This window comes from Struthio camelus, chromosome 1 (genome assembly GCF_040807025.1).
Source record: "Struthio camelus isolate bStrCam1 chromosome 1, bStrCam1.hap1, whole genome shotgun sequence".
Taxonomy (NCBI): domain Eukaryota; kingdom Metazoa; phylum Chordata; class Aves; order Struthioniformes; family Struthionidae; genus Struthio; species Struthio camelus.
Window position 1 is genome coordinate 83,225,475 of NC_090942.1, and position 258,159 is coordinate 83,483,633.

Sequence of the window (258,159 nt, forward strand, 5' to 3'; positions counted from 1 at the left end):
AATTAGCATCCCCTGTGCCAGGGAGTTTACACACAGGAACTGGGAGCATCTTTTTCTTTACTTCTAGGATCTGATGGCTTTTACATTAGTCAGTTGAGAAGCTGTGGCACCCGGATTGTTCACTGTTTCATAACTGACAGCAGTTTTGAAATGAAATTCTGAAACAAGCATAAGAGACAAGGAGGGTAAAAGGAAGAGTACTTGATACCTGTTGGTACATCACATAGAAATTAGGAAATACTATTCTAAAGAAGGGATAATATCCGCAACATTTAATGTACTAATCTTACCTGTAAGCATGGAGAGAGAACCTAATCGTCACTTACACGTAAGCTGCATGTAAAATTCCTCCTGTGGCACTTCAGTTTAGCCAGAGTAAACAAATGAACACAGTCTAATTGAATACTCATTGTCTTCAGTCCGCCTATAGCTAGTTCATTAAAAGGATAACCACCTAGTGAAAATTTGTCCAGAGTTTAAACACTTCTTAGCTTTACTGGGAAAATTTTTACAGCACCTCACCCAAGTTTTGAGCTATGTCAGCCACCCTGCTCCCCATATAAACTCACTAACACTGAGACTTTAGTTTAGTTAGTATATCTGTGTGACCTCCAGTTACTCTTCTCTCTGTAATGTAGATGCCTGTTCTTGAAGGTCATGATATAGTATCTGATCCTAACTCACAAGCTTAATAACTCATTTGGTTCACACAGTAAAAATAACAGTACTTCATTCAGTCATACAAATCTGTTCCCTCCTCCCAAGCTAAAGCAAACATTGTAGTGTTTAGTGTATAAGCTAAAGCAAGAAAAGAGATTGAACTCTGAAGAATTACACCTCCTTCCAATTATCATTATCAAATAAAAAATCTTCCTCAGAAGATATTAGTCAGTGACAATTCTTCCTAATATATCATCTAAATCTTAAGGTTGAAGGCTAAGCAGAATCCATCACATGGTCTGATTATACAGTCAATTACAAGATAATCCCCTGAATATTTCATGCAAAAATGGCTGTGCAGTCCCATAACTTGAGTAGCTGAGAAGTAGCCTTATAAAAGGTTTCCACACTTACCTCCTTCCTGGAGGTACTGCAAAGCTGTGCAGATACAGAGATGCTCTTTTCCATGGAAACCATCTCCAGGATAGTCTAATCCTTGAAGCAATGATTCTCTGGACAGAGCTGGCTTTAACTGTAGAGTCCTGGTTTTGCATTTGCTTTCCTCATCTCTATTTTCCCCCACAAACTTTCTAGGGAGTTAGAAGAAAACATGCCTGCTGTTATGTTGCTTGCTGAGGCATCATGGAACATGAAGACGAGCTGCTGAGGTTCCAGCAAAGAGTTGCCGTGACCTCTCAGCTCATGGCTATTTTGGCATTTTTCTCCCTTCCCCTCCTTGATGGTAATTATTGAAAATGGAGGTCTGGCTAATTAGCTGCAGTTGTGGTTTGCTTGAAGCAGGATCAAGCTGGGATGGAAATAGCTGCTGGTGCTGCTCACTACTTAAGCCAGCACAGAAGCAGCTTATGCACACAATCAGCATAGTCACATCCTGTTAGTGCTGTCACAATATTCAGCCAAACCTCTGGACAACATGGAAGCATATGCTTCTGGTAAGTTTATTCTTTGCTTTATTGTTAATTGTTGTCTGTGAAGCTGATTAGGTGCAGATGGAGTGGGGAACTGTGAAAGAATCACTTAGAAAGGACTTTAGTGTTTTCTTTCAGAGTATTTTGACAAGTTTTCAAAAAAAACAACTCTCCCCCTCTCCCTAGGTGGTGGGGGAAAACACCCCAAAACCAAACTAGGACAGTGGTCCACATTGCATGCTTGCAGCTCAAAGAAAAAACATGCAGCATTAATGTTTTCTGAAGAGCAGCTACAGGGCAGCATTGTGATACATGTAGCGAAAGTAATTACTAGGTAAATGCTTTGTGCTGGACTTCTACTGTCTTCTGTATTTTCATTATTGTAACAAAATTGTGGGAGGGAAAGGGGGAGCAGTATCCTTTTTCAAAAGATAGTGAGCTCTGCTCAGTGTGTAAAACATCTTGAATTTGAGTCCCCGGTGTACAAACTTAGAATCATGTTTAGTGCTAATGTCACGGCACTATTACTTTACTGCTACAGTTGAGAGCTCTGCAGTTCTTCCTGGATTAGCTTGTTTCTGAGGCTTGTACCCCTGCTGTGAGCTCCAAGCTGTCATGCAGCTCACTGAGTCCTGCTCTTTCTGGGGTCTTCCATCCAGTCCCCTTCATAGGGGGACTTGCATAGCTTTTGCACCCTGTAGTTTGCTATTGCATATATGGCCTAATTCTGATGTCTGTAGTTTTATTCTGTTTTCTACTGCCAGTCCTTCACTGTTGGAGTTATTACCAATTCACACTGAATGTAGGAAAATCAGGTTATTTTGGTAAGCTGTAGATTTAGAGAAGGGTAAAACAGGAAAACTAGGGGAGCCAGTGAAGTTATATACACAGATACATTATATAGATGTAGGTCCCTTAAGTCTTTAGTTAATGCAATGATGCATAATAAGGTTTAGGTTTTTGTTTTACGTCATGCGGTTCCCATGTCTATCTCTACAGGTCTGTTCTGCCTCTTTGGGGGGGTGGAAGGGAAAATAGTGTGTTGCGTGCACCTAGGATATGTGTTGCATGAAAGTAGGAACCAGCTTGACTTGGTGCATGCTTCTTTCCCTACAGTCTCTTACATCAGTTTAGTGTAAGTACAGTAGGAAGTTTCTCTTCAGTTTAGCTGTATGATACTCTGAAACAAGTCAGCGTTTGTGAGGGGCTGACTTTTCTCCACGCCACACTGACATCCCTTTATGCATACGCACTGTGCCTATCATAATCTGCTACACAGCATAGTCACCCTGCGTTAAGAGGGAAAAGTTTCTGATGCCAGATACTGCCTGGACAAGACGTCAAAGGCAGCAAAAGTAACAAAAGCCAAACCACTGAACTGTCCACAATAGCCTGAAATTCTTGCTTTAAATGCATCTGGAAGAAGTTTATGCATCGGCTTGCTTTAAATGCATCTGGAAGAAGCACTCTGTCCATGTTACTTCCCCAAGGCAAGCAGATTGTACAGACATCACTGTATATTTTGCAGTGCAAAACCCAGCTGTAACATAAGCAAAAGTCCTGCAGGAGAAGGATACAAGGCTATGGTAGTTTTATCTGCTATGCAGTAGTCAGGAGTTAGGGTGCTCTGTACCTCCTTCAGAGAAGTTTCCCATTTTATGGTCTCCATCTTCCATCAGGTGTTGTTTTCTTCATTCATGTTGATAGTCTCCCTTCCTTTAGGAGGTGCTTTGGTCTGCACCATGTGCCAGAGGTGAGTGAGCATACCTGGTAACTCAAGTGCATTCTTTCTGCTCCTAGTGTCAGGAGTGAAGGCTCCCATGCATGAGGACCTATTAAAGGAGCACAGCAACCACAGGCTTGTACAGTGGTGGCTGTGACCATGGCTGCCAGGCCCAGTCAAAGCCAGCCTCGCTCTCACTTGCCTTCCCTTGTCTGCTAAGGCACCACGTTGTTGTTGGAAATGAGTTTCTGGAAGCGATTCAGGCATAGGCCTCCTTCCTCTCAGGATGCCTTTATGAGGATTGTTATTAGCCCTTGAGCCAGTAGCTACCTTAAAGACTTCTTGAGAATGTATTTGTGAAAAGGGCCGGAGAGTTCTGGACAAATCAATCTTACTGTGTAGATGATCTGCATATTAACAGTCTCCTGAAGCATTATAATCTCAGTGTGTATCCTGATGAAGGAAGAAACTCAATTTGTGCCAGAGTTGCTCTTTGTGTGCAGCTCCACAAACTCAACATAGCTACAACAGAATGTGATTTACTACATTGTGTTTCCAAAAGTACCATCAGTACATTTTAAGATTACAGGAATTCAAGATAGGCAAATCTGGCTGACTCTTCTGATGCTCTCACCTATAGCTGGAAGGGGATCTCTTCAGCATGATGCACGTTGCAGCAAATCTCAGATTGGAGAGTATGAAGCCTACCATGGAGAGGAGGCATTTAGAGGGAGCTTCTGGGAAGTGGAAGTATAGATGTGGCCTGGAGGGTTTGACTGGGGCTAAGAAAAGATAAGAGGTGGAACATTGCTGTTAAGGCTGAGGTAGGTAGTACAGTCTCACAGAATTCTCTGTCTAGTTTCCACCCTCATAACAGTCTCCCAGCCATGTCCCCTGGACAGGGAGACTTCCTGGGTAATGAAATTGAGGATGCAGCCAAGGAAGAGACTAGAGCAGGGACAGGATTATGGAAGAGGTAGAGCTAGAAATTTTATCCTTCAGGTTAGCCACTTCTTACCTGTTCCCCCCACAGCTGAGTTTCCTCTAAGAGGCAAGAGATCCAGACTTGCAGCCTGCAATTTGAGGAGTGTTCCTGCTGTGCTTCTCAAACGGCAGATGGCAAGGGCAAAAAACATCTCTGAGAAGTTCTGTCTAATGCCCTTTCCATCTAATCTCCTTATCTGGACACTGCTCTAATGTTCAGTTCCAAATGCCACATCCTGACCCTCTAGGACACTTGGCAACAAGAACCTATTGGGTAAGAATCACTGTCTCAATCGTGTTGCTTTACGTTTGGCCATGCCCTACATTGTTTCTCCATTTCCTTCCCAGCCTCCAGAATATATTCAGAGAAGAAATATGGTTTATAGAGAGAAATCTCTGGTATTGAGTTTAGTTGTTCTGGGACTGATTTTTTTTTTTTTAGAAGCAGTTAAGCACTAGGGGACCAGATATACTAAATAGTTCTTAAACCAACCCTATGAAAGAAACACCATATTTCTGAAATTTAATGGTAAAATTCTACTCATTCCTCCCTTTATTCAAACACAAGGAGTTTGAAAACACATGCTCATCTAAATTACCTTTAATGAATCATAGTGGACCTTTTCCTTCATGTAATACTGACTAATAGAATGGATTTCCTACATAAAAAAATTTATTCCTAGATGTTTCCTCTGGTGGCCTGTTTCCTATAAGCTTGATCAAGGCTTAATTAATTAGCATGCATTCCCTTATGTCTGAGACTCTTTTAATTAAAAATACTAAATAATAAGGACTTTGAAGTGGCAAGGGTGGCAGTTTAAAGGAAACTGTAGTGCAATGAAAATATTTGCATACTTCTACAGGTATGAGTGGCTGTATTGAAATTAGTAGGTCTAGATAAGTTTAAGAACAGAGAAGTCAGAAACACATGTATAAGCATGTTGTATTGTTATAAAAATCCTTTAAAGAAGATACCTTTAACTCAAGCTATGTACAAACAGTAAATTAAACTAAATTGTCCTCTTGTATCCAATTGGAGGGTGGAAGAAATAAGTTTACTAAGCAGTACTCCTTAATTGCAGATGTTTTGAACAAGCTTGCAGAGCAGACTGTGTGAGTACATGCACACTAATTGCTGTAGTGCTTTTCAGATATGCAGCCTATTTCTGATACTTTGCTGGGAAGAGAGGGAGATGAATGAAAGCGTGCTAGTGTCTGTGCCTTGAGCAGCCAAATCATTTAGAATGTATTCTGCAAGTGGTTGTGTCTATGATAATCTGACCATCTGGACCACTCAGACGAGATAATTGGTTTTTACTCAAGATATAATACAGAGCTCTTAGGTAGGGTCCTTATTGCATAGTTCCCAAGCAGCGTGATTCTTTCAGAGACACTCTCAGACTTCCCATTTTTCGGCAGTGTGCGCAGCTTCATTATTGCAATTTAGAAAGAGAACTGGGAACTTGAATAGTGAGATCAGTTAGTGCACGTGTGGCCAACTCTGACCTTTACAAAAAGCCTGAGCAAAGGATGGCAGAGAGATTGAGTGAGCAGTAAATGATTCCCATCCTGACTATGATGTGGCATTGGAACTAATACTGGTCCAAGAACTGGTTGCTTTCTCAATGCCTTCTGTGAGATTTGTCTTGGAGGTACTCTGGCCGTAGAAGCCATTTACAACTGGAAGTAGTGTGACTGAAGAGAAGGGTCCCCAGTGATGTTTCTAGAACAAGCATAGCTCGACTACCAGTTTTCTAGGTAGAATTCAAGATTTACTCTGCTGTTCTCTGGAGATTTAGGCAAATTTGTATAAATATATATGTATATATATATATATACACGCACACACATATGTACATACATATGCACATGTGCATATATATACACATACACATGTATACTCACACAAAGCTTGTTTCTGTCAATGTTAATTCCTCTAGAACATTTACAGAATGAGAGCATGTAAATACAGATGTCTGTCAGGGTAGAATGAGGTCAGGCAGCATCTGAAGTACAACCCCCATAGGCAGCACCATAGGCAAAGACTGTCACATGTGTAACTGATGCAGAACAAAAATTTTGGTTCAATTGGTTTGATCTGGCAAGACAAAAAGCTTTTGGCAGAACAGGCTTCTTCCAACTTTGACATGAAAACTGCATTGTCACCCAAAAACTTATTGTGAAAGAAAATCCCCAGCTGCTTCACCTGATTAGCAGGGTTAATCTAAGGCACATGACAGACTTCATGAAGGTTGGGTAGCATAATGGAAATGAAATCATTTTATTATAAATGTACTGCAGAATTTTACCTAGACCGAGCTAAATGGACTGGGAGGAAAAGAGTCTTTGACTGTTTAAAGGTTTTGTGAGTTATCCTAGGCTTAGCCTGAAAATACTGGAGAAAAGCTATGTGTAGCCTCTGGGAATTAAACCTTCACTTATTATTTACCTTGAAATTTTCCTCATGGTGTCATTATGTGCTACATTAAAGTAAACCAAGTGTGAGTCTCCTTGAGAGAGCAGAAAAGTAGGACCAGTTAGTTGACCTGTGACACAGTTCAAGGGCTGCAGGACTCTAATCCATTTTTGCTAGGAAACATAAGAATAACCTCAACCATTATGGTGTCTTTCTGTCCCCTGCTCCCCCTTCCTTCTTCAGTGTTTCACTATCTTCTCTCTTAGCACAAGATTGCAAGCAAGTAGATTCAGCCCTTGCAGAGGGCATAGAAGATTAGCAATATGACTTGTTTGTCTTTGCTTCCTGAAAAAATGAAAAGGATTCTGAGAGGAAAAGGAAATGCTGACTTCCCAGCCTTATTTTAGGGATTTCTCCCCCCTTTCCCTCCCTCCTAAGGAGTGGTGGGGGGAAGAGAGGGAGAGGGGCCAAACCTTGGTGGTATCAGCTGTAAGGAAGGATCTCTTTAGCTTTCTCTTGAATTATCTGAAAAGTTGATGATCACTGCACAGATCTCTAGGTTTCCTGCATACAGCTATCTCCTTCAATGCTCTGTTTTTTGAGAAGCTATTTGAAGCGTTTCTGCCACCAGTTTTGTCTCAGCAATGCAGGAGAAATGCTCTTCAGTCACATGAACACTGAGCAAGAGACACAGCTGTTCCTACCTTCCCTCTTCCATGGTCTCCATCACCATAAGGAAGGTGCAGAGGGAACTGCTTGCATTTCCCAGAATGTTCTCATGGTAGGGAAGGGTGAAGTCACTTTCTCATAATACAGTGCAGCAAAACCCATTGGGCAACTCTGCAGCTCCGGTCAGGCTTTCTGAAAGCAGCTATACTATGCTGTTGAAGCCTCTTGTTTCTTTAGAGAAAAGGGGAAGGTGAGCAGGAAAAAAGCTGCAGCATTGCTAGTATTAGCAAGAGAGAAGAAGAGATACTATGGATGTAGTGTCTCCCTGGATATATGGGAGCTGAAGAATGTTCCAATTATTCTTTTTTTTTTTCCTGGAAAAGGTAAAAACCCTTACTTACTGGAGAAGTGTGGTGCTTTGTCTCTAGAAGCAGAAGGGATAACTGTGTGGGCAGATGAGTCTGCTATACCTGGCACTTCTGGCAGGCAGATAACCCTAATGCTTGAAGGACCAAGTCATAGTTTCTGACTCGAAGAAGCTTCTCAAAGAAACTGTTTAGGTAAAGGTCAGATCTGCTCCTGTGTGCAGTCATGCCACCACTAGAGGGGGGAAAGAGCATGAAACATACTGGTATGTGTTAGCAGGTTTCTGTCCCCACTACTTTTTATCATCATTCTTTCACTGAGTTACTATCTGCATGGGACTGACTTTGTGCATTTCCTGCCTGTGATCAAGCACTCTTCTAATATTCTGTCGTTGCTGTACATGCCTTTACAAAAGAGATTACCAGTGTTGACGGTAATGGGCAGAGGGTGGCATGTAACCATTCCCATCCCCCTTATGCTGCATTGTGGCCATGTAATTTATCAGTACAATAGATGGGGAACACATCTAAAATTAAAAGGTTTGGGGCATCCAGAGAAGCAGGGCCGCGCATGCGCATTCCTTTAAGACACAGCTTACTCGTGTAGCCTGTGAGCTAGCTACAAAGCACAGACCTTCCAGCTCCTAACCTCCTGACTGAAGTACAGGAGTATGAATACATTCAAACAGCCAAGGTACTGCTGAATTATGTGCAGCATTGTATTACGGTTGCCCCTTCCCTAACAATTTATGCACAACTAGCTGCTATTCATCTGCAATTATATACACCCCTCTCCTTTCACTAAAGGTGCGTCATCATCTGAAGTTGTGTAGCGTCCATTAACTGCAGTATTTCCTATACTCTTAGGAAACTGCCTGCACAAATATCTGCTTACTTATCTCTTATTTTCAGACTTTCCTTTAGCCTCCTCACACCCTACTCTGAACAGACAGAAGACAGCAAAATCGGCCAGGGATGCTTTATCAGCATATAACAACAAATGCCTCACAGTTCCTCAAAACCGACCTTCCTTGCACACTAGCAGAATCGATGGAGCTTTTGAACCATCTGGCTATATGGAGTCCTACAGCAGCAGTTCTGTAAGTAGGATTTTATGTTCACTGATTTACCTCTAATACCTTTGAGATGAGGAAGAAAGGTTTGGAGCAGGGAGACCAGAGCATGATGCATTCCTTCTGTGCATTAGGCAAATCACAGCTTCATTGGGAAAAGCAACTGTGCAAGTAAATGGATACTATACTACAGCCTTAGTTGTGTAGGCTTTCTTGGTGTATGCTGAACACTAATTGCTGCCTTGGTGGTCTCATCAAGCTTTTACTAATTATTTACGTGAGTCAAAATCTCTCTGAGCAGGAGTAGGGGGTTGCTCCTGGAGCAGGAAGAGAAGTGTTAGTTGATGTTGGAGTTGGTGACTCCTGTCCAGATACCTTGGTGACCACCTGGGCCAGCATGTGCACAGACGTTATCACAAGCTGGACTGGAAGGCGGAAGCACAGCATGGCTGCAGCCTGCGGTGCAGAGATGTTGTTAGAGGAGAGAGCCCCTAGGGTATTTTTATGGTGATAAACTTGCTATTAGAGGACTAGAACAAAATTATTATGAAATGCAGATCTTACTTTTCCATTGTCTTACTGCTTGGGTGCTGGCTATTTGTCTTGGAAACATTGAGAGGCGATAAATGTGGGACTGAAGATGATAATCTAAATTACCATCTTCAATCTCACATTTAAATTACTGACATTGACTTTTGCAATGGCTATAAGAGAATATGAGACTTGACAGTCAAGATGACTCTTGACAGTCCTTTCGGTCATGTTTTGCAAATTGCAACTTATTTTGTGTTCCTCTCTAATAAGATGTTCTTGTGCCAGAATGTCACACGGTTAGGAAAGCCTTGAAAATTAAGGGTCAGAATCGCCTCTCATTGAAGTCTGTGGAAATCTTGACTTGTCTTCTGTGCAACAGAAACCAGTCATAATGGGGCCAACACTTTGCAACCTGTGGAGGATGGGGACAGAAGAAAAAGCAAGAGTCAACAAGAGGGAGAGAGGCACTATTGTATCTGCTCGCTTTTTTCCTCTTGTGTAGCTCCAGCAACATCTCATGTTGCTATGGTGAGCTCTCAGGTGGCTGGGATGAGGCAGCTGGCTACGCACATGTAATAAACAGGAAAAAACATCTCAGCAGCTTTTTAATCTTCTCCAACCTCCTTGTTCCCTCTTTGCATTTTATTTGTGCTTCTCATTTCTGCCCACACTCTCCAATAAGGAAGGGGAGGATGCTTAGAGATAATCTTCTCTAGAGTCAGCTAATGTGATAACAACCAGGCAATGGTGACATCATTACTTCTGCACTATATCGTGTGAAACTTGCTGGAAGGGAAACTGCAAATCTGGACCTTGGTGGTTTTTTTCACTGTGGCAGGGATGGATCCAGAAGGTCTGCATGGACTGCCTGTGAGTACTATGTGAAAATGGCTCAAACTAGGAAATAGGGAATTGTTGTAAAATCCTTTCTCCAAAGTAGTTTTATATTCTGCCAGAATATTGTGCTGAGTGTAAGTTTAGATGTGCCTACAGGGACTGTGTATATGCTATACACAAAGTATGTGATAAGTGTAATGTGCAGAGCAGATTATTTGGTGATAATTTCACGAGACAAGAATAGAGTATGAATGTTAAAAAAACAAAAAAAATTAAAACTCCCAAGATTTATAAACGGATATGGAGACTGAAAGCTACTTTTTTTTTGTGGGAAGCTGAGGCATGAAGTGCAGTGATGAAAAAGGAGAATGTCTGAGATGCTGGGGTATATACAACATGCACATTTATATTTACATGCCTTCAAAAGTTCATGTTGTGTTAACAAATGGGAAAACTACCATACAGTATGCTTGGTTAACTTGGAGTTCAGGAATACCAGTACATGTAATAGAAGGAGAGGCAGGGAGAGAAAGCAATCTTTAACTGCTACAGTGCCCTGTCAAGATCTTACTTCTCCTTATTCTTGTATGGCCACCTATGTGAGCCATAAACAGCTCATAGAGTTAGGTTATGAGTTGATTGCTTTAGATCAGGATGACCCTATTTGTTTGCTTGTATGCAGTTTCACAGTTACTGGAAGGCTGGTATCACTTTAATGAACAATGCTCTACAGGGATTAATTCCTGTGTAGAGAATTCATATTTAGTGTTAAGCTGAAAATGGTGGTTGTTAACAGCTTCAGAAAAGGTATAGGCTATCTTAGCGAAAGATACATTGGCGAATTTGGTATTAGAGTTCCACGTAGGTACTACAGAATTGCTGTCCACACTGGGGTGTGATGGCGGTTGTTAGAACAGAGGTGGTTTCATTCCAGAAGTATTTGGATAGTGGAAAAGAGGTGGCAGAGATGGTCCAAGTGGCAACTGAGTGGAACATAGAGGATCTGAATTATTGCAGCCATCAATTTCCTTTTGCAATATTACTGTTCGGTCATATAGTCTATTACAGGATATTAAATTACACATGAACTAGCACTGTTGGCCATCCATTGGCAAATACCAGGGATTAGGGAGAATATAGCCAAATTGTTTTTGCCTCGCCCTACCCTTCCTCCCCTTGTATTACTAGGAGGAACTATTTTCATTTTTCCTTTTCAAGCTCAGATCTTTCTTCCATTTCTTGCTGCACATAGTTCTGTGCTTCCCTCCCCTGCACGGCTTTGCTCCACAACATGTCCTATGTTATACCCTAAAATATAATGTGACCCCTACCTATTTCCATTCGTCAGTCACATCTTCAAATGCTGATGTGTTCTTCTACATAGTATGTGTAAGCACCGCCCAAAGAGACACTGTGTATGTGCGTGTACCTGCGCATCAGATAGGTGGATATCCCATGTACTGCACAGTAAGGTTGGAAGCTGCTATTTTTAGTCTCATTCATTCCTTTACAGTTAAAGGAGCTCAGCATGACTTAATTTGATCTGCAGCGTACAAATTTGCAGGTCATACTCCCAGTTATTGGGTCATATCCCAAATTAATCTCCAGGTTTTTACTCTGTGTAAAGTTTAGCCCTCTGCTTCTTTTTGACTTGCTGGATTTCTGCCTGTGAGATTTGTCTGCTTCTTTCCCAGATTATAAACAACTACCTGGACGGGACTCAAGGAGGGGCTGCAGACGGGACATCCCCAAGCGGCATGCATTTCAGGGACAGCAAGAGAAAGGTAGACTACGTTCTAGCCTACCACTACCGAAAACGCGTTCCTCGGCACCAACCTGGTGCTGGCTTACTGGAGTCTGTGCACAGACCGGCCTCCTTGGCTATAGTTTCAAACGGAGAGACTGGGAAAAGCTGTCTCGATCAGCAGGAGCAGAGCTGTGGGGAGCATGTGCCACCAGAGCAGCCAGGGCTGCTGGAGGCTCAGGTGGTGGATCTCAGCCCACTGGATGCCTTGGAGGAAGAAAAGAGAGTTCAGAGGGAGGAATATGAACGCAACCTGGTGGAAGCTGGGCTGGAGATAGAAAAAGATCTTGAGGTAAGAGAGCGGAGGGTGCAGGGTCAAGCCTGTCCTGCTGCATAAAGATTGTTTGGGTGCAGGGATTGGGACTGCAGGAGGAAGAGCTCCTCTGCCGATTGGCCGAGCAGCTGAGGTGGCTCACATGGTGCCCCTGAATGAGGCCTCCTGCCCGTGGAGCTTCATTTCCAGGAATGGAAATGGAAATATTCACCATTGCTTGCTTCAGATAATCTTGCAATACATTATAGGCCTAATGTGTAGCCCATTTTTATCTGTGGATGTCCTGCCATTAGTTTCAGAATATAATCTTTGCCATTCTTATTGCATTACATGAGTATTAACTGAGAGGAAAATCAGGCCTATGTTGTCTCTGGAAAAAAAGGAACATATGTAGCTTTCCTACTAATATAGCCCCCCTTTTTCCCTCACCCTTGCTTCTGTGCATGTAATATATGTAGTTTCTCCTTGAGCCATGTGTAATGGCCATTTTTAGCAGCTGTTCCTGAAGATGCTGTGTTACTACCAGGTTTTGATTTCAGTGCTGAACATCCCTGGACCAAATGCTGCTCCTGCAACCCAGAAGTAGGAATCTTCAGAAATATATTATACAAAATATTTCATACATGCTTCAAATACGGAATGCAGCCAAAAAGATGGAGAGGACATTTTTGTATTGCCTGGTTCTTATTGCCTGAAAAATACTTGGTGGTTATTGCTGTTTAATGTGTAATTAGGTAGAAATTTCACTCTTACTTCAGTTGAAAATTGAAATTTATCAGTTGAAATTTATCCTTAACACATGTTTATGATGTTGGAAAGGACTATAATTACATCAATTGTGAGCTTTGACTTAGTTGCCAGTCACCACACAAAAAAAATCTGCAGCCACCCAGGGAGTTGAGCATGGGTCTTCAAAATCCCATGTTGATGTACTGAGTACTGCAGTATCTCTTTGGATGCCTCCAAAAGCCACACATATCCACATTTCTTGAAGGGAAATCCCTGCTGGGTTCTAGCTTTAGGTGCTGTATTTGACACTGAATTTAAGAAACTTCAGGTCTTCATTTCAGAGGTGCTGAGAACTTACATCTTGCACTGCTTTCAGTGCAACCAGGCAACGCTTCCAAAACTGGAACAAATTGCAGATTGCATCTGAAAACTTGAGCCTAGCTGACTTGGCACAGTGCACACCCATTAAATCACTGGCAGGGATAGAAAGAAAGAGACCTTTTGACTCTTAACATCTTCTTTGCTCTGTTTGCTGTGTTGCAGGTGGTCATGGGTTGTATTTCATTGCATAGCCTGGCTGAGCCATCCTTGCACTAAGAAAAAGTGGTCTCAGATCCTGATGCGTTTATGCAAAGCATTGGGGTTCAGGTTCAACAGCGCTAACACGTGACTATCTTACTGCTTTGATTGATTTATTTATTTTTAACCAAATTGTATAAACCCCATGAGAACAGCTGTTTTGAGAGCCTTCTTTCAGTTCTGAATTAGATCAGAATCTGAAAACTCTAGCAGATTTGGATTTGATTATTCAACTTATCATTTACCAAAAGTTCAGTTGGATTCAAATTCCAGTTTGGACTCCTTCTGAGAGATGATGTGTGCTCTTGAATAATGTACAAAGTAATAAATGATGTCAGAGCTCTGATCAGGAAAAATCTTTTTGTCAAAGTTCTCATCCTGAAGAGGAGAAGGCTTATTTTCCCAGTGAATTGGAAAGTTCTGAGGTATTTGGTGATTGATTCTTTTAGAGAAAATTTATTTCAAAAATGCAATCCCATCTCTTCTCTATGTGCATGTACATAGACATACACTGTACTTACTGACAAAGCCAAGTAAAGAATCAGTGGAGGAATCTCTAGAATTTCCTGAGAATCTGAAAGGGACTATGTATTGTTCTTTTTTTTTTTTTTCCTTCTTGCCCGAGAAATATGGTGTTTACATCCTTTTAGTTTTCTAAGTTTGCTGTGTGCTTCCCCCTCCTCTCTTATTTTTGTAACTCCTCATGTTGAAGTCACTGTCTGTGTTATCTCACTGTAAATTTCATAGAACATGTTGATCAGGCAATATAATGTAGGTGAAGAGTATAGTTGACTTGGTGTTAAAAAATTGTGCATTGAGCTGGTAGGAGAACGTTTTCTGATTTTAGTCCTAGGCATGAATATGTGTCTATAGAAACATTAAATGCAGAACAGTCCTGATGACTGCATGCTGTATGTCCAGTGTATAGTACAGAGGATGTTCTATTAGTACATTTCTGGTACAGCACATATATTGTTCTTTATTTGTTTGCTTCCCTCCCCCCCACTCTATTTCAGTGCTAGTATAGCTAGCACTGAAACTGCTAGCTGAGCGTTATTAGAAGCTGAGATGTGTTCTGCAGTAAATGTCTCTGTCTTTGAGGCATGTGTTCTGGGCCAGGTCCTAGGATGAGGCTGATCCCTTGCTCATAGTGCTGGCTGCAGAGGTAACTCAAAACAATTCTCCAAGCTGCAATTTCTGTTGGCTAGTGATTCCACTTTTGCACCCTTGTGTTAGAACAGGCCTTTGTGTCTCTAGCTTATGGTACCTGCATGTGTTCTTACAAAAAAAAAAAAATTGGTTAAGAGCAGTGGGACATCCTGGAGACAATCTCTTTCCTGGAACAGCATCAGCTTTTACTTGAAGCAGTAGCAATAGGAAGGGAGGTGGCATAAACAAGTCTGTGCTAGGTCTGTGGTCTTCAGTGCTCATCTCTGCACAGTCCTTTCTAGGTAGCCTTTAGTGGCTTTACAGCTAACAAACGTCTTTAGTAGGGCCTGTGTGGATCTGGTTCTTGTTAACCCTTGGACAAAAAATTAAAAGGGGTCAGGACATTGTCCTTTTTTTTTTTTTTTTTTTTTTTTTTACTGATACTGTAGAAGTTATGAAGGATATATTTACTGAGTAATACAGCATGTAATGACTTCTAATGGCATCTGATCTTCTTGTGGCTGAGAAGTAGTTTAATCTGTGATCTCAGTTAACCCTAATTTGTAAAGACAGTAAGCTTCCTTAACTTAAATGAACTAAGTAACAGCATCTTTTGCATCTGACTTGGTCTCCTCTGCATTTAGCAGACTAGAGTCCCTCCAATTGCTGCTTTGGTGGGCACTCTTTAGAAGTCAGGAATTTCATCTCTAGGAACATAGGACAGCATAATGACAGTTCAAAAACCTGTATTTTATTTCTACAACTCTTCTTTTTCTACAAGCAGAAATTTCCATATGTGTAAGTGTGTGTTTGGGGGTGTATGTTTGTCTATGTGTGTATATACACAAAGGCATGTGAGGATGAATATGTAATTTTATCTATTTCAAACAATTTTGCTTCTTTTAAGCCCAGCTGTTAAGGTTGTTATATGCTGAATAACTGAGAACAAATGCCATTTTCAGTTGTATTGTCAACTCATGGGGTAAAAGAATAGAGACAAGTGAATAAAGGAAGATGCATAACTTCCATGTGAAGAGGGGAGCACTACTTTTTATGTGAACATGTGGAGAATAGGCAGGATTATGGCGTGTCTCTATATCCACCCAGTTGTTGTTTGTCAATTAAGGAATTTTTGCCTAGTTATCACCTTTTTTTTCTTTTGTGTAGCTTCCTATCATTCATTATTGCTGTTCTCCAGAGAAAGCTTGTTCTCTCCCACTTAATATAAACTCTTTGTTTATTTCTCTAACTGAAATATTATCTTTGGTGTACAAGACAGGGTGAGCAATGGTGGTAATGGACATAAAGCTGTGTTACAAATTTTTCCTTGCTAGTATGACACTGAGTATGGATAGTGATGGACAGTAGTAACTAGATGCGATGACCTTTTTACCATCATCCCTGGAAAACCTGTTCCTGATCTGTAACATTTATTAACGTGTTATAACAGTTACTGGCACAACCTGCTTCCAATCTTGATGTTATGAATGTCACTGGAGACCACAGGTGGGAGATCAGGTTGAAAGAGCTCTTTGGTTGATCATCCTGTCTTCAAACTGTAACACTTGGGTGGTCCAGTTTAGCCTGTGCGCACAAAGCCAATTCATTTAGCATACTTCAGGGTTATGTGGAAGTGATTGTTGGTGGAAAGGGTAGGACAGGAGAAGAAACTCTCCTAGTCAGATCTGCTGACAGCAGCAGAGCAACAAAGAACTACTGTTCTGCATAGTTTACAATGGGTAAAAAGAATGCATCTGTGACTGGTCTGTTTGATGTTATGAAAGTAGGTGAAATAAGCATGGTACTGACTCTTGCATGTGTATGTAGAATTAGCTAGCCTGTATTTTACAGTGTTACATAGAAAGGCCTAACCAATATAGGTCCTGTAAACACTTATGCTAATCTGCATAGTGTTAAGCGTTGGCAGGCTTTGCTTCCCCTCCTTCAAAAGTAACACACAGTTAAAACTACAGTAAAATTCTTTTTCCAAGTTGTCTGTGCCAGAAACCAGATTCTTTGACATGTCTCTTTAAACTGCAGAAGAAGGTCAGCCGGTCCCATTTATCCTTATGAGTTAGCTGGCAAAGCCATGACTGTCACCTCCAAATAAGCAGTATTTAATGCCCACTGAAACAGATTAAATTCTGCATTGCATATGCAGAGAACTGGGTTTACGCAGAACAGGCTGAGGCTTGGAAAAGGCTGAGATATGCCCTAAGAGTACCATCAAGTATTCCATCTTGTTTCCCAAGAAGGGCAGTTAAATGCAGTTACCACTGCAACTAGTACTTGGGGTTGGTTCTTTTTTTTCCTTTCTGGGTAAACTTATCCTTGTGTTTCACCTAATATGGAGCATTGGTAGTTGACTTAAATTTGAATTGTACTACTGCTTTAGTGATTGCAAATGCAACATGTACTATATTCAATCAGTATTATGTGTGGCAAAAGCATAACAGGAGTAGAATGGAAAGGCACTGGAGATGCATCCTGGCATTTTGACAAAGTGGATCACTTTCCAGCACGTTAGAAACAAAACATACTTTACTAAATAGCATTTAAGAGCTGAAAATATTTTTTAAAAGGAAGATGATGATAGTTTTAAAACTAAGCGCAAATGACCCTCCAAGAAGCTCATTTAACTTGAATTCTTGAGCTGGCATAGTTTTAGGGATGTTTCTATAAACTCTTTTGGCTACTTTACACTTCCAGGCAAGAGGTCCTTAAGGTCCTCTCTGTACTAGCTTATGCAGTACTGTTGACAAAAGTGTTGCTGCTGCTGCTACTGGTTGTGACTGGATTTTTTTGCTTAATATTCCAAGGCATGTTTTTGAAGTTTTGTAAACGGAGAGTAAGTTATACCACAACTTCCAACAAAGAAACAGAACCAAACAGTGATACAACCAGATGTTACACAAGGGATTAAATCACCCTAGGTGATTAAATCACCAAGGGTACTCCCCCTTTGTAAATGGGAGAAGGCTATATCTTTTGCCTTTTGTCAGCTGTGAAGGGCAAGAGTAGCCAAAATATGGTCCTGGTAACTTATTAACTAATATTCTTTCTCTGCTCCTCCTATCCCCACCTCTTGCTGAGGACCTATCTGTTAAGCAGTTTGATCACTGTTCTTGCCAAAGGAGAGTGTTTTTTTTTTTCTTGTTTTCTTGAGTCTTAAGAGTGTATGCAGAGTAATGTAGTATTGGAAGGAGATTTGGGTCTTTTGTGCTCTAGGTCTTTGAACTATTTCACTCTCTCCCTCTCTGTTAGTACGTTTCCTAATACCACGTTTATGTAAAATAACTTATTGAACTTATTGTAGCTTTTTTTTTTTTTAAGTGCAACAGCTACAACAATGCAACAAACCTATCTGGTTTTGAAGACTGCTTCAACTTAAAAATACATTGGTATTCGTTAACCATTGGAATTCTAGTGTTTCACACTGAAAAGTACTAACATTTTCAGCTGAGAGATTAATTCTTTGCTTAATTTCCTTTCTCTCTGTAGAATGTTTTTTTCCTTGACAAAATCTTTTCTTGGTATAAGATGTTCAATGTTTATTTAAAAAGTTATGGATATTGTTTAACGGAGTAGTAATTAAGATCCTGAAGAAAAAATCTCTCTCTCAGATCTACTGATGTGACTTGCAGTTGATTCCAAGAGAAGCATTTGATGCCCTTAGTAAATGTGAGGCATTTTGCAGGTACGTGGTATTAATATTATAGTTGTCTCAATATGTACTTTGATCTAACATACAGAGGAAAGCTAAACAGTAGCTTACATGAGTTTTAAAAGCATGAAGAAATCTAATATGGGTCTTCCCTCTCTGTTTGTATAGCACTCATAACGAGGGTATGACAGTGCTGTTTGGGGCCTCTTGTTGCTCCCATTATATAAATATTTGATGGCTATTTTTCAACTTCTCTGGTTACAGAAGTATTAATTAGTTAAAACATGTTCTGCCTCTGTATGTTACTTATACAGGACTGAAATGCAATACAGAGCTGTTATAACATTAAACTCGAACAGGTAAGGAAAGGATGCCCCTGTAAGGAAGGGATTTCAGAGACAATGAAATGGGCATGAGGAAAATTTTGGCAAGATGATTAACTATTTAAGGGAAAATTAGCTCTCCATTTTTTTTAGAGTGGATTTTGGATCAGCCCCATAGGAGTTGGGTATGGTTCAATTAATATCAAAACACTGCTCCATGATAACAGGTAGCTGGGTGGAATGATTGTACTGTCAATGTTGAGACGTTTGTATTCTGAGTCTAGTTTTTAATCATTATGTAGTGACTTGAATAAAAGAATGGGCAGATAGATTTACTCTGTATATTTTAAATATCACACAGAAATGTTATGCTCAGCTGTTTGGTACCTAGATCAAGATGGTTTCCAAGGTATTTAGAAACAATTGGGAGGTTGTATACAAAAATGCGCTTATACGTTATCACTAACATTTATAGAGCTCTTGCACCGGCAGTGCTAAATCTTTTCCTTCATCTGCAGATTGAGAAACAGAGAGGTTAATATCATGAGTTTTAGATGGAGGCAGATTTGGAGTGTATATCTTGGTGGTCCTGGGTGAGGAACAATCCTGTTTTTACACGTTCTTATTTTTACAGAATATTAATTCTACCAGACTTGCCAGGCAAACCGCCCAAAATCACATTCCCTTTTCACTAAGTGTTCTGGGTTGAGTTCTGTCACCTGTGGGGGTAGCTTCTTCCATTTCTACAGACTGCCAAATCAATGAGAAGTCTACAAAAATGAGTCTCATTTCCTCTGTTGGGGCATAGCAGGGAGAGAACTTGTGTGTGTGTGTTTTGTCAGACGCTTGTAGGAAAGGGTAGGAAAACTTAACAAAAACAGCTGCATGGCTTCAATGCCTGCAAATATTTTTAAATTATCAGTGGTCTTGTTTGCAGCAGAAATTTTAATCTGTAAATTAAATCCACAGAGACTATTAGAAGAGCAATAGAGGGGGCCCTGAGGGATGCTGAGCTGTGTTGATGACGCTGCAGTAACTAGAGAGCCACCAGAGGAGGCTTGGAGGCTCAACAAGTGATAATTTCTCTAAGCTCTTTAGAGCAATTCAGCTTGAACACTAGTTCCACAAAAATAAAGTAGTAAAACATGAGATAGACTTGGGAATTTGGTCCTCAAGTTTGTTGCTTTCTGACCATTTAAAGTGTGTGTTGCTGTTGACTGGGGTGGGGGAGCAGCTTCCACGGGTGCTTGGAAAGGACCACCTCAATAGCAGTACCTGCTGCCCCACGTATCTCTACTCCTTCTTCGGTGGGTGTAGAAGTCCTGACTTTCTGGCATGCTTTTGCAGGGGAAGTGATACTGTCCTTTGCTGTCTCCAGGAAACAGCCTACTTGGTCCATGTCAACAAACAGCCCTATAGGTATCTCTGAGACCAAGTGAGTTATCGCTCCTGTGTTCCTACTGATTAACTGCTGTATGATTTGTTATTCTTTGGAGGTCCTGTTTTTTTGTCAGGATTTTACTGCTTTCACATCTATATTTAAAAAAAACCAAAAAAACAAAAAAACCCCCACAAAACTTAGGGAGGTTTGTCCAGAACATCTTTGTGTAAGTGAGGGAAATTGAGAATTTCACTTGGGAGTAGGTACAACCCTGTACATTATGCAACATGTAAAACCAGGGAGCGTTTTATATACATGTATATGAGTGTGTGTGTATATACAATATTCACTTTTTTATATTGTTTTATAGAAGAGCTGAGCTAAGAAGGTGCTGCTCTGTTCTTCCCTCGTGCTTTTTGGCCTGTATGAAAGCAGATTAAAAGGCATTCTCTGTCTGAAAACTCTACTTGTGTCTCAGAGACAAAAACCGAGAAGACAAATGGGCAACAATGAGAAATAAATTGATTTTTTGCTTATGTGGATGACACAGTAAGGAGTAGGATTTATTCTGTAGTCAATTCTTTTTCTGTGGAAGATGAGAATGGGTACGTCTTTTGGTGGACAGAGACAGTGTTCGCTTCCAGAGCAAGAGAGAACAAACCAGAACTGCCATGACTTCTCATCGCAGTACAGAAGAACGGTTTTATGTGAAGCAGTTTCTTTGAAAGCAATCTTCCAATCTCTGCTATTTCTGTTTTGGCCTCTGATGCAACTGGCTATAGAAAAGTCTCTACTATCCAGGGCTTCTGAACTGTATATTAAGCATCAGTCCAGTGTGTGTGTGGTTCTGCCCCTGCTCCCTTCCCCCCTAGCTCAGTAACCATAGCAAAGGCTGGTCCATTTTTATGGAAATGACAATACTCCTGAATTGCTTAACTATTTTGAGGAGGTAGGAATTAAAGTATGCAATGGCAGAGATAAAAACTGCAAACACATGAAAAGGAGACTAAAAGCCTAATACAAATACAAATACCAACCAACCAAAGGTACAATGACAACTGTGCCAGAGGAATGCCATAAAGTGACATCCACTAGCTTCTGCCACCTCCATGTTGGGAAGAGATTACAGTGAGGAAAAGGTAGGGAAGCATCTGACTACTGAAGTGAATCTTTGAAGGAGGGTAGAACTGTCTTAAAGAAGAAACAAGTTGCCAAAGTATGGGTGCAAGGAAGGGGGAATTTGCTATCCTTGAGAAGATCCAGAGAAAGGTAAGGCAAATAGTAAGTCAGGCTCATGGGCATCCTTTATGGTTTGGACACTTGTAAGGTTTTTTTGCTTTACTGATGGTGTGTGTGTGTGTGTGTGAAATTCTGCCCAAATTTAAGTTATTAAAAGTTCGTTCCTAGTGACAATATGATTAGACAGGCAAGCTAATTTCTCCAGGAAGACAGCCCCTGTGGGGAAGGAATTATTCCCTCCCAGATGTGCAAATGGACCTTTTCATGGTATGTACATTTTGAATTGTTGTATGGTATATGAAAGGGAGGCACTTCAGACTGGATTCATGTTAAAGCTGTTAAGCATGCATAGTGGAAGTGTCTTTTAAAAGACACTTTTTAAAAGTCATTGAAAAAACAAAAAGTCATTTCCCTTTTCAGAAGGGGGGGGGGAAATATGCACTCAGTGGCAAGAACTTTTGCTTTGTGTTGGAAAGGAGCACATGGTTTTTTTGAGTTCGTTCTGCTAGCTGTGTTGTACTTAAAGAACTAGATTTATTCCCTAGACATTGTCACATTGTTTAATGAAGTTAACACAAACAAGAGTGTTTTGTCAAGCTTAGGTGCAGCTGAAACCAAAGTGATTGCTGTGTAAAGACAGAGGAGAACACTGGAAAGAAAAACAATTCTTAGAAATCAGAACATCCTCTTCAACACAAACTGTTTCTTAAATCTTTTCTAGAGCTAAGTTTTAAGTAGGTGCTGAACTCCCCCAACTCAGTAACAGTTTGTGTGGTTGATCATAGATTTGGTGGAGGAAACTGTCATAGAAACAAAGATTAGTTAATTGTCCAAATTTTTGGCAAGACAACAAGAATCTGAAGCTCTCTTGCTTGCTCGCTCTCTCTCTATATATGTAAAAAATAGAGGGAGAAGTGAAGAGCATGGATCACTGCTATATGTGTGCTGGGTCTGTGAGGGATGTGACAATGATTTGAATTTTTGTTTATATATAAATTGTGCTGATAGTGACTGGGGTCACCTATAGCCTTCTGTAGAAGACAGCTATGGCTTCCCCCGCTTTGGAATTTTATAGGAGGTCTGGTGGTAAAGCAACTGAAGAAAGTATATCTGAGAGAGAATGAGTTACCAGTAGTTGAGGAAAAATGAAAGTGTATAGACTGATGTTCCTTCTTATTTTTGGAAACTACCTCCTTTCTAGGGAGCACGCAGAGAGAAATCAGTCAGAAGTATTCTTCTAACAATGTGGAGGTGGCCAATGCTTTCTGTAGGTTAGTGTCAGGATTGAGTACACTGGAAGAAAACCAACGTCTTCCTCTTCTAGAGGAGCACTGCGCACTTTTCTCAGACGCGGCATCAGTTTACCAGCTGGAAGACAGGGAGTACTTGGCATTGTCGATATGTTCACCAAAGTTGGTCATGGACTCCTTGGAGTAATTTAGTGATACAAAGAAAATTCAGAATCTCAGAAATGCAGAATAAATTAAAGGTCTTGCACTTGCAAATGCCTAAGCAGAACTCCAAGCTAGCACCTAATGCTAGTTCTAGCTACTGTTATTCTTCCCTAATTTTTTAAAATGGGGGAAAAGGAAATTGCTCACCATCCCATGTATAGATTTCTCCAAATGACTGAGTTCAAACTCTTCTCCCATTGAAATGGAACATCCATAGGATGTAAAGGATTGCTTATCTTTTATAATTCTTTGCATAAAAGTTTTAACTCTGATGTAGGTTCTGCAGGTCATCTCTGGTTTTCCTGGATTTAAGTGGCTCCCTCCCCTGTCCCCCCCACTACCCTACACATCTCCCTTAGTCCCATTCACCTGTAAGTTCTAATCCTCTATTGTCTGTTTTGTAAACCACTGGTGTTCCTGCTCCTCCCCCCTGCCTGACTCTCGTATTCCAAATGTCTTTTTATGGGCTTTGAATAGTTGTTCTTTGCTTGCCTTGTCACATTTAGGTATGTTCAACTGTCACAGAACCCTTTTAGGAAATCAAGGCAAAGTGGTATCCTAAAGATCATACACCTATGGAAGGCCATTAGAAGGTTAGTGCTTCACTTCATTGTCCACACACTGGATAGTGGGCTGTGGACAAATTTTTATACGCTATTCTTTGGTTTGTAGGTGTGCTCTACAGCTTTTGTAGGACAGTCAATATATTATGGTCCCCTGTACCTCTAGAAAGTCTACTTGCTTGTCACAGGTGTCTTGAGTTCACTGGATAGCATTTACTCTCTATCTGCAGTGGCACTGCTCAGCTTTCGCAGGTCAACGCGTGGTAACTGCTTCATGTCAACAGCATTTGACCTACTCACCTCTCTCTGGCCTCTGCCTATTCGTTGCTGCATCAGTCTCCCATAGGGTTGCTTACCTATCTACCACAGGTCTCTAACTTGTCCAGGATTCTCCACTTCTGTCCATGTATCATAGGATGCTATTCACATTCATATACTACATCTGTATCAATCCTGCCCTTTCCTGATATGATTGTGTATCTGTCTTTGGCCTATATGAAGGCCTATATGAAGGCAATCCTTCATCCTTTCTTGCTCCTCATGAATTATGAGCAGTTACAGGCCTGTGTGAAGTCATAATGTCAGAGAGAGATCTGCTCATCTCTGAAAGTACCTTTTGGGATTGCTACCTACATGAAGACATCTTACTTCAAGACTGCTTATCCTTCAAAGACTTCTGTACATATTTTTGTTTCTCCCTTATTCTCTCCTGTCTTTGTCAGTTTAGGGATACTGTGTCAGATCTTTACAGACTTGCAAATCTCTTCACAGAAAACTCTGCACAAAACATGCTTTTTAAATGCTCTAGGATCCATTGTAATTTATTGTTAGTTTCCACATCTTCCTTCAGATACTCTATTAAAATTATCAGCTCAGTCCCTGGCAGGACAAAAACTCTGCTTATTTAAAGGCTTGCGGGAGTATGTTAAAGACAGCTGTTCTTAGGATTACAAGTTAGCTGTAGTTTATGATGCAGTGATTGGTAACACTCCTGATACTAGTATAGCTGTTCTGTAGTACTGCATTGTGCTTCTTGTAATTAATACTCAGTTCCCATTATTTCATAAATATTGTAACTAATTATAACGTAAAACCGATTTTGTTAATGATGTAGAATTCTGCGTACCAAAAAGACTAACAAGTAGTTCTGAAACGTACTCCTTCAGTTGTATGCAACTGTGGTGATTATCAAAGAGTAATTAGCATATAATTACAGAACACTACAATATAATTAAAATCACATTAATAAGTGTATCCAAAGAACTATATATTTAAAAAACTGTAAGCTAAATTGATGAAGTGAGACAGTGGGCATCTTCCCACCACCTGGATCCCTAAAAATGCATGTGAAGATGAAAGATATGCAAGATAAGGATATTTCCTTAGTACAAATCAAAGTGCTACTTCAAGTAGATACAGGACAGGGTAAATTCACACTCATGTAAAGGCGAACGAGAATGAAAAATTAAAAGCTGTATGTTAGCAGCATTCCTATATTAGTTCTCCATTAATCTTTATAGTTCTCTTAATTTTTACAAATGATAACCCTCTGAGCAGGTGTGCCTTCCACTGCTTCTGTTCTTCACTCAATATTTTTTTTCTTGTCAGCACATGTCCTCTGTACCTTTTCAGCTTTTCTTCCTGCTCAGAGAGCTTGTGTTTTTGTTCCACCACCTGCCTGTAATAGTAATAAGTAAAAATTATAATTTTATAGTTAATAAATACAAATTAAATGATTTGAAAAACTGTTTAATAACTATACATTTATAATCTGTTTTGTTCAGTTGACAGCAGAAGGTTCACTACTTCTGAAAATTTAATCTTATGTTTATTTCTAACAAACTGTGTATTGCAAATACAGTATGATTAAACCTTGATGCGTGCCTGTTCACGATAGTGTTTTGGAGTGAGATTTTAATGGAAGATACATTTGTGATTGATCTAAAGTGTTTAGGCATTCATACCAATATAGTGATTATTTGTGGGGGTGGGGAAACAAAGTTTTATAAACTTTTCACAATTGCAAGCATCTTCAAGGCACAGCTCCATGGCAGTTTAGGCTTATCTAATTTAGGTTAGAGCTTCTGTGGGTCTGGCCCCTTCTTCCCTATTTCTGACAACGTGGGGCTAGCCTTCGTCTTGCAGACCTGCTGGGAGTTTGATCACTCAAAGTGCTGAAGCAGTTGAGAAGTAATCGCTTTCTTAAAAATAGGATTTGGTTTTCAAGGAGCTATATGAACTCTTGCAGTTAATTGCCTGCCTTAAAGAAGAAAAAAGTGTAATTGGAGGATGCTCATGCTCATTCCTCCTAGTTACTCTCCATGCTACTTCCTATGTTCAGCAGGAGGAAGGTTTGAATGTGGAGGCAGTTTTCCTCAAGGGGCAGAATTCAAGCAGGGGACGCAGTTTTGGGTGTGTGTGTATACTTAAACGTGTGTGTATATTTATATATATTTTTTAATATGTGGACTTGAGGTGACTTAAGGCACTTTCTAGACTTTCAGAGTTATTAAGTTGTTGTGTATGTGCACTTTTGACCAAAATGAAGCATTGTGCTTTTTTTTTTTTTTGGTAAACCAACTCTATGAATATTTTAAAAGAGCTAACGCATGTTGCAGATATTTAGTTAACGCTTTTTATTGACATGAAATTTAAGAAAGGTCTAAAAATATAATATCCGACCATTATTAAGAGGTCATTTTGTGTATGTGTGAATGTTCCAGCTGAAGCCTGTTTCAGCTGAAACATCTGTTCAGTTATCTGTGATGGATGTGTGAAGTTTTTTGGCAAAAGCTCTGCTCAGTGTTTGTAATAGTTAACACTACACTTGAAATTTCATCTTTAAAGTTTTAACATCATGTGCGAAAGTGTTATACCCAGATCTGGATCTATGTGGTTAGTGCGGTTTACACTATTGTTGGGGCATACAGCAGATAAGAATCCAGTGTGTTCTGAATAAACACAAAACAGAAGGATAGAGGCTGTTTTACCAAGACTGTCATTCGAGTGCAAGGAAATGAAACAGGGTAGCCAAAACAAATTGCAATGGGAGTACAAAAAAACAGTGATATATGCTATCCTCTCAAAATTGTGTAAATGAGATCTCAGTATGACCAAAGAACTTTATGGTTAAAGATATTACAATGCATTTAAACCATACTTGACAATAAATACAATGTTCATGTAATATAAATTGCCTGTCAGGATATGTAGTAATGGAAAGCAAAGGCACAGTTTTCTGTACTGTTTCTCTAATAAGCCAAAATATGCAGTTAATTTATTGCTGTATCTTAGTCTGCTCATTTCTTATTGGTTGGCAATTACTATGCAAATCTAACTCTTCTTTTTTTGCTTGTTTGCTTCTTATTACTACCAGTTTTGTGGTGTAACTCTGAGTCTCCGATATCAGAATAATATCCCTACTACACGCTGTGAACAAAAAGCTTCTTGTGATCAGTATTAAACAGATTTAGTGATGCCCCCCCCAAAACAGACTGCAGTTTTGCCTGAGACTGCTGTTATTTACTGAAGAGTCCCAAAAAGAATTTTAAAAATCACTTTTTTTTCGATTTAAATCCTGATATATCCTTTCTGATAACTTTAGAGTTGACGGTATTGCTTGATGTGTGATCATCTCTGAACTGTTCATGAATGTTAACACTTACTGTACAGTGATGCCAGAGGCATGAAAATAGGGAATGCTGTGGCAGTTTCCCTGTTAAGAGACCATGTCCCAAGACTTTCTCAGGCAGGTAGTCACTGAAGTCCTTAGGAGCACACTTGAGCAAGGAACTCCAAGCTTGGTATAAAAGAGCTTTTACTGGAGTAAGGTCTTCCTGTATGTTGCTTGTGAACACTGTTAAGACGCAGAGTTAAGTATGTGGCTCTATCAGAGCTTAAAAACAGGTGGTTAGATTCTGCAGCCCTTAGTAACACTAATATAAAGGCAATTCTTCGCTTTAGAAAGCACTCCTGAATAGCTAGCCTGATGTATAGAGAGAAATATATATAAGAGTATATGCCTTGCAGGATGTAACTAAGGGTTGTAATGCCTGACCTACAGAGGAGATTTGGCTCAGGCATCCTCAGCCTCTGAGCAACAGAAAGAGCAGATAGTCTTCACCACTCGTGGCTGTTTTGATGCTGAACATGTCTGCCTGTTATGAAGACACAGGCTCGCAGAGTGTGTGGAGCTTTGCTGCATAGTCCTCTTTTCTGACCTTTTAATATGAAGGAACTTGCTATCAGTGTGTATACCATGTTTATTACAAAAATCAGGCCCTAATTTCCTGTACATTTCAAACTGTGTGATAACACCAGGGTCAGAATGAGAAGTCTTGATTTTTGCTTTGCTATTTCATTTATCTTAAGGCACAAAGAACTCTGGCATTGTATGAGGTTAATATTCATATTCTTTGTCCTATCTGCTAAGCATCTCTTGGCATAGTTGCAAGTTAATGGCCCACTGGAACCTTATATCTCTAGAAGCAATTTTTTCAGCTTTCTACATAAATCATTACAGCTCAATGGCAAAACAAAATTTTGTCAGAATACAACTTCATTGAATGTTTTTCTGAAATTTATTGGGGAACCTACAACTTTATAACGTGTCAAGCTTTACCTAACATTATTATGGTAATAACATTTTCTGACAATTTGTTCTGAGATTAGTAACAGAAATTGAAACTCATACTGGTTACAACTGATTTTTTTTCATTATATTTATAGACCTGACAGGTGACTGGATAAACAACCAAAATAGCTGATGGTTAATCCCATTTGAAGTTTGTTTGTTTATTTATTTTTTTATTACAGAAGAATAAACTGGCAGTTGTAAATCCAGACAGGCTGCCTTATTTTCAGCAGAGCAACTTCAGATTTATGTTGATGGAGATGGGAGCTAAATCTGGCCAACATGGGTTATGGAATATACAAAGCAGTACTGCTGGGATGAGTGAAAGCAGTGTAGTATTATGATTTAAAGCCTCACATTGTGGGTAAGCATGTGTTGTAAGAAGTGCTCTACTGATACTAAGTGATTGTATTTTGGACCATAATTTGGGGTCAGTTAAGACTAGTAGTCTAGATGGGAGAGATGCCCAGTGGGATAGGGTGTCCTGGGGACTGATTCTCAAAACTGTTGATAATCCACCGTGTTCTACAGAGATCCCTGGGAAGTGCTGGCTAATTAACATTTTCTGAAAATCTAATACTGTCCATTTACTGGCTGGTTTTAATAGTGATTGTTATGCCTGCTATGGGAAGATAATATTTTCAGCCTAGGTACCACATTTGACAGAGAGGAGGGTTTCTTAGTCAGAGCTCCAAAAATGGTGTAATACTGCATTTTCTATCCATGAAAGAGGTATGTATTTCTTGGACACTGATTTCCCCCAGCCTTTTTGCCAAGTTTCTCTGTTGGGCTCAACTGCAATAATTTAAGGAATTATTTTTTCCTTTGCTTGATGATTTGTTCAGATCACGGTGCTGCTGCTGCGCTCTAATCATCTGCAAAGTCTGCAAGTGTCCAACAGAACTTACCAACTTGGGCTCTGCACTTCATCTATAACATGCTTGTGCCTCACTGGTTGGGAATTGCTTCTCTAGGATGTAGGGAACTAGTCCTCGAGGCAGACTGGCTCTATTAAACCCTGGATAATTGCTGAGCTGTTAGAAATGCAGTCTGGACCCTTGCATTGTGTGTGCTTAGGACAAGGGAAAAAGATGTTCCTACCTGTATTTAGTTGCCTGACTTGCTGCAGAAATGCAAGAAATGCACTGTATTCTTCTGCAGTCTGCCTTTGCTCTTCCCCACATCTTACTGTAAAACCTAAAATGAATAGCTCCAGGGCTGTAGGTACAATTTAACAATAATAAAAATTGTAGCATTGGTGAAACTCAACCAGAGACTGCAGTTTGAGATGGGGTGGCAATACATGCTTAGAGGAAGTTTTTAAATACTTGGATGATGGTGAAGAGTGTGTGTTGTGTTTTTTTTTTTTTTTAAATACAGTGCTGTGATATTTGAGTTTGAAAATGTAGTAAAGGGAGATACATTGGTGACGTCTTTCAGTACCCCATTTCCCCATCTAACTTCATATCCAGTTTTCATATCCAGTCCTAGCAGACAACAGTCCACACTATTCTTTGTAAACTTCAAAACATCCTTCTGCACAAAATGCTGCATCTGTTAGTTAGCTGCACTCGAGGCCTGGCCTTATATAGGCCCCTTGCACTGACTTCACAGGGTGCTTGGCACAGCCTAATCAAGGGCCACCTGGATCAAAGGCCTCAACTCCCTCTGATCGGGGAGACCAAGAATGCTTATTAGCAGTAGCCACACCTAGCTAAAGCTTTCCAGGAGAAGTTAAGGCCTCTTTGCAGCACTCCTTGCCTACCTCTCCTTTCCTGCTAGCAGCAAGCACCTTCTTGTTCCTCAGGGGTCCTCCAAAAGTCTCCACAACTTCCAACAAGGTCCTCAAAAGTTCCAAGCAGAGCCTAGATGCTGCTGTGCAAGCTGCTACATCTGTTCTCCACCTCTGTTAGCTGTGCTCCAACCACTACAGATTCTCTGTCTTCAGGTTATAGTGTGATCTGGTGGTTATATTATAACAAATAATACAGATTATGAGACAATTGCCTTCCCTCTGATGTTTTAATGAGACTATCAGGTTAGACTATCAGATTATGTAATTTAGCACAGCTGCACTGCGTTAGCAGAGCTGTTCAGATGGGCACAATTAAAGGCCTTCTCTACCTCAAGGTAGTTGAAGAGTGGTTTGGGTATGGCTAAGGATTAAAGGGCAGGGTAACGTGGGTGACACTGTTGTGGGTGTTTACTACAGGCTACCTGATCAGGAAGAGGAAGTAGATGAGGCCTTCTAGAGACAGCTGGAAGTTGCCTCACAATCACAGGCCCTGGTTCTCATGGGGGACTTCAACTACCTTGATATCTGCTGGAAAGAGAATACAGCTAGGCACAAACAGTCCAGAAGGTTCCTGCAGAGCATTGATGGTAATTTTTTGACACAGGTGGTGAAGAAGCCAAAGAGGAGAGGTGTGCTGCTGGACCTTGTACTAACAAACAAAGAAGGTCGAGTTGGAGATGTGAAGGTTGGGGGCAGCCTTGGCTGCAGGGACCAGGAGATGGTGGAGTTCAGGATCCTGCGAGGAGGGAGCAGGGCAATGAGTAGGATCACAACCCTGGACTTCAGAAGAGCTAATTTTGGCCTGTTCAGGGACCTACTTGGAAGAATCCCATGGGTTAGGACCCTACAAAAAAAGGAGGTTTAAGAGAGCTGGTTAATATTCAACTATCGCTTCCTCCAGGCTCAAAATCGGTGTATCCCTCTGAGTAAGAAGTCCAGCAAAGTGGGCAGGAGACCTGCACAGATGAGCAAGGAACTCCTGGCAAAACTCCAACAGAAGAAGGAAGTACATGGAATGTGGCAAAGGGGACAGGCCACTTGGGAGGAATATAGGAACATTCTGTCACAGGAGGCCTGGGAGGGGCGGCTGAGCCAACCACAGAGCATCCTGATGCTTTGGTCCCCACAGCACTCCACACTACAGGAAAGGTTGGGGTGGCAGTATAGGTGTCCCTGTCTCTTATGAATGGGTTCACAATTAACAGCCAGAAACAAATAACAAAGTTTAATGTGTATCACTGGTAGGAATAACAATTAAAAGCTAGTAATAATAACAATACACTACTAATCAGCAACCATACATTGAGCTCCCCACACAACACAGGACAGGAACAATTACAGTAATTACAAATGCATACATCAGCTGAAACCAGTAAGGGTAAAGGTACCTGGTGGTTATGCTGGGAGGTGGGGGGGGGGGGGGGAAGGAGGAGGAAGGGACAAGCAGGCCATGCTGGGTTGGGAGGTGCTACTTCAAGCCCCAGGGTTACTAAGCAGGGCACACTGGGTGCAGTGTGCTGCCACCAAGCATGCTCTGAAGTAAGCAGGCCACAGCCAAGCTGGTGTGCCGCTTTGGTTACTGCTCCCCGGAGTGGGGAGGGGAGTACTCACATGTCCACCAGTGTTAGTAGCAGGGGCGATCCCCAGCTTCCTGACCCAGCGCCCCAGATCAGGGGGTGCAGTAGTGCTGGCTGTCCCGTAGCCTCTCCCTTGGTGGTGGGGAAGGGGAGCCCTGGAAAAGGCCACTGAGGCTGCTTCTTCCTGCTCTCAGCAGCTTCTTTGCTGCCACTTCTTCAGTGAATTCAGCTCTCCTCTTCTCTCTGTTGTCGCCGCCGCAAAAGCCGCTGCTGGGCTCGCATGTGCCCCTTCTTTCCCTAGTCCACTTTGGGACCGCAGGCAAGCAATTGGTCAAATCCGTCTAGACCCCTGCTCCTAGTGGTCCCTTTTTGATCCCTAATTGTAGTGCGGACCTGTTTGCAGACAGCCATGTCGACTCGCCTTCCTTCTGGCATATTCTGCTCGATTGACAGGTACGGGCACCTAGGGCACATGTTAGCCCTCCACCAATGATTTTAAATTGTAGTAGCAGGAGGTTTCTGCAGGCTAACTGGGGTCACAGAGAGGACAGGGTGATTGGCCCCTTATACTTGTTGTTCAGTAAAATCCATTTTCCTAACTTTTTCCCCTAAACCAAACCCTCCATGACAACAACCCAATTTCCTGACCTTTTCTGCTAGGCTAGGAGTATTCTTATCCTTCAGGTTGACTTCTGTATGTGGTCTGGACTAGTTGACAGCTGCTTCAACTGGAGCTGGAGGAACTATGTTTTTTTTTTTCCCCCTACCTGTAACTTATTCTCAAATCTTACTGATTTCATAGCAAACTGAGGGAAACTTATTTATGTAATTAACAAGTAGCCCTCCCATCTCTGGAGCAGTGCTGTGAATTTATAGAAAAACTCAATCCATCTAAAGCTGAAATATTTTTGTTCTGCAAACATGCAAACGGAATGCAGTTTTACCTCTGGTTTGGGTGTTTGTTTTTGGAGGGGAGGGGGAGGTGAGAAGTTAGTATTTCCCAGTGAAATAACTTGACTGGCAATAGAGGCTCCCTGCCCCTCCCCCCCAATATTTTCTGATCTTCCTTCCATGGCCTGATCATATCATGGAGAATTTAAATCCTGCTGTATTTATCCTGACCAGGTTACATATTAGTTCTCCACTAATGATCTTAAGATTATGGCAGTGGGAGATTTCTGCAGGCTAACCAGGGTTACAAAAAGGACAGGGTGATTGGCACCTTATACCCATTGTTCAGTAAAACCCATTTTCTTAACTCTTCCCCTAAACCAGACCTCTCCATGACGCTCTGTCAGAGTATGCAGGGATGCGACGAGGAAGGCTAAGGCCCATTTGGAATTAAATCTGGCAAGGGATGTCAAGGACAACAAGAAGGGCTTCTTCACATACATCACTAGCAAAAGGAAGACTAGGGAAAAAACGTGGGCCCGCTGCTGAATGGAGTGGGTGCCCTGGTAATGAAGGATACAGAGAAGGCAGAGATACTGAATGCCTTCTTTGCTTCAGTCTTTGCTGCTAAGGCCAGTCCTCAGGAATTCCAGACCCTGGGGACAAGAGAGGAAGGCTGGAGAAAGGAAGACTCTCCCTTGGTGGAGGAGGATCAGGTTAGAGATCTTTTGTGCAAACCTGACATCCACAAATCCATGGGCCCTGATGAGATGCACGCACGAGTGCTGAGGGAGCTGGCGGATGTTATTGCTAGGCCACTCTCCATCATCTTGGAAAGGTCCTGGAGAATAGGAGAGGTGCCTGAGGACTGGAAGAAAGCCAATGTCACCCCTGTCTTCAAAAAGGGCAAGAAGGAGGAGCCAGGAAACTACAGGCCTGTCAGCCTCCCCTCCATCCCGGGAAAGGTGATGGAACAGCTCCTCCTGGAGTTCCTCACTAAGCATCTGGAGGACAAGGTGGTGATCAGGAGTAGTCAGCATGGCTTCACCAAAGGGAAATCATGCTGGACCAATCTGATTGGTCCAGCCTCCTAGGATGGAATGACTAGGTGAATGACTGGGTAAATGACACAGGTAGATTAGGGCAGAGCAGTGGATGTTGTCTCCCTGGACTTGAGCAAGGCTTTTGACACTCCTGTAACAACCTCATAGGCAAGCTCAGGAAGTGTGGGTTGGATGAGTGGACAGTGAGGTGGATTGAGAACTGGCTGGATGGCCGAGCTCAGAGGGTTGTGGTCAGTGGCACCAAGTCTAGTTGGAGGCCTGTAGCTAGTGGCATCCCCCCAGGGGTCAGTCCTGGCTCCAGTCTTGTCCAGTGTATTCATCAGTGAGCTGGATGAAGGGACAGAGGGCACCCTCAGCAAGTTTGCTGAGGATACTAAACTGGGAGGACTGGCTGCAACAGCAGAGGGCTGTGCTGCCATTCAGAGGGAGCTGGACAGGCTGGAGAGTTGGGCGGAGAGGACCCTCCTGAAGTTGAACAAAGGCAAGTGCAGGGTCCTGCACCTAGGGAGGAATAACCCCATGCAGCAGTACAGGCTGGGGGTTGACCTGCTGGAGAGCAGCTCTGCGGAGAAGGAGCTGTGAGTCCTGGTGGACAAGTTAAGCATGAGGCAGCAATGTGCCCTTGTGGCCAAGAAGGCCAATGGGATTCTGGGCTGCATGAGGCAGAGTGCTGGCAGCAGGTGGAGGGAGGTGATCCTGCCCCTCTGCTCAGCCCTGGGGAGGCCTCTCCTGGAGTACTGTGTCCAGTTGTGGACTCCCCAGTACAAGAGAGACATGGCACTCCTGGAGAGAGTCCAGCGGAGGGCTACAAAGATGATGAGGGGACTGGAGCCTCTCTCCTCTGAAGAAAGGCTGAGAGAGCTGGGCCTGTTCAGCCTGGAGAAGAGAAGATTGAAAGGCGATCTCATCAACGTGTACAAGTATCTGAAGGGGGAGTGTCGAGAGGATGAGGCCAGTCTCTTCTCTGTGGTGCCCAGCAACAGGACAAGAGGCAACAGGCACAAACTGAACCACAGGAAGTTCCATCTGAACATGAGGAAAAGCTTCTTCACTGTGAGGGTGACAGAGCACTGGAACGGGTTGCCCCGAGAGGTCTTCTTCCCTGGAGATATTCAAAAACCATCTGGACCCAATCTTGGGTGACCTGCTCTAGAGGACCCTGCTTGAGCAGGAGGGTTGGACGAGATGATCTCTAGAGGTCCCTTCCAACCTTGGCCATTCTATGATAAACTTGTCTTGAGTACCCATTATTCTCTAGATGTAGCATGGGTTATGGCAGAAACCAGGCATAGTGGGAGTACCGACACAGACACAGTAGCCTGTTGTTCAGCAGCAAGGCTCCTCTCCACCACTAAGCAGAGAGCTTCTCAACAGCTGTGTTTCCATCATAGTTCAGCTGTTTCATGTGACTAAAGTGAGTTGCAGAGGCCTATACTCTGTCCAAGGGTGAGTACATCTTGCTTACTGTGTCTTTTTTGTCTATGCAGTTAATTGAAGGACAGCTCACAGTAAGAAGTAGGAGACTGAGAAGAAAGGCCTGAAACCCCTCCTATTAGTTCTATCAGCTATAGTGACCGTAAGAATGACCATATTGTTTGAGATTGAATCCATCTAACACAGTATGCTGCATCTAACAGCAGTAATGGGAATATTTTTAGGTAAGACTAAGAACAGCCATTTATGATACTTTTACTCCAATACTCTCCCAAACTCCAGGTCTTTTCATTTCAGGTGATGTTTTCCTGCTTAAGGTTACTAGATACAAAAGCTACATTCAGTGAAGCTCTTTCAGATTCTTGTCCAGTTTTTTCTTTAACCCTCATAAAATTCTTGCATCCATAATATCTTCTGTGAAGACAGAGGCATTACCTATTGCATGAAGACCTGTGTTCTTTTATTAGTTTTTAACCTGACTCCTATTAGCTTCACTTATGTCCTTTATTCTAGTCCTGAAAGGGAGAGTAAGTAGCCTATTTGTATCTCCCTTCTTACCACTCATGATTTTGTGGATTTCTACAGTATCTTCAAGTGTGCCCTGTTTCCAGACCAAAGGGTCACAGTATACTCATCATTCCTATGTAGTTGCTCTGAACCTTTTTGTGGCCAGACATATCTGTTTGGGGGGCAAAGACACCAAGGTTGCACATGAAGTTCAAGATGGGGCATGCCATGGATTACTATGAAGAAATATTTTCTATTTCAGTCTTTTTCAGACATGTTCTATTAGGAGGATTTCCCTCTTGGTTCTTACCAAATACTGAGCTGATATTTTCTTGGAAGTCTCCACTGTAACCCCAAGAAGTCTTTACTAAGTGGTAAAGATCAACTCGGAGCCCATCATGATATATGTGAATTAGGTTTTAAACATAAAGCAATGTCCACAGGTTATCTACATTGGAAGCTATTTACCATTGTTCAGTCATTTACTCTTATGAAGCTCTTGTACAATTTTCCAGTCAGCCCTTACCCTTGCTACCCTGAATAACTTCATCAATGCAGTTTGTCATCTCACTGCTTATTGCTTTTTTCTAGGTCACTTAAAATGATGATGTACAGTGCAGGCTCTGCAAAACCCCTTTGGTGACTTTTCTGCAGTGCAGGAACTCCTCCTACCCGCTGTTTCCTGTTGTTTAACCATTTATCCATCTTTTCCAATCTGTCACACAATGTCACTGTGTGACTGCCAGCACTTATTCCCCTTCTCTCTATTTACACTGAGACTGTAACTGCTGAGGGAAGTGTTGAATTCCCTGCCAGCAAACAAGCCAACTAGACCACTTCAGTTGTCTTCATCTTTGTCCCCTCCTAGTCAGGCTTCTGCAAATATAGCCAGCTTTCCTTTTACTGTCACTCATATTTGGTATGGGACCACCATGGGAGATTGTCACAGCATTCAGGAGAGGAAAATATCCAAACCAATTCAAAGGCATGGCAACTTTATTAACCAATAAACTGAAACTTTACCAAGCAGGTTCTAGGATGCTGTGTAAGAGTGAATAACACTCATGCTAGATAGCTTTACCATGACTCAGCATGTAATACAAAATGAATAAACACCTTAGCAAGTAATAGTAGTAGTTGAAACTACTGTTTTGCATATAACTATTTACAATGTATACAGGGAAACAAGTCAACAACACAAGAAGCTGAGAAAAAGGGTGACAGGTCAGGCCACACCTAGGAGCACACCTTCCCAGAAGGTGTGAGGCCTTCCTAGGCAGTCAAATGACCAGTGAATTTAGAAGAGTGGGGGGGGAACTGCCCACCCACACCCTGGAAATGGTGCATCCACCCAACTCACATGTCCAGTGAGCTAGGATCACTCACCAATGGTCAGAATCCTACAAAGGCTTGAATAGGCATCCTGAGTTGAGGGGGAAGAGGCAGAACAAACCCTCTTTCATAAGGGCCACTTTCATAAGTGGCCAGCTGCCTTAGATTGGGTTCCCTTCAGCTGTAGATGGTTTCAACAGTTCAGTGTCTTCAGACAAAGCAGTTAGCCTTGAAAAAGGCTGCTTGGCTTCTTCTGCCCCAACACAACTCATCCTCTTTCCTCACCCCTAGAAGCCCAAATAGCTTAGAGGGAGGGGAACGCGGTCTTATATTGTCACAGTTGAATTGTGGGTGGGGTCAAAAGATCCCACATAACAGTCAGCGACTGGTCAGTTTTCAATCCCCTATGCAAATTAGCTTGACTGACAGTGCCAGGTATTAGTGGCACATGGTGCAGACCTGGTTGAAGACTGGGATCAGCTAGAGGGCAAACTTAACCTATTTTCAAAGCAGTTGGTGGGGAGGCTAACCACTCTGGCTAACCACAGAGATACTGTCTCGGACTGGATTGTAGCATATGATTAGGAGAACAAATTTATTTAGCTAAATATATTTGTATCACTGTTGCTGTTAATGCTTTTAAATTTAAAAAAAATAGTTAACCTTTCAAAAATTTTGTCCTAAGAATAGTTTGAAGCTTGAAGTCTTTCAGCAAAAAATTGAGCTATCACTTTATTTGCGTGTTTGTTAAAGTCTCAAATCAAATGTTGAATGTTGAAGCAATATTTTAAAGGTACCATTCCACTATTTTTTGGTTTGATATCCTAATCACTCTTTTCAGTAAGTTTATTTTTCCATGTTGTTTTCCTTGAGATTGAATCTGATGGAAAGGGGGCTCAATTTCTATTTCATTAATGCCTCTACTGGTAGCCTGCCTGTTATCTGGTCTAAAGATTGACTTCCATATGCTTGCTGCTTCATCTGGAAAACTTTTCAGGGCATATATCTCTGTGAAGATTAGTGTCTCGTTCCCTCAAGAGGAATGACATTCTGCCCTTTTAAATGTTAACCGTTTGGCCTCAAGAACTTTGATTTTTTTTAAATTTTTTTATTGATAATCAAGTTTGATATGATGTATTTTACAGAAGATTGGCTTATATTGCTAGCTAATTTGGCACTGAATGTAACAAGACCAGCTGATTACGTGTTTTTCCGTTGACCTTGCCAAAATACAAGAAGTGATAGAGTAGACACACTCCTCCCTTCCTTTTTTGGGAAGTCTGATTTGTTTTTTTTTTGGTTGTTTTTTCATTTTGCGTTTTATTATTATTTTCCGGTATCTTCCAGTCTCGGAAGATATATTTAAATTGTCATTTGCTTTGCTAGCAAGAAATTTGCACCGTTGACATAGGAGAGACTTGCTGATGAAGTTATTCTAAAGAAATAGGGAAGATTTTGCTCTACTATTTGAAAATTGCACTTTTGATACTGTAGTAATTAATTGGGATAGATAAATACATTGAAAACTAGTGAAATGCACTACTTTTAAAATCCAAAATATATATTCGGCTGTTTTCAGAAAGGATTAAAAATGAAGAGGCAGTCATGAGATATTTGTAATCTACCTCTCTATTGGTTCTGCAGTGAATACTGCAGTAATGCTGAGTTCTGGGCCTTTTCTGTATTTGGCAGACTTGATCTGTTCTGCATTTGTGCTTGAGTTTCTAACAGCTCATCTTCATTCTGTAGCATGCCATTAAATGTTCCCAGTGTGTTCAAGGGAAGCACACCTGTGTTTTTAGGCTTCCTGTATCATCTTCCATTCAGAGACACTTTCTGTCTATAGGTGAGTTGGAAGAATTTGGTTGGAAGGAAGTGCTGTGAGGAAACGCTTGCAAAGATATGTGAAGTCAACTGTTTCATTCCACAGTGCTTTAGCTAAAGAATTAAGATTTCTTTTAAAGCATTTTGGTTACAGCACTCATTCCAAGGTGTTCTGTTCTTTGCTTATGCACACTAGTATATTCTTTAACTGTTTACGTTTGGAGGTGGGAGTAAGAGAATAAAATAAACAGGACATTAACACTGTCACTGTTGGTAAAAATGAAGAAAGCAAAAGACTGTCAAAATGTGTAAATTATTGCAGCTTTGCTTAAGATCTGAAACTTGAACGTGAGCAAGTCTGCTTAGCGTATTGTTGAGCAGCTAAAAATAAACTGAGCTACGTGAACTATATGGGGTTCAGCTTTGCCATCCCTGAACAGACCTGTGCTTTGCATCTTTACACTTGTGCTGCATAAGACTAGTTGTCTTTTCAGGAGTGAGACTTATTGGAGCTGTTGGTGATCACTGTTAATTATTTCTGATACAGTTACAGTAGAATCTGCAATCATTAATGAGGATTATGTTAGGCACTAGACAGCCATACAATAAGTATGGTCTGTACCCAGAGAAACAATGAAAATAGAAAAGCAGAAGCTAAGGAAAAGGTCAAAGGACTGCTGTTTTGGGAAGCAAATGGGAGAGATTATGAAATGCATAGTATGGCTATTGTCTGTGTATGTACTGATCTGCTCTACTCTTTTTTGTTTACTATAGTATCTGAGCACCTCATAGACTCTGTCATATTTATCTTCACAGCCATCTTTAGACAGAAGGAGGCTGCATTATCTTCATTTAACCAATGACAGACAGAATGTAAGTTGTTTGCCTGTAAACATACAGATAGCATGAGCAGGGACTTGCTCTGGATGGTCATTCTGGTTGACATCACCCTTAGTAGTACCCCACCCTTCCTTTCTATAATGTAAACCCTTGCTTTCTATAATGTAACTGACATATATTTAGATATGCATGCTTTATGATGAATTATTTTTGCATCTTGGTTGTGAAATGGTAAAACTGGCAAAATGCTAATCTTTGTACAGACTGAGGTCCAGTACTTTCAATGCAAAACATATATGCTTTCACAGTCACTATCTGAATCTGGCCATGCAATGTCATTCCATCATGTGGTACCCATGCAGGAGGCCAAAAGCTCGTTATTTGGTTCAGCTTTTGTAAAACATATGTGAGCAGAGCCATGTGATAGTAAGAAGAAATTGAGCTTTATTTGTGTTATCACACCACATTATTTTTTGCCTAAATTTCAGGATTAGTATTAGGAGACTAGCCATTAATTTTGAGCAGTTGCATTTGCAGACATGACTGATGCGTTTGGTGACTGAATTAATGGGAAGATGATTACCTTTACTGAGCTACCGGGAGCTGACTCCGTTTTCTCTACAAACTGTCTTGTTGCTTACCTGGTGTAGCTGGTATCAGACATGTCAGCAGAAGATGTCTGATTGAATTAGCTGAAGCCATTACAAACTTACTCTCTGGATGTGTTTACTGTTTTTCTGTCTATTTAATAATCACAGAAGGATGAAATGTTGAATGCCCAGATGGTTTGTCTTTTTAAGACGGAAGCTTAAATGATTCAGGTTTTTAGTTTATATCTTTCCATTTCCTATATATCATCAAAAAAAGATCATAGGAAACTTCAGCATTCCCTTAGGCTGGTAGATAATATAAAAATTAGATAGTAGTTAGTCTAACCATCAGTGCTACTTTCTTCTTCATAATGGCATACACAGCAAAAATCTAATTCTTTGGGTAAGTATTTTGAAATAACTATTTACTGAAAAAATATATTTCTTTGATATAGTATAAGTGATGAGTTATTTCATCATGAGGAAATCATGAGGAAGACTTACCAAAATGCAGCATTCAACAATGAATTTTGTAGGTGGAGAGTTGCCAGCAGCAATACAGTAACATCATAAAAAAGCCTGAGACTACCAGTGTGTAATTATTATTTTTGCACTTTTTGTTGTCTTGACTGTGACTAACAGAAATAATGCCTTTAGGAGAGCAAAATGCTGTAGTTAATTCTAGAGGTGTCTACACACACTGTTGAGAACACATCATCTTCAGGTGACATGGCTGACACATGACACATGGGTTATCTGAATGAGATGAAGTAGGAGTTTAAAGTGGTCTGACAAAATAATGGCACCATGAGAGATCCTTGAGTTAGACGTGCATTATTCCACCTTTTACATGTCATGCTTTCATGGAGCAACAGGACTTCTTCATAAACTCCTGTTTACACAGAGAAGGCTTCATAGTACATCTCCATGATCTATGGGCTGTCTCTGTAAGAATTAGAGTTGAGAAACTGTGGACTAGACAAGAGATTCATAAAGTATGGTAATCGGGCTATAGTAGTTCAAAAATATTCCACGTTATGGTTGTAAAACTGTAACTACCAAAGTGGGTGAAAAATATGGATGTGCCACTAACTTTAGAATGTCAGACTTTTCAGTTGAAATCTGACTTCTAGAAACCTAAATTCAATGGCAGTTGTAAATTTTTCAGTCAGAGACCTTCTTTGCTTTGTCTAGCTATTACACTTGTCTAGTCATGTTTCAGAACATTTAGATTTCAATTAAAAAAAATCACTTTTTCAGTTTTCTTCACTAGTCAAAATATAATGAATAAGAACAGATGCTTGAAAAGCTCTCATATGTATGAAAATATAGTTCTAATACAAAATTTTCTGCTAGAACCTTGATGATAACTTTAAAATAAATCTTAAATTTGCGGTTGATACAGATGATAATCTATTTTATTGTTAAATCATGAAAGATGGATAAGTATCCCTTAAAAAAGTCTCCCTTCATGTGCTGACTGAAAAGCAAACCAGACCTTCCAGATTTTCTTTCATTTGACTTTAATGCTGAGTTTTCCTATGAAAATGGGAAGGCCCAAAACAACTTTACGAAATAAAAAAGAAGCCAAGCTATAAATATATCTTGAATAATTCAGTACGAATGTATTGAAAAACTTCCACTCCTGAAACTTAATTGAAGAACTCTGTTGAATGGAATATAGATTTGACAAAAAAGGATCAGGAGAGCAACAAATCTGTTTGTCATCAACATAACAATACTTAAAGTCATTTGAGTAATATAATTGGGCAGTGCAATGATATAGACATAGAATAGTGCAGAGCCAAGAATAAAATCCCATGAGATCTCCGTGAAAAAAGACTTGATTAAGGACTATTGTATTAAATAGCATGTGAATGATCAGACAAAAGTAACGTTAGCCAGTGCAACATTGTAGCTGTAGCAATACATCTAGAAGTGATTCAATAAGCAACAGTGATTGGGAGTATTCAAAGTAGAAGACTGACAGCATTTTGTAAGAGCAAATACTAAAGTGCGTTCACAAAAACATGTACCTTGATCAGGGACCTCAGGGAATTAACCAAATGCCTGCAGTAGACAGTCATAAATCCACACTGGCAATGAGGAAAAACAAGTTTTAACTTTTGGTGATGTTTGCAATAGAATAAGCCCTATGGGAACAAGTGAGTTAAGAGATCTTTACAAGTGGTCATAATAATAAAGACAAAAAGGGCATGCAAAAGGACAACTGCAACTACTGCAGGTGAAGGCTTGAAAAGTAGAGCAAAGAGCCTTAACAGAGAGGATTAGCAGGTACAGGATTTTATTTTGATAGCTCAGTAGAAAACTAGGTAACTGATTTATTCCCTGAGATAACATAAGGTTGATTTCTTTGTCTGTTGTATTTCTGTCATGGAGAAGTAGTGGTGAGATGCATTTATTGTAAATTTCTTTGATAAATTTTAAGGTTAGGAAAACATAGGAAGATGCAGGAAACATGGTTCTTGTAATCCCTAACTAAATATTCAGCACTCTTGTTCTGCACTTTTTGTTTACCATCCAACAGGAATCACCTGTTCCTGTTTTCCTACTTTATTGACTTTGCATTTGTCTTTATTAACATGATCTCAGTCCCCTATCTTGAGGTGATTTTTAAATGTTAGCTCTGATTCCACAGCATCTGATAGGACTTCATGAACAGCACTACTTTCCAACATATTTCTGCTGTAATACACAGCGGTCATATTCTTCATCTGGTCTCTTCTCTCAATTTCTCTGACTGATTTTCTTTGCAATCTGTACAGTCATATGATCCTGAGCTGGAAATGACCAATTAGATCATACTGTCCCTCTTCTTGCCAATGTGAAATATAGTCCCCCAGACAGAAGACATAGGAGATATTAAGCTGAAGCTACACTTGTTTTTTGCCAAAATCTAAGAAGAAGCCTCCCAGTCTTCACTGACTGAAATTTAAACTCTCATCTGTTATTAATACATTTTCAGCAAATGAGTACAAGAACATCTGCTCATGCCCAGTAAATTTTTACTTCCTCCTCTTAAAGCCGATTTCCCTTGTGGACTGATGAGAGATACATTCAACAACTCATTCTGCTGTTTAAAATAACATTATTCCACCGCAGAAACGTTAACTGAAAGTGATGTAGTGATTTCTGTCGTTCATGTTGCTGCTATAAGGTAAGAGGAAGATGTTACCATAAGAAAGTGGGATTTCCATCTAATTTTTTTTTTTAAATCGGAAAGCATTATATAGCGTTCAACAAATGAGTATTTAGTGTTTACATGAAGTTCTAAGCATGTATACACTTTGGAAAAATTAAACATTGTTTTAAAAATGTTGATATCAATGGGATATGATACAGTTTTAGTGGGAAATAGCTTCATATAAATTGCATGTTAAACAAAGAAAAATATCATTGTGGCTTGAGAGAACAGGCTTTTCTGAGGTGAAGTCAAATGTGCTACAATAGTTTTTCAGATTTATACATACATGGACAGATGCCTCATATTTTTCTGTGTAAAACTCTCCTTAACTTGAAGCTTTTGACCAGAAAATAAAAAGAAACACACACAAAAAAACTTTTTTGGAGTCAACTTCCAACAGAATTTAAGTTTGAGAATTTGAGAACATGAGTTTCCATGGCTATGACCTATATTCCCAGCTTTGTAGACTTGCACTACTTGGTGATTACAGTGACAATGAGCTTGTATGTGCATTAATAGACTTTCTTTAGTCCTCTGCAACTGTTTACATGTGTACCAGCAGTTACTCCTGGGTGGGTCATCTGAGTACTGTATTTAAGCCGAATGTGTAACCCAGTTATGCTCTTCATCACGTTGGGCTCACTGTCTCAATTTCTTTTGTCTCACAGCTTTTACGTAGTAAGTGCTCTTGCTCCTTGCTTTTCCTCTACTGTACTCCCATACCTGTGGCTACTGCTCCTTAACTCTGTAACTGAAGATTTTCAGAGGTTTATGTGCCTCCAGTCCCTCCATCTCATCTGATCCCAGCTCATGTTGCAGGGGAAGGATAGTGGTTCAGACTCCCCAACAGAGGTGATGTTTCCGAAAATCTGGGAGTGTTTCTGGAAGTTTAGTCTTCCCTAAAGGGAAGGATCTCTGCTGATCATTACACACACATAGGGGGGAAAATGCAAAGTGCAAGTATGCCTTAGCACCAAAACCGCAGCACGTGCACTGCTTCACAGACAAAGCTCATTGGTCTTAGCCATGCTTTCCTGCCTCTAGTCCAAGCCTTTGCAATCTTCCCCAATGCACTTCCATATCTTTCCCGCAGTCTGTCCTCCTGTCTGCTTCCCATTCTCCCTCCCAACTTTTTACCCTTTTCTTCACAAAAGACATTCGTATGTGTAATTTAGTGAGGTTTCTTTAGAAATGATAATTTGTGCTCATTGAGGGAAAAAGTCTATTTCATTTTCCTGTTTCTGCCAGGGGGTCTGCTTTCCAATATCAGAAGGCCTGTTTGTAGCTCAGATTGAACTCTGAAGAGCTCAGAAAATCTAAAAACCAGCTGTGCAGAAGCCATCTTGTGTAGTCTTCTGCCTCTGCACAGTTATTTTTATAAGTGTTGGGCTCATGTGTCTCTTCAGAAGTTAAATCTGAATATTTGGACCAAGGTTTGTACTGCAACTGCAGTTAGATACTTCATGTGGTAAGTGCTGGGCCTGATCCCCTTTAAGAAACTGCTAATCTGATGGAGTACTAAGAAAATATTTAGGCAGGGCAGAAAATGGGTGCCTAAGGGCAAAGCCCAGAGCAGAAGAAAAGTTTTCTATTTGCTAGTCCAGATGGGCACAAAAGCCCAGTAATAAACTGGGATAATGTACAGCGGGAGCTGTAGCTCAGGGATTTCTAGTTCACGTGATTCCAAAATCTATTATAACCTGGCCTTGTGTCCTCATGGTGTGCACATAGCTGGACTATAGGGCGGGCTGACAAATGGTTTCTGGGACATTAGAAGATAGTTAGATCTTAAAGTCATTTTTAATCCCAGTTGTGACAGAAATTGTTTCTTCGCTCTGTTTATTTACTACCATTGCATGATTTAGTTGAAAACCTTGTTGCTGAAGAATTCTCATTCAATAATATTAAAATATATATTTTCACTATTTTGTATTTCAGAATAAGAGCCAAGGATTGAGCTTTGTGCGCATACATGCACCTTGGCATGTACTTAGTCGAGAAGCAGAACTCCTTAAAATAAAAATGCCCACTAAAAAGGTAAGGCTTATTCTTTCACGTTACTAATTATTTTAGCAGGATTTAATTCAGAATTGGATATAGGGTCAGGATTTCAAAAGAGATTTTTGGTGTGAGCAAGGTGTCAAATTCCTGTTAGCCTGCTTTGAATTTTAGCTTTATTTCACCCCCAACATTTTTTCATGAGGCCAGATTATGCCCTGGAATCATTACCTGCTAGACACTTATATTATTAATTTCTAAAAAGTATTGAATTAGTGCTGAAAGACCCTAGCTTTACACCCATAATGCTGTGCAAATGAAGAAGGGTAAATGCCTGACTGAGGATTGACCATCTAAATATATAGAGATTTGTTTCAGGATTAAGTGACATTGACAATGGTCTTGGTCTTTCCAGGTCTCCTCCTGCAGCACATTTTGAGTATTTTGATATTTTATTCAAAAGGTGTTCTAATACTACTACACGATACTGGAAGAGTTGTGTGGTTTGTGGTGTGTGTGCACATGTGAGAAACAGATGCCTGTGGACCCTTCAGGACAGACCTTCTATTACACATGTATCTACACATGTGGGAGAACTTGGTGGTTCAGATGATCTCTTCCAGCTTTCTGTTCACAGAACTGGTGCTAATTTTATTAAATGGTGCCCATATTGATGCCGATAGAATTTTCTAGTCAAATTAATTTGATTGAGTTAACTTAATGAAAAAAAGTCTGGAAAAGACCAAAGAGATGGCATGTAAAAGAAGAGAAAAACCAAATACCCAAAAAGTTAGGATGACAAAGAATGGCAAAGCTTCACAAGTGTTATGTACTGTAGCTTTTTTCTTTTTTTTCCCCATCTTCCTTTCTCTTTTTCCCTTTAAATCTGCTGGTTAGTAGAGGAAGTGGGAAGAGCAGTAAGCATAGCTGGCCATCTGGCTGGCCATGGAGGCAGCTGGCTGGCAGACGGGGCTCTACAGAGTGATGACAGAGGTGAATTTTAAGGAGGATTTGAAAGCTGAGAAGGTAGTAGCTGTTTGGGTTTTTGTCAAAGAACTTTCCTCAAAGGTGAGGTGCAGTGTGAGAGAAAGTATGATAGCTATTTTTTGCCATAAATTTTCCCCTTTAAAGTCTAGGGATGCTGAGAGTTTGTTTTCATAGTATCGGGAACTTTAGTGAATTTGGACTTGCCCCATTGTCATCAAAATTTTGGCTCACTATCTCCTTTATAGTCCCAGTAGTTGAGAATACCTAGAGCTTTCAACAACATTGCAAATTCTGGGTAGCGTATCCTAAGACTTGTGGTCCTGCAGTGATTCAGCTGTTAGCTAACAACTCCACTGAAGTCAGTGGAGCGGCCTTGGGCTGTTATCAACAGCACTGCTGAACACTTATTCCATTTCATTGTCAGCAGCATTAAAAGACAGACTGATCTTATTTTCTTCTGTTTTCCCCCCTATTTTCTCTATTGATTATTTTTACCCATCGAAGGCTTCAACATTGTTCATATCTCATGATGGTAATGCCTGTCACCGTCAGAAGCTTGGTGAAGCCACTCCTACTGTATTATGTTTGCATCCCATAGAAAAATCCTGGTTACTTGTATTCAACCTTTGAAAACAAGTTGGTTTTAGACACCTACTGTACCTCCATCCCTTCCAGCATATTGGTGGAGGCATAGGCCCTTTCTAGAAAACAACCTGAAATCTCTGACTCCCCTCTTTGATCGCTTTCCAGTTTCTTTCCCTTTGTATATTTTCAATGCCTGTTTTCACTTCTACCTCCTTCTTCCCTCATAGGAATTTTCCCCTCCTAACATCTTGTGGATAAACTGAAGTTTTTCTACACTATTTTTATACACTATTTTAATGTTGGAATTCTGCCATCATATTGTTCAGTCTGTGTAAGATCTGTCCAGGAGCTGGCAGTCTCTAATGGCCATCCTAGTTGCTGACAAACAGTTCAACATCCCCTCTCTCCTTTGAATGAGAGAAAACGCACAGAATAAATCACAAGGCCCAAATCAGGGCAAACTAGGCAAGATGGGGGAAGGGGAGTGGTATAGTGGCAGGAGAGTCAGTAAAACACCGCTCAAGTCAGGATGCCTCCAGCGGGTGCATACAGCCAGGGGAGACAGCCTGGAACATGGCTATGGAGGCTCCTCTTGCACCTCTCCTGGGAAGCTTACATGCTTGACTGGCTCTCTGGAATGCCTGTATAGCAATGCACGCAGCATGGGGAATAAACAGGAAGAGTTAGAGATCTGTGTGCGGTCGCAGGGCCATGATCTCATTGCAGTGACAGAGACATGGTGGGATAGTTCACAGGACTGGAATGCTGTCATGGATGACTATGTGCTTTTTAGGAAAGACAGGCCAGGAAGGCGAGGTGGTGGAGTTGCTCTTTATGTGAGGGAGCAACTAGAATGTATGGAGCTCTGCCTCGGGGTGGATGGAGAGCAAGTTGAGAGCCTATGGGTAAGGATTAAAGGGCAGGGTAACATGGGTGACACTGTTGTGGGGGTCTACTACAGGCCACCTGATCAGGAGGAAGTGGTCGATGAGACCTTCTACAGACAGCTGGAAGAAGCCTCCCGATCACAGGCCCTGGTTCTCATGGGAGACTTCAACCACCCTGATATCTGTTGGGAAGACAGCACAGCTAGGCACAAACAGTCAAAGAGGTTCCTGCAAAGCATTGATGATAATTTCTTGACTCAGGTGGTGGAGACGCCAACGAGGAGAGGTGCAATGCTAGACCTTGTACTAACGAACAAAGAAGGTCTAGTTAGAGATGTGAAGGTTGGAGGCAGCCTTGGCTGCAGTGACCATGAGATGGTGGAGTTCAGGATCCTACGAGGAGGGAGCAGGGCAATGAGTAGGATTGCAACGCTGGACTTCAGGAGAGCTGACTTTCGCCTCTTCAGGGACCTACTTAGGGGAATCTCCTGGGGTAGGGCCCTAGAAGGAAGAGGGGTCCAAGAAAGCTGGTTAATATTCAAGCGTCACTTCCTCCAGGCTCAGGATCAGTGCATCCCTCTGAGGAAGAAGTCCAGCAAAGCGGGCAGGAGACCTGCCTGGATGAGCAAGGAACTCCTGGCAAAACTCCAACAGAAGAAGGAAGTGTACAGAATGTGGAAAAGGGGACAGGCCACTTGGGAGGAATACAGGGACATTGTCAGAGTGTGCAGGGATGCGACGAGGAAGGCTAAGGCCCATTTGGAATTAAATCTGGCAAGGGATGTCAAGGACAACAAGAAGGGCTTCTTCACATACATCACTAGCAAAAGGAAGACTAGGGAAAATGTGAGCCCACTGCTGAATGGGGTGGGTGCCCTGGTGACGAAGAATACGGAGAAGGCAGAGTTATTGAATGCTGCCTTTGTTTCAGTCTTTGCTGCTAAGGCCAGTCCTCAGGAATTCCAGACCCTGGGGACAAGAGAGGAAGGCTGGAGAAAGGAAGACTCTCCCTTGGTGGAGGAGGATCAGGTTAGAGATCTTTTGTGCAAACCTGACATCCACAAGCCCACGGGCCATAATGAGATGCACGCACGAGTGCTGAGGGAGCTGGCGGATGTTATTGCTAGGCCACTCTCCATCATCTTGGAAAGGTCCTGGAGAACAGGAGAGGTGCCTGAAGACTGGAAGAAAGCCAATGTCACCCCTGTCTTCAAAAAGGGCAAGAAGGAGGAGCCAGGAAACTACAGGCCTGTCAGCCTCCCCTCCATCCCGGGAAAGGTGATGGAACAGCTCCTCCTGGAGTTCCTCACTAAGCATCTGGAGGACAAGGTGGTGATCAGGAGTAGTCAGCATGGCTTCACCAAAGGGAAATCATGCTGGACCAATCTGATAGCCTTCTCAGATGGAATGATTGGCTGGGTAGATGAGGGCAGAGCAGTGGATGTTGTCTCCCTGGACTTGAGCAAGGCTTTGGACACTGTCTCCCATCACATCCTCCTAGGCAAGCTCAGGAAGTGTGGGTTGGATGAGTGGACAGTGAGGTAGGTTGAGAACTGGCTGGATGGCCGAGCTCAGAGGGTTGTGGTCAGTGGCACCAAGTCTAGTTGGAGGCCTGTAGCTAGTGGCATCCCCCCAGGGGTCAGTCCTGGCTCCAGTCTTGTCCAGTGTATTCATCAGTGAGCTGGATGAAGGGACAGAGGGCACCCTCAGCAAGTTTGCTGAGGATACTAAACTGGGGGGGAGTGGCTGACACACCAGAAGGCTGTGCTGCCATTCAGGGGCACCTGGACAGGCTGGAGAGTTGGGCGGAGAGGACCCTCCTGAAGTTGAACAAAGGCAAGTGCAGGGTCCTGCACCTAGGGAGGAATAACCCCATGCAGCAGTACAGGCTGGGGGTTGACCTGCTGGAGAGCAGCTCTGCAGAGAAGGGCCTGGTTGTCCTGGTGGACAACAAGTTAAGCATGAGGCAGCAATGTGCCCTTGTGGCCAAGAAGGCCAATGGGATCCTGGGCTGCATTAGGCAGAGTGTTGGCAGCAGGTGGAGGGAGGTGATCCTGCCTCTCTGCTCAGCCCTGGGGAGGCCTCTCCTGGAGTACTGTGTCCAGTTGTGGACTCCCCAGTACAAGAGAGACATGGCACTCCTGGAGAGAGTCCAGCGGAGGGCTACAAAGATGATGAGGGGACTGGAGCCTCTCTCCTCTGAAGAAAGGCTGAGAGAGCTGGGCCTGTTCAGCCTGGAGAAGAGAAGATTGAAAGGCGATCTCATCAACGTGTACAAGTATCTGAAGGGGGAGTGTCGAGAGGATGAGGCCAGTCTCTTCTCTGTGGTGCCCAGCAACAGGACAAGAGGCAACAGGCACAAACTGAACCACAGGAAGTTCCATCTGAACCTGAGGAAAAACTTCTTGACTGTGAGGGTGACAGAGCATTGGAACAGGTTGCCCAGAGAGGTAGTGGAATCTCCTTCGCTGGAGATATTCAAAACCTGTCTAGATGTGATCCTGGGAAATATGCTCTAGAGGGCCGTGCTTGAGCAGGGAGGTTGGACTAGATGATCTCCAGAGGTCCCTTCCAACCTAAACGATTCTGTGATTCTGTGAAACAGAGAAAGATCGTAATCTCGGGAAAAGGTCATAGAAAATATATTAATGGCCTAAATTGTCTTTCCATTTGTAGTGGCGTAGCTAGTATATGGTTCATCATACAATTTTAAGTCAAAGGCTAGGAGGAGCTAGACTATTTGGTATTTTGTTTGCTGTTACACTGTCATCTGTGGCCAATGTGCTGTGAAAAACCACCAGAAGTGAAGTTAAACCCCCAAAGCAGTAAGCAGCTCTCCAAAATGAAGGAGGAAATAACGAAAAGAAAGTCCATAGCAAAAGTCAATGTAGCAAAAGTTAGAATTAAGCAAAAAAGCTCTTAAGCAGAGCATGGCAATCCAGTAAGGTTTGGATTCATGTATACTCCAAATCATAGTAAATCAGCATGCCTTATTGGAGGAGTTAACTGTGTTCTGCTGCTTTGCATATGTGTGCACAAGCACTCGTGCAAACATACATTTACAAGTTCATATTAATCACTGCAGTTCCAGCCACATTATACCCAAACCAGTTGTCATTGGTATATTCAGTGCATATTGGTCCATATGGTTTCCTACTTTGTGATACATATTTGTATGGATTATACACATTTGTAGTTATCATTTACATTAACAGAAGTTAGGGGCCCAGACTGTATTTAGTTTTGGCATTTACTTGTGTTTCTTCGTCTTTTTTCCGTGTCCCATCCCTTTCTGGGAAAGGGACCAAAAGTAAGTTTATATTGGAGACAGACAAAAAATTCCCAATGTTGCTCCAAAGGCATTGCTTCAAGCTCAGGAAGCCTGTGCTCGTCCCTGGCAGCTCCAAAGACGTACCAAGAGGGGCAGCGCTCTCTGCCTTTCTTGTTTGCATACTCCTTCCCTGAACTTAAGTTATAAGCATCTATAGGAGACAGCAGATATGGGATATGGGCTAAATAGACCTTTGGCCTGCTATACAACAGCCATTCTTATTTAAATCGTATTCTCCCTGGCATTCCCTCCCTACCAGCTCTGTCCCATCTTTAGTATCTTGTTCTTCTGCCAAATGGGACAAAAAGAATAGACCCACTATGCTAGATTTCCACTATCCTATTTGCACACTGTAATGTAAATACCCTTGTGCAAACTAGATCTCCTTTGTGTCATAAACGCAGTGGAAATAGGCTGGACTGTAGATGAGCTCTGACCCCTTTCATTAGGGCCAGAGATAGCATGCTATTCCACTAGACATAAAATCATTTGATAACATCTAAATATATAGACAAAATTACTTCAATTAAACTGTATATATTAGACATTATAAATAGCATCCCCTTATTTAAAGTAACAAATTTCTGTGAACCAATCAGGTCCGTGCATACTTCATATTGAATATGATTGGCATATAGTGGACATTTACTGAATAATGGGACAAAAGTTCAGAAAGGAAACGGCAGTGCAGTCACCGATCAGGCAGTTATGAACAACAGTGTTCAGGTTAATACCTATAATTTATTCTAGATGTGTGGAAAAAGGTGAAATATGTCAATAGTTCCCTATAACAGGGAAGCCAGATCTCAAATTTCCTGAAGATTCACCCCAGGGGATAAATCGTTTTGTATAACAGAGTATCGATATGACATTTTTAGGGAGAAAGTTGTTGGCAATTATTGTTGACTACGTTATTTTCCAATTATCCCCATTGCATAAATAAAATGCAACTATTTAAAGGAGGCATGACAGGGAAATTATATTCTTGTCTTAAGATTTTGGAATTAAGGACAGTTGGGAAAGGAATTTCCTGTGACGGGAAAAAATATCCATTTTGAAATTCAGAAACCTTGTATTTTGGGGTTTTGGCTATAAACATTGAAAAATTCAGCCAGGAACCACTAAAGAGAAAATTCTGGTTTTGTTCAGAGAGCCAAAAGATTATTTTTTAAGGGGCGTTAAATGTATTTTCTCTGATGCTATTTTGTAATTTATTCAAGAATCCATTGAAACCGTAAACAAAGCAATGTCAATGAAAAATATTAGACCATCTATAAACATGACGAATTGGATACAAAAAAAAGCCTTCAAATGTTCAATTTTAAAACAGCTTTCAAGACAAATTACATACTGAAAAAAATCCTTTCAAGCAAATTAACTATATGTACACTTCTGCATATGAGAAAGCAATTATTTTTAATATTGTAACAGCTAAGTGAGAATGGGCCACAGTCACATATATTATCTGTATCCCAAATAACTGCTTTAAATCGGAAAAAGACTGCCTGAGATTGTAAGGTGCCCAACTTCAGTTCTTTAAAAATATCATATTTTGCTGAAGGTAGGGGACCAGCAGTTTAAAAAATCATGATACTTTAAAGTGCTTCATTTCAATCAGTTGAAATCAAGAATATTTATTTTATTTTGGGGTAGACTTCTTCAGCTGTTATTTAAGAAATGTTTAAGGTTCATTTAATTAATTTGGTATTTAATCAGACTGCAAATAAACTTACGTTTTCTCAGGTTGTCTATGCTTCATTAAAAGAAAAAAAGTAAAACTCATGTTGCACATAATGTTACGCCAAACCCAAATGAAAGAATTATAATGAATAACATATTCAGACATCTGCCTTGGCAGTGATTTCAGAAGTTCATTTCATCCTTTTCATTATGTTCAGTACTAATTCAAGCAAAATGAGGCATCAGTTTATAACTTAGCTATAAACCTTTTTGCTGCTTGCCTGCATGGCAAGTAAATGAGGCTACAGACACATGTGCGCCCAAGTTGTCACCTGTATGTCAAATAAGTTAAGCCCTTCCTTAGCTTTCAGGCTTTGGCCTCTGCTTGTCCATACTGGATGTTTGATCATTTGTACCCTTATGTTCTCTTTTGGAGCAAACTAAGCAGTTCCTTTTAGAGGAAATCTGGAAGGTTCAGGGGATAGTTTGATCCAGGAGCTACTACCTTGTAAGAAGAATGGGCAGTGCCTGTACCACGTTTGGGTCTCTCTACGCCATGCAGTTTTCCAGTGCTGTCCTAGCAGGCCCTCTACCTTCAACTGCTCCAGTGACCTACCCTGCTATGCTCTAGAGCATATAGCACAAACTCTGCATGTCATGGTAGTAAAAATGCCACTTTAGGAACTGTGACATATTATTTCAAACACTTTGAACTGAAAAAATCCCACAAAAAGTAATAATGAAAAGTAATTCTGGCTGCAGAAGCACCTAAGGTGTCCTAAGGAAACCCTGGTACGTAGTCTGCTGTGGGGACAGGGCAAACCCGAGCAAGTGCGGACTCTTGTCCGTTTGCATCGCTTGGCACCTATCCCACCGAGCAACCCATCCCCATGGGAAATCTGTTTAGGAGTGTTGATGTAGCCTAAGAGAACCAGAAGGGCAGCAGCTTGACGTTTAAGCAAATATTAGGAATTCAGCAAGTTACGGTTGTTTCCACAAGCTACAGTTTCCTGTCTTGACCCCATTTAACTTTTCCTTTCCTATAAACATTTCATGGTTTGATTGTCAGCTAACAAATGGTAAGTATCCATCTCTACCACATGCTGGTGCAGGCACACACATGCTGGTGCAGGCACACGCATGCATAGCTGTCTGTCTGTCTCTTCTTTTCCTTTTAAAGACAGACAGGGCAATTCATTCTCTGCCTGGGACTTAACCGTCAGTGATAGTTTCAACAATGGCAATGATAACATCATCTCAGTCTGAAGTGCATGCTTTAACCCTAGGTTTCTTCTCTGTGAAGCCCTGCAGTAATGACTGCTATTACTACTTTAAGAGAAACTCCAAAAAACTATTTTATGCCCATTCATTGGATTTGCTTGTATAGTGAACTGGGTAAATACCTTAATATCCCTGGTAAGCTCCCTAATGCTTCACATCAGTCAAATCAGCAAAAGCTAGTTCCTTGTGCTTGACAGTGCCATGCAGCCAAGGGCCTGGCACTCTCACTCCTAATGGCATGTGTGCCCTCAGGCCTCGCTAGCAATTATTACCTACTAATAATTTATTCTGTCTGTGCAGCATGATTGCCAGTCGGACCAGCAGGTAAAGGCTCTTCCTGTTTTGTCTGCTCCCTCTTTTCCCGAGTTACGGCTTTTAAATTCAGAGTAATTCTTCTGCCTTCCTTTTGCTTCCCTACAGCTCCTAGTTTAGATGAGTTAGTGAGGATGTTTCTCATACTAACATTTCTACACTGAGTGTTCTTCTGGAAGTAGCTTCTGAAGGACAAAAGCTTCCCTTTTCTTGCTGAAACCCTTAGAGTTCAGGTCCTTTCTGTTATATGGGAATATACAGATTTAAACTCATGTGTAGCAAATTCTTTACTGTCCTTTTGGAACTCACATTAACGTACGATATTTTATTTCCTCAGATGTATGAAATCAAAGAAGAAGGGGGAATACTCAAGAAGCTAAATGAAGTATGGTGCAAATTAACTGAACCTCTGCAACCCCAGGTGCCACAACAAGACAATACCAAGATGAAAAGTCTGTCCTACCCATTTTCCAGAGAGAAAATATATTTGTGAGTGCTTTGAATTGTGAAGAGCAAAGAAAGCTATAACCTGTCATTTTACTATTGTCATTTTTTCCTCCCAGTATGTGAAGCAAAGGAACATCAGTGCAATCATGCTGCATCATTAAGGATGCAACATTTCTGGAAATCCTGACGAAATATCCAAACTGGCAAATTATTCCTGGATAACATTTCCAAATGATAAAAGGATATGTCTGGGTTGACCTGGATGTATTGTAGCCTGAGGAAATAGATTTAAAGTAAATTCACGTTCACTGACACTGAATTCAGTTTCAGTGGATTTACAGAAATATAAGGTTGCACAAAATTCCTGTCAGTGTTTAACTTGCTTCTGTTGGATAAGGCACTTGAAGCAGTGTGACAGGTAAAATGTCCATGTTTTTAATTTGAGGTGTAAAAAATTCGTCACCATAGGAATGATGAATTGGACAAAGATATTGCCACCTGTTTTGAAAAAGAAAGAGCTAGTAGAAACGCGGTAATATTTTTCTTCTTGATGGGTTTATTATAGTGATTAAAACTTGGCTAATAATATACAGATAAAGAATTCCTGCCATCTGCCCCTTCATTCAGATAATACTTCTGGACCTGGTTTGATGTTAAACATTTCTTATTTCTTCATGGTTGGCTCCTTGTATTTGTCTGATAAATAAAATTTAGTAATAAATATGATGAACCACCACATGATTTATTGTCCTGTCTGACAATTTTCATTAACAGTGAATATAAGTCAAATCGATTGAGGGGAATAAACTGGCAAAGCAGATTTCACATACAATAGTTTTAAGATTTTGGGGAATGTAGAATGCCAGTGGAATGGTTAGATGAAAAAGTGCAATGTTGACTGGTTAGTCACCTGGAAAAGAGTAATGAATACTTGCATTAGGCTAATTGAAACCTGATAACGTTCATAACCACAGAATGTTTAATGGAGGGTATTTTATAAGGAGAGTTGAAAAGGTCAGCTTGTGTAAACAATAGACAGGCTCTCCTTACCCAAAAGGCATTTTATTATAGTTAATATTTTTATGCCCAACATCATTGCAATCCAGGCAGAATTCAGCATGACTAGGCCTTAAAAGATTTCATTTAGATATCAAGAGGTACTCTATTTCATGCTATCTTATTACACCTCTATTTCCTTTAAACTTCTGTTTTTATTCCTTACTATAGTTTCTAAATGAATTCTAAATTAAATTGTTTCATATCCTCTTATCCATTAGTACTGCCTCTGAAACATAACTGATTTTCTTTTTCTTTCAACATTCTTAGGTATAACATTAAAGACAAAGACACTTTTTTTGACAATGCTACTCGCAGCCGAATAGTAAGTAAACAAAAGTGACATATCATTGAGGGAAGACTTTTTGTGCTGAATGGGATTTGCTTCAATAGTGAGTGCCTTTTGCTACTTTGCTAATTTCATCAGTATACGCATTTCCCAGTTCCTGCAAAACCTTAAGCAGTCATAAGAACATAAGAAATGCCCTCCTAGAGCTGGCCAATAGTCCGTACAGCCCAGTGGGAGTAGGAGATATTGTGTAGGGCAACGCTACTGAATCCTGCCCATTGTTAAAAGTGGCCGTTGAGCCCTAATTCCTATTCTTTAACCAGATTTTAGTCCATAAAAGGACATCCTATGGAATCCTGTAGATACTTATTAGCTCAGTAATCTTTGATAAGAAACCTTGTATTAGTACCTGACATCCTGCTAGGTCTCCAGCAAGCTAGTGAGGCAAGATTTCTCTTTACAGATGCTAGGCTGATACCTCCCCAATATGCTACATTCATCCGTATGCTCACTCAGGTTTCACAGATACAGCTTATTTGCTAATCACTTCTACGTGCATCTTCATGTTATACTTCCAAATGTGAATGTTAAATATTCTGTTTAAGATGCTTCAATGACTAAAATATGGAGTCAGATTCTGTTGCCATTTTCTTCTCATTCTACCTGAAGTCCTTATACTTCTTATACTTCAGGTAAAACTTAATACTAAATTTTACGGGGATGTGACATAGCAGGACTTAGCCTACAGATGTTAGGGCCAGATAATCAACAGGTTCAAATTGCCATAGTATCATTAGGTTCGGTGGCATTCTTTAATCATTTTTCTTCACTTAAAATTCTTAACTAGAGAGGCCCCAAATCATATATTTATGTGTGAGTGAAACATACAATTTAAATATAAGTGTAAATGAACTCTACAGTGACCGCTTATTTCTAAGCTTTATTTTATTGCTTGCATTGTGAGGAAAAGAATGCTAAGGACAAGTTAGGTGTTATATCCTTGCTCTTCTTTTCCACAGGTACGTGAAATTTTGAAACGCACACCTACAAAGGCCAGAAACAGCATGGGTAAGAGGGAGGGAATAGAATTATAAATGTTGTTTTGAAAGAAATTGTTTAGGTATCTCACTGAATATTTATTTATCTAACAGAACAGAAAAATATACTGCCACTTTTCCACAAAAATAGATATTGAAACAGGTGCATTTTCTGAGGAATAAAATCAGACTTTCTGATCTACCGTTTATGTAAGACATCGGTAATGGGAGCTTGCTTTTCATCCCTACAGGTGCAGGATCTGGCACTGAACTTGCACTTCACAAGTAGTTATAAAATCGGATTTGATTGTTTTATGATCTGCTTTTGAAAATTCGGATGTCAACTCCAATATATTGCGTTATTTCTTCCGGGAGCAGATTTACCTTGACATTTCTATACAATAATACATATTTCCAGGTTATTTTTATCACTGCAGCTTTAAAAACGATGTCCATGAACTGCCTAGTGAAATCTGTGACTTAAATATGACTATTTTGAAGAGGTTGTGTGATCTGTGGAATCCGACATCCAAGGTCTATTTCTGCTCTCCGATTTTGGTGGGGGGTTGTTTTCTTGAGGTTTAAAATAGATACAGGTGTACATATTTTTCTCTTTGTTCTTTTCCTTCCTCCACTGTGATATCACCACCTATACCTCCTCAGAGTTGAAAAGCATATAGTACTGCTTTCTGGCACATTTTCTGAAAATCCTCTGGTAGCTTGACCACTTCAGTAGAGATTGCTGTGTCCTAGTGTAATTCACTTGCAAAGAGTAAGTGTGCTGTACAAGTAGTCTCCTGCCGGTTTTGGGATAAACTCTGTGCAGTGAAGCTGCAGGTGACAGATTTCCTTGATTCAGCAGCTGAAATGGAAAAAGATTAGTTTAGGTTACACTTAAAAGAGAAATGTTATGTTTTTTCCAATTATATGGAGGGAAAAAAAGAAAAAAAAGCAATTATTTTATCTTTTTCAACCAAAAATATTTGGCTTAGCCCAGAATGAACATTTAAATTTTGGCCTGTAAGACCATTTTATATATTCTTTTTCCTAATCTAATCTAAAATTTTTAACGTACGGAGGTGAAAAGTGGAAAAAAAATCATCGAGGATCTATCAAACAGCCTCCGCTTCTAAAAGAAATTCTTCAACTGACATTTGTTTTATTCACTGTTCACTCTGCCTTGTTCTGTGATTTGATCTGTTGAAAGGCTCTGGCTGGGCAGTAGAGAGGAATGCTGTCTCTTTTCCTGGATTGCTCCACTCTGCCTCAAGGGGACCCTCCTGGTGCATAGGGAAATCTTGCTTTCCCTAGGAGCTGTGGACTCTGTGCAAGTAGGAGTCTCTAGAGTAGAGGCTTCTAGAGACAAGGCTGTGTGAGGCAGAGAAAACAAGAAGCCTGAAGTGCAGCAGGGACAGGAAACTCACTGACATAAAAGCCAGCCCTCAGAGGTGATGCTTTCCCTCGAGATCTAGAGGGACCTTGTTGAATTTGCTGAGACTCTATGCATCTAAAAGTTGTTGGACTTGAGAGCAAGCTTGAAAGAAGTAATCCATCCTACAAGGACGCAGTAGGCAGGGAAAGAGCTCTTATTTTACCCTCTTACTCAGTTTTCTCCATTCTAATAGTTTGTTCTGTTTTGTGGTGTAATAAAGGCTAACTTGAGAGATCAAAGCACTAGTAGTGATTTTTCAGGCTTTTTTTACTCTAAGGTGAAAATATAGGGTGATATACTTCAAGCTCAGGTCAGCTCAAGATCCCGTTTGACATGAAGGCATATGTTTTAACCCTCCTGTCTTTCCCATCTTTCTAGTCCGTGGCCAAACTATGGCTATCTGTCTGTCATGTTTGACCAAAATAACTAACTGGCTTGATCCTCCGAAATCCACTCCCAGAAGTCCTGTGCTTCATACGTCGCTAGGGTTTTACCTTCTCCCAGGTCTCAAGAGCACACAACGTGAATGGTTTACTAGATATCTTTAAACATCCTTATTTTTTTTTCCATTTTATGATTTTTTTTGTTTATTTGTTTATTTTTGCTGTGTGTGTGTGTTTTTTTTTTTTTTTTTTGCACAGAAGGTAGGAAACTGATTTCAGCAGTCTTGTAGCAGTTTCTGGTTTTCATAATCTTGCTTCATGTTCCATAATATAATGGGAGAAAGTAACAACACTTTGGACACGTTTGCTTATTGAATTTTACAGCTGTATCAGGCTGAATATGCTTCTACTTCCATGAAATAAAGAAGGTATATCTTCTTTTCTCATATCTCTGGACTTTTGTAAGCTCTCTGAAACATGGAATGCTGTCAGTAAAGCACTTGTCATGATCCAAGCATGAAGATGTTCCAATTATATTAATGCAAATAGTGGTCAGAGTATTTTCTGTTGTATGAAGGAAGAAATTTATTGGTAATGCCTGCCTGACATCTCTGGCCAGAGGGTTTTCCCAAAGCATTTCACAATGACGGTTGTGTGATTTGACCATGTGCATTTTTTTCATCACTAAAGACAAACTTTCTACTTTCTACTTTCTACTGGACTTTGAAAACATAGAGCACTGGAATAGGCTGCTAATCTTTAGTTGTTGCCTTATGGAAGACTTTTTTTCACCTGCAGAGGCTGAAGAGAGAATGTTTTTAAGAGTCATAGGTCTTGAGAGCCATAGTAGTCTTGTGTATGTCTGTAAGTGCTGCAGTTACTGGCTGGGGATTCAATTGCTAAAGCCATCATAGTGTGAGGTCACTGGTAGTGCCACGTTACAGTAGCTTCCTGTATTTTCCACTAGACTTCCTGATTACAGTCTTTAGGACTCAGCACTTCTTGTCCTGGTGCGTGTAGCTTTCCAGCATAACCACGGTTTGCAGAGCACAAGGTGATCAATTAGCTTCTACAAGCAAAGAAGGGTTATTTCAAACCTGGAAGGATACCTTACGTATGAATAGGAGGAAGGGTAGAAAACCCAGAACTTGGTTCAGTGAAGACTAGTCTTCATTTAATAGTAGTCGAAGTAAAGGTGATCTTTCTCTACTATTTCTTCAGCCACAGACTTTTGCGAAAGTGCCTTTTGGATTGCTTGTGTGCTTCAGCCAGACCTGTGGTTCTGGAATCATTGCAAAGCTGCAGGAAGGACATCCCAGGTGCTTTCCTCCTCAGTCACATGCCTCTCATCTATCAGGATGAGCAAGCGGTCAAAACTGTGTTTGTTCTGTACTAGTTCACCCAGGAAAAAGTGCTGTGTAGGAATGAGGCAAAATTAACCCTTTCTGTGAAAACATATTTTCCCTATCCAGTTAAGGTTCGCTTCTAGGTTGGTATATACTCAGCCTAACGTGATCTTGAATGTCTTCAGTAATGCAGCTCAGCCCCTACTGTAAAGAAATCAAATGAAATCTGTAATAATCTTTTCTGCTTAGTGGTGCTTAGCTGTTGACATTTTTTTTTTCCCTTTAGGTATTACCACATTAATAGCAAACAATGTGTATGATGCTGCATACCCACTTCATGATGTATGTATTTATATTCTATTTAAAATTTAGTGTTCCGATGATATTACTCAGTAGTGTATAGAAATTAATGTTTATTGCCTGTGAAAATGAAAATGTATTTGAATATTTTAGGTGTGTGATTCTAGTATGAAAAATCATACATAAATACATTTCAGATAGTAACCTATAAGTAAAATCAACAAAATCAGACCAGCTCAGAAGTATTTTATTCAATTTTATCTATATTTATATCAGTAATTTAAATCATTTTCATTTTCTAGGGTGAATATGAAGGACAAAATGACGACAATAATGAAAGAAAGGTAAAGTGCATTGCAGAATTAGTTTCATATTAGGTCTAATGTGAAAAATGTGAAATAAGAATTTTTTGAAGCCTAAAGTGTTTAATATTTGAGAAAATAAATTGCCTGTATTCTTGCTTCTTGACTCGTAAGCCATCTCATAAATGCTTTTCACTCTGTGGTATTACACGTTGCTAAGTGCCATCTGTTGCATGAAGGAGAAATACAAAGATGCCATGCGTTTGCCAGAACACTCAGCGTAGTTCTCATGAGTGTAATTGCCACACGTGATGATTGTTTTTGCATTTGAAATGAAAACTGAGTTCATAGATCATACAGGTAAATCTGATTTCTCCAATACTGGGTAAGTAAAAATTTGAGAAACACAATCTCCTTTGTAGTTTTTGTTAAACAGCATTATCATTCACGCACTAGATATCTTCATGTCCTGTATATGATTTAATTCAATATGAACCTTGATAAGCAAAAGAGACGAAGCTGGGAAACAAATTGTACAGAAGCTTGTATATTTAGGTCTGTTATTTAATAAACTTTTTGTTCATAAAGAGATTGTCTGCTCTGCACTTGCAGAGTTTTCTCTGGGTAAGTGATTATGACATTATACTCATGGTCTCTGAAAGTCAGCTATAGAGTTCACTGACTTACAAGGCTAGCACAGCTTTCAAAGAGAAGAAACTTAAATGAACGCTAGTAAATGGCAAAAACTTAGGTAATGTGGGAAAGGGAATAAGAGTACTAGTGTCTGGAAAAATATTCACCCTACTAGCAGTATTTTGTGCTGCCTTCTTTTTATCCTGCCTATTAGGTTCTATTATGAAGTGTTAAGTATTAAAAACATAAAAGGTTCTTTCCAGAAATACTCTATTGATTATTCACATATGTCTTTGCTGCCTAGCCATAGAATCTACTGTAGTATTTCTATGCATAGCATCATCTGTTTTCTATCTGAATCTAATAGTCTCAGTGTTTAATTTCCTGAAGAGCCCTGATCAGATTTAAAGGAAAGGGAGACATTTTTGAGATTTTTTCCCCTTTCCCTTTTTTATTTTCTCCAATTTAACTTATCTGTGTCTTCCATTTCAGCTGTCTGTTGTGTAACCCCAAGGACTGATGAACTGAGCCTGAGTGGGGTACTTAGGCCAGTAAAGCAGCCCAAATAATGAAGGTTTATGCACCAGCTCCTAATATGAAAGGTTAATCCTTATTAACCCTCTTCAGGATTTCCTTGGAGGAAATGCCCCGTGAAACAATACACATCCTATGAGAATTAGAAATCTACATTCAGTGAAACACCCTGTTTCCCTAAGACTGTTGACGAGAGTAGAGGAATCTCCCTCTCTCCGCTTAGAGAAAATCTAAAGAAAAGTAGAGCATAGCAGCATGGTAACAACTTGTCATGGGAATAGACACTGACTTGGTCTTTTTTAAGCTTCTAGCCCATTGACAACCTGTAAGCCTTCATTGCTAGCAATGCTACCTATCTGGGAAATACACTGCTGTCGTATACTATGACACCGTCCCTACGATGTTACAAGCAGATTGGAAAGCGTTATTATAAACTTACAGAAAGTACTGCTTTGAAGTGAAGCTGATAAAATAAAATCAACTATATTGCAAAACTGTTCCTAGAATTCCTTTCATTTTAATGAAAATCTGGAAAGAAGCACATTCCAGGTTAAGCTGAAACTGAGGCTTAGTATATTGTTTAACATACACAAATGGAAAACATCCACACCACAAACTTAACTTCAGTGTTATGGCTTTTGTGATCAGAATAACCGATCTGTGATTCCATAGTCTGATATAATGCTGTAACCTGTACTGGCTGAAATTTTAGGAAGGCCTCTCTTCTCTCTCTGCCCTTCAAAATCAATTCTGTAGTTACGTTCAGAGCTCTTAAGTAGTTTTAATAATTTTAATAGTTTTAAACTTTCTTGTTCCAGATATTTCAGCAAATGTGCTTATTAGCAGGACTATTTATGGAAATAAAACAATTTTGATGTAATGCTGTGGGGGAATGTCGAGTGATTTTGAAAGGGGAACAAAAAGTATTCATATGAGCATAGTAGGATGGCAGCAGGGGCAATCCTCTTCATCTCCTCTTGAAGCCAGAGAAAATCAAACACAGCCTCATCATTTCTTTCCACAAATGCAAAGCATTTTGCGAGACTGTTCTCTGTGAGAGCAATATTCTCTGAGCTGAGGCTCCACACTCCTGGAATCTCACTGCTGAATTCCCAATTGCTTCAGCAGTGTAGGGTTTGCTCCCTAATCTAAGAACAGAAACTGTTCTAAGCCAGATCTTTAACTAGTGTACACTGGCATCACTCCATTCACTCAAACGAGTGCAAGCCAATTTCCATATTGTGAGCAGTAATACTTATGCGGGCACATGTTTGCAGGATCCAGGTCTTAACTGCTCCCTGGATATTTATGTAGGTCTTTCACATAGCATCTGTGCGAGGAGACACATTATAAACATGAGAAAAATATGATTGGAAAACCTCAGAAAAGGGCAAGGTAACTTTGCAGTTAACTAACCAGACTTGCAGTTGATGCTGTACAATTCAGGAAGACAAACAGGTACATAAATTCAGTTATTTCAGTAGATAAAATATTTCATAGTTTTTGTGCTTTTAACTCCACAAGATGGTGTAGTTGTCAAAATGGATCAACTGCTAGTTGTCAAAATGGATCAACTGACAGATGCACTACTGATAATTAATTGCAAAAACTATAAGTACTTCGTGTTATTCACATTGTTTCCAGCTCTTGTATATTTATATAGCTCCATTGTGCAATAATCTATCATTTACTGGCCAAAAAAAAAAAAAAAAACTACCCCCAAGCCCCCAGACACTTAATGAGGTTCAGATAGCCCTAAAGAGTTTGCAATCTAGCCTGCAACTAAGCTGATGAATTCCATGTATTACACATCAGGCAAAAATCTGTATCTTCCTATGGTTTTAAGATTATTACTTTTAAGTGTCTTTGGACTGTACCTTTGTTTCTGTATTCAAAAAGAAAAAAAATGTTAACAAGGCTTAATTTAAATTCTCTGCGGAATGTATTCTATGTGTACCAGGGTTGTCCCTTGGGACACATACAATGTTTCACACAGAAGCTTTTTCTCCAGATACAGTTTCATCACTACTCCAATTGCACAAGGAATTATTAAGTGCCTCATTTTAAAGGAGCTGGCCGTACCTCTTTCATATTTTATTCTTTCTTGCTGGATCACCTCTGCTTATGTTTTTGAAAATAGATGCACAAGGCTTAAGACCTGTCTTTTAAGTCATGCTATAGATTTATAAAGGTTTATACATAAGTGTGATACATTTAAGTTTCAAATCTGGGCATTTATTTATTAATTTTTCATGCACTCTGTACTTCAGGAAGTTGATTTTAAAGAGCTTGTGTTTTCTTTGTCTGCAGTCTGACCCCCTCTAATGAGGGGTCAGAATTAGCATAAAACTATGAAAGGACTGCAAACAATTCAAATGGTTCTTTGGAAAATCTTACTCGTTTGCCTGCGACTGCCCTGATTCTTATCTTCCTCTGAAGATAAAATACAGTAAACAGTCATCTAGCTTAGGTTAGGTCCTGCTGAAGTTTCCTCTCAGCTTTCTTTGGTCTTCACTAACTTCTTTTGCCAAATTATTAATTTGGTAGGTGATTTCTATCCAACTGTTGCCTTGACGCTTTCAAGACAGCGTGATATCTTTCACACCATGACTATCAGTTTCCTTAACAGTGTGCTGTAAAGGAATCTGTCAAAGGTGATCTTTTTGTTTTTTTAGTTTTTTTTAAGTTCAGCAAAGATGTATCACATAACAGCAATGAAACAGGGAATAAGGACGATATTGCAATTAAGTTCATTTCCTATTGTAGATAATGCACCACAGGTCCCATGGTGAACATGTGAACTTATTCCACATGCAGGATGGAGAAAGAAGGGGCTTTTATGTGTAGTCTATTGGGTCTAGTAGCCTCAAAGCTCAGGAGGAGAGCAGACTGGTTTTGCCAAGCTTGTTACTACTTAGTATGTTTTACAAAGTGGTTTACCCATTGGAAACTCACAATTTATTTAATGTCTGGAATTACACCCTAGGTAAGTACTGAACAGTGTTCGTAAGTACAACATGAAGTTAATCGAGAAAAGAGTTTCAAAGACTTTGACTACAAATAGAATCTTTTCTATCATCTCTCCGAAGATCTCCGTGAGACTACAGAAGCATTTTTTTTCCCTTTGAGCCTTTCTGTTTGACTTCATTATCTAGTAAATTGGGTAGGGAGGATGTCAGGAAAAGGTGCATGTGCCACATCCTTTCATTGCTTGTTTGGCTGAAGTCTTATATAACTCTTTGAAAAACGTACTTCTAAGTTTATATTTAAGTACGGAAAACTACTTATTTTAGAATGTATATCTTTATTCTTAGACGTTTGTAAAACCGATGGGAACAGTGATTTCAAGTTAATTTTCTGGTTTTTTTTAGTTGCTGTATCGAGAATGGGCAAGATATGGAGTATTTTACAAGTTTCAGCCTATTGACCTCATAAGGTAACATGTACTTCTATAAAGCACTTTGGGACCCAGTTCTTAGCTGATGCAGATTAGTAAAGATCCTTTCAATTGCTTAAGCAGAGGAAATGTGATAAAAGCATGGAAAATAAAATTTCTCACTGCTTTTCTGTAACTCTAATGATAGTTTACTTTAAAAAAGATGCACTAAACTATTAATAATGTACTTTTATTTTTGTATTTTGCTTATCCCTGGAAGAATGTCATATTTCAGATTTAGAAAAGCATTAATTCATTTTTAAAAAGAGAATTTTCCATTTATATGAGTGGATTTTCATTTTATGATCACTGAAAATCTGGTGAGTAATTAGGAGCTGGTGTTCTCATGACAGTTCAGTCTGAAAGTATTTGGCAGTTTCGAAATTGACGTGACTTTTTTTTCCTCCTGTTTATGCAAGTTTTATTCATCTGAACAAGCAGCTTGCACAGTGATTTTGATATCTTTAAAATTTTGATATTTCTGTGACATTTCATAGAAGAGTTACATTTAAATTAAACAAAACAAAAACAGTGCACTTTTTAAAGGAATTTCTGCAATATCTCTACAATAAACAATTTCTATTGTATACTATAAATACTGAATAATCAACAGGAAATACGTGTGAAAACTACTGGCTTGAAATATGCTTGCAGAAGATGTCTGCCTAGGAATAAACAAACTGATACTAACAAACAAAAAAAAAAACCCAAATCTGTTCCTAGATAATTTATATATATGCAAGACAGACTACATCTGTTAGTATATTTATTTTGAATAGTCAAGCTCCAGCTAGGCTTTATTATGCAGTCTGCCACTAAGGGATTAGTGCAAAATTTGCAAAAGTTGTCCTCTTGAATTGAATGGATCCTTTTTTTAAAGGGATGCCTAGAATGGTTAAAGGGATACTGATGACTTAGCTCAGTGTCCATAATATGGATAATCAGTAGCCTTTCCAAAATAAATCGTATTTCAAGTTAAAGCTAAAATGCTATGCATAGTTTTTCAAAGGCTTAATCACTGAACTTGTATTACAAACAGAATAATGGTTTATTGTGAGGGAGATATTTCGAATTGACAAATGGTAGTGAGACCGTCAAATCATATTGAAAGTCTGCACGTCTTTGAAATTTCCCCTTTTTTGGCCTTGGTTTTTTTGTTTAGGATTCATATACTTTTTGCTTACCGGTTATTCTAAGCCAGGATACTATATCAAATAGATAAACTCAGAACAAGATTACAGCAGCTGGTATGTCCTTAGTAAATATTACAAATGTTTAAAAAGTTCAACAGTGAGTGGCCAGAGGAATTCTCAAGTTTTATCAGACCAGGCAGCTCGGCTAAATTAAAAATAGAGGTACATCTGCTTACATTCTGTTGTCATTTGTATCTTGCTGTTCTCCGTCCCCATTATGATGTTTGACTACATTGATATGACTTCATAGAAATTCTGTGGTTTAAACTTCTGTGAGAGAAAAAAGTTTAGACATATGCGATTGATTCTCTGTTCTCGGAGATGATTTTTCGTGCTTTTATGTTCCATACTGTGTTGAACGATCAGGTTAACTGTTACCACTAAAATAAATGTGTATTTTATTTCCTCGGTAACGTTAGAGCTTTAGAGCATATACACCTAAAGAATTATCACGCTTTTCTTTCTGTGATTGAATTAGGTCTTTGTGCCTCTGTAGTGTGTGTGTATATGGGAGAGGGGAGTGGATCTGAAGTCAAGTTTCTTAGGGTGGATGCTTATTCCCTTGGCAAGCATCAGCAACACTTTATGAAAGTGAAGCAACACTATGTCTTTTCAGGAGTTGGCTTGGTAAATTTTGATGGATGGTTACTACCACTGTGTATCTAAAAACTGGATATTCATCCAGGCTTTTGATAGTTTATTGTAATCTTTCTTTCTCAGTTTGGTTAGATTATTCAACTTTTTTTTCTGGTTATGGAAGTACTGTGCAACTTAGCAAGTTTATATCCAGGCTTTGATGGATGGCAGAAGTGGCGTTTATTTTGCCTCATTTTCAAAGCCTGTTCAGACTGATCTTTTCAAATCCATTAACATCTCTGTTGAAGTATGTTGCTTAAACAACGTTCACCCTAAAATTACACTTCTTAGTCTTTTTTTAATACTAATTTGCCACAGGGTAGCTTATTTTAACTATTCCTGTTTCACCTTTGTTCAGTAAGATGAGGAGTTCAAAGACATTCTTTAATCTGAGATGCTTATGCTGGAAAACTAGTTATAGCCCTGCAGAATTACTATTAAGCATTCCTTGCTTCTGGCCATACAGCTGTTGCTGGTTTCCACATGATTGTACCCCAAAGCTAGGAACTGCATATTTGCTCTGCTCGCCCTTGGCACAAACTGGGAATCTTTGAGGTGCCTTCTGGGGTCAGATATCCTAAGGGAGTGCTAATTGTAAAATCCGTTTTTGAACAGATTTAATGTAGAATATTTCATGTTCTTAAAAAAGCAGACCCAAAAAGCGAGCCACTAAAATATTGGCTGACAGTTCCATTCACTTCTGCATCTTAATCAGTAAAAGCCTTCTGCTTTGGCTTGGTACACCTCTTTGAGATACAGGGAAAGGCTAATTTGTATGGTAAATTAGGAAATGCAATGGTGAGTGGAGAGTCTTTTACCAAATGAGAACTGAGTAAATGTTACATATTTCTTTTCTGCAGCAAGCCTAGTTCAGTTAAAACTTTAAGGGAATGTATAGTGCAGATGAATCAAAGGTTGATTTGTAAAACGTAAATGACGCTCAGTCTCTGGGTGCACATCCAGACATTAAATAACATTGTTGAAAACAAAGCCTGACTAAGGCAGCTCTTCCCTTTCAATTGCGTGGAGCTATATGACAAAACAGTTAATGTGAATGTCTAAATTTAACCTTCTGAATTCAAACTTTGCCTTTCATATATGTCTATTTTTAACTCATATGAAGCAGATGATTTGCGTTTTTTGAGAGGGAAATTATGAATTATATGCTGACAGATGTCTGAAGCTAAAAGATCTGAAAAAGGTTTATCTCCTGTTTCAGTCACTCTTATGCTTGGAAGGAGTGAGTACTCTACTTTAGCAAGTAGAGAATGAAAGATGCAGTTCCAAGAGCCATACAGTTCTAGTGGTTGGCCTATTAGAATACACTTTTTTTCTAGTCCTAAGTTAAGTTTTGATTTCTAATGGAGAGGAGTTTCTGTAGTATAGCTTTCTTGTTGGAATGGTCTTAGTAACATTAGTTCCTCTCACTCTTTGTGATGCAGCTTAAAAGATGCTGTAAACAACCACATATTTGTCGTTCATTGATTTTTTTTTTCTTTCTATTTTGATGATGCTCTTCCCTTAAATACAAATGAGTTCGAACTCATTTTGCCAATATTTTAGTCAATGCATTTGTCTATTTCTTAGGGACAATATTTTTTTTGTTCCCTAGGCAGGAAGGACACTCCCTAAGAGTTTTTAAAAAGTGCTTAAGGAGAAGAAAAAGGCTGTCATGTTTTTTATTGATTTTATGGTATCTTAATCAAAATATTAACTATGTGAATATGGAAAAAATATGTTGGCATGGTCCTCTGGAGGTCTCTAGATCTACCCTCTGCTCAAAGCAGGGCTAGCTTGAAAGCTAGATCAGGTTGCTCAAGGCCTTGTCCAGTCAAGTTTTGAAAATCTCCAGGGATGGAGATTCCACAGCTTCTCTGGGCTGCTGCTTCAGTGCTGCACTACTCCTAGGGGGAAGAACTTTTTCCTTCTGTCCAGTCCAAATTTTCATTGCTGTAGCTTGCAACCACTATCTCTTGTCTTTTAGCTTTGCACCTCTGATGAATTATGGCAAGTAAAGAAAACATTCAGCAAGTAAAAGGAGTGCCATAGAATTTATAAAGAATTTTATAACTGTATGAACGTAACATATCATTTAGGAGCTCTAAATGACAGACTAAGTGACTGTGCTAAGGTTGCTGATATCACAAGAAGTGGTTAGCCTTTAAGACAAAAGCTTACTTAACTGCTGGAAAACTGGCAAGTTATCTTCTTAATGAGCATCGTGAAGTACCTGTGGATGGGAACCTGTGCATGAACTGAGGCTCAGGAGAGTTGACCATCATCTTAGAGCTGAGCTCCCCTTTTGTTATCTTGATATTAATTTAAAATTACCTTATCCTAAGTATTCCTAAGTATGTCAAGCAGACCTAGCTGCTTTTTCTTTCTTTCTTTTTTTTTTTTAATTTATGATGGAGCTTACTTTAATGTTGGTGCTTCTGAAAGGTCCCAGCTCAACAGCTGCTTCTGACATGTCCCATTTTTCATGTTTTCATTTCTATTTCCTGTGAATATGCCTTCATCAAATTTCTTAATACCTAACAGCCTACATTATCTACAGCATGATTACTTTCAAAGTTCCAAGTATTTGTATACACTTATCTTACTGTAAAGCTGAAAGGTGGGAAGACGTAGACATTGTAAAGATTAGATTATGTAAACCATAACTCTTTTTGCAGTAGTAAGTGGAAAAGTGTATTAGCCAAAAGATTATTTACAGTATATAGCATATAAATCAAAACTTGGGAGCTTCTGGTACTCAAACTGTCTGCCTAATGTATTTCTTCCTTCCTATTTTTAACTGTGTTTTATTTTGTATGGAAAATTGTTTCAACCTCGTATGTAATGAATTCTGGCACTTCATTGCAGTGTGTGCACTTTGAATCTGCTCTTAACAGAAGAGTCATCTTTTCCCCTCTGTTGTTTTTTCTCAGTGCTGTTTTCTTAAACCACAGCAGCCTGTAGCTTTCTCTGCCTGTCTGCTTTGAAAGTAATGGTCAGAGCTATGAAGTTCTGTTGTTTGATCGTCTAGGCTCTGGATATTGTTGTGTTCACTTTCAGTATTTTGGGGCCTGTGTAGTGCAACGTTCAATATAAGTAGTCAGGCTCCAAAAGTGTTTTAAAGTTTTCCTGTTTCTCTTTTTTCTTCTTTCATCAATCTTCACCTCCCCCAAAAGGTACATCTTCTTGCCCTACTTAGGGCAGGGTAGTTTTGTAGTAATGATAAAATAAGAAAAGAGGAGTTCTGCTGAAATGGTGTTCCCCCTGTCTTAGGGTTAAGTATTTCTTCCTTTACAAAAGTTTAGTTCAGATCACTCTCTTATAGAGCATTCCTCTTAACTGAGGCTGTCTGGCCCGGTCAGTACATCAGCAAGTCACTGCTGCTTTCACCACAGCTGTTTGTAAACACATCTTCATCTCTGCACGTATGTGGAGAACATTCGTCTCCGTGTGCTGGCTGGAACTGCAAAAATTTAAGAATAGAGGTCTGTGGTGCCCTTCCTAATTCTAGAGGTACAATCAAATGTTGTTCAGTAACTGTTTACAATAAGTTTAGGGTCATTGGTCCTCAAAGTGCAGAGTCTTCTATATGTCTTCATTCCTATGCTTCCTTGTCACTCCTCTGTTATTATTGGGAATTAACCTAACCAAATGCCAAATCTTTATTTATTAAAGTTAAATGAGTGTGAAGTCCTGTTCAGTATTGCAATTAGCTTTTCTCTACCTGACAGTTTGACTCATTTAAGAAAATGCCTTTCAAACGGAGAAAGAGCATGTTCCAGGCTTGCCCACCGATTCTTTTTTTTTTTTTAATTGCCTCTTCACTGGGTGTTAGTAGGGCGCCTTTCAGTTTTGGGGGTTTTCTTTCCCTTTGAGGGAGGAGGGTTAGGCACCAGTGTGTTTAGTGTTGTGCTTTCCCCCCTAGTCTGGTGAATTACTCTAGCATTCTTATGAGAATACACTGATGTGTAGGATCCTGGACAGGCTTCCCTTTTGCCAATGACAAAAGGGTAATGACAGTAAAATACAGTTTCTTGTGATATATAACTCTTCCCCATGCAGAAATCTGGGAACACTGCAATTCTTCCCTGAGTGTCTTTAGCAGGCACATCTTCAAAATCCACAAAGAGGTTGAGGCTATATGCAAAGAGTTCTTTATTAGGAGAGAAGAGAACACAGCCTTAAGCTTGTGGAAGTGCAGTGATCGAACATATATAGCAATAAGTAGAAAAATGCCCATGAGCCCTTTGGCAATAGTTCATCTAGCTCCCTTCCAAATCTCTGCTGAGAATGTGCCCAAGGCAATAATCTGAGCACATCTTTTCATTATATCCCTCTTGTACTTGGAGTCCAAGCACCTTTTTATGGTTCCAGGCAACTCTGCAATGAAAATCCATTCCCAACATGTGGTATATTCACCTAAAACAGCTTAGCAGTAAGAGTTAGGTACAGTGGGCAGTGCTATGCCAGTGTCCATTCAGGCTTCATAGTGCCACCTTTTACAGCAGAGTCCTTCTTGGAGGGAGCCAGAAGCACATGGGACCCTGGAGCAGAAGCTTGGCTGTCAAGAAAGGAACACTTTTCTCTGACATTATGATTTTTTTCCTGTTTCTGGAGTCTGTGTCATCTCGTTGCCCCTGATGACCCTGTTTTACTCATGCACAGACTTGCATAAGTAAGTGCATGTATCATGTCATACCTACGTTAAAGGGACTATGGGTTAGAGGAATGAAAGAACTAGGACAGCACTTCTCATCTGCAGTTGTAGGGAGTTTCCCCACCAGCCCCGTACTTCTTGCCACAGGGCTCACATAAGTACTCCAGCCTGTGTCCTCTGCAAAGCAAAGGATTTCTGCACAAGTTGCACAAATCACTGAAGAACCTGTAATGAATTATTCTGCTGGGTGGAGGCCTGTGACCAGAGTGGGTTAATTTACTTACAACTCAGAGTCTTTACCAGTCTTGTAGGAAGTGGTTCTCTGTCTGTTTTGGCAAGAACTTCGTCTTATTTATGGGTGCTTGTATGAGAGATGGAATTTTAAACTAGTAGGCTTGTATTGCAATGGTGAGGAAAACCAGGTCCCTGCTTTCTGATAAACATCATTCCTAGGCTGCAGGACACTGTCTGAGCACTAACATCCATATTACCATCAAGAATCCTCATTCCTTTGGTGGGATTTTCAAAAACTAGATCCAGCAAGGGACTTGCACATCTGCATCAGGACTTAGCAAAACTGAAGCTCTGAGGTCTGAAGACTGAGCAGTTGCTGTCTAGCTTCCTAGTACCTGCCTGTTGGACTGTGCAGTTTTGTAGGCAAGCTCAGGCTGTGTTTTATCTGTGCACACAACTCTATCTGGCTAAGGAGCTTAGTTCTTGTATGATGTTTAAACTTCAGATTAATTTATATTTCTTAATGGGCTTGAGTGACAGGTCCCAGTTCAACAGGTATTTTTGGAGTTCACATCAGTGTACTTTGGTGGGAACTGAAAGTGTATTCTTTTAAAATGGAGAAGGAAAAGCCAGAGGTGGGGCACCTCATTTAGAAACAAAGGAGCAAGTCCTGCATTTTCTTTCCAATAATATTTGTGGGCATCTAAACGTGTGTATCGTTGTGAACTGGGAGGAGGTAGAAAAGAGCTGCTGCAGTTGGGTGGCTGCTACTTTGACAGTATGTGGCCCAGAGTATCAGATAGTATTGTTAAGGGAAGTTGCAGCTTTATCTACCTTTCTTGTAAACTGCACTTGACCCCTTACTTCCAATGGGAAGTTCTGACCAGGGCATGCTGGGTGAGTGGAGGTCTTTTCCTGACTTCCTGAGCCCTGACCAGAGGTTAAGACCAAGTCCTGTCGTCTTCCCCAACATGAGGATTTTGTGTATGAGGCACCTTACTCTCTCTGTAAAAAAGTCACACTTAAGTCAGACCATAGGTCTGTTTCCAACAGTGAACAAAAGCAAGATGACAAGGGAAGAGATTAAGAATTGGGCACAATGTAACACTTATCCTCAGAAAACACCCTCAACAAGAAGGTTTCTGGCATGGGAACTCCCTGAGCTTCCACAATCAGCACAGAGAGGAGAAATATTGCTATATTTGAGCAAGTGACTACTGCTGTTGTGTATTAGCATTTCGATGGAATGGTTGCAACTGAAGTGCTCTGAAATAATGAACTGGAAACTGTTGAATTTATTTAATTATACTTACAGTATGTATTTGAATTTGTTTTGTTTGCAAACCATGTGTTTGACCTATCCATATCCTGTTATGTCGCATTCTCGGAAGTCTTGAGAACTGGCAGTTTAAATATTAATTAAAAAAGATTTATGACTTTCTTATTATTTCAAAACTTCAGCAGGCAAGGCATCTCAAAATGTGCTGTAACGCTGTGACTAATAAAGAATTTACTATACTTGTCTTTTATGGGAAGTTATACATCTGTGTGTTAACCACTAGATGGTGTCTTTCTGATGATAGTAATGCTTATGGTGACATCTAAAGCAAATACACAAAATGAACTCAGAAGCTGTAGTGAGGCTTACCTATATAACTTTGAAGAGTAAACAAGCTTTCATGCAATACTAGAAAAAATTCAAAGTAGTAATTAAAAACAATGATTACTTATGAAAAGAAGTCTGTGCCTGTGCTTCTGTGCAACTCTGATAAGCTAGATTATATAGAAAATGGTGCAAATTATCTCTTGGGAGTACAGGAGATTAGGAAAGTGATACAATATCAGTGACCTCACACTTGTTCACAGTAAGAACTTTGACCAATGTGTCATTTGCAAGATAGAAGAAAAGCTGGAAAAGAAAGTAAGAACGGATATTAAGAATAAGAAGAAAAGGACTAGATAAGGTCCCTGCCAGTCTACAGGAAACGCTGATTCACTGCAACATATTAAATAGATTATCGATTATTTGTAGAGTTGGTTATGAGAGAAAATGTGGTGTGCATAAATAACTTTTTTATTCCTTACACAGAACTTCACTTGGTGGGCTGAAAATATTTCTGTAGCAAAACTCTACTCTCTTCCCCATAGGCAACCTTCCGAGCAGCAGATACATTGCCAGGATGCCTGTTGTGGATTTTGGATTTGCTAAGTGTCGAGAGCTAGTGACTTTTTTTAAATGCTAAAGTGTCAAGAGATACACTGAGTGTTCACATGTTGTCTTCTATGTGAGTTCTCAGAAGTGAATGGGGCAAATTTTGTGTTACTCCTGCTAAAAATTCCTCCCTTTTTAGTAAGGGATGCTGTGGTCACTGCCTACTCTCAGAGACATGCAGAGTTTTTGTAAACGAAGAACCTAACAGGCAAATCCAGACATCAACAGAATAATGTAATCAGGCTCTTAATCCTTTCGTACAATGCAGAAACTTAAGGAGTGCTGCTACTGCACCAGAAATGTGGTATATGAGTTCATTATTGTCTTTGTGTCACTGCAAATCATGTTCGCATCATGTCTAGCTCTCCGTTTAAAGGTCTCCTTAACCATAGTGAGCTGAACACTTAAGTAACACACAAATCCTGGAGTGCCCTGAGGAAGCAGCGAAGCTTTGTCTCCTCTTATACTAGAGGAGGAGAACTCTGTCACAGTGTTTCTGACTAACCAGCAGGTTGCTTTTTCATATAATTGTTAGGTATCAAGCCTTCTTTTCTGTCTCAGTTACAACATTTTATGTCTACTTTACTGTGTTGTTATTATTCTTTGTATTACAGTCAGTAACCAATGGCTTTTTTTTTTCCTGGTTGTAATCCATCACCACAAACTATGCCCCCTCAGTTTTATTCTGACAGTTTCTGACATGGGTGCAATACGTCTTGGGAATCTTTGAAGCTGACTGGCTTGTCTTGGTTTTATTTCTGTAGAGGTTAAGGATTGATCTTTTGCTATTTTAAATTACACTGTAAACCTCAAGTCCTGCATATTTATTCTAGACATTTTTCCCAGGTTTTTGAATACACAACAGTGAGAACTGGACAATTCTCTTCCTCCACACATGAGACACTTCCCTAAATAGTACCCTGTTACTGTGTTGAACAGTAGTTATTTCTTAAGAGCTGAGAGACTGGGAAATAAGGTAATCCCATAGCTAAGTGAATTTCAAAATTTTTGCTCTCTACGTGTTCCAATATTTTAACAGTGTTTTTCATCCTGTATTGGAGCACAAACATATTTCATAGTGTCTGAGAAGAAAACACGTCTCTGGCTGATAGAATCTGTAATTTAGGAAGGTTTGGCTCCGGACTTCGGGTCCCATTGGAGGAGACAACAAATATTCATTAAATAAGATTTCAAACAAGAACCTTAAGTAAAGAGGCTTCATTATATGACTTTTGTGGCATCCTGCGCAGTTCTACTTTCAGGCTCTGAACTTTTTTCCATATCTTACCAGTCTGGTGCTTCAAAAAGTGAACGAGGGGCATTTGCTGACTGGGGCACAGAGATAAATGTTAGAGGTGGCTTTCAGCATTTGGGGTTTGGTTTAGGACTCTTTCACTGGTTTATCAACTATTTTCACAAACATCCTAATAGTCACTCTCTACCGGACAATCTTGAGCCTTGGTTCTGGTTTAGGGACCACCATGTACTCTTCCCATGGATAGAGGCTCCTTTCTTTGTTTTCTGTACATAAAACCATTTGGCCTTTCTAATAGCTTTTTTCTTTCCTGCCTCAGATCCAACTGCATTGTAATTTAGCTGAGGTTCTATATATTTTTTTTCTCCTCTAAAAATTTTAATAAAAAAGGTTTCTTAGTCTCTTGGCTATTGCGCCAAGGGGGGTTGTTTTCTTCCAGGAGCCTTTCCTGGCTTCCATCTTGCTCCATTTGGTGCAGTCCCTATATATTTGGATTTAGCACGGACACATTTCTGCCTGCGACTGTCTGGACAGAAATATGTGTGTATATACTGTCAGGCACATACACGATAGAAATCTCAGGATGTACAGCAGCCTCAGTGTTGCTGCTGAGCAGTAATTCCACCCAGGTGTCCCAGGTGGTTGTAATAAATCTTTGAATCCTGCCCTGAGAAAATTTCCAAGTGGAAAAAAAAGACAAATCCAGAAGAATATGGACATAGACAATATAGACATAGGAACATAGAGACACTGCACATGCAAGGATGGGGTTAGGAAAGCCAAAGCCCATCTGGAGCTGAACAGAGCGAAGGGCACGTAGGGCAATGAGAAAGGCTTCTACAAACAGAGCAAAAGGAAGGCTAAGGAAAATGTTGGCCCTCTGCTAAATTGGACAGGGGCCCTGGTGACAAAGGACCTAGGAAAGGCAGAGGTTCTGAATGCCTTCTTTGTCTCAATCTTTATTGGTAAGACTGGCCTTCAGGAATCCCAGGTCCCTGAGACTACAGGGAAGTCTGGAGCAAGGAAGACTTACCCTTAGAGGAGGAAGAACAGGTTAGGGAACACTTAAACAAACCGGACATCCACAACTCCATGGGCCCTGTTGACATGCACCCATAAGTGCTGAGGGAGCTGGCCGATGTTACTGCGAGGCCACTCTTGATTATCTTTGAAAGGTCGTGGCAATGAGGGGAGGTTCTTGAAGACTGCAGCAAAGCAAATGTCACTTCTGTCTTCAAGAAGGGCAAGGAGGACTTGAGGAACTACAGGCCAGTCAGCTCCACCTTGGTCCCTGGGAAAGGTGATGGAGCAGCTAATCGTGGACACCATTTCCAGACACATAAAGGACAAGAAGATGATCAAGAGTAGTCAGCATGGATTCACAAAGGGGAAACCATGCTTGACCAACCTGATGATAGCTTTCTGTGATGAAATGACTGGTTTGGTGGGTAAGGGGAGAGCAGTGGATACTGTTTATCTAAGACTTTTGACACTGTTTCCCATAACATCCTCACAGACAAGTTTAGGAAGTGCAGGCTAGATGAGTGAACAGTGAGGTGGATTGAGAAGTGGCTGAATGGCAGGGCTCAGAGGGTTGTGATCACTGCACATAGCCTCTTCATTAATGACCTGGATGAAGGGATAGAGTGCACTCTCAGCAAGTTTGCTGATGATACAAAACCGGGAGGAGTGGCTGCTACAGCAGGGACCTCGACATGCTGGACAGATGGGCAGAGGGGAACCTCCTGAAGTTCAACAAAGGCAAGTGCAGGGTCCTGTACCCGGGGAGGAATAACCCCATGCACCAGTAAACACTGGTGTCGGACCTGCTGGAAAGTGGCTTTGGAGAGAAGGTGCTGGCTGTCCTGGTGGACAGCAAATTGACCGTGAGCCAGCAATGTGCCCTTGTGGCCAAGAAGGCCAACGATATCCTGGGTTGCATTCGGAAGAGGAGGGAGGCAGCAGGTGGAGGGAGGAGATCCTCCCCCTCTACTCAGCCCTGGGAAGGCGACATGTGGAGTGCTGTATCTAATTCTGGGCTTCCCATTACGAGAGAGACATGGATTTACTGGAGCGAGTCCAGTGAAGAGCCACTAAGATGTTTAAGGGGCTGGAGTTTCTTTCATATGGGGAGTTGCTGAGAGAGCTGGGACTGCTTAGGCTAGAGAAGAGAAGGCTCAGGGGAAATGTTAATCATTTTTTATAAATATTTGGTGGGAGAATGTAAAGAAGATGAAGCCAGACTCTCCTCAGTGCTGCTCAGTGACAGAATGAGAGGCAACAGACATGAGCAGAAACACACGCAGGTCCTTCTGAGCACAAAAAAGATGCTTCTTTACTGTGAGGGTGGTTGAGCACTGGAACAGGTTGCCAGGAGAGGTTGTGGAATCTCCATCCTCAGAGATACGCAAAAGCTGACTGGGCATGGTCCTGGGCAACCTGCTCTAGCTGACCCTACTTTGAGCAGAGGTCTTGTATTAGATCATCTTCAGAGGTTCCTTCCAACCTCAACTGTTACGTGATTCTGTGAGTGAAATGGTGAAGTATACAGCGATGTTACAACCTGTTCCTGGCTCCACTTTAATAGCCAGGAGTATGAATATTATCAAATTTTCTCTGTACTTCAGCAGCATTTGTCAAATAAGGCTACAGTTTTGAGAAGGAAACATCAGTGCTGGGATCTATTATTTCAGTAATAAAAATCAAAACCCTTGTTTTCTGAGCTTAGAGCATACTATAAATTAGTTCTATATTTGTAAGGGTAGTCACTATGCTACCTCCAGTGTAATGATTTTTTTCTGGTACTAAAGCATACTGAAGGTATTCTTTATGTTCCTGACCCTGTGCCACAGGTTGCTATTTGCTCCACTGCTCTGTCACAGCTATTCATAGCCTACGCTATGAACTGGCTTGCCAAAGAAGCGGTTGTGGCCTTTGGGGGTTTTGTTTGTATTTTTTAACTGGCATCTGATCTACTTTACGTTTGGTCAACGCAACTCAGAAGGTAAACTGTGGTTCAGAGAGCGAATGAGTAGGTGGGGTAGAGAAGGGAAGAAAGCTTTTTACCTAGGTCTGATAGCAGTGGTGTTTTAACATGAAATTATACTTTGTGAGAAATGCTTACCTTTCTCCCAGTCATAGACACACTAGAATTTTATCTACAATCTGTGAGAACAGGGTTATTTTGAAGGCATAAGTAGTACCTGTGACCATCTGTACAGGGGTGAGCTTCCCAAATAAATAGCTGTAAAGCAGTGTGGTTTTGCACAGAAAACATTAACTTTTGTGGGGGGAATGTATTATGGCAAATATGAAACAACAGCCGGCCTAGAATGCAGTATAGGAATTAAACAACTGAAGAGTTTTGAAGAATTTTGAAGTCTTTCCAGTTAGGTGACTCAGTGTCCACAGTATCTTTTCCCTGACTTTTTAACTTTGTTCCTGAAACATTCTAGAGTTCTTTCCAGCATGTGTCGTGCATCATAGTGCTTTATCCACATTCCAGGTAGCTCACACTTATTTTTGTAGCGTTAAAAAACTAAAGATTTTTTCTATTCTTTCTTTCCCCCCTAGCCTATTTATAAATTGCACAGCTTGGCATGGAAGCACTGTGACCAATGTGCATGCAAAGGGTTTAATTAATAGTTATTCTTTTTGATGTTGTTTTGGCAACCAGACAGACAGAAGAGCATTGCAGATGTCTGGTTCAAATATTATATGGGTGAAGCAAAGGGAATTCAGTAAACATTTTGACTGCCGCCTTCCCATACTTCTTATTCTAACTGCTGTGAGCGGGAATGCACTTTCTGCAGGTTTTTTTTTTCTTTTTCTCTTTATGCTGTTTCTGATTGTTTGCTTGATCTTGGAAAGCTCTGAGAATCTCCAGCTTCTTTTCAGCTTCTGAAGAAGATGTGGGCGATTTGTGTGTCTCTGGATCATGTGTTTGTGGCCTAATCCTTCCTTAAATACATGACTCTCACTCAAGAGAAATCAGTGGTTGGTAAGAGGCCATTTAGCAAGCATTCAAAACATCTTTCAAAGTGAAAGACACAAAGTCTCACCATGGACTGTAACAACACACGCAATGCAATGTGTGACTGCTGCTTCTGATGGGAGCCGCATAGGTTTGTTATCAAAGTCATTTGCCTCTTGCTTTGGATGAGAACTGCTGTTCTCAGTGCACAGGTATTTATAGGAGGGACACTTCTGTGCTTCGGAATACGGCTGATGTGGAAATAAAGCTCATGCAGTGTAGAGGGAGTACTCTTTTTCTGGCACTCCTCAAAGTGCAGTCCGTCAGCATACTTTGGAAAGGATTAATCCTTAGCTTTATCTGGATATATGTGAATTGTATGCGAGTTAGCTAGATAGGTAGGGCAAAACTGAGATCTTTACTTCTCTTTCTCCACACCAATATAAATCTTGAGTAATTCCTTGACTATAATAAAATAAGACTAGTTTTATCCCAGTGTAAATAAGAGAAGATGCCAAGTTCTTGGTGTTTATATGCAAAAACTTGTAAACTTTCCTTTTCTCAACACATGTCCCTTTGAAGAAAGTATATCTTCTCTTCATTTACTACCATCATTCTAATTTTTCAGGTTAGTGCATGAGTATAGAGAGGATAGTATTTTGATTTGAGAAAACTTAGCATCCTGCTTTCAAGAAGAAATAGCTTTGAAATTTGCTAGGGTGAAGCTATTGACTTGACTAGGAGTTAAATGACTTCAAACCTTGTAAAACTATGCCTGTGTGCCTCTTTCATGAGATTCTTAGGGGGCTAGGAAAGAAACCAACCCAATGGTGTTCTTGAGGTTTGAGTCAAAAATCGCTGAGTCCAGACGTGGCTGCAGTAGGTGTTGTATTGGGTCTCTTGCAGTACATCACAGGTGTTTGCACAGGCTTGACTGCCATTCAGAGAAACAGGAGATCAGGTCTCTGCAAGCGTCAGGAAAGGAAAGAACATGTCCGTGCCCTGTGTTTTGCTAGCTTGATAAACTCAGATTTAAATTTATAATTATGCTTTCAAGCACTGTCATTGCATCTCTTTAGATTATTTCAGTTTCTGGCATATAGGTGGACTGGGCTTAGGCACAGCATTCTTAATGATTTTTCTTTTTCAAAACAGTTAAGTCACAGAACATTACGCAGTTCTCTTCTTGGCAAATGTCTGCCCCATGCTGCCAGAACATTGTTGAGCTCTTCTCACTTTCTCTTGGCATGGGTGCAAATAGCAACCATTTGCTTTATAGGTTACAGATCACGTTTATCACTGGAAAGTTTCATAATTCTATAGAAAGCCTCGTGAGCCATATGTTCCTCTCTCCTGCTTGGATCTGAACACTTTCTGTGTTACTTCATGGCCCTTTATCATAACAGTTGACAGTTTAGCACAGCTCATATTGGGCACTATTTTTCATGCCTGCTTTGACCTCCTAGGAGCTTCTGTATTAGCTATGTATGTTGTCCAACTCTACAAATAAGGAAGGAGTGAGAAGAAGATGGCTCATCAGAATACTTCTCTTTCCTCATTCTTGTTCCATGTTATTGGGGTGTGTTCAGGGATGTTTACTTTACTGGCAAATGTAAGGTATGTCCCTTCCCAGTCAGGAGGAAACCTGAGAACAAACTGAATATCCCTGTGGCCTGGGCTGCTCCTAGGACAGTATTGCTGTATGTTGGCTAATACAGGGGGCTTGAAGCAAAGCTATAGGCCATTGTATTATCTCTATTTTTTAGTCAAATACTTCCTCCCTTGCTTCATACTCAAGACCACATTCAAAGAACAATAAATGTGAAAATAAAGCAAAATTACCTCTGGAATGCATGTGCCAGGTTATAGAATAGTCCCACATTGTCAGAATTATATTTACAAAAAAACTATTTTAGTGTATCATCTCATAAACTGTACTGTATCAAATTTCCTTATATTCTGTACAAATGTGGTAGTCCTTTATTCCCGTGAACTTACAAGCTATGCTGTGGTGTGAATGTCTGTAGAGTTACTAAACTGATATATGCTGTTTAAAGACTGGTTACTGCAAATAGTATTCCTATTCTGATATATGCAAGTTGTTACTGAAATGAGAGAGAATAGCCTACCTAATTAAATTAATGTTGTCTGAGTTATTGTGCCAGAGATCCGTTTGTCTTGTTTGATACTTCACACAATCTGTTGCCCATGACCACCTTGAAAATGGCAGGTGTAGGAGATGTACTTCTTTTGCAGAAGAATCCTGAGATTCCCCTCACTTTTACGTTGGTTCTCCCAGCTGCAGCACTGGAATAACAGCGGTTTCATTCCCTAAGTCCTCTCCATCCTTCTGCTTTCTGTCCAGTGTCTTCTGGCTTGTGTAATGTTTCTCTCTGTGTGGCTTTTTATCCAAATTTAATTTTATTTTAATGATTTTTCTTTTTCTTTTTCTTTTTTTTTTTTTGGTGAGTTACTGAGGTCTCTGAAGCTCTTGGTGTTTTGCAACATTTATAATCACTCCCAACAGCTCTTTGGAATGGTCAGTGAGTGTCATCTATGTTTAGTTTACTTCTTGCAGGGTGATTCATGAAGATGTTGGGCTGAGTACTAGCTAAGTAATTTATCAACTTGTACAATGAACTGTTCCTCAGAGTAGAAACTGTTTTTGCAAAGTTGCTGTACAGTCGCTGTTAATTTATCAACAATATTTATTCTTTCTGAAAAGCTAGTGCAAAGTATGCCAGTAAACCTTCCTGTTTAACAGAAACTCAGCGTTACTAGTCTGTAAAGACATTCGAGAGTGTTGTCAGTATGTTCACACAGATCTCATTCTCAGATCTCATTTCTATGCCTTTCATTGCATCCAAGAGGACTACAGAGAAACAGAATGATGGCTTACTGAGGTACTTCCTTAAAGCACTGAATCCTTACCAGCATTTTCTGCTAAAAAATCAGGTGAACTCCTGTTCCTCCTGATGGAAGTCTGTGAGGGATATTTCACTGACTTCAGCTAAAGATGCAAAAGTTGTAGTCTTGTCAGAGCAAATCTTGGGTAGGTATCATAATGTAAGGATGCAGGGCTGTCTTTAACTCCTCAGATTAGAAAGTCTCAACCTGTCCTACTCACTTTTGGTGGTACTGACTTCAAGATAGTCAGGGTTTTCATCCTGGTCTTTGACAATTACTATTTTAATTTGCAGAGATTGTTAAGAAGCCATAAAATATGTTTGAAGATGACATCCCTGATATATATCTTTTTTTCTTCTTTTTCAGAAAGTATTTTGGAGAAAAAATAGGACTTTATTTTGCATGGCTGGGTTTATATACAGAATTCCTCATTCCATCTTCAGTAGTTGGGGTTATTGTATTTCTTTATGGTTGTATAACCATTGAGAGTGACATTCCTAGGTAAGCTTCTCTGTTACCAGTATTTTGTTACTGGAAAATTATAACACTGTGCTTTTTATATTTAGTGAGAATAATTGATTTAAAAATGTCTGAGAAACTGATATAGCATTGATGCCTGTAAGCAGCCTGTAAACATTTTAAATACACATTTATTGAGTAGATAAGACATTTGAATGACATATTTATTTGGTTGTTCAGTATTGCAGCTTCTGAAACAAAAACATTCAGTAAGTCTACTGCATTTTTGCAAAAGGTTTGAGTCAAGGAATATGATTACTTGCAAGTTCTTTTTTACAGTATCCAACTGCTTTTTATGAATGTGCATATCTCCATACTCATCCAAAAGGACAAACTTAGTTCAGAACTCATTGAAGTTAATGCAAATTCCCTGTCAAGTACCTCCTGAATACTTCATTCATCTTAGTAAAATCAGGCTATTTGCACAATAGGATGAATGATCTTTGGTAAATTAAGCACATTTGATATCCATGGTATTCACCTTCTTGCCAATTATAAAAAAGTTGGGGTTTGTGCTGTATCCCCTCAAGATGTTATACTATTTAACAAACCTTTCAGTCAGTCTGACACACTAATATTAATGTCTACCTCTCAGTGGAAAAGGACACTTTCTTTGTACCATCTGGGACTGCCTTCTGGTAGGGAAAGGACACTGGGTTAGCAGAATTGCTAGTCACAATTGTTAGGGCAGTTCCTGTATTCTCTCAAATAAATTGGCAAATTTTAAAGCAGATCACTCGGCAGTAAGGCATTGTTGCTGATAGATAAATGATGAATGACTACACTTCTGAGTTAGGGTTTGTTTTCTTAGCCTGCTCTGAATGAATCATGATCGGCTGTGCTTGTCTGTGGGAAAGCTTGTGCTAACATTTAAACTGAAGTGAGATTTATGGCAAAGATGTCTCTGCAGCACCCTCTGCTGCCTTTTGAAATAGAAGAGAGCATTACATTAACTGTATGATAGCTGGAAACAGCTGTATGCCATTCAAACAATATGCTATTTATATATTGATACTACAGTTTGAATAGCACTTAAGTCATAGGAAAAAAAATACCATGTAATGATAGTCAATATGGCAACAACCATAATCACAATATACCACCTATCAATGAAGCAATGTTGCAAAGCTATCCTTAGGACACGACCCTGGCAAGCAACACTTGAGCTCTGCACAGGTCAGTTAATCTGGATGAGACTGCGTAGGTATGAATGTCTTCCCCATGCAGCCCTTATGACAATACTGAAGATAAACTCAGCAATGTCAAGCAGGGTTTCACTTGTTCAGGGATAATGATAGCAATTTTTAAAGTTTTTACAGACTGAGTAAATGCATAGCAAATAAGAATAGGAATTAAAATAACAACCTTAAAGAAAATTTATTAAAATCTGTAAGGAAGCTACCTACCTGGTATGTTTTCCAGGGGACAGCTGAACAAATACTGTAAACTGAGGGAGAGGAAATACAACTTAGCCTCTGAATATTTGAGCCAGAAGCGTAAGCTTTTTCGTCTTTACAGGGGTTACAGCTTTTTTTTTTTTTTTTTAATTGGGTTTAAACTCTTTACTAGAAAGACAAGGAGCCAGTGAGTTAGAATACCACATCCTCAATCAGCAGTGGCAGAAAGGCAAACTTGTGAATCTTGAAATGTAAAGGAGTCTAATTTTCTGAAACCACTGTGTACACAGCATTTGAATACCTTTAGAACATATCAGTTTGAGTGCCTAAAATAACTGCTCACATCTGAGGAACTTAGATGAAACCTTATGGCATAAGATAATGCAGACAAGAATTTGTGTTAAAGACCTATCTTGGGAAAACGCCCATTGATTTTACAAATACTCTGCAAAATGAAATGCAGAGAAGAGGTGAATCTCAAAGTAAATGCTGTGAAATAAAACATCCTTGCTAAGAATAACATTCTTGGCTGGTCCAAGTCTTTTAACTTCAGTGTATGCATGTCATTTTATACCAAAAACCCAACATATCCTGCAAATAGTTTTGCAGATTTGTTCTGTCTGTGACATAGACTAACCAGTATGCCTGGCTGCTGATTTTTGGCTTTGTAAGGTGTTACGCAGATATATAGAAAGACAGATGTTCAACATGGTAATGACCAGTCCTGATACACAAAATAGCATGGTATTTGACATGGACTTTTGTGCCACCCCGTTAAAAAATGTGTGTTTTGTCAAGGGAAGCCAGACTTTATCCCACAGGATTTCCTTTATAGCCACTTCAGAATTCTTTTTCATGCATTTGAATCTGATCTGTATCAAAACATGTAACTGAGAGTACACATAGCAAATTTCTGCTTGTGTGTTTCACTGGTCTATAGAACAGCATAGGGATTAGATTGGTTTGCCAGCTTGCATTGTTTTTCTGTTGGTAGGGTGCCTGTAGGTATTTTAATATTCCAGAATATGGCAACGTGGGCCTTGAAGAGACACATATGTCATGGGATTCAGTTCTCTGCAACCACAAGCCACATACATTACAAAACAGCTAGTAGTAGCTATGAGGTGCTGCTTGCTATCACTTCAGTGAACCCAATTTTCCTGAGTCATAGTTCCCTAAGAACTCATGCACTTGTCATTCATAGCAAAGAAATGTGTGACCAACGTAATGCCTTCACCATGTGCCCTCTGTGTGACAAGTTTTGCGACTACTGGAACCTCAGCTCTGCGTGTGCTACAGCTCGGGCCAGCCACTTATTTGACAACCCTGCCACTGTCTTCTTCTCCATCTTTATGGCTCTCTGGGGTGAGTATTGCTTTGCATGTGAACCATGTCTCTTGATCTTTGGAGTCCTGGCAGAAATGAAAGCAGTGATGCACAGTGGTATATTATGGTAGCCTTCCATATAATAAAGTGTTATTAGATTGACTGTACTACCTATGGGTTTATGAAGTTGCCAAGCCTCAGAGGGCCGGTAAGGGGCTATCTGTGCTGAGATGGGAAAAAGCAATGTCACAAGGCTTTCTTCTGTCAGCAGCATAAATGGACAGGAGCTGGATTGGTCAGGGAAGAAAAATGTGTCCTTTCTCCCTCTACTGACTTGTTTAATGTCACTTCTAATCTTCTCGTTTTCCTTCATTTTCTATAGGCAGGGCATGTCCCTGTAACATCTTCTGCATTTGGGGCAAGAATGTACTTGGGGCTTCATGCTATGCAGACAGCTGTAGATGGTTCCATATAAGCACAGAGCGCACTTCCATGTGGGACAACTTAGTTGCATAATTTAAACAAAATTTTATGGGATTCCAAGTACAATGGGTCTATTACTGTTTTAATTATAATGTGTTCTAACGTATTCCATGTAGACGAGATTGGTTTTCCTTAATGGCAAAAATGTCATGCCTCACTGAGGATCTCAAAACACTTCATAAACACCAATGAATGTATTGTAGTATTTTCTTATTGTTCCTGGCCTCACCTCTGCCCTGAACCCTGTGCACTGTGCTTGCATGTCCTATTGCTGGTGTTATGCCCTCACTCACTGCAGACCTGGTTTATTGTGGAAGTTAAAGATGGGACGAATGCACCCATGAAAAGAGCCTCTGAAGACTGCTACTGTAAGAAGAATTTAATTTCCCTATTCGTTGTTCACAGAAGGAATTTTTCATTCTGACTGTGAGAATTTGAGCAGATATAATATTACAGTATAGCCATCCCCCAGCAATCAGTGTGTTATACTCTGCCACTCTATTCACATTTCGCAGCTTATTTTAGAAATTATTGCTTGGTAGCTTGGTGTTGGGTTTGGATTGCATAGGGTTTGTTAGGAACTTATGTGCAGAAGAGATTATGGAAGTAAAAAGTTTTTACTTGCCGGTTTCTGGAAATCATTCAGCAGAAGTTAGAGAATATGTAATCACTCTGATTGAGGGAAATGGCAAAAGATTATGAACTTGCAGATTCTCACAATGACTTATTCTTCTGCCTCAGGTTGCTGCCAGCTGTATAGCAGACTGGCAGATAAGGTGGTAGCTTACTTGCTGCCATGAAGCATGCTATAGACTGCCTTGCCAGAGTTTCAGTGTAGTACTTGGACAGTATGTGTCTGAAATGTGAAGGTGCTTGCTTGGCACCTCGGTGCAGAAAGCGTAAGTACAGTGTGCCTTTGCCAGAGGATGACGGGCTTATGCTAGAAGAAAAAATGCAGAAGAGAAAGGTGTTAGTCTTACCACTTTGGGACAGGACAGTGTTATTTGTCACTTATTTCACTGAAATTCTTACCTGCTGCTAAGAGCAGCAGTTTTCTGTAGGACCAGCTAGAAGGGCCAAGTTCCAAATGTAAGTGTTTAGACTACTTACAGGAAGTCCCTCACTGATCATTCAAATCCACTGTATGGTAACTGATGACAACTGTTTACCATTTTAAAATGACAATTCATTTACACTTACATAGGAAAATAGTATTTTCCTGACAGAGAATCTGTATTGTAAACTTGCATCCGTGCAAGTGATCATTTCCATGCAGCTTCATGCAAAGCAATTATGCTTCAGCGTCAGCAATACAATGTGCAAAGCAAGATGTTGGCATATCCTTGCACTAAGATAAATTAGTAGAGTCTGTAGGGGAGGAGAAAGAACAAAAAGTACTATGCACATTGTTTTTAAAAAAAGACTTTGAAGAGTACTAAAATTGTTTCTGAGCTGTAGTCCATTGAAAAAAAGTTTCCCATAGATTGGAAAAGTCTGTGCTTGGGACCTTGATAACTGAGCTTGTATAAGGACCTTGATAACTTGAGCTTTTCTTTGCAAGAAAATACACCCACCATATGCAAAGCACAACAAAGTGGAACAGTATCCTATACTGTCTCTGCCCAGCTGGCATATTAAGTATAACATTACACCAAATTTTGCTGCCTTACTACAAGGAGACTGTACTGGTTATGTCTACAGCTCATTCTGCTGAGTGACAGATGTCTTGTCATTCACACACCTAGCCAGCTTGCCTCACAGTCTCTTGAGTAAATGTTGCCTGAATACTTTTTTGTATGGTATAGCATAGTGAAGTGGAAGCTGGCATGTCTTATTACTTACAGGTGTATCCTTAAAAGAGTGAACAGTATGGTAATTTAAGATGACTTCATTTCAAGATGGGGTTGGGCAGAAGAATTCCTTCATCTTGGCTGCCCTCTCCCTTTCTGTGAAAGGCAGATGACTCACTGTGGTTAATATCTTGAAAGAACTCATTCTCTTATGATGTGATCTTGATGCTTCATTATGCATGTTTGTGATCCCAGCAATACTATTTGCCAGTGACTGTATTTACAAAAGGCAAAGTCATGCCTGGTTGACTGTGCTTCTTGTCACTGATGTTCTGGGATGTTGAATTTCAGCTATCAGATATGTTTATAAGGATAGTTGAATATAGTGGAGCGAACCTGCTGATTTCAAAACAGATACTTCACTGTAGCACCAGTCATGTATCTAGCCAAATAAATTAAAGGGAATTATGATAAATGTTATTGTTTTCAATGGTAGATTCTTACAGAGCCAAATGTGGAACTGACTTTTTGAAAAATAGAAGAAAGTGGAATGATACCTATAAGCAACTTATAAAATAGCCAAGTGTATTTGTATTTAGGATATTGAAAAGCCCTTTAAGTTTCCAGAACATATTAAATATAGCTTTTATATGTCCTCTCTTCTGTAAGGAAGGAACAGAGATAGTAATTTAACTGCTGAATGTCTGGATTTACCTGCACCGAACTGCCAGTCCTGTGTATAAATTATGCTTATTTCTTACATTATGCTTCTCTCAGAGCAGTCCTTTACTGAATTTTTCATATAGTTACGGGAAAAGAGCTGTGCAAAAAGATATTTGCTCTCAGGTGGCTGCGAATAGATTCTGCCTTGTAAAGGTCAAGTTATTTTACTAAGCTGATGGAAAGTCAGCTTAGTTAAAGGAAGCTGGATCTGATTCTCCAATGTTCTATGTCGTATAGCATTATCTACAGGATGTTCAAAGTGACATAAATACTGCTGTGATCTGATGACCTTTTTACAGTCCTTTTTGCACCAGCCGAAAAGGTGAAATGGAGCATAAGAAAATGCAAAATAGTGCCTACAGTTATTTTTCTTTATTGGTGTAGTTTTTTATTGGTGTGTATATATATAATATTTATATATATATGAAAATATATGTAGTGTACATATACAGTCTAGTTTTCCGAAAAGAGGTGACCACAAGTCAAGAGTAAGAAGTGCTATTTCTGAAAGGTGTCCATAAATTAAGAGCAGCTAAACGAAGGGCTATCTAGAGGAAACAGCAATTATGAGAGGAAGGTCAGGAGACTGTAAATATGAGACAACAGTACAACATCTGTTTCTTCTTATTAATGAAAAAGGAAAAGCAGGAGACTGAACTGCTGGCCTTCCCTGCTTGTCCCCTTAGGACAAAATCACTGTGTCTATGCAGCACAAAAACATTCAGCTCTACCACTATAACATATTTCAGAATAACAATATTTTTTGCATATTGCTGAGGGCCATAGTTTACATAACAACTGATATAGTTATCAATTGTTTATTTCAGTAGCAGGCTACACCTACCTTCTTCATATGTTTCTGACTGATTAGAAACACCTACTAATTTCCAAACGGGGAAATCTGTTTCACTAATTCAAATATAATGGATGAATATTTAGATCCGGGGTTTGTTCCACTTTGTACTCATGAATTATAGAATGACTTATCGTATATTAAGAGAAAAGATGTTCTTGGGGTGGATATCAGCAGATCTGAGTTCATGTCCAGTCTCTGACAAAAACTTCTCAGTGCCTTTGGGCAATTCATGTTGTCTCTTTCTGTACTTTATTTGTAAAAAGTCAGTAATTATTGTTTCCATGCTGTGCCTGTGTTCTTTATTTAGAAGTGGGTCTGGGGCTGTTTCTTAGTATTTATTTATAAAGGGCCTAGTGTAATGGGATTCATAGGGCTTATGAGTAAGACAAGCATTCACAATAGTGCATGCGATTTATATTTTCAGAACTGTTTTATTTTTCTTTAAGCTACCATGTTCCTTGAACAATGGAAGCGTTTGCAGATGAGATTGAGTTACTTCTGGGATCTAACTGGCTTGGAGGAAGAAGAGGTAAGTTTCTTTTCCCTTTGCTAGTTCATTATATACATTATTCTAAATCTGAAGGTAAGCATTGGTAATGAGATTTCTTATGAGCTCTCTCCAGTGTAATGCAATTCTTCGGTATGTTTTACTAGAAGGCTATAAATGATATATTTTTGAGTACCAATGTACTCAAAACATATATCGTCCCATATATAGTATTGGGTAGGACTCAACTCTATTTTTAATAATTAATGTTGAAGAAGATTAGAAGAGTGACAGCAGACTATTGTTTAATGTCCACATGCCATTGTTCTGGCAGAATGCAGCAGCAGAATGGTGTTAAATGCTTACCTTTTCATATAGATACTACTTCATTAGGTATAACAGAAACACTCTATGAAGACGATTGTAACATATCTGGATAACGTAAATGGTATTTGCCTCCAGGTATGTGCAGCATCCCTGATGCCATGGTTCACAACATTTTGAGCTCCAGGTACCAAGCTGAAGAGCTGTTTCATCAGTGGATGATAGCTGAGCTTTCTACTTAGGTTGGGACTGGGCATCCTTGTCTATTGTAAGCAGCTAAAGACTGAGGTTGAGAATATGTTGTAAGTGCCTCACAGGCAGCCCATGGGGTTTCAAGCTGTACCTGGGTTGACTGAAAACCAAGACATGCTTGTTGTTAGCATTTACAGTAGGCTTGGATCTGTTTTTAGTCCTGTTCTCAGACATTGTTTAACATGCCATAGCCTGTGGTCTGTTTTAGCTACTGATTCTCACCAGAGGATTAATTTCTACCTCTGACTAAACATAATGAAGACATTAGCTTTAACTGTCCCTCTAAGAGCAGATAGATAGACTCTGGAGCTTCCAGTACCGATCTCTGAGCAATAGATACCAACATGGCTCCAACACAGGGTTATATTCAGCACTGCAGTGCTAAAAATACAGAGTAATTCAGAACTGCAGCAATTAGACTCCCTTTTATACTTAATGGTGAGCTGAGTACCTATGAACTTTAATGCAGCGTGCCTTGTTCTCTTCATTGACTTAAAAAAGTGTGGTCAGGTTGCTGGAAGATGAATTGAGTTCTGAGCCTGCTTTAGTCAGCGAGGGTTTGAACCTATTTCCTCAGGTTCCAGCACAGTTCCTTAAACACCAGACTGCATACAAGCCTAGAACAGGGCAACTCACCATCCCTGCTCTTTGAGCTCAGCTCAAACAGGATGCTGAGTACAAATAAGCCAGAAAGGAAGTACGCTGAAGGCATGAACCTCATGCTGTAGCATGGTGATGATGCTATTCCACTTATCTGTTCCTCAGATAAGAATCATTAGATAAAATGTAAAAATAGCATTGAGAACAGACAACAGACCCCAGCATTTCTCTTCCTCCATCACTATACCAAAATGAATCTCCCAAGTATTCCTTCCCTGAAGAGTTAACTGAAGGACAGCCTTATCTATTTTGTCTCTGGTCTCTCAACTTTTGCGCTCTTGTCTATTAGTGAGCAACTGAATGATGTTTATGGTATATCCCAGTATTCTCAGTTTGTAAGGCATGATACATAATAAATGCATCAGCACATCAGAAATTACTGCTTGTCCTGCACAGAATGGCATACGTCTACCTGAGAGAACGGCAATTTTGTATTGTATACGGTCCTACACACTGAGAGGTAGGAGAGCAAACTTTGTTCTTGGCATTGCAGTCTACGTGACAAAGCCAGCAGTTTACTAAATTCCAAGTTCTTTACTTGCAGTATAAATTCTTAAGGTTTAACTCAATATTTTCAAAATGCTGTGAAAGGATCTATAGATTTGTGAGGTCTTGTGATGAAGAACTCTGAAATGCTAAAGGTTTGTGGACAGGAACTGTAGGATCAGCAAGAATCCCATGTTTATGACAAGTGAAAGAGTGCCAGACACATCTCAGTACAAGCAGAAGAGTTAGGAAAATAGAATCGTAAAAATAAGGCTGGAAGGGACCTTGAGAAGCCATCCCTTGTGCATGGTAGGATCAACTCTACTTAAGTCATTATGAAAAGATGTTTGTCTAATTTGTTCTAAAAGAAATTCAGCAGTGGAGATTTCATTTCCTCCTTGGGCAATCTATGCTAATGCTAATACTTACCTATCAGCTAATAAGCTTCTCCTAACGTCTAACTTAAATCTCCTTGCAAATATTCATTTTTCCTTCTTCTTTCCTTCATAGATAAGGAGATTACTCGTGTCCTTTTTTCAGTAAAATTCAACACAATATCATATCCCTTTATCATCCTCTCCTTTCTAGATGATCTAGCCTCTGCTCTTTCAATCTTTCTTCCTAAATCATGTTTTCTAAATACCTGTAAATACCTACCAGCTCTAACTTGAAAAGGTCAAACTGGACGTACAATTCCAGTGACATCTTACTAAAGAAAAAAAGCTGTGCAGAACATCAGCTTTTGTCAGCTTTTGGCACTTCATCAAAAATCCAAAAGTTAGACCAGGTTGTGCTCACCTTTAAGCTGTTATGTTCATAAAGATGATGATAAATCTGACCGTAAGACAGATATTGGTACTCTATTTTATCGGTGTGGTAAGCACTTCAGTTGGTGAAGCCTTTACAACTGCTAAAACTGATACTGGAAAAAGGAAAAACTGTGTCTGATTGGGTTAGTCCAGAGGGAAGTAGTGATGGCACACACAGGATCACTGAGGAGAGGAAGAAGGAAAAGGGCAAGGAGAATTTCAGGAGTTTTAGCAGCTTTGACACCAGATGAGGCTAAGTTAGTAATTATTATGAATCTTTTTAGAAAGCGAAGTTGTGGAACCAAAACAGAGAGGAAAACAAAAAAGCTGAAGAGCTGAGGAATGTGTTGTGAGGGTTATATTGAAGTGAATGTCTTCAGTGTCATATTTGTGGACTCTTGACTATAAAATTTTCAGAAAATTACTTTCTTTAAACGCATTGGGACAAATCTTTTGCTTCAAAAGAGTCACATGAGAGATTAATTTAGTCCGTTTATTTGTAAATATCTTGGCAACTGCAGTCTGAGAAAGCAGACTCCCTAAGGCTTGAACGCATATTTGCAGCTGGCAGCTGTACAGGCTTAGAAGATTTGCATTGTTTGTACATCCGAAATCCACAGAAATAATAGGTAGCATGGGGTACTAGACTGTAAAATGGATAATTGGCTTGAAAAGCAATTGAACGACTGATAACTAAGGGGGGAGGAGACAGAAGAGAAACTGGAACAGACTAGAACCATGAAAACAGACAAAACTTTGGAAATATCATGAATAAGCACTCAACATGTTGTTCCACAGATGTGTGTTGATATAACCCAATCAAACAGGTTGTGCATTTGTTTGTTCTTCAGTTTGAGTAATAGGAGATATCAATAAAACAAGGGAAAAGATGGGCGAATCCACATCCTGTTCTTCTATTTGTGGAATGGCTGATGAAGAAATATTTAGGGACTCTGATTAACAATGTGAGGAATAAAAACTATTGACTTCTCATGAATCTTCAGAAATGTGCTCATAATTAAATTTCTAGGACCTGGTATTTTCCTACTTTGGGTTTTCTGGGTGGAAGAGAGTTTACCTCATTTTACCAATAGTCCTATATAAAACTGGATTGGAAACACAATTTTAAAAGATGAAATCTTAGAATCTGGAGCAGAGCTTGGAAGAATAAATGGGTAGACAGCAAAACGCACAATAATAATGCTATGCGCAGGGATCCCGTTGTAGTTCAAACGGTAAAGCTATTTCAGTAGAAGGAGGAACTTAACGTGGCTGTCTCTGTTAGAAACGTACTTGGTAAGTTACAATTTCAAGTTAAATTCCCATGCTTTGAAAAATGCTAGCTCTTTGTTTGCAAATGTTAATTCCCAAAGTTTCTTTCTTACTTTTGCTATTTGACAACTTTAAAAAAAAATTCAACGAACCCTTAAGGGACGATTTTAAGATACGTCATGGATTATCACTCAGTTGAGATAAAGTAATAAGGAAGGTAGATTTGGTAAGTCAGAACTTGCAAGCAGACTTGGTGGCATTAAATATACTTACAGGTATATCCCATTTTCCCCTTATTTTTGGATTATGGTTTAATTTGATCTTCTCTGCCATAGTTCCCATAATTTTTTGTGATATGATTCATTTGATGGCTTCAGCTTATCTTTCACCTTGCCAATTGTAGAGACAGGTTTCTTTTCTGAAATTCGAATAGTGGCTACTAAAATGCGCAGTATAAGGCACATTTGTTTGCTTAAAAGCATGTAGGGGAGAACAACAGACTCTAATAAAATAAGTGTTTACTCAAAGCATAGGCCTCTTGGGAAAAATGGACAATGATGGTAAAGGAGGAACATATAGCCACAACATTCTGTGTTGTCTCAAATCTCTCCTTTCATCTTCACTACTTCTCACATTTCTTGCACCAGTGAGATCTGTGTTTTGGGTTATTTTCCCCAGGTGTATTATTTCACCTTTTTCCCATGCCTATTCTGATTTTCCTGTTGGACCAATGAGTCCAATTTTTTTCAGTCTCTTTGTATTATTTTACTACCTTTCTTGGGGCTCATCACTCCTCCCAGAGTATTTTCTGTCACCTTCATTAAATTCCTGTTAACGCTGATTACTTAATGAGCCTGAAATGGCTCCACTAGCCCTTATGGGGCTAACTCAGATCTTATGGACAAGTCCCTTCAACGTTAGATTTAATAATGTTATGTTTAGGAGATTTGAAATGAGATTTTTATTAGACTAGTTGGAGAAAGAATGTGGAAAAAAAGATGTTGTTCCTCAGGCCTTGGGGGAAGCTGTTTAGTATCATCTGTTGCTCCATTAAAAATTATATGTGAAGGCACAATTTAGACATGTTTTAATTTGTTAAATAGAAGAAACAAGGCAGATGATAACTGCTTTGCTTGCCAAGAAGTCAGTAAAGATATCTGGTTAGATTTTTTTCATTCCAAGACTGCTGATCCACAGAAGTGTCACAATATGCTGGGGCTCCTAAGTCTATTTCTTTTTCATCTTTTATTCCTCTTCTGCCAAACATACCAACATGCTCCCCTATCCTTTCTCTTATTTCTTTTCTGTTACAATGATCTCCTGTGCCTTTTCCAGGACTGATTTGTCTAAAATCCTCAAAACTGTTTGCTTCCTTGTAGCAGTCTTAGTTCCTCAGGATGTTGCTATAGGCCACTTAAGGGCTGGGTCACTAGGGGTGGCATGGGTTCCTTTTTGCTGCCGTCTTCTGATGTTCCCTTGTGTAAGAGCAGAAATGTCTGGAGGTGCAAGCAGAGTGGGCAGTTGCTTAGGGTGGGACCCTATGGAGAAGGATTTGAAGTGGACTCTTCCAGCCTGTGCAGCGCAACCCTTCACTGTGGCTGTTGTTGACCAGGGCAAAGTCATAACAAGGAGGGTGGGTAGCTGGAGGAAAGGAGCGACAGGGAAGAAAGTCCTGCTTTCCAATAGTTCTCTATCTCGGCCTACTGCTTCCTTCATCTTTACCCAGCACTGTCCTCCCACTCAGGAACAGTGACCATTTCTAGGGCCTTTCTGACTTCCTCTCCTCCTTCCCAGGGACCCTGGAGATCCAGGCCGGTAAGTAGAGTTTGTCAGTGATGTGCTTCTTGCAGAGCGGACTTGCAGAGTGTTGAAGGTAGGTTGGTGTGTGGAAGATGGATATGCGGTGTGGGTGGGGGATCTTGTACTGCAAGGGAGTGCATGTTCTGATGGAGATGGGTCTGAGGAGGCAGAGAAGGACCTTCTCATCTCTCAGAGCCTCACAAGTCCTGCCTGCCCGGTTCAGGTTCCCCGAAGACACAATATGAGGATATTCCCAGCTCCTCCTCATGCAAGGATCCCTTGAGACCATTGATCTTTCTCAGCCCCATTTTTCCATCCCTCTGTCCTCTTCTGCTGCACTTACCAAGATCAATTTTTTTTCCAATGAAAAGAGGCCTTGAGCTGGTTCCATCTAAGATAAATAGACAATGCTGCCTGCCTCCAAGATTAACCTGCTATTTGTGTTAACTAGGAGATTCAAGTCTGGTGCTGGTTCATTTGGTCACTTCAGGAACCCCAGCACCACACTGCTGAATATTCTTTTGTGTTAGGAAAGACTTTTGCAGGAAATTAGCTTTTTTCTTTCAATTTAAATGCATTTTAGGTTTAGTCTAATTGTGATGTATGAATGGACGCTGACATTTTTTAACCCAGTTTCCATATGTTAATCAAATGGAAACTTGTTAAGAAAACCTTCTTTTCATGAGCAAGATTAAAGGGTCCTAAAAAACATTTATTCTTTTCTGAAGTATTTTATTACTAGAACATATTATTTAGTCTATAATTTTTCCCATAGGAAGTCATTGACTTAGGAACACTAATTCAGATTAAAACAGGATTGAAAGAGAAGTAGCTCTTCCTTAGACTATTGCTAATGCTGTTCCAAAATGTCTCTCAATCTGCACAAAGGACTAAAACTAGTGGAAGGTATTTCTGAAAGTACTTTTGAACTTGGGAAAGGCTTTTAGAATGTAAGAATAATACTTTATGATATGTTTAATGGCAGCTAAAATTGTCAGTTGTTTATATGTTTAAAATGAGTGCAGAGTTTAGGAACTCATAACGTTTCTGAAGTCATAGTTGTTTGTTATTCTCTAGTTTTGCTTAAGGTTAGGCTCATTGTTTTGTTCGGCAACCGTACAATATATAAAGCATAAATATTTCTTCCTTTTTCAAGTGCACGTGGTCACCTGTGAGTAGGGCATGGTCATGGCAAACTCATGCCTGTGAAAACTCTTGCACACCACACATATCAAATATATGAGGATGTACTGTGAGAGAAGGTTTTACTGATAAAAGTGTCAGATCACCTCACTTTATTCATTACTGGCAAGAGTATATAGGTGTGTACGTCTTTTGTCCTAGATTCATCCACACCTTTCTGGGTCAGAGCTGCAGAGACAATTCTAATTCTAACTTGGGAAACATAAGCACTTTATCTACTTCTGGATCTTGTAAACCAGTAAAACATCGTTGATTCTTCTAAGATCTCATCTTCCGCTTCTATCCTACTCTGCTGCTTCTGCTGCAAGAGGAAATTGATAGCCCTTTTTGTGCGTAGGTTTGACTGTGTGAAAAACTTCTGATCTGTAGCTTGTCTATCAATTCTGTATACACCAAATTTTGAATATATTTGGTTGTATGTAACATCATGCCTGTGACAGCATTTTCATATGTGTGTGCATTAGGGTAGGCATCCTGAACTGCGATTTTCAAAGGTGTCCAACAGTTAGACATCCAAATTCCATTTGATCTTCCTTAGAAGCTGGGTGACCAGCCTCCTTAGACCTAACAAAAAATCCATCAGAAATGTAAATTTAGGCACCTGGATAAAGTGGCCCAGTTTCTAGGTGAAAATCAAGTACCTTCCTCTGACTTCAATGGGATGTGTTTCTCTTTTTTCTATAATTCTTAAGATTTTTGCAGAGGTGACTAGCTATGGATTTATTTACTTAAATTCAGCTAATTTAAGAACCTACTTTTTAAATTATCTGTATGTTGTTCTCTGAAGATCTCTGAAGTTACTTCTCAGGATGAAGCTGCATAAGATGTCTCAATAGTTCACTGCTAGCAGTAGGAAGAGATCCTATCCTTACTTTCACATTACCAGTACTGTTGTCTGAACCATGACCTGAACTACTGACCAGAGCTGTAGAAAAGTAATTCCAGCAATAAAAATGGATGGTCTTTGTGGTGGAGAGGCCCAATTAGTTGGATATGTTTTCAAAGGAGTCTAATCAGGGCTAGAACCAGAGGAAGAGAAATAAAGTAACTTTGTAGCATAGACGGGGGTAGGAAAAAATGTTTGGGTTAGAAAGACCTCCCTGTTTTAGCAACTGTGAGCCATTAAATCAGCTCATTAGTATCATGCAACTTCATGTATTGACGTTACATGGCAATTTGAGCCAATCTAACTCCACGCTACCCTAGTGCTACCCTAGCCAGGTGTTCTTGTTCCTCCTTTTATGCTCATGCTGGCCATCATACAGCTAGCTGAGTGGTGAACAGTTCAGACAACTGATCCAACTGAAAACTAGCCTAGGGAGTAAAAAAGGCCAGTTTTTAGCTTGGCCATCTCCTTGAAATGTCTTACCGTACAGCTGTATGTGCACTGGTGTCAGTGCAAGGAAAGGAATAGAAATGTGGGGCTCCCATAAGGTGAAACTGAACCTGAGAGCATGGGAGCCCAGACTTAGTTTGGTTTATGCTGCTGTGTGCTATTAAACTCAAACCTCAAGTATAAAAGCTTTTGACTACAAATTCAAGATTCATGTTTGCTTCAATAAGTAGTTCTCATGAATATTCCTGGTTGTAAATCTAGTTATTGGGCATTTATGGGAAGCAATCAGAAGATGCACAGGTACAGCTGAAAAAACTTAATAAAGAGTGAACAAATACTTATGAACAACGATAGATTTTCAGTTCAGATTAGCTATAGTATCTGTATATTAGATAGGAGACAAGTTTCTAATCTGGATCAGGGTTCAACTTGAAAAGTTCAGAAAGGTTTGGAAATACTTTGATTGGTCAGCATATGCACCTGTTGGAATCCATTAACACGGGATGTTAATAAACTTCTGTTAGAATGGGTTTGATGTGTATGGTTTAAAATGTTTTAGAAAGTGTTTAGAAAGTGTGTCTTAAAATTCTGTTTGGATTCATACTGCTTCTACCTAGTAGGTCAGGCTACCTGGAAGTCGGGGGATCCAGCTATAAGGAGGCTATAAGGAGGAGAACTCAGGGAAATGAAAATTTCAGAAATATCTTAAGTGGCCAGTGCTGAGAAAAGAATGTCTTATAAACAAAATCAAGTTTGATATAATCTGGAATGAAGTTTCATATGTGGGATAAAACTGGGCTATTTATGAGGTATTCTTGTTAAAATTTTATGTACCTGATAGAGGTCTGGAATGATAGAACTGTTCTTACCGGCGATAGATAAGTGAATATAAAGTAAGGGCAAGACAAGTAAATTAATGACATTTGCAGTACTTCTGTCTGTGGGATTGATATTATTTTATTTAGCATTCAGCCCTGACACCTGCTTGCGTGCTCTGCCCGTTCTGTCATGGAACTAAAAGCTATGACCTCTGACAAACTATAACAGAATGAATCTACAAAATATTTTCTTCATCCATGTATCAGTGACCATGTCTTTCAACCTCCTGCCCAAATTTTTTGGGGTCACCGAGGTACATGATGTGCAATACTTAGCCTTGGACCAGTGTGAAATTCAAGTTCCATTGTGAATCCTGATCTCGCTTAGAATAAAAACTTGTTCTAGTTGAAGTGAACTGAAAAATAATGCCTTTTTAATAGGAGAAGGTATTGCTTTTTAACCTTGCTATTTCATAGGATATTTAATCTTGAGATTATACTGATATGATTTAGGAAACAGCTATTTTAGATCAATTTTAAAGCACTTTGCAGTGTTTATTGTATTGCTCTTTGCAAGGCATGCAAATCTGTAATAAATCCAAAGTGCTCTCAATCTTAAATATTGACCGAGAAAATTTTCCATAAACGTGCTCCACAGCCGAGTGTTCCCATTGTTATATATTACCAGACAGCAGAAGAAAATAGTGACCCAAGAGGAAAAAAATCAAAATTTTAAGAACATTTCATGGTATTTTATAAACTCTTTGGAGAACGAGTTCTGTGCTTGTATAGTGGCTAAAGCAATAGGGTCCTAGGCCATGAATGCGACTGCTCGGTACAAGGGTTGGACAAGTGAAGAACAGTAAAGGTAGCAGTGATCTACACAGTACAGAAGGATCCAGGTAATATTTCATCAAAATCAGAGCAATAAAGTAAGCTAAAAGCTGATGCCGCATTTTAATGGGCTATCACCCAGCAGTTTCCTCATTACATTCTTCACACAATCACAGAATGGTTGAGGTTGAAAGGGACCTCTGGAGATCATCTAGTCCGACCTCCCTGCTCAAGCAGGATCACCTAAAGCTTGTTGCCCAGGACCCTATAAAAATTTTTCAGCTTATTTATTTCAGTGGCAAATTCCCATATAGGAAAATAAATAATTTTAGGCACAATTTTCAATACCATAGTTTGAGAGACTTCACTCTTAAAATTCTAGTTAGCAGTTTAGGACTATTTATGTGGATTCAATTTGAATTAATGGCCAAAAATAAATGACATTATATCCTGCTATAATTACCTATACAATGTGATAGATTGACATTGCTATGGAAGCATTTGGTGGTTCAGTTCATACCTTGAAGATACTTAAATTTTGAAGGTACATTTCAAAATGTAGTCTTGCAAGTGATCCCCCAAAGAACTACTGGTGTTGTTCAATAGGTTCAAACAAAAGCATTATGTATAGATATTGATCTATATGTATACAAGTATAGCAAATACGTTTCCATAAGATATCTGATGAGTTTCTTGATTTGTTCTGACTACTTCAGTTTTTTGTTTGCTTTAGATTATCTTTGATAGTGAGTTCCTATGTGCTTGCACAGTAGCTTTTGTCTTTTGACATCCATAATGGACATCTTGAGGGCGTTCCTGTGTAAATGACAATCTCTTCCTTAGACTTTTTTTCCCTCACAGTATCATAATTCATCATATGAAATAGACATATTTAAGGCTTATCCTTGATTTGTAATTATTACACCTCTTGCAGCAGAGAACAGCTGGGCTTGCCGTCCTATTCATTCCAAGTTTCCCCCTTGATTTGGGGTAGCAGCTGGGTCCTTTCAGTTCCCATTTGTGGAAACCTTCCTTACAGGTGTTCACTGCTTTGCTGCTCTGCTTGCATTCAGCATGTTAGGGTAAGGCTGTTCAGTGAATTCTCAGTGTTTCTTTGACTTTTCTTAGGATGTATAAAAAAGCAGTGGTTTGGCATATTTTTTGGTGATAACATCTCTGCTCTCTTAATCTAGGATGGTTTCTGAGGTTATTTTTTCTCTTAGCAACCAGATGTGTGTGTTGTGCATGCTTTGTAAAATTCTATGATCACTTTTTTCCCTAAAATAAAGAGACCCCATTAAGGAGAAGTCATTTCTATTTATATTTTCTTATCTAACTGGATAATTATTTATGCACTCTTAATTTGGAATATATAGTGGATACAAGTGCTGTATGTTTGAGGCCTGGAGCCCCTTCTCAGGGAAAATTCCCACTGACGTCAATATGAGTTTTGTCTGAGTAAAAATTTCAGGATTTGGCTCTTTGTTTTCAGGATGGGAATTATCATTTTCTACTCTGAACATTCATTTGGCCCCGAAGTACCTTGGCTCACATGGTTTTCAATAAGTGTCTGGCAGCTGTACTGGCACGCTTCCAGCATCATGGGATTCATATTTATCCCTACATGGACATTTGGCCTTCTTCAAGTCATCACAACTATTTCTAGCTTATTGTCCTAACTGTTGAACTCTTCCCATTTTCAGACAAAGAAAGAACTTTATTCTGAATCACACTCTTTCTACAACAGAGAGTGGGATTGTTCCTTTGTATCCGTGTGTATATGATCAGAATCAAGTATCTCTAGATCTGTGTTACAAAGAATTGTTTCATGCAATACACTTGTAGAAAGAATGTATAGACACACACATTCCAGGAGGCACTGTGGACTGTTCAGTTAAGGATGAGATGACTTGGCAAATTCTGTAAAGGTAGATTAACTAATTTTCCAATCCAGATGTAGGTGTGTGAAATGCAGATAAAAGGACATTGAGATATCTTAGTAGCAAAATTAAACATAACTTGACCAAATTTGAGCAGAACAGGCCAACAAAACAAAACTGACAGTAACAAAAAAGTCAATTTAATTTACGGTACCATGTTTTGCTTGGCTTTTGATTTTCTCACCCTACTTCCTTTTAAGACAGCTTTCAAAGTTGCTCTGGCCTTTTGCAGCTGCCTCTGGTGTCCCAGAATGCTTTGCTTAGCAGAAAATGGGGGGACAGCAGGGAAGAAAGCCAGCTTGTTTTTGCAGGTGCTGCTCATTGTGTGGTTAAATCTCCTCAGTTTCTTGTACCTTTATCTCATTTCCCTGCTTCTGTCATGCTGTCTTTTCACATGAAGCCCTCCTTGCCTTTGATGCCTTTGTCCTATCTCCTTTAAGTCTAAAGATATTTCTTCCATGTGAGCTCTGAGCCTGAAGTAAGGAAGTATGATACAAATTAATGCACACCAGCAGGCTAGCAAAAACTTATGAAACGTCAAGATACATGCATTATTAACTGTTCCATGTTTAAACACTTAATTTTGTATAGTTGTCTTTCCGTTCCCCATCCTGCTGGCCGCTATTTTTACTGTCAATCAAATTTAGTAATGGCACAGATTACCAGTGCTTCATCGTTTCTGTGAGTTCCATTTATACCCCTAGAACTTTGTAAGTAGTAAGTGACCCTCATGCCAAGAAGTGGCATGTGATTCCTGAACTTGATAATTCATTGTGAAATTGACTTTAATGTGAGGCTTAAGTAATGCAAAGGTACTCTGTGATGCACAGAGAGTTTCACTTGCAGTCTTGAAACGCAGATCTGTTGAACATAGAAATATCAATAGTCTTTCTTGCTTTCTTCTAAAATATTTTTTATGGATTTGAATAGTACATGAAATTAGACATGTAAAACAAGCTGTCATGCTAGCAGTTTCTTTAAATTCATTTCCTGTAGTGTCAGAGTGCTAAAGTGTCTGAGACAGATCGGTACTTCAACTTTAGAGAAAGGAGTTTCTTCGGGCCTTCTACCACATTAGCTCTGGATTCCCTGGGAGCAGTAGAACGCAAGTATCCTCTGTGGGACTACCTTTATGGTAGACAAAGCTATAATTTGTTTATAGCGTTGAAAAAGTTGTGGAAATGTTAATTTAAGTTAATTTAATTGCTTAAAAGACAGTATGCTCCCATACCTGTTCAGCATACGTCAGCCACATAAAGTGTTTGGAAGGTGTCTGGAGAAGAGATCAAGATAAACAATATATTGAAAGTCTCACTGCTTCTATGTATGAGCGTATAATAGAGAATGCTCAAGATGGTGCCTGGTGCAGTGAAGATATTGCAGATAGTTAACAGAAAATACACTGTACATATATCCCCAAGAAAGCTGCTGAAGCTCCCTGGAGTCTTGTGAAACCCTGTTCTGTTGCCCAGGAAGAGTAATAAGTAAAAAAAAGTATTTTTTATTCTCTTCATTACTGTCAAATGCATGAAAAAGTGTTAGTAAGTAGATTTTGTGACTACTGATATATTCTAATTGTAATAAAGATGGATGGCATAACCAGTGATATTGTACCTCTGAAATGCATATGATGAGGGTGTTCTAATGCTCAGAAGGGGATAGAGTAATGTAAATTTTTTTAGTCATGATGCATGGGATTTCTGAAAAGCTCTGAGCAATGAGCGTTTTTGCCATCGCATCTCTGAAGTCATTCTGTATATCTTTGACTCTACCCAAGCCAAAAGTTTGCTTTTAACATTTAGCTACAGTGTGGTGGCTTTTGTAGTTAGCTTGTATGTCATGAGACACGCACAGCAGATGAGGTTTATTTAGATGTGGTCATCTGCAAAGCACTGCTGATATTGCTTTATATACTGCTTCTAGCATACGTTAAATTAGTCTTCTTGTCAGGGTTAGCAACCTGTGACACATGGAGCCAAAGACAACTCAAAGGTGCACGCTGAAATGCACCTTGTAGAAATAGGTCTTTTGTGGGAAGCATCAGATCCAAATTCCAGGCTCTGAATTGATTCAGAATTTGTCAGGAATCAGGTGACTGATGGCATTTATCTTTTATATGAAGTGCTGTCTTCAAGATCCTGATAATTTCATGCTGCCATGCTTGGTTTAGGCTCTTTGGGAAATGAAAATACAATCTAGGAGGCAACCCTTGAAAAGATATCAACACCTTCAATATGTAGCCTTCTGGAGAATGCTCTTCGCGGTGTTCTTTGTTCTTTTTTACTACTACAAATGCAGCAAGAACAGTAGAAAGGTTTTCTGAATTTTCCATTTAACTGAATGTTTGAATGTTCTGCAAGTGTCTTGGTTTCAAATCACTGTGTTTTTTATTGCATTTTATAGCTCACCAACTAATGATGATCTGAGTCCTGATGTATTTGTGGTATTTGAATATTGAGTAAGGAGGACTTAATTTTTTTTCCTTTTTCTTAATCATAATCATATATTTTTTTTCTTTTTTCAGGAGCATCCCAGACCTGAGTATGAAACCAAACTGCTACAGAAAAAGCTCAAAATTAAAAACACAACAGAGAATACAAATGAAGTAAGATGTGACTTCCAGTTTTTGCTGAGATTTGATTTATGTTTTGCTACATTGTGATTATCTTTTGGTCCGTCTCTGATGGAAGGTTTGCAGAAGACACTTTTTGGTGCTGTTTACCTCTTGATCAGTCTTGCCGATTGTTTTCTAGGGGTCTGGTATTATGGAGCATTGTAAGCTATTGAAAGACTTTGAGGCCTTTACTAACGCTCCAAAGTAAAGCATTTTGCACAGAAATATGGTAGACAGGTGCTTCAGGATCTAATCTGTAGAGTGATGAATGATTAATTAAGGAAAGATAATCAGCACAGGAATTCTTAAAGCAGTGATCTAGGGTTTCAGTACTTTGTGGACAATAAAGGAAACACTTTTTATTATAGTCATTTGATTTGCACGGGTAACGTTGGCTGACTGGCATCTCTAGTCGCATCGCACCTGCAGTTGTGCAGGTGTGATAGCATTTCCATTATAAAAGGAAAAAAATAAATCAGTGTATCATTTTTAGCTTGAGTTGTCTTTAGGCTTTCTCTAGCTATTTCAAACCTAAGCACAGGAACTTTTTCCCAGTCCCCTCTTGTAAAATGCTGATTGAGATCTATTTTCTAGGAACTTGCAAGTCCATGTAAATTCTGTCCGTTAGGCTTGGCTAACCATTGCTTAATTGCCTGCATGTCACATGAGGCAGCAAAGCCAAACCATTCCAAAACCACGTCCATTTTCCCGGTAGAAGGAAACAATGTATTTTGTTGAGACATTGAGGGGAGTCAGTATCTGAACTGGAGGATAATCCAGCTTTCAGGCTTGGCCCAACAAGTTTGATCTTACAGCATATGAAAGGATTTATCTCTCCCTTTCTCTTGTTGATCACCAGCAAGACTGTGAAGTGTTGCCAGTGAATCAGTCATCTCAGTAGGACTAGATGGGCCTGATCCAGCGTCCACTGAAGAGAATTAAAAGATTCTTAGTTGCTGTAATAGGCTTCGGATCTGGCCCAGGATGAGCAGTGACTCTCTCAGAGTGGTGTGGAGAGGTCTTCCCTTAGGCACAGAGCAGTTTGCTAGGCATGCCAAGTGAGGGATCAAGGGCTGTAAAACGAATAAAGGAGGTGCTGCTGTTCAGCTCTTTCTGATTTAAAGTAAGTGAAATTTGGAAACAAGTCAGTGATTCATGCTACAAAACATTTGATTTTGTTGTGAGATGATTGTTTTGCTTAAACTGGACACAGTGTGTGTCACTCACAATGTTACAGATTAAAAATGAAGTTTTGGTAAAAGAAAGCAATGAAAAATGCTGAGGGTGTAGGTAGAAACTGAGGAGAAATGTAAAGAACTAGCACCATACAAAAGAGAAGAACTCATTTCAGATATCAAGTAGGGAAAAGCTTTTCCTGGAGTATCTTTTTTTTCATTTAATGCATACTATTTTACTTTTTGTGCCAACGTGGATGGAAAAATAACACTGAGAAAGAAAAGATTCCTTAGTGTTACTATGCTACTGGCTGCTATCCAGCTAAGTTCCATTTTGTTTTGTTTTGTTTTGTTTTGTTTTGTTTTAGGTCACGCTTAGATTATGTTGGAAGCATCACTGTGTCTCTGCTTGTTTCTGTTGTCATTCGTTATAGATTTGATCTTGCAAGATGAATGAAATGAATCCTTCCATGTTCCATGCAGCAAGAGAGTCTGTAACACCTTTTCAGGTTATCACCATCACATATATCTGAGAATTTATAAGCTCAGTGTGCCATCCCCTCCAATGGGTGCAGGTACTTAGAAGATCCAGTCAAGTAAATTCTAGTATTTTCCAAGCCTCATAAAATGGATACAGGTAGGACCAGACCAGATGTGACTGTTGTTTGACTGAGGACTTTCCTTCTCATGCCTTAACAAAATGGCTCTTGTGCTACATACAGTAGGACATACACAAGTATCTCCTTAGCGTGTAGCTTCTGTTGCTTTTACCATGGCAACCACCCAGTTGGCTTTTTCTGGTCTGTGTTTTCAGATGTTCTGATTCTCCAACATGAACGTGTAGTTTCAGAGTCTCAGGAGACTCAATCATAATGTTTATTAAATTATGATTCTGAGGGGTAGTATTTTGAAGTCAGCAACGTGACCTAGGTTATATTTTGCCACACATGGTGGTTTGATGCCAGAAACAGTACTGCTGCCTTATCCCAGCATGCCAGTTGATCTCGTGTGCTTGTTGACAGAGAGAGTACATTAATAAGTAGTGTGCTGTACTTGCATATTTTTCTGCATTTGCTAGTCCCAGCAATTTGCTTCAAGCTTCTGAGGCATCTTCATGCATACTACTTTGTGCAGTGTTCTTATAGGAGATGAAATCCTATTTTGGAAATTGATGTAGGCACTTCAAACTGCAGCCCCCCTGATTTTTAGTAACAGTGTTTAATCCCTAAGTCGTTTTGGAAAAAGAGGTTTTAGTTCTTGAGTCATTTAAGTATTTTTCAGAAATGCTTCCCAGATTAATCTAAATCTGTTTTTTAAAATTTATTAAAAAATGGATTACTTTGACATTTGCCATCAAAACATAGGGAGCAAACAGATATTTATAGGGCAGAACATTTCACCAGGTTGATTAATGTAGATCTGTAATAAATAACTTACTGATCTCCATTTCTCCCAGAATTACTGAGTTATATTCCAAATTTGGGAGCAGTTTTAAGTCAGTCAATTTTTTCTCTATTAATTCTATTGCAATCACTTTTTCAATTTTCCTCAAAAAAAAGCATTCTTTTCTCTCTCCAGCAAACAGCAAGTAAGTCTGGGTTTGGAAGGTGTACTGTTCAGTGGTTTGTACCTCAATGATATTTCAAGGGCAAGAAATGCCTGTGTGAGGCTTGCTGAAAATGGAAAAGCCTGGTTCTTGACTGGAACACGCCGTACTTTTACATTTAGCTTTGGAAGACCCTGAAAAATTAGACATTAAAAGTGATGAGTCGGGAATAGATATCCTACCTATTTTTTAGAGGTTTTAAGTTTTTCTTTCTCCTCCTTCAGATGTCTGTGTGTTATACACATTGTAAGGTCATTAGCTCAGCTGCTTTTGCATGGCAGGTTAATACTGAGGCATAGGTTTCTGTGAGGTCTGTGGCTCAGTACTTCTATCTTGCTGAGTGGATGCCAGGGTACAGGACTGTCATGTTAATAGCACACATCTTTTAGTGTCTGGACTTGCATCAAAGCAGAGGTCTCTCTGTAGTTAAAAGATTCAGTCCTCCCAATTTCTTGGTTTTGTATGAATACACAGATGCCTGTGAGGTCTCAGTCTCATCACATCTTGGTTGACAGTATGATGTCGTGGCATAACTCTCTGTGAAGTTCTTGCCTGAGTATTTTTGGCTAACTAGTGTGATTTTCAGGCATATCTTTTGGGTGTCCCCGGTCAACAACTGTAGTTTGCTGCGCTGATATCAAAGGACAGGTCCTGGCACTAGTGGCTAAACTTTCTCCTTTGCTTATCTAGTATGAAGTCAGAAGTCTCCAGCTCAGCAGCTGTGGCTTGTTGGGATAGAAATGATGCCAAAGCTAAGGCTGTTGTGAGAATACTCATTTAGAGCTTACTTAAAGGCATACATTTCTATAAAATTACTGGCTTGTTTCCATTATGTTAATTCCTCTGTTCCGGTGAGGATGTGACTGTAATTTTATGGCAAGAAGCTGAGCTTTTATGTGGAAAGTTTTGTGTGTAGTGCAATTCTTTCTTGCCTTACTCTGACAAGGAGTCCCTGTGAAGCTAATGGGGATTTTTTTTTTTTTTGGCAATTAAGCAATAGGGATTTAGTTTCTGTGTTGGTATTGTGACTACAGAAGAAAATCAACCCAGTTGCATACCCTCTTGAACGATAACTTGGGAATACCTTTTAAGAGGAAACCTTTGTCAACATACAACAGTTTTCACTGGCTGCTGTTGAAGTCATTAACTGTACTGAGTGCAATGAGTGTGGAAGATGCCCAGCACCTGTCAGGGCCTGTAAACATATGAGTCAGTCTGCCCAGGCAACAAATTCCAAATCAGCTTGATTAAGATCAGTGATGAAAAGGATTAGAGATCCAATGTGTTACTTGCCCAATGGTGTTTCAGTGTGTAGCTTTCATACAAATACGAGTTAAGAGTATTTAAGCTACTGTAATGAGCAAGGAACAGGATTTCAGTCTGCACCACTTTGCATGGTTCAGGCTGTTTTAATAAATATTTTATTGGTTGTTTTGAAAATGAAAAAGAAACGGTGAGGGCTCAGAGCACTTTACAAAAGGTTGGTGTGAAATTACTATTATGATATTACCCTAAGGCTCTACTCTTTCAAAACAAAATTCATTTAAGGATAAAGGAGTCGAAACATTTACTTGAAGTGCCTCAGGTTAAGTAGCAAATGCATAAACAGGTAGTCCTTATAAATTATGACATTAATTAAAAAAAATGACAAGTTCTAAAGGACAGGTTTTAGAAGTCTGTAAGTGACCTGGTTTATAACGGATAGGAGTATTTGATTTGTCGTGGACATCTAAATAAAGGTTTACAATTTAGAGCTACATAGTTCTAAATTCACGTACCTTAAAAGGTTTCTTTGTCCTTGCAACAGAGATGAACGTTCATGTGTGCATGTGTGAATGCGTGTGTTTGACAATTCAATCATGCACAGGAGGCATACGATTGTTTTAATAAAACAACTGGTATTTTACTTTTTGTTCTCCTTGTTTAATAAACTACAATATTGAAGATGTGGGTAGAAGTATTTAACAAATAGTGTAAAGTGATCATATCTACAGAACATTAAATAAAAAAGGTGTTGGATATTTGTAATCTTGTGATAAGCTGTTCCTCTCTCTGTGCAATACTAACACTTGGAATGGAAATACACCGAGGTCAGGAAATGAAAATTGGTCTTGTGCCTGAAAACACGCAGATGGGGCTAGATCCAGCTCTCACTGCAGCTGATGGAAAGAAAGCCTTTCAGTCATTTCTGGGAGTGATGGATCAGGCCCTGACTCCTTTTCATTAAATGTCGAGCTGATCTGGCAAACATGATGCAATTTCATATATTTTCTTATCTTTCCTATTTGGCAGGAAACTGAAAAGCCCGTTCCACATATTTCTCAAGGAAAACTTTCTTTACAGAAAAAAGGACTTGTCTCTTGGCTTATGTTCTTACTTGGAGCAAACCCTAGGAATAGTAAAGTCTGGCATTCTCTCTTGCTTTCAGTTCATTTCAAATATGAAAGTGGCATAGTAAATTATTTAAATTGTTAATTCAGGTGTTAATTGAAACAAAAGAAAGAAATATTCCTTTCCAAACTGTTTTGTTTCAATTAACAGCTGAAATGAAATAAGCTGTTTTGAAAATGAAGGTCTCTAGCATAAGAATGATATAGGTAAACAGAAAGTACAAAGGTATGCTACTGACGAAAGCTCTCTATGTTTTAAAATTTGTCAGCGTTGCAAAACATTATTCTTTATCCAGTTTTGCACAAGTGAATCTCCCATCAAGGCCTAAGAAAAGCTTCAGATGTTGGAGGCCCGCCCCTTTATTTAGCAAGTCCTTATTAAGACTGACTAAAGAAAGAAATGACATTGATCTCTTTTTTTACCTTAGGTGTAACTCTGTAGAGGAAACCAAGAAAATGCCTTATAAACATTAGTTTGAACAATCAGAACTATAAAGGAAACATGAATAAACCCAGAGTTCCTTAATCGCTAACTCTGATAAAAGTATTTATTAGCATTTATTTAACCCTATTACCAATGGGATAAAATAACGATTTTGAATCAGTATTTCTTACAATGGCTGATGTTTTTCAGGTCCTTTGTTTCACTCTTGACAAACAGCTTTTTTTTCCAAGCATAAAGGATTGTAAGAGGAATATGTAAGAGCTGTTCTTTTTGTCTTTTTCAACTTATTCCTTGCACCATTAGCTTTTGAAAATAACAAATGTAGAAAGATTGAAGATGAACCTTTGGGATGATAATCTTAGAAATTACTCTCATTCCCTTTATTATACTGGTATTTGGTTGGATAATTGGATCAAACCACATATGAAGGGTAAATGCTTTAATTCTGATGATTTTAATTCTTATATTTGCTTTTGGTTATACCAGTTTTATCCCAGAGTATTTACAAGTAGGATTTATCTTCAGCAGACAGTTCACACTTTCAGTGTGTTCTCGTTTAAATATGTGGGGAGTCTGACTTATGATGTGCATTCAAAAGTCTTCCCTATTGTCCTGGAATTTGACTATTTTTCTATTCAGTGGTATAAAAAATGCAGCTAAAAATGTCCCACTTGCTTCTCATTCCTCTGAAAATCTTAGCAGCGATTTTCTCATTTGTAGTCATTAAATAAGCCCAGTGTATAGCCACAATTCTGTGCTGCAGTACTTATAATTATACTGCAGTAGTATAATTCCTTTGAAATCAAAAACAGCCTTCAGAAGAATGCAGCTTATCCAATGCACTTGATATGAAGGAAGAAATCCCTTCTTAGAAATGTACGATCATAGAATAATACAGGTTGGAAAGGATTTGAGACTGTCATCTAGTCCAGCCTCCTACTCAAAGCAGTGTCCAGTTATGAGATGAGACCTTGTTGCTCAGGGCATTATCTAGTTGGGTCCTGAACACCTCCAAGGATGGAGACTGCACAGCCCCTCTGGGCAGCCTGTTCCATATCTTGACTCTCCTCATGATGCAAAAGTTTTTCCTTTTATCCAGTCTGAACCTCTCTTGTTTCAACTTGTGCCTGTTGTCTCTTGCCCTTCTGTCATGTGCCACTGTGAAGAGCCTGGCTCCATCTTCTTAATAACCTCCTAAAAGAAGCTGAACAAGCCCCGTTCCATCAACCTCTCCACACAGGGCAGGTGCTCCACAGCTCTACGCTGGACTGACACAAGTTTAGCAATGTATTTATTTCTTGTACTGGAGGGCCCACAAGTGAACACACTATTCCAGATGCAGTCTAATGAGTGCTGAGAAGAGGGAGGTGATCACTTCCCTTGATCCACTGGCTATGCTCCTTTTAATACAGTCTAGGATACTGTTGGCTTTCTTCACTGCCAGGGCACACTGTAGGTCATGTTTAGCTCTCTGTCTACAAAGACCTTTGAGGGCCTTTTCAGCTGACCTGCTCCCCAGCCAGTCAGAACTCCACATGCAAGGGTTTATTTCTTGCAAAGGCAAGGCTTTGCATTTGTCCTTGTTGAATTTCATGAGGTTCGTGTAGAGATGTTTCTCCAGCCTGTCTACGTCTCTCTGGATAGCAGCTCTACCCTTGAGTCTATTCACTGATTCCCCCTAGTTTACTGCCATCTGCAAACTCGATGAGCAAGCACTCCATTGCCTTCTCTAGGGCAGTGTTTAAAGACGTTAAACAGGACAGGTCCCAGGACAGACCCCAACGTTACTGCAGTTTTTACTGGCCTCCAGGTAGAGTATGACCCATTAACCAGTACCCTTTGAGGCAGATCATCAGACTAGTATTTTGCTAAAGACAAGGTAAATGACATTGACTGGCCTCTTGTCCACAAGTCTAGTCATTTTCTCACAGAAAGCAATCAGATTGGTCAGCCATGATTTACCTTTGGTAAATCCATGACGACTTTTCAATCACCTTCTTCTTCTCCTTCATGTTCTCAGAAATGTGTTTCAATATCACATGCTCCATGATTTTCCTTGGGACCAAACTAAGGCTGACCTACTTGTAGTTTCCCTGATTATATTTTTTGTCCTTTCTTGAAGAAGGGTGCAACATTTGCCTTTCTCCCGTTGTCAGGGACCGTTCTTAATCTCAGCGACCTTCCAGAGATGATAGAGATCAGTCTTGCAATGACATCAGCCAGCTCCTGCAGCATCTTTTCTTTTCTTCCTCTCTGAAATTTGTAGGTAAAATAAGTCATTGCTCATTTTTTCTAAAAAAACAAATCATTATTGTTTGGTCTCTGTATCAAATGGTTGTTTAATTAGGAATCCTGGATGCTTTTTTTTCAACTGTGGGAGGCTGGACAGTGTGGAACAGAGCCAGGTTTTTAAGAAAAAAGTATCTAATCCTCATGGGACTCTTTCTGTCAAAATAAAAATTAGTGATTCTTCCAGAAGAGAACTTTACACATAGAAACAAGAGTAGACAGGGCTGCTGCTTGTTGGTCTTTCTATTTGTGTTACCCATTAAGATTCTGGCTCAAGGAAACATTCTTTCTAGGGCAGTATCGCAGCGTGTATTTAATCAGGTAACTGGGACTAAAGCATGCAATTAAAGTTAAGCTCATGCCTCAGTGTTCCAAATAGGACTACAATTAAATGCTTTCCTGAAATGAGGCCTAAGCTTCTTACTAACAACATTAAAGAAGATGCATGTCTCTTTCCTATTAAACTGAATGGAAAGACTCATTCTTACAGGTTCTGTTTGTCAGTTCTCGAAATTAATGGGAATTCTGCCTGAGTAAGTAATAAAGTATTAGTCCTTATGTCTGCAGTTACTGCAGATGACTTACTATCATATTGTCCTTAGCCAGAGACTAAAATAACAGGTTAGAGGGCTCTAGCAAAGTCTCAGGTTGAAAAATAAATCTCCAGAAGTCTGCTGGGTTTTAATTTAATGCAGATACTTGAACGTAAGGAAAACTAGGGTATTTTCCCTTTGCTGTGTGCTGGTGGCAAACTCTTGTGTCTTGGAAAGAATATTTCACCTTCTGTTGAGCATATTTATAGGGTAAATTTCATGCCATTAATCTCCAAGGTCAAAACAGAAGCCCAGATTTGGGACAAAATTTACATAAATTGGCTGTGGAAACAACAGTCAGTTAAATTAGTTGCCAAGAATTTTTTATTTGATGCATAGTGCAATCCTATCTGCATTTTTAAAGAAATAAACTGTATTTGCATTAAATTCCTTTGAGTACCCATCCCAGGAAGACTGAAATTCCACACACTACAAGTTTAAAGAGCTAAAGAAGTCAGTTTGAACTGCTTAACTTATGCAGCTATTACCATTCTTACCTGAAAAACAGTGGTCTGTTGATCTGCTGATATTGCTAATTCACTTTACTTAGGCATAAGATGTCATCTTGTGTGGACGCTCCTTCACATCATGGTATTTCATACAATAGATAAACTTGAATACTTACCTAGTTATTCAAGTCATCTTATTCTCTTATTGAGGTCGCCTGGGAACCATATGACTGAGTTTAATGAGCAGACTTTTATTTGTTAACACACAGTGCCAGTTTCATTGCTTCATTATGCATGGCTAATGACATAAATAAAAATGGAATACTACCTTTTTAAAAAGAGGCCTCTAGTGCATCTCCCATTCTTCTGTTAAGGAATCCACCAAAAGATACTAGAGCCTTCATGTGTATGTGCCTTCAGCTCATCCTTTGTAGGTATACATAACTGTTCCATTTGTATGGTTTGATTCTATTCTTAATGAAATAAAACAAGATGACCAAAGGAGGATAGCGGGGAGCTTTTAGACCTGTCTAACGCCAGAGTGCAAGAACAGTTCTAAAGTTTCCTGCTACCTGTGGCCCAATTGCCAACTTTTGCTCAAATTTTATGATTAAAATTGGTCTCATGATTAAAATTCCCACCTTATGGGCATGACAGTCTGCGTGAAAAAAGGAAACCAAAACAAATCAAATCAAACCAAAATGAAAAAAAAATACTTTCTTACAACAGTGAAGATCATACTGTTGGGTTTAAAATGGGATGGTGCTCTCAACACTAGTCTGGAATCTTTTCTAACCCATAGAGATGAGTTACCATCTTCACCTTGCAGAGTAACTCTCAGTGGCTTAAAGAAAGCGACTTGATGAACCAGGCAATGCACCCTCTTTTGCTTCCTTCAGACCTGATTTTGCCGTTCTCTGCTTGATTTTCTTATAGAAATTAGTTGTCTGGAAGATAGGTCAGATCTCATTTATTGAAACAACTTAAATACAGTTTTGAAAGTGTTGACAATGGTCTGCTATACTGCAAATAGATCTTAAAAAATAACATGCCATAAAGTTTGAATTTATTTAAATTCTCAGTGTTTTGTCTTTATAAATGCTATATCTGAAGTACAACTTCAGCTCTGTCTTTTTGTGGATGCACTACAAAAAAAATCCTTTAGTCAGCTGATTTGCAAACTAATTTCTTTCACAGAATTTGGAGTCCACCCAGTGAATTCAGTTCTTGCATCTGTTTCCTACTCTACTGTAACTCCCTCACTGCTTGGTTTCTGCCCTTCCTTTCTTCATACCAATTCCTGGTTTATGTAACTCCTGCCATGGCCCTTTCTAATCTTACTTTTCTCCCTCTCCAGATTCTTTTCTTCCACTCCACCTCCAAATGTCTCCATCTCTGTTTTGCACCTTCTGTAGTTTCCTGACCCTTTCATATATTTTCTGTCTGTCTGGTTGTCCTGCCTACCCATGTGTTCCTTAGAAAGTCTCAGTTAATGGACTTCTACTGATTTCAGGTGCAAGCCTATTGAAGCCAGTCATCTAACACTGAAACAAATTTAATTCAGCCCCTGTGATTTATATTGCATCACCCTGTTGAAATTTTAGGCTTGAAAGGTTTCTAAACACATTGTATAAGGGAAGAGTTTTTCTACTTGAGTTTGTTGTGGGCATAAGTATTCTATATTACTTTTTTTTTTTTTTTTTTTGCTTATTGTCCTGGGTGGATCACTAAGGAGATTTTATCAGGACTTTTAGGACAATGGATTTTTTGCATACTAACTCATCAATCATTCCACACAGAAAAAGTGTACTTTTATTTACTGTAGATTTCTATTTAAAATAGCTATTAAGCTGACTTAGGCTTACTTAGGCTTTCAAGTACTATGCAAACCGTCATTTTCTCATGTAAAGAGACTTTGTCTCTGTTGAAAAAACTAACACTAAATAATAGAAATTCATGTGATCTTCCTGAGCATTGTTTCAAGGGAAAACTGTTATCAAAACCAGACATGAGGAAAAAAAAATTCTTAATTTTCAGATAAAACAAATACTTAAAAGAGTTTCAAAGAACTCTTCTTTCTATAAACTTTTGACCATAAAGAAATTAGTAATTTTATTTTCTTTTCACTGGATCCATTATAAACTTACTGGTATATACAAAACAAAGTGCACTGTGTTTATGGAAGTATCCTTGCAAGGTTGTGAGTCATAATGCCAGACATCAAGAAGCAAAATTGCAAAACTGTAGATAAAATACTGTTTCAGATATACTTCTTGAAATGGTTTGCTCTTCTGGAAATAAGAGTGACAGCAAATATGGCATACCTGATAAACAAAAACTAGTGTATAAATAATGTTTTTTATTACAATAAGATAATCTTTGAGAAATGAAAGGAATCAATTAGTGAAGTATGCTGGATTGAAGAGCTTGTTGACTTAAACATGGAAGAGGCTTAACATTTCAAAATTAAAAAAAAAAATTGTTATGAGTTTGCATCCAAAGCATACATGAAAAAACTGGTAGGAAAGGGCTCTGGTCATTACTAGGCATAATCACCTCAAAAAAAAAAAGATATTAGAACTTAGGAGAAAACTCACAAAGATTAAGGAAGTATTTTTTCAACTATAAGAATGAAATAAAAAGTAGTGAAATTAAAATAAAAGTTGTCAAAATCTGTTTTGAATTAGGCCTTAAAAAGTAAAGTTAAAACAATTAAAAGAAAGATCTTTAAGCATACTCATTGAAAGAACAGAAAATAACTGACACATCTATGTAGTGAAAGCAAAATTCTAAGATCTAAAGACAATACTTTGCCTCATTAATATGAGAGGCAAAGGCAGGAAAACTAGTTGGAAAAAGGCAATGGGAAACTACAGGAAGCAAAGTCTAAGAACTCAAGTGTTCTCAAATTTCAAGGCTCTATAATCTCCATCTCAAAACAGTGAAAGAAGTGGACCACTAAATCATAGATTTAGTAGTGAGGAATTTTAATAAATTTAGGAAAGATTAAACAGAAGGACTGGAGGATACTGGCTGTATAATCTATATTTAAATTTGCCCCAGCACATGCTGGGGGCTGACCCAGCAACTTTGCAGAAAAGGACTTGGAGGTCCTGGTGAACAAGAAGTTGAACATGGGTCAGCAATGTGCCCTCATGGCAAAGAAGGCCAAAGTCGAGGCAGGTGATCCTGCCCCTCTACTCCAGCCGCGGTGAGACCTGTCTGGAGTGCTGGCTCCAGCTCTGGTGACCCCAGAAAAAGAGAGTTATGGACATACCGACACGAGTCCAGCGCAGTTAAGTCTGGATTAAGGGACTGGAGCATCATCTCTCACACAGGAAGGGATGAGAGAGCTGAGATTGTTTAGCGTGGAGAAGAGAAGGCTCAGGGGGTTCTTGTCAATGTGTATAAATACCAGATGGGAGGGATCAAAGAAGACAGATGCAGACTCTTTTTCAGTGGTACCCAGTGAGAGGAAAGAGGCAATGGGCAGAAACAGGAGATTCCACTGAACATGAGAAAACACTTCTTCACTGTGAGTGTAGTCAAACAGTGGAAAAGGTTGACCAAAGAGGTCATGGAGTCTCCATCCCTGGAGATATTCAAAACCCAGCTGAATGGTCCTGGGCAACCTCTCCTAGCTGACTCTGCTTTGAACGAAGGGATTGGACTACACAGTCTCCAGAGGTCCCTTCCAACCCCAGCTGTTCTGTTCTTCTGTGATTCTGTGCGATGGAGGAAAGAAATGATGCAAGTTAGACAAGCTGGTTTGACCACAATAGGCAAATTTTGAAAGAAAACATAATTTGACCTTTAGAAGGAGTGCTTGAGAAATGGAACATTTAACATGGGTTTACTAATCTGACATTTTTTTTAAATAACATAATTAATTCCCTAAAGAAGGGAAATGTAGTGTATTTCAGTATTTCAAGTGTATTTCAGTATTTCAGTAAACAAGTTAGTATGATTCCGTAAGGGGAATATCACAGATTTTGTAGGATATAAAGCAATATGTTTCACTGGAACTGAGTGGAAAATGTTTATTAGAGTTTTCATTAAAAAAAAAAAAGAATCTGAATTTAAAATGGTTAATTTGGAGATGCCAGTATAGTGCCTTCCAGCCACTGTGGTTGGTGCTTCGTGCCTCATTCTTCTCTGCAGTCCCTCCTCTGAGGCTTTTCAACCGTACCTTCTTGTCTTTTTTACCATTGAGGGAGTCCTTGTTCACCGTGCCCTGTGAGTAAGCAGGGTGACTGCTTACCAAGTCCAGATTATCTCTATTGGTACCTGAAGAGGGGGAGTTTTGCACACTGTGTAAACCTTTCTAGTCTTGTTCCTGGCATACAGTAAGAGGACGATTGCATATTATTAGCCCTACAGGGGCAGAGGAGATGATCTTGTTATTTTTTACAAAATTAGAGGACCGTCAATGAGAGAGATGAGATTAGAACTCAGGTTCATGCCAGTCTAGCCAGTCTAGTCTTGTCTAATTTTTTTCTGTGACCTTTTTTCTTTTTGTTCAATTGTTTGCATTTCAGGTAGTTCCTGAAATGAATGGCTTTTTTTCTGTTTATATTTTTGTCTTTCCTGACCCTAATGTTTCTTTTTTCCCTCACTCTGCTTTTGCCATACAGTGTTGCAGCTGAGTCCTTCTCGGTGTACCACATGACTTCTTTTTCTTTCTGGGCTTTATCTTTCCACCTGTCAAAGCGCATACGTGTTGCTATATCTAGGTGAAATAGAATTAAAAGTATCAGGCTACCTGGTAGAAAAGGGGTCAGACTGACTTTGTTTGCATGAACTTCAACACATATTTCTCCTCCTCTGTATGTTGAAAGGGACTTAAAGGTGAGATAGAGTTTGGAGTAGCTTTCTTGAAGAAAGCTAATATGGAGAACAAAAGGACCTGGGAAGCTTTACAGATTATCTGCTCACTGCAAAAATATCTCAAGATCTAAAGCTATAGCGAAGTAGATAGATAAACCCTGCTCTTGTGAAATAATATTTCCCAGTGGGTATGATATAACAAAAATACCTGTCCCTTAATTATTCCTAGCCTAGGCACTTGTTTGGTTGTTTACCAGGCATGGCGTGGCCAGATTCTCCTTATTTCCCCCACTGTTTTCCTCAGGATTTAAAAGCTGCTTGTGTAAATAAAAACAAGTTTTTATTAACTTTAATTTACTCTACTATAATTGACTGGCGGAATTTCTGTTGAATAAAATTTAGGCCCCTTTTCAAATAAGACTCTAGTGCCATGCCAGGGAATGTCACAGGCTTTTAAGATCATTTTCACTGTTTAGATTCTCCTTATGAAATAGCTAATCTAGAGGAAATTCAGAGAGACAAAATCAAATAAGGAAAATGGCAGTCAAGCACAAAGCTGACTGGATTTTTTAACAGGTGACAGAAGAAAAAAAGCAGACAATTGCCATTTTTGGCTGATTTTCAGAATGACTAGGATTGAATAAATAGTCTAATAGACATTTAAGCTTCATTTAAAAAAACTACATTTTGATTTTTTTTTTTTAAGATATGTATAATTTGTACTAAGTGGGCCTGCATGGGAGCTGGAATGTTACCAGCTTGAGCAATTAAAGTGCAGAGTAGAAACAGGGCTAAAAACTAAAGGCAGAAAAGTAAAGGATATAATGAGAGAATTAAAGTAATCAAAGACTCTTGAGGAAAATAATAGTTATTAAAACTATAAAGAACTTCACTGCTATCAATTTAGGAATCAAACAAAAGGCCAACAGCAATATTGACTAACCTGTTCAAAAACCGTAGTTGTGCAAGGAGCAGCTAAGAGGGAATAAAACTGCTACAGAAGGCACTTGTTTGTGCCTCTAGAGAGCACTGTTGCATTCTCCCACGCCGTCTCTCTGTGCCAATTTCTCATAAGGACAAAAGAAAACATTTGGTAGTGAAGGGGGGCTGAGAGAGGAGATTGTGCACGAATAAAATTGTGTTATTAACTGATTCTGCCACCAAGCCATGATGCATTGTTAAAGTATGACAACAAAAATATATATAGCATATATATATGTGTATATATTTTGTCTTGACTAAAGGTGCCAAAACCTAGCTTCGTCTAAGAGCTGCTAAGCTGTGTGACTCTGATGTTTTAAATGTAATTTTCCCCTCCCCCTCTTTCCTTTTTTTGTTTCGTGGCTTTTTCATGTATTCACTAGGAAGAAGCATTTCCTTGCCATCGTAGAATTTTCACTGGCAAACGCTTCATCTGCTCCCACCCCACCCCACAGATCTCTGTCTTGCAAACAGTTAAGCATGCATGTAATCCTATGCATGTACATAAATATTTACTGAACTGGTTTAGAAAGCACTAGATTCTTGGTCTTGGTTTAGAAAGCACTGAATAAAAGAGTGTTAAAATTTACTATAAATAGTTTCACTTTCTCCCTGTGGAGGGGCTGTGATTATAGACCTGCTGAGAAGACTGCTTACTTGTTGCTGATTGAAATGCAAGAAAAATAGTGTTTAAACTAAATAAGAAATTGACCTGCAAAGATATGCTGACCTGAAGCAGCAGTACAGTCAATGGGGCAGATAGATGTACACCATTGGTTGCAATGGTGAAACACTTCCTGGACCTGAGAAGTTCTGTCTATGGAATATGAATTTTTGAATAAGTTTGGTGAAGCACAGTTTACAGTTTTTGCCATTTCCTTTGCCTTTCTGTGATAATCACTGGAGCTACTAGTTACATGTAGGAATTGCATAAACTATACAAAGATAAACAAGCAAATATAAACTGTAAGCAACAAGAAAAAAATCCATCCTGTTCATAGTAAATGTCTGTGCCTTTTCTTTAGACATTTCATTTTTTTTTCATTGTAATATCACGGAATATTCATCTTAGCCATTAGTTAGAGGTGGAATTTCTAATGCTTCCTCTTCCTTGTTTGGTCTATTTTTAGTTGCTTACAGCTGTATAAAACCTTAACTCCTCAGGCTAGAACTTTCTGTCATGTATTGCTGCTTTACTTTCGGAATTCCTAATTTCTGAGTGCCCAGCTTTTCTACCTGAACATACTTTTTGAGGTAGTCCATTGGACAGAAGCTTCAAAATAATGTCCTTATATGGAACAATCTCTATCTTAAACATGCATTTGTTGAGTCTCCTCCTATCACTAGTTCTTATAAAGAGTAAGGGCAACTTCACTCTTTCCCTATGACCATTGCTGCAACATAGGCTGTTACTGGCCTGTGTCTACCATGTGCCTTTTGAATGTGTGACATAGGACTATTTTTATTTTCTAAGGTTCATAACTGCTTCAAAGCAGAAAGCAGAAATTAGGCTTTTCCAAAATGCAGTTCTTGGTTCATCCACTGATGAAAAATGAAGCTATCACTGCAATCCCAGTGCAGCTGACTATTTGCAATTCCAAACTATTTCCACAGCATTTTTAACATTTGAACAAAACTTTTGGTCCCTAAGTTATTACCAAATATCAAGTAACATACTCCTTCCCTCTACTATGTTATAGATGCCAGTGTGGCCATTCAATACAAATAAGAATCCTAAGGCATTTTGTATAGGCTTAAATTGTTAGAGCTGAACTTTAAACTTCCTGGCAAACGTTAACAACATTGATTGCATCTGCCCTTTATTACTCTTCTAAATAAATGTATAATTCACATTCCCTTTTCCTTCTATTTGTCTGAAGAGGCAAAACACTTCATTGAAACATTGCTTTCAAAATCTGAGTGTCACTGGAAGTAACAATTTCATTGTGGTACTTTATTTAATTTAGGACTAAATTCTATAATTATTAGTGTGATGTTCAAAGGTTTTCTGATGGGCTTAGAAGCACAAGTTCAACCCTTGCTCTGGAGTCATTCTGAAAGTCCTCTTGCCCCTCTCTTTGAGTTAGCTATTGCTGTTTTTGGGACGATCAGTGTAGGGAAGCAAAGGTAGTAGGATGTGGTGTTAAGTGCATTCTAGTAGAATGTGCTACTGCCTACAGGCACTGAAATGCTTTACTTGGGCTGATCTAATGAGTCACTTGCATTTGTCTAATTATTTTGTTTTATGGAAGAAGCAATTATGACATCACAGAAGAAATTCAAGGAAGAAGGGCCTCAGAGGAGTCAAACTGTAAGTGGTGCACTGCTGTCCCACCTGATATTCACCTGAAGTCATGCCCAAAAGAGTAAAAGGCATTTATTAGCACAGCTCCTCACTTTTCTGGTTCCTAGTTGCTCAACAGAGCCTTCAGGACAGTGAGAAACCAGCCCAACTGCTTGCAGTTGGCAAGGAAAGCTATCATCTTTCATGTGATACTTAATGGCAAGAGTAAGAAGATCTGAGCATATTGTTTCCTGTAGGTAACAGAATGGCAAGCGGATCAGCCATCTGCTTTCTGAAGTGTTTGGTGGGGAAAATGACCACACAGAGGTTAAGGGATTGCTATGAGTCCCTTGGCTGGGTGGCTTTTGTTGAAAGTGTAGGAAGAAATTTCAGGCAAGCAAAATAAAGGTGGAAGGTCAGGTGAAACTTGCAGAGTGAACCTTGGAAAGCCTACCCACAAAATCCAGAGAGTCTCAAGTTACAACAAGCAAGTTTCTCCAGGTTTCCCATTTTGCTCATGGAGCTTTGTACAAATACGGTACTGTTCTACATGCACTCAAGCTAAATGTGAAACAGCTCTTAGGAGTAGCCCAGTGTAATAATTTAGCAGTATGCAATGAAATTCACTAAGGATTATGCTCTATTTCACCTGAAAAATAATTGGAGTCCATACAGCATGCCAAAGCATTTCATTGCCAAGCCAGCCGAGTGTCTTAGTTGCAGCACTTTAAGGGAGAGAAACTTTGGGTCACTTTCAGACACACTGTTCTGGTGCAGGTGGGGCCCAGGTACACTGTGGAGGTGGATGCTAACAGATGAGTTGTAGTGCAGGATGGCACGTACCTCAAGAGGTCTTGGAGGTACAACAACCCAACATTTGGGTTGTTCTCAGGGACATATGCTGCTCACTGATCTGCAGACGTGAGGCTGTCAGAAACACAGGCCAGAGGATAAAGTGAATTGAATTCATTTTAATTTTATATATGGCTCTATTTGCAAAAGGGCTTAACAGCCAATAGCTCCCACTGAGAGTAGTAAAAGCGGTTGGGAGCTGAGTACTTTTGAAAATCTGTCCAGTTGTGCCTTTTGTAAAAAGCACCTCAAAAGTTTTTCTTCATAAGTACTAAAAGGATATGGCTCTTCTCAAAGATTTCGACCTTCTCAAAGGTCTGGGCTTTCTCAAAGGTCTGGACCTGAAGGGGTAACAGTTGGAGCAGTGCCATTTTGGAGACACTTTGGCCCTAAAAACATGCCCACATCATTGACAGACTTCAGAGCCATTAGGCAGAGGTGGTTAGGATATTTTCAGGGATGAACCATCGACTCTCTTGCTTCCTTAGGTAAGTGTAATGTCAACAGCTTACATGGACAGCCCTAATGTGTCTCTTCTTGTTGCCTTATTTCAAGGCTCTGCTATTGATATGGAGTAAGATATGGAGTTAGATAAAATATTGAATGCTCCTCTCAGTATGAAGAACAGGAGAGAGGAAGGCTGTGTCATCTGTTTGCCTTAGATACCTACTCAAAAGAAGAGAAAAGAAGCAAAAGAGAAAAAGAGATATATGACCTAGGGGTCAGCAAATGTTAACACTCCACCTAAGCCTGCAGAAATCTATGAATTTTAGTGTGAGATGATGCCCAACATTGCTAGCCATGCTATAATGTTTTTCATTTTTAGCTCTTGCCTTGCTTTGAGTGCCAGTATGTTTGGAGGACAGAAATTATGACTACTCGAAGTGAGTGCCTACTTTTATAAATACTGCCCCAGAGTAAATGTCCCGTGAGCTCTAAAATAAGAGAAGGTCATCAGATGAGAACAGAATTTAAAAAAAAGGATGCAACTATGACTATGCTGGCTGGGTCCCATGTACCTCATTCTAGTTAGAGAGTGGTGGAATGGACTGCAAGCAGGTATAAAGGAATAGCAACCAGTATGGAGCACCTAGGGTATGACACATTGCCTTACCTTGTCAAAATTGCAATAGCAGTTGTATCTCAGGTGGGAACTGGAGATTAGGAAACAGTGATATCTAGAGTTATAGATAATTTTGAGCTCCAATAGCTTGATTTTCTTGTAAAGTAGACTAGAAATCCCCAAATCTTGGAAATGTATTTTGAAAAATTTTATGAAAGTTTACATAAAATCAATACTTGCCCTTCTCCAGCCCCCATTACCATACACAAATCAGCAATTTCCAATGGTAAATGTATTTATGGAAAAAGTTCCCAGGTTTGCTTGTGCCGTATGGGCCATACCTGCTATGGCTGAGCCTAGGCTTGTGGGCTCTTTGGCCCTCATGCTGTAGCAGCAGCAACAGCAGCAGCAGCAAAAATTCTAGGTTATGTAAAAGTAACATAAAGCTGCTTATTCCCCACTCTTCTTCTGTCTTTGCTTATGCATATTCTTTTGGGAGAATCCAATATTATATCCAACATTATAGCTAAGTCAGCTAAAGAGAATGCAGATTAAAAATATGCTTCTTCAGTAGTCACACTCTTGGATCTTGAATGTCTTTGAGTATATTCGCAGCAAGAATATGTCACATTTAAAATGCAGTCTTCAATGTGGATTTATCAGATTGATGGTTCCTGAGAGCACAGTTTATATTGTCTGTTGTTTTTATGCTACTTTTTAAGTAGCTAGTGTAAGGACTATTCATCACCTTTGCCAGCTACCGTTATATGTGTTTTGTTTTGTTTTGTTTGCACTTGGAGGCTGATGCTGAAATGCCTTCCGATGAAGAACTAGTAATAAATAGTCACTCAAGATCCCTCAAAGTGCACCATCACAGAAGCATGGAAGTGATAATTCACTGAAGAAATCAAACCCACGAACGCCTCCTTTTTTTGTTTCATTGATTATGGGTTGTGGGATTTTTTTTTAAATATATTTTATCATCTACTTACCTCTGATTATAGAAGGAATGGGCCAAGCAAGTGCTAGCTAACTCTTGTCCTGAATGGTTGTGTTACTTTCCAGGATAAAAAAGGGATTTTTTGGTATTTTTCAGAAGTTTTCTACTTCCATTTTGGTCTTTAATGAATGAATAAGGAACATTTTAAGAAGAGGTATATCAGACCAACCAGAACTTACAGCAAAACTGAACGATAATGGCAAGGATATTAGGGGGAGAAAAGAATGTTAGGGGATGCTCTTCTTCACAATTGCTTGATCAGAGCTGTGCTTACTTCCTCACTATTCTGCCTTAACTTGCACTGTCATTTGCATAGAAAGTCTCCCAAAATATGATATTCCATAAGCATATTCTAAATGGCCCTATCACGCCAACATCAGACCGCAATTGTAGTTTGCTTGTTTTCTTGAACATCTGTAGTTTGTCCATTTAGTCCAACTGATGGTCATTAGGAATATTTTCAAATCAAGCAGTGGAATGATCAGGGAGGTATGATGTTGTTTTGTTTTATATTGCAAAGCAGTTAGCATATTGAAAAGGTTGCATAATTCCTACTTTAGAGGAATACTTCTCAGCTTTCTTCAGACATAAATGATGCATGATGAGAAACAGAATACTGTTTAGCTGGATAAGGACAGGAAACTGTATTATGGACCAAATAACATAGTATCGAGGGCCAAATATGAGCGTGGCAAGATTTGTCATTGAAAGTTTCTGAGATTCTTTTTCATTCCTGAATAAATTGAGATTTTTGAAACAACACCACAGTAAGACATTTTTCTCTATGAGGAACTGAGATATCCCTACACAAGGGTTTTTATGATCCGTAGCCTCAGGCCAGGCATTACATCTTTGCGAGAGATAAATGCACAGCCTAAAGATGATGTATGCCTTCAAAAGAAGTATAGATATGGTCAGGAGATCTGCAGTCTGGCCCTTTGGAAAAGGGGAATGATGCTATCTAAATGCAGAAAAAAGGAATAATGCCATTCCAAGCAACCAATGCAGAATAGTTTGTTTCTTGCAACATGACAGAATTACCCAAGGTGCATTCTGAGGAATTATAGAATAAATGGGAAAAGGACGGCAGCAGCCAGTTACTGGCAGCAGTAACATAGTAGTTAATTATGCTGACAGTCATCTAAGATTATTCAAATTGCAGGAAGCTCTTTCTTTCTTTTTTTTTTTTCCTTAACATACTTCTACTTCTTGGATTCTTGTTGTTCTTGTTCACCTGGAAAGCTGCCACTTATTGCTGACCTGGTTATGTATCAGTGCCCTGTTTCTGGTTCCTCCTTTGGGTCCCTTTTTACTTTCCTAAGCAGTTATTTTACAAACAAACAACTCTCACATTGAAATGGATATCCACAACTGAGAATATCTGCCCTGTGAATTGTGGCAAATTTTGTAAAACAAGAAGTTGATAACTTAGATCAAATAATTCTAAGTTGGTTTAGCTTAAATTAAATGGTAGTTGAAAGAAAAATACAGCCATAGCTGAGGTTTTCAGTTTTAGTAGCACAACTGAGAACTTCAGGAGACTTCTTTACAGAACTCACTGGTCTGAAGATATCAGCGAGTGAAAAGTGGGCAAAGCTTCAATTTTCCTGAGGTAAAGTTTGTAAAAACTGTCTGTAATTTGCCTCCTAAGCAGATGAAAAACACTTGTATAGAAGGGTTCCATATGATTTAATAAACTGACCAAGATGACTTAAGGACTTTTTCACCTAAAAGAGGATATTCAAAATAATCGGAATGCTAAAAAGTAGTGGAAAGAGATTGATCAACAGAGGAAATTGGGGGATAGAAAGAGCAAGGATAAATAAGAATTGCCAAAAATCTGGCTGAACTAAATTTGGCAAATTAAAAAAAAAAAGCAATTTCTAGCTGCACATATAAATAAAAATGAATGAAAAAGTTGGGAACTGTTTGGTGGGTCTGAAATTAAAGAGAATCTATTTCTGGTATAAAGATTTATCAGGGAATCGTAGAATGATATAAGTTAGAAGGGATCTCTGGCAGTCTTCCAACCCGCTACCTTGCTCAAAGCAAGGCCAACTTTACAGCAGATTGCTTAAAGCCTTATTCAGTCAAGTTTTGAATGTCTCCAGAAATGGAGATTTCACAGCCTTTCTAGGAAACCTGTTCCAATGTTTGACTGACCTCATTGTGAAAAGCTTTTCTCTGATATCTAATTGGGATTTCCCTTGTTGCAACTTGTGTCTGTTACCTCTTGTCCTATCACTATGCACCTCCAAGAAGATTCTGGCTCAGTCCTCCCCGTACATTTCTGCTACATAGTTGATGGTAGTGATAAGATTTCCACTTTAGCCTTTACTTCTTAAGACTGAACAAGCCCATTTCTTTCAGCCTCTCATATGTGTGTGCTGCATTCCCATAACCATCTTGATGGCTTTTCACTGAAAGTGTTCCAGTATATAAACTTCTTTTGTATACAAAGGAGCACAAAACTAGACATAATTTTTCAGGTGTAATCTCAGAAGTGCTAAATAGAGCAGCAGAATCACTTCCCTCAGCATGCTGGTTGTTCTTTTGCTAATTCAGGCCACTATGGTTGGCCTTATTTGCTGCAAGGGTGAACTGCTGAATTCTGTTCAAACTCTCGCCACTGAGACTACCAGGTCCTTTTCTGCAAAGCTGCTTCTTATCCACTTGGTCCACAGGCTGTACTGTTGCATCCCATCCAAGCGCAGGATTTTGCATTTGCCTTTGTTGAATTTCATGAGGTTCCTTTCAGCCCTGTTGTGAATAGCAGCCTAACTCCCCCAGTTGTATGAACCACTTTCTCCAAATTGGTGTCATCTGCAAACTTACTGAGAGCCCTCTGTCCCAACATCCAGGCTGTTAATGAATATATTAGATAGTAAAGACCCCAGTATCGACCCTTGAGGGACGCCACTACTGACCCTAACCTTTCGAGCCAGCAGTCCAACCAATTTTCCACCCTCCTTTTTGTCCACTTATCCATGTCTGCCCAATTTGACTGTAAGGATATTGAGAGATATATACAGATACTATGAACAGATTGAATTGAAAGCAAACACAGGATGGCTGCTAGTAGAAGAAATGGATATTCTACAACAGAAAAGGAAAATCACCTCAATCCTGCCACTGAGGGGGAAGGATGGGAGGAGGAATAGACAGACACTGCAAGCAAGCACCTGGCTGCACTGCTGGTGTTGGCAACAGGGTTTTGGTTTCTACAACCATGGGATCCTGTTTGAAGATCGGCAACTGATGGGGAGAGAGAAGATCCACCTCACTAAACGGGGCACACGCATCTTTTTTGATAGGCTGGCTAACCTGGTAAGGAGGGCTTTAAACTAGGAAAGACGGGGGAAGAGGAGAGTTACAGAGACCATGCAGTCAGCAAAACAGGGCTCAAGTGGGGATGCATCCAGCAACTGCATGAAGCTAAGGAAGTACCTACAAGACAAGACTATAAGGAATCCTTTTGCACCCCTCCAGGGAAATCAGCATGCTCAAACATCTCTCTGAAGCATCTGTACACAAACGCACATAGCATGGGGAATAAATAGGAAGAATAAGAGATCTGTGTGCAGTAACAGCACTACGATCTCGTTGCAGTTACAGAGTTGTAGTGGGGTAGTGTGCATGACTGGAAGGTTGTCATGGATGGCTACATGCTTTTTAGGAAGAAAAGGCCAGGAAGGTGGGGTGCTGGAGTTGCCCTTTACTTGAGAGAGCAGCTGCAGTGTATGGAGCTCTGCCTGGGGGCTGACAATAGGCTGGCTGAGAGCTTATGGGTAAGTAAGGATTAAATGGCAGGCTAACATGGGTGACACTGTTGTGAGGGTTTACTACAGGCCACCTGATCAGGAAGAGGAACTAGATGAGGCCTTCTACAGACACCTGGAAGTAGCCTCACGATCACAGGCCCTGGTTCTTCTGGAGGACTTCAACCACCCTGACATCTGCTGGGAAGAGAGCACAGCTAGGCACAAACAGTCAAAGAGGTTCCTGCAGAGCATTGATGATAATTTCTTGACCCAGGTGGTGGAGACGCCAACGAGGAGAGGTGCATTGCTAGACCTTGTACTAACAAACCAAGAAGGTCTAGTTGGAGATGTGAAGGTTGGGGGCAGCCTTGGCTGCAGTGACCATGAGATGGTGGAGTTCAGGATCCTGTGAGGAGGGAGCAGGGCAATGAGTAGGATTGCAACGCTGGAGTTCAGGAGAGCTGACTTTCGCCTCTTCAGGGACCTACTTAGGGGAATCTCATGGGGTAGGGCCCTAGAAGGAAGAGGGGTCCAAGAGAGCTGGTTAATATTCAAGCATCGCTTCCTCCAGGCTCAAGATCGGTGCATCCCTCTGAGGAAGAAGTCCAGCAAAGCGGGCAGGAGACCTGCCTGGATGAGCAAGGAACTCCTGGCAAAACTCCAACAGAAGAAGGAAGTGTACAGAATGTGGGAAAGGGGGCAGGCCACTTGGGAGGAATATAGGGACATTGTCAGAGTGTGCAGGGATGCGACGAGGAAGGCTAAGGCCCATTTGGAATTAAATCTGGCAAGGGATGTCAAGGGCAACAAGAAGGGCTTCTTCACATACATCACTAGCAAAAGGAAGACTAAGGGCAATGTGGGCCCACTGCTGAATGGGGTGGGTGCCCTGGTAATGAAGGATACGGAGAAGGCAGAGATACTGAATGCCTTCTTTGCTTCAGTCTTCACTGCTAAGGCCAGTCCTCAGGAATTCCAGACCCTGGGGACAAGAGAGGAAGGCTGGAGAAAGGAAGACTCTCCCTTGGGGGAGGAGGATTGGATTAGAGATCATTTGTGCAAACCTGACATCCACAAGCCCACGGGCCGTGATGAGATGCACGCACGAGTGCTGAGGGAGCTGGCGGATGTTATTGCTAGGCCACTCTCCATCATCTTGGAAAGGTCCTGGAGAACAGGAGAGGTGCCTGAGGACTGGAAGAAAGCCAATGTCACCCCTGTCTCCAAAAAGGGCAAGAAGGAGGAGCCAGGAAACTACAGGCCTGTCAGCCTCACCTCCATCCCGGGAAAGGTGATGGAACAGCTCCTGGAGATCATCACTAAGCATCTGGAGGACAAGGTAGTGATCAGGAGTAGTCAGCATGGCTTCACCAAAGGGAAATCATGCTGGACCAACCTGATTGATAGCCTTCTCTGATGGAATGACTGGCTGGGTAGAGGAGGGCAGAGCAGTGGATGTTGTCTCCCTGGACTTGAGCAAGGCTTTGGACACTGTCTCCCATCACATCCTCCTAGGCAAGCTCAGGAAGTGTGAGTTGGATGAGTGGACGGTGAGGTGGATTGAGAACTGGCTGGATGGCAGAGCTCAGAGGGTTGTGGTCAGTGGCACCAAGTCTAGTTGGAGGCCTGTAGCTAGTGGCATCCCCCCAGGGGTCAGTCCTGGGTCCAGTCTTGTTCAGTGTATTCATCAGTGAGCTGGATGAAGGGACAGAGGGCACCCTCAGCAAGTTTGCTGAGGATACTAAACTGGGAGGAGTGGCTGCAACAGCAGAGGGCTGTGCTGCCATTCAGAGGGAGCTGGACAGGCTGGAGAGTTGGGCGGAGAGGAACCTCCTGAAATTCAGCAAAGGCAAGTGCAGGGTCCTGCACCTGGAGAGGAATAACCCCATGGCCCAGGACAGGTTGGGGGTTGACCTGCTGGAGAGCAGCTCTGCAGAGAAGGGCCTGGGAGTCCTGGTGGACAACAAATTGACCATGAAGGCAGCAATGTGCCCCTTGTGGCCCAGAAGGCCAAAGGTATTCTGGGTTGCGTTCGGAAGAACGTTGCCCGCAGGTGGAGGGAGGTGATCCTGCCCCTCTCCTCAGTGCTGGTGAGGCCTCAGCTGGAGTGCTGTGTCCAGTTCTGGGCTCCCCAATGCAAGAGAGACATGGCGCTCCTGGAGTGAGTCCAGCGGAGGGCTACAAAGATGATGAAGGGCCTGGAGCATCTGTCATATGAGGAAGGGCTGAGAGAGCTGGGCCTGTTCAGCCTGGAGAAGAGAAGCCTGAGGGAGGGATCTTATCAATGTGTATAAGTTATCTGAAGGGGGGGTGTCAAGAGGACGGAGTCAGACTCTTCTTTGTGGTGCCCAGTGACAGGACAAGAGACAATGGGCAGAAACTGAAACACAGGAAGGTCCGTCTGAACATGAGGAAAAACTTTTTTCCTGTGAGGGTGACTGAGCCCTGGAACCGGTGGCCCAGAGAGGTCTCCTTCCTTGGAGATATTCAAAGCCATCTGGACCCAATTCTGGGTGACCTGCTGTAGGTGGCCCTGCTTGAGCAGAGAAGTTGGACTAGATGATTTCCAGCGGTCTCTTCCAACCTCAACCATTCTGTGATTCTTTGTTATTGTACAGGAGTTAGTACCGCTTTCTCCTCCCTCTCTGGATGCACATAGCCTGGGGATGGCAGGAGTTAGGTAGGCTGCTGTCATCTTCTGAGCATTATTTGATTGATGCTTACAGATGTAGAACAATTTTACATCAGAGGATAATTAAATATAGGGGGAAAAAAAAAGAAAAGGAACAGAATAATTCATTATTGTAGTATGGTTAGATTGTGCATAACTTACCTGGTATCTGTCACTGAAAACAGGTCTAATTTAGAAAGAAATAAATTTTGAGATATATCATCTACCTGAACTCAATATAATGCTGCATGGGAAATCACAGTGCTGAACAGTTGTACAGAAACAAGGGTAATATAAAGTTTGTGGTACTATTAAAGGCTGTGTTAAAAAGAGGTTACTGGTGGAATTTCAAATGCAGAATTCCTAATGAAGCTCCTGATGGAAGTTATTTTACATTCCTGATGACAAAGGAAGATGAGTGTCTCTAGAAAACTCTCTGAACTATTGAAGGAAGCTTTATGTGGATGACTAGTTTTTAGGAACATACATTTCTATTGCCTTTTGCCTCTATTTTTACAAGTATACAAGTAGAGCAAGTGCATATTACTACCATTTTCACAGTTCTTGCCTTTATACAAATCCAGTTGGATATAATAGCAGTGGAAAACCCAGTCCCTTAAGGGAAAACAGGCTTAAGAGATATGTGAATTGAGGTGTTAAAACATTTAAGTGTACTTTAGCCCATGATAGCCTCCATTTTGGGTCATATTGAGCTGATATCCAAAGGTGCAGAAGTGATCTGCCTGAAAACATGACAAAATAAAATATTGTGGGTGAGAGAGGTGCTTACAAAGAAGAGGAGAGGTTATGTAAATATAGGAAGTCTCAGATTTCCAGCAATACAGACCTTAACTGTTAAGTAAGTGGTGGTGATGTTGTTGTTGTTGTTTCCCCCAGGAAGCAGAGCTGTATCATGAACTTTCAAAATGCTGGGTAGATCATCCAGATTGGATACAAAGTTTTCTGACGTGGGAGAAATATCATAGCCAGGCTCACAGACTTTGATGAAGGTTCATTTCATAAGACTAGGGATCATGATGGAATTAGGGAGCTGCCTCTTGCAAGGTTCAACTTAAGACAAGCAGGAATGTTGTGCTGTGAAATATGCCATGTGTATCGCAAAGAATGATATGTTGATCATGTTCACTGTATGTGACTGCAGTTGAAAGAATTAAAAGTCCTTGAATTTAAAACAAAGCACTTGCAACGTAAACCAACAGAAAAAAAAATCTTGGTTCTATAATAATATAGAATGCTAGATAGTTACAAAACTTGGTATGCATTTTTACTGTTGGGTAAAACTGGAAAGCTCTTGAATTCATGTAGGAAACATCAAAACAGGCAGAAATGCATTTACCTCTTCAGGGGAAGTACTGTACCAGCAAACGAGATGAGGAAAGATCCTTATCCCAATTTTTGGAAAATGACATAGCACAATCTGGATTTTATGTTTCAGCTAAGACCATTATTGAAAGCTACCAGAAAGTACTTGGGACAATTAACATTATCTTTTCATTATTAAATCAGCAATAGCTTGTAGATTTAATTACCCTATTTTCATTTCTACTGTCAGTACTTCATACTGACAGATGGCGATACATATTGTAAGTTTTATGTAGTAAAGAAGAGAATATTTTATAGCGAATGTAAAAAGCTCTCACAGAATGAAGAGATATTTCTTAATTGGGTTGTATATCACAAGGATTTTACTAAATTAGATCAAGGGCTTGATTATGCTATTCCTGTCTCCAGAGCCTTTACCAAAGTCAAAGGGAACACTACAAATGGAAAGCCTGCAGGACAGGGTCCTGGCATGACAGAGCATTAAGGAAAGCTTCATCATAGCAAACAGACATATACAATCTGTATTTATCAAGTTATTAAAATTAGATATTTATAAAGAGCATTCAGGGTATTAAAACCATCATTATCCCTATTTTACAATTAACTGGCTTTACCTTACTTAATGGTTCAGTAGGAATTATTCTGTAGCCAAAGTCCATTGAAGTGAGCATATTGTTTCATTTCACTTGCCTTTGAGTCAGTTTGTTAGAGGTGGTGATTGTACAGCTGCTATCAGTTTTACAGAATTTCATCTAAATTCCATCAAAAATAGTTTATGAAAATAAAACTGTAAAAACTTAACATTTTCAAAAGGCTTCTGAGTATGCTTAATTTTACCAGCAGAAGTAATCTCACAAACTGGGGACTAGTCCTAGTAGTAACATGAACCAGGTGCAGATGGAATTGGAGCTGAGATTCTTAAGGATTTTGACAGGACTTAAGAGAGCTTCACGTAACCCATTAAATCAGTTTAGTTTTGAAGAGGAAAATGGCAAAATCAATAGGCTTTTGATTTGGAATGTATTGATTTCAAATTTTCCTGTAAAAATTAGTTAAGTAAGCTTGTTACTCCTCAAAGGCCTTCCTTTATAGGACTGTTTCTGAGAACAAGGAATTTTTCAGTGGAAGGTACACAGGAAGAAATAGTTCTTCTTACTAGTATTTTATATCTATGTGTTCAAAGATTTTATGTGAAAGATGTGTTGGCAGTGAATTATCCTGGAGCTGAAGAGTATAATTACCTTCTGTGAGTGGACATTAATGAACAACTTGATAAGCATTATATTCTGTTTAGATAGTACAAGTGAACACTAATAAGAAGCCAAACAGTGCCTAATGTCATGAGTCTTTTTTTTTTTATTTCTGTACTGAAATCTGCTTTAGATATTCTAGCATTAGAAAGGTTAGGCAGTGTGAATACAAGATTATATTTGTAGCATTGAACATTCTGTCAGCGAATGGCTGCATAATTCATGCTCAAAGAGTATTTCAGGGTCCCAGAAATTTGAAGTGATCTGAGTTTATACTGTGTTCTAAAGATGAATAATTAGTATACATATTTAATATTTAGTAAAGCTGAATATACGGCTTTACAAAATATAAAATTCTTACTAACATACATTTATTCTTTTCTGGAACACCCAGTGCACCTTCCTTTTACCTCAGTACAAAGTAAATGCTGCATCTGTATGCTGTCATAGTAAACTGGCTTGCATATTTATATGCTGCAACATTTTATCTGGTCTCATGATATCCCCACAAGTTAAAATTGGAACTTTTTCTTCAAATATTAGGTTACATATTTCAGACTCTAGGCAGACTTATGGTAAAGACTACAAGAAGGCTAGGTGATTTTTTCTTCTACAAATAAATGTTTGCCGAAAGGTCACTAATTATTTGCGGATTCAACCCAAGTATTAATGTTAAGTCAGTATATATTTTTTTCAGATACTCCTACCAAGCTCATGAGAAAAACTGGGTAACATGTTATTGTTCAGGTTCAACTCCTCTATTTTACACCAGGGAATTACTTCATATTGAAGAAAGGAGGATTATTTCCTCCTCTTGGCTACATTAAGACCTCCAATTATTAGAAGATAACACCTTTACTTATGCTAAATTGAGCTAAGATTATGCTGGGGAAAATACTGTTCTATAATATGGATGCTAATATTTTTGAGTGGTATGGTACAAATAAGCACTGTGTAGCTGGAACTTGGTTTGAGCATTTAAAGTGGCAAAACCTACCAAATTGGTGCCACTCCTTCAGTAAAATGATAGTCTGCTGGTTAGTTTTTCTCTCCTCTTGTATTTAAAGAAAATATACATTTCAAATCTGTTTTGCTTCAGCTGTGGGGGACATGAGCAGATATACCACAGAATTCTGTGAAAGGAGAGGGATTTCTCCCTTGGTCTGAAGTCTGAAAAATTGTGTGGAAGTCAACCAAAAATTAACAGTCTCTAACACCTACATTAAGAGTAAGAAAAAGCATAGCTGATTTTTACCCCTAAGTGTATCCCCACCCATTATGTCTAATTTTGCCATGCCCTGCAAGCTGAGGGTAACGCGTTTCTGATAAGCAGTCAGGCATGTATAGCTTGGAGATGAGGCGCTTACACCCTAGGAGGATTTTCAGATGACCCAATCTTCTTAAAGAAAAAAAAAAAAAAGAAGAAGAAGTTACTATCTTATATGCTATGCTGGCTTCCATATGGAGGGGCATAAGTAGTGGTGTTCTTCCAATCATTACTTAATTTGACACAGAGAGAAAAGGCCATGTGTTTTTTCTTCTAGGCTGGCTATAACTCAGGATGCCTTTTTGGACGACTAAGGTTTGTTCCTTTTGGTCAGTTTGAGCTTGTGGTCTCTGATGTTGGATCTGTGATAAGGATTATGGAGTTGCTCCGTGGCTCTGCTGCCAAGATCTGGCTGTCATGCCTCTTTCAAGTCACATTTTCCGTAGTCAGAAATAATTATTTTGTCTGTGTCGTTCTGCAGTGAGTACTGGCTGGTGAAAAGAAGTAAGATGCTTTTTGTTGTGTGAAGCAGCAGGGAAATGCTGAGGGTTATGACGCTCAGTGATCGCTCTGTGCTTAGAGAAAGGTTTTAAGACCAGTTAAATTTTAATGGGTGCCTGTTATTTGTGGCACTAGTTGAAAGAGAAGGGTAAATCTGTGGAAAATTGGAGGTATTGGGAACTGAAAGGGACCCCAGTTGGCTAGGATATGACCAATGGACAATGATTTGTAGGAGCTGGTACAGTGCTGTCTGAATGCAGTGAGCTACATAGGAGCTCCCATGTTCCCCACGAGCAGTGAACACACGACATTGACAGGGCAGTATTAAAGGGAGAGCCTGCCTCAGTCTCTCTTGGCAAATTTGCACCTGTTGATGTGTTTCTGCCTCTTTGGTGAGATGTCCAAATACAAGTTTCTGGATTTGCTTGTGATTTAAAGTGTAGAGATTTAGGGAGACCATAGCTATGGGACTCATAAAACTCTGTAAGAAGTGGAGATATATGTAATAATTGTAGCAGATGCAAGAACAAGATTAATTTGGCTTATGGGTAGAGGTGAGGATGGGAAGATTAAAAGAAAAAGTAGAAAGGAGCCAAAAAATAACAAATCTGTGATCGGGTGCAACTGTGGGATGTCATCTTGAGAAACAATAGTATACTTTCATACAGCTCTAATTTGCTTGTGTTATAGTGAATTTAACAACACAGAAACGAAGAGGAAACTAGGAGGAATTCTACTCCTGACCTAATCTGCCTGTTGCTTTCCCTACTGAAGGAAATTTTGTTTTGATATTGAGGGAAACAGTTCATTTTCTCCTCCTTAAGGTGTAGGGAGCGTTTCAATGTGAGCTGCAACTCAGGTGCCAAGCACTCAATATTTTGCATTGTGTCATGACTGGTAGTTTAAGTAAACTTGCTGATTTCAGAAGGAAAAGAGACCAAGATAGAAAATGCTAAAAAAGAGGCAGAGCTCAGAACTAGGAAAAGTATAATCTATCTATTGCAGTGAAAGTCATTAAAAAATGTCTACTGTCAAATTGCAACTATGGCAATCATTTTGATACCACAAAGCCCTTTCGTGCAAACTATAATTTAGCATAGAAATGGACACTAATAAGCTTACAGTTGCATTAGCAACTGTAAAGAGAAGATAAAAATGACGGTTATTTGTACAACCTTGCATATTTTGTGAGTAGAAATAGTGATTATTTATTCTCATTGCCTTCTGCAAACAGCAAGAACAGAGCTACCAGTTTACTGGAGACCTGCTATTGGTGTGCTATCTGAGTTTTTCTTGTTGATTTGGAAATGTATACCAGCTAACTCACCAAACAGGGCTGCCTACAAGGTTAGCTACCCTGTATCCCAGTAGTAGAAGATGCAAGCAAAATCACTTACCATGCTAAGGTATGACATGCATCACTTGAGCAGCTGAGTACAAAAACATTGCTCTGTTGTTGGAATGCTTTTGTACTCTGCATGGAAAACTTGGTCTTGATATAAAAAGAGTCTTTCTATCATATATAAACAGCACTGGGATACCTTTAGAAATATGTCTGTGCAGATGTGGTCATGCGTGTGTGTGTGTGTGTGTGTGTGAATGGCTTAGGAGAAGGAAGACATGCACTTTCCAGTCTGCCCATTTGTGTACGGTACAGTTCATTATGTGCAATACCCAAATGAGTGTCTATAATCTAATGGTAGCATTCCATTATTTAACGTGAAAAATTACTGTCCTCATTAATATGGTTGGAAACACTTATGCATGAGAAGCCTGGGATGGGTATTGTTTTTTACAGTGTAGCAGTAGATATGTGGAAACTCACTGTGTATTTCTGGAAGTGAGAGCTATATCCTGTTCTTGGATAGCACACATTATTCGTGTTAGACTCACGCTAAGGGTCTAGCTAAAGTTGTCAAAAGAAAGGAAACTCAAAAGTTAGGACTGATACTGTTTTTAACTCACAGTGCTATGCACATCACGCCTTTCAGGGAAATTGGGACTATTTGGCATTTGAATCTAACCTGTGCTTAAAATATCAAAATACTCGTCATATGAATCCCTGTACACGAAATACTGATAGCATGGCTGGACACATGACTAACGGGGTTTAAAGTGGGATCAGGCTGCAAGTTGCAGCTCTTTCTGATCTGTACATGGAAGAGGAGAAAGTGCTTGCCTACGAATTCAGAGTTGGTAGGAGATCCTGTTTTTTTAAGAACTTGTTGTTTACTTGAGGTTAAGACCATCCCTGCTATTGCAGAAGACCTACATGTACTGGTCTGGATCTAGATGCGGACTCCAGATCCCTACTTCTAGCAAATGGAGTTTGTATTTTACATGTACTTAAACACACATTTATGTTTCTCCTTAAACTTTTGTGCCTGTAGACAGCTTCATTCTGCTTGTTCAAATCATGACCAGTTTACCACATAGTTCTCCACTGGACATAAAATACAATAGTTACAAAGGTTAGAATTATATGAGAAATGTACTATCTATCTCACTTGAAATTCAAGGTTCCTATTGTCATAGACAATTTATATGTGTGCATAAGGTAATTGTCCTTACGCATTTGTTATAGCGCGTTGCTGACTGATACAGGCCAACATTTCTAAACCAGACTTTGACCTCTGTTAAACTAGCATAAATCTGGAGTAATTCACAAGACCTAGCTGAAGGTCTTTCTAATTTATATATGTGCAACTGAAATAAGAATCTGTTCCACTGTATATACTGAACTGTAGGAAAAGAAAGCAAAACAAACAAAATAATCGGTGAGCACTGAAGACTTCTTTCACATATAATCTTTAAACTTTATGCCTTACCTTCTGCAATTTTCATGTTCTAGGGGAATGATTTTCTTTGCAAAAAATCAAGAGCAAATGCAAACCTCAATTCTGGATTTCTAGACCTCGTTTTTTGTATGAGAACGAAGACTTTAAATTTTGATCTCTTGTTAGTAGAATATTTTAGTAGCTTGAATGAAACATGTATTGGTTTCTTAATTAAACCAATATTATACATATTAGCTCTTTCACTGATAAAAATCCAGTAGAGCTAAGAGTTACTGATCCAGAGCTCCACAAAAGATGTTGCAGATTTACACAGTGAGTTTTAGTGAGACGTTTTATATTTAGGACCCGTTAGCAGTCATTTGCCAAATACTATTCATACAGTAATTCTCTAGTAAACAAGGGTAAGATTGTCATGCATCATCTTGCAAAGTTTGAAAAGGATGTCACTTTAATAACTATGTTCCTAATGCGCTGGATCAAGATAGAAGGAAAGTTATATGAGATTGAAATACCTCACTTATAATCAGGCTTTTTGTAGTATTTAGGCAAACAAATACTAGATTTTTTAAATTGCCTAAATCAAATTTCTGAAGAGCCTATTTTCTCAGAGAAACAGCTCAGCTGTGTAGAGGATTTGGTGATTCCTCCTGTACAGTTCCATCAATTTTCATACATATGAGCTCTTCTGATAGAGAGGGTCAGCTCAATCTGTACTAGTTCACTTTTTAGTATATTTTTCCACCGAAATTCTGTGCTTCACTTTGTGTGTCAAGGATGCTTTTCTGGTGTGCTTTCAATAAAAACAAATATGTTTGGTTAACTGTACCAGCTGTACCAGGAACAGTGTACTTAGCCAGTATATCACAGTCCTCTATCTGATTAGGTGATAGTCCCTTGTGTCTTTTTTGTACCATGACCTATTTTCAAATAAATATCTTTTTGTTTGAACTGGGTCACATGAATGTAAGTCAAGGAGTATGTAAATACTTTGATAGATATTAGCATATCTGTGTCTAGATTGCTGCAGTATAATGATACAATATAAATCAATTAATCTCACACACAGTGCTGTAAGAATGTGATCATTTACAGAGACAGTGTTTTTGTTTTTACTGATCATAACTTTACGTCTCATGAGATGATGCCCTTCAGCTGACTGTAAGAGAGGGTAGAATGCTTTATAGGGAATCTTATTGCTGCAGATCTGGTACATACCAAAAAGTCTCATATTACTGTTTGCTTTATATTGCAAGTGACTTTTTGTAGCTACATCGTTAGATCAGATGCTTAGATCTCCGCAGTGCACCTGGAACTCGTGAATAAGTTATGTTATATTTTGATGTGATCCTTCTGTTGCAAAGAGCTTCTTTGGAGAGAATTCTCCGTGCTGGGTCTCCCCATTTGGGAGGAAAAATAATCACTGGCTGCTCTGTATTATACAGAATGATAGAGTCTCACAAGTTTTCATAGGAAGTATTACATTTGAACTGTGGAACTGAGAGAGATTCTTAGTACCATTAAGCTGTTCCTTGCAGTCCCTGTTACACTGAGATTTTTATTTCAGATAACTGTTCTACCCCTATTCTGGAGAACTCTTGTTCCTGGAGAGGTTCTCATCCTACTTCTTTCCACATGATACTGTTCTCGGGGAAGGATCAGTATTTCTTCCACTTTATTTAGCACCAATAGAATGGAATTTCAAGTGCCAGGACTAGATTTTCCCTTTAGAGGTATATAGATATAGGCCCATCCTGCCAGCATAAGGATATGCATACGTGCGCTCTAATGACAAAGATAAAGGTAATTTTTTAAATTTTTCCAAGCAGAAGTAAAATTGCATTGAAGAAGAACGAAGTGCCATCTTATATTCCAGTTATAGTTGTATGTTTTTAGTTTCAGTAATACTTTAAAGTACTGAAGGAGAAGCACAGGCCAGCTCTAACTCCATGTTCAGCAGTGTTCAGCTCCACATTCAGCACTTAGCCAAACCCATTTTTCACTTATGATTCCTTGGAATAACTGAAACTTCCTCCAAGGCCCAAAGCATTTGAAAATTAAATGAATGTTATTGAATTGTACATTTTGGAATGAAAACAGCATACCAAATGACAAAAGACATTTTCTATTTTCTTTTGTTATATATTTACAAAGAAAATGTAAACCAATTGTAGATGCTTTACTCAGAGTAGCTGGCTCTTGCAGTAAAAAAGATGACAAGGATTTTGATAGCAGCCTTTGGAAAAATGAAACAAAGACAGAGGAAAACAGAGTGCTGTATGGCCCAGACTTTTTCCTTCAGGAAAGGAATGTTAACAAGTTATTTGAATTTGTGTGCTATTTAAATGTATTCAAGTAGTAAGGGTGAACATATTCAGAACAAATTGGTGTGCATTTAAGAAGCCCAGCGTCGCCCTCAGATCCACATGTAGTGAAGTGACATAAGCCTTTCCCCACTGTCCATAACTCAGGGGATTATGTAGTGATGTGCATATTGAACTGGAGAACAAAGGATTTAGAGTTTCAGCAATCTGTGAGATAATTTCTGTTGAATGAATGTAAGGCAGAAGAAAGAAACTGGAGTGAAACTTTCCCTGCTTTTCAGCTCTAATTTTAGGAAGCAACTGTAACTTCTTTGTCTGTATTCTTGGGGCATAGGGAATCTCAGTCTCAGTTTCCTTCCAGTTCATCTCTTTGAAGACCGTGTGTTTAGATCAGGCTCAATAGTTTGTATAGAATTGTCTGATTCTATAGAATTGTCTGAAACACACACATACAAAAATCAAGTAGCAATATAAAGCATAGTAGCACTGGGTACAGCAATGAAACACACACGTTTTCTTAATTCAAGACTTTGAGTTGAATTCCCCAGTTACCTGACTCCATTCTCATGACTTCACCACCTACAGGTGTCATAGACCATGTCCAAGGCTTGAATGTAAAGAGCAGTATATGAGACATTCCAGAACTATGTCACCAGTGGCATTCATAAGAGTGTTAAAGCCAGTATGGTGAAATGAGTTGCTGAGTTAGCAGCAGTACTGTACCCAAAGCACGTTTGAATCTCCTGCCCATGAAGGATCAGTATCTCTAAAATCTTCCAATAAATTTCCAGGTTGGTCAACTCTTGATGTTTTATTGCATATCTCAGGATATCTAATACTTTATTAAAGCCCTATTTCCTGAAGTCATGTGAGTATGTAAGAATTGTTTTATTATGTTAAATTATTGCTTTCTATCATAAAAAAGGAAAAAATGGTGAAGGCTTAAACCCAGAAGAAAAGTAAAATGAAAAATGATAAAGTCAAAATTTTAGTGTTTTATAAAAGTGACTTGAAATTTTTGAAAATTTGGATTTTTAAATACTACTTTTCTGTATCTTTGACTGGTCTCTCTTGCTTACCCTGTTTAAGTTTCTCCTAAACTGATGTTTAACTGTCTCAGAAAACACCTATCTGTAGTGGATAAGAGCTGTGAACAACCATCTCAAAGGGGGTTGTCTGGCACTTGCTTATACTTTCTTATGCAAAAGGCTTGCTAGTGGCATTCCCCCGGGGTCAGTCCTGGGTCCAGTCTTGTTCAGTGTATTCATCAGTGAGCTGGATGAAGGGACAGAGGGCACCCTCAGCAAGTTTGCTGAGGATACTAAACTGGAGGAGTGGCTGCAACAGCAGAGGGCTGTGCTGCCATTTAGAGGGAGCTGGACAGGCTGGAGAGTTGGGCGGAGAGGAACCTCCTGAAATTCAGCAAAGGGTCCTGCACCTGGAGAGGAATAACCCCATGGCCCAGTACAGGCTGGGGGTTGACCTGCTGGAGAGCAGCTCTGCAGAGAAGGGCCTGGGAGTCCTGGTGGACAACAAATTGACCATGAAGGCAGCAATGTGCCCCTTGTGGCCCAGAAGGCCAAAGGTATTCTGGGTTGCGTTCGGAAGAACGTTGCCCGCAGGTGGAGGGAGGTGATCCTGCCCCTCTCCTCAGTGCTGGTGAGGCCTCAGCTGGAGTGCTGTGTCCAGTGCTGGGCTCCCCAGTCCAAGAGAGACATGGCGCTCCTGGAGTGAGTCCAGCGGAGGGCTACAAAGATGATGAAGGGCCTGGAGCATCTGTCATATGAGGAAGGGCTGAGAGAGCTGGGCCTGTTCAGCCTGGAGAAGAGAAGCCTGAGGGAGGGATCTTATCAATGTGTATAAGTTATCTGAAGGGGGGGTGTCAAGAGGACGGAGTCAGACTCTTCTTTGTGGTGCCCAGTGACAGGACAAGAGACAATGGGCAGAAACTGAAACACAGGAAGGTCCGTCTGAACATGAGGAAAAACTTTTTTCCTGTGAGGGTGACTGAGCCCTGGAACCGGTGGCCCAGAGAGGTCTCCTTCCTTGGAGATATTCAAAGCCATCTGGACCCAATTCTGGGTGACCTGCTGTAGGTGGCCCTGCTTGAGCAGAGAAGTTGGACTAGATGATTTCCAGCGGTCTCTTCCAACCTCAACCATTCTGTGATTCTGTAGAAAGAGACTTCTTATTACAATTAACATGTTGCTGATGCTATATATTCCCTATGTCAAGCATTAGGCATAGGGTACATTTCTTTATTAATGCAAGTGTGATCAAACTATTAGGCATGGACTGAAAGTTTTGGTCCAGACAAGGTATGATTTTATAATTCACAGTGCTTTTTCTAGAAGGTCATGAAATGTATCAATTATTGTATGTTTATGAGATCTGCAGCAGAGGCTCTTCAGTGGGTTAATTGTTACTTTAGGCTACAGATTCCGCTAACTATGAAAACATAAAAGAGTAAAGAGATTCTTTCAGATGTATAATATTAATCCATGGTTCTTTGTCTGTGTAATGGCAAAATGGTGGATAGGCACTGAGCAGAATTCGGATCCTCTTGTACACGGGGAATCCAACTGCCACCAAGTATGCAAGAGAATGAAAGCATCAGTGAAATCAATTGCTGTGTCTTTCTGCTTTCCTGGATGGTGATGCATGGGGAGGAACATGATTAAGTCATAACTGAGTTTGCTGCATATCTGCCAGTGGAATAGCATGATATTTTCCTTCAGGTATAGAATTTGTCCCAAAATGCTCCTTTTGAGCTGTACCAGTGTGTTATACACTGGATCCCTACGGCTCATTCATAATTTTATCTTAGGAAGCTAGTGAACGTTCAGGACTGAGTCCAGTTAGAACTTGCATTAAGAGAGTGAGAGTGCTGAGTTATTAAATAGTGCATATCATATGAAACAGGTACCAGTTTAAAACAGTTGAAGTTAAAGTTGAAAAGTTAAAAGTTAAGTTGAAATTAAACACAGAATTTCCAGTTCTGTCAAGACAGTGTTATGATTCAGCATGCAAATGTTGTGACTTGATTCCTCTATTCAAGAACATAATAATAAAATTCAGCCATAGTGGGACATTTACAGTAATATTTTTCAGGTGATAATGCTTAACTATCAGCATTATCACTGTATGTTCCTTTACACTGTAGTTACAAACATCTGACAAGTTGTTTCTTCTTGACATAGTAATAGTAAAAATATAATTCTTGTTTTTTTGTTAATGTTACATGAGACTGACTTTTTTTTACTATTTTTCTCTCAAGCTTCTCCATACAAATATGGAGATATACAAATGTACTGTGTAGTGCAGAGACCACATTTTTATTCTCATGAAAAATAGAAAAACATTGAGAATGTAATAATCTTCCTAGGAAAAATGTTTGTATTTGTAAATGCTGAATTTTCACTCAGCATGTTGCCACCTTACATTCACAGTTTTGGGACAAAGTCTTCACAAGTTTTCCTTCCCTTCCTCTCACCCCTCCCTGGTTACCAGACACTCTGTTCAAGGCAAGGAGAAATCATGAAGCAGTGATACATCTGAACAATATTCCCTAATGTCTCATTGTATTTCTATCCAGATATAAACCTCAAAGTTAATACATCTCAGTGCTATGTCACCTCCACCTTTGGGAGACCTAGTCAGGGGCAAGATAGTCATTCTCAAAGTTGCAAGGTATGAAAAGACATGTTACTGCACCAGTGTGATTTGAGCTGGGGTTCAGGTGGGAACTACCTTGGATGCAGTACTCACAACGTACGCACAGAGTACACACACATCTCACAGTTCCTTATCTCTTTTGGAAGTGGCTGTTTTGCCAGAGGCTGTTAAAATTGAGTGTGTTGAGTGCAGGGTGTCTGCACTCAGGAAAGCACAGACTATGCAGTTCTGGCAAGCTTTTTTTGCTGGCCTAAGAGGGCTGAAGGAGTTTTTTTTGTGTCTTCAGCCCCAGCAAATGTGTACCGTGCAGAATCTGCATTAGCAGTAGTAGTCATTTAGTACTACAAAACATGGTATTCATGATAAGCTTTAACTGTAGTATATTCACAGAGCATGAAACTCTAGAAATTCCCTAGGACATTTTCCTTATATAGACACCTGCTGGAAGAACATTGAGAGCAGAGCTGTTCAAAAAAATTGAACAGTAGTAGTGTTGAAACCCCTTTGCACCAGAAAATGCTGTTTATTGAAGCTTTTTTTTAATGTGAAACATGGTTTAATTTTATGAAATATCTTAGTTCAACTTTTATAGAGTGAGGAGTTTCCAGCTGCTGTTATTTAATGACTTTTTCTTTCAAAATGAAATTTCTATTAAGAGATTTTAAAAAATAGAATAAATCAAAACAAAAGATTTCAAGTTGTTGACGTAAAACATTTGATCCACTGTAATTAAAAACAGTTTTAAAAATAAACACTTCAGCTTTTCATCCCAATTTGGGACATATTCTCCTCCCCTTTTTTTTTATTTTCCTGAAGTCCTACAGTTTCCATAGGAGAAAAAAATCCATATTTTGCCCTTTTTAACTTGCTTGAGTACCTATGATGCCTAACTTTTCATTGGCACCTCTTCAGAATAGGTCTTTAATCCTTTTTTCAACTGAAATTGACTCTGATCCATCGTCTTCATTCTTTTAATCCTTATGATTTCGCGTAGGTTACAGGAAAAGAAAGGTAATAGTTTTGGTACCCTTACCATCAGCAGCATTGATTATATAGTAGAACTGTCAGAGGTCCCTAAATTAAAATTCCTTATAACAGATACTTTAGAAACAAAAGAAACATTTGATATAAACTTGTACGAAAATGCCATCCCTGTCGCTGAGAGATTCTGCTTAACAAAGCAGATGAACAACGTGGAAATGTGAAGAGAAGTAGTGAGAAAGAAAACAGCAGTAGAATGTCTTTGTGTCTTAGTGGAATGAGTCGTGCCCGCGATCAGCAGAATGAACCAAACAGTATCAGATAAGAGTGATTTATAGCCGTCATGACAAAAGTACATACTAAGAGGGAACTTGCAAGATATGGGCAGGACTTAGTAAACTGAGGTGTGGTGTTTTTCCAAATGTAATGGGGAAAGATAAGAGATAATATAGTAGTGAGGGATTACTGGACAAAAGAGAGAACATGGGCAGAATTGTTGGCAAAGAAAGGCAGAAGTTGATGTCACAAAAAGGAAGCAGGATTTGACAAGGAAGTGAGGTGTATGCTGGAGGTTACGGTGAGGCCACATAGCATATATGGAGAAGTGGGACCAAAATAAGAATGCTAAGGGATGAGGTAGACAAGTTACTGGTTAGTTTTCTAGGAGGCATCACTGCATAGATGCCTGCTCCTTGTTCTAGAAAGGTCTTCAGGTGAGAGGGCCAGGCAGAGCGCATATCTGCAGTTGCTTTGTCTCTCTAAACAATAAGGCAGGAAAGGAAAAAAAGTGTACTCCAAAAGTTCCATGATGAAGGTGTCATGTGGTCTCTGGGCTATTTCTAGAGTAAAACCAATCCACAGGGCTAGAAATTATGTCAGAGCTTCTTTTATAATTGCTGGGAAACATCCCACCCACTCATTGTCCCCGGGGGACATTCTGGATTCAAAGGCTTGCAATCCATACTGAATAGTATCTCTGAATAACTTATTTTGCATGAAGAATGGCCACCTGGCATCCCTGGAGGTACTGACAATAGGATAATTCAGCAAAAGAGAAAGGGGTGGATGTCAGAGATGTAATTTCACTAAAGAGCATCTAGCTCAGATATGTCAGGCTTCATGTTTTCCAGTAGTAGTAGGAAAGTGGGCGCTGAAATACTTTGATGGGCCCCTGGAGACCCCAAAGTGCAATGCTCCCTTGGAAGTTTGAGTTCATGGAGTTTGCTTGTCTCCTTTTGAACCTGTTGGGGCTGTATCTCTTCCAGACCCTTATAAAACAGATTTCGGGGTCTGATTGACCAACCACATGCATGCCATGCCTGGCAGAATTAGCATAGTGCTAGTTTTCACCGCCTTTAAAATATAGAACTAATTGTTCATTTACTTGAGCAAATAAGCAAGCTGTTTTCTCGTTGGCTGTTTCTTCTGCTGCCTGATGAAGCTCATCTGTGGCGAAATAAATATTAGACATAAATCCCAATAGAAGAAAACACATCTTTTCTTAATAACCCTTCACATTTAGTTAAATTACTTAAAAGGTTCCAGATGCTTAATCTGTTGCTAATTTGTTCGTTCGTAGCTGGGCTTAAATGAAGTTGCTTTAAGTCTTGAAGGAATGACTCCATATTTGTGTTCCCATAAATACATATTCTTAGACATTTGTTTTAAGAAAATGTACCATGTTTTCTAAACTAGCAAATATCTTTCCTTAAAGTGAAAGGATCCAATGCTCTTTAAATTCTGCATTTTTTATATTTTTATTTAATGTAGTCTGTTGTAAACCAGTAGGTTCACTTAGGCATTTGTACAGACACATCAGAAAAATGGCATTGATGCATTTTAAGCAATAGGTGATGCAATTACAATACCGCTATCCATTTGCAGCTGATGAATTTTGCACAGCTACAATCCCATGACCCATAGGTAAAGTGGTATGGCCCAATTTCACAAAAAAGGGAAAGCAAGGGGGCAAGTAATAAGCAAAGGCAACCAAACAGACTCTGAGAAAGAGTTGCTTGTGTAATATGTATCTCTTCAGGCCCTTGAGGAACAAACATTTCCTTTATTCCCTTAACCAATGTCAAGTAACAGAGTTTTGTGAGCATGCTGATTTGGACTGAGCCTAGCATTTTGGGCTGATGTTACTATCTCAGGACGTGTGGCTAGTCATGTTTGTGTTTAGGACATGGAGTTCTGAGGACTCTAAGCAGTCACTATGTCACAAGACTTTGTAGACTTAACGCTCTCGTTTTTTGGCCTGATACCAAATAACAGGCTCCCTTGAGATCACTAATTCGGAACCTGGGATTATTTGAAGGCACGTTTGCTTGTCTCTTGGGTTTACAGGTCAGCCCTTCTTGCTCTATCTGTCAGTGTCAAGGACACAAATTTATATGATAGTTGGCTCAGGAAAGGAAGTCACACTTGTGAGATGGAGGCCAAGGGACAGGCCGCTGCTGGCTTTGCTACTTAAGTCATGTGAAGGTAGAAGAACTCCTGGGAAGATCTGGGGTTAGCAGCTGTGCCATGGACAAGTGAAAACAGCCTTGTGAGGCAAAGAGACTCAAGCAGTCTCTCTAGCTCTTCTGCTTCATGCTGTGTATGGCTGTGCATGGCTGCTGTCAAGTCACTGGTTTGACATATCTAAATTTCCTGACTATATTCTGGGTAAACTTTTCTGTGAGGTAAGCACCACATATTATCCTCTTCAATTTAACAAGGAGCGGGTGTTCAGTGACCAGTGTTCCCTTGAAATGGTCCTGAGATTGTTGCATTTGCTCACATGAGATAAGATGTGTTTTTGGACACATGATAAAAGAAGAGAATTACTCACTTCTGAGCGACAATACCTCAACTCACTTCTATCAGTAACCACTGATAACTGCTCCAGTTTTTAATCTTTTACTGGTAATTTGAAGAAAATATAGGAAATTTAACAGCATTTGGTATTTTTCTTACTCAGCTTTCTTATTCTTTTTTCTTATTTTCTTATTTATTATTCTGAACAAGAAAAACTTATAATTAGAAACAGCTTAGTTAAATTAAGCTGATTGGTTTAATTGAGTCTAAGACCACAGAAGTCATAGACATCACAGAAAAAAAATGAAAGAACTGAAGTTAGAAGGAAACTCAAGAAGCCATCTAGTCTCCCCGCGCTGCTCCAAATGAGTACCAAGTATACCCCATGTCATCCTTGCCAGATGTTTTTCTAACCTGCTCTTAAAAGACTTCAGTAATGGAGATTACTGAAGAAGTAATGAAGTAATGGAGATTACTTAGTAAAATTGTTCCAGGCCTTACCCAGACCTGTTTGAAGGACTGAAGGATTTACTGTTTGAAAGATTGAAATATTTTCTGGATATCCAATCTATCTTCCCTGTAGTAATTTAGGCTCCCATTTACTTCTTACCCCTATCAGCTGTAGACACAAAGACTATTAATTTATTTCCTTTACATAGGTATCTTTTAAAATACTTTTTTTTTAAATTTTGATCTAATCTGATCTCCTCTATAATCCAAGTTATAGAATTTCACTAAACGAATCCTGCAACAGTTCTGTAACAACTGATTGAACTAAAACAGATAGAAAACATATAGAGAAGCATATGGACTTGATTACAAAACTACAAATAATGGAGAATTCCTCAATCCTACTAGATTCCAAAGATCTTTTAATGAATTTTCTCCTTCCCTTGTCTGTGCAGGTGTACCAGTGAACCCTGCATCTTCTGTCAAAGCTAAAAGGCCCTTTGCCTTTTGAAAGAGGCCAGGTTCATAGAATGAAACACTAATGAGAGATCTCTACACAAGTTCTCTCTCTCCCCCTCTACTGCCTCTCCTCCCATTGACTCACAGTTGAATGGGAAGTTCAGAGACTATCTATCCTATACAAGGAGATAATTTGGAGAAGCTATTTATTTTATTAAATTTGCCCCTCTAAGTTAGTTATGATACAGTTCTAACCTGAATTCAGATGAGAGTTACTTTGACTACCAAATAACTGGTCTGTAAATATTCATGTTTTATCATTGGATTTCTCTTTTCAGTACTAGCATCCATTTCCCATTAGTGCCATTACAGTCTACTTGTAACAAAAGTTTAACAATATATAAGGGCTAGTAACCCCTGATATGTAGGAGAGGGAATAAATTTGGGCTGATAATTACAAGTTTTATAAAAAGAAGTTACCCCAACTGTTATTGTAAAAGTAATTGTAATGTAAATGCATTGTTATTTACAGCTTTGAAGTAGAGTGATTGCACTATAAACTGCTATTTGTGTTACAGCTACAGAATTGATGGCCATCTCTTTCCAAATGCAGTGCCATTCATTGTGTAAAATTTGGAGCAATTTTTAAGAGTTGACAGCTGAACTATGAGCCTGACCAGTCTTCAGACTCTGGAGTAGCCAAAGTTTTAGCATGGTTTCAAAGGCACTGTTAAGATGTGTCCTACAAATGATGGATTGTTTTATAGTAAGACTGAGGTAGAACCTTATAGCTCAATCATCTAATCCAGGCTAAGTTCAAGATGCAAAGATGTAAAGATTTTTCATAGCTCTCTGCTATTAAACTGCATATAATCAATTGATTGCGAGAATATTCTAATATGTAAATCAATCAAGCCAAAATGTTCCACTACCATTTCTTAATTAAAGAAGACTTCCCATCAAAGGATGTTTTCTATTTAAATCTTGCATTTTGAAATATTCCATTTTTAAACATAAGCTAAGAAAATCTAAAACTGTACCAAGCTAATTTTTTCACTTTTGCTAAGAAAACAAAAAATTTACATGCATAATTTTGAATTTTAATTTCAGTTGTCTTTTGCTGAAAATGTTGACCGTGTTTACCATTTATACCCAATTTTAAATTGCTTAAACTGCTGAAAAATGTGAATTGGTGTCTTGTAAATCTCCAAAACACTGACAGATACGTCATGAAATAATGAAAATCTTAGATCAGCTTTCAAAGTGGAAAGCAATTGCAAACTGGTAAATTAAACAAAATGAAGACCTTAGTGATAAATATGTTAAAAATATGTTTAAAAATAAAAACCTCACATTGTTTCAGATTAATTTCCACAGAATCCTTGTTTATAATTATTCTTTTGAGGATATATTTTAACATCACCTAAAAATACAGATGTTATAGAAATTATCAAGAAGAAAGAAAGCAAAGGTGTAATCATCTGGGTAGTAGAATGAGTGCTGTAGTTATTTAAAAATATTTGTTATCTGACAATGAAATATATTGGAGTTTGGAAAAAGAGGCTTTTTACGGATAATTATATCCAGATACAAGAATGTAAAAATTTTAAAAAGATGTCAGAGTCATATAGGCTTAAATGATGAAGAAGCAGGTTATCATCAGTGATGGAGAAAAATGATAGAGAAGTCTTATTTTAAAATGTTATAACTGAATAAACTTTAAATGCGAAATAGCATGAAAAGAAACAATTGCATAAAAGCTGGACAAAACCAACCTGAATTCTTTGTCTGCATTTTTTCATACAGTTGTTTTTGTGACACAAAGCATTTGCTAAGATCATTCATTATTTTGAAAAGGCGTTTGAATTGGAGTTGTCAGATCTTCATTAAGGAGGGATTAATCAATCAAAATTGTTTTTGTGAGCATGCAGATTATTGATGTTGATGTGAGTATTTCATGCGTGTACTATTTAGGTGCTCCTAGGCATATAAATTAATTGCAAGTCTTTGAAAGTCACAGGCTAACTTCTGAGATGTTGATGAATTCCTCAGGAAGCAAAGTATGGGGAACATGACTGTTGTGTGTGTGCTTATGTGACGATAATATGAAGGTCCCACGTTTCTGTGGATGCCCATCAGAAGTCTGGTTGGCTGGATCACAGGCCAGTCAGTCCAAACTCCATCCAAGGACAAACCATCAATGCAGGTGGACTGGGCCATATCTATCACCTTCACTTCAGTCACGTTCTGTATGTTAGTCAGAGCAATGGGATGTGTAAAAGAAGCCTTTATAACAGATTTGTGTCAACAGAGGATTCTCAACAAATCCCTGCAATTTTCCCTTGGACAGAGTCTGCCTTGAAAGTCTTCCAGCAGTCCAATGCAAAGTTGGTGCAGCAAATGAGAGAATAAGCCTGCATATTTCTGGGAACCGTGAGGAAATGCTGCATCAAAGACTTCACACTGAAAGCTTTTTTCTGGAAGAAACACTTTATTTTTCCTTAACTTTTGTTGAAATTTGGTTATAACATGGAACTTAAATGCAAGATTCCAAAGATTCCATATTACTATAAACCCTTTGGGGTCAGTGGGATGTGGCTTGGACAGTGTCGGGGGATAGGAAGAGACGTAGATAAAGATTGCCTACGTGGGTATGATCAGTAGGATCATACAGTAGGATCATACAGTAGGATCTCTGAGTCTCCTGCACAGACCAGTGCAGTGGATGGTGATGCCCCAGAATGCAAGACATAGCACTAGTCTAAAGCTACAGGGGCAGCATGGCAACAAAAGACTAGATGAGAGGCCTGAGAAAAGTCTCTTCCTCTCTTGTAGCCTTGCTTCTGCTTGGTGGGTGTCTATTTCTCCTAACTAAGTATTCCTGTGCCTCTTCAATCAGCTTACTTATATGGTTCAGTTTACAAGTAATCACTGTGTGCTGATCTTGTTCAATTTCTGTGACAACACCAGCAACTGAGAAAATCTGAAGCTTGGTATGGGAAGCTTGAGCACGTCTCTGAAGGGAAATGAAGCATCCCAAATCACCCTATTAGGCTGAAAACTCTTTCTAGAGATCCTCTCAGCAGCTTCCTATCCAATCACCTTACGAGTCCTTGCTCTCGTTCTAGAAATAGCACAGGTAAGGTCAGCTCAGGTCTGTCTTCACTCAGTGGTATCGATGTACTCATGCTATTCTTGCTCTCCGCCACATGTAAACAACTGCTGTAGACTCAACGCTGTCCGTTGCTATATGGAGTGCCAGATTTTTTTTTAACTCAAGGCATTAGAGGCCTGATGCTTTGCATGCCACTCACTTAATTCAGTCCTCTGTGGAATTCAAGTATGTTGAATTTGCTCCCATGCAGAAAGTATACGCTTTAAGCCATTGATGTCTTCACTACCTGTGAGGATGATGCAGGTATGACTTACCATCATTTCTATTATCTCCAGGCTCATTTTCGGACTGTTACTCATTGCTCTCCAAGAGTTGGATACCACTTTTTCTCTACTGAACATTATTGCTGTTTCTAATTATTTTCCCGGTTGTATTGGCTGTCATTTGTCCTACTTGAATCTCATTCTATCTCGTGCTTGTATTTCTGACTTCTCCATAGCTCAGTATTTAATTCTCTGTCCTCTTCACTGTTCACAACATCTCCTAATTTAGTATCATCTGCAAATTCAATTGACATGACTTGCAGAGTATTTGCTATGTTAAATATAGGAGAAACTGTATACTGCTCCCTGACGATACTACACCATAGTTTCAAGCATACTTTGCTACTACTTCCAACTCTTGCATTTTTCTGATATAGAACTCAGAAATTTCTTGTATTGATAAACCCTATTCTGTTTTTGTTAATGATAAGAAAGGCTCAGATTAGCATTTTCAAATGAGTCAAGTCTTAAACATTGTTACCCTCCTTTTCCAGTTTTGTTCATCTTGCTTGACAGTAGGATGTCAAGGTCAGGGTGTTTCAAGACACCTCTTTAGGTGTACATTTAGCCGTCAACTACCAACAGAACTATTTCTTTAAAAAACACCATGCAAGTGAACTGGGCTGCTGATGGGAAGTAGCTCCCTGGAGACCTTTGTGTGTTTTCTGTACAGTTTTAGCACATTTGTATCACTTGAAAAATATTACCTAATTCAGACAAGTGTATAGTAGTTTTTATTTCTCTGTTTGGAAATCAGAAGAGATTTGGGATAAGAGTCCTTTGCTCCACATCTTATATTTAGATCTGGGATATTTCCTAACAACCAGGTATGAATGTGTTAGTGGCTTATTGGAAAGCGGTTAAGATGCGCCTGTCAGTCAGCATGAGTTTGATATCTTTACCCCTTTGTCTTGAAAGAATTTCGGGAACATTGGAAAGCGCTGTGCTTCATGATAAGTAACTGCCAATTTTATAATGTTAGAAATGTAATTTACAGAACTCGTTTTATAAAGGCATTTACATTTTGGAAGAATAAAAGTAGGTGCAAACTGATGGTTTGCAAAAAGCTATGTGTTGGCAAAAGTTTGCCTTGGCAGGTTGTATTTTACGGTCAAGTATCAATTTATGTAGCACATTCAAATGTTAGGATATCAACTTCATTAACATTTTACTTTTGACAATCAAGTGTCCTGGTGTCAGGGAAATAATCGAATATAGACACAACCACTTTCAGTTGTTTCCCTGCTCCTAGAACATTTCATTACCAACTTTGAAATGCTACTGAAGTTCACACCACATCTTTGCTGTCTCTGATCTTGGTGTGATCTTTCACAGTTTGTATAAACTAAACCTAAAATTGCAACCAAAGCAAAACAGTAATGTTTTGCCTGCCTTTTCCTCTCCCTTTGTGCAGGCATGCATGATTTCACAAGGTGTAAGACAATGGAGGATCTGTATTTAAGTGTGCAGTACTAAAGACTTGGGGTAAGATTCTCTTTCATTGAGGTCACTGGGAGTTTTGCCATTGATTTCACAGGAGTTTCACCCTGGATTCTTCAAGCTATTCTCATAGTCAGGACACTGGCCTAGAGTCAGGCCAGACAAAGTTCAGGGAAATACAGAAAGGATACTTTTGCCACACCCCTTGCCTCAGAGTCTAGCGTTAGATATGTCTTATCCAGAACTGAAATCATGTGCTTAGTTACATTTTTTAGTTGTGTTCCTTTGACAGTAAGGGGACTAATACATGCAGTTTAGAGAAGTAACAAGACTATTAAATGTTGCTAAGAGAATCCCACATAAAGAATTGTAATTTGATCTTTGCAAATTGCAAATTTGCCAGCTGGCTTAGTTCCATTGGGCTGAAGCTGGTTATATTGAAGTATATATTGGTGGGTGAATGAGGAATTGTACACGTAATTGCAGGTAAACTGCAATTTATCTGTCCAGGGCAAATAGACTTAAAGTGATGAGAGATAAAATAATTTTGGCCCTTTTGAGATCTTAGAAAGAGATACCGTGAGTAGCTGCACATTTGAATGTGTAGCTGATACCGTCAAATGACAGAAATAGAAAAGATAATCCTATATTTATAAAATAGTTTCCAGAAAGAAACTATTTTAAAATCCCTGTCTAATTTTCTAGATTAATCAAAGGTCAGTTTTATAATAAAAAATTACTGTGGCTAAATTATTTTAAAACATACTGCATTAATTATTTCAATATTTTCTTCTTCAAATGTTCACAGTTTACAAGAGAAGGCATAAAAACAGATTGAGTGTTAGGGTAAAGGCACTTTGGCTTTCAGGGTACAAAGTGGTTGCAGTTGAAACAAGGTAACTCCAGAGCAATATAAGGTAGCGAGTATTGCTGATAAATGATTTTTTCAAAAACCGCTCTTTGAAGCTCACCACATTTTCCTTTTGTTTAATGCACCATATAGGTCCAAGTCTAGCCAATTTTAAAGTATATTAACTTGATCTAATCACGTGCTTTAAATTAGGTATATCTGGCTCAGAATCTGTCTTTTTTATATGTGACTCTGCCCATGACTGTATGTGTGGAAAACATTTTAAAAACGTGTGGCATTTCCTTATATCATTTGAGAGTATTCAGGAGTTACACCAAAAAAAACTGACCAGGTAAGAAGACATCACTTCATGCCACAGTTTGTGGCATTCCACTACCATCTTCCCTAGTATGATACTTCTGCGTACCATGGTCTGTGGTTGCTTTGGAAACACCACCAGTTAGTCTAAGTACCTTTGTACATCTGTCTCTTTGCCTTCTCAGGATCCAACTCATTATGATTTATTAATCAGCTTCAAAGAGCATTGATAAGCAATGAATATTTATGACTACAGATGTAACTCCATTGTTTGTGTAAATTATACTGGTTTTCTGGTAATGGCTTCAAGTTCACATAAATAATTCATATCTGTAAAGCCGTATGTTAAACTGTCATTGTAGAAAAAGACGTGCTTCCAGTTTTCACCCAAACCATATGTAAATATCAGTAAGTTGATTTTAAACAGTAATGTAAAGACTGAGCACCTTAAAGCCATTTACGATAAGCACTGAGCACCTTAAAGCCACTCGATAGTGATCACAATATACTGCACAGCACTAGACGCATTAATTTGTGCATCAAAGCCAAAGTATGTTTTAAATATAGCAGAGTAAGAAGCTTTTGTTATTTCAAAATAAAGTGAAAAAATTAACCAAGTTTAGCTTTACAAATGTAAATTACATTGACAGCAGATCTTCAGCATTTTCTAATTTTTCATAAATGAATGAAGCGGCTTGGAATACTTCCCTAAAACAACTGTAAGGAGTGTTATATTTTTATCTTTGAAATTAAGGTAGGGTTTTCAGAAGATACTGTTGAGACTGATAAGGAGTAGAAAGTGTTTGGATTAGCTTTCCTCCATTCTGCCAGGGCCCAGGGCCTCTCCAGGGCTGATGGAGAAGAGACTGGTTTATTCTTTTGTCCCAGGCTTCCTTGTGTCCCATGACCAGAAGTATGTCCAACCCCTAACACAGCTACCATCATGTAATATGTCAGGTCCTATGGAAAGGATGCACATGTAGGTATCTTGACGCACAGGACCTTTTGCTACTCATGCATCCTTTTGTAAGATTTATTATGGGAAAGGACATGTGAGTGGCCCATGTCAGGGCAGGTCTGTAGATTGTGACAGATTTCTTTCAAATAACATCACAGGGGAAGAAACACAGATGTGAAGCTGACTGATTCCATACTTCGTGGTACAATCTAGCAGAAAAGGCAAGAGCTGACTTGATCACCACCTGGAAGAACCTATGGCCAAACCCAAAAATCTGCCAGTAGAGGCGCTGAACAAAAAAAGTTGCAGCTAGATGCCAAAACTGGCAGATGCAGATAGGCAAATTCAGCCTGGGAATAAGATGCACATTTTCAACAACAAGGATAATTAGCAGTTGGAGTAACCTAATAAGTCTTGTGACTGTTCATTACAGAAATGCTCAAGAGTCATGATTAGAGGATTCTCTAACACATACATTAGTTCAATGACATTTCTTAGACTTATAGCAAAAATTACCTTAAGGAAGTTCTATGGCCTATGTAATGAAAGAGACCAAGACTGGATGATTAACAATAACCTTGTTTAGCCTTAAATTATGTTAATTTTCATGATCCTAGTACTGAGCCTTGCATGCAGTTCTCATAGCTCACTATTCCTTATTGCTACTACAAATAATTTAGAATTAGTCCATTAAATGCCACTGAAAGCTATTGGAGAGTTTGTACTACTCTGCATGTACTCTGTTTCAAAGCAAGCAAAAAATTTTTAATTAAAAGTTTTGCAGTCCTTCAGCAGTCTCCAAAAAAATCTTGGCAGTTCATTTTCCATGAACAAGCCTGAAACAAAAGACTGCTCACAAAACAGTGTCATCCTTATTGCTAAAATGCCCTTACTGTTTTTCGGGTGAGAAGAATAGAAAATGTTGTTCTCTCTCTTTTAAAGAATCTCAAATCAACAGCTCTTCCAGCTTTTGTGGGAGTATGAAGGTAAAGCTTCTAGGGCCAGATTTAGAGTGGGATGGATACAGACATTAGCAGACGGTCAGAGTGGCAGCAGTTTGGTCTGTCTGCTCAGAAGTTTGAGGACCAGTGGTCCCTAATACAGGCTGGAACAGCCCTGTGAACTTGCCCAAGCAGTTTCCTGCTTGCAATTGCCACTGTGAACTGCTGCAGGAACACAGAAATGCTAGTATGTCTTGATTGTGGCTACTTTTGTGTCAACAATTTGCATCTACCCCTGTCTTGGAAAACTGACTGCGCCACAGACGTTTTCTGCTTCTTAGCTTCTTTTATCCTGGAAGCAGCTCTGGAGTATCACTTGCTCTTTATCCTCATCTTAATTTATGCCTCAAGTAAAATTCTAGGGGTCCTTCATTTCAGAAGAAGATCATCTCATTCCTTGTCTTGAGCCTCACACATGCAATTTCTTGGGCGTTTATCAAATAAAGAACTGTATTTGATACCACAATTCTTTTATAGATGCTTGTTTTGACACTACGGTTTTTACACAATCTAAAGCTTTTGTTTCTACTAAAAAAAGTGTAGATATCACAACGACATTTTCTTGTTTGACATTTCCAGGGTATATTTAGAGCTGAATTTGTGGATTTTGGCATTGGAAATAAAATTTTACTGCTTTTTTCTGATGTTAGCTGTCTAAGAGCTTAGGGAGCCATGATAGAAGGATTTTGTTCTTCCCTGTGAATCTTTTACTAAGTTCCAGTCAATTATTGCAGATCTGTGTGCATCCAGTGAAGTCATTTGGGTTGCCCAGGTGCAACCATCTCAAGAGCTTGAACTGCAGAACTATAGTTACAAAGAAGGATGCAGAAGAAGGAAAGTACGTTGCTTTACTCCCTGAGTGCAGGTTGAGCTGGCATGGCTGATTATGAGAAACACCTGCTTTGAGGAGGTGTTCTCTTGTGGGAAAATATAAATAAATAACAGAAATAGTTGTGATCTGAACTAACTGGCTGTGGTTTATTTGAGAGAAACATAGAACTGTTTTCAGAAAGTCAATGGTGTCCAAATGTGGTATCTTTCCAGGCTTCCATGGCTCAGAGGCCCACCTTAGGATGTAGAGCTGCAGATGTTGGATATTTGCCAAGTTAGGTAACTCATAAGGAAATAAACCATTGAGCAAAACCTAGATGGTGCTTAAAAATTTTTTCTTTCTGAATTTTTTGGTGTTTTATTTTGTTTTTTTTTCCTGTTAGTAGAGAATTGTATCTCTGCAAGAAAAATATTCATCACCACATTAAAACAGGAACACATCACTACATATAGTACAGCAGCTACATGCCCTTCTGTTGTCTAAGATGATGGCAAATACAGCATTATATTTAAATCGTCTGAAAAAAGTATTTTAAAATAGATCTATTGGTTCATCTTATTCATCACAGAAATATAACCTCTATTGAGTGGTTTTCTGTCTGAGTATAAATATTCCCTGCAATAATGCTTCCCTTGGAGAGCATTCTACAGAGTAATATATCTGTCACTGAGATTGTTCTTCAGATGATCAGTTTCATCTGGTTGTGTTGGTAAATATATACACCTCTTGGACTTCTCCAAATAGGTTCCTTGCCTCTTTGGCTGAGTTTTCATCATCCATCAGTAAAGGATGCCTGTCCCACTTCTCTCTGCCCCTGCCTGCAGTTCAGGCAATGTTCTGTAATTCACATGTTATAGATTAGGATGGGATATGTGCCATAACCTATAAGAAATCTATGAATAAATTCAAAGACTTCAGAATGAAATATGCTTACTAGCTGCAGCATTCAACCATAACATTTTGATAGCAGAAAAGGTGTTCGTGACACCTCACAGTACAGGCTTTTAGCGGCTAGATGGCACTGTTGCCAGAGAGTAGAATCAGGTGCAATATAAAATAGCAAGTGAATTCACAGATCTGAGTCTCTTAGCAAGTGTTGTTGTGAGAAAATAGCATTCTGTTGCCTACTGTATTAATTTAAATTTCAGGATTTGTTATTGCAATTTGTGCAAATTGCTAAGGAACTCAGTAATGTTTTCATCAAGCTTTTTCTTGCTTCTTATAAACTCACTCATGTGTCTGTATCTCCCTTTGGTTAAGTGATAGAGAGAAGGCCAAACTCACAGCAAAGCCACATAAAATTAAAGAAAGCACATACACGAAGGAGGAGGCTGACTAGCTGGTATGCCAACCTTCTCTTCCTTCCTTCATCCATGTGCTTCATCCATCCATCATTTCCCCTGTATACCATCTCCTCTTCCTAATTTTTCCCCATTTGTATCCTACCTTGCAAGAAGAGACTGTGAAAACACTGTCGGGGTTGTCAAAGTTAGGGAAGCATTCATTGGTGGTTAAAGTGACTGTGTAAGATGAGGCTGCTTAAAGACTATACTTTCTCAAATATACTGGAGGAGCAAGTTTAGAGAGATGTGGATAATGCCAGGCAATGCAATGGTATGAGTACATTCCCAGCAGTGCACTTTGTATGAGAGAGTATGGAGAAGTGGAGGGGTCTTTACATTGCACCCAATAAAAATTGGCTCATTGTAGGCTAACTGTCCACAAAACTATGGAGCTCAAGTTCACAAACAGCAGTAGAAGTTAGATTTTAAATGCATGAAATTGAGCGCAGCAAACAGAGTGCAGCCAACAGAGGCAGTGAACAGACGCAGCAGTTTGCGCAGCAGTTTGTGCAGAAGGGCACCAGAAGGCAAAGAAGGCACCTCTCCATTTTCCACAGTGGTGTGTCCTTCCCCGGTCACGGTCATGACACACCGCACAGCACGTTCCCCAGTGGCTGCTGGAGGTGCTGCATCGGCTGTGGCTGTGTCTGAGGCTTCAACCCAGACAGACCCTCAGACAGCAGATGCAGCTCTGCAGGGGTCAGGCTGCAGGGAGTGCCTGGGGCCTCTCCATGAGGCCTGGGCTGACAGTCAGCTCTCCTGCGTGAGGTCTGCTGTGGTTGCCCGGTTGCATCACCAGATAAAGGAGTTACGGGAGGAGGTTAGTAGGCTGCGTAGCATCCGAGAAGAGGAGCACGAGACAGACAGGGTATTCTCGGAGACTGTGCAGCTCCAGGAGTCCCCACCCCCCACTGTGTAACAGTACATCGTAACACTGCTGAAGAGGACTGGAAATTGGTGACCTCTCATAGAAGGAGAAGGGCTCTTGCTCCGCCTCAGGATTTGCCTTTGAAGAACAAGTTTAGTGCCCTCCAAGCTGAGGAGGAGCTGGGCATGGCTCCAAGGGAGGCAACGGGCCTGGGCCTGACAGACCCTGTGCCGTGCAGGAACCCCCGGAAGAAGCGGCGAGTGATTGTTGTGGGAGACTGCCTGCTGCAGGGGACAGAGGCACCTATCTGCCGACCTGACCTCTTGTCCGGAGAGGTTTGCTGCCTGCCAGGGGCTCGAATAAGAGATGTCATGGAAAGACTGCCAAGGCTTGTCCACGCGTCGGACTACTACCCTCTGCTGATCTTCCACGTGGGTGCTAACGACACGAAAGGCAAACTGGAAACAATCAAACAGGACTTCAGAGCTCTGGGGATGGTGGTCAAGGGTCTGGGAGCCCAGGTGGTTTTCTCCTCAATCTTGCCTGGGAGGGGAAAGGACGGGAGGAGGAGTAGACGAGTTTTCCAAGTGAACAACTGGCTGCGCCGCTGGTGTTGGCAACAGGGCTTTGGTTTCTATGACCATGGGACCCTGTTTGAAGATCAACAGCTGATGGGGAGAGATGGGATCCAGCTTACCAAGTGGGGCACGCGTGTCTTTGCCAACAGATTGGCCAGCCTGGTAAGGAGGGCTTTAAACTAGGCGAGATGGGGGAAGGGGAGTGGTATAGTGGCAGGGTAGTCAGTAAAACACCACTCGAGTCAGGATGCCTCCAGCGGGTGCATGCAGCCAGGGGAGACAGCCTGGAACATGGCTATGGAGGCTCCTCTTGCACCTCTTCTGGGAAACCTGCATGCTTGACTGGCTCTCTGGAATGCCTGTATAGCAATGCGTGCAGCATGGGGAATAAACAGGAAGAGTTAGAGATCTGTGTGCGGTTGCAGGGCCATGATCTCATTGCAGTTACAGAGACATGGTGGGATAGTTCACGGGACTGGGATGCTGTCCTGGATGGCTACGTGCTTTTGAGGAAAGACAGGCCAGGAAGGCGAGGTGGTGGAGTTGCTCTTTATGTGAGGGAGCAACTAGAACACATGGAGCTGTGCCTTGGGGTTGGTTGAAGAGCAAGTTGAGAGCCTATGGGTAAGGCTTAAAGGGCAGGCTAACATGGGTGACACTGTTGTGGGGGTTTGCTACAGGCCACCTGATCAGGAAGAGGAACTAGATGAGGCCTTCTACAGACAGCTGGAAGTAGCCTCACGATCACAGGCCCTGGTTCTCATGGGAGACTTCAACCACCCTGACATCTGCTGGGAAGAGAGCACAGCTAGGCACAAACAGTCAAAGAGGTTCCTGCAGAGGATTGATGATAATTTCTTGACCCAGGTGGTGGAGACGCCAACGAGGAGAGGTGCATTGCTAGACCTTGTACTAACAAACCAAGAAGGTCTAGTTGGAGATGTGAAGGTTGGGGGCAGCCTTGGCTGCAGTGACCATGAGATGGTGGAGTTCAGGATCCTGTGAGGAGGGAGCAGGGCAATGAGTAGGATTGCAACGCTGGAGTTCAGGAGAGCTGACTTTCGCCTCTTCAGGGACCTACTTAGGGGAATCTCATGGGGTAGGGCCCTAGAAGGAAGAGGGGTCCAAGAGAGCTGGTTAATATTCAAGCATCGCTTCCTCCAGGCTCAAGATCGGTGCATCCCTCTGAGGAAGAAGTCCAGCAAAGCGGGCAGGAGACCTGCCTGGATGAGCAAGGAACTCCTGGCAAAACTCCAACAGAAGAAGGAAGTGTACAGAATGTGGGAAAGGGGGCAGGCCACTTGGGAGGAATATAGGGACATTGTCAGAGTGTGCAGGGATGCGACGAGGAAGGCTAAGGCCCATTTGGAATTAAATCTGGCAAGGGATGTCAAGGGCAACAAGAAGGGCTTCTTCACATACATCACTAGCAAAAGGAAGACTAAGGGCAATGTGGGCCCACTGCTGAATGGGGTGGGTGCCCTGGTAATGAAGGATACGGAGAAGGCAGAGATACTGAATGCCTTCTTTGCTTCAGTCTTCACTGCTAAGGCCAGTCCTCAGGAATTCCAGACCCTGGGGACAAGAGAGGAAGGCTGGAGAAAGGAAGACTCTCCCTTGGGGGAGGAGGATTGGATTAGAGATCATTTGTGCAAACCTGACATCCACAAGCCCACGGGCCGTGATGAGATGCACGCACGAGTGCTGAGGGAGCTGGCGGATGTTATTGCTAGGCCACTCTCCATCATCTTGGAAAGGTCCTGGAGAACAGGAGAGGTGCCTGAAGACTGGAAGAAAGCCAATGTCACACCAGTCTTCAAAAAGGGTAAGAAGGAGGAGCCAGGAAACTCCAGGCCTGTCAGCCTCACCTCCATCCCGGGAAAGGTGATGGAACAGCTCCTGGAGATCATCACTAAGCATCTGGAGGACAAGGTGGTGATCAGGAGTAGTCAGCATGGCTTCACCAAAGGGAAATCATGCTTGACCAACCTGATTGATAGCCTTCTCTGATGGAATGACTGGCTGGGTAGAGGAGGGCAGAGCAGTGGATGTTGTCTACCTGGACTTGAGGAAGGAGCAAGGCTTTGGACACTGTCTCCCATCACATCCTCCTAGGCAAGCTCAGGAAGTGTGAGTTGGATGAGTGGACGGTGAGGTGGATTGAGAACTGGCTGGATGGCAGAGCTCAGAGGGTTGTGGTCAGTGTCACAGTCTAGTTGGAGGCCTGTAGCTAGTGGCATCCCCCCAGGGGTCAGTCCTGGGTCCAGTCTTGTTCAGTGTTTTCATCGGTGAGCTGGATGAAGGGACAGAGTGCACCCTCAGCAAGTTTGCTGAGGATACTAAACTGGGAGGAGTGGCTGCAACAGCAGAGGGCTGTGCTGCCATTCAGAGGGAGCTGGACAGGCTGGAGAGTTGGGCGGAGAGGAACCTCCTGAAATTCAGCAAAGGCAAGTGCAAGGTCCTGCACCTGGAGAGGAATAACCCCATGCAGCAGTACAGGCTGGGGGTTGACCTGCTGGAGAGCAGCTCTGCGGAGAAGGAGCTGTGAGTCCTGGTGGACAAGTTAAGCATGAGGCAGCAATGTGCCCTTGTGGCCAAGAAGGCCAATGGGATCCTGGGCTGCATTAGGAAGAGTGCTGGCAGCAGGTGGAGGGAGGTGATCCTGCCCCTCTCCTCAGTGCTGGTGAGGCCTCAGCTGGAGTGCTGTGTCCAGTGCTGGGCTCCCCAGTCCAAGAGAGACATGGCGCTCCTGGAGTGAGTCCAGCGGAGGGCTACAAGGATGATGAGGGGACTGGAGCACCTCTCCTAGGAAGAAAGACTGCAAGAGCTGGGCCTGTTCAGCCTGGAGAAGAGACGACTGAGAGGTGATCTTATCAATGTGTATAAGTATCTGAAGGGGGAGTGTCAAGAGGCCAGTCTCTTCTCCGTGGTGCCCAGCGACAGGACAAGAGGCAATGGGCAGTAACCACAGGAAGTTCCATCTGAACCTGAGGAAAAACTTCTTCACTGTGAGGGTGAGTGAGCACTGGAACAGGTTGTCCAGAGAGGTGGTGGCGTCTCCTTTACTGGAGATGTTCAAAACCTGCCTGGACGTGGTCCTGTGCAATATGCTCTAGAGGACCCTGCTTGAGCAGGGAGGTTGGATGAGATGATCTCCAGAGGTCCCTTTAAACCTAAACCGTTCTGTGATTCTGTGAAATAAAGGAGTTAATACTCCCTTCTGAACTTTTAAACATAGGAAGGAAATGATATTCAAGGATGTTGGATTCCAGAGAAAAAGAAAATATTTATTAAGATAGATATCTTTTCCAAGCAACAGAGCTCCCACCACTTCATTTGCAGAAGGCCTTCCTAGATTAGTACATCTCAGTCCCGAGATATATCTTACTATTTTTCATGTTCTCTGATTTTATTCCCTCAGTACCCGTTATTCTTTCTTGTACTGTTACAAAAAAAGTGCATGTTGCTAGTTTTCACACCTTTCCAATGTTTATTGATTTATCAAATCCTTCATACTTTCACAAGAGATCTGAGCCTGCTGTGTTTAGTCTTTCATTCAGTAAATCTGTATGTATCAAATATCAATTGGTATCTTTCATTCCTGTGAACTTTGTTAAGTCTGACATTGTCTTATTCTTTGTTCAGTAGCAAATACAGTTTTCCATATGGTGTTGCAGAAAAGCCAGAGAGAATGAATTATTTTCTCCCTGTTCACCAAGTTGGTATCTTTCGGAAGCAGTCCATATTTCATTCAGTTAACTCCAGTAATAAATGGGAATTTTAAGAGTCAGTTACGTTTCCAAATCTTTAGTTCAGGAACTTATCGTAATTGAACTCATCAGTTGTGAAGTGCTTTTGAAAAGCAATAATTTATGTAAAACAAGTATTCAGGTGCTAAACCTGGGGCTTCCAAAATGACTTGTGGTGCTAGGTGACTCTTGTTCTTAATGCATGTGTTGAGATTTCAGAGAGCATGCTCAATACACTGTAATAATCAGGGTTCTTAAACTTCCCTGAAGTTGGGGCTCTTGAATGAATTAATACTAATTTCTCTTAATGCCTGAAAATGTTGGCTTTGGCAACTAGTTTAGATAGTCCTTTTTTAACCTTAGCTTCTCTTTTTCATCTCTACATGTCAATCATTTCTCAGTTTCCCTAGCTTTTCTCCTTCTTTCCTGTACCTATTCAGAGTACAAAAAACTCACCCAGCAAACCAATGATAGGACAAATAACATGGCCTGGATATTTTGTATATTTTTCTACATATCACATTTCTTGATCTTAATGGACAACTGTTTCTGAAAGTGTTCCTTGATTTTTCACTTCTCTTAAGTTGTAAGATTTAAATCATTTTTTTAAAATGTTATCAGGAATCTCCCAACATGACACATTTTTCTTGACTTTTAAAGTCAGTAGGTCTTGTCAGAATCCTGGCTTTCATTTCAAAATACAGTAAGTATCTTACATCTCCAAAGAAAGAGTATAAATCACGAAAGAAGACAAAAGAGGAAAACCTCAGTCTTATTTTATTTTCAGTGAATCACATTTTTTTTTTCTTCACTCTTGTGGTTTGGGGAGCTTGGTTCATGGTATTTGAATGTCTGAGCTTGATATTATAATTTCTTATTTTATAAAATTTCTTCTGCTTGAGAAATTTTTGAAGTGGTTTTCTTGGTCATTTTTGGCTTTTCCTGGCTTTCTTGTGTAAGCCACATTTTCTCCTTACACCTTGCTATGGTTATAAAAGATTTTCTTATTCTCTTTAACCACTTTGGCTTGTATTAACTCCTTCTGCATTTTTGCTTCTTTAGTATTTTTCCCCTAGTGGAATCGTTAGACATGGTGTCCTTCATGCCTTTTCAAAGTGTAGTAACTTAGACCTGTTTTATGTCCTGTATAATTGCTGCATGGTAAATGCCAAAATGAAATGAAATGCATCTGTGCTTTTACAGAAATGCTTTTTCAAGCAGCCTTCCAGCTAAAAGGTGGACTCCATATATTTATGTACTCCACACATTGGGCCAAATTATTCGTGCTTCTGCTTGGGTTTGCTGTGATCCTGTCCTGCCAGCATTCTCCCAAAGGAGACATGCTTAATTTGCCTGTTTGAACAGCTGAGCTGAGAAGAGGGGATGCTGAGTAGTAATACTTCCCACAGTGTTTCAGGCACCACCAAATGGTATTGGTTACGTAGACAGGATCATGCCTTCGGCCTAATTCCACATCCCAGAAAGCTCCATGAGAAAATCTATGACGTTGGCTCTGTGCTTTTGGAGTATATACTGTATTCCCATTGCTATTTTAGGAGAGCATTTTACAAAAGCTCCTGGATTTTACTCCTGGATTTGTTTATCTGATGACAGTGGTGCCTTAGGAATGGTTTATCTGAGACTTTGACCTGAATTCTAATCTGATTCAAGTTCAAAGAAATTCAGAATAAGTCTGGGTTTACTCCAATGCAAGTCAAATACTGGCTGGTGGGACAGCAACGGTGGTTCACAAAAATGCAAAGAGCAGCTGGCTCTGGGTCCTCAGCGTATTTAATTACACAGTTTTAGTTTAACGTCAACAAAATAATGACCTCTTTATTATTTTAAGAAACCTATTCTGGGAGGAGAGAATCATATTTCTTATATAAAACCATTTTCAAAAACCTTTTTTAGATATACGCCTCGCTAGAGATGGAGCTGAGTTTGTGGAGAGGATAGAAGTATACTATATTTCACTGATCAGTACTCACAGTTACTTTAAATTATGTGATAGGGAAGAGTATAGCTTTTGCACCTGAAGGAAAAAAGGTGGATGAGGTGATACCACATAGAGGGTAATTTCTGTGCCTTTGTAATTTCTATTTTCTCTACACCAAGAACCAAGAAAAGGATTAAGACATCATAGCAAAAATTATCTTAATGATCATATTTGAATAAAGGTTACTATACTGAGGTAGCCTTTAAATAAAAAATCTGGGTCCAGTGGTAAAAAGAATTCTTTTCATGATTTCTATTCTGAAGTTTTGCAAGAATCACTTTAAAATAAATGGTTTAATCTTGCTTTTCACTAGAAGTAGATTAAAGTGAATTTAAAAGCTTTCCTTTGATACAATGAAATTTAGGGAAAAATGCATACAATTTTTCAAATATGAAAATCATAGTTATGTATGAAATCTTCTCATTTTGCAGCAATTTTCTGTATTGTTTCATTTCCCCTCTTCCCTTCCTTTCCCTCAAATTATAGAGCCTCTTTTAAAATATCAGTGTTTAAATTTTGTAATCTTTAGAATTAAAGTAGGATTTGGGAAATTGAAAATATTTTTCAATAACAGATCTTATGAGTGCTAGTATTTGCTATTGCACAGTTCTGTAGTTAATTTATCTTTGTGGTTTGTTACAGGATGAAAAGGAGAAGCTGACATGGAGAGACCGTATGCCTGGATATCTAGCAAACTTTTCACTGATTTTATTTATGGTAATATTTTTTATGTTTTTCCATATTTATTAGGTGTAAGAAACTGCATCATGAGCATCCTGAAAGGAATCCTGAATTAATACTTTCAAGGAGGCTAATAATTAATCTGAAGAGAGCTAGGGTAATAGCCAACAGTCCCTGGGATATGCTTGTCCTATTAGGAAGGTTGATCCAGCTCACAGTCTAATTCCAGCTTTGTTTTTTAAAATACTTAAGAGCGTGTATATCTAATTTACTGGAATTTGCATATACTGCAACTGATTTCCTGTTAGAATTTCATTTATTTTCTGACATTCAAAGCCATTTTATGTTCACATTCAAGTCAAATTCATGTTTGCATTTTTATGAATATATGTGTGTGTGTGCACATGTGTGTGTGCATACATATGTATAATATATTAAGTATATTTAAGTATATATTAGGTATGTTGTACATATTTATATGTATGTATTGATAAAATTTTGAATGAGTGCTAGCTTCCAGAGAGCATAGCAAGCCTTTGCTTTTTAGGTAGATCTTCTGACTGGTATTAGTTGGGACTTTGCTTAAAGCACCTCTTAACAAATAGCTGAAGATTGTCTACATTTTAATATGTCAAATCTTGATTTTTTTGGGGAATCGTTTCACTAACTGAGGTTAGAATCAGTGGACCACCAAGTCTTTTTTTTTTTAAATGTTTGCCCCTCTGGCCGATGAAGAGAAATCCCAGCTAAAAGAACAATAACAAAAAAAAGCACCATGAATATTTAAAAGTAAATAAATAGTCTAGGAGAGAGTTATACTCTCAGAATGTATTCAAATGTTGTTATCAGCCAAACTGCAATACTTCTCAGTATGATTAAGCGTATAGCTCTAATTTAACTTTAACAAGTCATTCTTTTGCAGACAAAGTGCCTACACATGCTCTTGACTTTAGCCGCATGTTTAAATCTCCCCTAAGCATGAGCTTAAAGCGCTTTCACAGAATCACAGAATCGTTTAGGTTGGAAGGGACCTCTGGAGGTCATCTAGTCCAACCTCCCTGCTCCAGCAGGGTCCTCTAGAGCATATTGCCCAGGATCACATCCAGACGGGTTTTGAATATCTCCAAGGATGGAGACTCCACCACCTCTCTGGGCAACCTGTTCCAGTGCTCACTCACCCTCACAGTGAAGAAGTTTTTCCTCAGGTTCAGATGGAACTTCCTGTGGTTCAGTTTCTGCCCATTGCCTCTTGTCCTGTTGCTGGGCACCACGGAGAAGAGGCTGGCCTCATCCTCTTGACACCCCCCCTTCAGATACTTGTACACGTTGATGAGATCGCCTCTCAATCTTCTCTTCTCCAGGCTGAACAGGCCCAGCTCTTGCAGTCTTTCTTCCTAGGAGAGATGCTCCAGCCCTCTAATCATCTTGGTAGCCCTCCGCTGGACTCTCTCCAGTAGTGCCATGTCTCTCTTGGACTGGGGAGCCCAGCACTGGACACAGCACTCCAGGAGAGGCCTCCCCAGCACTGAGGAGAGGGGCAGGATCACCTCCCTCAACCTGCTGCCAGCACTCTTCCTAATGTAGGCCAGGATCCCATTGGCCTTCTTGGCCACAAGGGCACTCTGCTGGCTCATGTTTAACTTGTTGTCCACCAGCACTCCAGCTTTCCTGGGTTATATCGTGTGTATTGAACCCCCCCTCCCCACACACACACACGCTTACTGTAACATCCCAGGGTCATTTCTAAAGGATACATGTAGAGCTGCAATTCTTCAAATCCTGCTAATGGATACGGGCAGTCTGCTGACTTGCACCATTTGGAAAGTTGGCCAGAATGATTTTTCTAGAATATGTGGAGCATTAGGAAGGCATAAGCAGCTACGAGAGAGGGCTTACAAACCATGTAAGAAGTTCAAGTCAGCTTTTGCTGAGGGGGAGCCAGCATCTCTCCCCCATGTGGAGACTACAGCCTGCTCTTTATGTGGCTTGTCTTTTTTTTCTGCTAAATTTGCTTCATCAACCTCCTTTATTATTATTATTCACGGAGACTCATTTTTTTAGTTGTGAGTGCCAAATAGGTACAGGTAGTGAAATCTCAAGTTTATATGTGTGTGTGCACACATGCAACACACACATATATACAAACACACATGAACATGCTGCAATTTTTAGTGCTGCAGAAGTGATGACTGAATTCTTCACACCACCTTTTCCAGGCCCATACTATCTGGCAGCACAAACCCATAGGAATTGTCCCTAAAAATGTCTGCATTGTTATAGAATGATGATGTCATGTGCTTTTCCTCCCTCCCCCAACTTTGCATGGCATACTTTCCCTGATAAATGTTGTGGTCACTGACAGTTTTCTTACTGTACAACTCTTCTGTCTCTATTTTTCATTTTTCTGCACTTCTTAACTCTGAATCCCCTTGTAGTTTCTCCACGTGCTTTATTTTACACCAACAAATAAATCTAAACATATACACACTTACAGATGTTTTAAAATATGTTCACAACTCTCTTGAGGTACATAAAGCCCCCTTTGACTGCAGAGTGGGCACAAGATCCAACCTCAATTTAAGCAATCGCTTTTTAAGAGACTTTAGACAGCAGCTCACAGATCACCAGTAAGACAAGTGGTAGCAGGAGCTCTAGGGTCACTTCCTGGCCATGTGTAAGTTTATCTTATTTATCACTATTAATTACATGTATCACAGTTTAGAACCTCCACAATTAGAAAGTAGATGTTATGGCAAAGATTTCTGAGCTAATGATGAAAACATTGGTAGTTGCTGCAAGCAGACAGGATAGCATGGGGCAGTGGCATCACCAGAGCCTTCCTTTGTGCTCCTTATGTTTGCCTCAGTCAGAAGAAGGAAGGAAATCAGTATGTCATGGCACAGGAGTTCAGTCCGTTCCTTCTTTTGGACCATATTGCCATATTCTTAATCTCATGGCATAATACTTGACTCTCAAATAGTCCTACTGAGGAGCCAAAGAAGTATTTGGACATTTGAAAGTTATCCAACTTGGATGAAGGTATCAGTCTAGCCCACAGAGTTTTATAATCTAGTATGCTTTCCTGTTTGTCCTCATTCATACCAGGCTCAGTAGGTGACCTTTTCTGGAGCCAATTTCCACATCTGTTTCTAAGCAATTTAGTCCATGTCAGACTACATTAAATATTCAGTGAAGAAATGGTCTACCATAATAAGAGGTAGAACTGACCGGATGAAGAGTTAACAGTGACAACAAAATATAGAACAGGCACCTAAATAGAAGGTGGCTGATACAGAATTTGAGCAAGAGGTATATTTTCAGAATAGGAGCAGTGCTGTGAAGGTAAAGGACTGCACCCTCCCGGTGACCATCTGAGGAGTGAGTACTGTGCTGTCAGTTGCTAACAGTCCTGTAAGCCCTGCTCATCTCTTTTGTTTTGCTGGATGCACAGATAATGAAGACTCCTGAAGGAGTGTTTTTCCATCTGCATCTAAGAAGATGCTTAAAATACAGGTAGGTGACTGAGGAGTTTCTGAAGCTTTGGTGCGTTGGCCAAAACAACATTTTTGTTCCTTAAGCAAATAAAACTTTTACTGTTTATGTAACTTAGAGGGATCAGTGTTGTAACCTGGTATATCTTGCTACGGAACTGCATGAATTGACAAGGCCTCAACAGTGCCAGCCTCTGATAATACCTCTCTCCTAGTACTCTCTCCTCCTTGCTATGGATCTCTCATAATACTTAGTCAGATTTAAGATCTTGATATTCATCTTCTGTAATCTGAGACTTCTGCTTTCTATTTAGCAATGCCCGTCCTTGACAACTCTATTTTTCCTGAACGGTAAAGCTGTCTTTTCTAGGTGGAATCTTTTGGTGGAGATAGGTTGTCTTTGGAGGCCCGGAGGTCTCATCACCTTCAGAACGATGCATAAAAGCTTGCTCTGCTGGCTTTACTTTTCTTGCACTGTAACAAAACCTTCAAAGAAAATCACAGGTGAAAGAAACAGAAAAAGACTATTTGAAAGGTTATTAAGAAGAATGAATCTGTGAACCAAAATAAGATCTGAAGCTCTCTTATTTTTTGTGATTTTGGTGGACTCCAGAGGTGGAAGGAGAGATAGATCACTTCCAAATTGTGCTATTTTTTTTCTCTCATTATTAGGGAGATTCCCGTGTACTGTAGTGAAAACACTGTAAAAACTCTGTTTGGTAGAATTAAAAAAAAGAAAAACAGGCAAAAAGATTAGCTTACGTCAAACAAACTGTTTTCTGAACACAATGAAAAAAACAGAAGGGATGGAAACCATATTTTATGCCATTTGTAAATGTTTCAATTCAAAGTGTTGTATGTTTGGACTCTTAACATTTTTCCAACATTTGACCAACATTTGAATGAAAAATGGAACAAAAACTCATCATTCAGAAACATTTCATTTTAAATCAATGAAACATTTCTTTAAAAAAATCAAAACAAGATATTTTATTAGATTTAACATTTTACAGCAATTTTCTTACAAAAAAATTGTGAATTTGATCCAATTTCTCCAGTAGTTTCTCCAATTATTATTTTTGGTATATTTATTATTTCTCTGTCAAAATAAAAAGAAAATGTCCAGCTTTCATCTTCAACCTTTAATATAGCTCTGATTCTTGTTCTGGTTCTTTCACAACAGCGTTGTTTTGTAAGATGAACTACTCCTTTATGAAAGGATCCAGCAAACCATTGCTGTGTCATTAAAATGTAATGTTAAATTTCCTTAGACCTGTGTTGTGAGTTTGGGCTCTTAGGCCCACTCAAATAATTGCAATAGTCTAATCCTTTACATTTGGATACTCTCGTTTGTCTCAGGATCTCAAGATGTTTCAGCTAAAATAATGAATGTACTTCAAAATTCTTGCAAAGGCAAAAATGAAAGAGAAACATGTACCCTCTCTCCCTTTCCTGGTAGGGCTATGAAATTTTGCTTTTTATTGCTATTTTATTTTATTTTATTTTATTTTTGAAACCAGAATAGCACAGCCCTGTGAAATTCAAATTCCTCTGGTGGGAACTTGACCTCCAGTAGCATGGCTTACTTCCCTCATCTCATGGGCCAAAGCCAGGATACCAACTGATTGCTGGGACAGAAATGTAAATAACCCTCTTGAGGTCAGACTTAAAAAGGGAAAAAATTTTTTTTCATTTGTGGCACTAGTTGAGAAAATACAGGTGCCTCTTTTGTAGTACACAGCACACAGGTGAGCTGTTCCAGCCACTAAAGCCTATTTACGTGACTGTATGTACTTGTAGGCCCTTTGGTCCAAGCCATCAGAACCTATGGCCAGATAAAAGTCCTTGCTTAATATCATCTTTGAACCCAGACTCTCTTAGTTCCATAAATAGTGCATGGTTAATGGGTGGACCTTTAATTACAGAGGAATTGCACTTCTTTAAGAATTGTTATTCCAGTTCAGGACTTTGCAACTATTTTCTTCATGATTTCCTTAGTTAGAGAGTTTTGAATTGTCATATTTTAATTTGGTTATCTTCTTGTTATTGTTTTGATCTAAGAAATAACCATGCCAGCAAAGTGCCCTTGTGGCCAAGAAGGCCAATGGTATCCTGGGGTGCATTAGGAAGAGTGTTACCAGCAGGTTGAGGGAGGTGATCCTGCCCCTCTACTCAGTGCTGGGGAGGCCTCTCCTGGAGTACTGTGTCCAGTGCTGGGCTCCCCAGTCCAAGAGAGACATGGCACTACTGGAGAGAGTCCAGTGGAGGGCTACAAGGATGATGAGGGGACTGGAGCACCTCTCCTCTGAAGAAAGGCTGAGAGAGGTGGGTCTGTTCAGCCTGGAGAAGAGACGACTGAGAGGCGATCTGATCAACGTGTATAAGTATCATCTGAAGGGGGGGTGTCAAGAGGATGAGGCCAATCTCTTCTCCGTGGTGTGCAGTGACAGGACAAGAGGCAACGGGCAGAAACTGAACCACAGGAAGTTCCACCTAAACCTGAGGAAAAACTTCTTCACTGTGAGGGTGAGTGAGCACTGGAACAGGTTGCCCAGAGAGGTAGTGGCGTCTCCTTTGCTGGAGATGTTCAAAACCTGCCTGGACGTGGTCCTGTGCAATATGCTCTAGAGGACCCTGCTGGAGCAGGGAGGTTGGACGAGATGATCTCCAGAGGTCCCTTTAAACCTAAACCGTTCTGTGATTCTGTGATTCTGTGATTCATGCAATAGCGATTCATGGAACAAACCCAACATACACATTAATGCTTCTGTTTAAATGCTAGTCTCATACTTGGACTAATCAATCTGTACATTTCTTTGCAGATTATGCTGACGTTTTCAGCAGTGTTTGGTGTGATTGTGTACCGAATTACTACAGCAGCAGCTTTGTCATTCAGCACAAATGAGACAACCAGGTCAAATGTTCGAGTGACTGTGACTGCAACTGCTGTCATCATTAACCTGGTTGTGATACTTATCCTTGATGAAATTTATGGAGCTGTTGCCAAATGGCTGACAGAAATTGGTAAAGCTATTTCTCCACTTTCCTCATTAGTACATTGCATGCATTAACATGAGAGTATGCAAGGAGGTTCTGGTAGGAGTATTTCCCACTGAAGACTGCCTGTGAAAAAATTCAGGCCTATGGGGTGAGACGCTCAGACATGCCTCTCTAAACTAGGGGCCTAAGCCACAGCATGTAGTTTGCCACAATAGGAGTAATTAGCTGGGCCATAATGCTGTGTTAATGCAGCTGTGCTATTGCCAGGATCTCAGCTGGTATGTCTGCATTGTGCTGGCTCAGTGCCAAAACCGCTACTTGAGAATTTTATACCTCCTATGTATTTTGATATGAGCTTGGTTCACTGAAAGTCAGTGGGTTGTTATAAAGATGTTGCTGGTTCTTGTAGAGGTTCACTCACAGATCCTGCTCATGCTAAAACAGTTATTACACTGATGTGATTTTTACCAGGTCCCTATCACTCAAAGAATTCTTCTTCCCCCCCCCTTTTTTTTTTTTTCCCCTGTTATGGTGGCATGTCTGTGCTGGACATGGTAACTGCTATTTTGATGGTAATTGCTATTTCAGTTAAGGGTGTGATTTTTTTAAATTTATTTTTAATTGTAATAAACCTGGCGATATACTTAACAAGTCTTTTAAATGCAAGTCAGTCCTTCTTTTACTATGTCACTTAGGGTTTTGCACTGTTACATCAATTAGACCAAAGTTGTTTACACATAGCATCCTAACATGAGGTTCTTACGGCCATCATTAAGCATTTCTTCCAACATTTTTATACATCACCTCTAATTCTAGATGTTTCAAAGGCTAGTAACACGAAGCATTCAAAACACTGAAAGTCATCAGCAACCACAGAAGTCTTTAACAGTAGCAAGTCATCTGCTTCTCTCTGAGTCAATTTTTGAGCATCTCATTTGGGCGTCCAAATTAGGAATTTTTTAAGAATTTAGAGTGAATCACTCACTTAAATCTTAGATTCCTTTCCTGTAAAACTACAGCAATGTGAAGCTGGTTGGATCTAGCTGATTAAAACCTAAGGAACTCTTAAGACCTGTGCTTCTTATTCTCATTTCCCCAAAGCACTTTGAAACCCACAAATGAAAACACCTATTTTAGTCCTATTTTTCAAAGAGCAACATAAACTACAAATTTATCTAGTTGTTATAATAGAGGTCTAGTCCTGAATTGTTGAAGTACGGGCCTGTAAATTTCCATTAGATTCCAGAAGTTTTTGAAAGACACAAAGGTAATGCAATGCACTTTCACAAAATGCCACCATATGGCCTTCGTTTGTTTGCTTGTTTCTATTATGCATCGGGCTTTAGGCAGAACGCAACAGGGATGAGTAAATGCACTCTGCTCCAATGGCATAAGCAAACTGAATGCTTACTGGCGCTCAGGCCAAAATTATACTCAGTTTTTCAGCTTTCATGCAACTGACAACTTGCCAACTGTGTGTGACCTGAGCAAGGATGTCCATTGCACTGGCTCAGATAAGAAACAGCACAGCTCTTATGTAGAAGGAGTAGAGAAGGTGAGGCTTGTCCTCTCTGGCAGGGTCTAGCCAAGGGCTGAGAAGCACTGACTGCTGTCATTGCCCCATTGGGAGAGACCCAGAAGGAAAATCTCACCCTTGAAAAGGTGCATCGCTCTGAACTGTGAAAGAATCAAGAATTTCTTTCTCACTTGCAGGCTATTCTTCCCCTATCACTTTGCATTTAATTTCAATCCTGCCATCTCTATTTAGGCATCATTCCTAATTAATCATGAGGTTTTTTTATTTAAGAAAGACCTAATCTGAATAATCTCTAGTGCTACAAATTACATAGGTTACAAAGGTCATTCAGGCAGCTTTCTCTAGTGCTAGGCTCAGATATAAACTGTAATTAAAATGTTTAAAAAAAATTACAATTTATTCATGCTGATAAATGCTCCTTACCTTGTGAACTTTCATTTTGCTGAGCAGAGCAAAACAGGCTTAATTCTCTTTTCACATTGCAGTTCATAGACAAGCTGAGGAACATGCTTATTGGGTGGTAGAAATATCTCTAGGGAGCATAAGTTCCCATCGCAACCCCAAACACACTTGAAGCTCTGTTCACGTAAAAAATTGCATATGTCTGTAAGCACAAGAATAATACCACTACATATAGATGAATGATGACTTAGAGCCAGAACTTCAGAAGCTCAGCATATCGCGTTGACCTTGTATGAAAACATGTTTGCAAATGTCACAAATAATGCTAGGTAGTGGGGACTTATCAGAGTTTGTGCAAAAATGCACGAGTACAACCAAATTTTAATGATGTTCTTAAAACTAATTCTCTGGATTTACCTTTTTATGTCACACTTTCATTCTGCTACAGAAGCTCAGAATGAGCTTATCACAGTAAAATTAACTGCTCTCATAATAGTTGAAGCTCGTGATGAGCAGTACAAGAATTTAGCCCAAATAGAATCTTTAAAAATGGAACATTTAAAATACTTCTGTCAAATTGGAAAGTTTCTATCTTATATTTAGGACATACATTCCTAGAAAATTTCCATGGAAATTGGAAACAATCCTGGGAGTTGGAGTAATGATATAGTGAAAATGTTCAAGAAACATTTTTACAAGTCACTTAAAGAAGCCTAAAAGTGTAGAACATGTAGAGTGATTGGAGAAGCATTAGAGAAAATGTGCATTTATTCTGGATTATGATTAGCAGTTCACTTAATGCCTTATTCAGAAAAGTACTTGAGCGTGAGTTCAACTTCAAATACATAAACAATCCCATTACAGAAAAAAAGGCTTGTACCCTAAGTTAAGTAGGCTTTTTAGATTTTTTTTTTTTTTCTGAATGAAGGTCTTTGTATCTCAGTTTCTCCATTCTGGAACTGAGAATACTCATACTTGGTTATTTCAGTTGTATAAGGACTAACCTATGCGCATATGCATATGCTTATATACATAAAGACCCTCTATACTACTTTATCTTTATGCAAATGGATATCAAGAGCTAATTAATTTTTTCTTCAAACTCCAGATAGCTAATAGAATTGTGTAAATGTAGACATAATAATACTTAGTATATATATTAAAATATATATTTAAAGATATTATATATTTAATGATATAGTAGATACTCAGTAGATTTCAAGACATGGCCTGGAGCAGAGGAAGGTGATGTGATCCTCCCAAATCGCTCAGCAAGGCGAGTGATTCCTGGAAAGAGCCAGGAAAAGAACCAAGGTGTTGTCAGGTCCAGGCCACATGACAAGGTTTGTTTTTGTTTTGCCATCGAAGTATTGGATAGACAGCCAACAGCCACTTGGGATAAATTGTCAGAGGCCTATCTCAGCCCCAGGTTCATTATATTGTCATTATTATTGTTTCTATCAAAGAATATTTTAATTTCTACCTGGAAATTTGGAAGAACTCTCTGGAAATTGGAAGGAGTCAGAAACTGAAGGATCTAGTGCCTGTTGGTGGAAAGTGAAAGCATAAAGGAAAAAACAGGAAAAAGGAAAAGGAAAAATCTCTCCCAATGGGGCAACTAACAGTATTAACAGTTTGCAGTTTAGTTTAGTGCAGTTTAGTTTAGTTAGCTGGCTTTATCAGAGATGTTTACATAATGACCATTTGATTTCTGTGGTTTGCACTTTTAAAAAATTTTTCTTCCAGAGGTACCAAAAACAGAGAAGACTTTTGAGGAGAGACTGATTTTGAAGGCATTCTTACTAAAGTTTGTGAATTCTTATGCATCCATTTTTTATGTTGCCTTTTTTAAAGGAAGGTAGGTTAAATGTCCTATATCTATATATATGCATATGCACATGTATGTGTTTAAAAATATACGCAGTATATATTTTTATATTTGTATTAGTAAATCTACATTTAAAAATGGGCACAAAAGGCTGCTTAAGTAAGTCTGGGATTAGCCACGCTCACCAGCTATGAAAAACACCATAAGCAGAGTTGTCTAGAACTTGCTTTGGATAGGTAACGCATGATGTGGAGACCTATCCAGTTTCTCTCCTAAGTAGAGCATAGACCTGAAACGAAGCTGGTTTTTGCTAATGTAAGTATAAACCGTACCTCAGAAAATTATTCCTTTTCAGTTAAAAAAAGAAGTTTCATTTATTAGTGAATGATACTGCTTATTGGTCTTAACTTTCCACCTTTTAGTAAATTTTTCTTGAAGCGCCATTTGAGAAAGAAAGATTTTCTTGTTTCTTTTGAAATTATGGAAATGTTTTCCTTATTACTTTCTCCATGTTTTGCACTATTTGCCCATTTCAAGTTAAATTAAGAAATCGTTATAGTTAACTGGAAGTTGCATGTTTTGGCAAATGAGCTGATTGACCAAAAAGCTAATTCAGCTGTCCTGCTAAATATTTGTGATTTCCTATAGGTTCAGAATCATTGTCTTTTCGGACCCAGTTATCCACAGCATTGCATATGCTTTTGAATGGAGAGTTAAAAATGATTGTTTACTGAAACTTTGGCAAAAATGTTAACAAGCATTGTCTGGATTCTGTTTCATACCAGTTTGCTGTTTCTTTTAGGGCCTGTAAAGTTTGTTGATCTATATTCTTCTCTAATCAGCATCACTGATTGAAGAATTAGTGACACATTTTACCAGAAGTTGTAAATATTTTAAGACATTAAGTGAAAAATATATATTTTCTTTCATTGTTAATATTTTCTTATTTTTATGTGGTTAGAAACCTCTTCAGTAAAGTCAATTTCACTGTTCTCTCAGTTTAGTCAGAAGAGCCTTGATTGATTGTTTCTACATATGTATAAATACTCTCTTCAGGGCATTTCTCAGAGGATCTGATTTAGGATACATGTTCCCATTTTTGTTTGTGATCTGTAATTGAGGGACAGAGGGGGTTTTTTGTTTGTTTACTTTTTCTTAGAAACTTGTTATTAAAAATATTTCTTCAAGATGTAGTAGGAAAACACAAGTACAGTCCTACTACTTGGAAATTATTTTGTATAATTGAAGCTGATTAGTTTTTTTCTTTTAAAATCCGTGTTGAAGTAGATAGTTCTGAAATATTTTAGCTAATATGAATGAATAGTAATGTTGTTAAAGTTAACATTTTTTCTATTTTTATGTTATTTCATATATTATTATTGCTTTCAGATTCATTGGCCGTCCTGGTCGTTATGTATATGTGTTTGATGGTTATCGAATGGAAGAGGCAAGTACACATGAAATTCAAAGAAACAAATAAAAAAAAAACTTAAAAAAAAGACTTTAACAAAAAGAGACATGTGTGGTGTGTTTCAGTGGAATATAGGCAGCAAGTTAAAAATAGACCACAAAACAAATTAAAAATAAGTTTACCAAGATGTTAAATTTTCAACATAGTCAAAAATAGTGAAACCCAAATTCTCTCTCTGAGATACCTGTACGTTCTCTCTTTCTGTAGTTCTGAGCACTTCATGTTGCTTCATATGTGAAGCTTTGCAATTTCTATGTTTTACAAATGAGCACTAAGGCACAAACAGATTAATGATTTAACCAAGGCCCCTGGGAAGCCTGTGGCAAAACTGGGACTTGAATTTGCGTTGTTATTCTCTACTATGGATCACTACAAAACCTGCAGTTCTAACAGCCTAAAAAGCTGTAGCCATTTTGTGCCAAACCTGCAAATATTTTTTTCAAAATTCCTTTTAACTGATGTGGGTATTCCCTTGAAAATCAATAAATTTACTCAAGGGTTTACAATAAAGAATATGCATAAGTCTTTGCAAGATCGAAGATTTTCTCCTCCCTTGGGAGACATCAGGTTGGAAGAGTATTAGTGATATTGCATTATGTTTATTACATTGATTATGTAGTAAATACCTTAAAAGGAAATACAGTAGCTCCAGGGCACAATAAGTAATTTCAGAGCTCTGCATATTTTTCATAATGTGGTTTTATTAGTGGAGATGAAATACCTTGTTAAGGAAAGATTGCGTTCTTCAATGAGTTCTGCGTTCCTGCATGAATCGGTAGCAGGGGCTGCAGGCTCACATAAACATAGTTAGATCATCCAGGAGGGTACTTTTAAATATATTAAGCATTACCTTGCTCCCTTTACACGGTGCATTTTTGTTTAATTACAGTGTGCTCCAGGAGGCTGTTTGATGGAACTCTGCATTCAGCTGAGCATCATTATGCTTGGAAAACAACTGATTCAAAATAATATCTTTGAAATTGGAATCCCGTATGTATCTCAGCCTTCTCCATTACCGTGCGCTTATTCTTATGACACTGTAAATTAAAGGCTTGATCCTTATTCCGCTGGATGGGACTTTTGCCACTGAGTTCAGTGGGTTCTAATTGAATGTGATGATAAATTATGTTTTTGGTTGTGATGAAATGATCTAGCTGTATTTTATGTTGAATAATTGGCTATATCTGCAGTAAATGGCTTAAAGAAAATGATTGAATATATTAAATAATTGATCTAAATTAATTTTAGAAACCTGAGAAAACAGGAAAGGTATGATGGATCTCTTGGGAAGTTTTAGAGAAGCTTTCAGAGCAGCAGCACAGAATACAAATTGGTATAAAGTGGAGGAGAGGTGGATGGAAGAAAAGCAGTAGCTCATAAAAGATTTTAAAATGGATTACTTGATCTATGACTGTTTTATGGGTTTACAGATGAAATCCACACATTTCTAATGTGCCTGAATGTCAGTATGTCACTGTATGATGCTGGGTTCAGCAGCTGTCTTTGCCACGGGATACTCAGTGCATGGTGCTCCAAATGCAGCAAGAAATATCTCTTGATCCGTTTCCAGTGGCAAGTGGATTTTCAGGCAAGAGACTCCAATGACAATGCTCTGTTGCTGCCTCTTGGGAGGTTTCCCTTTTTTCTGTTAACTGAATCATCCCTATGGGTGGCAACGCTTCACAGAACATCTTAGATGAAGGGTCTGGCTTAGGTGCAAGTCTTGACTCCGCTGAGTTTAGTCAGAATCTTTCCATTGGTGTAAGTAGCTTTTGGATCACATCCCTATGGAATGCCTCAGAGATGCTAACTAGCAACCAAGATGAATGATGAAATATTTAAAGACTGGGCCCTTTTCCTCTTTTGCCCTGGCATTTTTTTTAGTGTTTTCAAAGGAAAGCAAAAAAAAATTCCCAAAGAAATGAAATGTGGATTATGGATAGTTTCATTATTCTTGTGTCAAAGTTCACTAGGGAGGCCTGTTTTCTGTCTACATTTCATAAAGTTTTAGTTTATTTTGAGAAAAGGGTGGTAAATTGTTCCCAAAGTATCCGACATGTTGAAGGCTTAGAGCTTTCTTGGTGCAAACCTAGTGTGATTTTTTTCCCCCCTTCCAAAAACATACTGCTACTGGGCTTGTTTAATGGGAATTTGATGATGTTAGAAATACTGTATTTATTTTCTTTGATTCATGAAAGCTGAGTCTGATCCAGTAAAAATAGAAAACTAATGTTAAATTATTTCTCAGTGCCCTAACTACAACTCTTGAGGTAAGAATGTAACAATCTCATCCCATTTTCCTCCCTCATTTCTGCTGTCCTCACACTTCTACTAGCAACCTACGGTGACCTCATTTTTTTTTTTAAATTGAATAATTGTTTAAAAACAAGCATACTTTCATCCTCTCCTTTCTGGAGAAATACCTCCTCCCAGTCACAGTGCTAGCTTGTCATCCTGAAATAAACACAACTGCTTTTCCTTTGTTTGTCCATATTCTCAAGCCCCAGGATATATCTGTGGGGCTCAGCTCTTCTCACCAGACCTGTTTAGACTAGAGGAGGAACTGAGCTATACTGAATGCTCAGGCTAATTAAATCAAAATTAGCCTTGTGTTTCTGCATTAACCACTCTACTGGTTTGGACTGCATCCTTAGTGGTGCTCTATTACAGCCCATGTGCCCGGCATACACACACACAGACATGCTCTGAGTCTTGATCTATCAGACTTTCATAGGGCTGTCCGTAGGGCTGCTGGACACACATATATCCAGAACAATGAGCACTACAAACGTGCACAGTCACTATGTTGCACAAGTAGTGATTGTGGCGTGTCAGTATTACACACTTAATCCACTACACTTGGACTTGCCACTGTTAGCAGATGTATCAGATGTGTATATGAACATACCCTCATGCTATCTGTCCCCTGATCTTTTTTTGCTGGCTTCCTATTGTATCCTATTTTCTCTGTTCTGCTACTTCTTACCTTGGTAACTTCTTATTGTCAGCTCAGCTCCTCTTTTAGATCATCTTTTTTCTACTGCGGAGTTTTTATTTTCCTTCCCAGAATGCCATTGTCCTGATCAGGCCCTTGCTATATTCTCCAGGGTCTACTTTTGCAGAAGCAATGCACTGTGAGGAGCAATCCTGCTGTGGCAGAAAGATAGACTGGTGTTTTGTATCTCATTTTGGCAGCTCCATTTTTTTCTTTTGCTTTATGTCTATTTTGGGGGGAATGAGAGTGAGAGTGAATAAGGCTAATTCTTCCATTGGCTGCCAGTGTTGTCACTGAGGGCAGAGTACACATGCTGCAATCAAGCTTACCCATATGGAGAGTCAGAATGGGCTATCACAAATAGTCCAGATAAAGGAGTTACGGGAGGAAGTCAGTAGGCTACGTAGCATCCAAGAGGATGAGCAGGAGATTGACAGGGTATTCTCGGAGACTGTGCAGCTCCAGGAGTCCCCACCCCCCACTGCAATGGAGTTGCTGGAGGGCTCTGTACCATGTGTAAAGGTGCATCATAACACTGTTGAAGAGGGCTGGAAGCTGGTGACCTCTCATAGAAGGAGAAGGGCTCTTGCTCCGCCTCAGGATTTGCCTTTGAAGAACAAGTTTAGTGCCCTCCAAGCCGAGGAGGAGCTGGGCATGGCTCCAAGGGAGGCAACGGGCCTGGGCCTGACAGACCCTGTGCCGTGCAGGAACCCCCGGAAGAAGTGGCGAGTGATTGTTGTGGGAGACTGCCTGCTGCAGGGGACAGAGGCACCTATCTGCCGACCTGACCTCTTGTCCGGAGAGGTTTGCTGCCTGCCAGGGGCTCGAATAAGAGATGTCATGGAAAGACTGCCAAGGCTTGTCCACGCGTCGGACTACTACCCTCTGCTGATCTTCCACGTGGGTGCTAACGACACGAAAGGCAAACTGGAAACAATCAAACAGGACTTCAGAGCTCTGGGGATGGTGGTCAAGGGTCTGGGAGCCCAGGTGGTTTTCTCCTCAATCTTGCCTGGGAGGGGAAAGGACGGGAGGAGGAGTAGACGAGTTTTCCAAGTGAACAACTGGCTGCGCCGCTGGTGTTGGCAACAGGGCTTTGGTTTCTATGACCATGGGACCCTGTTTGAAGATCAACAGCTGATGGGGAGAGATGGGATCCAGCTTACCAAGTGGGGCACGCGTGTCTTTGCCAACAGATTGGCCAGCCTGGTAAGGAGGGCTTTAAACTAGGCGAGATGGGGGAAGGGGAGTGGTATAGAGGCAGGGGAGTCAGTAAAACACCGCTCGAGTCAGGATGCCTCCAGCGGGTGCATGCAGCCAGGGGAGACAGCCTGGAACATGGCTATGGAGGCTCCTCTTGCACCTCTTCTGGGAAACCTGCATGCTTGACTGGCTCTCTGGAATGCCTGTATAGCAATGCGCGCAGCATGGGGAATAAACAGGAAGAGTTAGAGATCTGTGTGCGGTCGCAGGGCCATGATCTCATTGCAGTTACAGAGACATGGTGGGATAGTTCACGGGACTGGGATGCTGTCCTGGATGGCTACGTGCTTGTTAGGAAAGACAGGCCAGGAAGGCGAGGTGGTGGAGTTGCCCTTTATGTGAGGGAGCACCTAGAACGTATGGAGCTCTGCCTCGGGGTGGATGGAGAGCAAGTTGAGAGCCTATGGGTAAGGATTAAAGGGCAGGGTAACGTGGGTGACACTGTTGTGGGGGTTTACTACAGGCCACCTGATCAGGAAGTAGTTGTCGATGAGGCCTTCTGCAGACAGCTGGAAGTAGCCTCACGATCACAGGCCCTGGTTCTTCTGGAGGACTTCAACCACCCTGACATCTGCTGGGAAGACAGCACAGCTAGGCACAAACAGTCAAAGAGGTTCCTGCAGAGGATTGATGATAATTTCTTGACCCAGGTGGTGGAGACGCCAACGAGGAGAGGTGCATTGCTAGACCTTGTACTAACAAACCAAGAAGGTCTAGTTGGAGATGTGAAGGTTGGGGGCAGCCTTGGCTGCAGTGACCATGAGATGGTGGAGTTCAGGATCCTGTGAGCAGAGCTCAGAGGGTTGTGGTCAGTGGCACCAAGTCTAGTTGGAGGCCTGGAGCTAGTGGCATCCCCCCAGGGGTCAGTCCTGGCTCCAGTCTTGTTCAGTGTATTCATCAGTGAGCTGGATGAAGGGACAGAGTGCACCCTCAGCAAGTTTGCTGAGGATACTAAACTGGGAGGAGTGGCTGCAACAGCAGAGGGCTGTGCTGCCATTCAGAGGGAGCTGGACAGGCTGGAGAGTTGGGCGGAGAGGAACCTCCTGAAGTTCAGCAAAGGCAAGTGCAAGGTCCTGCACCTGGAGAGGAATAACCCCATGGCCCAGGACAGGTTGGGGGTTGACCTGCTGGAAAGCAGCTCTGCGGAGAAGGAGCTGTGAGTCCTGGTGGACAACAAATTGACCATGAAGGCAGCAATGTGCCCCTTGTGGCCCAGAAGGCCAAAGGTATTCTGGGTTGCGTTCGGAAGAACGTTGCCCGCAGGTGGAGGGAGGTGATTCTGCCCCTCTCCTCAGTGCTGGTGAGGCCTCAGCTGGAGTGCTGTGTCCAGTTCTGGGCTCCCCAATGCAAGAGAGACATGGCGCTCCTGGAGTGAGTTCAGCGGAGGGCTACAAAGATGATGAAGGGCCTGGAGCATCTGTCATATGAGGAAGGGCTGAGAGAGCTGGGCCTGTTCAGCCTGGAGAAGAGACGACTGAGAGGTGATCTGATCAACGTGTATAAGTATCTGAAGGGGGAGTGTCAAGAGGATGAGGCCAATCTCTTCTCCATGGAAGAACTGGAACGGGTTGCCCAGAGAGGTGGTGGAGTCTCCTTTGCTGGAGATGTTCAAAACCTGCCTGGACGTGGTCCTGGGCAATATGCTCTAGAGGACCCTGCTTGAGCAGGGAGGTTGGACTAGATGATCTCCAGAGGTCTCTTCCAACCTAAACGATTCTGTGATTCTGTGATTCTGTGAAATGATTATTTGTTCTTTAGAATCTGGAACTGTCCTCTACATATCTGTAACATGGAAAAAATCTCTCTGCTAAGTTATAGGATAACCCAAACCAGAAGGGTTTTCTTCTCTATTGAAACCTAGGAGTTTCTAGAGTTATTTCCAGAAAAGCTTTTGATTTCATTTGTAATAAAACCAAAGCATATTAATTGCAGAAGAGCCTTACTCCCATTTGTTGTCTCTTTCACTGATAAAATACAACAAAACAGATGACAGCCTAGGTTCATATGCAAGAACCATTCATTAGGTCTGTAGCTCCCCAAATGCTGCCGCAGTTGGGAACCATCATTTGATGTCTTTGTGCTAGCTTATCCACGGCCAGTGCTGGCTGGAGAGCACTGAAGTTAAAAGTTCAGATGGCAGCTCTGCATTGTGCAGAGTCACTGGGACACAACCTAGCCTTTTCCCGGTATGTATCTGGAGAAATTGCTCCATAGCTATGACAGATATAATGTTCTCGTGTTGTAAACCTTTCTGTGATTTCTTTTTCTGTCTCTGCCAAGAATATCAGAACAGCTAGGTGAATGCAGTGATGCTGGAATTATTAAAAGCTAAGCCTTCTTGAATTGAAATCTGTGTTCTGGGGGGGCTGGAATTCACAAGTTTCACCCTTTGGGTGAAATCCTGACCCTTTTGAAGTTAGTGGAAAACTCCTATTGACTTTAGTGGGACACAATTTCAGCCTTTTTACTCAACATCAGGTTCCATCACTTATTTCAAAATGTGCTTAACTATGTTGGGTGAGAATACCAAGAGCCAATAAAATCCATTTAAAGACACCCTTTCATACCTGCTATCTTTTATGTTGCGTTTTAGCTCAAATAAACTTTTATTAATTAAAGCTCTTTTGCTTTTTTTTTCTTTCTTTTTTTTTGTCTTTTTGCAAAGTCAGTAAATCCCAAACACAACTGAAGCTCCCATAGAATTCAGGAGGAGGTCTGACTGTGCCAAGGAAAATGACTAGACCATAAATTTGTGGCACAGGGTGAGAGTTTAAAGTAATTCTTTCTCCTCCTTGCCTTCTTCTGCTACCCCCTTTACTATACATATGAAAAGTTGTTCCCTTGTGGGAACAGCTTGCAGGAATTTGGCTGTAGGAAATCCAGGATGTTCAGTGTTCCTTCCCCCAAGCAGAAAAAAAAAAGTTCCAGGCAAGGACAAAAGAGTTTGAGTATCTGCATTATCTTTCTCTTCTCCAGATATATGCTGCTCCAGGCTACTTAACCTAATAGTACTTTCTGTCTAGCTTTCTCCCTGTACCATTTTCTAACATGCTGCAAAGGAAAAAGCATCAGCTAGTAAGGAAAGCCTCAAAAACCATGTGGCATAAATAGTCATTCATCTCTGGAGGTTGGATTCTGGAGGTTTTGTTTCTATTTTTCTCTTCTTTCTTTCGTTGAAGTTCATGCGGAATGTCCATTTGCCTCTCTGTTCTAGAAAGTATTGCCTTGCAGTGCTTCAAATTCACTCCTTGGTGACAGTCACAGGTGACTGCCTTTGCAGTGACTAAGGGCATTTGTTAACTGTGAGAATCTGTAGAAATTGGCAAGCTGATCTCAGTCCCAATCTTTTTGGCAAGCTCTGATGGAGCAGCATTATGGAGACTGCACAGGCACTGAAGACACAAAGATTTGTGCTGACAAAATAATTTTCCTGCTTCTCTCCTGCTTCAGCCTGCCTCCAGCTATTGGTTCTCTCTGATCTCTTTACATTCTGTTCTCTCTTATGCCACAAATTTCCCATTTTTCCTAAGTCACCTCCATGACCTCCCCTACTTTCCCAAAATACTGATACTACCCTTTACTATAAATAGAAAACTACAGAATCACTTGTTTGTTTTTTAAAATAAAACTTCATATAAGCATACATAATACACCCAGCTATGATCAACCATGACCACTTGGTTGTAATTTGTCTCTCTTTGTCTTTGTCTTTTTTTTCCAAAGCTTGTGAGCTCTTCAGGGATGGAACTTTTTCCTGCAGTGATTTTATACTCTCAGGATGATGATTGCCTTGAGTCATGCAGCGTTTATTCGTTACAAAATTACTGACAGTGTAATTAAACCATGTCTCCATCTCCTATGTAACGCAACAGTTTGATACCAATCCCCTGTGAGAAGCTGCAGCACTACTTTTAACTGCACTAGCCAGACTCCTGACAAAACCCTCTGTTTTTCATTCTCTTTCTCCCTCGTCCTGTATGCATTATTCTTTCATGCTATTCAGTCTCCTCAAGATCTTTTCTTGCTTTTTAACATTCACTAGCAAAAGGACCAGAAATAATTGTCCAGATTTAGGTGTCTACTAAAGGGATCATGAAACTTCCCTGCTCGGGCCTCATCTGCACAGAGTTTCCCAGAGACTCATTTAAAATGGGCAAATTTACCTCTTTCTGCCTGATAGGGCTGCCTGGCACACAAAAATCAGAAGCTAAAACAGCTCTTGATTCTCGTTTGCTTTCAGCTTTTTTAAAAAATATTGATCTGAGTAATTACAAAACAGATTTCCCACATGCACATTTGAAGATTTCATTCAGTTTTAATAACACAATCATATGTGCAGCTATAGAGTTCTGCAAAACTCATTTTCATTGCTCTGCTGCCGTATAGCTAGAGAATAACCCTGAGAGTATCTATCCAGTGCAAATCCCTGTTCTCTGTTTCATTAACTTTCTGACACGTTTCTGTTTGGTTTGAAACTTCACATGCTTGGATATGACACAAAGGTACATTTCTGTGGAAAATTTGAAAGGAATTAGTTTGGCTCTCTTTCAGTTTGCTGATCCTTTAAAAAATTGCATAAAACAAAATTTAAAAACTGTTCAAAGCTTAACTCAAAATGATTCAAGGTTGTGCTCCTCATATCTGGCATATAGATAGTTTATAATGAAAAATTAAAAATTATTCTCAGTAACGGAGCCTGGATTTAATGCATTCTCTGATAAACATAAAACACAACCACTATTATTTTAGTTACAGGGTTCTCATGGGAGTTATGGTTATGCATTAAACTCCACAACACAACTCCATGGTGCTATCACTAGAGGATTAGATCACACATGCGCAGACTTCACATCTCAACACACCCAAACTTTATCTGAGCTGCTGCGTAGTGACGGTGAGATGCACTTCAGTCTCATCTGCCTGTGGAAATGTGAGGGACATTTATAGCTCGTATCGTTTTATTGGAACAGAAATTAGCACTGTCTTGGACTCATTGTTCACTGCCCTCTGAGAGACCCTCACATTAGGAAATTAATTGGGATATGCTGGAAGGGCATGCTGGGAATTCTTTGATTGTTTTAAATCTTGTTTCCAGTCTCCTACGCTCTGAATACTACATCACCTCTGTCAGAGGCAAGTTCCCTTAATTGCCATAAAAGCAGAGAGGGAAAAAAAGAGGAAATTTTAGTGTCTTGAAGTGCCCGAGTTTGCATAAAGTAAAAGGTAAATGTCTTTGGAGGGATACATTTAGTTCTTTCTCATAAAGTATTTTAACCTCTCCACTCATTTATTATAATGATGTAAACTGAGTGTTCTGGGTACTCAAAGAATTTGATTAGTCCCAATATACCTGGGTATTGCCAAAGTACTGAGGCTGTTACCATCACACGTGTGAGCTATGTCCTCAGCTGCACCTGGAACAAAAGTCAGAGTACATCTGTTGATCTTTGCAGCTTTGTATTCCTGGGCCTGACACAATTTAGATTCGTCCTGAGAATGCCTGCCAATCTCCATTTCCTCAGCCCAAATTTCCAACTCACCCCTGTACTCGTGATGAAATTGAAAGGACCCTGGTAACACTAGATTTTGTAGAAGTTCTGAAGTCAATGTGGTCGTTTCCAGCCTATCAAGCTTTGGTCTATGTGGTGACATAGTGCTCCTGTATAACTCAGGGTATTTTCAGAAATAAACCTGCCCAGCAGTCTTTAGTGTAAGTGTTCGCCAGCCAGCCTTGCCCTGCTACTTAAAGTAGGGTATGAGAAAATTTTGCTTAGCTGGAGGTCCGAATGAAAACCCCAGCCATCTGCCTATGTGCTTCTGTCTCCAGGCCACACACTTCTTGTTCAAAGGGTTTATTGCAAGCGGTGGGAGAAAATTTTGTGGGGGAGCCCTGCTTACACCATTGGCAACACTTCACTGGAATTAATCTGGATTTTTACTCATACTGCACATATGTGAAGAGCTATAAAATTATGTTATGCATATTTGTTAAAGATAAACTTCATCTGCAAAGTGAGGAAATACAATAAGTATAAATCTTCAGGTTTGATTCAGCTTCCCTAATTTTGGAGAAATATCTTACTCTCTTACATTTTTTCCATGGGAAGTTCTCAGTGCATAAAATAGCATGAAGTTATCATGCTTATGCAATTAAAATATCATCTGTGGAGGGCATTGGGAATTCTTTACTCTTCTTTTATATACGGATTCATTTTACACTGAGATTATGCTACTTAGGAAATTCATGTATACAGCTATGTCATGAAATTTGTATCCCCATCTCAATGAGACAGTGATTGATCCTACTGTTCCTACTGAGGTCCAAAGAACTGCTTGCACAAATAATTGCTCACTCATGTGAGTTATTTATAGTCTAGCCAAAACAGCAGTTGTTATTGTAAAACATGGTCAAAATGAGAATGTCAGATACAAGCTCTTCTGATCTTTGGAGGCTGGGAGAGTTAGCTGATCTGTGTTTACTCAAGAACTCATAGGGAGGTGTTGCTTTTCTGCTTCAGGGCAGACAGATCTCACCAGTGTAGCTGATATTGCAAGATGTATCCTCTTCGGATAGCAGAAATATTTCTTGATCACCAATCAGGAATTTCAAATCTCTCCATTACAGTGCCTCAGTGCTAGTTCAATGTTTCATCCTTTATGCACACTAAGAGATACTGAATACAAGTTTAAAACCTGTAAACTCTCAAAAGACATCTCTAAAGGAAGATTACATGGTTGTGCAAATAGATAAGGCATCTAACCCCTCATGAAGTGAGTTTTCCAGGGTTTACATAGATCTGCATGCTTTGGTTTATATATGGTCCATAAACTCTCAAGAAGAAAGGTAACTTCAGAAATACAATGAAATCTTTCAGGTTTGGTGTTAATAGGTATATAATTATGTAGTTTCCAGTAATTTAGGAATAAACTTTCAGAAAAGTCCTAGCTAGTTCCAGTTCTTCCCCACTGAGTTACAGTATGAGCTATTCAGGGGAGTCATGAAGAGACTGTTATTGTATATATATTAAATAACACTTTTCTGTGAGCACTTTTCTATGTCACTGAATCTGAAGTGACTAAAGCAGAAGTTCTGTTTGTGCACAAAAGGAACGATACACCACTCTGAGACCAAAATTGACTGACCTTGCTGAAACTCTGTTATGAATCTGATTCTCTCTGTCCATTTGAACCCTGCTTGGATGTTAGGCAGAAACAAGGCAATTGACTTCCTTCAGAATGAAAAGCCATTAGTAAAACTAAGACATTGTTTACCCTCAACATTTGATAGGTATATCTTTAATTATTTTTATTAATTGTATCATCGTTTTAGGTGAAGAAAATAGTGCTTCCTCTTGAAAGTTCTGCAAGCAACATTTTTTGACTTATTTAAATACACGCGGGTGTGCCTAAAGAGCACTGGAACCTGAGGAGCTGCATGTATTGTCTGTTGGTCACAAGGCTGATTTTAAGTTATTGATATTCATTTTTAGAATCATAAATGGATTTAGATGTATCAGCATCTTAGAGAGACTTCTTCTCCACCAGTGCTGCAGATCTATCAGCAAATGTGCTCATTTCCTCTTCTTTTGTCAAACAGACACATTTACTACTAATTTCATAATTTCACCAAGTTTAGGACTCAATACATTCCTAGCTAGAATAAGTTCGATCATTTTGATAATTAAAGATATATTCTATGGAAGTTCCCAAGTTTTATGATGAAGGAGAAGTGCATCTGTGCTAGGTATATGGCATGAAAGTTTCACATTACCTTTTGCTATTTCATTTATTTGTTTCTTTCTTGAGGGAGAGATGCCCAGTCTGATGTTTTTGAGAGTATTACTACTATTTGCCCAAGGCGCCTAAGTCCTAAGAAGATGTTTGTTCAATACCTATCTGAAGATGAATAATTATTAAAGAATAATGGACTTAACTCTGTTGCAGCAGTGTTATGCCATTGTAACTTCCCTCAAGATAGGAACATGGGAAGTACTTCATCCAGTAGCCTGTCATCTGGCAATAAGCAGCACCATAACTTCAGAGGATGGTGCATAATAGCCTGTCAGGCACCAAACTAATGTGACGAACATTTTGTGTTGCAGAGCAAAAAGCTGGGACAAATCCTATAAAGGAGATTGTTTCAGTCTGACTTTTTGTTTCTCAGGAAATTAAAGAAGCTCTTCAGGAAGCTGAAGGATGAAAGAACTGAGCCAAAGGAAGTCAACACCAACCAGTCGAAGGACCCTCAGCAATGGGATCTTGACTACAGCTTGGAACCTTTCACTGGGCTGACACCAGAATACATGGAAATGAGTAAGATTTCTGAATTCTCTCTCCCTTGCTGCAACAGCCATAGTTTTCCACAGGAGCAAAGTAGCATATATGTCATAAGTCAGCACGATAGAAAGAAAAAAACACTGTTGTAGCTTTGTAAAAATTGCATGCAAGAAAGGTGGGGTATGATACTCTACCACATTACTAGCATAGCAGCAGTGATGAGACCTGGTAGCTGTTGATATTTGTGTTATAAAAGAGCCGAGGGTCCTCAGCTGAGAACAGAGCATTACATCACAGAATCACAGAACTGCGGAGGTTGGAAGGGTTGGAAGGGACCTCTGGAGATCATCTACTCCAGCCCCCTGCTCAACTACAGCAGGTTGCTCAAGGCCTTGTGCAGTTGGGTTTCAAATATCTCCAAGGATAGATACTCTACAACCTCTCTAGGCAATCTGTTCCAATGTTAACCACCCTTACAGTAAAAAAGTTTTTTCTTGTGTTTCAATGGATTTTCCTGTATTTCAGTTTATGTCCATTGCATTTCTTTCATGGGATATCCCTGAGAAGAGTCTGGCTCCATCTTCTTCAGTTTTCACATCCCTCTATCCTCAGATATTTTTATGCATTGATAAGATCTCTGCTGAGCCTTCTCTTCTTCAGGATCAACAATCCCAGCTCCCTCAGCCTCTCCTCATGTATCAGATGTTCCAATCTCTTAATCATCTTAGTGGCTCTATGCTGGACTCACTCCAATGTGTCCCACACCCACTAGCCCCCAGTATGTTGCTCCATTATGTCCAGTATGTTTTCTTTTGTACTGGGTATCGCAGAACTGTACACAGCACTGCAGATATGGTCTCACCAGTGCTGAGTAGAGGGGAAGGATCACCTCCCTCGACTTGCTAGCAATGCTCTTCCTAGCAACAGCCCAGGAGGCTGTTGGTCTTCTTTGCTGCAAGGGCACGCTGCTGGCTCATGGTCAACTTATTGTCCACCAGAATCCCCAAGTCCTTTTTTGCAAAGCTGCTCTCCAGCTGGTTGGCTCCAGCCTGTACTGGTGCACGGGATTATTTCTTCCCAGGTGCGGGACTTGGCACTCCCCTTGTTGAGCTTCATGAGGTTCCTCTCTCTCCATTTCTACAGCCTATCAAGGTCTTTCTGCATGGCAGCATAACCATCTGGGGTAATTCCTCCCAAGTTTATTAAAATTGTTCATTAATGCTTCGAATATAGTAAAAATGCATAGATCCCCAAACATACTTACGTATTTTCTTATGGAAATATTGTTCTTTATAATAGGAAACTGTAGGAATATCTTTTCAGATTAGTAAGCTCATGACTGACAGTTACTTGAGGCTGAATCCTTTATGCAACGTTCCCAGCCATGCTTAAATTAAAATCCACACTCGTACATGACAGAACCTTCAGCCCAAAAGAGTTTCTGGAACAGCTAAGAAAGAGCAATCTGGAGAACTGTTACTCTCATTTTACCCATGAAGAGCTGAGGAACAGAGAAATTGAGTTGGCCACACTTATTAAGGAGACCTAGGGCATACTTGGGAATTATTTCTTAGTCTCCCACTTTTTAGACCAGTTCTTTAACCAGCACATTCTAGTTTCTTAAATACCATGTACATACTTCCTTTGCATGCATCAGCCTGTTGGAGTGACTGACGTCACTAGTGGTTTGTACTTGCCAGACTTTTGGTCATCTTTCAAACCACTATAAAGTAGAAGCAACTCTATTAAAATAAATAATGTTCTAATTATGTAAAGCAGATGCCCACCATGTGTATACCATCTATGTTTATGTATGCACTTGCTGATAAACTGTGGCAGGGATCAATACTCTTTCAAGGTTGGTGTGCTAGTCTACAGTTTGCTTTTCCACAGTAAAGATTAAGCATGGTGGTGAAAACTCAGAGGGAACTGAAATCTATTGTTTCGTAAGCGGCAAGATGCCACCAGTCACACTGCTGGTAACTACACAGTCAGTGAGATAGCAGTTCCTGGTTTCCACTCAACAGGATGCAGGAGCTTCTCACTCCACTCAGCAGGATCAGCTGCTTCTCAGAAATGCCTCTCTCAAAATGCAATGTCTATAAGAGAGGAAATATATGCTTTTTTTATTACTGGTGTGGATTGCTGACATCTGACTTGTTGAAATATTTGCATATTATTAAATGACTCTCTGATTTAAGATCGGACACCAGTATGGCCACAGTAACTCAGTTGAGATGTAGCATTAGAGAGCTTTCTGCTTTCTGGAAGTCAAGAATCCAATTCCTTATGGCTTTTGTTTGAAAGAAACTTTAAAATATTGAACTTGTTCAATTAGAATATCATTCATGATTTTGTTCGGTTTTAACATGGTTAGTACTTTGCTAATGTCATCGGTAGTTACAACTGGGAAGAGTTGGTCCCTTTGGCATCTTGACTGCACTTTGCTCTAGAAAAAATGTAACTTCATTGTCCAAAGATGCGTTGATACTTAAAAAATGATATTTCAAATTCTGAGTACAATATCTGGCTTGTGCAAAGGGATGCAGAGAAGAATACTAGCAACTAGGCATTTTTGGTCTAATTCTGCTTTGCAAGGAATCCTCTGTCCTTCCTCCATCCAGTTTTCATTGAGATTAATTGATTCCATTTGTCACCATGCAACCATCTCCATGCGTCCGCTGTGCTGGTAGGAGCAGTTCAAACAGTGGGATAAAGGACTACACTAGAGAAGAGTTTGGCAGAGGATAAATACCAAGAATAGCAAATAGAATAGCAAATTACACAGTGAAATATGTAAATGCCTTCTTTCTCATTCTGAATTGTGTTTGGTGTAGTTCTAAGGGTATCTCTGTGACACAACAGAACCCAGGAGGACAGAGGTGCAAATAGTCGCCACATAACTTAGTGATGCGGTCCTGGGATAACATCCAACTTCAGCAGTTCTGAGGGAAACAAACCTGAGAGGATGCTAGGGAGGCCAAACTCTTCATACCAGATGCAAAACAAAATTGCAGTGTACCCCTCAGCTCTGGCTGTCTCATGAGTAGACCCTGGAGAAGAGGGTAGACCCAAGAGGAAGAGAGAGGGGGAAAGGTATGGGTCAGGGAAGAGGAAGAAAGTAGTCATTTAAGCATATCCAAGCTTTAGGGCATGAAAGTATTCAGGAGAAAACCACAGCTTGTCAATGGGCACGTTATCTAAAATCAGACATCTGTCAAATATTATATGTGACAACTCCTGTTTTAACAAGCACTATTCCCAAAACATCTAAAAGAGAATGCATTTTATAACAGAAGAAGTGACTACCATGTATGGTTTATATACCTACACGCACACACTCCTATAGATATGTAAATATAAATATATATGTGTATATGCACATATGTAAATATATATATGTTATTTAATAGGTAAGATTTGGAAGTTCTCTTTCTATGGATGCTTTTATGGATCAGATGCTTAGCCTCTGTAGTGGCATTTAATTGATATAAAGAAGCCCTCACCTGCCATCATCTCAAGGTGCACTAAAAACTGTTTCAACTCACCCTAGGATCTAGCTCTGTAGTGCAACCTCTATTACCTTATCCCCCTCTGCACTTGGCCATGCTTTGTTGAAAAAAAAATCTCCTTTATGATGAAGTTTTCCATGCATTACTTTAGCCCAAGATGATTTTTCCTCCTGGAAAGTTTTAGCAAACTGCTTTGCAATTTTGAGTTAAACAATAGTGAAAAAATATAGACATTTCCCCTTGTAAACATTTTCATATGTTTTTATGCTCAGGCATAACTCAGAAATGTCTGCACTTTAACATCCAAAATTTCCTAGTTAGCTAGTTCTCTCTAAGGACAAGGAGCTTTAGTTATTGGTAATAAACAAACAGAATAAACACAACTGTTTATAAATATTTAAATTCTTGCCCTTGCACATCTGTGGCGGTCGATATTATTCATTCTGGGAGCTACAGGACACGACTGGTTGCAGCACAAATAGCTAATTACAGTGCAAAGCCGGTGGCAGGGGAAGGGGGAACCAGACTTTCGCAAGTGTTGTGGAGGAGTAGCTTGGGGTGGAAATCCACCACAGGGTTGGAGACTGCAGCACGCACCCTGTGATATGCACAAAGTGTGGCTGAATGATGCAGAAATGGGACAGAGCTTTGAGTGGGTTATGAGCTAGAACCACCTCTCTTTCCAAAGCCAGTGCACACTGATGCTTCCCCCTAATTATAGCTGGACCTAAAGCAAAACTTCAAGATGTGGGAGAAAGCTCTTTCCACGCTCTGTCACCTGTGGCTAACTCCTATGGAAATTGCTATGATGACATGATTAGAGATGTCTGTATTGGAAATCACATTTGATTCATTGACAAGAGCACCATGCAGATGCAAAGGTCTGCCCTATTGGAATAACTTACATTATCAGGATCTGAGTTCCTGATGTTATAAATCATTGAACACTAAGCCTATATTTTAGGATACTCCCTTTTTTTCTTAGATGGTAAACAATGTAGAGTACCTCATCCTGCAACCAGAACTAATTAGATAAATACTCTGCAAATTAATGGATGAATCTCTAATATAAGCATTTGTTTACAACAAGAGAATTAGTTTATCAAGTTAAGAGAATGGCTCACTGAGCCTTTTAGCATGACAGCCCCACAGCAAGCTGTGCCCTGCCTATGGGACTCAAGGCAAATGTGCAGTGAATGAAACCCAAGCTGCACCTCCCCAACCCGCCCGCTGCTCTGAGTCCACAGCACTATATTGAGCTGTCAGACTAGCTGCAGAGTGACTCAGACCACCCATGGAGGCAGGAAACGCTCTGTGCCGCACAGCCCTGAACCTGTCAGATGAGATTGCCCTGAAGGACAGCAAGCTGAAATGGAGAGGCAAGAAGCAGTTATGTAGCTTATTTACCTGTTTCTCTAAATTTGATTTAAGAAGGGGAAGGGGAAGAAACAGAACAGCAAGTGGAGAGGAAACACTTTTATTTTCTGATTTGCTTAAAATGACAGAAGAAGTAGATATTAGAGGAGAGGAAGAGAGAAATCTGGCTGTTATTTTAGAAACAATTTCTGAGGCTTTTACTTCAATTTCACACAGACTTTATTCAGGCAAGCTCCTATTGTGGCTATTTGCTCAGCTAGGAATGAAGAAGCTGAATAAGGGATTGAGTAAGATTTGGCCTGCTGCAGCCTTTGGTTCCCCCACCTAGATCATGATGGTGTTTCATGAAGAGACAGTAGTGGCCAGATAAACTCATTGGCCATATCTGTGAATGAATGTCTACTACATTCATGTTAGCATGGCCAGAGTGATCCTACTTTTAAAGATGAGTGAGATCTTTAAGACTATAGAAAAAGTCTCTGTCAGAGCAATGACTTTTGAATTGAGATCTCCCACTTTCTAGGCTATACCCCAATCACAAGGAAGTTCTGTCTTTTTGTACCCAGTAGAGTTATATACTTATATAGAGTTATATATTTATATACTTTTATTCACACACACACACACACACACACACACACACACACTCACATAAATCATATACTTATTATATATATTCTTACATATACTTGTTTCCATCAAAAGGGTTGGCATCTACCCTCTCTTAAGGCGAGCTGGCGTGTGGCCTACTCTTCACACCCTGAATCACATATTCTCATTACATCCCTTGATGAAGCAGACTAGCCTTAGTGAGGCACTACTTGTCAGTGTTTGAAGTGATCTAAGGGAGTGCTTTGCAGTATGATATGTCAAAAAGAAAGAAGTTTTTGTTAATAACTCTCCAACTTTCATTTTGGAATGGCCATTTCAAAGCTGCTGGAATTTCCTTTTATTCTGATTTATTATATTAAGAAACTTAAAGCCTTGGAGAGACTTTTTTTTTTTCTTTTTTTGTTTAAGTCTAGGTAAATGAATAGAAACAGTGAGACCTAAAGTATTTTACTCTCTTGTTAGGAGATGCAGTTCTGCCCTTGTTCAGTGGAGTTTGTTCTGCAAAGTGGTAGTCACTGTACTCCATCTCAGCAAAGCACCATTAAACCAAGGAGTAGTTTGATGGTTAGTGGGAGCACTGAGCTGGTGTCTCTAATTATGATGAATCTATTAATCATAAGCATGAGGAGTAACAAACATGAAAGAGGGAAAAGTTGGCAAGGGAAGAGCAATCTGAGCCTCTCACACTCATTCAGGCTACAGCTATCTTTAGCTTACAGCTCGTCTGAGCTAGAATGCCCCAGGAGCATCAGCTTTCACATCATGCATTTTAAAAGGCTGCATATAGTACCAACTGGGAGTATTCAGGCATTTAAATGTAAATAAGGTTCTGTTAGACTAGGATGTTTAACAACACCCTAAATTAACTTAGTATCACTTAGTGATACTGTTCCTTGGGATCTCCAATTCTAGGTGTTCTCGAGCCAGCACCTACTAGACCATGCCTTTCCCTACCACTTTGGGAGTGGAAGGGAAACAAAGGGAAACAGTTCTGTCTTGGTAAGAAGCTTGCTCATCATTTGCAGTAGATATTGGGAAAAATGATACTTTCCACTGGCCTGCTCATTTCACATGCCTCCTCCCCGTTCACAAACCCATGAACTTCCTGAGAAAACTCTCTGCCCCAGGAAGACATACCTGGAGAAGTTTGGTAGTATGTCATTTTGCTTTTCTAGAAAGTAAAGGGGATATTTTAAAGCATTGAGCCAACAACTTGTGGCACTAAGATGTTTCCTGGATTTCAGTAGCGCCCAAGGATGTTCTCAAACCAAAGTTTTAAAATGATAATGAAATAGGTAGCTAGAATGAGGCTGGGAAATCTGAGAAAAAGATATCTTTGCTTTTTCTGGATTAAATCTCCTATTCATTAACTGGAATGCAAGTTTTCCTCAAGAACTGTGTTACAGTAGCTCTGAAATAATTGACTGATATGCAGCAACTGCAGTATGGAAGCTAGATACTGGAACAAATTCCAGGGAAGCCAATGGTTCCCTGGAATTATGGTTTCACGGATTCTGACTGTGGCACAAAGTTGTATTTCAAGAGTTATTATTTGTGCAAGTGAAACATCAGACTAGGAACAGGTCCAGTGAAATCCGTTATATGACACTGATTTAACCTAGAACAAGCAGAAAATCAAGACCAAGGCATTTAGTTCTCAAGGCAGAAGTAATATATAAATATAAAAACCATGAGAGGGTAAAGCCCAAAGTCTACAACTCAGGCAGACTTCCACTGACTTCAGCAGCATTTTACAGATACCAACAGTGTGACAGGAAGAGGCCAACATTTCACCTTGGCAAACTCCAGATTTCCCTTTGGGGAAATCTTTTGTGGGTCAGTTCTTCAGGGAGCTGAATTCAGTCAGAAAACTGCATTGAGCTTCTTTCTTGACCAGGCCTTCCCAGTCAAGAGCACATCTTCACATAGTTTTGATTCACACCAGTGAAATTTCTGACCATGGTTTGTTTTGATATTATTAACTGATATCTATTTCTATTTCTTAGCAGAAAATTGAAAGCAGACACTCTTTATGTTTCTGAATAATCTGAATTTTTTTCTCAACGAATCTTTAAACCTAAATTGTCATTGTTAACAAAAATGTCAAATTTGTCATCAGTGCTTCCTATTTCTAAAATCATGCAATGCCTTTTGACCTAGTCCAATATACCAGATGATATATATTCGCAAAGTATGTAGCATGCATAGCAATTTCCTCATCCAGCTGGTAGCAAGTTTGCAACATCTGCAACTAGCCTGCAGTGATATGAGTTGGCAAGAAGCTGACATTTAGAGGAGCAGTAAATATTGCTAATGAAGTAAACTTTAAAAAATCAGCCCCAAAACCAGCTGAATGGTGCCTGCGCATGTGTAAGGTTTATAGCACTACTGACTTTTCAGCAAAAACTAACATCAGCAATAACTTTTCAGATTCTTGTTTCATGCAGTCTTCCTTTCTCCATTCTAAACCATGTGAGAGTCCAAATTTCATATGGCAATTAACTGGAATTTTTTTTTTTAAGGAGAAATGATAATAAAGGGTTTCATCATCTGACTTCTGTTAAAAATCAATGGCAAAACTCCCTTTTGTGTTTTAAGGAGAAAATGATCAGGTGCAATGTCTGTAGCTACTGACTACCATAAAAGATTAGTCTTAGAGGTTTGGAAGAATTTCCCCTAAAGCAGGAAAAATCATCAAAAAGGCAATGTGTGAGGCAGCGAAAGAAAAAAGGAATCACTGAAGAGAAACCTACGTTTTTCTATAATCTCTATAATGAGACTGGATTTGAAAATACCCACTCAGCCTGTTGTGTGCAGGCTTGTTGCATACATTTATTACTGAAGAGTAGTAAATTACATCTCTTCCTTAGCTTCTTGGCCAGGCTTGAATGTATATTGCAAAGTTTCTCCTTAGGATGTGGAATGTCACTTAGCACAGGACTGATTCTTCCCCCCTCATTTACTTCCAGTAATGCACTAGCCCATGAGAAAGGAGGTGGAAGAGGCTGGATGTCCAACAGTCCAACTCCTTGCACATGTCTCTCTAGTCTTCTGTCTCAAGGCACTAAAGAATAGCCGCCAGAGGAAGGCAGGGCTCCTTATATGAATTAATAGGGTTGTATGTGAATCCTAGAAGAGCATTGACCAGTCCTGTGGAATAGGCATGAATGTGAAAAGGTGTTTCAGGGGTGCTGTCAAGTCCTTCAGGCAAAAATGGGATATCTCAGCACCAGCTGTACTTAACAGAACAGTCTTTATGAGTCCCCTAAAAAAGTAGTGTGAATGTTTGCACTGTGAGTGTAAGGCCTGTGCAGACCTGCGGGATGCTGTGACTGAGTTGCTTCTAGGATCTGAACTGGACATCAGTGCATTTTGCTCTTTTCTAATGCGTGCAGACTTTTGAGCTTTGTGGATTGATTTTTTATAAATACCGACCAAACTAAACAAGCACGTTTAAATTGCTGAGGCTGTTCACACACTGCTTGTTTTGAATAATTACTTGCAAGTTTACTACTCAAGACGTGACTGACCATCTAAATCATGGCATGCTTGGTTTTAGGGGGAGGGTCTGCCTGCTTTTTGGATCATTGACACTTGCTTAAAAAGGAAGCTGGAATATTGAGGAGATTTCAAGATGGCCACACAAACACTTCTGGCATAGAGTTTTCTATGACGACATATTTACACAATTATCCAAAAGACTTTTGCATACCTTCAACATTCTTTCGTGAACTTGAAAAAAATAATTGAAGTGAATGTTCCCAGGAAATGAGTAAAAGGGGCTGCAAACACGATCAAAGCAAATGCCTGTGCAGTTTGTACTCAAAGAGTTGCAAATACCTTTTCTTTCTTTTTTTTCTTTTTCTTTTTTTTCTGTGTAATAGAGTCCTCACAGCTCTATCTCTGCTAAATTCACTTAAAACCAAATAAGGCATATTTTGGAGCCATGTATTTTTCTAAGCATTTCACAGTTTTCTGGGACACTGTTCTAACATCTGTTTTTATTTCCTTGTTAATTCCTTTTCCTGACTCTGAACATAAAATGTTCAGGAAAGCATAATTTCAAGGATAAAACATTCCTATGCTTTGAAAAAGCTCCCTCTTACTATATGCTAGGATATGCTCTTTATCTGAAAGCAAAGCAAAGAATGTGAAAATCAAAAGGCCACTTGATATAGAAATAATACTTTACTGGGCAAATATATTGTCACTTGGAAGAGAAAAGCAGCAATGTTAATAAGAGGGCTTGCAATCTGTGCTCACAAAATAAGATGTGTGTAGGAGAAGGTCCTGGAGAAAGCTGTTTTATCAGTTAGTTGTAGATTGTGACAACAGTGCCTAAGGAAATGATTTTAAAGTAAACAGTGGTGTTATGAAAGGGCCTTCTTTTCATTAGAAGTGCAAAAGATTTCTTCCATAATGAAGAGAGAACTTATCGAGGGATTTTCTGAAAAAGAAGCCTCAATAAATAGCGCTTCATACACACAAATCCTTTTTGTATATTGCTATTTATTTAATTCAGAAGTGTAAGTCATAGTTAAATTTATTAGTTTAATTTTATTGTGTTTGCTGCCTTTGCATTTGACCAACATGCTTTTTGATTTGTTTCTTCTTCTCCTGCTTTTCTTTTTTTGGGGGGGGGGAGGGGGGAATAAACTCCTTTCACCTCCCTCATTTATCATATTAAAATAATGCATAATTTTTACAAGGAAATGATCAACTCTCATAAGTAACATTCACTACTGATGCCTCTTGCTTTCCATGGAAGACACAGCCTTTTAGGCAATTTAGTAATTTCTCAGCGCCTTCGAGCAAAAACATGTCGGGCCTTTACATGTTCTGATTATACACAAAGAAGAGTGCCCCAGATGAGCTCGATTCCAAGTGTCCTAAAGGGCCATTGAAAGCAATAGGAGTACTGCATTTCCCACTGCTGACCCCCAAATTGAAGAATCTCTGTTGGAGGGACTTGATTTTCTATTGTAGTACTCTAAATCTCTTTAGAGTCCTGAGGGTTTTTAGAAAAACATAGCAATGTGCCAGTACTGTGCTTTGCCAGGTGACACAGGCTCCTTAGCTACTTGCAAAGTAATTTATTTGCATGGAGACAGATCATCCTATGCCCTAGGAAAGAGATACAATTCACTCAGAACACTTTGTGGCCTTTTGGTTTATAGTATTGCACTGTGGATTAAGAGCTGAACTAGTAGTACTACTAGTTGTACTACTATGGAAGTTGTACTACTAGTTGTACTAGTAGTGTAGTACTGGGAAGAAGATGATACAAAAGCTGCCATCCACTCCAAGGGGAGAGAGTGTCCCCTAAAGAAACCAGGCTTACTAGCTGCATATCTATTCCAGCAAGCACAGAGGACTCGGGAGGTCTGTGTGTCATTGTGCCACTACTTGTTCCTTTGGTCCAGTGCTTTCTCTCTGGCCATCTGCTTTACCCAAATTGCAAACCCCGAAAAAGAGTGACAATAATATTCCCCTTTGCTAGGACTTTAAGCAGAAGATTTCTAACCTTGAAGGAAGATGTCACTGGCATAAGGAGTGTATTTGTTACATGTATTTGTTACCATAGGTTCACGCGTCCATAACGCAAGATATTTAATGTGTACCTGCTCTTGACAGATTGTCCCAGCGTATTCCAAACGGTGCTGAGAAGAAACAATAGCACCATGTATATTTTCCCCTTTTCCTTGCTTATGTAACGATTTTTTTACAGGCAAAGGGATGGCAAAGAAAACAGTCTTATGCAGCTGATAATGTATGAAAGCAAAAGAACACACCCAGAACACCTTGTCCTGTGTTAAATTTATCATTTATTCTGGCTCGTATTGGTGTGCTAAGGACCAGAAGCATTATGAGCACCACTTACAAAATCTAGTGGTAAACCTTTCTCTCCTTCATTGCTTTGTGATGTTTATCACTGTGACCAAATTGTACAGTGAGGTTTTATGGGTTTTGTCACTCACAAAGCTCACTGACGATTTACTGATAGCTTGATTTACCAGCTCCTTTCAAAAGGTATCCAAGCACAATGCATCTTTCTCTTCCAGTTATCCAGTTTGGCTTTGTCACACTCTTCGTTGCCTCCTTCCCTCTGGCACCGCTCTTTGCTCTTCTGAACAACGTCATAGAAGTTCGTCTTGATGCGAAAAAGTTTGTTACAGAGCTCAGGAGGCCAGACACAGTAAGAGCAAAAGACATAGGTAGGTAATGAAAAACCATTACAATTATGAGAACACCAATAATTCAACAAGGAAGAAAAAATATGATAGCAAACCCCTTAATGAAGCTCTGTTTTTCGCTTACAGGAATTTGGTATAACATTTTGAGTGGTATTGGAAAACTTTCAGTTATCATTAACGTAAGTATTTGGTTGCACCAGCTTGTAGGCGTGATCCTAAGAAGTTATTTTTGTCCCTCCAGCCTAATTTAAAAGTGATGTCTAATTTCTTCAACTGCTATAAAATACAATGAAATCTAAATTATCCAGTTCATTCTTGTGGAAGTTGAAAACACAACCTGAATTACAAAGCAGATGACCATTCTCTCACCTCATTCTCTGCATCCTTGTGTTATATATGACAGGAATGCTAATTCATATAAAAACAACTAATGAATGGGATGTAAGCAGGCAACAATCTGGATAATTGCTAAAGATCTACTTCTCATTCATATATATGCTTCTCTCTGTCACTCTGCTAGTATAGCTGTTGGTGTGAATGAAAAGACGTAAACATAACATCCAAGAGTGGGTTCTCAGAGCAGAAAGCCCTTGACTGGATGGACAAGCATTAACATTTGTTCTGCTATATATTGTACACTTATAAAAAATATGATTATATCCCTAAACATCGTTTCTCCCACAAAGTGAGTTTTTCTGTGTCAGAATACCTTTTTTTGACTTGGCTTACACACTTCCCAAGCTACAAAACCTTAACTGAAAGAGATATTCTTCAGCAGAACGATTGCGTATAAACATAATGTATGTCTGCTATACAGATATATTATGTGTATTATGTATTATAGTATGTCTAGAATACAAGTAAAATTTTCCTGTGTATGCTTTAAGGTAAAAATGATTCGTGTCCTATAACTTAACCATAATAGCACTTACTATTTTTAACCCATTGATGTCAAAACACTTTAGGGAGGTGGGTGATTGTCACTACTGAGGGGGAAACTTGTGCAGAGGAGATATGCAATTGAATTAGCACAGTCTCATCCAACATACTCTATAGCAGTATCTAAGCTCTCATTGCAACCGGGAGAACTGTAATGCCTCCGGGGAAGTAGAGTTGTTTGGCATGGGTGGAGCATTTTTCAGGTATGGCTTGGTCATTTCTTGGACTTAAGGTAGGAAATCTGTGCAGCTCTGCACATACCCATAGTGTTGGTGTCAGGCATAGATTTCAGATCTGAGAGCATTGACCTGTGCAAGATGAGCAAGACTCTGCAGTTTTTTCTGAATGCACTTTACAGGTTTGCGTTCAGGTTTTACATTTTGCCCTCATTGTTTGCTGTATCAAACAAACTCTATTCATTTGCATTTCCTAGGGATTTTCCATTCCAATGTCAGTTAGCTAATTCTTGTTGACAGAAATGTAAATATGTGCACACCTGATTTGAAAAAATAACTGAATGCCCAATTTTGCTTCTCTACTCAAGCTGAACATTATTATGTCAGAAGAACTATTTGGCAAAAGGTAGTACTAAATGAATTGTTATTGACATGATCTAGATACTTTTGCGTCTAACTCTCTTCACAATTGCACTGGTTTTATTCCAGCATGAGCTCCATTGATGTCAGATGCATAAGTCCTAATGCAAAGGGGTGCATGAAGGATAAATACTTTGCATTCTGCTGGTCTGACTGAGTTAGCACTGTGTAATTACACCAAATTATACAATAAAGCTAGCATGCCTGTTATTTACTCTAATTTTTTTTAAAAAACTAGTGAAAAACCTCATAATGATTCCAGCAAGGGAAGCAGTTGGAAAAATATACATGCATTAATTGCTTTTCTTATTCTGTGCTCTCAGAAATGATCCACCTTCCTAACTACAAGCTTCCCTTGGAGAGAGAGCAGGTTATTTAGACTTATAAAACCATACATTCTGTACTAGGTTCAGCCATTATCCGTCACTTCATCACTTTTTCTAAACTTACTCGAACATGAAAATTAGCACCTAAATTAAGTTAATCTGAAGCACATTAAGCATAGATTCACAGCATTGTTTTTTTTTTTTTTTGCCTCCCAGGCTTTTGTAATTTCTGTCACATCTGATTTCATTCCACGCCTTATGTATCAATATGCATACAGTCAAAATGGAACCATGCATGGCTTCATCAATCACACGCTCTCATACTTCAATGTCAGTCATCTTAAGGCTGGAACACAGCCAGAAAACTCCCCGTTTGCACAGGATGTTTTATTCTGCAGGTAAAGTAGTTTTAATGGCATTTTGCATAGGTGAAGTAAATTCTTTGGGTCTTTTGTCAGGCAAAAATTTTCCAAGGGGGAACTAATAGTATCTGTGCCTTTAAAAATGTCATTTTAAGAGTACAGCTTTTAGAATTTTCTTACTGTCTTAGGAGGTTCTTAGAAGGGTTTTTTTTTTTTTTTCCCAGTGCTTTACAAGACAAAATAAATAATTTAAACAAACTCTCAAATTCATATAGGTACTGGAAGACAAAATTTTCATTAAGAACAATGGGAGCATAATTCAGTTTTAAAAATGGAATCTCACTAGTTAGAGCTTGGCCTTCTTTCTCTTTATTTCAGTGTTTACTTAATGAGATCAAGTTTTCAATATATGCTGCCCATCTTTAAAACCTGCACCTTTCTCCCTCTACATGGCCCATGTTTCTGCTTCCTCTTTTCAGTCAGGGGGATACAACATTGAATTTCCTTTAAAATATATCCAAAAAGTCTAGTCCACTGCTCTTCAGGAAAAACAGAAAATCTCAGGGTGTTGATACCTATGGGATAGTTCAAGTTGGCATGAAAAATCACTAACATGGATCCAGGATTCTGGAGGTACCCATGTTTTTTCATAAAAATATCCACAATCGAAAGAGCGCAGGGCTGTTCACAACCAAACTGCTCTGGTCAGGGTTGTACCCAACAGCCTGCCTCACCTTCCTTTTGGACTCGCTCAAAATCACACTTGACATAGCCTCTGCATTGGCAAGAGAGAGATTGTCGCATAACTTGTTCCTCCATTTTCTTTGGAAAGCGAGACTTTATTTATGTGTTTTCTATTAACAAAGGTCCTTAATTTGCCTCTCTTATTTTGAAGTATAATGTGTTTGTATACATCCACCGTCTTTTCTGGCTACCTGCCATATTTTTTGGATCTGGTGCTCCTGATAGCGACCTTCTAAACCTACCATGGCTCTATATCTAGTTTAACCTTGGTCTTTCCGCTCAGTATCTGTGTCAAAGAGCACAAAACCAGTTGACAGGCAGAACAGCATGATACAAATCTTACAGGTGACAATCTCATACCTCCTCACGTCAGGTAGGCCTTGCAACAGTGGCTTATTGAACACTGAGGTATTGGCAGAAAATACGGTTAGTTATGGTGGATTTCATGTAGTGTTTTCTGGTTAGAGCTCCAGAATTTTTCCCTCCTTTCCTTCCATCCACCTAGATACATTGTCCTTGACAAATCTATATTGAATAAGCAGGTAGTTTTCTTGATTATTAATTCTAGCGATCCCTATATTTCCACATAACTGCCATTCAGGGTTTCTTATAAAAACTGTGTTTGCAGAGTAGATAAAGATTTAACATAGCTAAGGCAGCTGGAGATTTTTGTAGCGTTACCACTCAGTTATGCCTTTTCCTCTTTTCTACAAATCTGTAAGAGCAGCTTGCAGTATGACAAGAAAAGCTAGTAACTGAAGCTGCTTAGAATACACACTTATGTCCCACCAAAATCTTTGAGGAACAAATTGTCTTCACGCTAAAGTTGGAGAGGGAAAATATTTCAAATGAATCAAACATTTTGATTTAAAAATATTCAAAAAATCCCTACAAAATTGAAATCATTTTAAATATATGGTACTGATTTTGCTCTTTTAAAAATAAATTTTGAAATAAGCAGCCACTTAAAAGTAACAAGAGAAATTCACTATGGAATTAGGCTTCTAATTTAGGTGCTATAAATTGCCCTTCAGAGCAGTCCATCTCTCTTCACTGATTATATAAGTGATCACACTCTAGTTAGGTTCTTGCAGTAGCCAGACACCTTCTTTTGTTTCTAAATAACTACACATTTCTAAATGTAGACTATATATCTATCTTCCACAAAGTAATTTTTTTAGTTTAGTCTGTGCACAGTTATGCCCTTCTCATGCATAAGAAAACTTTACCCACATCTAAGAAACCCCAGATTTTGAGCAGCTGGTATTTATCTTACCTAGTTTTAACCCATAAAAATGATGTATATGAGGTACTTCTGCAGGTGCTGGAAGGAGAGTAAATACAGAGAGAAATCTGACCCTCGAGTTCAGACACTTAGCTTCAAATTGCCTTTGGGATGTGCCTACCTTCTTACCTTGACTACATGGGAGGCCTAGATGAATACTAGAGCAAATTCCTGAATTTTAAGCATTTAAAGAGAGACACAGTCACTCAGGTGAAATAGTACTGCACAGCACTCAGATTAGCATGGGTTCAACAGGGCCAAAATACAGGGAGAATGTAATAATCCACCCTAAGTTTAGAAGTGGTCTCTGCCTGAGAATATCAGGTCTGTGCTACTGAGGGGGGAAAAAAAAAAAAAAGATTGCAAACAAGAAACATGCTAGATGTTTGACCATGTTCTACTCTGAATGGGAAACAACCATGAGAGCATTTCTCTTCCCTTATCAGGAAATGATTATGAGGAGATATCAGCAAGCACATTCACTGTTTCTGATTAACACCCGCCTTATTTAAATCCTACCAAAGTCACTGCTTTGGCCAGAACTATCAATGTGATAAAACATGGGGTATCTAGCTCATCTCCCATGAGGCAGGCAACAAACACTGTCCCTCAAGCTGGAAAAAAAATCTACTTTTCTGTTTCTGGCAAATATGTTGGGAACAAGCTGACCTCTCTTATTCTTAGATTTCTGTGACCTCTGGAGATAAATGTGGTTACAATAAGCCTGAATTTTACTGTTTACGGGCATTGCCAGAGATTAAGGTATCTTAAAAATAACCCTAACAAGCCAGAAACAACTCTCCCACTGAAAATCCAGAATGCATTCTTCAAATATTTTGAGCAGCGTTTTCTACAATACTGTGAACTCTTTGACACTGCTTCCAAGTAAACATTGCTATACCACCAATCTCGTGTACAGCATTAGTTTAATGGGGTTTTTTTAGAGCAAAACGTAGCTGTGTAGCTGAAGGCAAATTAAAAGCAAGCCTTGCTAAATTATGTGACATTTTTATTGGTTTAGTCCTTTTAATCTTTATAATCTGATATGATAATGGAGTGCATGAAAGCATGCTGATCACATTGAAAAGAAAAAGGCAGCAGATATGCAGCCATTAAAAGGGCCTTTTCCCTTAACATAACTCTGTTTCCATATTCAGCAAATTTATAAAGTGCCTTGAATGAATTAGTTTTCTTAATGCCCTGGGATCCTTGTTATCTGCCCCAAAAGATCGGTCATGGATTCTCTTTTTTTGCCCTCAGCAATTACTGTATTCCCCGTTTGGTAAACCCTACTATGCAGCATTTCTGAAGCACAACTTCATAGTGATTCAGTCATGTTTTCCTCAATTTCTTGTGAAACACCAACTTAAAAAAGAAATTAAACAGATCAGCTCATTTACACTTATGCACGATTCCACCTACTTACACATTTTTATTTTCTACTAGAATTTCTTTTTCCACATCTGATATAGTTGTTAAATACAATTACATATTTCTCTTAACCCTTTGACTGCAGGCCAGTTTTCTCTGACGGTCCTCTCCATCCATCCTCATTTAGCTTCCCCAGCAATTTTCTGTTTTCAGTGTGCATTTTTGGTTTTCCCCTCAGAATTTTTCTGTGCTCTGTTCTTAAACTACATCAACTACTTTACATTCTTGTCTCTTTTTCAGTGGAATTAGAAATGCTTGCTATGTTTGCAACACAATAGCCTTTTGAAGGCCAGCTGTTTGCTCTTCCTAGCATATCTGATGAATCAAATACTTTAAGAATCAAGAATTAGAGGGTTGTGGAGCTGAGGAGATAGGTGGGAACTTTTTTTTAGAAAGTAGCTGTAGAGTGTAGTGGCTAGAAAAGGCCTGGGTTATTGCGCTTTAAGGTCCCATGTGCTACGGCATAATTAAAAAGAGGGGTGGGGAAGAGGCCCAGCTACCATAAATCACTTGCTGGTGTTCTACTGATTGTAGATTCAGGCATCATAAGCAGTGTGATTTCCTGTTGAGACAGGTGAAATTTTCATGAGGTCTAATGGCCTGCAACACTTGCATGTGTTGTGACTCTCAGAGTACATTACAGGAAAATCCCACCACAGTTGGTGATCCTTCCAGGTGAACCTAGGCTGAGTTTCCAGGCTCAGATTGATTTATCATGCTAGACGCAATCCACAGCAAACTCAGTGGTTTTCCCTGACTTTGATGTTCAAGCAGATTTAATTCAATGGAACTGGTTCTGGCCCTGGCTACAGCCTTAATGAGCAGATTTGAGCAATATATGGGAGTCCGTGTTGTACGGAGAGGTACTAGAGGAGAAATCTCAAAGCGCAAGCACAGCGTAGGATCAAATAGGAACCTGTGTAAGATAGGAACAAGAGCTTGGCTGCTGTGTGCATACTGCTGAACACAGCAAAAATACGGTCTGTATCACAGCCGAGGTAGTTCTTCTATGAAGTTTGAAAAGCCTTGATTTAAGTTATTTTCTCCTTCTGTTAGTCCTCTCCCCTCTATCATGGGGCTGTATCCAGTGTACTTTGTCTCCAAAGGTGCAGCATGGAATTTCATCCAGTGTTTCAGGCTGAATTTCCTTTGACTTTGAGGTTTTTGTAAATATATAATTTAAAGTACAAGCCTATGTGGACAGAACCTGGAGGTAATTTTGGTAAGAGCACCTGCAAACTGAAACTGACAGGTTTTATATATGAACCTTTTCCATTATTCCATTATCCCCCAACGGAGGCTTTTCCGTAGTGTAATGAATCTTACTGTCAGGAAGGGTTTCATGGTATTCAAAACAGATTTTCCCTTTCTTAATTTCAACCCATTACTCCTAGTCAAACACTGTGAACAGCACTAAATTATCCTTTTCAGTCCTAAGGGAACAATTTGTGTGTGGTTATCATGTCCAACTGTGGCTGTTACTTAACCAGAGTGGAGCAATACGTATAGTCTTTTCTTTAATCTCTTCTGGTGAGTCAGTCTCCTCAGACCATTGACTGCCATGCTGAACTACCTTCAATTTATTAATATCTTTTTTTTTTTTTTGCTCTGAAATCCCCACAGCTAAATGCAGTATTCCAGGTGTGGTTTTACCTGAGATGTTCAGAAAAGGGCTAATACCTCCCATTTTGCCTTTTGTTTATATATACCCAAGTCATACTATGCTCCTGCCATCTTTCAGACTTGTATGAACTTGCTGGGCACCATAAGCTGCAGGCTCTTTTCACTGCATTTTCTTTCAAATTTTATTCTTTCAAGATCCTTCAATTGTTTTATTTTAATTATTTTCCATTTCCCTAGATTATTCTTGTTGTGTTTCCTGTCTGCATTTCTTACTGCTTTCTGTGTTTCCTGCTATTTGCAAACCTTTCCCATTTAGGAGTATCTGTGATTTTTATTAGCCTGCTGTTTACTTCCAAATGATTGATGATAATACTAAAAGCATCAATCTTTGCACCAAACCACAAAGGCTCTGTTTTATCCTGTCTAAGCCTTAATATAGGAAGTGTGTTTCCCCTGGCTCCCTCTGTCACTTATGGAGAGAGACAGGAACCTCCAGAGTGTGATTCAGACCTTATTGTGGTCTTAATTACTCCCTAAATTAATCTCAGTTTAGGTGGAATGAGTGCGAGGTTATCTCATTTGGTCTGAAAATGCCTTGGACTACCTTTATACTTTAATTTATATGCTTCATTCTGTGTACATTGAAATCAATTTAACATTAACAAAAAAGGGATTATTTGTAAATCCAGAAAAGTCTGGAAATTTCCAACATTAGAACAATGTTCTGATTTCTGTTACAACTGAGAAAAAGAGAGTAAACTTGCTAAATTCATTGGAGATAGTCCAGATCTAATTCTGGAATTATATTTCATGATATGAGATGAAGTAGAAACATCTGGAGGATTGGATTCTTTAGGTTTGGGTACTGGAGAGCTGTGTTAATCAAAGCAATTCATGCAGGAAGAGATTGTTAACTGAGCTGTCTTCATTGACAGGTTCAAAGATTACAGAGAACCACCTTGGTCCCAAAACTCGTATGAGTTTTCTAAACAATACTGGGCGGTCTTATCTGCTCGCTTGGCTTTTGTTATTCTATTTCAGGTAAGTCTGTTGAGTTACTGCAATTTCAGTCACAGAAATGTCATAATAAATGAATTGAAATGCATGTGTCGAAGGAATTCATGTCCGACAGGACTTTTCTGTGTCAGTAGGCTGCAGCACACATTCTCCCTCCAGTGTGGCACGCTTCCTAAGCACAGATTTTATTTTTCCTTCATGAAATGGAAGATCCACAACCTACCTTAAACCCTGACACTAGCACTGATCCCCAAAATATCCCAGGCTCTTGAACGTTTCAGTTAAGTGGAAGTGGACTCTGTTAGCATTTATACCCTCAGAGGTGTCACATGTAAGACACATAACTGTTATGTAGGCTTGTGAAACACTGCTCTTTACCTAAAGTAAGAAATAAACAGCAACAAGTAATAAATCCTCCAAGATCTTTCACTATCTACTTTCTACAGCCCCTTCCCCCTGAATATGGAGAATTCATTGGTAAGGACTTTGCTCATGGCATCTTCTAAATGATAGAAACCTCCTGTTCTCCTCCCTGATCTTGGTTACCTCCACAGTTAAAATGGGCCCACTCCTCATAGCAAAATCTGCGTGTCTTTTTTCCTCAGCGGTTGCATATTCCTAAATATGTCTTTGAGTCTTGCCTGGTTTATATTGCCCTCTTCTACTTCTTCATTCTGTGTTCAGTATCTTTCCACTAATGCCTGTAAAATATTTGAAGACAACTGCATATGCTTGGCTTCAAAGAACATGCCTGTTTCTGCTGCAGTATGTTCCCTGGTTAATGAGCTCTGTTGTCTCGGACGGGGATGGAGGGTTTGTGCTTGTAGCCTTTCAGCAAAAGTTCTCCCACATTGTGAGCCATTACACAACACAGCAATTTTCAGAATAATCTCTTCATAATACAAACCCAAATGCATAATTTATCTATAGATCTCATAAACAAGCAAAACACTCTGCCCACTGTTCTTCCTACTTCTGTGTTATATGCCCATCACCTGTAGTGACCATGACATTTGAGGTTCAGGATTCTGGCTTGCACACCGCAATAGTGTACACAAATCCTGCTACCAGCAGACAGAAGGATGTGAGGACAAAATGGCCATGAAAGTTGTCTGCTGTCTGCTCAGGCCATCTTGGAAATGCTTGGGTATGACTGTGTTGGGGAATGCTTTCACTGATGTTGCTCATATAGTAATGGATTTTGAACTCAGTCTCAACCAATCTGATGTTGAGTACTAAGCACCTTTGAAAGACTGTAAAGAACAAGGCAGTTTTAGCCACTTAGGCAGTGTTTCATCTGATGAATCCAAGCCCATTCCTGTTTCACACCTAACTGAGGCACATGTTTAATTCAGTCACCATGCCGAGGTAGGGTTGAATGCAAGCATAAGCGGTTTCCTGAACTAAGACTTACTCAGCTGCTTAACATTAGGCACCTTCAGCAAAATGTGTTTGATACATGGCTCCCTGTTCCATAGTGGAGATTTGGTTTTGTTCTAGTCTGAGTATTTTGGATTCTTCCATTCTTGCTCCCTTCTCTTGCTCTGTTTGTAGAATTTGGTGATGTTCCTCAGCGTTCTGGTTGACTGGATGATTCCTGACATTCCCAAGGACATCAGTGAACAAATCAAAAAGGAGAAAAGTGTGCTTGTTGACTTCTTCTTGAAGGAAGAGCATGAAAAGCTGAAGCTGATTGAAAGCTTAATCACATGTGACAAGCACGGACACCAAAGTGGGACTAAAGGCCAAAGGATCCGAGCTGCCAGCTTCTGCCAGTTTAGTCGAAGTCAGAAAGGCAGCCTTGCCTCCTTTAGCTCACAGCACACAGAAGTGTGACTCCTTAGGGAAAGATAACATACTATGCTTATGTCTGCAATACCTATTTATTGAGTGATGTGATTCTGAAACTGGAGCAAGGACAGTCAAGAAACAGACAGGGAGCAAATAGGAGAGGGTCTTTTGCTTCCTTATGAACTCCATATGAAAGATTCTCCGTAACATTTTATGGGCTGCAGCCTTCTCAGAGTTTGTCAGTGCAAGATACAGGCTATCCTGTGGCTGTGACTGGTCCTCGTGGTGATGCACGTGAGTTGGATAAGCATGTAGGTACTCTCCTCACTCTTGCAGTCTAAGCAGTAGGGCCAGCCACGGTCCCTATCCCTGCAGACACACTGTAGGAAATGAGGAAGAAAAGGGACACTGCTGCCCCAACATCCATCCAACATCAAGCATGCCCGAGGCATGATCTCACTGCTTGTTGCTGTAGTCTTATAGCTTATAAGCATGTCATTGATCTGAAGGAGTCCTTGTGCCTTCCTTATGCATGCTGCCACTTGGTGCTGCTACTGTAGAGAGTGCAGGGCTGTTGTTAAGGGCACAAGAACTGTGGGAACGGGAGGAATTGAAAATCATTGAGCACTTTCATCTCTAGATATATTGTCTTTTGCTTAGCCAGGAGCCTGAATGCGTGTGTTAATGAGTAGAGAGGCCACAACATATACATCAGAATGAAATAAAGATGATAGAAGTAGCAAAGCTCATCATTATTCATTGTCCTGACCAAAAAAACCTGCATGCTTGATTCTCCTCTCACTTAGACTGGGAATTCAGCCAGTGTCAAGAGGAATCACTCCACTAAACCAACACCAGTGTGAAACTGATAAGTGAGAATGGAATCAAGCCCTGTAAATCTTGTGACAGCTTCATGTACATTGCATGTAAAATAACAAAAGTGCTGTTGTGCATTTACTGTAAAATATTTTGCAGAACTATATTTCATTGAAAGAGATTCACTACTTATGCTTTTATCTACATGCATCTAATGAATAACTTTATTCAGTTACAAATGCAATAAAACTGTCTTTAAAAAAATCAATTTCTTTAACTGGAGATTCTGACTCTAACCCAATCTGAAATTCAGAGTTCAAGTAAAAGAATATCTTCCAGTGTTATCAATTCTTAACAATGCTTTCAAAACCATCAAAAACACATACCAAAACAAATGCTTCATTTACAGGTGTTGTATAACACCTGATGATTGTTCTTTAAAATCATAATGTTATTTTATATAGTCCTGAAGCTTAAAAATTTCATTGTTCTCTTAGATGGAAAGTTCTTTTTCTGTGACAGCTCATGATAATTTAATGAGAGGTATGAATATAGTTGGTCTTTTTTATTTAATGTCTAAACTAAGGAAAATGAAGATGGGAGAACTGTCTCAGGATAGGTTGAAATGAATAGTTTCGTTTAGGTTTACTTTTATATAATAGAAAAATTTTGAAATGAAAACATCAACTTTAAATAGAATTGAAAATGTTTAACTTTATTGAAATGAAAGTTCGACCTCTCCAAATATTTCCTTTCTTACCCTGTCAAAACTTATTTGCTGCATTTTACATGAATTCAGAGAGAGTTCTGGTCCCCCTCTGAAAATGCATTTTTTGATGAATAACAATTTTCTGGGGGAATTACCCAACTCTCAATTCAATTTCATACACTCAGAACTACAAATATCATTTGTAAGTGTGGAAACAGACTTATTATTATATATTTTTCCTTTTCTTATATGCGAAATATGCTATTTGAAAATACAGCTCCTGACACAGAGTATTGATTATAAACTATTAGCTCTGCGTAAATTTGGTATATTTAATTGACTGAGATTGGCAGGAAAATCTTTGCAAAATGTTCTTCTTATTAAGTAAAATCTAAGTTTTGTTGTAGTATAAATACCTCACAGACACATGAACAACAATCTTTTGAGGCACAAAATTCAGGTTTTTGCATCTTGGAGATGTTCGTAGGATGAGATTCCTATTATCTAAATATAAGTATTTAAAATTAGATTCCCTCTGCATTCAGCAGAATGAAAAAGGCACCTGCAGACAGCCCCCCATCCCATCCCAGCATTGCTGTCTGAGGTGAGTGTTAAGGATCACCTTTGGCGACATCTATATCTTTCCCTGAACTGTAGCGGGAGCCTGGATGACTGTTGTAGACTGTGAACCTTGGCTTTAGATTGCAGAAGTCCAGGAATTTGAATCTAACTACCAAAGTCAGAATGTTAAAGATGTTCAGATGACTAAAAAAATTACTGACTGCCAAATTCCCAACAGATTATGTTTATTTTGTTTTAATGTTACTATTTGCTTGAACATCTTTTTAAGAATTTGGCTCCTTACTGGAAATCCATACCAGGGTTGAGACATAAACTTTGCTTTCCCCATTCTAGGGTTAACATTTAAACCAGGACAGTATATCTCCTCTAAAATAAATGGTCTTATTTTATTTTCAAATGACCAACAATCCCTGCCAGGGATTCTAAGGCCTAATATATTAAGGCAGTTGATATTAATGACAACTGTTCCCTCATTTATGCTAGATGGTGTTCTGGTGGGAGACTTAGGGCTTTGGAGCTGTCTACCCTTGTGATTTACATCTACAGTTGATTGAAATGCAATTAATTTTCTTCACAGTAAAATGCCTCTGATGGGGAGAAAAATTGTTGCTACAAATAGCAGAAATATCAATCCTGCCAGCCCTTTTGACTACCATAAGGCTCACATTCTTTTTCTAGATACGTGGGAGTGCATACAGAAATGAGTTGAGGAAGAGATTTACAGGTTGTGTGGCACCCTCTCTTCCAATTAGTTGCTGGATTAAGCATAATCAGATGACCTATATACATCTTAGACATTTTACATATAATCATTGGATTTGTGAGCTCCTGTAGCTAGAGCTGCATGAGGAAACTATAAGCAAGAGAACATGCCAATATTACAATGAACTACTTCTACCAATTTAAAAATCTTGCCTTAAAAACCACATTCTCAAAGCTTTTGTGTTTCCTGAAGTTTAATAACTAAATAATGATTTTCATTATGACCTCACTTTTCACACGACTTACTGAAATACATTCCTTTGAGGCTGCAATTTGGAACCCCAAATTTGCTGAAGACAACAAGCTGGATCATCTGGTATTGAATTACTCTAAGCACAAATATAGGCTGAGGCTTTCTAAGGGTGACTAGTGAATTTAGATGCCCTAGAATATATACCGTTTCATAGATGACCAAATTGGGGAGATAAGGGAGTGTATGCTCTTAAAATCCAAGTGTGGGGCCCCAGTGTGGAAGCCAGAATGTCAGACCACTTTTTACCAGGTCTGGCTGTTCAAAGCATGTACTGGGGTTTGGTGGAGTGCCTGCTGTCCTATTGCATGACCTTGACCTAACATTATAAGCTAATAAGGGGGGCAGGGAAGGCTTGTAAAGAGCCCTGGTGACCAGTGGCTAGTGTGCAATAAGTCTGTCACAGAAAATACAAGGCCTTCTAAGCACATGTACCCTGCATGCTTTGCAAGTCAAGTGTAACTATACCCTTGATCTAGGATCTAGTGCCACTGTTCTCAATTTAGGCTCTTCCTCCAAACTGCTAAGATAAGAACTATTTTTGCACCCCCCTCCACCTAGGAGATATCCTCTTGCTTTTTTCTTTTCTTTTTTTTTAAGTGCGAGACACTCAAAAATAGTCAGAAAAATGCTATGCAAAGTTGAGTGTGTTGGGCTGCTGTTACACAGAATTACCATAACAAGCAACTGCTAGCTATGAGCTAAAATGATAGTGCATTTCTAGATTTCATAGCAATAGGAACTAGAGAAGCAGGCAGAAGTACACTGATGCTCTGAAAGTTCTCCTGAGGTTTATGTATCTCACCCAAACAAGGCTGGGAAAGAGGCACAGCAGCAATCACAGCTGACATCCTGATTGGATCTACCATGATATCGCAAACAGGACAGACAGCTCAATTATCTTTATCTGTGATATGGTTTCTATTTTTCTCTTAAACTTGAGAGTTTCATTCATTGAGAATCCTGCTGGTTCGGTACTTAATTTAGGTGCAGTCCCTAAGGACTGCATACACTGTTCCATTTCTATGGTAACCTCTGGCATCTCCTGACATTGCTTCCTATCAGCTCCTGTAATTGTAGATCGCGGATTGGGCCTTCATTCATGTCCAGTTTCTAACTTATCTCTTTCTTACAAAGTAAGACTTTATCTGATCCCTTTTTATCAGCAGATACTTGTAAGTCTACCCACAAAGTGCCCCCTTACTGTAACTCCTGCCTCAGAAGCAGAAAATGACCATTTCAAGAGACGCGCATGGAAAGCTCTCTCAAGGGAAGAAGAGAGCAGGGATGCAAGTAGAAACACAAAGCGGTAATAAAACCTGTGAGATATTGTGATTCCCTGCTTTAGGAATGATAATGAGCTAAAATCTCTGCAAAAGAGAGGAAAAATACAAGCAGTGAAGAAACGAATCAGAATTTAAGATGCTAAGACAGTGACACATGAATTTGACAGTACCTAGGGTCCAGGTCAATAAAATTTTGTACAAATCTTCCTGAACATTTAGTTCAGAACTGTGTAGTCCTTCTAACTGATCTGATTCTAAAGTAAGTAAAATCCTGATTAAAACAGAACAAACCAAAAACCCAACTCCCTTTCTGCGTGAGGAGCTAAGATCATACAGAGTACTACAAACAGTCACAAAACACTGAATCTGTGATTTAGGCTTCATGTTTAGTGGCATAAATAGGAATGTACATAATTGCTCATCTAACCAGAACGGTGAGAATAGGAAGCAACAAAACAGAGGAATGAACAGAGGCTTATGTACAGCCTTAACACAGATATAATTGGAATTGACCTTGTAATTATTAGGCAATGTAGTGGGTGTCTGCCACCCAGTCTATCTGCACCCAGCAGAAGATTATGGCTAGCTGAGAGAGGATGTTGCTCCTTTTACCACAGCTTCTCTTTTGGACTATTGGTGCAGGGTAGTTCAAGGCAGCCTTCAGGAATTTTTCAGGAAAATAAATAGACAGAGATTGAAGGGGCCTTTGCACCTTGCTCCTGAATCATTCTATGCACTTAGCCACCATTCGGTTAGAATATCCACCCGATCCCCACAGCTAGATGAAATCCCTTTCACAGTGGTGTTCTGTGGTTTTAAAGAGGGCTTTCAAGAAGTGAGTGAAGCAGCAGGAATGTTAGCCCTTTCTGTCATGCATTCTTCATGGAGACTTTTTTTAACCATCCCCACTAGCAGAGGTACAGATGCCTTTTTGTGATGGGTGTCATTAGCTTTTCAGTCTTCAGCACTCTCAATATGTAGAAAATGTTGCTATCTAGACCTCTTATGCTATTTGACCTTGCATGACACTCAAAACTAATGAAATGTAGTCCAAGAAGAAAAAAGTAGCCTATGTGGAAGTATGTCTGTTAAATTATTGCTTGGAAATACCCAACTCAACATGCACAATATTTACCACTGTTAGCAATAAACTTTTCCGACGATAATAATATAACATCTGTTGCTGTTATGCAGTCTCACCCTTAATTAGGCACAGATGGTCTTCTAACTCCCAGTCTGGTCCAATTCTTTTTCTTTTATGAAGAAAATGCAAACCAGTTTTGATTGTGACCTATTCCTGTAAGTAGCTTCCTCTACGCCATGCATTGTTTAAGATATCTCACCTTCCAATAGTACAAGGTTTTCAGATATACCAGTAGGAAGGCACAGATGGGGAAAAGCAACACTTCTGATGTGTGAAACTTGTCCACCTTTATTGCATTTAGAGGTATGGAGACAGGAGAAGGGCATATATACCTGCACTCCCAGTTCTTACCTAGTAATGAACACTGATATATAGATCATGTGAAAGACTTAGGCAGTGGAGGCTAAGGTATATTCCTAGTGGAAAAATGAGTATAGACCCTGTGTGCCCTATGTGCTAACAAAGGTTCTGCTTTAGTTATTTTTCAAGTGTGTTTCAATCCTTCCTAAATCCCTGCCCTTTGGACTACCCTTTGGTAGTCCCTTTGGACTGCTGAAGTTCTGAACATTCCCTATGATTCCCATCCTTAAACCACCATCTGCAAAAGTACTAAGTAATTAATTATTAATTGATTATTAAATGATTAATGACTGCACTAATTAACACGCTGCTTTGCTGCCTTTTTCACACTGCCAATGGAGTTGTTAAAAGTAATCAGATTCTGTAACAGCTCCTGAGACAGCCCAATAATACACTTCATCCATCCTTAATCATCTAATGATAACTTTTTATTCATGTGTATTTTCAGGCTGCATGTCAGCCTAGTCCTGGAACTTTACTTGTTCTTAAGAAAGTCACTAACAATGGCTCTTCTACTCAGATGTACTGCATTTTCTAAGCTATTTTCACTGATGTCCTAGTTCTACAGATACAGTTTTAATCAGTAACGTGATTACTATCCTGGGATTATATTATGTCTGTCTCTAATATTGCCACATGGGACAAGACCCCCACATTCAAAGCTCACTGGAATCCATGGAAGTCTTTCTTCTGACCAGGGAGTAAACTGCTGGGTGTTACTTCTACACAGCTCTGAGTGCAAATTTCAATGAGATGTAGCAAAGCTAGGTACAAAAAATTGACAGAAGTGCACAAATGTGCACCCACAGCAAACTCTTCTATTGCTGTGGTCTTCAGACAGTTCTACTATTGCGATGCTACAAACTGTGGAGATTCAGGAGGCTCGGGTTTTACTCTGCCTTTTTCTGAGTTAGGACTGGTCTTCTAAATTGACTAACAATTTTGTCTACAACCATATTGATGTCTTATTTGCAGTGGCTTCTGTATGCTTGATTTTCAGAACAGTTTTCATTTTCTATGCTTTCAAGTGTCATAAGATAGGGACAATTATGATTCATTTTTGAAAACTGTGATCCCTGAATTTAAATATATGAGGAATTAAAAGAAGAATCATTTTATCAATGCTATTATGACAAAAGAGAAAGTAGTACATGATGCTTTTGTAACTAGCATAATATAGGTAAGAATCTAAGAATACTGATCTGTAATCTAGTTAAATCTACATAAATCGTGTATGTTACATAACTTTTAGCGATGAGTGCCTGTTATCACATGCTAAGGTGTTTGAATTCAGTAGGTTCAGGGAGAGGATAAACTGGGAAGCAATGTGATCCATCACCTTGGAAAAGCTGTCGTAGCCCTAAACTGCACATTTTCAGGAAAGACAGTGTTCTAAGAATTAATGTTGTGCCTTTAAAACTAGAAAGAAGCTAGAAGGGGGCAGGACTGAGTGAGCAGATATTCTTGAGGGAAGTGAAGAGAATGACCCCATGACTCAGTGAGAATAGCACTGCTCTTCTTCCGAATGAAGATCTTTGCATAGTGTTGGTACATGAACACTTTTCATAATTCACCATCATCAGATTCCAGTCCAGTCCATCAGATTCCAGATCTTTTGCTGGAGATCTGGCTATTGCAATAGGATCGAAAGAGGAGAGTTGCTAATGTTAGTACTTCTAAATTTTACTATATAAAATGCCTCATCCACTTTGTATAAATTGTTATTCTTCCATTGACTGACCTACTAATGCTAAAGTTAGGTGAACCTTCAGAAAGATAGTTATACTTCACAATTCTTAAGAGCTTCACTTGAAATTCATACACAGGGAAACAAACTGTTCTCTAACGAAAAAGAAATCACAAGAGAAAATCACAGCTTCATCTGAGTCAGACCTATGAGGTAAAGTCTGTTTCTTGAGGGACTCCTGACTACTCTGCTGAATTTTATACACAAAGGGCAGAAGAAATTCAAGACAAAAAATATGGAGGCTTTAATTACACAAATATAGAAAGAACTTGTAGCATTTTCTACCCAGGACTTAGTCAGAAAGCCAGCTCTATCCTACCAAACTCATTCTTCAACAGTATTATTTTCCAAAAATGTTTCCAATAGGCACTCCTTTAAATAAAGGACAGATAGAAGTGGTAATAAAGTTATCTTGAATCTTAGATGTGTGTTACAATCTTTCCTCTTGTATCTAGTATTTTAGCTTCTCTTATATCTGTTTTGGAACTTTTTTTTTAGATGTTATAGATGACTAGTAGAATCTGAATTCAGAAATATAGGGGATTTCTCCCTCTGCATTTATTTAATTTAATCTTATTTATATAAGATGTATGTATGCATCTTATCAATTCTGTAGCATTTTATACTTCCAAAGTGCAATTCAAATGTCAGCTAACTAACCCCCAAAAGCATCCTTCTATTAATACTGGGAGAGTAATTCTATTCTACTATATCTAATCTTTTTAGAAACAACAACATATTTTCATAATAATTTGGAAACATTGAAGGTCAGTAAGAATGTGAACCTGTGAACCTTGAAGAGTGTTCATGCTGCCAGGGCTCTGATTAAAAGCCTGAAAAGAGGGAGATTTAATTTACAAAATATGCACTTCGTAATAAAACTAAAATAAATCCACTGTAAAGACTGGATTAAGAAGCATATACATATATATGTTTTACAAAAATGAATAAATGTACCAATTATATCGTTTGTTCATTCAAATGCCATGTGGAACTGGTTCCAGTAGATGGAGCAAGAAAGCAGAAAGAAAATTATGCCACATACCAAGGGTGCTCAGAGGAGGTGGACATGTTCATGAGGTTGGACATAAAATGCATGCACATTCATACAGCATACCTCAAACCATCAGCAAGGAAAGTACTTCAAGAACCACCTACTGTCTCTTTCTTCTGAATCTAATTTTATGTGTTGGATGGAGATCTTGCTACCTTATTTACAAACTAGTCATACTACCATCATCTGCTACAGGAAACATGGCCAGAGGCTTAGCCAAGCACAAGCCAGTTGAGTTGCAAATCCTGCAAGACACCATAGCACCTTGGGAACCACAATAACACAAGCTTTATATTCTGGATAAAATATTTATACTTTTTCATGAAGTTAACATCTTCTAGGGGAAAAAAATCTTATTTTGGAGAAAATGAATGGAAAAAAAAACCCAAACAAACACCCAAATCAGTAAAAATTTCTGATGAGGCCTATTTATCACAGAAGCCTCAGGCACATAGCCAGCAACATCCGTGAGGCCTGTGTCCTGTCATCGGCCCAGGAAGTTTGTGACACTGAGCTAAGCTTAGGGAAAAGGGAACATCTGTGAGTGCAGTTCCTTTCCCCTGCTAGCAGTGAGTGAAGACTCTCCTGAGTCTTCTTCCTCTTCCAGGCTCAGGGGACTGCAGCCCCTCTTCTTCTTGTTTCTTCACTAACTCCTAAAATTAAGACTTTGTCCTATGTGATCACCCCTAAGTCCTATGTGATCAGCCCTACTACCAAGTATTTTCCATGCAATTTCCACGGAAGTCTTTTGACAACGGTGGGTAGTTTCATTTCACTTCCCAGCTTCACATCCCTTTAATTTCCTAAATTTCTCCTCCTTTTTTTTTTTTTTTGCCAAAACTGAGCTGAGTAATTTCTCTTGAAAACTACATACAAAATTTGTGGGTAATTTATTTTTAAAATAATTTACAGAAAAGCAAAAAAAATTACAAAGATGCCAATTTCCTTTAAATCTGTCTAGATTTTAAAATGTAAAACCTGTGCTGGTGCTTGACTGCAAGGTTGCTTCTAAGCCCCAGTTGACCAAACTTGGCCTTCCAATCCACACAGAGCACGTGAACAGCAGAAGTGTGGCTTCTGTGCCACCTTCAAGCTAGCTGTGATTTGAAGGAATTCAGTTCTTATTTGTGACTGTATGAACATGCTGTTGCATCACTCAGACTCTTTCTCAGCTCTGGCATAGAGGGATATGTACCTGCAGTCCAATATCGGCAGCAATAGTGCTTGCTGTTGCAGGCACAACCTAGCAGATTTTCATTGGTTCCCCTTTTTTCTTCTTTCTGATAAGAAGAGGACTTTTCTACCTTTTTTTTTCTCCCCTATCAGGTTCAAAAGACCATCGAAAGACGGCACAGACTCCCTCTGCCTCCTTTGAAATGACCCTTTACTCGGGGGTGTCTCCAATGTGTGCTCCGCTCACAGAGGTGGGTCTCCGACACATCTTCCATGAGCACAGAAGAGATCTGGGAGATCTGCTCTTCCTTCCTTTTGAAGCAGGGTCTGCCAAAAATGCAGTCCAAAGAATATGGAAAGCAGATACAGAAAGTAACTACACGTCTTTCTGCTGCTCTCTTTCCCTCAGTAAATGTAGAAGGCAGTTGAGTGACAGAGAGTCAGTGTATCAGGGTAGGAATGGAGTCAGGGAGCCAGGGTACTGTGCTCACATAGGTTGTCTTCAGCAGTTGCAGCTCTTGGCTGCCACTAGAAGGAAAAAATCAAATGTATGGAGACAGTCTCAAGTTGTGCAGGACCTTTTCAGTACCTCCTGGCCAGGACTGGGAAAGCAAAACAGAGAGCACTAGACTTGTGTGAAGAACAGACAGATAGGTATCTGACTCTTAACCATTGATTAGTCTATAGTCCTAGAAGTGTGAAGACTGTATGTCTGGTCATACACATTTTCCAGTCCAGTTTATTGATTAGTTACTCACGTCAGTCATTTGGGCACCATTATCTAGTGATTATATGATACCTCCCAGCAAAACACTGATGGCACATCTTGAAGCACAAAGGGAAAGCTACAGAACAATGATTCTTCTCTAGATAAGTCTGCAAATAATTTGTAATTAATACCAACTTGAAAGATGGAAAAAAAAAAAAAAAAAAGATGTGGCCAGTTTGTGATAGGAAAGGGTGGGATATGTTAAACAAATAATTCCCTATGAATTAGTCACCAGGTCTAATTAAGAGATATCAAGGGGAAAGGAAATCAGAAGAGCAAGTTTAAAGGAATTTCTAGTTAAAACATAAGATAAAAATTGTATTTGAGAAAATCAAAATAAACAGAGTGTGTGAATGTTTTTCTTGGGATGAGCCAAGGGAAATATTTTCCTTTGGTTTGGCCCATACAATATATAACAGATGAGACCAGTCTGGTTGCTCTTTTGAATGAATTATGCGGTTGGTGTCTAAAAGGCGATACAGCCGATGCTAATGCAATGTCTGAATGTCATATGAGCAATGATGCCTTGGAAAACCTTACATTTGGGGCTTATCTTATCTTACAATTATCTTTTTTTTTCTTGCTGGTGCAACTCCATTGACTCCAAGGGGCTCACCCCTGTTTTCCCCTGTTCGGGAGAGGAAAAGGCTCTTTGATTCTAGGTGAGAATTTTAGATTCTTCAGTCTAAACTGAAGAGTCAGCCTGACAAGCCTGTGTCCACTGGAGGATTTTTCTCTTTGTTTTAAATAGAGATGCAATTATTGTCTCTAATGTGATCCAGAAGAAATTTATTAGTCACAGTTTTGCTTTTCAAACCATCCAGGCAGCCCAGCCGATTCTTTGTCCTTATGATGTTGCTAGCAAGCAACTTTAGTTTCCCTAAAGCCTAATGGAATTCATTCCAATAGCTAGTAAGTACCTTAAAACATGTATGCACTGAAGGCAACTCATGCTTTCTTAGCACATCATCATGGATATGAATACCAGAAACCCCTTTATAATGACCTCCTCTCTCAGACACTGGCATAAATCAGCTGCATAAGCATAGCGGAGGTGAGAGGAGACTGACTCAAAAATCCGATAAGAAAATCCAGATCCCATTTTCTGTGTCATTGCTGAGATGCACTCCCCATCTGTTTCTGCTCCTTTTCTGTGTAAATTCAGGGCAACTTCAATTAACTTTGAACCACTACTCCAGGTCTGTAAATGAGATAAAACTAAACCCAAAGTGAACATGAGATCTAAGTGTGCAAAATACCTGCATGACACCTAGTGAATTATATAAAATGCAGGACAGACTACATTCTAGCATTGTGCTAGGAAAAATCTGACATGCATTTCTGTTCAAATGTAACTTTCACTTATTTCACAGCAGATCTTCACTGTTACTGGATTTCCTAACACTACTGTACAGGAATGATATTTTTTAGTGTATCTGTGTGTGTATCCATGGTTTCTGTGATTCCCAGACACAAAGCTTCATGAAGTTGAGATGAGGGTTGGGAGCATATACCAGCAACATTTGAATTGACACTGTCTCCCATCACATCCTTGTAGGTAAACTCAGGGCTAGATGTGTGGGTTAGATGAGTGGACGGCGAGGTGGATTGAGTACTGGCTAGATGGCAGAGTTCAGAGGGTTGTGGTCAGTGGCACCAAGTCTAGTTGGAGGCCTGTAGCTAGTGGCATTCCCCAGGGGTCAGTCCTGGCTCCAGTCTTGTTCAGTGTATTCATCAATGACCTAGATGAAGGCACAGAGTGCACTCTCAGCAAGTTTGCTGATGATACTAAACTGGGGGGAGAGGCTGACACACCAGAGGGCTGTGCAGCCATTCAGAGGGAGCTGGACAGGCTGGAGAGTTGGGCGGAGAGGAACCTCCTGAAGTTCAGCAAAGGCAAGTGCAGGGTCCTGCACCTGGAGAAGAATAACCCCATTGGCCCAGGACAGGCTGGGGGTTGACCTGCTGGAAAGCAGCTCTGCAGGGAAGGGCCTGGGTGTCCTGGTGGACAACAAGTTAAGCATGAGGCAGCAATGTGCCCTTGTGGCCAAGAAGGCCAATGGGATCCTGGGCTGCATTAGGAAGAGTGTTGCCCGCCGGTCGAGGGAGGTGATCCTGCCCCTCTCCTCAGCCCTGGGGAGGCCTCACCTGGAGTACTGTGTCCAATTCTGGACTCCCCAGTACAAGAGAGACATGGCGCTACTGGAGGGAGTCCAGCGGAGGGCTACAAAGATGATGAGGGGACTGGAGCATCTCTCCTCTGAAGAAAGGCTGAGAGAGCTGGGCCTGTTCAGCCTGGAGAAGAGACGACTGAGAGGCGATCTGATCAACATGTATAAGTATCTGAAGGGGGAGTGTCAAGAGGATGAGGCCAGTCTCTTCTCCGTGGTGCCCAGCGACAGGACAAGAGGCAATGGGCAGTAACTGAACCACAGGAAGTTCCATCTGAACATGAGGAAAAGCTTCTTCACTGTGAGGGTGAGTGAGCATTGGAACAGGTTGCCCAGAGAGGTAGTGGAGTCTCCTTCGCTGGAGATGTTCAAAACCCGTCTGGATGTGGTCCTGTGCAATATGCTCTAGAGGACCCTGCTGGAGCAGGGAGGTTGGACTAGATGATCTCCAGAGGTCCTTCCAACCTCAACCATTCTGTGTGATTCTGTGTGAACTTTGACATGCAAGAAGGAAGGCCAATATCTGATTTTCAGCATTGGCTGTCCTGTACATCTGACAGTATTATCCTGTCTTAGACTCCGTACACAGAGGTTTTGAGAGCAATTGATGATGTTATTTCTCCTTCCTTCCTGTTCCTCTTAACTTATTCATGCAAGCCTTTGTTCTATTTCTCAAGCTGCCTTTTCTATAAAGATGTACTAAGTATACATTAATACTCTTTGATATTCTTGATAGAAAGTACTGTATAGGTCATCTCTTTAGCCTGGGGCAACTGAAAGAAGTCTACTGTTGTAAATGCTATTATGAAAATTTAAACCAGATGAACATTTTGTCTTTATCCCAGATCCTTTAGTTTGATTCTTTTTTGTTTTTGTTTTTGTTTTTCCCTCCATTTCTCTCTCATCTCCAAAAATAAATATAAATTACAGGAGAGAATTGTAAAATGTGAATTATCTCCTCTTCTGCTTTCGTAATTTCCCTGACTGAAAAGTTCTGTATCGCACGAACAATGATTCACAAATCTTGCTGAGCATTATATCGAGGGAATGAAATGTTATTTAGCCCTTCAGATGGCTCAGGATCTGCTTTCAAAGTCTGCATAACTTACCGCTAAAATCTGGACCAACTCTCCATGTACCATGGTGGTATCACTCAAATGAATCTGCACTCATCTCCACATGCTAAAGGCATAGGCCCTCTAATCATAGCTAAATGCATGGCAAATGCACTGCACTGCATCATAGCTAGTCATGGACAAATGCTTAATTGTGGCATATGTAAAGGGATTGGGCAGGTTATTTATTTGCTTACTATATAACACTGTCATCACATGCTTTTGAATTTGTTTATGTTCCATTTACATTTCCTGTCCATGTCCTCTTTTATGAATGTTTCCCCCAGGGTTTTAAATAAATAGAGAATAGAAACAGGTTAAGCTTTTGTACTGATGATTTAAACTCTTTTCTGTACCTGCAAAATGTTCTGGGAACATTATTTGCATCCATATGTTATCCCATTGAAATTAAATGCTAGAAGACTGAGTGTCTGGCTGGTGGAAGATGCCAGGTAGCTCACCTTCCTCCTTTTCTTTTTTGAAAGAGTCTCTGTTATGGCCACATGTCCATCCCATAGAATTATGGTAGAGCTAAATTCCCAGCTGTGAGTGGACCACCTGTATCATATGTTACTACTGACATTTAGCACTGGTTATCCTAGCTTTCATCTCTTCATCTTTAAAACACTGCCATCTGTTGTTTCCAGACAGTTCAGTATTCTGTTTATCCAAAACGTTGTTCCAGGCCATATGGAAAAAATATCTATTTTCAATTAGCCATCATATTTTCTTAAAATACACTAGAGCAATGAGAAAAAAATAGGCATCACTTACTCATAAATGTTTGTGAAGGGAATGATAATTTATTATGAGTTATGTTTTCAAGATTTTGACCACGTGGTCATGCAATACATTCAGATATCACAAAAGCTGGCCAGTTTTGTAATAATAAAACATGTTTTAAACATTTTAATGCTGTTATTGATATATAGATTTCATTGGTACTAGCATACTGATCTAGTCATTTCCTTAGGAAATTTTTCTAGCTAGGCAGTTTTCAGCTTTTTTCTTTTGTGATCTGAAATTTTTCATATCTTGCTACAGGTTACATTGACTTCTTATAGAAAGTTTGAATCCAATTCCATAAGCTATTGTTGAAGCCATGCAAAACCCTGAGATGCTATGTCAAGTTTGTGATGTTATGAATATGTTAAAATGTTCTGTCTTGCAAAAGCAAGAATGGAGAATCATGTTGCCTATACCTACAGGAGCAATCAATACAGACCGCAGAAGCAGATTAGAGAGATTTAGAGAGAAAAGGTGGGTGCTGAGATCCATGTGTCTACATTACACACATTTGAAAGGTGGGTTATTCAGACAAGTTGCAATCTGGTTCTGTGGGCTGAGTGCCTGTAAGTGATTGGAGTGTTTTAGGTGTAGTTCTGGATGCACCTTCCAGTTTAGTTTCATCCAAAAAGAATCCAGTTCATATGCTCTGAGATCACTCTGTGATGTGAACCAAAGAGCAGTAAGTAGGGACAACGTGGACATTCACTTCAAAAGTGATCTGATCTGAATGATAAATGTAGACGCACTTAGTGTGTGATACAGAGTTGAAATGAAGGGGTAAAACAGTCAATAGATGCATTTATCTATGAACACATTTTAGTGAGATCTGTTCCACCTTCTCTTTCCTGAATCTTTATTTACGATACAAATAATTTTCAATGATAAAAGTGAAGGAGATACCATGCTTGAGCAGAAATAGATTTCTTCGGAACTAAAAAAAAAAAAGGTGCTATTCTTAGGAAAGGGCTATGCATTTCATTCCCTAGTTCAAAGGAATATTTAAAATGAGAAGTTGAGTTTCCATTCAAAGCTACCCTCTTTGATGCAGTATCAAGGCCTGTCCTTCCATCCCTCAAACAACTGCAAGATTTTCTCCTCCTGAGTTACAGCCTTGCCCTCCCAGCCACCCACAAGCAGCAGCCTCCCACAGATACATGGAGATTATGAGCTGTGTAAAGTGACCCAAGTAGAAACTAAGGAGGAAAACAGGTGCCAGGTGGCTAGAATATGTGATAGTCACTGGTAAAATAAGTACAGAACTATAGTGGTAAAGAACTGTATAAAAATGGGGAACAGATGCATCAGGACTCAGGCAAAACACCCAGACAGAATATACCTTTGGTAGCCCATTTGTATAAAAGAAAAAGGCCTTTGGCTCTTAGTTCAATAAGGCACTTCATGGCAGTAGGAAGGAAAGCCACTTTGACAAAGTTTGAGACAAATTATTTGAAAGGCTGAATGTGGAATGATACAGAACTAGCTGCATCTTTTAAGCTGTTCTTCTAAATTTACCAGCTATCAGTGAGTACTGCAGGCAGCCAGCAGGGAGAAAAAGAAAAGAAAGGGCAGGGCAACAATCCTGGGAAGAACTGTAGACTATACCAATATTACTGACCTGGAGGAATTCACATTCCTTTTTTCCTCAGGCTGTTCTGCCTATGCACCTTTGAAGATTTTGAGGAGAAGACTGCCTCTACTCACCATGGTGACTGGATCAGGAGTTCTGAAATGATTTTTTTTTATTTTTGTTAGAAAAGTGTGACACCTGAAAGCTGAAACCTTCCTGAGAAAAGTTTTTGTTTTGATAAAGTGGAACAAGGTCAGGGATGGAAGTGAGGAGAGGTGGAGCGGAGCAGGCTGCCCACCCTATAGGAGCTAACAGCTCACAGCTTAGCTCCCTCTTCTGAGATGAGACCCCATTCAGGACTCTGCTATGACTCTTCACAGGAGACAGTCTCTTTCATGCAGGGTGTGCTTAGTTAGCTATACTGTCCAGCAGGACCAGCTAGCCCCTTAAGTTGTCGAAAGGACACCCATACAGAGAATAGCAAAGCAAACATTTGAATATGCGTTTCCTCATGCTGTAACTGAGCAAGTCAAGTGAGCGTGTTATTCAAAATTGCTTGGTAGGATGTATGCAATTGACCTTTTACTGGAAGAAAAAGTAGCATGATTTCACTGTACTGAACAAACTGTTGCAGTATGAAAACACTTTTTGAATGGAAAAAAGCCATCTTCATCTCTCTGTACAGAAACTCCAGGTCCTACTGTAACATAAACAGCTGACAGTAACTCCTAAAAATTCATAATGTATGTGCTGCATTTATAATCAGTTCCTATTCTGTAATAAAATGTGTTAAACCCTGCAGCCAAGATCAAAATCTAGCTGCAAACTAAGTGGGCAAATAATATTAATGTGTTATATTTAATTAATCAGAAAATTAATAAGCCTGAATTGAATACTGATTCCTTTGTGGTAGCTCATTACATGCTTCTTCACAGCTTGAAACTGTGCCAGATCTGGTTTTTTGTCAATTACTTGTGATGTTTCATCCCATTTTCATCCACTTGAGAGTGATTAATTGTATAGCCAATGGACTTCTATAAAGGAAATTTTGTGAGTGCTGCGCAAAATGGGCTATCTTAGATGTAAGGCATGCAGAATTTTCTTGTTTTATTTTATTTTGTTTAAAAAATGGTTAAACTGATCCCCCTACCTAGTAGATAATTAGAATTATCTTATATATGAGTTTTTCCAATATCTTTATCCCTCTACACTCCTCTGTAAAGCCTGTCTCTACACAACATTGCACTTCTATCTGCTCACTTTAGCTATCATGAGCTTCTTCAGCCTATTCCAAAACTACTTGCACCTTAAGTCTTTAATGTTTATATCTTAGTGTCAGGGAAGTGGGGATTCCTGTGTGACCGGAGTCCACATATCCATTTTTCAGGATGATTTTTTTATTTGTTTACTGGCAATGGTGATCTTGGCCAAGGATCACAACTGAAACAGTCTCTACCATAAGTTTACAAACAAGGGGCAATGGGGAATAACAAAAAAAATGGTTTTGCGCAGGAGACTGTAGGTAAAACCACATGGTGCGCTGCCATGCAGAGGTAGCAAGCCAACTCCAAATGAAATCACTTAGTGGGAGCAACAGACCATGTCAGCTCAGTGCTCTAATATCATGTTTATTAAGGAACTGTGGCACGAATCAGAGAGCTCATTAGAGAGTAAGAGGCAGAGGCAGGGGCATGATCTACCTGAGGGAGACAAGCCTCTAATGTTAGCCATGTTTTGCATTAGCAGCACAAACAATGTGCTTCTTTAATATAATAAGAATATGTTTTCCCTAGCTACAGCGACTAGAAAGAAATCATGGCATAGCAGGAACAGTCCATGATCTGTCCTCAATATTTTCCTTACATTTGGTCATTTGAAAAATATGATATAGCAGCAGGGATGCTCTGTGATTTTTATATGTATTTTGCTTCTGTAGGGGACAATTTCTTTCCACAATAATTGCATAGCCTCTCCAAAAGCCCCACACTGGTTACCGTCCTGAACTGGTGCATCTAATGACAGACAAATTTTCTCAATGCCCTAATATGCCAAAGAGAATGTTTCACCCAATACCCTTCCTAGATATCTCATTCTGCTTCCTGAAGGTGCTCTTGGTGCTCTTGAGTATCAGAACCATTGTTTACATTGATATCCCAGTTGCTTTTAAAGCACAAGAAGTGATTTGGGCTTTGCAGGTAGGAAAGCTTGTAAACACAGCTCTCTTCCATTCTTCAGCACAGGAAAGCCTTGGAAAAGAAATTCAATAGGCTTTGAACTGGATCCACAGTCAGGCAGGACTGGCATCAGGCATCATTTTGATTTTGAAAATACGTGCCTGGAGGCCAGGAAACAGACTGAGTTCTATGTTACCTTCAATCCTTTGGTAATTTAGTGTATTTACTATTTGCCAGTCTGTTGGTACAGATAATTCATGTGCACACATGCAGGACTGTTGAAAGAGCTGCATTCCCCCTAGGTCCTGTTCCTATCAAATATATTAATTATGAATTTTCCCTTTGTCCTTCCCTTCACACCCCTTCTATTTTCCTTTGTGTCCTTTCATGACCAAACTTTATTGACTGTCACCATTTTTTTTTCTGCCTTGGCCCGTCCCTCTTGATGGTTGAGTCATTAGTTTTCCATTGTCTACCTGACATAAATAAATAAAGCACTTCTTCAAAAGAAGCTTTTCTCCATGGCTCCTGTTTTGCCCAATGGGTTATGACTGAGACATTGGCACTGGAAGCACAAGTTCACACTTCAGCTGCTATGAGAAATGAGAAGAGTTACTTGAGATGCTGTTCAGTTGCCCACATACAGTCATGCACTGCTCCCTGGAGATGCCCTGGGCTATTGGACACTTCCCCATGGAGCTGTCTGATTTAACACAAGGCCTGTGGGAGACCTGTGCCTTTACATAAGGATAGCTGGGGGTGAGATGGCCTATGCTTGAAGAACTCACATGGAATGACATGTAGCTAGTGCAACTGAACTGAATCTTGCATTTCTGTTTTTGCTCCAATTTTCCTATCTGTGAAATGCTGTAAATATCACTCATATTTCTGGGGCTGAGCTAGCTCAGTGCTGCTTGGTCATTTTGCACAGAGCTGAATTTTACTGCCTTACAGTATGGCTGCTTCTGCCATGGGAAAAGCTGGAGGTGAAGAAAGTGGGGGAGCTGGGAGGAAGCAAAAAACATGCAAGCCCTAGAAAACTAGGTTTTCCAGGTCTGACACCCCCAGGAATTTTGGCATCGGGGCTGATTCTCCTGCAGCAGATGCTGCTGTCCTATATGTCTCATTACTTTCTTGGCCAATGTAGCAGCCACCAGTCTGCTACACCAATCTTTGCAGGGCTTCAGCACAGGCAGAGTAGGAGGGAGCGCAACAGCCATTTTGCAATCCTAGCAGTCTGTTGGCTTCTGCTTGGGGTCAGTCCTGCTCACAGCTACAAACTCATGAATATTTATAAGCACCTTCTGAGTCTAGGCTTAGAACATCTTCCGATGTAGAACGTGATGCCACATTAAGACTGCTGCTGCTGCTCCACAGCAGAGATGGAAGTAGGAATTGAAAAGGCTGCTCAAGTACATTGCTTCATACAACAGCCATCCTGTCAGGAGAGCAGTTAAATTTGAGAGGCTTGTGGGTACATGTATGCCCATGGGATTTCAGTCGTTGTAGTTCAGCATGGCAGTGAGCTCAGTTGTGCATAAACATGGATGAAGAAATGACACCAGCCAAAGCAAGATCAGGGACAGAATAACAGGAAAAAAGCTTATAGACAGATACTCCATAAACAGGGAGAAATTAAAAGGTTAAAGACCCTATGAGAGGGTTTTCTCATTAAGGAACTCAAACACTGTACAAGACTCGTGACCCCAGAGAGAATCAAGCTTTATTTTCTTTTTTCGTCATTTCTAAGTCAAACTTCTCAAGTTATTTAGGGACCTAGAGGTAAAGGGATATGCCTTATGTGGCACTGGATCTTAGACACTTTGGTATTATTAGCTAATTCTACCTGTGTCTTTAGGCAACAAAACATTTTTACAAACCTGCTGGCCATTATCACGAGGCACTACTGTGGTCACAAAGTGACCAGACAAAAATGACGTCTATTTACTCAACAGATCTCCTAACCCAAGAGGCAAATGTTGGGTTTTAGCAGAACAAACTACTAGTCTTTCTGGGCTTTTTGTGGCTGTGGAGGTCCAGTCAGGGGAAGGGAGGGAAATGTTGAGATTTTGGGACTGAGATGAGAATCTGGCAACGAGGACTGGGGGGGCTCTAAGACTGGGGCTGTGGCTGTGGCCAGGCCTGGCCTGCTGCCCATCTTGCGACATTTCTCAAATCCTCCTTTCCACTGTTTCAGGAATCTAAGCATCAATCCCATTCTGCTACCGGCAATATAAGAATAATTATGAACAAGTCTTAGCCCTTATTGCTGCTAGTTTTGTCCTGGAAACACCTAGGAGCCTCACTGTTCGTAAAGCCGCGTTGTACAAAGTACTCTATGTGCTACACTAGTTTAGAAGCCTCTTTTCCCTGCACAACAGTGTATTATGAGTGGAATTTGTTGCTGCAGGATGTTGCTTAGGCAAAAGACAATAATGTGATGTTAGAAAAAGGGAGAGAAACATCACATTAAACTGAACGAGGCAAGCCTCTGAGGGGTGCATCCTAGACAGAATTTTAAACTTAGCTATAGGTTAAAATATTGCCATTCCTGAAGACAATTTGTATAACGCTATATCAAAGACTGCAAAAGCTAGTGTGAAAGGAAAAAAATGCAAGCACATCAGTTTCTTCTTCATCACAACATAGGACTCTTCCAAATACTTCAAATTCCAAAATTCTAAGTTTTACCTCTGAAAATACAAAATGCAGTAGGGAAAAATACAAGGATTTTATGGTAATACCCACCGCCCCTTTCATCTGCCAACCCAACGTTCTTGTTAAAGATGTCTTACCTGAAAAATATGAATTTGTGCTGAGAGTGATATGTTATCTGGGAATCAAACCCACAAGCAGGGCTGACTGTTAGGAAGAACATCTTTTTTTACTGAAAATGCCATGTGTGTGTGAAAGATAGAAAGACTGACTATGACTTAGAGCCAGGCATTAAGCTCAGAATCCTGGAACACAATTCAGCAAATGAACTATTCCTGTCAAACCTTTTTCTACACAGCTGTGTCCTGTGACAAGGATGAAATATGATGGATCTGAAAGGGTGCATTTAGGTATGATCACTTCCCAACGACATCCCCAAAGAGGCAGAATCTTGTCTGCACCAGAATCAGCCCCAAGTTAGCAAGAGACATGAGCAGTCCAGTTAAGCACATCTTTGCTGAGTAACTTCGTGGCCTTATCCTCATAACCCCTCCACCCTGGCCTGTGGTTTATCTCCTTGCCCTTTTGTTCTAGCTGTAATTAGTGTGTCAGCCTGTCAAGGCACTGACCACATCCCCTTATCTCTGAGGAGCTTTTTGTGACCTTAACTCAGATGAATGGAGGAAAATGACCTCTCTCATATCATTGTTCTTGATGATTTTGGTGATTGCCCCGTTCTGATCTAGCGTACATTTAATCATGTAATAGATGGACTCCCATCTGGTTTGCATATTCTAAATAAGCTGCTGAAATGGGAGGGTGTCCCCCGGCTGCATTCCAGGCAAGGGTTTTGTAAACTTTTGCAGACTGATTAAAGTGGCTACAAGCCCCCTCCTTATCCATTGTGGAGAAATCCAGTGGAATTTGCCTTGGATGAAAGCAGTAAGCTACAACACTGACTCCATTCTACTGAAGAAAAATAGAGTACAGCAACAAGGTGTGGGAGGTGAAGGTTTTATTCCTGGTTTGGTCAGTGATCTCCTGCGTGACCTTGAGGAAGTGGTTTCACCTTACTAGCTCTCATTCTATACTTTTTGTATCTTGGCTATTTAGATCTGAAGTTCTTTCTTTTCAGGGGAAGGACTGGTTCTGTGTGCTTATGAAATGTCTCACCAGCCTTCATCCTGGTTGGGATCTTAACATTCTATTGTTAACATCCCTACAATAAGAACGCAGCTACTCCTACTACTTCTACTAATATGAAAAATAATAATGTTACTGACAGGAGAAATAGCTTCTACTGATAAGCAAAGCAACTTCTAATATACATATGGAAGTGAAGGAACAACTACAAGAGCAGCAAAGCTGCGAGGCAGAGCCTGTCAGTTACAAGTACCACGTCCACTTGCTTTGTTTGTCAGTACTTTGATAAAAGATATACCAGTTTCATAGTCTCTGCAGAAGCAGTTCAGCTGTTGATTTAACCCTGATAATGAGACCTTCTGTATAAAACAAACAAACAAACAAACATTTTTTTAAACCAACTTTTATTGAGATGATATTTGCTTTTTGCAACTGTAGCAGTGAAATAAGTACATTGATTATTGCTGCAAAGTCTAAATAAATATTGGTAAACATTAATTATTCAGACATTTCTGAATAATTGGAATGAAAGAAGTTAGAGGTCTCAGAAGACTACATTGTTTTACCAGATTTTTCACAGTAACTTTAGGTAGGTTACTTCGTAAATCTCCTTATGGGGAGATTATATTTCAAATCCTTTTTGTACAAGTCTGAAACAAATCTCTTCATAGGAAAAAGGTCTCAATGCACACTAGATGTTGGAGGACATTTTGATAGCGGCTGGAGAGTCAGCTACATGCTCTATATCTCAAAACAGAGATTTTAAGGCTTGAATCTCGTAAGACTGCATAGGCAAAAATCAGTCTGCTCTCAGCTGCAAGACCGGGGCCTCAGGGAAGAACTAGTAGTCCAATCTGTTTAAATAGATTTGGAGATACCACTGCCTAGCAGCCAAACAGCCAGAAAACATCTGTATTTTCGACTGAGCATCTAAGACTAGTTGCCTGCCTTTCCAGAAACAGCCCCTAATCCTATTTATGACCCCATGACTGACAGGCATCTGCATTCCAGACGAAGTACAGAAGAGTTCTCAATTACAGGAAATATGTAGAAAGTTGCAGCAGGTTATTTGTTCATTAGACTTCCCCCTCAGTGACTGTGGGAGTACATGGTATGTTGGTAAACCCTCCTGCTGCCGATCATTTGTCTGTCATAATGTAATCAGCCAGTCATTCGTAATGAAAAGCTAATGCCTCAAGAGAATCCAAAGATTGGAGTTCAGCTTGACTTCTTATTAAGGCAGACCTAATTCTGAACGGATGTCATTTGTGTTCCACAGGGTTGTTCCTGCTTTTATTTTTTTTTTAAATCTGGCCAAACTTGCAGCCCTTCTTAGCGTATAAAGCTTCCTTAGTGTCACTGAATTGCCTAGGAGAATGTAGCAGGAGTTTCTCCCCTCACTTGTTTCTTCTTTTGGGGGCTTTCAAGGAATCAGTTAATAGAGCCTACCAAGCTCCATTCTCAGTAGTTGCATAGCAATGGCAGTTCTAACAAGGTGCTTACTCAATTATACAGCATCTTATTCCCACTTCACAGAGGGGGAAACTGAGATATAGAGATGAAACATGACTTGGCCAAGGTTACCCATGTCTTACTTCTGTAGTAGATCTTCAGTGCCTCAAGTCCCAGCCTGGTGCTATCATTATTGCTGCTCCTTTTAGTACATCGGAAAAATTAGTTTCCAGTGGTGGTGGGCTGTGTGGTGAGCTGGTGTGTTTCCAGTATGATTTATAGAAAGCAGGAATGAAATGTTACTCCAATACTGATTTGTTTCCCTAGTGATTATGAAGTGCCAAATTGTTCCTGTATGAAGATCCTGTGGACCTGGACGGGATATAGGAGACATGAGAGAGCCTGCTGTGTGTCTGCAGAGGTCGTAATCAGGGAGAAAAAAAGAGGGGCTGTGCTCCTCAAACTCCCTTCTTCCCTGGGATGAAAGGATTAGTGGGGATCAGACATTTGAATAATGGACTGGAGAGCTGGCTGGATGTAAACAGGGCTGAATACTTTACTTTAGAACTTTAAATACTGAATACTTTACTGTATAAGAGGCTGAGGCAGGGTTCTCCCTTCTCTAGCTTCTAGTAGAGAGTAAGTTCAGAGAAGTGAGGTCTCCAAAGCACCCTTCTTCCTAAGGCCATGAGTCCACAGACATTTCTTCTGGCCGCAGCATGGGCTTAAGTAATTCCTCTGCCTTCAGATGAGATGGTGCAACTCATTGCACAGCTGCATGGCTAACTGGACTGGAACACGGAGTAGCATTGTTTAAAGGCTTCCTTTAAACTTAACTGAGCTCCTCCCACTGTCTCACCAGGCAGGCCCACAGACATCTATCAGTAACACAAGAAGGAGCAGTTTACTCAAGCTGGCACTCCCAGTGAAGAAACACTCAAAAGCAGGCCGCACCCCTCCTGGAACAGTATCTGTCACTGAAGGCTGAGACTGACATTTCCTCCTTGTCCCACTGCACCGAGTGGATGGGATTCCAGGAGGATTCACTGTTGTTTCCTCAAGGTGGCCAGAGGTTCATGTTCAGCCTTTGTTATAAGTTGTTTCTTCAAGGTGTCCAGAGGTTCATATTCAGCCTTTACTACAAATAAGTGCAATTTCAGTTTCTTCACTTCTTCTGACCAGCTTACACAAGAAACACTACCATGATTCAGCCATTCCCACAGATGTGACCATTATTATGCTTGAAGTGTTCTGATCTGGGGTTTCACTCTGCATGAATGTATTAGATAAGAATCTATTCTGGCTGGTTGATGCTGAAATATAAATGAAAGCTGGTGCAAAATATTTCCAGTCCCTAATTGGTGGATAAATATGGCAGCAATGGATAGTTCTGAAGAACAACCTTTACCAACAGGATGCAGAGAAGTATTCATTCAGAAGGTTAAATCAAAGGTCATTAGAGTTGATGCATGAGCATAAACACTCCTCATCACTGTTCAACGTCCTTTCAGTCCACTCAAATTGGCATGTCTCAAAGCAAGATGGGTGTTGTTATTTTCTTGTAGGCAGGTAGGAGGAGAAGGAGACTAAATCCTGCATTGTCGTCCTCCAATTCCATCTGATGTATTTAAGAATGATGGAGAAGTTATCACACCTTTCACTAAAGAGGATAGATAGAGTGGCTCATGTTCAGGCTGAGGAACTAGTATAAATCTACCTGGACTCAGAATAACACACATGGAAGAAAGCGGTACAAAGGAGGAAAACAGTTATTTTGGCAGAGCTTTACTAGCCTCTCAAGGCTAGTCACACCTTCGATGGAGAAAGGGCTTCACCTGCCAATCATCTGAATGGCCCATTTTAGACATGAAAGAGTGCAGGAGGCAGGGTAGAAATGATCTGTGACTGTATGCATAAATAATAAGTGTCCCTCTCCTTCCTCCTCCTTCCCCCAATACCCACTGCTCTGAAAGAGTCTGGGCATCTTGACAAAATTTAACTCAAACAATCTTTTACAAACTGGGCAGTGTGTCCTTGAGTAAACCTAAACCCACTGCAGAGGTAGGCAAGAGAGAAAATCACAAATCCTGATGTCCCCTCCACACGCAAACACACAGAGACAAATTAGCAAGAAACAAAACCATCTTGCACTGTGCCTCGAAGGGGCTTGCTACAGCTGGACTTTTGCATGTGTGGAAGAGAGCTTCCCAGTGTTGTAGGCCACCATAGATGAAATTATTGCTTTTTTGGCCAATTCAAGAGGTTTTACTCTTAGCAAATATCCTTTTGCTAATGCAATTAACTTTTATTTAAAAGTCTCCAAATGACTTAGTTTTCCTTCTTGAGTATAACAAATTGAATGAATAATGAAATTCCATAATCCCTGCAGTATTCAGCAAATTCAGGTGGAGTGCACAGAAGAGACTGAGCCTCAGAAACTCTATGAAACCTGTGATTGCAAAGCAGATTAAGTGCAGGAGAAGGACAGGAGCTCAGATACACCGTTTTTCTGGAGATACAGGAAATTGCTATGATACATTTAGCACCTGGGATATTTACCTAGAGTATAGAACATAAAAAAATCGGTAAAATCCCTGCTTGAGGAGATGTTTCCCACCTATATCCCTCAGGATGGCACATGGAACACCCTAATACTCTGGGCTACAATCAATCAAAAAGACTGTTACTCTGCTCTCTGTTGACAACATTCTGTTTTGTATAAATAAGTCTTCCACCGAATATTTATTTATACAGAATTGAGAAGAGAAACAACACTTTCCCTCCACTGTCCCCCTCCCCCTTCATTGCTTTGTAGTTTAACGGATATAAACCTTCCTGTGAGATGCATTTGGAGTGGGAAGAGGAGTATTGAACCCTTGGTTTTCACATCCTGACTGAAAGCTCTACTTCATGGGTTACTGGATGAAAGCAGAAGCAGGTACATATCTTCCATGGTGGTTTTGTGGCTCTAGTATGTCCCTGCCTTCTCTTTTTCTTGCAAATGCTTCACATGAAATGTTTCTTGTTGGGTCAAATGGAATGAGTTACATTCTTCTTCATGTACTTCAGGTACTTCTTCATGGACTTCATGTATTTTCATAGAAGAGAGAGGACAAGGTTAATTCCAAGTCTGTGCACCTGAAGCATCAAATATCAGGGAAATTCAGTAAGATAACCAAATGGAGAGTAATCAGATGTTCACAAGAGATTCGCAGAGCCTGTGCTGCAGTCACAGGCCTTTAGATAATACTTGTTTTTTAAAAAAACTAAAACTGTGAGATTCTGAAGGCTGTTGTTCTGCAGCTGGATCTGCTAGTAAGCTGGTGTCCTCAGACTAGTCACTTCACTTACCACTGCCTACTGAACGTAAGATTGACTGCTATAGATCAGAAAAAGGACCCCTCTAAATCAATAGCCAATATTGAGGTCAGTGGATGCTTTAGGAGAGGAATAAGAAACACAAACATAGGAGAGGAATAAGAAACACAAACATTTTCCCTATTTCCAGACATCATGAGCCAGAAGAGATATTTAAATCACTGTGCTAAATATCTGTCAACAGGGTCAGCCTCCGTGAATATATTCCTTATTTGAACCCATCTATTTTTACCTCAGCAAAATCCTATATCAAGTTCTACAACTTAATATACTGGTATATGAACAAAGTTTTGTTTCTTTTCCTACTACCTGGAGCTTTTGTCATTTAATATGACAGGCTTTTATGTTTGTAGAATGCCCTGTGCCTTGGATGCTGGTTTCAATTCTGAGGCCTAAGAATAAATGTTGATTACTTTGTAGAGTAAAGTGCCAAATCTTGTTTTGTATAAGTCAAGGGACAAGAGCAATTGTTATTCAAAGGTATTTGAACTACCATCAAATAGTCATGACAGTGAGATGAAGAAAATTTCACACACTTTAGTGCAAGTGGTTGTTCTTTCAGAAGTCCATTTCAGGAGTAACATTCTTCATTAAAACCACAAAATCTGGTTTCTTTACACAGATTGAGGTTTATTTCATCTTGCAAGAAGTAACGATGTTCTCACTGGCTGGGTAAATACACACGTGGTGAGAGGAACAGCCAGGAGCATGGTGTACTCTGAGAGGAGCCCCATGTCCACATGGATGCCCTATCTGCTGACAGCCTGTCTGGGTATGCCTGTGATGAACACCCCAGGAAGACACATCAGACATATCTGGGACATAGAATTGCATGTGTTTCAGAGATTGTACTTCTAAGTTGGTTAACTACTGACGGATAATCAGATCTCAGTAAACTAGAGGTGCTCTTCATAATGCTGTAGAGACACACACATTAAAACTACTCAAGGAGCACAACTACTTCTCAATGGTGAATTCAAGCAGTTCAATCTGGCCTTAAAGCTAAGTAAGATTAAATAACTTCTTGTCTCTTGAACCAACCATAACAGTGTTGCAGATAACTATATATAGGCAGTGGAAAACAAAACATTGCCTATAACTAACATTGTTTACAAAATATTCTAAATAGGGCTATTTTCCATTTCCAAATATGGTCTATTTAATTGAGTAGAAAAGCCAAAAGCTCTGCAGAACTTTTCTTATCCTCTCTGAACCTCGGCCACGAGAAAAGAGGAAGCGTTACAGCAAAACTTTGTACTCCTTCTTGGCTTGAAGCTTGATCCAAACCTTACTAAGTCATGGGGAGTCTTTCCATTGACTTCCCTGTTATCTGAAACTAGTCCTGTGATCTAACATGTGCATACGCAGTTGTTTCTTTTCAGGCCTATAGATTTGCTTTGACTTTCAAGGGGAGGAATATGTAGGGTATTAAGCAGGTCATTTACTGAAAGCCTTGACAGAATTTCTTCTCTTTGAGAGTGCAGCACATATAGGTGCTTTTGACCTCTGTTATTTTTGGAATGGTTTTGGCTGTTCTATGCACAGTGAGAAAGAGTTGAACGCTGTTTCTCTGTGCTGAATAAATAAATCTGACCACAGTAATGTTACAGGGGAGTCATTCTCATTAAACTGCAATATCTACCAAAGCAGTGTCATGATTTGGAAACAGAGGTATCCAAAAACAATACTTATATATGATTATTGTCATGATTGTTTTATAAGTCCCTCGAGGATGGGGGGAAAGGAATCAGACTGAAGTGGTGAAAGTTAGAATATGCAAAGTGGGAACACATCTTCTGCTCTGGTAAATGCACACACGCTGAGAAGATAGAAACGTGGTCTTCTGAGGTGTGGTGAGGGTGTAGTCCTTACATCTTGAGCTAGCTCCCTGCTCTGTCTGAGGCAACAGGGATATCGCTGTTGCTTGCCCATTATATGTTAGGCATACCTAAATTGAAGTAAATCAAAATAAAACATTCCAGGTGAATTTATAGCCCCTTTACAATAAATAGCACAGTTCCCATGGATTTCTCTCTCTAAAGAGAGCATAAATCATTTTGTCTCATTTTTGAAAATTTTTTTCATCATAAAAACAGGCAGTGCTAGGACAACGGAGAAGAAAGAAAAGAGATTCAAAATATTAGCTTAAAAATGAGAATTAATTTCACAGTTCTCCATTTCAGAAAAAGTTATAATGCAAGTGTTAAAAAATGGACTATTTGTTGCCTGTTATCTATTACTTTTTTAACTCATTATGGAACAGTAGGATTCCTCACAATTAAAAAACAAAAAAAAGTGTTTCTTTTTTATGTATCAGAATACAAAGTATTCTTGCAGCAGTTCCATTTCAAGTAGAAAATGAGGGCTCCAATCCTGCAAAAACTTCAGACATCATTTTAACCCTGCAATAGTGCCACCATGTACTGTTTTTGTGCTTTGTGAAGTCAAGTGCGCGTGCAAGTCTTTACATAAGTGGGGCCTGAGGTTCATAGTTCAGATGACTCTTCCTTTTTTACTACTTATACTGGGTATGGTAGAACTGTGTTCTGATTTCATGTGTGTTTATGTGGGAGTTTGGGATGAGCCCTTCAGACCTATGAGCAGGATTCTGCATTAGGTCTCCAAATGCTGGCCGAGCTTTTACAAGACCACTTGGCCCATATGAGAACTTAATCCGTGACCTCCTGCCATACAGCAGGCAGCCTGAAGTTTCTTCTCCAGAGAGCTTTCAATTACTAAGTTTACTAGAACAAGTGGCTAAATCAGGATGAACACTGCCTTATCTAACTGATTGCATTTGGAATGGCTTCATGCTTCACAGCACTTTACAGATGCTTTTTTAGAGAGCTTAAGCAAAAGACAGCTACCAGAGGATAAGCTGTTTCTGAAGACATTTGGCTCTTGCAGCTAATTTATTTGCCAAAGAAAACTCTGTGTTCCAGTTCTGTGAGAACCACTGGAAACATTTCTCCTGCTGTTGCCTGCTCTGCTCTACTTTCTGAAGCAAGTGCCTATTGTCTTTGCTAGAGAGGAAATCACTTCTCTAGTCTCTCTCTCTTTTTCTCTCCATCAGGGCTACTTCTTTTGCTTCCTTACTTTTCCTTTTGCAAATATAACCAGTCTTTGCTGCCAACAACTTTATCTCCCTCCTTATCATGCTGTATTTCAGCCAGGAGTCTTCACAGAAACATTTTTAACTTTGGAAATGATGCTGGTGAGTGGACCGTTTCATGTCATCTAAAATAACCTCCAGACAATTGACTGCTAAATAATACTTCCATTTTTGCATGGAACACTGCTTGACGCTTCCCTGACTGTAGAAAATTGCGCACCGGCTCTCAGTATATACATGCAGTATAAGCATCTTATATGGGATGTGATAGCATTTGATACAGCAAAAATATATAGTTCTCCAAAGCACTCCTTGGAATCCTGAAATAGATGAATTTTTAAGCTCCAACACAACAAAAACTTATATGCTTACTTAACCAAATTACTGCATCTACACATATTCAGAGCAGCACAAATCCAACCTGTAAAACAATTAAACCAAACTTTACAGCCAGCTATAAAGTGAATTGTTGTATCAAAACATAACTGCACTGTGGAAGAATCTTATTCTATCTTCATGTCTAGGAACACACACACAATCTGAATTGCCTCATGTTAAAGCAATGAAGAAAAATATTTTAAAAATTTTTCTCTCCCCGGCTAATACATCTTTTGGTACCTAATTTTTTTTAGGAGTATGTCTCTGGAAAGGGCAGTTTGTCCCAGAAAGGAAAAGGTATAGAAATCTGAAGTTCCTTAGTCCTGTTTATCTGCTACTTCACCCAGAGACATTTAAAATAAGTATTGAAACATTTTCTGTCTGATTTTCTTATCCCTGCATGGTAAAGTTTTCCCTTATATTAATCTCTAAGGAGGAATGTTTGTTTTAATGGTGGGGTATAAAGAGTCCCTTTAAGTGATTGTTTTGATTTCTATTGTTAAGAAGTCTTGAGATGATAAACCTAATCTCATTAATTGATTATAGAATATTTTAAATCTTACTCCATTAGTAATATTTGTATTGCATAATATTAAAGGCATAATTCAGGTTTCAACTGCCATATGTTCAGTGTCCCCCACCCACCTCTGATAGCTTCAGGGATGTTCCTGGGTATAGCATTTAGCCCATGGGCCCATTCTAATCTCCCCCCAGTGCACTTTGACTTTGCAGTTGCTACTCCTAAGTGAAACGAGGGTAAGAAAAAGCAGACTCAGGCCCAGATATTCATCAAGAAGCCAATTTTAAATTACATCTGGCTACTTTTCGTGACATGTTAATAACATGTAATCAATCGTGCTAATGGCACACTGTAAAAAAGCTACAACCCACACAGCTACACAAAATGCAAAATGGAAACTACTGGGATTTGCTGAGCGCAGGGGACAGAAGTCTGGTATCACCTGCATTAGGATGACTGTGAAATAATACAAACTCATGGCATAAGTAATAGCACAATGAGTCTCACACAATTTCAGGATATGTCAATTAGTAGAAAAAAATCACCATGCTTGCTTGAAGCATATTGTAACAAATGAAACTTGCAAAGCAATTCCTCTGGTGCTAAGATGTTTGAGAAGGTCATAACCTCTTATGTCTGGAGGCAATCAAAGATGAGTGGTTTATGGGTTCTGTGGGAGTCAGGATTATTGCACATACAAGGTTTTATTTGGTGATATGAGTTTAATGAAGTTTTACAAAATAAATTAAATATCTTCAATAGACTTTAATGTTGATTTCATATTTGTAGGAACCTGAACAGAGTTCAGGTAAACTCAGTGATCAGGAGGAAAATGACAGCATTGGGGAAATCGCTAAAATCAGATTTTAGCTATAGGGAAAATTATGCAAATATCAAGGCTATGGTTCTGTTAATATTTAATACTTGTGTTGTTTAATAAAGGCATATAAAATTCATCAGCACCCCAATGGCTGCATCCATGTGGCCGTGTAGACAGGCCACTTCAGACCAAACCTGAGCACAAATTTGCTGGCTATTCATATCATATAACTGCCAAAATAGCCTACTGACTGTCCCAAAGTCACAAAATCACCTGGTATTCCTGAAAGGAACCATCAGATATCCTTGTAGTTCATGATGTCTGCTGTTTAGGGTGTCCTCACAGTACACTTGAATAAGCTTCAACTTTGGTAACTTCTGCATTTGAAAGTCTTCCTCCCACCTAGGTTATTGTAAGAACAAGTGTTAACACTTAAAACACTTTTCATCCATGAAAGTAAGTGAATGCTTCAGGTTGGGGGAATATTGTAATTTCTTTTATAAACAGTAGAAGTGGAGGCATAGAACGGGTATGAGTAAAATCTCTTTGCCAACAGTAAGCCTGTGAAGAGACCTCTGCCCTATCAGTGGAGTGTTTCTGGTCTCCCTTCAAAGACATTGATAACCTTCAGAGTGCATTTCTGTGATCTATGTAGAGGGGAGATGTAAATCAGTAGTAGAGGTTACTTTCACTTACTTTGACCATTCCAAAGCAAGCTTGTACTGCTTTGATTAGATCAGGGCCTATTACTGCTATTACACTGAGTAAATTAGAAATATTAGAGTGAATAAATGAGCAATAGCTGTTTCTAATGTTTTTTGCAACAACAGTCTGAGAGTTTTTTAGGTACTTCTTAATTATGATTTTATTTTTTTCTGGAGAGTTAGAATATACTTAAACACCTTTTTGATCTCTCTGGTGAGATCAAAGTATCTCACCAGAGGAAGAAGTTACTGTGATCATACCACATTTGTGTCATTATATAGCTGTAATAAGCACCATACTAGGGCATCATCTTCCTGGGTAACTTCCTGCATTTCAGCAGATACAGTCCTGAAGACTTTTTTATACACATGCCTAATTGTTTGTACAGGAATACACACATTGAAGTCAATAGAATTACTCATATGTTTAGAGTTAAGGACATGCTTAAAATTTTCCAGGACTGGGGCCTGCCTTCTCCCAGTGGAGAATTATGCTCTTATACAGGCTTTTCCCCCAGTGTGCTGGTATAAATCTGGCCCTTTAAGTTTTACAGAGCCAAACTGCTCCAGTCTTATCGTAGCCATTTTGCACACTGCTGACTGGTGCCTGTTCTGTCTCCTAACTGGTTAGTACCTGTTATGCTTTTCTACAGCTTTCTCCTCCTTATGCCTGCATCTCACACATGTGATTGAAGAAGGTTCATCCAGCGGTAAGTCTGACTTTTCTTTTGTGTCTGATCGTGGTGAAAATGCTGTAACACATCATCTACTAGTATTAAAAGAATGTCCATAGCCTTGAAAAATTGTCTCTATTCTTTAGCCAGTAGTGAAGAGCAGGGTCTGTTCCAGTATGCAGCACTCTGCCAGATTACACTGATTAAACAGTCTTCCTTAGGCTCTTTCCCCTATAATTGTAAGTAATATTTTTGTTTCTCTCTCCAAGGCAGCCCAGTGCTGCACTGTCACTGGTAAACACTGAAAACAGGTGCAAGACAGGTGTCCTGTTCATTGCATAAGTAAATTTCACTCACTTCTAGCTGCTTTGCAGTATTATTGGATTTAAAATAAAAAGCAGAGCTATCAACTGAGAAGTGCCAAAAGATGTACTGCATCTCCAACAGATGTCAATGGGTGCAGTTCTCAGATCTCTATCACGTGTTATTTGAGGCACTAAATAAGATCAATAGATGCTTCTAGCCTAGGTATATATTGTGTTGCATGAAATTAAAATCTGGATGCCACTAAATGCATTCGAACTCGTTCCTGAAGAGTAGTATAGAATGATAGTGGAATAATAATAATATTGGAATAGTAATGATTCAGGAATAATAATAAATAAAGAATAATGTTTGAAAAGGCAAATAACTAAATTTGGCAGCCTGAATTCCGTCATAAATTATAAGTTTTAATAAACTGAACTGAAGGGCTTGTCTACAAATGAGCGTATGATGAGGAAGGAATGGGTCTGTGCTGGCTTGTCATATGAATGCTCTTTGTCTGCAGGAAATTCATAAGTAAACTCAGCAAGCTACCCTTCTCTTCCTGCATGCCAGCACCTTCTCCCCGGGGAGCACGTGAGTAGCAGCTAGTAGATCATAAAGCAGTCGGCAATTGTACTGCAGGATGATAGTCTTATTATGCCTCATGACTCTTCCAAGCTTTGCAGGGGAATCTGGAAGAGCCGATAAGATTGTAAGATGAAAAGCAGTGCAACTTCTCATTATTTTCCATTTGTCATGTACTACAGCTTGAAAGAAAAATTGAATGGTGGCTGGAGCTATGATGGTGGGGAACACTGAACTGGCATAAAGAAGAGTGCAGAGAGGCAGGTGGTATCAGTGACTGTGTCTTGTGCAGTTACAAAGTGTGATGGTTGAGAGGAGAAAGTAGGGAAGTGCAAAAAATATTGTCAGCTCCTGAGTTTGCAAGGCTACTGCATCTTATGACTTGTGGTTCTCCTGAGCTTCTTCAGGTGTCGTCAGTTCTCATTCTCAAGCAGAGGTGCCACTAACATATGAATAATTAAGTTCTTGCAACAGCTGTCACAGCATCTTGCCTGAATCACATCAATTTTACTTATGATCCAAAGTGCATATGCAAGTTCTGTTTAATTAGTCTGAATCATAGCATATTTCATGCATATGTTCTACACTTGATGGGCCACAGTCTCAGCAATCGTAAACTGTAGAGTCAGATGTCCTCTTAACAGTGCAACTGGTCAGGTAGATGTCAGGGCAGAACTGGAGTGTTCATTCATACACAGTTCAACTGTCCTGCTGATTTTGTTAGTTACTTCAATCACCATCAGCGACGAAGGCTGCTTTCCTATCATTATGCCTTTGGTGCAGGTGCTGTAGGAAGCTTTTTCCATAGACCTGTAGTCCAAATCTTGCCTTTATGGGCAACAGAGAGCTTTATCTGGTACAGAAGAGATGTCTGTTTCCAAGTCCATGCAAATGTGTTTTGATGTGCTGCCTTCCTACTCCTTGGCTTGTGTTATGGGAACAACATCAATATAGTGGGAAATCCTTTTAAAACGTCTAATATTTCACTGTTGCTTTGAAGATTGCTGTGCTTGTCTGCGGAACCAAGCCGTGTTGCCATCTCAGTGGAATGCGACTGTGCCTCTCTCCGCGTGAAGCGGTCCTGGCTTATGGTCTCTCAGAGCCTATTTTTGATAAAGCAGACGGTGTCTTTCCGTTCAGGCACCTTTCATTCACCACTGAAGGAAACTTTGTTCTGCCTTGTGGTACAGCTGTTATTTTACAGCTCTGTGTTCCCAGATTAAGGAATCAGTTATATTTTTAACTTGCAAAATGTCTTTGCCATTAGCGCTTCCCTGTTTGATCTGCGTGGGTGGCCTTCAGCTTCTTGGCCTCCACTATTCCTTAATGTTAGTCAATCTGCTTGCTAGTTTGTCCAGTCTCCTGCCCAGCACAGAAATGGTTGACTGTGTTGTATCCAGTTCATCATCTTTATTGCAAACTGCTCATTTTTATTTGAAGACAGCCATTTTGTTCCTCCTGTTACGTGTCTGAAGAGGTAATCTATTCCTCTTTCTCTTGCTCTCTCTTTCCCACACTGTTTGAAGTGGTTTTCCCTGGGATTTCCATCTCCCCATATAGTACCTCATGATCACTTTCATTTTTGTCAGTGTTGACAGCTTTAACTTTGTTTTTAGAGCTCATGCTTGTGCTGAAAACACCTGGGAGCTCCTCTTTGTGGAATGTGTTCAGTCAAAATGCTGGGCTGATGTTTTTCAGTCCTTGCTGCTTTCCTTGACCTGGCCAAGATTTGCCGGTAGAGCAGGCTAGCGACAAGTCTTCTGGCCCTGGGGAGGCTTTTGAAAGAGCAGAGTACAGCAGGTCTGTAAAAAATATCATAGCCATCACATAGTCAGCCTCTAGCATCAAGGGCAGAAAAGAATTAATACATATATAGATATATAAATATACATGAGAAAAAATATCTTTTATTATTTAAAGAAAAAAGTTCATTACTTTATTGACCACATTCATATTTTCTGAGCACTTGACACTGGCCGTGCCAAAAATCTCCCAAAATAAGCCCAATCTCCTTTCTCCTCAGATGCAGTTCTTACTTCTGTTCTGTCAGTGCAAGCTGAGCTGTAAAGCAAGCAAAGTTATTTGCAAATCAGGTTGTGATCCTGATGGAAAAGGAATATATCCTCATTTTGTCCCTCTACTTAACTGTCTGTAATGTAAATCCATCACTCCCTAAGGCAGGGATGCCCAGCCTGCAATATACAGGCTGTTCCCAGCTGGCCAAATATTTCATCTCACACTCTCTTTTTGGCCACTTTTCCTTAGAGTTCCTCATACGTGAGTGACAGACTAATTAATTAATCTGGAGGCCCACGGCATGTTCCCTCCCTTTTTGCCCAGGACTTTGCTACTCCTCTCCCACTGTGTGCCTCCTTCGGCAAAATGCAGGCAGACCCCTTGTGTGATGAGTGCAATTTTGGCTATATTAGAGGAATCCATGTGCATGTTGGGGAGTGTGTCTGAGTGAATATACAGTAGCAGATGCAGTTTTGTATTTACTTCTTGTGACAGATATAAGTCCAGTTACATAAGTGGATATATCAGTAGCTTTTGATCATGGTCATATCCCACATAACGGGAACGTTACTATTTTAGGTCACAACATGGATACATGCTCACTTGCATAATAGAAAGGGTCATAAGATCCATCCTGTTAAAACCTCTGCAAGAGACTGAGTGGCATATCTTACCTACAAGGTTGGGCATTTTGGCTATAAATTAGAACATTAAAAAATGAAGAGGTAAATGTGGCTTGAATTAATATCTTGGTGCTGATATAATAAAACCTTTTAGCTTCAAGAGGTTTGGGTTTCACTCAGGCAGTGGCACTGCTGGAACAAAGTATTCTTTTCACTGAGAACCTCAAAAGATTTTTTTTCTCACGGTCATTCTCTTTTATTTTTACTAGTTTTCAGTGGGACAATAAAAGAAGCAGTAATCTGGTTTACCCTAAGTAGTTCCCTACAGTTTAACTCCCATTTAGAAGTGGATATATTTTTAGAAAATAAGTAGATTCTTGTGTCTAACATAGTAACTTGTTCATTCACTAGATTTCATATAATATTGTAGACTTCACTGTATCAGTTGTGACAGTTGCCCAGGCCCTCCAAGACAGCCAGAACACAGATACTTCTGTTCAGAACCAGAAACTAGCTGAGGAGGGGAGAGAAATGTGAAAGCAAGTGTTCATAGCATCTTAACAGCAGTTTGTCAGCTTCAGTGACAACTATTAGCATTTTTCTTTTAGCACCTCTGGATCTCCATGGTGAATGATACTCACCCATCCTGACATTAAGGATGACATTATGCTTTTAAAGTCAAAATGCAGGCAGGAGCCATATAGGAAGATGCAGGAAAGAAATATCTTAAATACTTTCATTATCATCACACAAAGTTTAAGCATCTGGAGCACTGGCCAGATCACACAGCTGGTCACAGAGGGTTCATCCATTTCTCCCAATATCTAGTCTGCTCTGCCAACAAGAACCTTGAATCTCCCAGGATCTCTTGTCATGGTCCTGACCAAATATTGTGTTTAAGGTTCAAGAAGTCTCCTTGCCTGTTTTCTCTATTTTGCACCAGTGAAGTTGCATCTGTGCTGTGTATTTTGCACAGTATATAGGAAGAAGGACTCTAAAAAAGAGTCCTATTAAAAAGAATCTACCTACCCGCTTCTAAAGAACAGATACCGGAACAGTCACTGTTCCTCTTTCAGAAGCCATGAAGAACTGTGGCTGAACAAGAACCAAGCACAGGAAAAAAAAACAAAAAAGCCAGCACAGATCATCTCTGTGGCACTAGCTACCAGCAAAACATAACTCTTTTTAATGCAGATGGAAGCATGCCACCACATGTTTTTAGGGTACATTTGCTAGGCCTCCTCTGCTTGTGATAGCAGAATTTAAGGTTCCCTATATTTGCTTTAGATCACTTTCTTGGGACTTCTCCCATATACATGAAACTAGGATGGGGGGGCGGGGGGGAGGCAGGGCAGGATCGTGTTGCACAAGTGATATCTTTGTCAGGCTACTTTGGGCCTGACCCAATTCCATCTAGACAGACTAGCCTTCTCACATGGATGGCAGCCTACCATGAAAGCAAAACGATGTCTGTACCCTGGCCCCTCAGCACCTAGTCAGGCATACTGAAGCAAAGTGCTAATGAACGTGAACTGGGGTGGCCAAACTGCAGATGTGTGTCCCACTCTCTGTCCCCCAAGCTATAGAGACAATTGCTTCTGACAGAGGAGGCAATAAATTTTTTTGACTCTAAGTATAAGTCAATACTGGGTCCAGCTACCAGCAGAAGTGACAAAGCAGGAAAATTTGACGTGTTTTTGCATTTAGCCCCTTCATTTGTACGTGGCTGACATAAGTATCATGTACAAGTATCAATGAGTGCATCCCATTTTGTGTACAATGGACATTCTGCAAAATAGAATGGAAGGACAAAAACTGCTCACCCTTGCTTGGGGTGAACTTACTCCTAAGTTACTTGCTATGGAGACAGAAATGGGACTTTGATGCCAAGAGCCATGCTAGCCCAGATTCTAGCTGAGGAGTCTATATGCAGGAGGAATCCCTCAGCTTTCCATGTATCTGCTTTAAATCTTCTATAAATTGCTGGAACCACCTAACAGGAACTCAGAAGGGCCTAGGATCTTGGAGCAACTGCATTAAATCTTGGAGAGAGGATACTAGGGACACAGGAAACACATCCAGAAAAATCACAGGGAGATTTTTTAGGGATATAGGCACCTAAGTCACTGAGGTGGTCTTGATAATTTTATTCGAGGTTTAAAGCCGTTTCTGCAGTTATCTACTGAATGACATCTTCTACTTGGTTCAGCACATTTCCAGTTATCTTTATGTCTCATTCATATTCCTTTCTCCAGCTCTCAGTCCATGTGACTGCATTCATATCTAAGTCTTTTTGAATGACTTTGTCAAGTAAGAATTTGTGAAGTATTGCCAAATGCTTTACTGCACTCTAGATATTACTTTATCTGCTAATTTTACCTTTTGGTTTAAAAAAATATATGATTGATTTTATTTGGTTTGTTCTTTTCTTCATCCTATAAATCCATGGCATTTTATTGATCATGGTTCAATTATTAAGCACATGATCCAGAACCCACTGGAAATTTATGAAGCTTTTTACTGACTTCCATGGATCTTGGATTAGGTCTTAAATGTTTACAGATTATTTGTTCTGTTTTTTTTTTCCCCCTAGGAATTTTAAGCAATACTTATGAGATGGCAACTGCTAGGATTGGTCATATTTTTGCTCTGTTTTTTTTTTTTTTTTCTGTGAATCATTATTATTTCCAGTAATAAAATCACTAAGGAACCTTACTATTGCCCTGCTCCAAAAAAGAACTCGAATAAGTGCTTAGCTTTAAGACAACTTCAACACCGCTAGTCTTGTATTTAAAACCAAGCATATGCTTAAGTGCTATTTTGGATCAAGACCTAGGCAACCAAGCTGAGTGAACTAAATCCACTTAAACACAGCCTGAACTATGGAAATGGCTCACAGTAAATCTTAACTGCATATTTTTTGAAGAATGAGCCTATAAACCACTCCCACAGCCAGATGGACAGAGTGGGATTACAGGTTTAAGTGAGGAATTTGTTAGGAGTGGTTACCCTGATCATAAGCAGAGACCCACTAAATGTTTTAAGCATGGAAATCTCCCTGACAGCAGAACTTCAGCTCAAGTTATTGTTTTACTTTCACTGTAAGAGAATGGATTTTTAGGGAGAGATGAACTTTATCAGAATAAAATATGAACCATTGCTATTATAAAAGGCTGGTAGATTTTCTTTTCTTAAGATTATAGAACTTTCAGATTTTTTTTTTTATTCAGCTTCTGCTCCTCTCTTATCATTGTCTTCGCTAAACTCTAGTTTCAGCTTTCCAGTGAATGTCTTGGTATCAGCTTCTGTGCTATTTGCTGTATTCACATCTCCTGAGCTGTAGTTCTTCACCTCCAGAGCCTGCACTGCTCTTCTCACAGAGTAGATCATTCTTTGGGGCAACTGAATCTTTAGTGAACATTTAAGGGAATAATGACCATAGGATTGACTGAAGTAGGTACTTCAGATTATTTTTAAATAAAAAAAAATTGGTGCTAATGAAGAATTTATGGAAGAACAAACAAAGAAAGAAATCCCAAAGAAGTTTTCCAAGCCCACAAAGTCAAGCTGTTTGCCTTAATTTGCAAATTTGCAAATTTGTCAAACAAGTTTCTATTCACACTACTCAAGGCTGATAAAGGTTGTAGAATTAAGGATGTGATGTTTATACAGAAAGAATCATTTTCAATTTATTTTAGATTGCATTTTCTGGATTATTTATAAGGTAGTAACAGTTTTGATATTAATTATATTTGTTTGCTGAAAGATGCTTGGGAAAGCAAAGATGTGAAGTTAGGGTGGATTAAACAAATGCTCAGAAGGGTGCCTCTGTTCCTCAGGACAATGAGACTGCTGTTATCTAAAGCTGTTGTCTACTTTTGTATCTGAATAATAATAATAACAAATGATACTTTTGTATCTGCATCTTCTTGGAGTTTTTAGTATGCACACTTTAGCCTTAATTTCCAGCATTTTTTTTACTGGAATAGTTATGGATTTCCGAATTCAATTCTGAATGGCAGAAGTACTTGCAAGTTTAGCTTTTTTTTTTCTTACTCATCATTTCTTCAAGCAAAAAAGGCCTAGTGAAGTTATATCTGAAGTAAGAATTAAAGACAATTTAGAATGAGCCAGATTCTTAATTGCTATGCATGGTGTTTCTCAGTGGAGTGTATTTAGCCATGGTCCATTGCAGTCACAGAAAGTCCCTGGGTTTACCTGGTGAACTGCACTGAATAAACCTGAGTTCTGACAATATCCCCTTCATGCAGGACAGACATAGTTTAAAGTTGCTACAGCGTAGAAGTGTAGCCTCCTCTGCAATCTATTTTATTATATAATTCAATTTGTATTCATCATGTAGCTCCACAAGCAGCAGCTACATGGTACACAGAAACTAAGATCTGATCAAGTACAAAGCTAACCACCTGCTTTAAAATGTCACAACACATGAGTCCAGGCTTTAGTGCTTCAGTCAAAACTGGGATTAATCCTACTGCAGTCAGACACTAAACCTGTGTGAGCTCAAAATAGAGTTACAAATTTATTATTGGGTGGGAGGCACTGTGGTTTCCCCTTAAAATTATATGGATGACTTAAATATTTTTCGCTATTCAAGTGGGCTTATTCTGCAGATTCTGGATGCAATTAAAAATGTTGAAATGTAAATATTGTTTAAAAATACCCACTTTTGCCTTTCTCTTTAATCCTTTATTTTCTGTGAGCCACGTCCAAACCATTGCAGGGTTGCTGCGATAATTGTTAAATTTCCTTTGCAAAATGGCAGCATGGATTCTTCTTTCCCAAATATCCCATGGGGGGAGCTGAAGGACCTGTCCCAGGTACAATCTGAGATGATGGTGCAGACCTCCTGCTCTACATGCCCAGCTGTTGTGAATGGAGAAATGTATAGTGCAGCTATACAATGCTGCTCTCCATTTTTCTGCCACTGACACACTCCTGTTTTCATGGAATTCGGAAAAGGAGAGGAAGGATCCACAGAGGCTGCTGAGCCCCTCTTCTCAAATCCTGTCATTATACTGTGGCACTGCTGTTTCCCACTCTTACATAAAGACTCCCCAAGTCAAAAAACTTCACCACATATTTTTGTGATGGACCATTGGCTTAGTAAAAGGAAACCTGAAGGGAAAACAGATCACTGAATAAAGTTGCTGAAGAAGAATTTTCCTTTTTCTATCCAATTATGTTCTCAGTGCCCTTTTCTCCAGACTGAGAAAACTGCATGTAGCAGGCCTTTCTCAGGAACCCATATCTTCTCTTTTTCCGGGAAAAAAAAAAAAAAAAAAACAACCCACAACAAAAAGCCATGGGAGACTGAGACAAGGCTGTTCCCAGGAGAACTCTCTTTTGCATAGTTGCCTGTTATCTGATTATATTGGGAGAAGAGGTTTCTTCACCTTTACCCCCGCCTTGGAAAAGCACCACATCCTGACCCTGAGACTCAAGAATCCAAGATGGCCAAAGATTATTGACCTAGGGAATATGTGCCTCCAAGTCGGATCACGAAATGTCCTGCATTCATGATGGCTATACAGGCTATTTTATGTGTCTGAGGGGTCTAATTTTCAAGGAACCAATGTAATAATTATTACCCTACTCATTCCATTTCTTCTAACCTTCAGCTCTCCAGTCAGCCTGTTTCTGCCTCCTTCAGGATTCAAACATAGACATTTTTGATATCACAGAATAGACAGCGTGACAGCGGTGAGCTCTTACTCTTTGCAGAATGGAAACAATTCCTTCCTGGAAGTTTTTTCCTCAGGGCATAAATTCAGAGATCACGGTCTGACCTCTGCTTTGGTTCATATATTGGGGTTAGAGTGTATGCTCTGTCAGCAGTGTAGAAATGAGCAAATTTCTATCTTCTGAACTTAATGGGAATCACATTTAGTACAGCTGAGCAATAACAAAGATTAAAAAAAAGTATGTTCCATGTGAGCAGTAGGCTGCGTCACATATGAATCTGACTCAAGGTATTTGGTGATAACTTGACAAAAGCTGTCGTTTGATATTTTAAAACATATTTAGTCTATGAAACTGAGAAGCAGATTCTGTCACTCTCATATGCTTGCTTCAACTATCTACTATACAAATGTGGAATGCATTTAGAGCCCTATTTCTGCCTCATTTTCCACATAGATTACATACTGCAAACATTGACAAGCAGTAAGTTGAGGTGCTTATTATACAAAACATCGTGTGTAAAACAAAGCCAAGATTTATTTTAAAATACCTTTCTCAGACACTGAAAGCATAAATGAGAATTAATGGAAGTTATTTACAATACTAGAAACTATTTTACTGCACACTTCCATTTACAGTTTCTTTTTCTTTTGTAAATTGCTGCTAAATATATGTGCATTGGTCATATCTGACAGTTCAAAATATGTTTTAAAATTTAGATACCTGGAACTAGATAGAAAATCAGGCAATTTTTACGTTACTATGTTAAAACCTTGACTTGTTTTGTGTGGTGGATAATACCTTCAACTTCAGTCCCCCCTTATGCATTCAATTTGGATTTAATACCCTCTGAGTCAAATTTTGCCCTCATTTACAGATTTGTAGCCTGAAGTGTTGACAGCAGGGGCTGCATAAGGTTAACCAAAAGCAAGACTTCATCATCTTTGTTCGGCAGGCATGGCTAATTTCTAATCAACGCAACGGGATTGACCTCAGTTAAGTTCATTTTCCTTCTGAATTCTTCAATGTTTCAGTCTCATGGTGTTTCTTAAACTCTTAAAATAGCAGAAAAGAGCCTTTCATCTGAGGTTATAGCTGAACAATCCTTCTCTCTAAATATCTGTAAGATGCTTGCCACAGCACAGCCTCTCCTTCCTCTCCTTTCAGCAATTGCTTTATTTTCTCCCACCTATCCTGGAAATACTTTTGCTTAGAGAAAAAGAACATCCTGTCTTCTTCACAAGCAGCCTCCCCTGGACACATCAGTATTTTCTGTCAAAGTGTCTTAATGTAATTTGCAAATAATGGAGCTGGTCTATCAATTATCCCTTCTCCCCCCTATTGCATAGGTAAATAGTAACAATATCCTGTTTTATAGAGGGAGCAACTGACATGCTGAGATTACAGCACCTTTTCAAAGAGGATGCAAGGGTCTCTGCTCTGGCACCCTTTTTTCTCCCTGTGTTAAAAGAGATGGATGCCCATCACCTTTGAAGTCAGGCACTATGTTTCTCAGTTCAGACTATGATAGTCTGGGAGGATGCATTGAGGTAAAAGGTTTATTCAGATTCAGACAAGAAGTCCATGACGGAGCTAGGAACATACTCTGCAAGGGGAGCCCTCTTCTGCTCCTCAGCCCCTGCGCCCACCTCTCCTGCAGCTGAAATGCCCTAATCTGCCTCATGCTCTGAGGCTACCACTTTTGGGCAGGCAGGAGCTGTGAATCAAGAAGCACTCATGATCCCTTTGTCAAAAGCCTACCTGGTTCTGCATCTCAGCCCTTGGATATGTAGAAAGCAGTCCTTGACTATGGCTGAGTAGCTCTCAGCTCAAGATGCAAACAGAGTAGGAGATGTGGAAAGATGGCGTAGTTCTCGCTCACTTTCACGGTCTTTTTGCTCCATGCCTGCAGTGCACAACGTCAATTCTCAGGTGTGATTTAGAGAGGCCTGCTCATGATCTCACCTAATTGTGTAGCTAATGGCTCCAAAATGGGACCCTGTGATAAAAGTGTCTGGAAACATGAGATCATGACATCAAAATGCCAGTCCCATAGTGAAAGTATGGCTTTCAGGTGCTGCTGGCTTCAAAGCTCAGCAGTATAACAAAGGAAAAGTCTACATTTGGGGACCTTCATTGAAAGCATTACCATTCGCTGTTCATTTGAGGTACCAAAGAAGCTAATGATTCATATACAGAAAATTGTCCAGCTCATGAATTTAAGCTTTCAGAAAAAATTATAATTTTTGCCACAGAAGTCAGTTAAATAATGTAATGGGAAATGTCACTGCCGGACTCCACAATAACCTGCATAAAACAACTGCATGGACTACAGCAGTAGCGAAGAGCAGACACTCGCAGGGAAGATTTCATTATCCTTACGTTACTTGACTTTTTGCACCACATCTGTGTTTGCTTCGTCATTCTGCCATCTGCTGTAACAAAATACAGGCAAAGCAGGAAAACAAGCCCTCCGTACTTTAAAAATGCTCTAACACGAAGCACAACTTTTTACTTCTCACTAGCTATAGTGCTTATTATCCTCTCCTCCTCCTGCCTTTGCTCCCCTCCGCCCCACATGCATGATGAATTGCATACCCGCAGCAAGTGTGGAGAACACAGAATCCCATTGATTTTGCCACAGTGTTTCTATTAAACAGAATGAATGGTTATGCGTTTACTTTGCTGTGCAAATGCATTTGCTGAAAGGTCAAAAATAGCAGGTCATTACCATTATATTTTTAATTTCAGAACTCCCAATCAGACTTGTTTCCTGTTTGGTATTGTCTGCATATACACAATGTATAGTTGAATGAAAGGCTCTGATTGCTAAAGCATTGAAATAACAGAATATGAGCAGAGTGGTTTTGAGCGCACACTCTGTAAAGTCCAGTCAAAGTTTCTTCCTGGTGTAGCAGCACAAATCTCTTGGTAGTAGTAAACTCGCTACACAGACTTCATTCCTGAACACAT

General features: G+C 39.8%; 1 protein-coding gene across 2 annotated transcripts; it reads left to right on the forward strand.

The window, feature by feature from the left end:
- The first annotated feature begins 1,555 nt into the window (after positions 1-1,555).
- ANO2 (anoctamin 2) lies at positions 1,556-213,722 on the forward strand. 2 transcript variants are annotated; one of them, XM_068953763.1, is made up of 25 exons: positions 1,556-1,613; positions 8,659-8,846; positions 11,885-12,286; positions 44,980-45,078; positions 54,440-54,591; positions 55,876-55,930; positions 56,914-56,962; positions 60,379-60,434; positions 60,695-60,736; positions 65,233-65,297; positions 82,728-82,862; positions 85,482-85,642; positions 89,902-89,984; positions 104,201-104,281; positions 166,538-166,612; positions 172,890-173,091; positions 176,753-176,864; positions 178,224-178,281; positions 179,195-179,295; positions 190,728-190,876; positions 202,404-202,556; positions 202,662-202,714; positions 204,613-204,794; positions 210,777-210,882; positions 212,413-213,722. In XM_068953763.1, the coding sequence occupies exons 1-25, from the start codon at positions 1,595-1,597 to the stop codon at positions 212,692-212,694; spliced, it is 3,060 nt and encodes a 1,019-aa protein (XP_068809864.1). In that variant the 5' UTR covers positions 1,556-1,594; the 3' UTR covers positions 212,695-213,722. The 2 variants fall into 2 exon arrangements, with proteins under 2 accessions (XP_068809864.1, XP_068809870.1); XM_068953769.1 differs by lacking the exons at positions 1,556-1,613; positions 8,659-8,846 and adding an exon at positions 10,138-10,223.
- Positions 213,723-258,159: the final 44,437 nt, after the last annotated feature.

Bases quoted from the DNA above. Each gene is read 5' to 3' on its own strand.
- ANO2 (XM_068953763.1), top strand. The intron at 104,282-166,537 runs GTAAGATGTGAC...GGTTTGTTACAG, and splicing joins CAACAGAGAATACAAATGAA to GATGAAAAGGAGAAGCTGAC. The intron at 173,092-176,752 runs GTAAAGCTATTT...TTTTTCTTCCAG, and splicing joins CAAATGGCTGACAGAAATTG to AGGTACCAAAAACAGAGAAG.